At 50.1% G+C, this 221,514-nt stretch overlaps 1 protein-coding gene across 1 annotated transcript; it reads right to left on the bottom strand.

The window, feature by feature from the left end:
* Nucleotides 1–8,071: 8,071 nt before the first annotated feature.
* Nucleotides 8,072–204,378, bottom strand: GRB10 (growth factor receptor bound protein 10). The gene is given in 20 exon segments (XM_032642729.1): nucleotides 8,072–10,877; nucleotides 10,880–10,931; nucleotides 13,217–13,243; nucleotides 13,245–13,311; nucleotides 21,878–21,965; nucleotides 22,178–22,244; nucleotides 23,117–23,233; nucleotides 24,184–24,261; nucleotides 39,108–39,206; nucleotides 40,907–41,017; nucleotides 42,416–42,553; nucleotides 43,878–43,946; nucleotides 44,943–45,058; nucleotides 52,854–53,010; nucleotides 78,732–78,873; nucleotides 83,079–83,280; nucleotides 106,990–107,080; nucleotides 138,489–138,586; nucleotides 169,148–169,303; nucleotides 204,238–204,378. Coding segments are annotated over 18 exon segments (1,758 nt in total). The 5' UTR covers nucleotides 138,540–138,586; nucleotides 169,148–169,303; nucleotides 204,238–204,378; the 3' UTR covers nucleotides 8,072–10,791.
* Between the last annotated feature and the right edge of the window lie 17,136 nt (nucleotides 204,379–221,514).

Here is a 221,514-nt window from a genome sequence, read left to right as displayed (position 1 = left end):
TTTGAAAAATATTTCTGTTTCTTGAGCTTGTTGTGGTCCTGTGGAATTGTTCTTTCATTTCTGTGCCAGGGCTACGGCATTTAAACTTTATCTCTTTCCTTTTTTTAAAAAAAAATATTTTTGTTATTTTTTATTTTCTTATTGAAGTAAAATTGATTTACAATGTTGTGTTAGTTTCAGGTGTACAGCCATCTGTAAACTTTGATCACTTTCTAATGCATTGGGGTGCTTGGAAAGGGCAAGTGTTCCCTTATCAGTTTTCTTTTAATAAAAATCCTTGCTGCTTTCACATGTTTCTCTTTCAAGAGCAACTTTAAAATCATTGTTCCTACATTCAAAAATTCTGCTGAGGTCTGGGTTGCAAGCACACTGATGCAGAGTTAAGCTGTGGGGAGCTGGCCTCTTAGGAAGTGAGTTTTCCCGTCTACAACCCCACCGTTTAACTCTGGTCATGTCCTCGTCTTAGCTTGGGCTCCCCCAGAGCTTCCCCTGAGACAAAGACTCACGTGCCAGTTGCTTGTTTTGTTAGTTGTTAGGCAGTACCAGGCTTGTTTCCAAGCCAGTTACCCCCCTGGTGGCCTGGTGGGCAGGGACCCTGCGGCAGGACTTTGGGAGCTGGGATGGGGGGGGGGTCCACCTGAGAGGGCTGGTTATTCCCCCTCACACCCCTCACTCAGACACAGCAAGCTCTGGTGCCCGGGGACGGCTGTGGGCAGAGTCACCAGACCCCGCGGCTGGTGCACAGAAGCGATGGATCGTGGATGGCGCCGGCCGAGGCCACTTAACCAAGTCCTGCGTCTGCAGGTCTGCGTTGGAGTCTTGTTGACGCAAGAGTGGAAGTTCTCGGTACTTTTCACTACACCACGTGGACTCGAGCTTTTCAACAGAACACATTTTCAACTGAATGCAGCTTGGAGTTAAAGAACCCCTTCTAGCGATGTCACATGTGGACACCCAGGCGTCCCCGGGAGGAGGATCTGGGTCTGTCTGGTGGGCAGAGCCAGTGAAGCTGCCCCACCGCACGGGTCTTAGGAAGCCTCTTCCTCTCCCAGTGAGTTGTACGTCTCGGTTACACTGAGCAGCTCTCTACAGTGTCAAAGCCACATCATCTGGTCTGGAGGCAGGTGTAGGGACTTCAGTATTCCCACTTTGTGGAGACTGGAGCAAAGCGGGGCCCCGCAGACTTCGGTGAAGTCGGGGGTGAAAAGCCATGAGTCACACACCTGCTTAGGCCTGCCTTGTGACCGATCTGCAGAGGAGAAATGTCCTTGGAATCAAATTTTCTTGGAAAAGCCACTTTGCTTAGGAGCAGATGAGAATGTCAATTCCATACTATTTGCAGAGCAGTGTTTTGAAATTTTAATGAAGTCCAGCTTATTTTTTCTTCTGTGGATCGTGCCTTTGGTGTTGTAGCTAAGAAGTCATCACCAAACCCTCTATCCATCTAGATTGTCTCCTGTGTCATATTCTGGAGGTTTTATAGTTTTGCATTTACGTTCAGGTCTGTGATCCATTTTGAGTTAGTTTTCGTGCAGGTGTGAGGTCTGTGTCTAGATTTGTCTTTTGCAAGGGGATGTCAGTTGTTTCAGCACCGTCTGTTGGAAAGACTGTCTCTGCTCCGTTGTCTTGCGTTTGCTCCTTTGTCAGAGAGACTTGACTATTCCTGTGGGTCTGTTTCTGGCCTCTCCACTCTGTTCCGCGGATCCATTTCTCTCTGCTTTCATCAACTCCACTCGGCCTCGGTTACTGCAGCTTCAGAGGAAGTCTGAAATCGGGGGTGTCATACCTCCAACCCAGTTCTTCTCCAATTCATATGTTTTTCAAATCACTGGGATCCACCTGTCACTGGGTCATGAAACCAGTTTAGAGATCTCGTGACCAGCATCTTTAAAAAGGAAAGCAAACAGAACAGAACAGAATAGGAAAGAGGGACCATCACACCTAACAAGAGAAATCGTGTTTCCTGAAATTTCTGTTTTGATGATGTATGGGCGTATGTGCGCTGGGCCGCCAGATGACAGCGTTTCTTACCGTTGGTTACGATTAAAGACGGCAGACGCCACTAAGGATCATACGCTCTCTCTAGAGAAATAAAGGAGATGGAGATTTGTAAAATATGTGCAGGTGAGGATTCAACAGTGACCACACAAGCTGGAGGACGCAGCTATTCCTGTAATTGTTGTTCATTTCACTTAAAAATTGACGCTCTTATGTTCCTTAGCTATTTGCAGTCTTCTTCTGTGAATTCTGGGCTTCCACTTACTGTATTATTTGTAGCTCACGAGTGACCAGGACTGGGGCTGGGAGGGGGCCAGGGCTGGCGGGCCGGTGGGGCCCGAGGGCCATGGCGGAGCTCTCTGTGGGGGCCAGTCAGCTCGGCTGATTGGAGACAGAGCCACCAGTTCAGCTGCTCTAATTATAATTAAGCTAATGCGGTCCAGTGGGTTTCATCGCATTGTATGTTTTTTTTTTTTTTTTTTTTTTTTTGGCTGAGCTGTGCGGCTTGCAGGATCTTGCAGGATCAGGGATCGAGCTTGGGCCCAGCAGTGACAGCGCTGAGTCCTAACCACTAGACCGCCAGGGAATTCCCTATTGCATTGTCTTTTTTTTTTTTTTTTAATTTGTTATTTTTGGCTGTGTTGGGTCTTTGTTACTGTGTGCGGCCTTTCTCTAGTTGCGGCGAGCAGCGGCTACTCTTCGTTGCAGTGCACAGGCTTCTTGTTGCGGTGGCTTCTCTTGTTGCGGAGCACGGACTCTAGGCATGTGGGCTTCAGTAGTTGTGGCACGTGGGCTTCAGTAGTTGTGGCACGTGGGCTTCAGTAGTTGTGGCACGTGGGCTCTAGAGAGCAGGCTCAGTAGTTGTGGTGCACAGGCTTGGTTGCTCTGTGGCATGTGGGATCTTCCCGGACCAGGGCTCGAACCTGTGTCTCCCTGCATTGGCAGGTGGATTCTTAACCACCCGCATTGTCTTTTTGAGCTTCACCTAGGAGGGGGGCAGACGTGGTGTGAGTGGACTGGTTTGGCAAAGGAGGAGAGGGGTGGGTAGAGGCCACAAGAGGTCCCTGCTGGGTACACAGGTGGGCAGGTGGGAGAGAGCACAGTTCAGTCTTTTGAGAAGCCCTATCTTTGCCCAGTTACCTGACCACAGACCCAGTCGTGGATTCCGTGAAATGTAATGAAGGCCATTGTCAGGCTCTGGAGTGACTCAATACAAAGAGAGTGGCCGGAGGGCGCCGGAGGAACCCCAGTCAGAGAATCAAGAGATGAGAGGCCAGGCCTGGCCATGCCGGGACCAGCCGTGTACACCTGAACAAGCCCACCTGGGCGGCGTTTGGGCTGGCATGTGGGGTGCAGGGAAAGGGCACAGCGGAGGCTGCATCACCTCCACCACGTGAGGCCAAACAGAGCCTGTCAGTGGGCAGTGAGGGGCCGGAGGCACACGAGTCCTCCCAGGGCCAGAGTCCGCCACAACCTTCCCGGGTACGCTGGCCGTGTGCTCACTGGGTGCTCCACGGGACAGCTCAAGCCTTTTTGAATGTACTCCCCAGCCTTTCCCGCCACATTCTACCAAGACCACTACCTTAGAAGCTAAAAAGTCCCTGGTGGCTTGGGGGGGGATGAAAACGCGGCAGGTGCATGGACCCTAAATTCCCGGGGCTCATGGTAAGTGGGGGACTGTCCCGTCCACCTGTGCTGGTCTACGGGCAAATGTTTTTATTGCCAAGTCGGAGATTTTAATTCTGTAGGGTTACGAGGGGCCTGAAGATATGCAGGTTCAAAGCTCCACAGGGGACTCTGATGAATGGATGGGGTGAAATCCATGGCTCTGAGCCAGTAGTGTCCTTTCACAGGTGTGTTAAGTGATTCCCCAGGACACGTTGCTAAGAGCAGGCAGAAGGCACACCTGGTTCTCTGGGCAGCTTCTGGAATTCTCCTTCCTGGTGGGAGCTGCATCGAATCACGCTGGGCCTGGTACAGAGGCACGTTTCTGTCTCCGACCCAACCTTCCGAGTCAGGACCCCTGGGAGTAAGGCCAGGAGGACGCCTGCCCTGCATCATCTTGAAGGTGTCCATTCTGGAGAGGAAGTGTCAGAAACACAGGTTTGGTACAGCCCGTGTGGTCCACCCTTACAGCAGGGCTCAGCTGTCAACTCGGCACTGCAGCAGAAAACTGTCAGTGTTCCAAATGACCCTAGAAAATACCTCGATCATCCCAGAAAGTGCAGTGCAGTCACAGTTTATGTCCAATAGAAATACTGCAATAATAAAATATTAATATCATTTCACTTTTTGTACAACATAAAAAATAATGTAAGTCTCCTCCCTCCAATTAAAAACTATGCCAAGAACTGTGTATGTTTGGAGCCGGTTGGCTGGATGAACCCTGCACTGTGCCTCGGTGCACCCACAGAAACGCCAGCGCTCTTCGTCCAGGTTGGCTGTGAATTCATCTGGACCAAAGTATCTCCCAAGACGTCCCACACAGCTTGTTCCTGCTCTTGCAGAGACAGAGGTGGCTGTTTCTTCAACGCACAGCAATACAATCTTGCTTACACTTAGGGTCCGTGTGCGAACACACACGCTTTAGACACTAAAACTACATTTAGTCCGGGGAGATGCTCACAGTAATGGTGACTAATCTGGGAAAGAGAGGAGGTGCACTTCCTACCTCTGGCTCACTCCAGGAAATCTATTCATGGGATAGGTTGATATCAAATTGGGAAGTGTGTTTTTTCCCAGGGGAGCTGTGTGGGGGAGGGCTAAGCCGACATCCTCAAGTCTTGTATACAGTGTATGCGTATGATGTGAAACCGCTGCGGTTCAGTTATAATCGGAAAGCAAAGCGGACCCAAGCAAACTGGAGACAGTGGATGGTGTTGCCTTGTTGTAGCAAACGTGAAATTAGTGTGTCTTACCTGTGGGGTGGGGCAGAGGTGTCCCTTACGGGAAGGTACCCTTAGCCTTGGATCTGGAGGCGTGCTTTGCTAATTCAGAACATCACCCAGGCACAGGGAGGCTGACTCTCAAGGCAACCCTCCTCCTTCCAGCTGTACGGTTCCCACTTCTGTAACTTAGCCTCTCATTATGGGTCACCTAGCCCAACCCTGCCCAGTAAGACTTCCTGTGATGGTGGGGATGTCCTGTCACTGCACTGTCCAGTACGGTAGCCACTACCACACGTGGCTATCGAGGACTTCAAACGTGGATAGTGCAACCAAGGAGCTGAATTTTTCATTTTATTTTTTATTACAACTTAAATAATAGTCACGTGTGCCTAGTGGTATCGTATTGGACACCACACACCTGGATAAGGGCACACTCTCTGTCCACCTGTGCTCAGACCCGCTTTCGCCTTCATCCTTCACACACCTTCCAGACGAATCCCCCAGCTGGGCTCAGTGCTTCCCTGGGAATCTTATGCTACAGCCCTCGTAGACATCTATGCGTGTGTGCGTGTGTGTGCACGTGTGTGTGTGTGTGTGTGTGTGTGAGTGTAGAATTACAATGGAATTTTTTATGTTCTAAGAAACTCCGTCATAATTTTTATTTCAAATAACAAAACTCCATAGTTATAAAAATGACATTGCATAACTTGCCATAGAACAACTGAGGGGAAAAAGTTGTTCTACTGCAAATTAATACGCAATCGTTTGGGGAGATTTGTCTGGAAGGTGTGGGAGGCTGAATGGGAAGAGGAGCTGGTTGGAAGATCGGAAGATCAATCTTTTTTTGTTTTTGCGGTACGCGGACATCTCACCGTTGTGGCCTCTCCCGTTGCGGAGCACGGGCTCCGGACGCGCAGGCTCGGCGGCCATGGCTCATGGGCCCAGCCGCTCCACGGCACGTGGGATCTTCCCGGACCGGGGCACGAACCCGCGTCCCCCGCATCGGCAGGTGGACTCTCAACCACTGCGCCACCGGGGAAGCCCAATCTTGATGGCTTATGTTGTCAAGGTCTTGGAGTTCACATCCGTGACCCTTTGTGCTTATTTATAAATAAATAGCGTTTATTTATTTATGTCCTGCTAGCATCAGACACGACCCCTGTCTTCTTTCCCACACAAACTTCCTATAAATGACTCGGCCAAGAAGAACTCACCTTCCTCACGGAACCAGCACTGATCTTCTGTGAAGCTGCCCAAGACAAAAGGAGAAAAGGGTAGGAAAAAAAATGGTAAAGAGCATTTAGTAGAAATATATTGCCATGGAATAGATTAAAACGGCAACCAAACCTAGTATCATGAATTAAAAATCAACAATGAGTTCACCAAAGCTCAAAGCAGTGATACAGGAGATGAAGGAATATATGCAAGGAAAGCCAGCATGGCTCCGAAGAGAAATGGGAGAGAGAAAGAAACACCCTGGTAGTGGGTCCATGCTGGAAGCAGCTCAGGGAGGAACCCTCCTGCCTGGACACTGGGAGTGACCTGGACGACGGGACAGATGGTCACGCACACCAAATGGAAATGAGAATTAGAAGTTTTGAGAAAAGGGAAAGCTTATGAAAGGCAGATGACAGAGACCTAACACACATATAATTGCTGTCTTTAAAATAAAGACCTGCAGTGATGTAACACAAATATATTTAGATGTAGTTCAAGAAACCTTTCAGAGATCAAACAGGACTTGGATCTATTTATAGATTGAAAGTACACACAGTATCCCCGGGGTGGTGGAGGGGGGAATGTCACCAGTAACTCAACATGGACCCCATGCCTGTCTCGCTGTTTCCCAAAAGGGTCTGTAGTGCCCCTTCCAGCTGTGTCCTTCTTCCTAGAGTGCCCGCTGCGGGCCTGGCTGAGCTCTGCAGTCAGATTTTCCACCAGCATCTCCTGCCCTGGGTTGGTCTTAACCCACCTTGGTGAGCAGCCCCTCTTCCACGTTCCCAGTTCTGCCAAGGATGGATTTCCCACTTGTTTCCTGTCCTTCTTGTTAATGCTGTATAATTCCCAAGATGAGAGGAGTGGCTATGAGTTTACCGTTCTAAAACCCAAGGCCGTAGGATATTTTCCTGTTTACATTTCCCAAGTGAACGCTTTTATCATAAAAAATTCTTATAATTTTACAAATCACTCAAAATGGGTTCTAAAAAACCAATAAAAAATGTGATCAAGGCAGCGAGATCAAGTTTAAAGTCGTGCCTTTGCTACGTTTTGGACCCTGGCCCAGCGTTTCCTCCCCGGGGAGGACGGAAACGGCGGGTTCTTCCTTGTCACGCATCTCTGTACACTGCACATCCCGCCACCGTGCGCTCTCGCCACACAGACTCTCACAGGCCTCCGCACCTGCCCTGCCCACGTCCAACCTTCCTCATGCCCCTCCACCTGCGCCCCACACGGCACGCTGGCTTCTCCTCTCCCACGCCGCGGACACACACAGCCCTTGCCACACACCCTACACACATTCACACACCAGCACCCCCACCCACACCTTTCACGAGGAGGGAGTTACGAATTATTGTTCTCGCTCTAAGGGCAGCCTGCCTTAGAGGGATGAGCTCCCCGAAACCGAGGACCCACATTCTGAAAACAAGTGATGGGAGAGTTCAAAATGCCATAGGCTGGCTAACGACAAGAGACTCTCTGCCTCGGGTGGGGTGCCAGGAGGCGAGTCAGGCCCAAGGGTGGCTTATGTGACGATGCCCTCGGACCCCCAGGTGAGGCCCTGTGGGAGCAGAGATGCAGGGCATTCATTCCCTTACTCTCTCTGCCCATTTCTTCTGTGACTGCAAAATCCAGGTTCTCGCACCGTCACTGTCTCACTGCGGTGGGAAACGTGCCATTGGAGTGAACAAATATGAGTTTTCCGAGTTTCCTGAGGTGTTTGCTACACCTGAATGGGGAGCTGATTCCTCCTGGAGCGTCCAGCGGGCTGTTCTTGCAGAGGAGATGCGAGGAGGGGCCCACCCGGCAGGGCCACGCCAGCCTGCACATCCCATCCGTTCCTCTGTAACTAGTTTTCGGCCAGGTTAGAAGCACGCTGTTAACATATCCTAAATCACTTCCCAAGATTTTCGTTGGCTGACCAGCCCGAGGGCTTTTAAGTACAGAAACAGACATTACAAGCAATAGAAAATGAAGAACACTGTATTTATGTTTATTTCTAATGACAAGAAACAGAACATCAGTCCCTTATTTGTACAAAAATACCTGAACGTTTACAATTAGGTTCATGAGCCGAACAGCTATGTACAGAAAGGAGCAAAGCACATGGAATAAAGGTTTTGTCTCTTCAGTTAATCCCTTCTGCAATCCCTGAAAACGCCTACACATCAGGCCATCCTATGGTCACTGCAGGTGGCACTGAGACATCATAGCCCCCGGCGAGCCAGCCCCACTCCCTCAAAGGTGTGCTAATGGGTCAAACCCTCAGGTTTTAAGTGCAGAAAAGAGAAGACAAAACATCTAGACTGAGGCACATACTTCTTCAAGGTTTAGCAGACGGAAGAACGTTCTGGAACTCTAACGCATAAGGTCACAGAGCTCTCCTACTTAGCGCGAATCCCCAAAGCATTGTTTTCCTTCTCAATTCAGACCAGGTTGCTACACGGAGTTTCCATTTAGAACAAAAAATCACAGGCAGAGATTAAAAAGTCAACAGGCTCCAAAACGACCCTGAGCTGTCCCGTTTACATTCATGTCATTTAAATACAAAAATAATAGTCGAATGTCCTTCAGCCCCTGGCTGGCCTGGCTGGATGCCTGCTTCGTGCAGGGGCTGCCTGTTTGCAGGTGGATCCCCAGCTGCCCGGTACAAGGGAGGTGGCTGGGGCCCCGGGAGGGTCACTCTCTGTGACAGTTCACTGTGGCCAGGAAGTACACACAGAACTGTGCGTCAGAGTCAAGCTTCAGTTCTGCTTTTAAATAAAACGTATATTTATAAATATGCAATACTGCCGATACTAGCTGTCTATTGGAGGGGGGAGTGAGTCATCTCACTGGTGGAGACTGGTCTATGTAAACAGAAAAAAGAAATTGGAGAGGTGTTTTTTTTTGTTTTTTTTTTTTGTGTGTGTGTGCTTGACTTTTGTTTTTTTAAAGGTTTTACCTCCAATCGGTGAAGAGAAAAATGTCTAATGGTGTAACTGGAGCATCAGTCCCTCCAATGGAAGGAGGCTGCCAGGTATGACTTGGAGAATGACCTAATTGTCAACAGTTGGAAAGATTAACAGGCTACAGAAAAACCAAAAAAAGTGAAAAACCAAAAAAAAACAACGCAATTGAGCATTCATGGTTACAAACATGTTTTACTAAAAATGCTTCATTTGTCTAAGTAGACACTTCACGGAAAACAAGTAGAGTGTGGCCAGTCAACTAACATACAGTGTCTATACCACAGACTGAGGTACAGCGGGTATGTGTCACTGTGTCCTAAGCCATGTGTGTCCCTTGGGAAGTGCTGCACTGGGCGGGGTCCAGGGGATCCAGTGGCCAGCAGGCCAGAGGGGCCAGGGAAGCGTGGCAACCGTGATCTGGGGAAAAGAAACCGTCCTTCACCAAGTGGTCTGCCTGCCTGTCAGGGGAGCCTTTCCTGCTCTGCAGAGACAAGGCTACCCTCACGACCGGAAGACTCGGCTAAGGGGACAGGGCGGAGACGGGGACAACGCAAGCCACCGTCTGACTCAGCTCCTGGAGCGGGATGCAGAGTTGTCTTGTAACCTGTCCTCAGCCGATACTGCCGTGAGGGATTCCCTGACCTGGGCCAGCCGACGGGCCACCCACCGGCCTTGCACGGGCTCGGCTCGGGGACCATCGGCAGGACGGAGGCCACCAAGCAAGACCTTCCCCTACTGGGCTTGCGGGGGCTGCCCTCGTCCAATGTCTCCATCTCTGTCACCATGGAAACCCACTCGACACGGAAGCAGACCAATCAGGGTGCCACTTCCTCTTAGGTCCTCTGATCCACTGAGGAGGGGAGGGCAGCCCTGCCAGGGCCAGCACCACTGCAGAGCGGGTAAGGCAGTGAATGGTCCTAGAACAGGCTGGAAGGGCTGCATGCTGGGCCAGGCGGTCTGGTGTCCACCATGGTGGGTGGTGGGTACCCACTGTGTCTCAGGCAGGCGGGCCTGCGGCCAACTACGTGGTGTTTTTCCAAGGAACAAGCCACCTGCAGTGTGCAGGGGCACAGCACGTGGAGTCAGGTGACCGCATGAGAAGGGCCGCCTGCCTGGCCACAGAGCATGCCACGTGCCTACCACAGGAACACCTTTGTATCAAAAAGCTTCCAAGGAAACTGGGGAGGGCTAGGGTGCCGGCTGCCTGGGAGTGACCTGCAGAAGGTGGGGCACCACCCTCTGCAAACAGCCTCTGGGGCTACCCCTTCGCAACTGTCTTTGCATCTTGCGCAGACTGAAAGCCACGGCCCCTCTTGCCATAAGCTGAATACAATATTGAAAACAAGGAGTGCAAAAAAAAGGGATCAATACAAAAAAGTAAACATGTCAGTTTTAATTGTCAAGATTATTCCAGGGCGAGAGTTCATTTCCAATCACTTCTCTCCAGCTTGTGTGCCTCCATGGCCCAGCCAAGACCATCATTCCAGTTTACTCTCGAGTCTGCTGTCTTCCGACCTCCCCGATGAGGCCAGCGAGAGGGGCGCGGCCCTGCTGGATCTGCAGCAGCAAATCATCGTCAAGTCCTAACAAACCAGTCGATCGTGGTCGGTCAGCGCCGAACGCACCCAACTTGCTCCGAGCCCCAAGGTGCAGACAGACGTGTGTTCTGAACGATGCACAGACCTCTTCACTCCAGTGTCAGCGTCCTCCAGCCTGCAGCCAGGGTAGACCTGAGGTCATAAGGCTACGCGGATGCAGTGGTGCTTCAGTCTGCAAGGCAGGACCCCTTTGTTCAGCTGGTAAAAGTCAACAAGCTGGATCGGTCAGAGAATTTGGTGTTCCCGTCGTCAAGGCTGAAGAAGGTCTGCCCATCAGCCTCGCGACTAGAGAGACACAAGAAGACCTGCCAAGTCAGAGGCCACAGCTCTGGGACAAAACAGTCCCCAGAGTCAGGATTAGTGCTGTCCCACCCGTAGCGAGGCTCTAAGGGACACACATGGAGCTGGCGAGGTGAGCTAGAAAAACCTCAGGGCAGGAGTGAGGGGGCGAGGGGTTTGTGCTGGGTGCTGCCAGGTCCCTAATGCGGCCAGGGCAGAGAAGGTCCCTGCTCCTGAGCTGGTCATGGGCAAGAACCACAAGCTCCTCCTGGCTCACGTGCTCATGAGGGTGAGGTTGACCAGTTAGCCTGTGGAGTGTCCACGCACTCAGCACACCCCATGGAGGAGGGTGAGGTTGACCAGTTAACCTGTGGGTATCCACGCATACAGCATGCTCCGTGTAAGAGTACACAGCCCTGGGCTCTCACAGTAGGACCCCAGGCAACCTCCTTCACCCCTCTGACGTTCACTTTGCTCTATTCCAAAGCAAATGTTGGATTACTCTAAGGGATTGATGAGATCATGTAGGAGAAGACCTGGCCCAGGTCATGGAATATCTGGTAGCTAGTTTTCTTAAATGGAGGACATCTACAGTATCTCCCAGAAATTGAATTCACATCGATTTTAACTGAATGAATTTTGAGATCAATGACTGCAATACACTGCGGTCAGGAAAGTTGCCCTGCACTGTTCACATCGAGGAAGTGAGCCTTAAACCTGTGTCGACGCATAAACTAAGAACCACTTCTTAATCCACAAACTCGGCAGCCCCAAGCACATCCATACCCTGTCTTTAAGCCCTGAGGTTGCATTCTCGTTGCTACACTTCTCAAGTTCCTGTAAGTCTGATAATTCTAGGATTTGGGGTTATTTGGGACAATGGTATTACATATTCTGCTGACCAGTACTTTTTCATTTTATTTCATATTTGAGGCTAAGAGAGTAACATCTGGTCAATAATATAACGCAGCAGGAAAACAAAAAGGACTGTGGATGAGGCACTTTCCCGTGAAAAACAGTCACCAGGTTTGCTTATTACCAGGTTTTGTGGAATCTGTGAAGCCTGGGCTGTAACCCACAGTCTGTCCCTCCCGGTGGTCCAGGACAGGCCACTGAGAGCTGGGAGGGTCTCAATTTTCCTCGTTTATACAGTGAGAGGCATCGGGCACAGCAGGAAGCGACTTCGACAGACAGTGCCAGGCAGGCTTGCTTGCCCCCAGGTCACCAAAGCCAGTCCTGCCTGCCCCTTCCCACTCTCGTTCACACCTCCTGTGTCTGCACGACTCTCCAGACAGTCGGTATGAAGTCCTGGGCTCAAGCACCCTTGAAAAACGCCAGGTCCCACTATGTGAAACGGATGCATTTGGTTCAAGCCTTCTCAGGCCTTCACTTTGTAAACGACAGAGTTATATCTGGCCACCCTCTTTCAGCAGCGTATTTCCCAGGTTCCCGGGTTCCAGAGGAAACATTTCACGGGAGTTGTTATTACCTGCAGAATTGACCACTTCTATACCACCACATCTGTACGTACAAGCGTACGTAACACATTTGGTATTCATTTTGTGTATCTCAGCCCCAACGGGACTACGCATTCTCGGAGGTGCTGACAACTGTCTCCCACACAACACCCAAATCGTGAACTAGAATCTGAACTTGGGCACATGGAAGAGGTCAGTTACATTTGGCAAATCTAACCATCATTCTTAAAGAGGGTGGTGTTGAAAAATACATCATTTCAATGATGAGGCTTTTGAAACTGTTCAAAGGGAGAATCTGTTTTCTGATCCAAGGACCCAGTGGAAGGATTAACACTTCTCTTTGGGGGCCACGGGTCAGTTTTCTACAGGCTTCCTGAGTCCCCCTGGTCCATACCAGCACAAATCAGACAAATCCTGAGATTAAGTGGCCAACGGTGTGCGTCTGCACAGCCACACGTGATCGTTCCTGCACCAGGTCCTGGCTAACAGCTCTGCTCTGTGTCTGCCCATCACCCGACCTTGCTCTTCCCATCGGGTGCTGTCTCGGGGGGCACCTATGAGCTACACGGGCGTGTCGGGGCCACAGTACAATGCCACTACTTTCAGTGTTCTTCTAGGGAAACACCGTTCCCAAGTTCAAAGAACCAACCTCTCAAGAAACTCCTGAAAGGATCTCACCAGTGAGCTTGAAACTGTCTGACGTTTACTGTTTCACAGTCTGCTTAGTCGAGACCTGGAAAATTGCGCTAAGAACAAAACCGGCACACAGAAGAATACGAAGTAGTGTGAAAAACATCAATACTTACAGGTAAGATCTGGAAATTTTTAATTTTCCTGATGATGACACAACGTGAGGACAAATGCCTTTGGATTACTCTGGCTGTCACGGAGGAGAAAAAGCCTGGGAATGGAAAGAGTCAACTGACTGTTAATTCAGAAAGTCCAGACTGAATATATATATGAATATATATGTGTATATGATGCTTCAGGGAGGTTTCGGGAGCTGAGTGAGCTGTAGAGCAAGGCCACCCTCCTCATCCAGACCGTGCTTTCTGTCCCTCTCCACTGAAAGGAACCAGGGCTCCTTGGGGACATGGCACCTCTAGGGCTGAGGCAGGGAAGGTACAAGGTGACGCTGGTATACTTTGTGCCAGAAAATAAAGGAAGCTGGTCCAATAGGCAATGTGGCCCAATCTTGGGCACCAAGTACATTAACAGAAGGGACGGATTATAACCCATAGGACCAAAACAAGAATCCATGAGTCCACACTGGTGTGATAAATGAATCATAGGGGAGGAATAAAGCTCTTCCTAAGAGCAGAAAGCCAGCTAATAAACAGAGACGGATGATGAATTAGAAAAACCACTATTTGGCCATTTGATTAAGGAGATCTTTAATAGATGCTGAAACCAGCATCAAAGTTTGATGAGAAACAGAATATTTTCATAGTCTCAGCATCTACCGCCTAACATTCATGACAGAGGGACACACAGTAACCTTCCAATAGAGAAACCCGGTGGATACCACCATTCAGGTATTCGCGTTACCACCACCAGGAATGAGACAATCCACCCCAGCACCCCCTGATGGGATGCACTAAAGGTGACCCAGCGTCACCTCCAGGGAGTGAGCAGACGACCAAACCCGGCACGTTCTGTCCTCACTCGTCCCCCTCCAAGTGTCAAGACACAAAGGAAGACAGGACACGTGCGGGTCCAGGGCGGTGCTGAGGCCAAGAAGTTCTTCTCCTTGGTGATGAAGGATGCAGCAGGGGACCCCTGGTAAAATCTAAGTGGCATGTCAGGTGACCGAACCACATTCACGTTAATTTCCCATGTTTTATAATGATACTGTGGCTGCCTAAGAGAAGTCCTTGTTTTTAGAAATTTTATATTGAAATAATTACAACTGACTCCTAAACGGTTCTGATAAAAAAAATGAGAGAGAGAACATGACAAAGCAAAGGTGCTACAATGTTCACGGACTCAGGTGCCTGGGTAACACGTATACAGGAGAATCCATTATACGATTCTTGCAAATTTTCTACATTTTGAAATTACATCGGAAAGTCTACAAATAACAAGTGATGGCCAGGCTGTGGAGAGAAGGGAAGCCTCCTGCACTGTTGGTGGGAATGTAAATTGGTGCAGCCACTATGGAGACGGGAAGACCAAGTTATTCTTTAGAAAGGAAGAGGTCCTGATCCCAGAGACAAAGTAGAAATGGCCTGAGAGGAAACATACTTTAAAGGTATTAGACACCAAATGGCGGTAATCAGCTAAACCATCAGTTTCTAGATTGTAATGTCAGAGGGAAGGCAGTTACATAAGCCTGGGAAATCCCACGTTATAAAAGGTAAAAACGGTTTATTTTACTACAGGACGTCTTGGAGGCTTTAGAACGTAGATAGTCATCCCGACTCCCTTAGGGCCCCAGCATGAGTTTTCCTATCTTACCTGACTCTTTACAGCATCTTTTATTACATACCAGCCCCTCTTTGATAGCATTTTGCAGGACACACCTTGGAGGTGTGAACCGGGATGCAACTGCACTGTTGGGCCAGGCGGGCGGGAGACATGGGGCCTCGGAGCTGGAGCCGGGCCCCTGTGTGATCCGCTCGGCGTCGGCGGAGCCCGAGGGCAGGAAGACGAGAGGGCCAGCTCCTCTCCTGGGCAGGGCTGCGCGTCTGCGCCTCCCAGTCTGCGCCCTTTTCTCCGAGCGTTTCACTAGCAGAAACCTGGGGGTGGGCAGGGCTCAATCTTCCCGGAGGAGAAGCTGGGGCTGTGTTTCCTCACCTGAGCCCTCAATGAATCCCCTGATGCTTCCTTCTGAGCCCCAAGGAGGACGCTGCCCGCCTGCCTTCCAGTTTGGGGTGTGACCCGGGAGATCCTGAGGCTGCCCCGCCGGCTTGGGTTTACAGGTCCTGCCTAACGGTCATCCACACGGAGGAAAGGGGGTAGGGCCTGGGAGTCAGCGAGATTCCTGGAGCTGACACTCGGGAGCTTCAGATCACAGGCCACTGCCTTGCCAGCCTCTCCTGCAGGACCATCTACACGCTCAGGGCTGTTGTGTAGTCCGTGTGGACACTGGAGGCATTGGTGATCGCCACCAGCAAAGCACAGGCGCAGGGATTTCGGGGCAGGCCGGGGGGTGGCTACTGCAGAGCCCAGGCTGGGGGCTAACAGGCCACGGATGCCTCTGCTTAGGTCATCAGAATGGAGCACGGAAGGAAAGTGCTGAGGAATGTGAGGACTGGAGCCAAGGCTCACGTGTCGAGTCACGAAAGCACAAAGGGGCTGAGGGAGATCAGAGCGATAGCACAGCTCCGGTGTGTGGTGGTCCTGGCACTGCACACACTGCCTCGCTCAGGACTCACAGCAGCCGTCACTGTCCCCATTTTACAGTGAGGGCAGCGGGGCCCAGAGAAGTCAGGCAAATTCTCCAAGGTCACACAGCCAGCAGAAACCAGGGAGGAGCGCCGGCACAGCAGGAGCAAGTGCGCAGGTGGTTCCTCCGTGGCCGGTGAGCACCCTACGCTTTTCTGAGCTGGCTGCGTTAGCCCTGGGACGGCACCCCGCTCTGCCCCAGGGGAGGGAGAGCCGCAAAGAACTCAAGTCTTGACAAAGACGTTGCCTTCCACCCAGCGGAGGGGCCTGGGGCACGGACAGAGGGACCAACTCACGACAGACAGGCACAGGGGACAACAAGGGAGTGGCGGGGCTTGACCCTGAGTGTGAATGAGGCAGGGGCAGGACGGGGGGCACAGAGCCTTAAATGCCGCAGGTCCCGACAGGAGCCCCGGGGGAGGATCCGCAGGGCGGGCCACAGCGCGGGACTGGCCCCTTGAAAAGCTCCTTCCGTCCCAGGCTCTGGGATGGGCTGTCGGCGGAAAGAGGGGAAGGAAGGGGGCAGCCAGCGAGTGCCGGCCCCGCGGCAGGCCCTGCAGGCCTGGGGGTGTGAGCGCAACACGCATACACGTACACGTGTGCACAGACCCGTGCTTGCACGCACGCACAGGTCACCTGCGGGGGGCTGCCCGGACCCAGCGGACTTCAGAGCCGCCTCCCGGGTTGACTGCAGGCTCTGCTGTCTCTTTCCAGCCCCCCTCACCCCAGCTCCATCAGTGATTTGAGGCTAAAGGTCTAGGAAGCAGTGTTTTGTAACGGTTGTTATGGCCTGCCTTCCAGCACCGTTTTCTGCTTGCTGTCTGACTCTCTACATTGGCTTCCCTCCATTACCTCTGCAGGGCGGGGTAATGACTAGGAATTGATTATTTAATTTACCTTGTTTTCCCAGCACATTTCCGCCCTGAACAAGGGGATGAACGGACGATGTGGCACCACTGCAGTAACACCTCAGGCGATGTCCCATCACCCTGCCTTTTGATTTTGCTAGAGCGCCAACAGCCGGATGTTGGGATTGAAAATTATAACCTTAGACGCAACTCAGACCCCAGGGAGGACAGAGAGAAACAAAGTTGGCAGAGGGATGCCCCCACTTCTCACCAAGGCTGGGCAGAGACAACCTCGGCAACTGGCGCTAGACTGCAGGAAAAGTTGAAAGACAAACACGGTTTGTCCGCCCCAGGCTCCCCTGCCCGAGGACAGCTCCTTTTAACGCAAAGTAGGCCGGCTGGGCCTGAGCTCACAACCACTGGGGAAGCTTCTTCAAAACACACTGGTCCCCCGCATCCCCTTCCTGAGCCTGGATGTGTCAGCCCCTCAGGGATGTAGGTGCCACCGCCCTGGGCCCCAGGAGGGATGCTGTGGCCACGGCACCAAGTGACACGTCCTGTGGAACCTTCACTTCTCTGGCATTGTCAAAAGCAGCTCTTTTGCCCCTTTCCTGTTGGCCCATTTCTGTCCCCCTCTAATGTGAAAAGAGCCTAATTACAGGAATGAATCACTAGGCAATTGAAACTAACTCCTGACCTATGCTCTCCTGAACGCACACCGTGCCTTGTCTAACCTGATGATTCGTTTCCTGGATGAAAAGAGGTAAGAATGAAGAATGAAGCAGTTAAAAAATGACTGGCTCCCCACCCTCAACAGTCCCCTCGGCAATACTGCAGGCAGATCACTTGGCAAGACAACATCTGAAGGATCAGTCAGTCTGCATGCAATGGAGAAGGGGGCAGGACCCAACCTCCTGCCTCGATGACTCACTGGGATTCTTCCTCTCCACCTGTCACCGTTTTTCCCTCTAAAAACTGTCATGGCTGAGCAGAATCTTCAGAGTTGGTCTTAGGACATGAGTTCACCTTCTCCCCAGATTGCTGGCTTTTCTTCTGATTAAAGCACCTTTCCTTTCTACTCACACTCGCCTCTTGAATTATCGGTTTATGACTTACGTCACCTGGTAAGCAAACCCACTTGGCTTCCTTGGAACGAATCTCACAGACGTTACGGTAAATGGGACACCACGAGAACATCTGAGGGCTCACTTTGGATAGGATTTAGGGCTGTAATGGGTAAGCATCTTGTCCTTGAAGCCCTGGAGACACACACAAACCTACAGGCAAAGAACATCACCAAGAGAGGAATTTTGGAGGGTAGGCTTTTCTCTCTTAGGCAGAAAGTTCAGAGACGCAGCGTCTCGTTTGTAGTCAGGAGGGGTCATCTCTAAGGCTCTAAAAGGGACTGTTCTATGATCAAGTGACATTTCAAATAAGTCGTTTGGAACAACTGTACAGCCACATGGGAAAAAAATCAGATCCATCTTTAAACAGTGCACCAGGATAAATAAATTCTGAAATGTACCTGGGATCTAAACACACAAACAAAAATGAACAAGCAGAAAAGGAGGAAATAATCATGAAAAAAAAAGGAAGGAAGGAAGGGAGGAGAGAAACAATACAAGCTCTAGGGGATAACATGAGCAAACCCCTTTGTGGTTGAGAAGCAGGAAAAACTTATATGACTATGACTCAAAAATCCAGAAAGACACAGGCTAAAGGACAGAAAAGATAAACTTGACCATATTTAGAAAAATTGTATAACCAAAACCCAAACCCCCATCAGCTAAGTCAAAAAGACAAACGACAACCTGGGAAAAAAATGTTTGTAAAAAATGGATGTAGGGGCTTCCCTGGTGGAGCAGTGGTTAAGAATCCGCCTGCCAATGCAGGGGACACGGGTTCGATCCCTGGTCCGGGAAGATCTCACATGCCGCGGAGCAACTAAGCCTGTGTGCCACGACTACTGAGCCTGCGCCCTAGAGCCCGCGAGCCACAACTACACCGCAATGAAGAGTAGCCCCCGCTCGCTGCAGCTAGAGAAAGCCTGCGTGCAGCAACAAAGACCCAAAGCAGCCAAAATTTAAAATAAATAAAATTAATTTTAAAAAACAGTATATACCAAAAAAATGGATGTAGAAAACTGGGCAAGTATGTACCGACAGTTCAGCAACACAAAAAGGACTGGAAATGAAACTGGCCCTTAATCACATGCTAGAGACCCAGCCTCCGTTCAACACTCCCACTTCTTCGAACACACCGGCAAAGAGACACTTGCAAAAACATGAAGATGGGGCACAGTGTGTCATAACAGAAGCCTGGAAACAGTGAAGCTCTATCGTGTGAAAGAGAACCCAGCAGGGGACAAGGAAGGGGGCAACCCCTCCTGGCCATCCCACCCCAGCGTCCTCAGGCCGCAGCTAAGCTCAGGGTCGGACCTCCGTGGCCAGTACACGCCCTTGTTAAGATGAGGCAGACTACGGAAACAAACACTTTTATACTTTTAAAAGGAAACAACAGAAGGAGAAACAAACGAACACTGATGAAAATGTTTACCCATCGTGGAGTTGGGGGCAAAGTACCTGGTTTTATAACTTTTGACTTTGGAACCAAGGCAATGTTTTGCATAGTTTTAAAAGCAGCATTAAACTGAAGAGGAAATAAATCAGATCCACTTAACAAAAATCAGAAACAAACAGAGGAATGAACCCGAAGACGTGGCAGTTTGGTGGTGGAACCATGGAGAAGAATTATCTTAAGGTTGGTACTTTAACATGACCTGCCTGGACTATTCCTTAAGGATTAAAAGGGCTGCAAAGAAGTGTGAATTCAGTAGTACTGAAGTAATATTATCAATATTTTCATGATGTGATGTGGGGTACAGCAGACAAGTACAGAGTGAGGTAAAACAAATAAGTAAGCGACTGTCATTAGTAAGATTTTTCAGAGGAAGAGAAGAGAGAGACCATAAAATCAAAGGCGTACACACCCTGTAATTTTCCATTTGAACTGGCAATATCAATGTGAACCTGTAATCTATTTTTCAGTTTAAAAAGCCTATGTCCTAGTTCTGTCCACGGAAAAGACCTACCGATTTGGTTTCCAGACGCCATTTTCCACGACAAAGAATTAGGGCCCTTAAGAGAATGTGTCACACCAGAAAGCAAACGCTATTAGTGTTGGGTCAAAAGAACTCAGGAACCAACTTGAAAGAGGCCTGCCCCATGGGACAAAAAGAGGGCCTAGGAAACATGAAGAATTTTAAGCTTGGATTGAAACAAATCAAACACATAGTATCTAAGTTCACCATGAGAGTTAAAAACCAAAACGGAACACCTCATTTGTAAGCACCGGAAGACGGCAGAACACCAAACCGTGATCCTGAAAACTGACAAAGAGAAAAACCAAGCACTTAGCTTACCTTTCCCAGAAAAACAAATACGTGACAAGGAAAAGGGTTTTAGCGAAGGAATAATAGAATTAGAAGACAATGACTCTGTGACCTCTAATGAAACAATAAACCTGGGCGGGTTCGGTGGCTCAGACCCTTCGGTGTAGGGGGCTGGGAGCTGGACTGGGGGCCCGGCTGACAACGCCAGACCCCCGCCCAGCCCGGGATGAGGAAGTGGGCAGTACAGACATGCAGCCCCGAAGCTCTGCAGAAGCCTTCTCGGAAGAAGGCTCAGAGTCTAACCAAGCCTCTGCCCACACTTTACAGGAAACGAGGGAGACAGGGGAACACAGTCAAAGAAACCACAGGTACACAATTAGCAAATGACCTACTTCTTCAACAAAGGAAAGATATATTAAAAAAAAAAAGGAAAGAAAATGGAGTGGTGGGGAGACAACTATTACATTAAGGGAGACAGAGACACTTCAACCAGACGCCACGGGTCGATCCTGCTTTAGACCAACTACGTTTAAAGGACTTTCGTGTGTGTGAGCATGATGGGACTTCTGAGGACACTAAGAAATTCTTGTTTATTTTAGATGCAACGACGATAGTGCGGTAGTCTCAGAAGAAAAGGGTCCTTATTTTTCAGACACTCACTGAGATACAGTTACCGGTAAAAATTCCGAACGTCGGGGGTTTCCTTTAAAACAGCTCAGAAAAAGAAGGAAAAAGTAGAGGAAGAAAAGTGGGAAAAGTTAGAAGGAAGGAGAGGAAGGCAAAGAGGAGAAGAGGAGAAAAAAATAATAAAAATGTAGGAAGGGGAAGAGACCAGCTCAGGTGAGCAAATTCTGAAGCCGGCAAGAGGTAGACAGGGTTCCTCACCCTCTCCTCCCTCGTGAAGTTTTAGAGTTCCATGATAAAACTTTTTAAAGATGAAGGATTTGAAGAACAAAAGGACTGCTGTGAGTTGAGCAGCTCCTGAGAGCCTGTCTTTTGAGTAGACCCAGTGAGAGGCAGCCATGACAAGGATGGACCAGGGCATCCAACTAACTCGTCTGGGTCTCTTTATGTGGGGGTGGGGGGTGGGGGTGGAGGCATGACTCGGGCTGAGCTCGGGAGGGACCATGCTGCGGTCACGGTCACTCACATGTCTGCAGCCACACCCGGGGCAGCTTCCTCTCATTCATACTGATGCTGAGCCTGGCTGCCGGGTTTGCCTTGACCACGGGGGTGTCACCTTGAGAAGTGCTTGTGCACTGGGGTTGACCTCTTACCCTTGGGATCCCTGTGATGGCCATGATGGACCCAGGCTAACCTGCCAGAGACCTGTGCCCAGGCACCTCGGCACCCAGCCACGGCCAGCACTGGCCACCAGGCACGTGAGTTCTGCTGGCCCCGGTGGGAAGAGCCACCCAAGCAGCCCTAACTGTGAGAAATGATACGGCTTTGCTGCTCTGCGTCACTTAAGATCTGGGGTGGCTGGGGCAAAGGCCAATGATATAAGGCATAAAGCAAAAGGTGTAGGCAAGAAGATACGGTTTTCCACTGGCCCACTGCCTTACTGATCAAAAGGAAGCAACACGCGTTCCTCATCTGTTCGAATTTCATTAAGGAGGTAGAGAATAATTTTAGCGTCTGGACAGAAATGGACTGCAATCCCTCTCTCCACGTCGTGGCCGCGCAAACCCTGCAGCATCCTCGTTTCCCTGAGCACACTGCTCCTCTTCAGGACGAGGCTGCAACCGTTGCCCAGCCCCGCACCCCATGGCGGGATGCTCTGAGGAGCCGAGCCCAGCAGACCCTCAGCAGACGCCCACGCTGCCCGTCGTGTCCCTTACCCATCCACGAGCCCCTGCTGCTTAATGATCCGGTGTGACTCCTCCCTGGAGATCCTGCCGTGAAACCAGTGCTGTGTCCTGTGAATCACTGCGGGAAACAGAGAAAGGTGGGTAGCCTGGGGCCCACGCACAGCGGCTGCCCTGCGAGCTCACTCAGGTCCACACGGGGCCCGGATTTCCGCGGCCGCAGCTTTCGTGCTGCGCTCTGGGCCTGAACAACGTTGTGAAGCTCGGGGAGGGTTGGGAGCTCTTTTATTTTATTTATGTACAAAAATATCAGGCCAAGATGCCAGCGTTTACCTGTACTTAGGGTGGAAGGGTGGAGGGGGCTCTGGCTCCCAAGGATATTCATCCGCGTGCTTCGCTTCTGCAAAAGAGATCCCCGCGTTAGCGCTAGGACAGCAGAGTGACACAAGCAGCACGCCACCTGGGACACAGCTGGGGCGGGGAGCTGGCCGGGTGACAGGGCCCTCGACCATGGAATGACAGACACCTCAGTCCCACGTGACCACGAGGACAGACAGCTTACAGGCGGCAGTTGTTCAAAACAAAACCAGAAGCATCCCCATCCTAGTATATTTCTAAGGATTCCAGCATGGAAGCAGAGACGTGTTTGTCACACACAAGACATGGAGTGAAATTCCCAATACCTCTTAGGAGAAAAGCACGAGATTTTACAAGAACTCAGGCAGGTCTGAACACTGGTCGTGGCTTTGGGTGCATTCTCCTTTTCTGCGCACTCTGAGGCCGAAGGAGGGGGAGGCTTTCAGAGCCAGAGCTGTGGGCTTGTGTTTTGTACACTGTCTTTAAAGCTCAGGAAAGCTTGGAAGTTGGGAGATATTCATCCATCTGGAGATGAGGAACTTGGGCCTCAGAGTAAAAAGACTGTCCAAGGCTGTGACGCTAGTTAGAGGTCGAGCCACACTCGGAATGCCTGGCCTCACGCTCTGCCCGCCCGGAAGACTCCAGCAGGAACGGGGCTGCGAGCCGGGGGAACCCAGGGCTCTGCTCCTTGCCCCTCCCCCCACGGGAGCCCAGGGACGAGGGTGGTGGGGTGGCAGGGTGCATGGAGGAGCCCAGGAGGGCCAAGGCTTCCTGCAGCTGAGAACTCACAGCCACCCACCCTCCCAGCCTCTCATCCCCTGACGCCAGCACACAGCCCCTCTTCTGGGGGCAGACCAGGCGTGGAGTGGCCACCGCAAGGGAGCCCGTCCCGGCGGGACAGGGCCATGGCCTTACCCTCCAGGCGTGGCCTTCTTCCAGGGCTGCACTCTGGGCCTCAGCTGGGTTCTCGATCACTCTTCCCGTTTGCCCAGAAAAATCCATGGCCACAAGGGAGTTCTCAGAGACACTGCGCTGGAAACGAGAGGCCGTGAGTCCTTAAGATGCAGGGAAACCGCCAGGGAGCAGGTGGGAACCTTGGCACAGAGCAGCTGTGCCTGGGGAGGGGCAGGAGAGGACGGGCAAGTCCCTCCACCGTCCCAGCTCTCTGAGGATCAGATGGAACGTTCAGTGCCGCAAGCGCCCCTGGACTAAAAATGGCTTGGGTTTTTCTCAAGAAGAACAAAGAAACGTTCCAGTCCTCTCGAGGTATTCGAAGGCCACTGGTGAGGCTGCCGGTACCCACAGGATTGGGACTGTGTGGTGTTTCACGGGGTCCCGAACGTGCACTACAACTCATCAAAGACATGGCAACGTCAAGTGCAAGCCAGCCCTCACCATCAGCCAAGTCGGGTAAGTTAGTTCAGGGAAACACAGGGACTCGTTCTGTGGGATAGTTTGACATCTAGGAATAGACATCGAGGGACTGTTAAGATCATAGTTTGAGAGGATGAAGCATTTCTGCACCTCCGGGAACTAAAGTCCATCCTGAGAACGCAAGATGACTCACTACAGTCTCAATTCTCACAGAGAAAGACCTAAGCGTCATGGTCAACAGCACCGCGGGTCCCACAGCTGAAATGGACAAAAGCGAAGGTGGGAAGGCGGCTCCTCAGTGGAGCTGAGAGCTGCTGTCGACATTTCTGAGCACATGAACAGAGAGCCCTTAAATGGAGCCACCTACTGAGGCAACCCTGCGGGGAGATGTGGGGACAGGGAATCTGCTCCCGGCAGGCACGCTGCTGGGACGACCAGGTCCACCTTCCGGGAAACGCAAGGCGGTGAGATAGGCTGGCTTCTCTGAAACGCACAAGCTCGTTCTGCAGCTTCTCTGGTCAGCCCCGTCGGGAACGAGGTGTCCACAGCACACGCGGACGCAGCAGCTGAGGAGGAACTTGGTTTGGGGGGCCGGCAGCTTTACTTACCACTGGAGTTGAGAAGGGGGACAGCATGGCCTTCCTCTGCTGAGGGATTCTGTAGTTCTGGTAAAGGAGCATTCCATACTGAAGGGGAAAGGAAGGCCAGAGTCAGCCACTGGGGGTGGGGGGGGGGCTCGGGAGCCCCCAAAGCCCCAGATGTGGCAAACCCACGGCCGTGGGGGGCAACAGTCATACAGAACGATGAGCAATCCCTGCCAACAGCCTGGTGAACTCAAGAACAAACACCCGACAGAGCACTGTCTCTGGGGCCTGCCACCACCAACACTCCATAGACAGTTACCGCCGACTGTCTTGGGATCCTGGGTGGGCAGGGAGTAAGCAGGGCAGTAACAATGTAATAACGATGAGAGAAGAACAACAGCCTTACTGAATGTTGCTACAGGCAAAGCTCTCTTCTAAGTGCTTTATGCTGCTCTTTTATTTAATCTTCTCCATTTTACGAAATATGTACTTTATCCCCATTTTACAAATAACAGAACACAAAGAAGTAAAGCAAGTTGCTCAAGGTCATGGTAAAGTAGCGATTCAGGATCTGAATGTACAAGCCTGTTCCCAAACCAGCGCTCTTCCTGACCACCAGGCTCCCTGCCCAAGCAGCTCAGTGGCTCATGCTTTATTTCCCCAGGAAATAAGCACTACGGGCCCTGCAAAGTCTCGTACACTCCCAACATCCCAACCTACGCTCCCCAATTACCCACTCAAACCACACAGAAGAGAAACAAGGTCAGGAAGAGGAAACTCAGGTATCAAGTGGGCTGCATCTTCCTCTTCACTGTCCTTTATGGATGTAAGCTCATTTCCAGCTTGAGGCCCTGCAGTAGTCGTTTCTAAAGTTAACATATTTGGAACACGATGAAAAGGTCTAACACAGGTACAACTGCACTCCCATGAGAGGGGAAGAGAGAGAACGGCTTAGAAGAAATGTTTGAGATAAGGGCCAAGAATTTTCCAAAACTAAAAAAAACCCCACCAAGCTACAGAATCTAGGAGTGGGATAAAAACGAAACAAAAACGAACAAACAAATAAACAAAACCACCCAGGAACATCATGGAAAACAGAGACAAAGAGAAAACGTTGAAAGCAACCGTAGGAAGACACACTTTACTTTCACAGAAGCTATGAGAGGAGGAACAGCTGACTTTTTAACTTGAATGATGGGAGTTAGAAGACAATGGGATGGGTGAAATGCAGGAGAAAATAACCTCTAACCAAGGATTCGACCATCAGTGAAAAGTTCCTTCAATAATGAAAATAAGATAAAAATATACCAAACAAAAATGGAGAGATTTTTGTTGCCAACAGGCCCATACTCAAACAGCTGCTGAGTGGAATTCTGGTCCCAGAGAGAAGAATATAGACTCAGGGAACAACAAACTGCAGGGGAGACCTTCAAGATGGTGGAGGAGTGAGATGGGGAGATCGCCTTCCTCCCCACAAATACATCAGAAATACATCTACACGTGGAACAACTCCTACAGAACACATACTGAACACTGGCAGAAGACCTCAGACTTCCCAAAAGGCAAGAAAGTCCCCATGTACCTGGGGAGGGCAAAAGAAAAAAGAAACAGAGACAAAAGAATAGGGACGGGACCTGCACCTCTGAGAGGGAGCTGTGAAGGAGGAAGAGTTTCCACACACTAGGAAGCCCCTTCACTGGCGGAGACGGGGGGTGGCGGGGGGGAAGCTTTGGAGCCACGGAGGAGAGCGCAGCAACAGGGGTGCTGAGGGCAAAGCGGAGAGATTCCAGCACAGAGGATCGGTGCCGACCGGCACTCACCAGCCCGAGAGGCTTGTCTGCTCACTCGCTGGGGCGGGCGGGGCTGGGAGCTGAGGCTCGGGCTTGGGCGGAGTGCTGGGAGAGGTCTGGTGTTGGTAGCTTGAATACAGCCTGCAGGGGGTTAGTGCACCACGGCTAGCCGGGAGGGAGTCTGGGAAAAAGTCTGGAACTGCCGAAGAGTCAAGAGACCACTTTTTCAGGGTGCGCGAGGAGAGGGGATTCAGAGCACCGCCTAAACGAGCTCCAGAGACGGGCGCGAGCCACAGCTATCAGCATGACAACGGAGATGGGCATTAAACGCTAAGGCTGCTGCTGCAGCCACGAAGAAGCCTGTGTGTGAGCACAGGTCACTCTCCACACCTCCCCTCCCGGGAGCCTGTGCAGCCCGCCACTGCCAGGGTCCCGGGATCCAGGGACAACTTCCCCAGGAGAACACACAGCGTGCCTCAGGCTGTGGCAAGTCACGCCAGCCTCTGCCACCGCAGGCTCGCCCTGTATTCCATACACTCTCTCCCACACCCCCCGCCTGAGTGAGCCAGAGCTCTCTAATCAGCTGCTACTTTAAACCGGTCCTGTTTGAGCAAAGAACAGATGCCCTCAGGCGACCTACAGGCAGAGGCGGGACCAAATCCAAAGCTGAACCCCAGGAGCTGTGTGAACAAAGGAGAGAAAGGGAAATCTCTCCCTGCAGCCTCAGGAGCAGCAGATTAGATCTGCACAATCAACTTGATGTATCCCGCATCTGTGGAATACTCGAATAGACAATGAATTACCCCAAAATTGAGATGGTGGACTTTGGGAGCAACGATATATATATATATTTTTTCCTTTTTCTCTTTTTATGAGTGTGTATGTGTATGCTTCTTTGTGTGATTTTGTCTATACAGCTTTGCCTTTACCATTTATCCTAGGGTTCTCTCGTTTTTTTATTTTTCATAGTATAGTTTTTACTGCTTGTTATCATTGGTGGATTTGTTTTTTGGTTTGGTTGCTCTCTTCTTTCTTCCTTTCTTTTTTTAATTACTTAAAATTTTTTTTTTGTTTTTAATAATTATTTTTTATTTTAATAACTATCTTATTTATTTATTTATTTATTTTCTTCTCCCTTTTCTTCTGAGCTGTGTGGCTGACAGGGTCTTGGTGCTCTGGTCGGGTATCAGGCCTCAGCCTCTGAGGTGGGAGAGCTGAGCTCAGGATATTGGTCCACCAGAGACCTCCTGGCTCCACGTAATATCAAACAGTGAAAGCTCTCCCAGAGATCTCCATCTCAGGGCTACGATCCAGATCCACTCAACAACCAGCAAGCTACAGTGCCGGACAACCTATGCCAAACAACTAGCAAGACAGGAACACAACCCCACCCATTAGCAGAGAGGCTGCCTAAAATCATAATAAGTCCACAGACACCCCAAAACACACCACCAGATGTGGACCTGCCCACCAGAAAGACAAGACCCAGCTTCATCCACCAGAACATAGGCACTGGTCCCTTCCACCAGGAAGCCTACACAACCCACTGAATCAATCTCACCCACTGGGGGCACACACTAAAAACAACAAGAACTATGAACCTGCAGCCTGCGAAAAGGAGACCCCAAACACAGTAAGTTAAGCAAAATGAGAAGACAGAGAAACGCACAGCAGATGAAGGAGCAAGGTAAAAACCCACCAGACCAAACAAATGAAGAGGAAATAGGCAGTCTACCTGAAAAAGAATTCAGAGTAATGACAGAAAAGATGATCCAAAATCTTGGAAATAGAATGGAGAAAACACAAGAAACGTTCAACAAGCACCTAGAAGAGCTAAAGAGCAAACAAACAATGATGAACAACACAGTGAATGTAATTAAGAATTCTCTAGAAAGAATCAATAGCAGAATTACTGAGGCAGAAGGACGGATAAGTGACCTGGAAGATAAAATAGTGGAAATAACTACTGCAGAGCAGAATAAAGAAAAAAAGAATGAAAAGAACTGAGGACAGTCTCAGAGAGTTCTGGGACAACATTAAACGCACCAACATTTGAATTATAGGCGTCCCAGAAGTAGAAGAGAAAAAAAAAGGGGACTGAGAAAATATTTGAAGAGATTATAGTTGAAAACTTCCCTAATATGGGAAAGGGGGCTTCCCTGGTGGCGCGGGGGCTTCCCTGGTGGAGCAATGGCTGAGAGTCCGCCTGCCAATGCAGGGGACACGGGTTCCTGGCCCGATCCGGGAAGATCCCACATGCCGCGGAGCGGCTGGGCCCGTGAACCATGGCCGCTGAGCCTGCGCGTCCGGAGCCTGTGCTCCACAACGGGAGAGGCCACAACAGTGAGAGCCCCAAGTACCGCAAAAAAAAAAAAAAGAGGTAATATGGGAAAGGACAGTTAATCAAGTCCAGGAAGTACAGAGAGTCCCACACAAGATAAATCCAAGGATAAACACGCCAAGAACATATTAATCAACCTATCAAAAATTAAATACAGAGAAAAAATATTAAAAGCAGCAAAGGAAAAACAACAAATAACATACAAGGGAATCCCCATAAGGTTAACAGCTGACCTTTCAGCAGAAACTCTGCAAGCCAGAAGGGAGTGGCAGGACATATTTAAAGTGATGAAGGAGAAAAACCTACAACCAAGATTACTCTACCCAGAAAGGATCTCACTCAGATTTGACAGAGAAATCAAAAGCTTTACAGACAAGCAAAAGCTAAGAGAATTCAGCACCACCAAACCAGCTTTACAGTAAATGCTAAAGGCAGGAAACACAAGAGAAGGAAAACAACTATACTAACTAACCCAAAACAATTAAGAAAATGGGAATAGGAACATATGTATCGATAATTACCTTAAATGTAAATGGATTAAATGCTCCAACCAAAAGACAGAGACTGGCTGAATGGATACAAAAACAAGACCCCTATATATGCTATCTACAAGAGACCCACTTCAGACCTAGGGACACATACAGACCGAAAGTGAGGGGATGGAAAAAGATATGCCATGCAAATGGAAATCAGAAGAAAGCTGGAGTAGCAATTCCCATATCAGACAAAATAGACTTTAAAATAAAGACTATTACAAGAGACAAAGAAGGACACTACATAATGATCAAGGGATGGATCCAAGAAGAAGATATAACAAATGTAAATATTTATGCACCCAACGTAGGTGCACCTCAATACATAAGGCAAATACTAACAGCCGTAAGAGGGGAAATCGACAGTAACACAATCATAGTAGGGGACTTTAACACCCCACTTTCACCCATGGACAGATGATCCAAAATGAAAATAAATAAGGAAACACAAGCTTTAAATGATACATTAAACAAGATGGAATTAACTGATAATTATAGGACACTGCATCCAAAAACAGCAGAATACACTTTCTTCTCAAGTGCTCATGGAACATTCTCTGGGAGAGATTGTATCTTGGGTCACAAATCAAGCTTTGGTAAATTTAAGAAAATTGAAATTGTATCAAGTATCTTTTCTGACCACAACGTTGTGACACTAGATATCAATTACAGGAAAAAAATCTATAAAAAATACAAATACATGGAGGCTACACAATACACTACTTGATAACAAAGAGATCACTGAAGAAATCAAAAAAATACCTAGAAACACATGACAAGGAAAACATGATGACCCAAAACCTATGGCATGCAGCAAAGGCAGTTCTAAGAGGGAAGTTTATAGCAATACAATCCTACCCCAAGAAACAAGAAAAATCTCAAATAAACAACCTAACCTTACACCTAAAGCAATTAGAGAAAGAAGAACCCCAAAACCCCAAAGTTAGCAGAAGGAAAGAAATCATAAAAATCAGATCAGAAATAAATGAAAAAGAAATGAAGGAAACAATAGCAAAGATCAATAAAAGTAAAAGCTGGTTCTTTGAGAAGATAAACAAAACCGATAAACAATTAGCCAGACTCATCAAGAAAAAAAGGGAGAAGACTCAAATCAATAGAAGTATAAATGAAAAAGGAGAAGTAATAACTGACACGGCAGAAATACAAAGGATCAAGATAGATTACTACAAGCAATTATATGCCAATAAAATGGACAACCTGGAAGAAATGGACAAATTCTTAGAAATGCACAACCTTCCGAGACTGAACCAGGAAGAAATAGAAAAGTATAAACAGACCAATCATAAGCACTGAAATTGAGACTGTGATTAAAAATCTTCCAACAAAAAGCCCAGGACCAGATGGCTTCACAGGCGAATTCTACCAAACATTTAGAGAAGAGCTAACACCTATCTTTCTCAAACTCTTCCAAAATATAGCAGGAACACTCCCAAACTCATTCTACGAGACCACCATCACCCTGATATCAAATCCAGACAAAGATGTCACAAAGAAAGAAAACTACAGGCAAATATCAGTCACGAACATAGATGCAAAAATCCTGAACAAAATACTAGCAAACAGAATCCAACAGCACATTAAAAGGATCATACACCATGATTAAGTGGGGTTTATCCCAGGCACGCAAAGATTCAATATATGCAAATCAATCAGTGTGATACACCATATTAACACATTGAAGGGCAAAAACCATATGATCATCCCAATAGATGCAGAAAAAGCTTTCGACAAAATTCAACACCCATTTATGATAAAAACCCTCCAGAAAGTAGGCATAGAGGGAACTTACCTCAAATAATAAAGGCCATATATGACAAACCTACAGCCAACATTGTTCTCAATGGTGAAAAACTGAAAACATTTCCACTAAGATCAGGAACAAGACAAGGTTGCCCACTCTCACCACTATTATTCAACATAGTTTTGGAAGTTTCAGCCACAGCCATCAGAGAAGAAAAAGAAATAAAAGGAATCCAAATCGGAAAAGAAGTAAAGCTGTCACTGTTTGCAGATGACATGATACTATATATATAGAATCCTAAAGACGCTACCAGAAAACTACTAGAGCTAATCAATGAATTTGGTAAAGTAGCAGGATACAAAATTAATGCACAGAAATCTTTTGCATTCCTATACACTAATGATGAAAAATCTGAAAGAGAAATTAAGGAAACACTCCCATTTACCACTGCAACAGAAAGAATAAAATACCTAGGAATAAACCTACCTAAGGAGACGAAAGACCTGTATGCAGAAAACTATAAGATACTGATGAAAGAAATTAAAGATGATACAAACAGATGGAGAGATATACCATGTTCTTGGATTGGAAGAATCAACATTGTGAAAATGACTCTACTATCCAAAGCAATCTACAGATTCAATGCAATCCCTATCAAACTACCAATGGCATTTTTCATAGAACTAGAACAAAAAATTTCACAATTTGCATGGAAACACAAAAGACACCGAGGAGCCAAAGCAATCTTGAGAAAGAAAAAAGGAGCTGGAGGAATCAGGCCCCCTGACTTCAGGCTATGCTACAAAGCTACAGTAATCAAAACAGTATGGTACTGGCACAAAAACAGAAAGATAGATCAATGGAACAGGATAGAAAGCCTAGAGATAAACCCACGCACATATGGTCACCTTACGTTTGATGAAGGATGCAAGAATATACAATGGAGAAAAGACAGCCTCTTCAATAAGTGGTGTTGGGAAAATTGGATGCTACATGTTAAAGAATGAAATTAGAACACTCCCTAACACCATACACAAAAATAAACTCAAAATGGATTAAAGACCTAAATGTAAGGTCAGACACTATAAAACTCTTAGAGGAAAACATAGGTAGAACACTCTATGACATAAATCACAGCAAGATCCTTTTTGACCCACCTCCTAGGGAAATGGCAATAAAAGCAAAAATAAACCAATGGGACCTAATGAAACTTAAAAGCTTTTGCCCAGTAAAGGAAACCATAAACAAGATGAAAAGACAATCCTCTGAATGGGAGGAAGTATTTGCAAATGAAGCAACTGACAAAGGATTAATCTCCAAAATTTACAAGCAGCTCATGAAACTCAATATCAAAAAAACCACTCAATCCAAAAATAGGCAGAAGACAACTCAATCCAAAAATAGGCAGAAGACCTAAACAGACATTTCTCCAAAGAAGATATACAGATTGCCAACAAACACATGAAAGGATGCTCAACATCACTAATCATTAGAGAAATGCAAATCAAAACTACAATGAGGTATCACCTCACATCAGTCAGAATGGCCATCATCAAAAAGTGTACAAACAATAAAGGCTGGAGAGGGTGTGCATAAGAGGGAACCCTCTTGCACTGCTGGTGGGAATGTAAATTGATACAGCCACTATGGAGAACAGTATGGAGGTTCCTTAAAAAGCTAAAAATAGAACTATCATACGACCCAGCAATCTCACTACTGGGCATATACCCTGAGGATACCCTAATTCAAAGAGTCATGTACCACAATGTTCACTGCAGCTCTACTGACAGTAGCCAGGACATGGAAGCAGCGTAAGTGTCCATCGACAGATGAATGGATAAAAAAGATGTGGCACATATATACAATGGAATATTACTCAGCCATAAAAAGAAAAAAAATCGAGTTGTTGTAGTGAGGTGGATGGACCTAGAGTCTGTCATACAGAGTGAAGTCAGTCAGAAAGAGAAAAAACAAATACCATATGCTAACACATACATATGGAATCTAAAAAAAAAAAAAAAGGTTATGAAGAACCTAGGGGCAGGACGGAATAAAGACGCAGACATAGAGAATGGACTTGAGGACGTGGGGAGGGGGAAGTGTAAGCTGAGACGAAGCGAGAGAGTGGCATGGACATATATACACTACCAAACGTAAAATAGATAGCTAGTGGGAAGCAGCCACATAGCACAGGGAGGTCAGCTCGGTGCTTTGTGACCACCTACAGGGGTGGGATAGGGAGGGTGGGAGGGAGACGTGAGAGGGAGGGGATATGGGAACATATGTATATGTATAGCTGATTCACTTTGTTATACAGCAGAAACTAACTCACCATTGTAAAGCAATTATACTCCAATAAAGATGTTAAAAAAAAAAGAACAAATTGCAGTGTCTACTTAAGATGCCACATCCGACCAGGATTCGAAAGGACAGCACAGCCCTGATGTGACCAAAACCTCAGCATACGGTGTAAGTCCTGGTTCTGTGACAGTTTACACAGTACTGAGCCTGAATATTCCTCAAAGCTTAGAGAAACTCATTTTTTAAAAAAATGTAGCTCAATTTCTCCTTCTGCGTTTTTGTCAATTTTAAGGTTTTTCTGTTTTTGCAAAGAATGTCCATTTCATCTTGTTTTAAAATACAATAGTAGGTGGATATGCATGTCTTCACTTTTCCCATTTTAAAAATGACTGGGTTTTACGTGCTTTCTTTCATTTCTACTCTCCACGTACTTCAATTCCCCCTTGTTTCTGTCTGTGTAGAAAAGACAGGTGTCTGTGTTTGCAGTTCACACAGGGTGGCCGGGGGTTGCTCACACACCACGCGGCACAGCGGGTGGGTGGGAGACAGAAAGGGATGGGGCAGGCAGGTCTCCAAATGGCTTCAGGGTGAGGTGCGCTTCAGGGATGCTGAGAGCGGCCGCTGTTTCTGAACAAACATCGAAACTGCACCCGTGTGCTAGTAACTGGCCTGCCTGCCAGGAGTTTCTGACTCTGCTTTTGAGTCAAACGGTGGACTTACTCTCCCTGGGCCCTGCGGCTGGGGCAGACCAGGTGAGCAGTCTGGACCTGGGCCTGTGAGTGGGAGTGACATGTGTCACTTCTGTGGATGGGAGACCCCCTGGCTCTGCCTTCCCTTCCCCGGCTGAGGTCATGATGGCGCCACGCCACCTGCCATGTCTGAGCTGGATCCGTCTTTGCTGTTAGAGCTGCTGAGATTGGATTTTTTTTTGGCATTTACCAATAACCTGAGATGCCATGTAATTCAGTCTTTTTGTCTATTTCACATATTGAGGAATTATCCAAAATTTTGCCTGAAGGGGGAAAGGGTTCTGCTACATAAAAATAAAATCTGGGAACCACTAGACTTGAGAGATCATCTTGCAGGGAAGAGGATGAGAGGGAAGGTCTATATCAGGGACTTTCATTCTTTTAGATTTCACAAAGCAATCAAATTTGGGGGAAAAAAATCCGTGACTGTCTTAAGGCTTGGCAACTAACTTGCCAAATAAGACAGCACACACACACACCAAAAATTAACCACTCATCTACCACCATAACACATTTTTTTATCAACAATAGTTTATAACATATTGTTGATAGAATGGTAGATCAGACCATCAGACTTCTGTACAGTTTATTTTAAGGTTAGCTAAGTAAAAAGGACACAGTCTCAGATTAAAGAATAAACCTGTTACCATGAGCACAATTAGCTTCATGGGAAGCTGACCGCACTGTCCGTATTTGTTTCGTTTTGCTACGCACTAGAGAAGATGTCTCCCCAACTTCTCAGTAGTCAGAGGACTGGTTTTTAGGGACCACGGGTCTGGACTCTGGGATCCAGAGAGGCCATGAGTTTGGCTGCGAGCGTGAAGGCAGGTGGCACCGTCAGACGGGAGGGCGGAACACACCTGAGCCATTTCCAAAGTTCTACCTGGGCTTCCTAAGAAGCGCCCCCGGGGAGGGCATGGAGTCTCGGCTGGCCCAACTCCAGGTGCTCTCTCCTCACCTGTACTGCGAAGGCCCCGCCTTCCCCTAGGTTCTCATGATGATTAAACGGGGTGACGTGAAGCTCCCTCCGGGCAGGTGCGAGCAGGCAGCAAACATCACGGTGTTATCACCAGAGCCGGGATGCTTTGCCTCTGCTCTGAACAGCTGGTCAGCACGCCCCCGCACCCACCGGCAAACCGTTCCCTGTTTGCGCTGCTTCTGGGCGCTGGACGCCCCCTCTTGGCCCCAGACTCCACAACGCCTGTGTGCCAGGGCTGAGGCTCCCTGGCTGCTGTCATGCCCAACATCCACTGTAACTGTCTTCTCCATGTCAAGTAATTCATTTCAGAATCCTGTGTGCTTTTTTTCTTTTAGCCTCTTTAAGCGGTTTAGACTTTTTTAAAAATTTTATTTATTTTTTTGGGCTGTGCTTGGGTGGCTTGCAGGATCTTAGTTCCTCAACCAGGAATTGAACCAGGGCCCCGGCAGTGAAAGCGCTGAGTTCTAACCACTGGACCGCCAGGGAGTTCCCGACAGAAACCTGTACTGATGAAGCAAGACCTCGCTCTTGGGGAAGAATCTCTAGGGCAACTTAAGAAACATCTAGAAGGCGGAGGGGGTGGGAAGGAGCTGGTAGGTAACTAACACCATTTTCGTACTCCTTGTGCTGTCCCTGTAGTCTTTATGAAATCATTTAGGAAACAATGGAATAGCAGGTAGAGGAACAAAAGCGGGTATTAGCCAGTTTTCTCCTCTGGAGGCTCGAGCTATCATTTTTTTAAAGGAAGTATACCAGTGTTGGTACTTCAAGGCACAGGAAGGTCTAGGTTAATTCAAAAGAAGGCCTTCCGCTCAAAAAAGCCCTGGGATTTCAATACCGTCCAAATTGCCCAATATCAGCCACCACAGACCTGCTTCCTGGACAGAGTTGGAGACAGTGGGAGGGCAGAGCTTTACACTTCAGATTCAGGCCCCGAGGTCTCCGATGTGCGTCCTCCATACAGGGACATGGCACATCCGACCCACTATTAGGGGGCAAGGGTGTCGGAGGGTTAAAGCTTGGGGAGGGACCTCTCATCACTCACTACAGACCACGAAAAGAGGCAACCCAACGTTTCCTTGGTCTGTAGCAGCAAGACCCCCCTTGGAGGCCGAAGAACCGGCCTCTGGAGATGGTGCAGGTCCCTAGTCCAAAGCCCCCCTCTGTGCCGTCTCGGGCTGACTCCGGCGCTGCCCATGACATCCGACAGGCAAGGGGGAAAAACGGTTTCAAAAGAGCGGGGAGGGGTTTCCCTGGTGGTGCAGTGGTTGAGAGTCCGCCTGCCGATGCAGGGGACGTGGGTTCGTGCCCCGGTCCGGGAAGATCCCACATGCCACAGAGCGGCTGGGCCCGTGAGCCACGGCCGCTGAGCCTGCACGTCTGGAGCCTGCGCTCCGCGGCGGGAGAGGCCACAACAGTGAGAGGCCTGCGTACCGCCAAAAAAAAAGAGTGGGGAGGCCAACGCAGATACGGGAGTTTGGGTCGGTCGCCACTTTCATTCAACTCAACTTTTCTGAGCGTCTCTTCTGTTCCGAGCGCTAGGTCGTCCCGGCTCTGGGGATCTGAGGTTGACGCCCAGGCACGAGAACACGTAGAGGGCAAGAACTGGGAGGTGCGGAGAGGCGGCCAGGTCCCTGCAGCCTGCAGACCGGTCTCCCCGTGGAGGAGAAGAGACAGGCTGCGGACTGAGCCAGCGCTCACAATCCAAGAAGCTCGCGACGCAGCAGAGCCAGGGAAACAGGAGGCTTTTGAGAAGGTTCCCTACTGCTTCAAAGGGCGTTAAGTCCCCGGGGCAAAGCACATGCCGTTCTGGAGGCAACGTGTGGGTGCAAGGCAGGGGCCATCACACAGAAGCTGGTCTAACTACGCTTCCCCCCAGAGCAAGGTGGCTGGAGCCAGGGGCGGCTGCGGGGGCAGGGCGGGAGGAGACCTAGATGTTTGTAAGGGTTCCCCATTTCACATGCTGGTGCTGGCCACTTGGTAGAGGCAGGAGGCCCCAGGGCGTGGCCAGCCAGGCCCCGCCCTCATATAGGATGGCGCTGTGGGGATGTGCAGTCAGCTGCTCACTTAGGGACAAGGGGGCCATGGCTGCAACTGGATGGATCTTCAGCTTTCCCGGAGGCTCTCGTGGGGGCAGCAAGCATGCTGGTTAGCGATGGAGCTCTGGGGCCAAAACATCGGGGTTCTAGGGCTGACTCTGCCACACGCCAGTGGCCACGTGGAGCACAGCGCCATGGGCTTCAGGACTGTCACCTGTACCGGTCGTACGTGTATGTACAGAGCTGCTGTGAGTAGCAAATGAGGTCAGAGATGTGAGGCGCTGCCTGGCCCACAGCAGATACTCCAAAACGTCCATCACATTGTGTCAACATATACGGGGCACGCATCGTTAGCACTAATAATAGCCAGGTGTCGCTGCCACTGTGAGCTCGGCCCGCTTCCTTCCAGCGCCCGGTCACCTCATCACATTACAATGGCGCCAAAGAGGCCCCCGCCCTCCGCCCTTGTGAGACGGCATCAGAGGTGCTGCCACATCGCCACGTGTCACCCACGGAACACGACGCATTAGTACCAGTTCCTTTTTCATCTCCTTTTTGTTTTTATCCAAAATAGATAATATTTTTGCAGAGCAACAGAAAAAACGAAAAGAAAGCACTCAAATATATAAAACCTTGAAGGTCTCCCTCCACGTCTGCCCCATCTACACCACAGCCTCCAGGCTCCCGTGAGCGGCCTCTGTGTTCCCCTGCAGTATCGTGTTTGCATATGTGCCAGTGAAGCTAAACACGCATTTCCATTCTCGCCCCACCAATGCAGTGACCTCTTTACACAACATTCTGCACTTTGCTTGTTACTTGCTAACAATACATCCTGGAAAATTTCCCACAACGGGACCCAGAGAGGAGCTGTTCCTTTCCAGCCGCAGGGGGCTTCTATGTGTGCACGTCCCTCAAGCCGGGGAACCAGCCCCCTGTGGAGGGGCACTTGGATTTAACACCAGCTTGTCAGGGCGCAGCCGACGACATACGGTATCTTACAGCAACAGGGCATTTCTTCTTCTATTACAGAGCAGTAACATTTAAATGTACACCATTTTAAAATAATTATTAATGAATTAGGCTGTGTTGGGTCTTTGCTGATTCGTGCGGGCTTTACTCTAGTTGCGGCGAGTGTCGTTGCGGTGCGTGGGCTTCTCACTGGGGTGGCTTCTCTTGTTGCGGAGCACAGGCTCTAGGCACGCGGGCTTCAGTAGTTGTGGCTCGTGGGCTCAGCAGCTGTGGTTCACGGGCTCTAGAGCACAGGCTCAGTAGTTGTGGCGCATGGGCTTAGCTGCTCCACGGCACGTGGGATCTTCCGGGACCAGGGCTCAAACCCATGTCCCCTGCGTGGGCAGGCGGATTCTTAACCACTGCGCCACCAGGAAAGTCCCGTGTACACCTTTTTTTGTTTTACCAGTGACAAGACAAAAAATACAAAGGAAGATTCTGGGAGAGAGGAACACGGGTTGCCTCTCCAGGGAGCCCGTGGCATCTCCAAGGAGTATTCCGAGCTCAGCCTCCCACTGTCTCTTGATCTAAGTGACTCTGCCGAGAATCTTGGACCAGCTGGACCCTCGTTGAGGGTTGGGGACTTTTGCAAAGAGACACCCAGACCACTGCACGTGGTGGCCACAACGAAGCAAACACACTTCCCCCACAGGCCCCTTGACTTTGGCCAAGTTCGTCTTGTCAACTAACCTGTAACTCACGAGGACTTTATGTACCTAAGGAATTCCAGACACGTGGTGTGTGTGCGTGCAAAGGAACATTTTGTGGGACATCCAAGTGAGATGCACCTGCTGTGCACTGAGCTTGTACTAAAGGGCGTGTGAAGTCATCTTGGCAATTTCTGTGAGATCACTGTCGGGTGCGATCCCACGTGAGGGTCCGGGCAAGACCTTTCTTTTAGAATCATTGTCAGGAGACACCAATTCCCTTGAGACTCTCTGGTGAGACACATGATTCGATATGTTTCCCTCATGGCCTTGGCTTTTTGAGAATTCGGGAGTCTGACGCTCCGTCAGGAAAACCATTCACCTCCTAATAACCTACATGCACACTCCCCGACTCGACGCCCCGGTCTCGACCTTTTTCTTCCTATTGGTTCTCAACCCCCACCCCACACCCAGGATACACTTGGTAACATCTGGAGACATTTGGGGTTGTCTCAGCTGCTTGGGGTGCTACTGGCATCTCGGGGAGAGACCAGGGGACTGCTAAATGTCCTGCAAAGCACAGGACGGCCCATTGCCTGGCCCCAAATGCCAACAGCGCTGGGGCTGGGAACTGGCTCTGGTTCCTCTAACGTTAAGGCTCTGTGGGGAGCTTCTGAGACTCTGAAAAAATGTGTGAGGGCCCCTGATCCCTGGAGCTGGTGACGGAACGTGGGAGGGTGACAGGCACTGTCCATGGAGAGGGGTGCGCTGATGCACACGGTGACCGCAGGGGACCCACCTTAAGGAGCCTAAAGGCCGTCATCCAGCACGTCCGGCTCTGCTCGTCCTCGGCACACAGCAACCGCAGCTCCTTGGCCTCGTTCCTGACTCTGTTTGGCTAAAGGAGACGAAGGAAGACCCCGTGAGCATCACAGGGAATCGGACACACACCTTCCGTCAGGCAGGGCTGAGCCCACACACGGCAGGACATGCCGAGCATCACTCATGCCCTGCCGGTCACGGACCGGCCCCGGGCGGCTGCGGCCACTTAGTACTTAACTGAGTGGTCAGCCGTCCTCCCACGGGAGGTCCTGGGGGAGACAAACAGGAAAGAAACCACAAGGCGGGGGCGGCTGACGGGGCATCTAGCTCCCTGCAGAGAATGCTGATTCCTGGGAGGGGGACCTGTTCTGGGGTCTCAGAAGGAGGCGTCTTCACTTGCCTCCCAAGAAGACCGAGGACACAGCCGTGGGGAGGGCCTGCTGGGTGAGCCGCCGTGGGGAGAAGCCCCCGGGACTCAGGGCTTCTGGGGCATCTGAGTGGCCCCAAGGACGGACCCGTGGAAAGGCCCAGGGGGTGCGACCAATGTTGCCCCAGAGCAGGGAACCAGAGCAGGGCAAGCAGCGGAGGCAGGTGGTCCCACCCAGAGGCAGGGCCGGGCTGCGACGGAGGAAAGCCTGCAGGCATAAGCTTGGCGGGTGTCCACAGGAACCCTCTGACCGCAGGCCCGAGGGGCAGTGCTGGGGAGGACACCGGCCCAGCGCTCCGCCTGAGGAATCTGGAGGGGGAGCAGGGCCGGAACGACAGCCCGAGTCCGCTGACGCTGCGGGCGAAGCAGAGGCCGCAATACCCGGCACGTGGGCCGGGGGAAGGAAGCACCGGCCGCCTGGGCCCCGACGGCTCCAGCCCCTCCCGAGGCCACTTCCCACCAGCCTCCCGTGCACCTGTGCCTTTAGCTGGTTTGAAGTCAGTTCATATTACTTGTAACCAAAGAAGCTTCACCAAGTAAAGCAGAAGACGGCATTTTCGGATGGAACGGGCTCCTTGTGCCCTGTCTCCTCCGCAGGCTCAGAAGGCAGCCTGGCTGGGGGACTCAGGCTCGCTCACTGGCTACCCGATGTGGGCAATGGGGCCGGGTCAGTTCCCACCCTGTGAGCACCTGCCAAGACCCAGGAAGACGACGGAGGTAGAAGCCTCAGTAGAGGGTCTCGTGCACAGTGGGTATTCAGTAAATATCTACTAGTGCAATGCCCAGCACCACCACAGCTTCGCCGACGGGGTAGGAGCGGGCCCCCCCAAAGTGTGTGTGTGTGTGCGTGCACGCACACGCACACACAGGCATGCACACGTATGTCTACATGTTTTTGTTCACATAGGTGTGTGCAGGTGTGTACATGGGAGCGTATGTGTGAGTTTGTGTCCTCATGCACGTGCACAGAGAGAGGGCAGAGCTGTGGTCGCCCCTAGTCTAATGTCCTGGGGACGAGAAGCCCACACGGAAGATGTCAGCTCACTCGGTAAGCTGGAGGCCACCCAGTGACAGGCTGGCGGTCCCTAAGCCACTGGGCCCGTCGACGGGCATTGTTCATCACGGACTCTGCTTTTCTCTGAGCATCTGAGCTACTCAAGGACGGACACGTCATAAGCACACAAGAAATATTTTTATATGAATGAATAAATCTAGTGTGAAACTATGTTTCTGTTAAAAACAAACAAACAAACAAAAAACAGCACCCAAGAAAGGAGGTCCCTGGTTTAATTCCAAAGTGCCCAGCGGGATGCTGTCTGGGCATCTCTGAAGGGCTGCGGATGGGGTACCTTTATGCAGAAGCCGTAGTCCGTGGGGGCACCGTACTGCTTCCTGCCAGCCATCAGGGAGAAGATGCGGCTGTCCTCCAGGTCGGCCAGCAGCTGCAAGTGTCTGGGCTCCTGCAGGAAGGTGGTCAGACTTAACGGGGGAGAACTTCCCAGCACAGCCAAGAGCCAGTGTTTCACGCCCCCGTCAACAGAGGGCAGTCTGTGCGTGCTCTCAACACCTCTCCCCTCTGACAGTCTACAGATTATACCCATCGTGTAGAATAAGTGCTAAATTAAAACCACATCCCGCAGCCCCCCCCCCCAAAAAAAACCCACCCTCCCAGTTCCCAGACAGAAAACGGTTACAATGTTATTTGACACTCTGCCAAATCAAAGCCCCATAAAGTGAAAACCAGAAGATCTGGAAGCTAAGGTCAAGGTTCGGAGCACACACTCAAATGCAGGACCCACAGCACCTTTGCTACGCTGCGTGGGCAGAGTCCAGCTGCGTCCGCAACCGTCCCACCCCCTCCGGAACTCCCCATCCCGCATCTGTTGACTGCTCTAGGCTACACGCGTCCCTGGGCTCAGCACCGATGACGATGATGCGTAAGCCACACGTCAGAGCTGGGAAATCAGGAAGTTACCCTCCCCACTGCATCTGATGAAGACCCCATCTGCAGAAGGAAGGGCGGCCGGCCACGCCCCTTCTCTCCTGCGGCCCCTCCCCTCCCTGGTGACCACGCCCATTCTCCCAGAGGCCACGCCCCCTCTCCGAAGGCTGCCGGCTGCTCTCCTGACTTCCCAGAGCAGTACGACTGTGGTCTGATGCTGGGTCAGCACTTTCCCCTGGGGTCCCCAGCTCCTCCCCGCCTCTCTCCTTCGAGAACAGAAGAGACCGCAGCTCTCGGGTGTAAAAGCAAGGCCAAGGTCAGCTGGATACGTTCCCACGGCAGGCGTCCTCAGACGTTACAGGAAAGAGTAGGTCAGAGGTGCAAAGACACCAAAGGAGACCCTGGCAAGGCCAGCCCACAACACCCCAACTGTCCTCGGAGGCGGGCAGCCGTCTTCCACCCCTCGCCTCCTCTTCCCCCTGGGGATGCGCACAAAACCACAATTTATTCCACGCAATACCTACAATAACATGTATTAGATTGCCATTAGGGTGGCAATAATCAATCATATATCCTGCGGCTAGCTTGGATGCCAACTTCCAAATTATAGAAACTAAGTTAGCATCTTTCAGGGGACTCAGGCAGGCAGGAGGCTCTGCTCCCAGCCCACAGAAGGGGCCCGGGCTGGCCAGCTTGGGGGTGGGGCAGTGACACAGCCCCGGGATCCCTAGGTCTGTGTCATCACCTGGTTTCCCAGGCGGGGCTGTGCACCAGGAAATCTGAGTTTAGCTGCTACACAACCAGCTTAATAAGTCACGAGCTGGGCGGAGCCCAGGGTGCAATTTAAAATGAAGCCCACGTTTACTCGGAACCCTCCCAGCCTGGTGCGACCGGCGGTCACGGCTTTAAGACTCACCTTTGAAGCTCCCTTTGTGGAGCAATAGAGGCCGGATCGCCGCAAACACACGTACAGCTTCTTCCACGACTTCCTTCCCAGCTCCTTCACGTGCAAAAAGCCTTGAATCTCAGGACAACTACTGGAGTTTAAAAAATTCTGTTGAAGAGCAAATTTTAAAAGTTAGATAATGCTGACATGAAAATATGGAAGCAGACATATTATCGGCATCGCTGACACTGGAACATTTTACGAATTAGTAAAATACTGTTTTGGGGTTAAACTGAGTGTTTTCAAGTGATATTTTTCCTTTCAAAAGTCTTAAAATCCCCATCTAAATTGGGGTTCTAAAACATAATTAAGTGTTTAAACACACATAAGCAAATGGACTTCTCTAACTCTGACAGAAAACACTAAGTCATAAATCTCCTAATGCACAGTGTGTTTAAGCATCCTGCCTTTTATTCTGGTTTCCCATAAAAATCCCAGTCTGGCCCTCAGAGCTGGGGCAACAGAAGTGCCAGGAGCACCGATTACGAGCAGGTGGGCTGGGAGCAAGCATCCGGCCGTCACTTTGACCGCGTGCCCTCCAGCGAAAGCTGTGTGTCCAGTGTCTGTCCAGCTCCTGGAACGAACACCCTGGTGACAGCCTGCTCCCCCGCTAAGTCCTCCCACCAGCCACATCTCTTTCTTCAGGGAAGGTAGGTGAGGAACCAGATCTGGGGTGACCCTCGTGGGTCCCCTACACTGACTGAGAGGGACACAGCTCCTCCTGCAGACGGTATGGGCCAACTGGGCAGGTCCCAGTGCCCCCGGGCAGTGCTTCTGGCACCTCAAGACATCACCGTGCACGTTCACCAAGCATCAAGCCATCTCGGATCAGGCAACTAAAAAGCAGGAAACCACTTTACCCTCCTTGTGCACAGGCCACGATAACTTAGTATGACAACTCTCACCCAGGGCAGGCAGATGCTCTGCGTGGAGGGCCCAGGACACAGCACAGCGGCTTTCAGCTTCCAGAGGCAGAAACAAAGCAGGAAAAGGAGGGCTCAGGGCAGACTTCTGCAGGAACTACATTCGAGTACTTTCTCTTACATTCAGTGCCACCTGGAGAGTGGTGGCTGCCTTAGGGAATGGTTTATTCCCTTACTACTTAACGTGCCGTTAAGAGACACGTCTTTAGGGGTGCAGAGGAATATCCCGACTTCCCAGGACAGCATGAGGCAGCAGTAAGCGTGGAGAGGCACCCGATGGCCTCTAGGTCAGTGTATCCTGTTTCTAAGTGCTTGTTTTGCTTTGAAGGAGCCTGGCTACGTGCAGCTTTCCCAGGGAAACACTCATTTCTGGTGACTCTAAATTCCACGAGGGGCCAAGGCTCGTACATGAGTAACAATGCAACCACTCCAAGTTCCTACCAGGCCCCCAAGACAGCCTGAGAGCTTCTACGCAGAGACTCCAGCAGAAGCCTCTTCTTGCCCAGTACCTGCAAAAGCTGGGTCTGACTGCCGTTTGACTGCTGGCACCAGGTAACCATCTGTTCTGGGAAGAAATTCTAGGCCATGGAAAAACAAAGATGTCAGAGGTTAGCTTAAGAGTGGGGAAAAGCATACTTACAGGTATGCCAGTACTGAAAACTTTCCTCCAGGTAAAATTATGTACAATTTGTATTTAAAATGACAGTGCTTTTGGTTCCTTTATCACACAATGGAAACACTGACTCCAACAAGCTGCATTTTCCCTTCAACGCTGCACCAAGTTTGGAGTGTCTGTGATGCCCACTATGACCCACGTCTGGCAGTGCACCAAGGCAGAGGGCTGCCGCGTGTCCTAACTCAGGGACACAGACGCGTGGCATGAGATAAAGAACCCCTGAAACTAAGAGATGCGCACAGAGATGTGAAGAGGCCTTTTCTGGTGCATCACCCAAAAGTAGTTACCAAATTTCTTCCTTTCAATGAAAAAGCAGCTAAACTATCAGAACCAGAAGTTGATGCTGGGACCGCCCCCCCCCCCCCCCCCCCCCCCCCCCCCGCCCAGTTACTGCTGCTGTAACTCAGAATTAGGACTGGTGCTCACACCACGGCAGGTACGAGCTCCATCTTCACATCCCACAAGGCAAGGGCCCCGCCCCGCAAAAAATAGAAAAGAAAAGAAAAATCAAGGAGTAGCTCAACCCACCTGGATTTTGATTTCTCTACTGATTCTTCCCCCAATAATCCCAAAGTAATACTTGCTATTTGCAGAGAATAATGAGTTTTTATTTTGCTGAGTATTTGACTAAGTTACTCCTAGAGACTAAGCCCCTCTCTCACTCCAGCTATTGGGAGAAGGTGATGGTTAGCTCCGGCCAGAACAGAGACATTTAGTTAAGCATCAGAGAGACAGTTTCAAGCCAGGATTGCTTAGTTAACTAGCCACTCAGATTCTCAAACCCAACTGCCACCCGCTGCCATCTCAGTTATTTTGTGACCTGCTACTACGAAACTCAAGTATAAACTGCAAGATTTCAAGAGTTCCAAACCCCAGACTTAAAAGAGAAAAGACTCACCGTGGGATTTTTGAAAAACTCGTATTTTGCGTAATTCTTCCTGAATAAAAATTGACTTTCACTTGCCATGGTGCTCTCTACCTGGGCCACCAGCTCATGGTCTTCCAAGCACCTTTCTGCAGAGGAAAAGTACTGTGTGAGATAAACAGGCAGAACCTTCAAGGCAGCCTCACAACCAATTAAAAAATCTGCTTGACTTTTCTTTTCCTCTTCAAACTTCGTGAGCAAAGACGAGGTCAAGAACCAAAAGTAAATCGAAAGCTCTCTTTAATGTGTTACCTCAAACGCACAGGAGGTCTTAGGACACAGAGTACGAGGAACTCAGGTCAGTCCTAACTTTCATATACTTCTTCTCAATTTGGCATCAACAAAAGACCCTGCGCAGATGACTCTGCCTTTAAATTAAGAAGTGTCAACTCTTGGAAAGAACAGGGACTCTGATGACTGGGAAAATGTCCCAAGACACAGGACAGTGGGAAGGCTCTGAGCAAGGAGGACGCACGGGCGGGTGGGTGGGCGGTGGGGGGCAGAAGCAGGACGGCTTTGATTTCGTGAAACTCAGCTGCCTAGGAGGGTGTCAGGGCGTAACACGGGAGGGAGCGGGCTACCAGCAGGCAGCCCGTCCCCATGCCCGACTGTCCGCTGGAGCCCACGCTAATCACGCACACCCCGGAGCTGTTCTCACAGCGGGACTGTGCCGCTGGGAAGGACACACACGTGGCACAGCACTCGGGGAAGCATGCACGGACACACACACACGCTTCGGTGCCTGACTCAGCAGCGGCATCACCCTGGGGCGGTGTTTCCCTCACAGTCTGAGCACTCTGGCTCCACGCGGAACATGAGAGGCACATGGCCTGATGCCCTCACGTGTCCCTGCACAGCCTGCTGACCGGGCAGCAGGGAACCAACCACGTTCAATAACGGGATACGCGACAGGAGCAAATGAGCCCAGGGCGGCTTCGATGTGTGAACTGAGGCCCAAATGGCGGAGCAGGAGATGCCACGAAATTGACACGAACGCTCCGTCAGCCCTTCCCAGCTCCCGCTTCCTTTCACACAGCCAGCGCGGAATCCCCAGAGAGTCCTGTCTTCCAGGAAGGATGAGGTGTCGGGTGAAAGCGTTCCTGAGTCAAAGCCATCTCAGAACGTGGGAGAACTCCTGTCCACGAAGGACACGGTCACCAGGCCGGTGGTCTGAGCCGGGCCCCGCTGGCACACAGGGCACACGAAGACAGGCTGTCCTCGGTAGAGACATAGTTAAAGCCTGAAGTTCCTCCCCATGATGGACAGAAAGCTCAGGCACCTCAGGAAGGGTCAGACCTGGCACCACCAGTGAGCCACAGACGGGCCCACTGGTCCCCAGATGATGTGGGAACTGGCCAGCAATTCAGGAACCACACACCCTGCCTGATGACGCCCCCGGGACAGAGGGGAAGAACCAGGGGCAGCCTGAGCACGGTTACAACAGCTATGTCTGCTGCCAAGATAGGGGTTAGCACAATGTCATTCATTTAAGACAAACCCATGACTTTCCTTGAGATCTGTGTTCAGAGAAAACATTTCTGTGGTTATAGGGAAAAAAACAACTATGACCCAATAACCTGCTGATGGTTCGTTTACAGAATTAAAATTTTTTTACCAGGTAAAATAAGGAGAAAGAAAAGAGCGGGGTGGACCTAAGGGAGGACAAGGCAGATGTCGAGTTTCAGGGGCACAGGGCCCTCCCAGCGGGAGCCACCGGCTCGATGGGGCCCCAGGATGCTGCATCCCAGGCAGGCTCCTCTCTTCCCAGGCCTAGCTACCCTGGTAGAGCCACATACAGCAGCGTGAATAGACTGTCAGCGGTCCCGACAGGAGGTGCTTCTCTGCCCCAGGCCACTCCGCTGACCCCACGAGGCCTGGGAGACCTACAGGTGGAAACCAAGGCTGCTACACCCTCTGCGGCCAGTGGTGGGACCAGGACTGAGCTCCTCAGAGATGCCAGAGCTGTTGGCCTGGCCTCCCACTGAAGGCCCGGGACCCGTGCTCACAGCTTTTAAAAGGCCACTGGGACAACCTCAGTTCAAAGCTCTTTTTGTCCAGGTCTGATTTTCTCTATGATTCTAAAGACACATATTTTCAGATGACCTCAGGCAATAGTATTAAATGCTCACATCACCAGCTACCAATGTCATATGATCACAATGGCCTTAAGTAAAACTGCCATGTGACTTTTCATCCAAAAGGACTTTTTGTACAAATGGAAGAGGAAGACGTTCCTCAAAGGGTATTTGTAGTTTTCTGATTTCCGGAACTAAGGCGAGCGTCTATGCCGCCGCCGTGCTCCACATGAAAGACATTTAAAACTCAGACAGCTCAAAAAAAAAAAGCATATTTTGTAGACTTTTCAATGATGGCCATCCCACTCCTGGGCATATACCTGTACAAAACTCTAATTCAAAAAGATACACGCACCCCTATGTTCATAGTCACACTATTCACAATAGCCAAGACATGGAAACAACCGAAATGTCCATCAACAGGGGAATGGATAAAGAAGACGTGGTACAAATATACAATGGAATATTACTCAGCCGTAAAAAATAAAATAATGAACATGGATGCAACCAGAGATTATCATACTGAATGAAACAGCATATAATATCGCTTATATGTGGAATCTAAAATATGGCACAAATGAACCTATCTATGAAACAGAAACAGACCCACAGACACAGAGATCAGACTTGTGGTGCCAAAGGGGGAGTGAGGGAGAGAGAGGGGAGGATTGGGAGTTTGGGGTTAGTTAGTAGATGCAAACTAGTAATATATAGGATGGATAAACAACAGGGTCCTACTGTAGAGCACAGGGAACTATATTCAACATCCTGTGATAAACCACAATGGAAAAGAAGATGAAAAATGATGTATATACGTGTGTAACTGAGTCGCTCTGCTGTACAGCAGAAATGAACACGACACGGTACATCAACGACACTTCAACTAAAAACAGCAGCGTATCTTACTTCTGGGGCCGTGCAGCAGACACAAGAGTCCTCAGCAGAAACCCGGGCGGTCCAGAGGGGTGAGGTGGGGCTGGCAGACCCAGCACCCAGCCGAGGGCGCTGGGAGGCGTCAGCATCCCACCTCACCGCCCCCTGAAGCCCCTCACCGCCCGGCACAGCCCACGTCACAGAGATGGGAGCGCTGAACGGCTGCCCTGGGCTTCCCGGGCTGTGCGGGGCTGCGTGCAGAACACGCCCACAGCAAACACCCTGCCGTCTGGATCTGCCCCGTAAGCAGCCTTCCCGCTAGGTGTGTATTTTAGTGGGGAAAGGGTGTCATTTGGTGCCTTTCAGAGGTAACAGACACAGAGACAGAGACAGAAAAGGATCAGCCTGCAGAGGCCGCTCTGAGCCCCGAGGCTGAAGGCAAGGCGGCCGCTTCTCCCCGGCCCGTCTGTGCAGATGTCAGCATCTGGATGCGCCGGTCACGCCACAGGGCGGCCGTCACGCCCTTCTCATCTGACCAGGAACAAACCCAGAGCAGTGAACAGCCCGAGGAGGGGCTCCTGCTTCTTCCTGAGGTGTTTCGTCCTGATTCACATGACAACAGAAGCCCCCAAATCCTTGAGATGCACAGGACCAGGCTGTGACCCTCCTCGGTGACGGTGCCCCAGCCTTAAAATTAAGTCCCAGCCTCTCCCGCTGACCCACTCTGACGCCCGTGGTCACTCAGGGCCCGCCTGTGGGAGCCGCAGCACTCCCAGGGGGATGGAGTTTACAGGTGGGCCCATTTTCAAGTTCACGGGGGGCACCAAGATGCTATTTTTTATGCCAAAGTTCCTCTTTTTTGAGATTCCTTTAAAATATAGTTTGTGTACTTGATACAGCTGCAGGCTGGCTGTGTAACATCCCTAGGTCCTCTACCTATTAAGGTGTCCTGGCTGAAGTGAGCCTGGCTGCTCACCTGCAGACAGGAGGGCAACGCTTCCCAAGGCAACGGCCCCATCCCAGTCCCTGTTGGCTGGACTCAGGGGCTGTCCGGTGGCACTGGCTGGGGACAGTGGTTCCACGTCTGAGCTCTACCCAAAATACTGGAGCCGAAACATCCCATCCAGGTTGGACTTTTGGGGCCAGTAATGGTCGGAGAGATCAGGAAAGGTATGAGTTCCCGGGAAATCAGGAAACACAGGACACGGTCACCTAAGACCACTATGCACTCAGGGCTCTGCCCCAACTCTTCAAACCAGCAAGTGGTGCAGGAGCCCACACTGGGGACCAGGAAGGGCCCTTGGACCCGGCTCTGGCAACAAGCCCAGTTCAGAGAGATGGCAGAGAAGGTCCTTCCAGCAAGAGATGCTGCCCGCGCCGGCAGCTGCCGCGGCTTCTGCCCGTCCGTGAGCCTGATGCTCTGGCCCCGCGGGTACCCTCGGGGGCTGCGGACCTCACACACGCACGTGATCTCCTGCTAGTGGAAAGGAAGCCGTTTCGAATGGCCGTCCTGGAAACTGCCCCATGTCTCCTAAATCATCGCTCGTTTCTGAGCGCGAAAAGGTTTAATACCGTTAGGGATATGATATCTAGCTGCAGAGATCGGCATCGTAACTGTGCTTGGAAATCCTCAATTTCTAAGGCTATACATCAACTCAGTGCTGTAAGAGTGGCCTGCTCACCCCTCCATTACTGGGGACTGGTGGAACCACCGGCCTTAGGGATCTGCAAGCATCATCTCCCTTCGGCCTGAGCCGCCAGCCTCGTGTATGTGCAGGTCCCAGGAGCATCCCCGACGTACACCCCATGAGAAAGTGACCTTCTAAAGGGAGAATCAGTGACTGGGGAGGTAGGGCTGGTGGCTCTGCCCTGAGAATGGGGGTGGCGGACTCGTGTGCCAGGGGACCCAGGAACATGCCCAGGACACTGTCAATCACAGAGAATGCTGCACACCCCACCCAAGGGGGTTTATGCTGAAACACCACAGGGAGCTGTGAAAGGCACTCCCACAGCCCTGCCCCATGGGAGGCGTGAAACAGGGAACTGGACCTTCCTCTTCCCACCACTGGGCATCTGACCATTACATGCTGGTGGATAACGGAAGGAAGAGGATTTTCACCTAAATAACAACTTAACGGATCAAAACCAATATTAAATCATAGGCTTGGATCACAAACAAAAGAACAGGCAGGGAAGACACAGGGCCGGGGATGCAATGAGCTCTGTGTGGAAAGTGGGAGGTTTCCCTGGGCCCTGCCCTTGCAGGAGGGCGTGACCGACTTGGTGGAACTAACACCTGCAAAACCGTCTGCAGAACCCAGGCATCAGGACAATGTGTCCCCTCGCTGCTCATGAGAAAGGAGCTCATGGGAGAAAGGGAGGAAGACTCCTCCAAGGGGGCTTCATGCACCTGCAGTTCGGCTCACTGATTTCTTTTTGTCAAACAGGATCTAAAATTTGATCCAGATGTTCTTTTTTCTCTGTTTCATCATTTTACTTGCCCCTCTCCTTTTTTTCTTTTCTTCCCTTTTTACTTGGTTTTATCATAAACTATTGTCCCCTAAAGGGGAGTACGTCAATCCGTCTGTGAATAAGAGAAAGAACACAGAATAAAACACATGGATGTCCCATCCCTGAGAGTAGTGTCTGCATGTGCATTTCGTATTCTACTCCCTCAGAATAAATTTTCTTCACGTGATTGAGGAATCGCCAAGTTTATCGGCTACCGTACGATGCTGCAGAAATCAAGTGCTACCACAAGAAACAACGGAATCAGAATTTCTCAAGCAGTCCCTATGTGACAATGTTCCGTGTCTCTGCATCCATTCCGTATGTTCTCTAGGTGTGTACGGTGATATTCATGTATTACAATGTCTACAGAAGTTTTTTCATAGTTCTTTTCAAAGTAAAAGCACAGTCAGACTTTTGAATGGTCTTTCAACAATATTCATTAATTATATTTGGCTCCAACTATGCACACGCCTTTTTAAAATTACGGTAAGTCCCCTACATACGAACGAGTTCCGTTCCGAGAGTGCGTGCCTAAGTCCCGTTTGTTCAGAAGTCCAAAAAATTAGCCTAGGTACCCAGCTAACAGAGTCGGCTGTATAGTACTGTACTGTGATAGGTCTACAATACTTTTCACACAAATAATACATAAAAACAAACGAACACAAAAAGTAAAGAAAACATTTTTAATCTTATAGCACAGTACCTTGAAAAGTACAGTGGAACAGTACAACGGCTGGCACACGGGGGCTGGCATCGAGTAAACAGGCAGGAGAGCTACTGACTGGAGGAGGGACAGGAGGCGGGAGATGGCAGAGCTGAAGGATCGACAGCAATAGGAGAAGGAGGGCCAGCTGCAACTTCACTCACGCCTGATGTTGATGGAACGCACGTTTGCATCTTTGAAAGTTCGCAACTTGAAGGTTTGTATGTAGGGGACTTACCGTAATTCCCTATGTGTGTGTGTGTGCATGTATATGGGTATATATACACGTGCATGCATGCATGTGTATGTATCTGTATATACATGTGTGTGCATGTGTGTACATAAAAACTGCAGGGTTCCGACTACTGTTTAATTTCCAGATTACTTGTGTGTCAACTGATGCTTTTGGTGACCCTATCAGACCACTCGGGACCATTCACAGATGTCCCAAACTGGAGCTTGCCAGCCGGTCGCTGTGCTGTGGCACCACTGAATGTACCTGTCAGGAGAAAGCTGCTGGGGACAAAGGACAAAGCATCTGATGACACACAAGTGCACTGCAGATCCGTAGTGACGGGAAAGAAACAAGGTGGAGTTCTCAGCGTTCACTTTACAACGCACACTGTCTGATAGCACAGGGGAGCCAGAACACGTGACTTCCAGCAACGCCAACTCAATGTACCTCGTGTCATGTAACCTTAGACTATACGATATGAGCTGCCCAAATGCCATTTAGTGAAAGAATATTCCAGACCTAGAGGCTTAATTTCAATTTCTTTGTCATTCTTAAAGGTCAAGAGGAAAATGTTAAACTATGGGAAGAAGTTTGCAAGCTGTGTAGTTTTTCTCTCCTTCAAGACACAGAAGAAAATAGAGCTGTTGATTTAGAAAAAATTCTAGTTTTAAATATGTGCCTATGATTTGGAAGCACCGTACGTTATCCAAAAAGAATTTAAACGAAAGTCTGAAAAGCTTCTTTACCTGAAAATAAGCCGCTTAAGCCAAACAAACAAACCAAAGACATCAATAAGTTCTGTAAATAGTACTTATTTCGAAATAATCTCTTGCTCTCTCGAATCACTCAGAGACACTGTGTGAGACTCAAGCTGAGGTGACATTGCTTTATGGCACCCCTCGACTCCCGGGGGCCTCCCCGTGCCCTCCTACAGGCTGTCACCATGGCTCCCCGACCCCGTCAGGTAGAGAGCTGCTCTCTGCAGTGATGCCATAATCTCCCCAGGGCGCCTCCGGCTGCACACCCAGACCACAGGCGTGCAGCGAGCCCCTGAGCCCCTCACAGCGACTCCTGCGGACAAGTCACAGGGACCCTTCCCTCCTCCTGTGGCTGAGCTCTTGGGAGTTACTGCTTCAAACTGTGCAAGAGCGAGATTCTGAAAGCACCAGGGGAGAGAGGCCTGGGAGGGAGGAAGGTGAGATTTTAGGAAAAAGAGGCAGGAGCATGGAGGACAACACACAGACCACCTGCTACGCTGGCTGGCAGGCGACACTGCAGTGACAGTCTGGCATCTGGCGGCAGAAGTCTTCACCTGAAGGCCCACCGAGCACCCCACTGCTCCCCCCACCCGGAGCTGGTGCCCCCCACCGGAGCTGCTCCCCCCCCACCTGGAGCTGCTCCCCCCCACCCGGAGCTGCTCCCCCCCACCCGGAGCTACTCCCCCCCCTACCCGGAGCTGCTCCCCCCCACCCAGAGCTGCTCCCTACCTAATCCCAGGTGCGGGTGGTGCTCCACCAGCGTCCAGCTGTTGTCGTCCACACAGTGACTTCTGTAAACCAGCAACTGGCACAGGTCCCTGGCTGTCGTGTCTGCCAGTATCTCCACCACTTTGCTCGTCCCGTCTTCGCTAAAGACTTTAACATCCTGCAACACAAGGCGGTGACACTTACAGATGAACAACCTTGGGTTGTCAGAAATAAACACTGAAACAAAATAAACAGGAAATGTATAGACAGCAGCGCTCCAACACACGTATAATTGTTCTTCCAGGCGGCAGGTGACCAGAGGCTGTGGGTCTGCAGGCCACGCCCATCGACACTCCCCTTCCCTTCTCCACCCCCCCCCCCGCCCCCGTGGATGCGCAGGGCACACTGGGATCACAACACAGGCTCTTACAACGCCCAAGACACCGTGGGGACACATGGCCAAACCAGAGTGTGTGAGCTACTTCTCTACCACCTGTCTTGGGAAGCGACAGAATTCCTTTAAAATACTGCTGGCGGTCTTGGAACTGGACATTTTACACTTGAACCAATTGTGAGAACAAACAAAGCAACAGAAGGCCCGCAGAAATCCTAACTTTCCGCGACTCCAGCTGTTCTCCGTTTCTAGGGTCCTCAGTGCAGCAGACAGCACCCAATGCCTCCTCCTGTCACCGCCACTCACCTCGTGCTCATTGAGGTGTAGGGAGAAGATGAGAAGAAGAAATGTGAATATGCTCAAATTGAAAATACTAAAAAGATGGGCATAGTAAAGCAGTCACAAAACCCTCTGGCCCCACCCCCTACAAAATTACAAGCCACCTTAGTTTTCCCAGTGTTGTTCAAAGCCATGACCTACCAACAGCTCCCAGGCAAGGGGCTGGCCAAGCAGAAATCCAGAGGACCAAAAACCTACCCTGCGCCAGCTGCAGAGCTGACGGGGTGCCGCCTTTAGGGGAAACGTGAGATGCTTCAAGAAATCTTACCTCAACGGCATGGAAAAAGCAGTCCGAGGAACGAGACGGCATTTTAAATCGAGACTGTCCCTGAAGGGGAGCGTGTCCCGGCCTTCTCCCACTGTCCCTGGCAGGCAGGGACCCCTCGCCGGGCACCGACGGTGGGGACGGAGCCCCGGCGGGCAGGGAAGCGGCTATGAGGCTGCCTCGGGCTCGGTCCTCTAGCTCGTGAATCAAGCCACGAGGAGCAGACCAATCAGGTCCCTGGCCGGGCCTGATGCAATCGCCCCCCACTCCCACTCCGGCGCCCCCGCCCGAGGCGGAGGTGATGACAACCCAACGACAACACAAGGCTCAGACCAACACTCCAGAAAAACCTCTGCTCATTCTTTCCCATGGCAGTGAACTAACAGGCAGGACACTCAGCCTGAGCACGTGTGTTCTCTGAACTCAGGCCTGTCTGCCAAATCGCTCAGCAACCTTGATCCCCGCAACCCATGCTGTCACTTGCGAGTTTGGAGCCGGAGCTTTCTGTGTCCTGAGTGTCAGCTGGTCTTAAAGAACTGGCCGCAGCTCTCTGTCTGTCTGTCTCTCTCTCCGTCCTTTTTCCCGTGTTTTTGATCAAGTGCAGACTTTGAACGTTTATTTCCACAGCGCGGAGTCTGGCAGGGCAGTGAGTTGCTGGGATGACGTCCCACGGGGATGGCACGTTCCCACAAGGACCGTCCCAGCCGACGTAGGGCTCACTCAGCCGGAGGGGAGGCAGGACCAGCCCGGGGGACAGAGCCCTTCAGCAGGGCAGGGTCCCTGCCCCCGCTGTTCCTGCCACCTCCCTGCCAGCCCCCCAACCCGGGCTGGGTCAGGACTGAGGGGCCAGCTTACAGCTCACATTTATCTTTAAAGAAATCCACCCCGTCTTTTCTGGAATTGATGTTTCACTCAATGACAGCTCTACATCTCCAAAACCGATTCAATATGCAAACACAGCTGTCATGACTAAGTATATAAAAATAAAATTTAATTTCAACAGAGAAGATGTCTCTGGTCTATAGGTAAACACTTTGTAAGAACAAATGCATTAACATAAAAGAAAAACAAATTTTAAAAAAGCAATGAATTCATACAATTCCTTATATATATGCTAATTATATATAATTACATACATATATAATGTATGCTACAGCAGTGCGTGCATACAACCACCCAAATCAACTACCCTAATTTTCCTTCTTTCCTAAGTTTCTAAGTGAGCTTATCTGTGACTACAATGAACATTATTTTCCCTAGGAAACTTAAATTAGGTTGAAGTGTGTTTCCCATCTCTCTCTCCAAGTCTTTTCCTGCCCAAATCATCCATAGCACCAGCTTTTAAATCTTCTTTTCAGCCCTACTGCACTTTTCTTTAAACTCTCTCCCTCACTTCTCTGTTGCTCCAAGGCCATGCCCCCGAAGGTCTATATATAGTCTGAGTATTAAAATCTAAGATGTGCTTTGTCATATGGCCACGTCCCCGGCTTTCAGATCCCCAGAGCCGGCTGGGGGAGGGCCAGGAGGGGAAGCTGGGTCCGGGCTACAGGCCTGTGACAGGGACAGACACAGAGGGACACAGGCTCCAGGACAGGACCTCAAATCCTGCACTGTCCATGCTGCTCCTGGTAGCACTGTCCAGCTACCTCCCCCAACTCACCAGGGCCTGCTGACCACAGGCGAAACAGGCCCCAAGACAGACAGACAGACAAGCAAGCCACCATACACCCCTGCAATCTCACACGGGGAGCACGTCTGGAGCTCCAGGTGACAGTATCTGTAACGAATACACACGCACAAAGGAAGCTGTCCCCACTGTGCCTCTAGAGCCGGCAGCTCCGGAAGCAGCATTTTGCATTGTGCCCACTGGCTCTGCAGCCAGCTCCTGGGCGGTGCTGGGGCTCATTCTGAAAGCAAACGAGGGTTTCCATCTCAACCTTCAGCGCGACAGGCCTGGGCCGAAGGACGCCAGGGAGCAGGCTGAGGCCCGCAGGTCGGATGCTCGCCTGTCCTGTGAGGGCGGGATGCAGAAGCGCCTCCCCTGCGAGCTGGCCGAGGCCTCCGCCCCACCGACTCCCAGTTCGGCCAGGAGATCAATGCCAAGGGCACATATGTATCTGGGGTAAAACTTCCAGGGAACACACGGGTGGATCTGGGTCCTGCCAGGATGGGGGAGAACTCAGAGCGCAGATCCGCAGCGCCAGCCCGGCCCAGACCCTCCCTGGCTCTGTGACCCCAGTGATGGAAGGTGAAGCATCACTCATGGCCCCCTTGGCCCAGGTGGGGCTTCAGGGGAGATGTTCTAGAATCAGACCCGCTGCAGTCCGGCCTTGTCACCAGCTAGCCGTGGGAACTTGGCTCAGTGGCCCAGCCTCTCTGTGCCTCACCCTTCTCGTCTGTAAAATGGGGAATCTGTCAGCCTTACAGGGTCAGCCTGCCTTGGGCTAATGGGAGCCTCTCCCGAAAAGCTCCCAGCCATCTGTGCCTGCCTCCGGGGTGCCCTCGGATGGACCAAGGACCTGGGGACAAGGCAGGTTCCCACTGAAGGCCTGAGACCCAGCAGCGGCGGGTGGGGATGGCGGGATCCTGACAGCCACGACCGACTCAGGTTTGCGGTTCTGAGAAAGCAAACCTCATGACGGGTAAGATGCACCGGGAACAATTCAATTGGAAAAAACCAACCACTGAAACTTCAACTTCTGTTTCTGCACCACAAAGGAAATTAAGTAGCTAACTGCTTTTAAATATAAAACAATAATTTATTAAGAATAACCTATATGGGAAAAGAATCTGAAAAAGAATAGATGCGGTGAGTCCCCTACATACGAGAGTTCCGTTCCAAGAGCACGTTCGTAAGTCCAATTTGTTCGTAAGTCCAACAGATTAGCCTAGGTACCCAACTAACACAGTCGGCTGTATAGTACTGTACTGTGATGGGTTTACAATACTTTTCACACAAATAATACATAAAAAAACACACAAAAAATAAAGAAAACATTTTTAATCTTACAGCTCAGTACCTTGAAAAGTACAGTGGTACCGTACAAGAGCTGGCACACAGGGGCTGGCATCGACTGAACAGGCAAGAAGAGTTACCGACTGTAATCACTAGAGAAATGCAAATCAAAACTACAATGAGGTATCATCTCACACCAGTCAGAATGGCCATCATCAAAAATTCTAGAAACAATAGATGCTGGAGAGGGTGTGGAGAAAAGGGAACACTCTTGCACTGCTGGTGGGAATGTGAATTGGTTCAGCCACTATGGAGTACAGTATGGAGGTTCCTTAAAAAACTACAAATAGAATTACCATATGACCCAGCAATCCCACTACTGGGCATATACCCTGAGAAAACCATAATCCAAAAAGAGTCATGTACCAAAATGTTCGTAGCAGCTCTATTTACAACAGCCTGGAGATGGAAACAACCTAAGTGTCCATCATCGGATGAATGGATAAAGAAGATGTGGCACATATATACAATGGAATATTACTCAGCCATAAAAGGAAACAAAATTGAGCTATTTGTAATGAGGTGGATGGACGTAGAGTCTGTCATACAGAGTGAAGTAAGTCAGAAAGAGAAAGACAAATACCGTGTGCTAACACATATATATGGAATTTAAGAAAAAAAAATGTCATGAAGAACCTAGGGGTAAGACGGGAATAAAGACACAGACCTAGAGAATGGACTTGAGGATATGGGGAGGGGGAAGGGTGAGCTGTGACAAAGCGAGAGAGGCATGGACATATATACACTACCAAACGTAAGGTAGATAGCTAGTGGGAAGCAGCCGCATAGCACAGGGAGATCGGCTCGGTGCTCTGTGACCGCCTGGAGGGGTGGGATAGGGAGGGTAGGAGGGAGGGAGACGCAAGAGGGAAGAGATATGGGGACATATGTATATGTATAACTGATTCACTTTGTTATAAAGCAGAAACTAACACACCATTGTAAAGCAATTATACCCCAATAAAGATGTTTAAAAAAAAAAAAAAGAGTTACTGACTGGAGGAGGGAAAAGAGGTGGGAGATGGTAGAGCTGAAGGGTCGTCAGCAACAGGGGACGGAGGGCGAGCTGCAACTTCACTCACGCCTGAGGTTCTGGTTCCTTGCTGGATTCAATTCTATCTACCCTCTCCAAAGAACGATCCAGTGGTATCTGGGTAGTAGCTCTGTTTTTCTCGTCATAGATGACACGGTAGCACTGGATTATGTGCTGAACGACTGCAACCTTTGCGTACCGTTCCACGTTTGGGTCCTGTGCCTCAAAAACTAACAGTGCCTCCTCAGATAAAGAAAATCCCCTGCCACTCCCTGCGTCGTGAATCTCTTCGGTTCTTCAGTTACTTCTTCTTCCTCTTGTCCCTCTTGGTCCTTTCTCTGGGCCTCCAATTCCCTCAGGTCTTCATTAGTAACCTCCTCGTGTTGCACGGCAAGGAGTTCAATGAAGTCGTCCTCTTGCAGATCTAGCTTGAAATAAAGACACTGTACCATTGTCCTCTACACAGTCCTGTACAGTAAAGTACACGGAAGCACCACCCCCTGTAGTGGATGCACGCACGTGACGATGTACACCAGACACGTGAACTAACTTACGTGACTGGACATGCAAATGCACGTTCACGTCTTTGAAAGCTCACAACCTGAAGGTTTGTATGTAGGGGACTTATGGTACATGTATGTGTATAACTGAATCACTTTGCTGTACACCTGAAACTAACACAACATTGTAAATCAACTCTACTCTAATATAAAATAAAACTTAAAAAAGGAAACAGAGAAAAGAGCAAATCCATTTCAAGGCAACAACCACTTCAATACTTATAAAATATGAGAACGTAGGCCATCTGCATGGCATAATTCTGATTCTGAAATTTGTAATAAATTCCTTGACCGTACTGCTTTTGTTGTATAAATGATAAAAAGAAAGGAACTTTGAATTAAAAAAAGAAGTAATATTAAAGAGGGCATAATTATGCCACCAGCCTGAGATCCTTTCGTTTCAGGGTTAGCAGGGGGAGGCAGGCTACCTAGCCCTCTGACTGGCTTGGCACCAGGGCCCGTCTTAGAAGCCCCAAAGTGGTAATAGAAGGTTCTGTCCTTCCTGGAGCTCTGTTGACGCCTTTTATGCATTCATCGTATGGAGAGGGAAATAAGAGCCTAAATCTTGGCAAACGTGCAGGAAGGAGTTTAAGAACAGTTAGGATTGAAGGTACGTCGTATCCACGGTCGTGGTCCCCAGCAGGCAGAGAGACGTTGGGGCCTCCTCCCTGCTGTCACCCGCACTCCTGCTTCGGGCCCCGGACACTCCCTGCTGGGCACGTGTAGGCTCGGGATCTTGTCTGAATTCCACAGACTCTTGACTTTGGCTGAGATCAACCCGTGAAAACAGCAAATGGAGGATTCTCAGCCCTTTGCCCCAGACCTGTCCCAGGTGCAGGACGTCCCGGGGGGGACAAAAGCCTCCAGGTGCCTGGGCTGAGCAGAGCAGAGGGCCCCCAACCCTGCAGAGAAACCCAGAGAGTCTGCAGGGTCTGAGCTGGGGCGTTCGAGCGGCTTTGTCTCAGTTCTTCGTCTTCCAACTTACTTCTTAGTTCAAAAGCTCCCTGGGTCCTGTTTAAATGCATTTTTCTAAGTGAGGATGTAAGCTGGGCTTTTCAGTAACTCCCGAAGCCTCCTGTAAATGCTAGGGGTAAACACTTAGGAAGAAGCCAGGCTGTATCCAAGGGCCACGAGGGGGCGTCCACGGTGGGAGGGTCAATATTGAAAGGGAGGCACATGAAAAGATGTTCCACATGGCTAATTATTAGAGAAACACAAATCAAAACCACAATGAGGTACCACCTTATACCAGTCAGAATGGCCATCATCAAAAAGTCTACAAATCATAAATGCTAGAAAGGATGTGGAGAAAAGGAAACCCTCCTACACTGTTGGTGGGAATGTAAATTGGCACAGCCATTATGGAGAACAGTACAAAGGTTCCTTAAGAAACTAAAAACAGAACTACCATATGAACCTGCAATCCCATTCCCGGGCATATATCTGGAGAAAAACATGGTCCGAAAGGATACATGCACCCCAATGTTCATAGCAGCACTATTTACAATAGTCAAGTCATGGAAGCAACCTAGATGTCCAACGACAGATGAATGGATAAAGAAGATGTGGTACATATATACCATGGAATATTACTCAGCCATAAAAAAGAATGAAATAATGCCATTTGCAGCAACATGAATGGGCCTAGAGATTATCATACTAAGTGAAGTAAGCCAGACAGAGAAAGACAAACACCATGTGATACCACTTATATATATGTGGAATCTAAAATATGACACAAGTGAACTTATCTACGAATCAGAAACAGACTCACAGACACAGAGGACTTATGGCTATCAAAGGGGAAAGGGAAGGGTGGATTAATTAGGAGTTTGGGATTAGCAAATACAAAGTACTATATATAAAGTAAACAACAAGGTCCTATTATACAGCACAGGGAACTATATTCAATGTTATAATAAACCATAATGGAAAAGGAGGTGAAAAAGGACACACACACACAAACACACATATGTAGAAGTGAATCAGTTCGGTGTATACCTGACACAACACAACACTGTGAATTAACTAGACTTCAGTAAAGAAAAAATATCAAAAGGGACTCGAGGACACAGGGGGAAAGGGGAAGCTGGGACGAAGTGAGAGAGTGGCATGGACATATATGCACTACCAAATGTAAAATCGACAGCTAGTGGGAAGCAGCTGCATAGCACAGGGAGATCAGCCCGGTGCTTTGTGACCACCTAGAGGGGTGGGATAGGGAGGGTGGGAGGGAGACGCGAGAGGGAGGAGACATGGGGATATATGTATACGTATACCTGATTCACTTTGTTATAAAGCAGAAACTAACACACCATTGTAAAGCAATTATACTCCAATAAAGATGTAAATATATATACATATCGAGAGGGAGGCAAGGCTGTGGAAGACAGGAGGTGGGAAGGGCTGAGGGGCTCCTGGTCCTGCTGGGGTCATGCAGAGGGAAAGCAGGAAAGCCAGCTGAGCCCAGGCACGTGGCGGGTACACCTCTGAGAGCCCAGTGGCCACACCAGGGCCCCAAGTTCACGCCCTCCAAGGCTGATGGAACCGTCTCCTGACCAGGCGCGGGGTGGAAGCCTCGGGACAGCAGAACAGCTCCCCCAGATGGAGGCGATGGGCCCACGGGGGCCCAGGTGTGAACCAGGGCATCTGCTGTTCACCTTTCTGTCAGCAAGACGCTTCCCAGGAGCTACACGAGGCTGTTGGTTCTGGGGGGCCCTGAAGCCCCCAGATGGGGCAGGCCGAGCGAGTATGGGTGAAATTAGATGCACTTCAGGCGAGGGCAGAACCAGGGCCGGGATAGGTTCATGGTAGTGAAAAGAAGGTAATTCTACCAATTTTTTTTCAGTTCTGGTCTACATCAATGATGTTCTTTTGAGCCACAGGGAATGATAATTGAAGCTGCTACACGTAAGTACGTGGTTCTATTCACCTTGGCTAAGAATATCACTATCTTCCTGTTCCATTACAGCGACCCGAACTGACTTAAGAGAAATAAGCATCTGAGTTATAATCGATTGATTTCATGTTTCAGAAAGAATTACTGATAAAAATATTTTAAGTCCTCGCAATCCTTTCCAAAGGAGTTAAGGTACTAGAAAGGACTCACAAAGTAGTTCTTGAAAGTCAACCGCAAGATCCGGAGCCCCTCTGTGGACACCCTCACCGCCTGGCACTCACGGGCAGGATCCAGGGCACCCGGCCCGAATCAAACCCGAGCTGCTCAAGGGTACACAGATATATTCGTCTTTTCTTACAGTGATTGTCCAAGCACTGGACAATCACTGACGACTCCCAGGTTTGCTGTTACAGTCCTGGAGTGTGCCCTTCCAGTATTTTCTCGCACAGGTGTTTATAAATAGACGCACTGACACGACTGGGCTCAGACGGCAGACGCGGTTTTGCCATCGGGCCGTGCAGCTTCACGTCACAGCATAAACATCCACCGGGTCTTTATGTCTCTTTGGTGCTTCAGTGCCTGCGAGGGATTTCTTCACACGTTGTATCAACGTGAACATCACGCCGCCTGTCTGGCGGCTTCTAGACTTTCATTCTCCTCAAGTGCTCCCTGGCACACCTTCGTACGTGAGCCTCGGTGGCTCATGCGTGGGTTGAATTATTTTCTCAGGATAAATGGCCGGATGTCAACTCTCTTAAAGTGCCACCTCTAATAAGGGAAACGTTTCCAAGAATGGGGATGCCGGGTGTTTGGCAGAATGCGTGCTATTCCTTAAAACAGGATTTAAGGGGCACGGTGGACCTGCGGGCATCCTCTGAGTATCCCCAAACCTCCAGCCTCCCACTTAGCAAGAACTCACCAAGCACACTCTCTGTGCTGGCCCCAATCTCCCGGAGGTCCACGGGTCCCCCCGACCACTGTCCGAGTGCATCAGTTACGGAGCCTGTGAACCTGCCAGCCCTGGGGTCAAGCTCCTGCTCGCCACTCGCTGCACGGGTTACCCGCTCTGACCCTGGACAACCCTCAATCCCTAGCCTATGTGACAGTGAGGAACTGTCACATAGGCTGACGGTGAGTGTCACTCAGAGAAACGCATGCAAGTCCCGTCCCACGGCAAACACTCCACAGATGATCATTCCAGACACACTCCACTTGTCTCCTCCTTCTGCGGGCATCACGTGCCTAAAATAACCCCCTCCCCACGCACTGCAGGACCACGACCCCTGCGGCGTCACCCAGGAAGAGGGGGCATTTGGCAGGAAGCTTCTGCTCCAAGACTTCTACGGGGCTTTTAGCTGTTTCTGGTCTTAGCATGGAGTTGAAAAGCCAGGTATTAGGAGTCTGCTTTGTATTTCAAGCAGCTGAAGCCCCCAACGAGAGGCAGTGCCGGTCCTCAGGAAAAAGAGGCCCCATCACGGCCTGTCCATCCTGGTGGGGTGGGGGCCGTGGAGAGCTGTCCGCCCACAGCAGGGGTTGACCAGATGATCCCGAAGAGGCCTGATAACTTGGGTCCACCTACGGCTCTGCCGGTGGCAGGTGGCAGCTTCTGGTGGGCAGGTACCCCTGCAACGTGAATTCAGGCTGAAGCCTGCAGGGCAGACCGGGCTGGGTCTTTCCATCCAGATAGAGCCCTCAGTGGGAGCAAACTCCCAAAGCCAAGCCCTTCCTGGGTTAGGCTTTGTCTTTTGGGCAATGTCTTCCAGGGGAACTCATGGCGCTAGGGCTCAAACATGTAGTGTAAATGCAATTCCTGTTTGAATATGGAATTTCTCTAATGAGATTAAGGAATTGGGTGTCTCAATGGTATTAATGGTCCTGTTAAAAAAAAAAAAGTCAATCTTTTACAGAAACATGCTAAAAAATTTATAGGTAAATGACACGATGGCTGGAATCTGCGTCAACAGTGTATATGGGGGGCGTGGCTTCACAGTTGTGGGGTCTGGCTGGGGGGCACGCGGTGTCCACCCCCCTATTCTACTTTAGTGCAGGCTCTAAATTCTTCATCAACAAAACCTAAACATGCCTTCGGACCCTTTAGCCTTGTACTGCCAGAGGAAATAAAGCATATCTGAAACCTTTTCCTACCTAATCGGTTTGAAGAATTGAGCCCAGTACCCCTGGGTAGAGAAAGCATCGCTCGGTGGTTCCTGATGGGGGGTTAGGGTAGGGGTGGATTTTGTCCCCCGAGGGACGTTTGGCAACGCACGAGACATTCCTGCTTGTCACAACTGGGGTGTGTGGTGTGTGTGTGTGTGTGTGTCAGGGCACAAGACGGCTTCACATCAAAGGACTCCCCAGGCCCACACGTCAAACATGCTGAGTGCACAGCAAGGGGAATCTCGTGCTAGGAAGCGAGGTAGTACTTTGACGAGGATGTGTCACAAGGAGATAGGAACCAGACCCACTGGGACAATGTGAGCGTCAAAGCGATGGCTGTAATCAGATAATAATGTGTCCTTACTGACAAAGAAACACACAGGTAAATAGCTGGGAGAGAAGGGCTGCTCTTCCTCAGTGCCCAAGGCCAACTCACAAATGCAGAACGAGAGTCGGAATCACCATGCAGGATCATCCATAGGTGACAGAAGCAGCCAGTGGAGTCGGAGGGAGGAAGCGTATCAACCTGGTCTCAAGTCATCTTCCTTTACAGTACTTTTTAATTACCAAGGGGATAATGGCAACTTCACAATGGAGAAACTTAGCAGACGTGGGTAATAAACATCAACATCGGTGATAATGGAGAAACCAACATCACAGCATCCTGAACTCCTGCCCCGAGAAGGACGCAGCTGTCTGCGGCCTCTCTGCCACGTACAACCTGATGGGGCCCCAAGGCAACTCCCCACAAACAAAGAGGGGGCTCCGGTAACCGCTTATATGACAAAGGACGCAGAGCAGCCAGGAAGTGCCCCCGTGTGAAAGGGAATTAGAGACGTTAAAACCAGTGCAGAGGGTGGTCCCGTGTTGGTTCACGAACCAGGAAAAAAGAAGCCATAAAACATTAGCAGGACAACTAATGAACTGGGAATAAGGTCTGGATCCCTGCAGGCCCTGATTTCGGAAACTGCTGTGTGCTACGCTCCCTGTAATACACTAGTTATACACATGTGCATACAGATGTGTGTCTACATACATGCATATGGGACCAGGGAAAACGATTTAAAATGGGACAGCATGTTAGCCACTAGGGAATCCAAAAAAAGGATCTATGACAGGTCTTTGTATTATTACTGCAACTGCTCTTATAGGTCTGAAGTTATTTCAATGTAAAAGTTTAAAGGACACGTTGTGCAAAAACACTGGCACGTGGGTCCCCTCTGTCACTCGGCATCTCACCGGTGTCCTATCACCCACAGAGGCGAGGTCACAAAGATGACATGAGGGGGCTCTTGCTTGGTTGATCTCATCAGGAGGCCCCTCCTCCTTCTCCATTAAGCCTCTGTCTTCGCTGTGCAGGACTCTTAAGATCCCAAATCCGCAGGCACCAGGCAGTTCCATCACGGCTGGGGTCAGTAAAATGTCCGAAACGCAAAGACGGCGTTTGGGGAGGTCAGGCCCACACAGGTGTGCAGCTGCCCCTGCCCGGGGAGGGCCCACGTGCGCGCCTGCACTCCGAGAGGGGGCTGCATGACGGGAACACCAGACAGGGCTGTGACACGGCACCCCCCCTGCCACTGCCTGCCCCTCTGTCGTGTAACGGCAGGACAGGCCACCCGTCAAAGCCCTTCCCCCAGACCGTCTGAACCCCATCGAGTGTCATGGGTCTGCCCTCAGGCCAATGTACTATCTTTATCTCAAACTGTGTGATGTATTTACTGGCATCCAGTTTCAGCGAATGTCTGGCTTGAGAGACAGGGGCAGGGAAGGTCTTACGGTTCTTTGGAGGCAGAGGGGCCTCCAGCCAGTGCCCACCCAGCCAACACAGGTGTCCCACCTGCTAAAGCCCCACCATTGTGCTGATGCTGTCGGGAGGGGCTGGGGGGTGGGGCACAGTGCTGGATGCAAAGAACTCAGGAAACCTGGGAAGACCGGCAGATTTACTGGAAGTTTAGAAGAAAGTGAAATTCGAGGAGCTGAGAGAGTCCTGAGTGGCTAGATTACAAAAGGACAAGAACCTCCAGAGCTTCCTTTGGGTCCGGACAACGCAGACAGTGAGCGCCATCGTACAAATCTCAGACGGGGCTGCCACATCGGGTTACCTTTTATTCAATTATAAGAGTCAAGAACAGGTATCTGTAGATAGATAGTCTTTCACTCTCAAAATCCCGATTTTCCAAGATACATCTGCTAGGAATGCAGTTTATACTAATAACCTTTGTACTACCCATAACACCTTCTTTTTGGGAAAGTAAGCTTACCTACCATTATGGTGAGACATTCAATATAATTACAAAAATACTGATCACGATCAAGAGTTAGTGACAGGAATTATTGAGAATTCTCTTAAAAAGCAGAACATGTTCACTGGTATCAGTGAGCATCTCCGTTTGATACATTTTAAGAACTAAACTCTAGCAACGGAAGCAAAACCCCTTGCTGAGGGCGACAGCTGGACCCCGAGCCTGCAGCGCCGTCTGTCTGTCTGTCGGATAAGCAGGGCTTCTCAGCTCTGCTCACATTAGACCACGGATCCGGAGGGGAGAAATGTAGGCCAAACACCACAGTCAGGCACAACTCCTCAAAAACTAGGAAAGCACAAGGTTCTACTAAATGCGAGCTCAGAAAGTCCAACACCAAAAAGAGTAAGTACCTGAATGTGACAGCGCGCACCTTACCCCGCCTTCCGGCCGCTGGAGTCTCCAACTCAGAGGTTTCCAGGGCGGCTCGTGAGCAAATGCCCTCTGCAAACCTCCCTGCGCGTCTGACCCTCTGCTCCCAGATGGGCTCGGTAAATACCTTACAGAGTTTCTAGAAGCTGCAGATACAGCCAATGAAAATGAATCTGCTTCATCACTGGGGGAGTGACTTTGCTGGCACGCGGGGGCCAGGGGAATGAGACACAAGACACCCATCCCAGGTTGCTCTGTTCGTCAAACGGGGGGTCAGCCAGGCTCCAGTGCCTCTACACTGTACTATATGGGGTACACAGCCCTTTGACGACAGTTGTAAAAAGGAACTTCATACATACACATACACAGCCATAAACACACAAATCCTTTAACCAGCAATTACAATGCTGAGAATCTATCTATCTATCTATGTAGTCTGTCTCTATCTACCTATCACCTATCATCTATTATCTATTTATCTAGTCTATCTACCTACCACCTATCTATCATCTATTATCAATCTATCTATCTAGTCTGTCTATCTAGCTATCACCTATCTATCTATCACCTATTATCTATCTATCTAGTCTGTCTCTATCTGCCTATCACCTATCTACCTATCTATCATCTATGTATCTCTGCACCCAGCTCTCCACCATTAAGTGACCAGAGACCTATGTACAGGAATGTCCATTTCAGCTTTGTTTACAATAAGAAAGAACTGCACACAATAACAGTGCGTGTCAAAAGACGGTTTGGTTAAACCAACTATGGTCCCCCTGCGATGCAGCACCATGAAGCTTTTGGGGAAAATGCGATAACGCAGGTAAATTCTGGACAAGATAAGACGTGTGGTTGAGGGAGGGAAGGGCTGGGAGTTTGGGATGAGCAGATGCAAACTATTACATACAGGATGGATAAACAACAAGGTCCTACTGTACAGCACAGGGAACTCTATTCAATATCCTGTGATAAACCCTAATGGAAAAGAATATGAAAAAGAATATATATACGTATTTAGCTGAATCACTTTGCTGTACACCAGTAATGAACACAAAATTCTAAATCAACTGTACTTCAATAATAAAAAAGCAAAGGTGCCTTGCCTTCCTGTAGCGACGCGTGGCACAGTTAGCTCTGCAGAAAGATGGGTCCTCGCCAGACCTCCAGGCCCTGACCCTGGGGTCCCCACTCCACCCCGTGTCCTTCCCGACCGGCTTCCCTCCCTCTTTCTGGAACACTCTCTGCTTCCAACCCAACTAACGGCTCGTCATCCTCCAGTCCCGGCTGGTTGGCTGGCTGGTGCCTTTCCCGCAGCCGGAATGTCCCACGTCTGACCTGCTGGCGACTCCATGCCCCGGAGGACTGGCCGGCACTTGTCTCTCCCACCAGTTCCTGGGCCCCCGAGGGCAGTGTCCACACGGGGAAGCCGCTCAAATCGCACCAGGCAGCGGGCCCGTGAGATGGACACAGACGGTGGAGGCTTGATTTCCTTGCTGGCCCCGTGCCGGGTACAGGGCGGGCGGTAGCCAGCCTCCAGGTGCGGGATTTGGAGATGGGTTCTCAGGGCCCTGCTGGTCATTGTCACTCAGATGCTCCCTCCTGGGGCCATCCTCCCAGACTGGAGACCACGTGGGGGAGGTAAGGGGGGCTGTACTGCAGGGCTGAGGAGACGGGGTACACCCGAGCCCAGGGGCCTGAGTCAGGACGAGATCACCTGACCCCACTCTCCACACCTAGGTCCACACAGTGATCCACCCCCACAGCACTGCACAGGGACCAGCACAGGGAGCCTTCCTCACAGCACATGGACCAGAAGCGCCTCCTCCCCGCTTCTGTGGGCGCTGCAAGGCCACGCACTGCGATCTATACTCCTGGGAAGCGCTGCGGAACAGCCAGAGACGGGCTAAGGCTGCCGTAGGGTCTGAAGGCCCGAGACGCGGCATGTTCAACCACTGGGACAGGACAGGACGGACGGGACGGGACAGGACAGGACGGATAGGACAGGATAGGACGGACAGGACAGGATAGGATTGACGGGACGGGACAAGACAGGACGGATAGGACAGGACAGGATAGGACAGGACGGACGGGACAGGACAGGACTGATAGGACAGGACAGGACAGAACGGATAGGACAGGACAGGATAGGATGGACGGGACAGGACGGGACAGGATGGATAGGACAGGACAGGATAAGACAGGACGGACGGGACGGGACAGGACAGGATGGACAGGACAGGCGGTTCCTTCTTGTCCCTACCACAACCTCAGCCCCTGCGGTCCCTGCAGCCAGCAGCTGCCCACCTACGTAGGGAGGGCCACCCCAGCTGGGGGACAGCAGGTTTCCAAAGCCAGCGTGCGCTGCCACGGGGACCCCCAGGCCACTCTCACAGAGAGAATGTGGGAGGCCGCCGGTGAGGGATCAGCGCTCTGAAGTTGTGAAACTCACGCGCCCGTGAACCTGGTGATGAGAATAAAGTGGCCTTCGTGCACACACAGCGACACGCACGGGCTTTGGCTGGAAACCTGGCTTCCAGGAAAGCACTGAAAACGCAACAAGACCTACCTACCTCACAGTGGCTCCGGGAAGCGACACCCACAGCACAGCCAACTGGAACCCACGCAGAGAGCCGGCCACGGCCAAGGATCCCAGTGTGGCCCAAATACACACTCGTTAATAGCGTTTTCAGCAATTACGAGCGCTCTTTGCGAAGACCATGGAGAAGAGACACAGCAAACACTTGCAGGATACTCAACACATAAAAACATTTATATGGTTATGTCTGCTTTGACGTTAGCTTTTATGTACAGAATGGATAAACAAGAAGGTCCCACTGTAGAGCACAGGGAACTATATTCAATATCCTGTGATAAACCATAATGGAAAATAATATGAAAAAAAAAAGAGGCAGGGACTGGAATGGAGATGGCACCGTCTCTGTCCCTGTCACTGACCGTGGTCTGCATGAAGCCAGGGGCCCTAACATCCAAGGTCCCATCACAATAGCACTGCCACCGCCTCGAAGTGGGGACATGCCCACTGCGGGGCGGCTGCCACCCCCTGCCCTTCCCATGGAGCTGCTACACGTGACACTTCCATCTGTGTCTGTGCAGGGTTTCCTGATACAAATGAACCCCAAGAACCCAGGATTCCAGAAGGAGGGCAGCGAGAAATACTGCTGCTTTGTGATTCACGGGCATCTCCGCTGTGGGATTACGACGAGGAAGCTATTCTGGGGTGAGGAAAAAATAAACTGCCCTCGTCATTAGCACTGGGTTCTAAAATAAATTTACCAGCAGAGGTTGTTCACTCAGAACCTTTCTAAACGGGGTCACGTCTGTGTTCTCTTTTCCTAGAAATGCCGAGACTTGGCCGCACAGCAGTGAAAGGAGGGGGTGTGGGTGGATGTTAACTCAATTCTCTCTCTGAAGACACTCAAAACGCCCTCACTTGGTTTCCTCCAGTGTTTCTCCCAATTTTTCTTTAAACATTTTTTATTACTCAAACTGCTTTTCCATCATGCTTCCTAAGACAGCGAGGTGAGAGCCCAAGAAAAGAAAGGTAGAAAAGCTATGGAGAGAAAGAGAAGGCCAGACTCCATGCAGGCACCGGGCCACACAGGGGCTGCCCCATTGGGCCAGGGCACGGGCAGGCCAGCCGGGAGCAGTGCAGAGACACAGAAAGGCCACAGCCAGCAGCGGGGACACACGTGTGGAAGGTTCTAGTTAGCGTCCAGTGATGCTGGACAGGCACGGACTCAGCTTGGACCCAGCGGGTGGCAGGGATTTCACCAAAGCATGGAACCCCTTCAACCAAGACCCAAAGGTCCGACAGATGCTTTTCAACCTTGTGATTTCATGAAACACTTTATCTTAAACTGACAAAAAGTGACATATCTAGAGACCACAGAATGGAAGCAAAGGCCCTCTGTGGCCGTCCACAGGCTTTTACGAAAGCAAAGGTGTCCACGCTCCACGCACACGACACCTTCTGCACGGGATGAACTGTGGTCCGTCGGAAATGAAGGTGTTTAATCACGTGCATTTATGTCGGAACCGTCAGGGAGGGTAATCGGGCCAAAAGTTCATTTTCCGGTTCTTCACCTTTTCCTAAAGACATTTCAAGTCAAAGCAACAGCAGATCAGTTGGCCAAGGCAACTCATTTTTCTTGATCCAGCGAACTGGGCAGCCCTTTCTGAGACTGCGCACAGACCTCGACGGCCGTTTGCTCTGCCCCGGCCCCTGATTCTGCAGCAGGACCTGATCACAGACGCCCACGCTGGTCAAGACACACACTTAGGTTTTTGGTAAAAGTATGGGGATTCTTCCCATCAAAGATATAGATAATGTAAGTGCCCACTTTTCCAGTACTCCTGACAGCTACAGATACCAAGAGACACTCAATGCTGTCATAGAGGATCCCAAGTTTAAAGAATTTACATTTAAAAAGATACGGGGCTTCCCTGGTGGCGTAGTGGTTGAGAGTCCGCCTGCCAATTCAGGGGACACGGGTTCGTTCCCCCATCCGGGAGGATCCCACATGCCGCGGAGTTGCTGGGCCCGTGAGCCATGGCCGCTGAGCCTGCACGTCCGGAGCCTGTGCTCCGCAACGGGAGAGGCCACAGCAGTGAGAGGCCCGCATACCACACACACAAAAAAAGATATGAACAGTCCAGAGAAACACTAGTGGCTGGGATTTCACAGCAGGTTCCTGAGAGAATCTCCTGTTTCATTTTTAGCTAATCATGCAGCCTGCAGGTCACAGCTACCTACCTGGACTGCATCCCTTGTTCGGATGAAACAGATGCAGGAAGACAGTTACCTTGGAGCTTTGCAATTCGCAGAGGGCTCTTAAACACCTCAGTTTCAGCAGTATTCCCAGAGAAATCTGAGGGGATGGTCTTCACCATTTAAAAATGATCTAGGACGATTCAGCATCCTTCCCCAAAGTGGGTTCCGTGGGAAGCCTGCCATATTCAAAGTGGCTCTGTGATCATAAACATCTGATAAGCTCTAGGCTGACTCGAGTTGGCCTATGACATAGCTTTTCTTCCCTGTAGCGTTCCTCGAACCCTCCAAAACCCAATACGAAATGTGAAATTCCAAGAAGGTGACAAGGGATGCAAAAGTCCCCTAACTTCCTGCATGTTTCTTCTCACGACAAGTCAGGTGACCGGGATTCTAGAAAGTGCAAGGTGAGACGCGCAGGCGCAGAGCTGTCAGCTGGGCAACGAGGCGGGAAGCAGGGAAGGCCGGCCACCGCTCAGAGGCAGAAGAACCAGGAGAGAGCCTAGCTGACCGGAAGGGACCTGGCACAGCGGCCATGCCGTTCAGACCTATGCTGGTGCTCAAGGACACGGCCACGGTGGCCACGGAGCTGGGCCACACTCGGGCTCCTCAGAGGGTCTCTGGTTCCATCTCCAAGGCTGAGCGAACCCACCATGTTCGCCTGGCGGACTCCCAACCACTGCGCCACCAGGGAAGCCCAATGCTCTTTCTTTTTTTAACCAGCCCTCCCCTCCCTCTCTCTCCACATCTCTGCACCTTTGCTTTCTCTGCTTCCTCCAGGTGTGCATCTGTCGGGGGGCGGGCGGGGGGGGGGGGGGCTGGCTCAGGAACCAGCCTATGGGATGGCTGCCTGTGGGTGAGCGCACAAGTTGGGCCTAGCCAGCTGTGGCTGTGGAAAGAGAATCAGGTCCCAGGACACTGAGGGAGGCTGCCCTCCCCGGGGTCTCTGTCCCTAGACTGTCCTTAGGTAAAATTCATTTCCTGGGCTTCCCTGGTGGCGCAGTGGTTGAGAGCCCGCCTGCCGATGCAGGGGACGCAGGTTCGTGCCCCGGTCCGGGAAGATCCCACATGCCGCGGAGCGGCTGGGCCCGTGAGCCATGGCCGCTGGGCCTGCGCCTGCGCTCCACAACGGGAGAGGCCGCAACGGTGAGAGGCCCACGTACCGCCAAAAAAAAAAAAAAAAAAAAAAAATTCATTTCCTTACAATTAAAGTCAACTGGGCCTTTTATTTCTTGCAGCCAAACGCATCCTGAAAGAGCCAGTGAAGCAGAAGTCCCTGATTTGTCCTGGGGTACCCCATGAACCCTGCCCCCCCATCTGCCCTGGGGTACCCCACGAATCCTGGCCCCCCATCTGCCCTGGGGTACCCCACGAACCCTGGCCCCCCATCTGCCCTGGGGTACCCCACGAATCCTGGCCCCCCATCTGCCCTGGGGTACCCCACGAATCCTGACCCCCATTTGCCCTGGGGTACCCCACGAAATCTGGCGGCTGGTGGTGCTGTTTCCGAGGTGTCAGAGCTGCGGGGTGTGGCCGCCCTGTTCCTTCCCCATCACTGGCTGGCGTTTCCAGAGGCCACAGAGCCAGCCCTCCTCAGCCCACCCAGTCCCGGGCAGTCCCAGGCACAGTGCTGCCTCCAGGCCGGCACACCGAGGAGGGGCAGCAGCTTCCCACGGGACACCAGGGCCGCTCTGAGAGGCTGTCACCTCCCACGGCTGTCACCAACAAGGGGCTCCTGCTTGGTGGATTAAGAGCTTCCACACCATCCGCCCTCCACAGGATAAAGGGCTACTCAGAACCACGTGTCGAGCTCCCGCCACTTCGCATACAAAAGCCTCCTTCCCCACAGCAAACGCCAGTCTGCAGTGCGCCAGTCTGCACTGTGGAGAGCAGCTTCAGCCCTCGCAGGAGGCCCAGTAGTCTGGGGTCTCCTCCAAGCCCAGTGGGTGCAGCGCTGGGGCCCTGCAAGGGACAGGGAGGACTCGGGGGCTGTGGACTCATCCAGGCCAAGTTCATGTCCTGCCTCCGCATCTGCCAAAGTATTGCAGCTGCTGGGCCATGGTTTCCCCCATGGAATCAGCCTCCTCCTTGCCGTGTGTAGAAATGCTGTGACACTGACCACCATGAGACAGATGCTAAAAATCCCAGGACCTTCCCAATAGGCTCAGGACCTGCATGTGACCCCTATCAACATCAGCCGGTTCACAGGCAGCCTCTGCTTGTCCGCACTGGAAAGGAGGGAAGGGATTCCTCATGCTTTCTGGTGAACCCCTTCCAGACACACGAGTTGCCCCACAGAGGATCTGATCCAGCCTCTGCCACGTCACAGGTTCCCTCCACAGTCCACATTCATCCTGATTCATCACTTTGCACGTGTGTGTTTACACAAAGTGTTTCTCTGAAAGGTCACCTGCTGTCCCCACTCCGAGGGTGAGGGTGAAAGACAAGAGCTGGGGTCTGTCTCCAAGGCCGACGGGAGAGGCTGCACCCATACAGCCCGGAGGGGCGGGGCTGCCGGGGGACGCTCAGGTCCAAGGCTGCTGGGACTCCTACAGGGCCACCTGGGGCAGCCCACTCCCCACAGGGGCCTAGACGAGGCCGCGCACGTGGCTGACGGAGAGCCCTGTGATCCCCGTCCCTTGCCCATCCTCGTCCATCTTCCTCCACATCTGGTCCCTCCACTTGGGGTGGGGCGGCTCCTATGTTGCGGGTCCTCCTCGTCAGAGGACAGCGGCCTCTGAGACACAGCATAACAAAGCCGCTAACTCAGGAAACCTTCTGTTGCAACAGAGGTCAGACCTGCTTTTCTGCAAAGACCACCTTGAACTTTTGACTCAAAACCCATTTTATTTTATTTTGTTTTGTTTTTTTGCGGTACGCAGGCCTCTCACTGTCGCGGCCTCTCCCGTTGCGGAGCACAGGCTCCGGACGCGCAGGCTCAGCGGCCATGGCTCACGGGCCCAGCCACTCTGCGGCACGTGGGATCTTCCCGGACCGGGGCACGAACCCGTGTCCCCTGCATCGGCAGGCGGACTCTCAACCGCTGTGCCACCAGGGAAGCTCTCAAAACCCATTTTTAATCAAAGCAGCCCTTCTCTGTCCACGAGCAGCCCCGGCACCGTCTTCCCAGCTGCATATGCACAGCATCTTTTAAACCCTATTTAACATAATCCTTTCCAGACCTGGACTGACATTCCAGCTTGTGGAGCCCTTTCTGCACATCAGCTCCTGTAAGCCATCCCTGAGTGCCCGCCACGTGCCAGGCCTGGGGAACCACAGCCTGTGGGTCCACCTGAGTCCGGGCAACGTGCCAGGTGGGCATTAAAGATCCCAGCGGACCCGACGCACGCTTAGCAACACACGAAGAAAGACTAAGGTCCTCTGGGTCCACCAAGGCACCGAGAGCCACGGGACCCTCATCACAGAAGCCACCAGCACCACGGGGACTGTGCGATGAGGTTCGGGGAAGACGCTCCGTCCCACGGCTCAGAAATCTTTGCTGGAACCATCATCGCCGTCCACCTGACAGCCGGTCTTTTCCAAATGAGTCACAGAGGGCTTAACAATGCCTCGGTGATTTCTCCCACCAACACTCTCTTTCCTGATGCTAATTTAATTTCACTCTCCTCTAGAGGTAAGAAAGTTATCACTCAGAAAGAAGTAGTTAGGTGTCTGCGTTTCTGGTAGATCAGTGATGCAATGTTATTAAACTAAATCACTAGATAAATGATACGTCATCACATAAATGATGGAATGATGCTTGTCAAAGACCTGGACCTGCAGATAAGACGCACTCGTCTGTTTGTGATAACCCAGGAAGACGGGTAGGCGCCTGCAGACACTATGCAAAATTGTCCAGCCACTGTTCCCAGACTCTCATGGGCAAAGTGGGCGGTTTCTTCTGACACACACCACACATATCATTCCCGCCATGAATGAACAGGTCTGTGCTCTCGCACTTTACTGGCAAAGCCCCAGTGCAACCCAAGCTAAATGCGATCGACAGACTCTGGTTTAAAAATATTATCAAACGAACCAAATGTGGTTGCTTTAAAATGCATATAATACAATAAAAGAAACAGGAAACCCGGGGCCCACACGGTGGCAGAGGCAGGACCCCAGCTCCAGGGGTGGGGGGGATGCAGAGTGCAGGAGGCCTGAGAAGGTCAAGGGCAAGGTGGGCAAAGGTCACCACAGTGTCCCCCACGCTGGGTTTAAGCTGGAGAACCAGGATGCTTGTATGAAACTCAGCTATTCCCACCCCCATGGCCCGGGCTCCCATAATATAAGAACTCAGGCTCGTGGCTCACACAGACGCTTACTTCTCATGGTTCTGGAGGCTGGGAGTCCAGGGTCAAAGTCCCACAGGGTCAGGTTCTGGAGAGGACCCTTGCTGGCTTGTGTGCAGCCATGTTCTTGCTGTGTCCTCATGGGTGTGGAGCAGCTTCGGTCTCTTCTGAGGGCACTAATCCCACCATGGGGGCCCCACCCCATCACCTCATTTAAACCCACCCACCTCCCTAGGCCCGAACCTAAGGCCATCAAAGTGGGGTCAGGGCTTGAACAGAGGAATTCTCCGGGGACACAGGCGTGCAGCCCACAGGTCACCCAGACCACACAGACTTGGTAGGCTCAGACGAGCCCAGGATGCCTCTCCCATAGCATTTGGCAAGGACATGGCCACAGGGTGGACACAAAGCCAGGGCAGACTTGGCATGGCCTGCCCAGAGGCATCTGCAGCCTCTGGATGCCTCATGTGGAGGACACGGGAAGCCGGATGGCTCCGTCACATCACATCACAGCAGCTGCAGACTCACACCTGCCCACACCTGCTCACACCTGCTCACACCTGCCGACTCCTGCCCACCCCTGCCCATGCCTGACCACATCTGCCCACTGAGCAGCTATCAAGTGGTCACAGAGAAAGCAAGCCAGAGCACAGTGGAGGAGGCCCTGACCTATCTGAGGGGTATCTAGACCACTTTGGGCAACAAGGGTTCTTCCTTTCGAGTGGCTGCTTGAATCTTTCACTCCTTCCACCGCCCTGACTAGTGGATACAGAGGCTTGCGATGCCCCCCTGTGCCCAGCTCCTTCCAGACGGCTTATGCTTTCCTCTTTCCCACTTGACCTGGTCCTTCCAGGGCACGAGGTGGCATTAGGTGGGCCCACATGTCCAGCACACTGTGTCCATGTTTATTCCCTGTCAGAGCTCCTGACTGATCCCACTGCTTCCTCTGACTTTGCAGGAAGAGAAGGAAGAGCAGGTTTTCCTGCCCTCAGGTAAGTGGCAAAGGAGGGGCCCCCGCCCCCATCACGGGCACTGAGCCTGGGCGGGCAGCTTGAGGCTGCCAGGCATCGCCACTGGCAGCACCAACAAAACACGCATTCAGGAGCTCAGAACCCAGTGTGGTCAAGAGACATCCCTTTGAGCCAGTTAGCAAACAACGAAAACCACCAAGTTTCTACGCGTAGGGCTAAGTGTGGAACATCTTTCCTGGTCGCTGGCCCCAGAAGGTGGAGGAATCTTGGTGACAGAAATTCAGGCACCAAATGCAACATTCTTGTGGGGGAACTAACTCTGATCCCAAGAAAAACAGCAGGCAAAATCCCTGGGTTTCCTGATTCTGCTTATAGAGTTGTACAGTCCACGGGGTGGAGGCCGGTTTTCTTGCCAGCCGCTGCGAGAGCCAGATAATATTTTCATGGTCTTATTTTAGGACGGGTAATGTTGTAAACAACCTCAGTGCCCAACCCACAGACAGCTTGTCTAGACCCTTATTTGAAGCAGAAGGTCACCAGGCAGGCAGACATCCCAGATGGACTTCAGGCATGTGATGAGGGCTGCAGCCCGGCAGGCACTGGCTGCGGAAAGGGACCCTGACCTCACCTCTGAGTGCTGACATGGGGACGGCGCAGCCCACTTGCGAGGCATGAGGTCAGGAGGCAGCAGCTCTCGGGAGCGGGCGAGCCTCGGGAGAAACGACTCCCTCATAAGAGTGCAGACACCACACACTGCAGGGGACGGGTATGCAGAGAAAGAGGATGTGCTTGAGGACAAGGGTAGAAAAGTGCAGAGGAGAAGGCTCCACCAGAAAAGGCAAAGAGGCTTCTGAAACACACTCACTAAAAAGAAAGAACATCAAGGGCCCAGGAAGACCTAGTTTAGTGGCTAAGATCAGCGGTGCTAGATCCTGGGGTTAGGTGCTGCCCAGCTCCACCGCCCACACCGGGGCCCCACCAGCTCCACCGCCCACACGGGGCCCCACCAGCTCCACCGCCCACACCAGGGCCCCACCAGCTCCACCGCCCACACCGGGACCCCCACCAGCTCCACCGCCCACACCAGCTCCACAGCCCACACTGGGGGCCCCACCAGCTCCACCGCCCACACCGGGGCCCCACCAGCTCCACCGCCCACACCGGGACCCCCACCAGCTCCACCGCCCACACCGGGGCCCCACCAGCTCCACCGCCCACACCGGGACCCCCACCAGCTCCACCGCCCACACTGGGGCCCCACCAGGTCCACCGCCCACACTGGGACCCCAACCAGCTCCACCGCCCACACCGGGGCCCCACCAGCTCCACCGCCCACACCAGCTCCACAGCCCACACTGGGGGCCCCACCAGCTCCACCGCCCACACTGGGGCCCCACCAGCTCCACCGCCCACACCAGCTCCACAGCCCACACTGGGGGCCCCACCAGCTCCACCGCCCACACCGGGGCCCCACCAGCTCCACCCCCACACCAGGAGCCCCACCAGCTCCACTGCCCACACCGGGACCCCCACCAGCTCCACCACCCACACCGGGACCCCCACCAGCTCCACCGCTCATACTGGGGCCCCACCAGGTCCACGGCCCACACCGTGACCCCCACCAGCTCCACCGCTCACAGCTGGGCCTCAGTTTCCCACAGACTCGATGTACCATTTGCACCTAACTCTCAGGTTTGTTTTGAGAGTAAATGTTATCTATATACGTAAACATATAAACCACACAGAATGCTGTTTTCTTCATCTTTGTGGTTATTATCATTGTCGTTAGTGTTAGCGCTATACCGCACTGTGGAACATCACCGGGTCCCCCTCCCAAGCCTGCAGCCCACGCTGGGCCAGGCCCTGCCAGCCAGGAGGGACGGAACTGCCAGCCCACCCTTCCGACAAGGTGACGACTGGCGATGTGACCACGGATGGCTTACTGAAGCTCTGCCTGTCTCCTCCGCTGGGGACAACGTGTGTATCACAGGCACCTCACAGTCTTACTTTAAGGCAGAAACTGCTGGTTTAAAAGTTGGCTGTCACCTTCTGGGTCAAGTCAAAATCCTTCTGCCCTGAGCACATCCTATTCAAAGTCAGGAATATTACAAACTGTTCAATTACCCTCTAGCCCAGGTGCCCGGGAACGTCCAGGTTTAATGCCTCATTGATCCAGACGAAGGTGATGGTGGTGACATTTTTTTCAGAGAACCTAAAATTCATCTTTCAGCATCAAATGATCAGTACTATTATTCTTTTACCATTTTTATAAGACTCTTTCTATAACATATAAACATCTCAAACATCCTAAATGTTGTTCCTAAATCATTCCTAAGTGGCACTTTGGCCAGTAAAGTAAAAAGCCTCGCCAGGCAACAAGCCTGGTAGCAACAGGAGAAGAGCAAAGAGAAAAGATCCCAGTTTCCCTCCCTTCTTCCCAGAGCCACGAGCCAGCTCGTCGGTCCTAACTCCGCACGCGAGCAGCCTGGCGTTCCAACCAGGGGTGGCTCACCTGCTTCGCAGCAGCTGGGCCGGGAGGTACGGAGCCCGGCGTGAGCGCAGGGGGGCTCCCGGGGCCGCAGAGCTCGGGGAAGGGGTTGGGGATGGCCGGCAGAGACGACGTCCTCAACTGCTGGTCCCCCTGGTGCAGGCGCCTGCAGGAGAGACAACGCCTGTCAGAAGCTGCCGTCCGCTCAGGACCCAGGGGTCCCACGACTGGGAATCTGCCTGGAACCCCGAGGGAGGGACTTGGACGAATGTTTGAACACCTGTGTCCACACCGCACTGCTCACAACCGTCAAAAGGTGGGAGCAACCAATGGCCCACTGTCCCAGGAACGATGACACCATATGGTGTAAACGTGCAGCGGGCCATCACTCAGCCTGCACAGGGAAGGGGACTCTGACACGAGCTACAACACGGATGAACCGTGAGGACGGCACTGCAGCGAGGCACCTGGAGCAGTCCCACCCAGAGACAGAAACAGAGTGGAGGGCCAGGGGTCGGGGCCAAGGGGGTCACTGTCCAGTGGGGACAGGGTTTCAGATGTGCAAGATGTACAAGTCCTACAGGTATAAGACACAGAGGAAAGAGAGGAGGGCACTTCCTGTAACCGCCTGGCCACGTGCCCAGGAGCTTACTTGGACTGTTAACAGACCCCACTCCGCCGTTAACAGCCTCCTGGTGACAGAAAACCTGGGGGACGCATGAGTCCTTTGTCACACAGAGCGAGAGGGGAGGAGGTGCAGCCATGCTCACCTTCAGGACCTCCCGGCCCCAAAGTACTGCTAAGCAGTGACTCACCGGAGGATGTTTTACTTTCTTTTGAATTACCGCGCAAGAGGCTGACTTTCTGATATCCTAGCTTCACAGAAGTTCACAAAGCTTCTCTCTTTAGGAGGCAGTCTTGAGCATTTTAACAGTCCTGTTTTTTAGGGCAATGAAATGACTCCATACAATACTATGAGGCTGGATCCACGTCATCACGCGTTTGTCCAAACCACAGAAGACATACCATCACGAGCCAGCCCCACTGTGAAGCAGGGGCTCTGGGTGTTAAGGATGGTTCTAAGGGTCATCGGTTACAACAAGGGTGCCGCCCTGCTGGGGGTGTTGAGGGAGGGGGCTGAGTGTATGCTGAGGGGAATGGGAAACACGTGGGAAACCTCTGCAGCTGCCTCTCGATTTTACTATGTACCCAAAACAGCTCTTAAAAATAAAATCTTAAAAAAAAAAAGGTGCTAATTGAAAGAGGCCAGACACAGAAGGTCACATATTATATGATTCCATCTGTCAGAGATATCCAGACCAGATCAATCCACAGCACAGAACACAGATGGATGGCTGCCAAGGGCTGTGGGGAGGGGAAAGCAGGGGGGCCCTGCTCAGTGGGTGGGAGGTTCCTCTGGCCGGAGATGGGGATGCTCGGGAACTACACAGGGTGAGGGGGGCGCTGCACGGCCCTGGGAGTGTCCTAACCATCACCCAGCACACACTATGAAGTGATTCAGTCTACGCTTGTGCAAATTTCATTTCAATACATTATTTTAAACACTGACAAACAAAGTGGTTTTAGCGGTTCACAAGTATCACCCAAAGCCAAACCAAGGTGTATCAGACAAAGCTGAAGAGTCCCATGGGAGAGGCCCGTGGCCAAAGGGTACTTCCCTTCACAAGAGACACGGGAGGCGGGGTCAGGGACCGGGAGGGTGGGACCACACTCCTCCACCTGTCCAGGTGCGAGCATGCCCCCTTCACCTGTCACCCCTCTACTGCTCCAGTTTCTGCTCTGTACCTGCTCTCTTCAGACGTGTGACAATCTCTGGGAAGTCCTCGACAGGGCAGACCTGCTCCTTGGGCCCCTCACCTGGGTCTGCATCTGGGGTCCCCACTCAGCAGGTATGGGCCAAGTCACCTCCCCCGGTGCCTGTTTCCTTACCTGGGAACTGAGGGTCACCACGCCAGCACCTAGTAAGGCTGCAGTGACCGTTCCATCAGCTACTATATGAGGACCCAACAGACTTATACACAGGAGGTGCTCAGCAAACACAGGAAATCCTCAGCAGACCCATTTACAAAATGAGTCTTTGGGGATCCTATATTGGTTGTCCCATTTTTTTAAATGCACCTGAAGATAAGAAACGATATGACAACGTGAGAGAACATCGCTGAGAAGAGGCTGGGCCCCGGGACCGGTGTCCGCTCTCAGGAGGGAGTGAGCCTCCTGTCCTCTGCCCATCAAACCCTGGGATTCAGTACCTGCAGCCCCTGGGCAGAGGGACAAGTACGGCCGGGACTCCAGACTCAAGGGCCCTGGACAACTAACTGGCAGGGAACCAGGCCTTCCTGCACCCCTGTTCTCTTCCTGGTCCAGCCTCATGCACCGTCACTGCGGCTGCCACTCCATCCTCCCGGGGCCTCCCCGAGGCCACCACGGATGGGTGGCCAACACACTCCAGACCCAGAGAAGCTTGCAGGAGAAGAGAATGTCTCCCCCCAGACTGAACTCACCAGGAGCTCAGAACACAGGGGTGACGGTCTAGGGAGCAAAGTGGTACATACACTGGAGGATGGATGTGACAAAGGGCAGGATGCCGAGAAGCAGTGACCCCAGGCCACCCCGGCCGCTGCACCCCACCTGCAGACACTCGGTTCCCACCCCCCGAGACAGAGCTGGCAAGAGGGTCATCTGGCTGCAGAAAACAGGATGTCAGGCTGGAAAGAAGGCTCACAGAAGTTTCCAGAAGCACAGCGAACACTCCATCCCCACAAGGAAAGGAGATTCCCAAGAAGACGCTCTAGCCTGACAGACGTCCCAACCACAGCACACCGCACACCCTCCCCCGAGAAAGCCCAGGGAGGCAGCAGGTGTCAGTCACCCCCTCAACCTCCCTCGCCTGAAAACCTGCCAGAGCTGACGCGGGGCCGGGGTGGGGACCTCAGAGAGCTCGTCTGCTGGATTTCACAAAGGCCTCCACCTAGAAGGTCTCCCACTGCCCCCATTCACAACCACTGCCCCGACTTCCCCCACTCCCAGGCAGAGACAGAGCCCAGGTGCCCCCAACACTCTGTCCCCCACCCCCCAAATCCACGAGCTGACAAATCTCATCCACCCCCCCATCCCCGGTCAGCACAGTGCCACTCTAGGCTGGTCCCTGAAACACCTTCCAAATCCCCCCCACCCCTGACCCCAGGCTGCCAGAACTACCCACCGAAACCCAAATCCAAGCCTCACTGACCTGCTCAAACCCTTCCCCCGTCTCTCCCCTTGGAGGGGCTCCCAAAGGCCTCTGGATCTGGCCCTACCTGTTGGGATCTCTTTTCTAACCCTCTCTGTGGAGGTCTGATAGACACACAAAGCTGTGCGCATTCCATGTCCACAACTGGACGAGCTTAGAGAGAAGAACACGCCGTGACCCGTCACCACAGTCTGGCCGTAAACATCCTCCAATATTCACGCCCACCCTCCTCACTTGTTTATTATTGTTATTATTTCGTGTGCGTGTGTGTGATGAGAACACGTCACACGGGATCTGGCCCTGTGGCAAGCTCCTCAACACGCAGCGCAGCGCTGCTAACTCAGGCCACGCTGCACGGCACGCCGGCAGGCCTCGTCCGCCAGGTTAACCTGACCCTCTGGACCCTCCGACCGGCACCTCCCATCCGGCCCCCGGCCCCCGGCCACCCTCTCCACTCCCCGCCTCCACGCTCCCGACGCTTTCAGGTTCCTTGTGGAAGTGGAATCACGTAGTAACTGTCCTTCTCCGTGGGTCCTATTTACCCAGCACACTGTCCATGCTGTCCGGCAATGGGTGAACGGACGGAGAAAATGTGATACATACACGTGGCACGTGCATACATATGCTCAGCCGTAAAAAAGGAAGGGGATCCGGCCACTTCCGACACCAGGGCTCATCTCTCCTGCTCAGGAAATCTCTTCCCCCATCCTTCAGCTCTTCTCACCCTTCAACACCCAGTTCAGAGGCCTGCTTCCTCCAGGGAGCCCTCCTCCACCTGGCCCCCGGGGGAACGGGACCAGGTGTCTGAGGCTGCACGTTCCTGGTCAGCCCCTGGTCCCCGGCCCCACTCTGGGCAGTGAGGCCTGGGAACCCTCCGTGGGCTGCCTGGCCGTTCACTCGTTTATTCCGGGGCGGTCTCCTCTGACGGGAATTCTGCACATCCCACCGACCTGGCACAGAGCAGGTGCTCATAACATACGGGTGCCCTGAACTGAACCAGGTACCAGCAGGTACTCCGGCGGCCCTGCTAGACAGAGGGAAGGAAGGGGCCCACCAAGTTGAGCCAGGCGCCGTGACCCCGAGACCCACCCCTCGCTCCCGGTGGGGAGGCCAGGGCCCACCTGACGGCGAGGATGTGCATGGGCTGGGACCGTTGCAGCCTCTGCCGCGGGGCCACCTGCCCCTGCAGGGGCCTTGCTCCGGGGGGCCGGCCATGGGGATGCTGGCCGTTGTGCAGGAGGGGCGCCGTCTCCGCGGCCGCGCACAGGCTCTCCAGGGACGCATCCATGTCGTTCACCAGCGTCTCCAGGTCCACGTCGTCCTCTGTGCGTCGAAAGGGAGAGAAAGACAAACGTCAGCGGCAGCGAGGGGCCACGGCCAGGTTCCAAGACTCACACCGTCTTAAAATACGACGTGAGGGTGGAGGACGGTGACTGAAACAAGCACACATTTCTATGAGGAACCATCTGTGTCCTATGCACTGATATCTGTCGATACTCCAGAAGCAATCCAGTAATCACAGCCCATCTGCCTTTCCCATCTGTACAGGAGACCCTCTGGGGGCATCTGCTGGAGTGCAGGGGGCCACGCACAGCCTGAGCCCCGACCTCAGCTGGCTAATCGCAGGGGCACAAGGAGCCCGAAGGAGGCCAGTCAGGGCTTCTGCCTTCCCCGAAATTCCAGAAGAGAAGCAGAGAGACAGGAACGGGGCAGCACCCGACCCTGATCTCAGCCTCGTCTGCGAAGGCCACCAGAAGGGCCGCAGCCGCGGCAGACGGGCCCCGAGGGCTGCTGCCGGTGAGACCCGCACCTGCAGGCCTCTGGGCGCCCGATAGCCAGAGGGAGGCTGCCTTCACACAAACAGGCCCGAGGCTGACGCAGAGAGAGGATGACAGGAAACGCCAGAAAGAGAGATGGGTAGTTTTATGTGTTGGTGTGGCCGAAGCCAGTCAACCATCATTCTAGATGTTTCCGTGAAGCTATTCTTAGACGAGAGTCTAAGAGAGACGAGAACAACGAGGGCCCCGGGAAGAGGGGCGGCGGCTCTTCCCGGGTCTGCAGCCTGCGGCCCCGCAGACGTGAACGTGGACTCACGACTGTGCGAGTCGACTCCTCACAGTAACCAACCCCAAACACATGCACACGCACATCCCGTGGGCTCAGTTCTGGATCTCCGCCCCTTTCTGACAACACGGCCGAGGCGACTGAGGCTGCCTCTCACGGATAGGTCACATGTCACCCAATTCACAGTCTATCTGCTCCCCTGGAGCCCAGGGGACACCCAGGGAACAAACCAGAGCTTAGGGCCCAAGACAGCCAGGCCTCGCCCCACCCGAGCAGCCCCTGAGGGGCAGGACAGTACCTGCTGCCCCACCCCTGCCCCTGTCCTGCGCCTGCCGGTTCGGGCCCCAAGCCCCAGTCCCGGGTCTCCATCCCTCCGGGTCTGCACCTCTCACTGGAGCTCACAGTGGTGCCAGGCCAGCAGGTGGGCGTGAGGAATCAGTGAGTCCTCACCTGCTCTGTAACAGAGCCTGGCCCAGGGTAAACACTTGGTCAATGTTATTTATTTGCTCTGTTTCATTTATTCCTCACAAAACAATGCAGAGTGGTGCCTATTAACCTGGTTTAACAGCCAAGGAAGTCGGTCCAGGGTAGTCAAGTAACTTGCCCCAAGTCACACCAGCAGTCAGCAGGGAACCTGGAATCTGAAAACAAGTTTTGCAGCTGCCAACGTGAGCTCACCAGGTGCACACGCCATCAGTGAGCTCACGGAACTTTCTGGAACACTGCCCCTCCCGCTCCCCCCACAAATGTCTCCGATGTTCAGCCTCCCTGTCTCACGAGGCAGAAGGGCAGGAGGAGACAGAAGGAAACAAAACAGAAGACCAACAAAAGCCAGCCTAGAAGGCACGGAAGCCGCAGGGTGCAAGGGGGGGTCGGCGGGGGTGTTTAGGATCAGGGAGTCTCTGGTCTGATGCAGGGGGTGGAGTGCAGGTACGGAGAGATCCAGGAAGAGGCAGGAAGACCACAGAACACCCCTCCCCCAAGGCCCCTTTACCCTTCAGGCAGTGGTGCCCACAAGAGAGGTCTGGGGAGCATCCAGACCAGACAAGCAGGCAGGCCCTGAGGAGGACAGACAGACACATGGATGGCCCGGGGGGGGGCGGGGGGTGGAGAAGGATGGGCGGCTGCTGAAATCGCAGCGATGAGAGTGCAGTCCCGCTGGGACCAAGGGCAGAAGCCCAGGCAGGGTGGGTGGGGCAGAACTCGGGAAGAAGGGGGGTGTCTGGGGGGGGGGTTGTGCAGAGACCCCGGCACCCGGGGGAGGGCTGACGGGGGAGAGGGCAGAGCCTCGCACCTCCAGGCCCTGGGGGGAGGGGGAAGGAGTCGAAAGATGTTGCTACAGCCCAGGTTATGCGTTGTCTAGTATTAAGTAAACTCGATTAACTTGAGTAACACTAACATTTGCAAAGCGCAAAGGCCACTGTCTTCCTGGCTTTCACCCGGCTTTAGAAATCAAACAGGAATAGCGTTCTCGCTCTCTGACAGATTTCAGCCAAGAAAATAAAAGGTCCTATCCCCTCAGGTGGATTTTCCTCCCAGTCATTTCTTCCCTACGCATTTCTGAAAGCCCCTGGCTGTGCCCACGGGGGCAGGCCTCTGTGTCTCCTGTCCTTTTCTTTCTGTTCCTTCTCCCACCAGCCAGGTCCTTCCTGGGCCACCCGGCGCTGCACTCAGGTCACTGTGCTTTCAGGAACACAGAGTGATTCTGACATCATTCAAAGTAAATATAAAGGCAAGTTGGACGTAAGCTGGTAAATATAAAGGTAAAAGGTGTAGGTGCAATGCACGCCCTAAAGTGCTTTAACTCTCCTCTTTCTACGCCAATACATTTAATGGTGAACCTGTTAGAGCCAGGTTAGTCATTTAACATTCACTTGGTAGGTTAGACTTTTCAGAGATCAACTCCAACCACTATACTGGCATGTTTCAAACTTGCCTGTTTTCCACAGCCCTTAGAGCAAAGAATAGAGACTAAGATATCCTAATCCAGGACAAACGTTAAAAACTTCCTGTGGGGTCAGTTAGCATTTTGCCTCTTTGGATAGTAACATCACTCAGCGTTGTCTGATTTTACTTAAACTTTGTTAAATTCTAATAAAGACTGATAATTAAATCTTCCTAACAAGGGTTTTAAAGGGTTTGATTCTAAAGAGGACGCTTCTCCACATGCGACGGCACTTTAAAAAAATTACTACACTGAGATTTTGCTGGAATGACATTCAATTCTTTCGAATGTTCCACGAGCCAGTCCATCGTGGAGCAGGGCTGCCCCGTGTCTGTCCTACACGTGTGGCCGTCTGCACGAATCCACGTGCATCGGTGCTCACCCACGCGAGGGAGCCTTCCTGCAGCGTCATGCAAGTGGCAGAATCAAACACCAGGGCGTTAACAAAGCAGAGGCTTTTGGAAAGGACTGTTGAGATTAAGTGCCTATAGCTGCTACCTTGAGGCCAAAGTATCTGCCGTGAGCCGGTACCTCTGAAAGGAGTCCTGCAACGGGGAAGGGAAACAATCCGATACGTGACGTTCCACTCCATACGAATTTGGGAGGGTATATTTACTGGACAAATGTAGGTCAAACAACATGGCTGTAAATCAAGTTATTAATAGTTATTTTCCTTCCTTAAATAACCCAGTCCTAAGCTGGTCAGAGACTTTTGTCCCAAACGTCGGAGTCGTTCATCCGATCCCCAAATCACAGGTGTATCTGGTCTCACTGTCATCTTTAGCAAAGGAGGCTCGCTGAGGTCTAAAATGAGTACAAATTCAGTGAAACACATTCAAGTTTGGATTACTCCGGGAGACTGTCTTCCAGAAGCCAAGCCAGGAACAGGGCAGGCTGCAGGCGGGGAGGAAAGCGTGAGTCACAAGAGGACCTGACCGGTACCGCCTCCTGCCACCCCCGGGACCCCACTCGCTCCACTGCCCCCTGCTTGGTTCACGGCGCCCTCTAGTGGCTTCTTTAATTAGATAGTAAAGATGACACTGGATCCGCTTTATGCAACTATTTTGGCACCTTAAAGAAATGCTACTTGCACCACGTGTGCGCCAGATGCATCCTTCCTGTCCTTTCTTTACGGACCCACGGAAGCCTCTCCCCCATCTCCCCCCATTTTCACGTATGAGGCGCACGCTGAAGTAACGGAGAGCTGGCAGGGCAGGGCACCGACTTCCTTACAAGGCTCAAACCCTAGAGGGTGATAAAATCTTAAGTAAGAGGAGATTCGTCCCTGAGAAGAAAATAATAGATGGCATTTGTAAGGCTGTGGTAAGAGAAGAAGTATATATTTTCATCTTCCTCCATGGTTCCTGGCACACGGCTCCTAAAATCCTTGTAATTTCCTAACTGATACGAGTTAAGGGGAGCATCTTCGTTATATATAATATCTGGCCCTTTTCTGTTGTTGTTCCTGAAATAGCTCCCCAGCTACTAGTAAAGGTGAAGGAATTGTTTTGTTAATCATAACAAGCCCCTTTCGACTAGGTCTGAATTTATGGGAACGAGGTGATTTCTGGAAAGCCTCCAGACAAGCACTTGATAGAGACTGGCTCCCAGGGGAACCAGCTGTGTGATTAGAGGCTGGGACTTTTAGCCCCACCCCCGAGCTCCAGGGAGGCCAACTGCAAATGGCCAATGATTTCAACAATCATGCCTGTATGATGAAGCCTCTATAGAAACCCTAAAAGCCTGGGCCTTGAGAGCTTCCAGGTCGGTGAGCAGGTGCGGGTGCTGGGAGGGTGACCCCGAGGGCAGGAAGCTCCGCCCCGCCTCCCCGGGTACCTTGCCCTCTGCATCTCTTCACCTGGCTGTTCCTGAGTTGTACCCTTGACAACAAACTGGTCATCTAGTGAGTAAACCGTCTTGCCGAGTTCCGTGGGCTGCTCTAATAAATGATCAAACCAGGTACGTAGCATCAGAATTGAACTGAATTGTAGGACAGCCAGCTGGGGTGGGAGAATTACTTGGAGTAACTCTAAGAACAAAAGTATTCAGGGAGTTTTCTTGACAGCACAAGACCTGAAAATTCCCCAGCACATGTGCAAAGGCCGAAGTTCTCACACATTTCTACCTGCACAGGAAATAAAGGCCCAGCCTGCAAAAGCGCTTTCAACCTAAACAATGTTCCCTGGGCAAGCTTTTTTTGTTGACCTCTACCTTGTACAAACATAACTCAACACGCTCCTGAAATACCTTTTTGCAGCACACCAATTCATCTTCAATCCTCATGTATTCTAGTCACGTGTATTTAATTTTTAGTATGTAGAGGTGCTTGGACGTAAGTGAGCAGAATAAGAAAATGAAGTATTACACCATTAGAGTAGTCTTTTCTGTTCTGATTCATGATATTTAAAGATACTCAACCAATACAAAAGCAAATCATCTAACCCCAACTCCAGATAAAAATACAAATGCAACCCCCAAGTCCTGTCATTAAACAGACAAACAAAACCAATGCTTTATTTCGGTGGTTACCTGGGCAGGCAGGACATAAAACCCCTCAGAATCAGTCTGTCTGGCATATGCACAGAAATACATACACAGCATTGGAGAGATTCACAACTCCTGATGCCTTCCATGCTTACAAGAGAAACGTTTTCCCAACATGCGGGAACACTGGCGTCCTTTCCCGTCTACCACCACAGACAACAGTAATTGCCAAGTTCAATGTCTATTAAATTGAGAAATACAGGTCAACAAGAGGATGAATTAAACAACCTGTAAGAATTTGCGTGTTTTTTTTTTTTTTCATTAGGACCATATATACATTTGAAAAGTGCTGCCTACGCTTTTTGGGCAGCTGTGGCGCTCAGAGGACCCCCCCCCCCCCCCGGCCACCGCTCTCCCAGGACCCAGAGGCCATGTGGGTGGAACCACCGCCCAGAGCACAGTCAGGGTCAGCTGGTGACATGAAACTGGACAAATACACACACACACACCCTGGGACCAATCCAGTTAGACAAAGTGAACATTGAAACAACCCTCCCAATATGCTGATTCTGGGCCATCTGTGCCTTGCTTTGTGTCAATAGCTGGTAGCCTGATTATTTTTCTTGGAATGCCTTTCCTTCTGCTAATCCAGATGCAGGACTGTGCACTCAGAAAGGGGACGTGCACATTTAGTTAGTCGTGTGTCCAGTTCCTGGAGAGCCCTGGCACTTCCTTCTGTTCTTCAGGAACTGCATCCAGCACCCCTCCGTAGAGCATCCCACAGCAAGTGACAAAGCCAGCATCCTACCAGGCCCCTGTCGATAACACAGAGTACGCAGACCGCTGACGTTCTGCCTTCACGACATCTGCAACCTGTTTTCCTCAAAGCCACATTTAGGTCTACATGTTCTGTCTAAAGAAGCACCACCCCTTATGACTGCTTAAGGCTCTACAGCTGTGACTTAGCACAATCAAGACGGGATTTAGACACAAACCCTTGTCTACAACCACACGGATGAGAAAGGCTGTGGGCACTGCTTAGAGGTTTGTGCATTTTACGTTAGGTATGTTGTACCACAATTAAAAAAATAATAATAATAGTGAAAGCATCTTTTAAACTGGAATGCTTAATATCCTCAAATACATTCACTTAAGGTCTTCTCCTGGCTGATCTACTTGGGTGCCTTTAAGAAGCCCTCAACCCTAAACCTGCCTGCCTGGAACCAATGCCACGCGCTTGGACGTCATGGGCAGGGCGTCCTGGGCTGCCCCACCCTCCCCGGAGCCCACTCCAGGGGACGCCCTGCCCACCCGCTGGCCTCAAGCCCCATCCCTCTGGCGGACAGGTGCCCCCCCTCCCCGACTCTGCACACCTGTGGTCCTCACTCGTCCCCAGCATGAGCACCGCCCCCCGCCACGGCTCTCTGCCTGCACACGTGTGGCTTCCTCCACCAGCAGAAAGCAACAGTATGGACGCCACTCCTGTCAGTCATCACAGGGGCTGGACTCCTGGGGTCAGTGCAGGTGGCCCAGGGTGACAAGTGGGGACAGGACTTTAGTGTGGAAAAGAGTCAAGGGTCCTTCCCAAAAAAGAAATATTTCATTGAGGCGATGGATGCAAGAACCTAGGCAAGAGATAAACAAGATTCAGGAGGTGCCCAGGCCACGGAGGCTGAGGGCCACGGGGGGACCGCTGGGGCTGGCTTCTTGGGTGACCGGCCAAGGACACCCGGGCAGACTGCCTCGTGAAGGCCCAGGACCACCACACTCGTTTCCCGAGTTACACGAAACATGAATTCCTCTTCCCAATGAACATTAACTTTTAGTACACACGTGTATGCTTCTCCACCAACGCCATGGAATGCAACAGGTAGGTATTCAACCATACCTGTGTGCATCCTCCCATAAGGGGTTCGTGTTTCGATGGTTTGTGCAGGGCCTGGCCGTCAACGGAGGCTGAACAAACAGACCTGCAGAAACACAGCCAGTCGGCATCCTCTCACAGCCCCGCCAACTGCTCTTCACCCCTCTCCCGGAGCAGCTGGAAGGTCCCGGACGCTGACTACAGTGACCCTCGGGGAGGAAGCTGGGCTACGTCTCACCACCGGGTCTGTGATAGCCCAGGAGGCTGCAACACACTGGGGGGCAGGACGAGGCACTACCTCCGGGCCGATCAGAGTCAAATGCAGACATCCTAGCAGCCTGACAAGCCAGCTCCACCACCATAGCAGACAAGAAAAAAGTGATTAATGATGAATCACTCTGGACTCTGATTCCCGTGAGATGTACTTGTTCAATCTACGTCTTAAGAGAGAGCTGGAGAATGTTCTATCCAGAAAACAAATAAGAAAATGAGGAAAGCTACACATTCCACTCAGTGATCCCATTCACTGAAATTCAAGAACTGGCGTAAGAGAAAAGAGCCTAAGTTTCCCCCTTTCTTGGATTTTTATCCTGTCACACTGTTGCCAGGAAAGACCTGGATATCATACAAGTTTCTTTCAGGTCTTTAAGACTGTTTGTTTTCTGCACCTTGGAGCACAATTTTCCATGACCAAAAAGTTAAAAACTGCCAACCAACGACCAAGGACCCGAGCTACAAATGGCAGAAAAAACTACAGACTCTGTTGTGTAATCTCTATTTGCACCATTAGAGGGCAATTTGGAGGAGTGGGGAGAACAGAAACATACTCACAAAATATCGCTCAAAAGGGGCAAAAGATTAACTGCAGCTTTCTCAAGTCATCCTTTAGCAATTTAATCTTTTTCTCCTCAACCTTCTGATTTTGATTCCCAATTCTTCTATTACATCATAAATCAGGGCAGAAACCTGGGTGCAAGAAACTATGCAAATAACTTGTCATTCTGGAAGGTTCCCATTTTCCATGAATCTTAAAAATATTAATCCAAGAACACTGCAATTGAACAGGGAAAATCCAGGGCACAGGCCAAAAGCCTGTCACTCACTGGCACTGTGATTGCAAACAGGCAATTTTTTTCAAGGTAAATTATCTTCACTACCCCATTCAACATTGACTCTCTCTGATTCTGTGTATTTACCTCCATGAATGTAAAATTCCTTCATGTAACCCATGTTTTTCTTCATTCAACAGATATTGACCGAGCGCCAACTACATCTCTGACATTGGTCCAGCTACTGGAAATACAGACATTAACAAAAGAGAAAAGAATCCTACCACCTAAACGTAATGAAGTCCTAGGCATCACACTCTCGAAAAGGATTACGGTGCTAAATGCAAAGTTGCAAGGAAGGACGTGAAACTTCTTCCACCACCTCTGGAAAAGTAATTCCCTCTGTGAAGAAGCTAAAACCCACTCCGGTGTACGAGAGGAGGAGATGGAGATATTCCACACAGAGACTGGACTCCTTGCGGAAAGGGGGGACCTCAACCCCAACGGAGCGTCTCACAAGAGAGGTTAGGGGCATGCGGGCAGCAGAAGTGGCACAGCGGACACTCTGTGTCCTCAGATGGAAACAGCCTTGGTAGAGTTAATGAACTGCCCAAACCAGAAAAGTATCCTCAAGGACAGACACTCTCCCAGGACGGCTGTGCTCACTACCTGGCAGAAGACGAGGACTTTACAACAAGATCTCTGTTATGTAAGGCAAGACGATCAAGCAGAGGGCACTCAGCTCTACGAAGAGCCCAATTTCTCAGGCATCAGGATGGGGAAACTCCTTCCAGGAGAACGTACCAGGCAATTCCAAGAAATGGCACATCTCCCAGAACTGCAATGCCCAGGAGAGAGGAGCTGTCTTTGCAGGATGTGATGGAAATGGGGCTTAAGTGGAAAGATGCAACATTCAGGAGGGGGCCGGTGGGGCTGGGATGATGGAGATCCATTCCCTCGGGAATCTGTCTGATGAGCAGGACCCCCTGGGAGGCTCGCTTGTGAAAACAGGTTCCTGGGACTCACTTGGATTCATTCTGAATCCAAATCTCTGGAGTCGGGTCAAGGAATGAACAGAGTTCCTAAGCAAGGGCTTATGATTCTCATGAAAATGGTTTGTCAACCAAGAGAAATAGCAGCACACGTATAAGCGGCACCTTCTGAATAACACCCCAGCAGAAGGAAAACTCATGACGGTCTTTCTCCGAATTTGGGCCTTGATGGACACGAATTCTGAAGGAGCAAGCCCAGAGGGAGAGGCTGCACGTGCTGGAGCCACGAGAGAGGGTTTTGATTTCCACTCTCTCTCTACACATGTAACACTGCACTTATTAATGATGAAGACACACAGCAGCAACCATTTCTGGCACCAGGTCTTATGCCAGGCATATCTTGTAGGTCAAGCAGTTTCTAATGTTCCTAGCAAACCAGCCAAGTAGGCATTTTTAAGATTTCAGATAAAAAAGCCAAGACACAGGGTGACTCAGCTCGCCCAAGATGAAGATGGAGGTCAAAGCCAACTCCAAGCATGGACATCCTGCTTCCCTGGTACATTATAATTTTAACTTTCCTCAGTTTTTCTCATTAAACTTTAGTTTTAGTTTCATTTCCTAAGTACACATCATCCTTTGTCACTAACCTTGAGTTTCCAGAGGCTGGACCCGCACGTTCTTGTGCCTTTTCCTCCCTACCTAACTTCACAGCTGGCACACAGTAGGTGGTCAGTAGATGTCAGCTGAGTATGTGGAAAATGGAGCCACCAGCCTCCATAAATCAAGCTGTAGAATTTTCCAGAAGGTCAGACAGCCAGGCAGAGTTCCCAAACTCTCCTGGGGCTGCTGAGTCCCCTGTCTGTTAGTTCTCTGGAACAAGGCCCACCGGGCAAGTCACACCCAGGCCACCAAGTGAATAAATGCCAGAGGTTCTAATTCCAGCAGGGATGGAGGACTGTCTGAGGCCCAGGGGTCTCCTGCAGGAAGCATCACCTGGCAGGCCAGGCCTCCGCCTGTCCCTGTGAGCCCCCCTGACCACGTCAGGCCCACCTGGCCATCCCCAAGGTCGCAGGGACCACAGAAGGATTCTGTCTCCATTCAGGACGCGCAGGCACCGGCAACCACACGGTGCAGAGCCAGAGGGGACGATCAGTGAGAAAACACAGAAACTGGTGTCACTGAGAGTTAGTCCGTTGCTGCAAGGCAGGTAGAAACCATCCCCCTACGAGGCAGACCTCTAGCTGGCCTTGTGTCGGCGGCCCCTGGGGCTCACTACACTGAGCCCCCCAAACAGGAAGCATTCGTGATGCAAAGGTGCTTTTAGCCATCTGACACACAAGTAGATGGAGTCCACTGGGATTATTTTTCAAAATATATCTCAAATGTACCCTTGGAGGTGGAAGGATTAACAACCCGTCCCCCATCTCCTCTAGTCCCTGCCCTCTACTCCTGAAAAGGTCAGGACTGTTATTAAAGTCTCTCTCAGTCAGAACGAGGCTCAGGGTTGAGCAAGTGTTGGCTACCCGCCCCTGGCAGGGGCCCAGTTCTAAGGGAGCAGCAAAGGGCGGTGGGAACCACCAGGCAGGCTCCTGGCTCCGGGGCCGGCGCCTGGTTACTTAATTCTGCGGAAACACCTGCTCCTCCCAAGATCTCTGAAAGGGTCAACCAGTCATGTACCTGCAGGGCCTGACCCCAGGTAAGGAGCTGAGATCTTTGAGGGCCTTCCTGGAGACAGATTAACGCACAGTGGGGGTACAGAATATTAGCTAATATTAGACACGTGAACAAGGGATGCTGTAACCTTGCTGAAGTACTTCTGAGGGCAGCAGTACACTGTGTCCTGAAGATCGGAGGGTTACTTTTCCTTACGAAAAATCTCTAGCTTGAGATCTCCCTTTGGGGATAGACCTTAAAATTATAAAAGAAAAATAACTCGTTCCAAAAAAAATTTTTTTTTACCTGAAATGGCTGGTTAATTGCAGTTAAAAAAATAAAGTAATCTAGATAAAGTGTAATATAAAGGAAGACATATATTGTTAGATTTCAGGAGCTAGGATATTCTAGTTTCCTACCTAAGAGCAATCTAAAGATATTCATTCATCACGGATATATCTAAGTTGTGCCCCATCACTTCTAAAAGGGATTTATACTTCCTTGGGCGAAAAGGTCCATGTGTTATGTGACCAATAAACTAAAAAGGACCCACTGCTTCCTGTCGCATCCCTAGGGCCTGGGCCCCATGCCTGGTGTGGGCTGGACAAACAACAGGTATTTGTTGAATGAATGAAATGAATGAAAGAAACAGGACAACTACAGCGAAGAGCAGGAAAAGCAAAGGCCCCAGAACAGAAGGCACTGGGGGGATAAAGCTTCTAGTGGAGGGCGGCCATCCTGACAGCCAGAGAAAACAAGAAACGTGAGTGGAGTCCAATTATCCGCTCAAAGGAAACAGGCAAGAGTGATGTGAGCTGTCAGAGCATCAGGGAAGCGGAGGCCCAGAACAGCCGAGACTTGAGAAATTACACAGGACGACAGCGGGGGCTTCAATTCTGCTCCAAGTGAGAACCGGGAAGGGCGAGGTCTGCCGCTTGCCTGACCCTGGGACGACAGAGTGAGAGCCGGCACCTCGATGCCTTTCCGTTACCTCTTCCTTATGGAGACAAATGATTGTCCCAGTGGAAGGCTGGAAGAAGTGTAACAGAAAGGAGACCACCATCCAGGATGGGGGGTGGTGACCGTGGGATCCTACCCACTTGGCTGCTTTCAAGAACAAGGGAAATCCAGTCGCTACAGCCAAGAAAGTCTCAGTTTGAGGACCTGGAAAATGTGAGTAGTCAAAAAGAAAGGAAGACATGCGCGGACTCTGATAAGGATGGAGGAGGAGCCCTGAGGCAGAGCAGCAAGGTGGTGAGAAGTGCAGATGCCAGAGCACCACCCCCCCCCACCCACCCAGCTGGGCTCGGGCCCAGCTCCGCCACTCCTTTGGGGTGTGATCTGGGTGACTTTATGACTAATGCCTGTGCCTCAATTTCCTTCCCTGTAAATATGGGGTAATAACAGTGCCCACCTCAGGACAAGTAAGTGCATTTGGTGAGTTAAAACATGAAACACGAGTTCTTAACAGGTGAAGAACCTATTTTTATAACAGGGAAGTCAGGTAAACATGGAAGAAACAGAGGACACGACACCTTTTGGATGGGCTATAATATCATCACCTTGAAAGGACGCTGCAGAAGCATCCTTAAGGGCTTTTTTGCATCTTAACCCAGTCAAAGGTGTTTAGGCACGGGGAAGGGGTAAAAGAAATCAAAACTACATCAGCTCTGGAATCAACATCCATCCAGAGGCCGATATTCATTATGATTCAGGATTCTGTCGAGCTTTTCTTTCTGAACATTATCTTTGGAAGACAGGCTAGTTTCACTATAAGGCAATGATAGTAAGAAAATAAAAGTTACGTGTGTGTGTGTGTCTGTGTGTGTGTGTGGTGAGTAAAGCACTGGAGATGTTCTCCATCATACAGTAAAGGGTGAACTGGATGAAAGGGTATCCATGAACCAGGACGCAAGCTCGGTTCAAAAGCAACCTCATCTTACATGAACACAACATTATAAATCAACTATGCCTCAATTAAAGAATACAGGGCTTCCCTGGTGGCGCAGTGGTTGAGAGTCCGCCTGCCGATGCAGGGGACACGGGTTCGTGTCCCGGTCCGGGAAGATCCCACGTGCCGTGGAGCGGCTGGGCCCGTGAGCCATGGCCGCTGAGCCTGTGCGTCCGGAGCCTGTGCTCCGCAACAGGAGAGGCCACAGCAGTGAGAGGCCCGCGTACCGCAAAAAAAAAAAAAAATAATAATAATACATTTTATTTTACTCTGGCTATTAAAAAAATTTTTTTTAAATAATTTTAAAGAAAGCAACCTCATCTTCTCGGCTGACTTACACTCTCTCATGTATCACCCCCTCATCCAAATGTTCCTGACACCTCATCAATGGCACCATGAGAAGGGAAGGGCTCTGCTAACTGGTCTTGTCTTTGCTTGCCTGGAATCATCCGAACCCATGGAAGGTAGAGGCAGGATCTTAGGCCCTTTCTGGAACCCACAGGTATATATATGGCATGTGAGTTCAGAAATCCGTTAAACAAATATCTATAAAACCCAACTATGGACAAGGCACTATAGCAGAACCTTCGAGATGAGGAAGACATGGTTCCTGCCCTCAAGACATGCATCATCTCAGGAGAAAGGGGAAAAATACAATACATAAAGGAACACTTAGAAGGTAGCTTTTATGTATAGGTTCCTAGGGGCAAAAAAGAGCTCCACCAAATACAGCCGTGCACGTTAAAACTACACCCTAATAACCAAAACTTTTGGTCTAAAGAAAACCAAGTGAAGCAACCAAAGCAGAGAAGGTCTGTGACGGGGTGACAGGACGACGGGAGGCCAGAGCCCAGAAGGCATCCCTCGATTCAGGGAGCCGAGTTGCTGGATTTCCGAGTCTCCTTCTGAACTGGGGACTGACTCCGTTTCTGGGCTTCACAACCCCAGGGATCGTGGGCGATGCTTTGATCACATCTCAGGAGGCCTGGCTGTGTGCACACATGGCCCCGTCTCCAAAGGGAACAGAGTCCCAGCTCGTGTGCAGTGACTTTCCTGCGTGGATTTCAAACCTCTCCGCTACTCGGGGCATCTCTGCTCAGCTGTGGTCTGCTGAGTGGAGCAGGACAGGGCTGGACCACTCAGCTTCGGTGCTGGGCAAGAATAACAATCAGACCAAGTTGTTTAAAATGAGAAGAGGCCGAACTTCCAAAACCCACAATTCTCTGAAACCTCACATCTCAAAAAATATTGTCAAGAAAAAGCTAAACATAGAATTCCCATACTATTAAGCAATTCCACTCCTAAGTATATGCCCAGAGGAACTGAAAGCAGAGACTCAAACAGATATTTGCACACCCGTGTTCACTGCAGCATTAGTCACAACAGCCAAAAGGTGAAGGGAGACCTAGGGTAGACAGACAGATGAAGTGATAAACAAACGTAGTCTACAGACAACAAAATACAATTCAGCTATCGAGAGAATGAAACTCGCATGCATGCTACAACCAAGATGAACCTTCAAAACAGTATACTGAGTAAACCAAGCCAGGCACAAAGGGACAAATATTGTACGAGTCCACGCACAGGAGGTACCTGGAAAAGGCAAACTCACAGAGACAGAAGAGAGTAGAAGAAAGGTTACCAGGAGCTGGGGGAATTCTTGCTTAATGGGTACAGAGTTTCTGTTTGGGATGATAAAACATTTTTCAAATAGATAGTGGTGAGAATGGCACAACACTGTGAATGTACTGAATGCTACTGAAACACACTTAAAAATGGTTAAAATGGTAAATTTTAGGGTATCTATGTTTTGCCCTCATAAAAAAATATATTTTTAAAATACGATCAAGTCATTAATTCCAGCTATTGCAAAACCTCCCACTTTCCAAAGAAGACACATCCCTTTCACAGATTGCTGCTAGGAAATGTCTGAAGCATTTTTAACAGCCGTCACACAAAAATAAGCTGCTTAGGTTAGGAATGAGCTAACAGAAACCAGGGCATTAAATCCTCTTTGCCAGACAGAAGGAACAGGTCAAGAAAGTCATGGCAGATCTTTTATTCTGAACGTCAGGTCCCTCGCAAAGGACCAGATCAAACACCTCACAGACACCTAAGGCCTAGAGCTGGAGCCCCTGGATGCCTTGCAGATTAAGGAAGCAAGAAAGAACAGCGTTCTGTCCCTGTCAAGTGCTGTCCCGTATCCCAAGCTGTCTCGTTAGGAGGAACTTCCGGCGCGGAGGTGGTAAGGAGAGGAGGGACGGCTCAGGGCTGCAGGAGGGCCCCCTCCACCCCGGGCAGGACAGGCTGCAGGCTCCTGCAGGCTGTGCAGACCCCGGCTTGGGAGGGGGCAGAGCCACCGCACCAGGAGGGCACCGGCCTTTGCGCTGCACAGCTGGACGCTGCAAAGCCCAGCCCCCACACACAAACAGGCACAGGGACACGCGGGGCCGCAGGGGTGCCAAAGGAAGGCTAAGCGTGCGACACCTGGATGCACTTGAAAGAGAGAGAGAGACCTGCGCTTTTCTGCCCCACGCCACAGACCTGGGAGCACAGGCTCCCTCCAGCCCCAGACCAGCCACTTCCACGCTTCCACGTGAAATGACGTGCAGCATCACATACAAACACAGCGTGCTTGCCTCTTCTGCAAACTGCCTGCTCCTGCTTTTTGCCAGTTTTTCTATGCGATTGTTTCTCTCATGTATAGGATTTTTTACAGTAAACTGAGGCTACTAATACTTTGCACGTTATACGCACTGCAAATATTTTTCCCGGGCCAAAGCATGCCTTTCAGTGTTTTAGATGCTGTCAGGTTTGTACAGCAATTTGTGTGTTATGGACTCGAACATCTTTCCTTTATGGTTGTGCTAAGTCTTACTTAGGAAGTCTTTTCTCAGCCTGAGTGTATGAAGATGCTCACTACTCATTAATTCTTTCTTTGTTCAAATTTTTATTGGAGTATAGTTGATTTACAACGTTGTGTTAGTTTCTGGTGTACAGCACAGTGATTCAGTTATACACATACATATTTCCATTCTTTTTTAGATTCTTTTCCCATATAGGTTATTAGAGAATATTGAGTAGAGTTCCCTGTGCTATACAGTAGCTCCTTATTAGTTATCTATTTTACCTACAGTAGTGTGTATATGTCAACCCCAATCTCCTAATTTATCCCTTCCCCTCACGTTTCCCCTTTGGTAACCGTAAGTTTGATTTCAAGATCTGTGTAAATGTCCATCGACAGATGAATGGATAAAGAAGATGTGGTACATATATACAATGGAATATTACTCAGCCATGTAAAAGGATGAAATCATGCCATTTGCAGCAACATGGATGGACCTAGAGGTGATCATACTAAGTGAAACAAGTCAGACAAAGACAAATGTCATATGATATCACTTATATGTGGAATCTAATAAAAAATGATACAAGTGAGCTTATTCACAAAACAAAAACAGACTCACAGATCTTGAAATCACTAATTCTTATTATTAGACAAAATAAAAACACATTTTGTTTTCCACTTTCAGTCAGTCATTCACCTGAAACTGATGGTTGTGGATCACATATGGTAGGGATCCAGTTTGCCCCCTGAAATCAATGGCTGTGGATCATACATGGTAGGGATCCAGTTTGCCCCTGAAATGGATGGCTGTGGATCATACATGGTAGGGATCCAGTTTGCCCCCGAAATTGATGGCTGTGGATCATACATGGTAGGGATCCAGTTTGCCCCCAAAATCGATGGCTGTGGATCATACATGGTAGGGATCCAGTTTGCCCCCGAAATCGATGGCTGTGGATCATACATGGTAGGGATCCAGTTTGCCCGCTGGAATCGATGGCTGTGGGTCATACACGGTAGGGATCCAGTTCGCCCCGTGGAATCGATGGCTATGGATCATACACGGTAGGGATCCAGTTTGCCCCCGAAGTCAATGGCTATGGATCATACACGGTAGGGATCCAGTTTGCCCCCTGGAATCAATGGCTGTGGATCATACGCGGTAGGGATCCAGTTTGCCCCCGAAGTCGATGGCTGTGGATCATACATGGTAGGGATCCAGTCTGCCCCCTGGAATCGATGGCTGTGGATCATACAGGGTAGGGACCCAGTTTGCCCCCCAACCCCATGCCCACCACCCCTGGAGGAGTCACGGGCCCCCGTCCTCAGGGCTCTACCACAACTTCTCTGTGCTGTACTGAGTTTCCATAACTGTGTGGGTCTCTACGGGATGTCTATTTGTCCGTCCTTGAATCAATAACATGCTTTCCTAACCGTGATGCCTCACAAGCAGCCTTGCTCCCTGATGGTGCAAATCACCCGTTCCTGCCGACGTATGCTTTGCTCATCTTCAGATTTCCCTTTGCTGTTATGGAGTTTTCACATGTCCATATTAGAGGTAGGCGCCATCTATCAGGTCACACCAAACGTTTCGAAACTTGCTTGCAACTGCGTTCAATTTAAAGATAAACTTGGGAAGACGTAACATCTTCACTATTGAAGTCTTCTCATTTGTGATCACGGGATAACTCTCCACTTACACAGGTCTTTTTTATGTCCCTTAAAGACATCTTAGAACATCAAGCAATCTAGTTGAACTTATTTCTAGATACCTTATCATTTTTGTAATTATGTAAGTGGGATTTCTATTTGCATTACGCTTCCTGATTGTTTTCTACCGTTGCACAAGGTATTTTTACATTTTATCTGTTGATCTCACCTATCTACCATCTTGCAGGACTCATTTATTTTAAATGAATTTTTATTTGGATAATATTGGATTGGCCAGAAAGTTCGTTCGGGTTCTTCTGTACGATATCGTCATTTGCAAAGAGGCACCAATTCCATTTCTTCCTTTTGGTGTTTGCATTTCTGGCTCTGTGTTTGTTTTATGACACTGGTGAAGACCTCTTGTGACAGCAGGCCTTTCTGTGTCATTCCTGACTTTCACGGACGTGACTCTAATATTTCTCCACCATGGATGCTGGGTGCTGTATATCTTCAACAAACAGACTTTAAACAGGTTACAGAGGTTTCTTTTTACTACAGACAGTCCCTGACTTAATGGTACTTCCACTTAGGATTTTTTGACTTTAACATGGTGAGAACGTGATTCGCATTCAGTAGAAATCATACTTCGAATTTTGCATTTTAATCATTTCCTGCGACATGCTGTCCGATCCTCTCTCGTGACGCTGGGCAGGGAGCCTCAGGGCCCAAGCAGCCCAGCTCACGAGGGCAAACCACTGATACACTTGCAACCAGTCTGGACCCAGACAACCATTCTGCCTGCCACTTCAGTACAGCATTCAATAAATTACGTGAGATAGTCGACATTTTATTGTAAAATAGGTTTGTGTTAGATTTTGCCCAACTGTAGGCTAATGAAACTGTTCTGAAAACATTTAAGGTGGGCAAGGCCAAGCTATAGTGAGTTAGGTGTATTAAATGCACTTTTGACTTAACGATATTATCAAATTGCAATCAGCTTATAGGGATGTAAGTCAAGGAAGATCTGTATTAAATGCACTTTTGACTTAACGATATTATCAAATTGCAATCAGCTTATAGGGATGTAAGTCAAGGAAGATCTGTACTGGTTTAGTAAGAGTTTGGTTGTTACTGTTTGTTTTGTATTATATGAGTGGAGAACTGTCTTTAATAACTCTGTCTCTGGTACAATGACCATTTCCTTTCCTTTAATCTTTTCACATGTTAAATGTGTTCACAGTCTAATGATGGGAAAGCATCCTTGCATTATTATAATAAATCCAATTTGGTCATAACATTTGTTTGTTCTGTGTTTTATTCAAGATAAACTGTTAAACATGATTCCTCAATGCTTTCCACAGACTTTTTGGTTGTATGTTAAAATGTGAAATAGGCCCGTACTTGGATTTCTTGGACTGTCTCTTACAAAACTACAGAACGTTATAAAATGAGTGGGAAAGCTCTTCTCCTCTCTCTCTCCAGCCACTGGCATAAAAAGAGAAATTATTTGTTTTTTGAAGGCTCCATGACACTCATTTGCAGAATTCCCTGAGCATCTCTGAGGAGGTGGTATTATTTTCTGACTCCTCTCTGCCAGAGTTCTTTATTAAAATCTGATATTTCTCCAAGTGTCAACTCTGTTTTGTTTCTCCCTTTCAACTATTCTTCTTTATTCCTTCAGGATTCTCCACCTAAAACTTTTGAGTGCTGTCTGTACTCACAGAGCTATATTTTCCATCAGGTCACATAATGTTTAATTCACATGGCACAGAAGAAACATTCTTGGTTTTCTTAGGTAATCTCTAAGCTAGTTCTTCTTTCAGATGCAATCAGGTTTTTGTTTTTGTTTTTTTTTTTTAAGCCTTCTTTTTAGAGCAGTTTTAGGTATACAACAAAATTGAGAGGGGGATGCAGAGTTTCCCATTTATCCTGTACTCCCTACATATGCATAGCTGCCCCCAAAGCACCATCACTCACCAGAATGGTACATTTTTTTTTTAACCAAGGATGAACCAACACTGACACATCAAAATCACACGAATTCCACAGCGCACTTTAGGGTCCACCTTTGGTGAACCTTGGTACATTCCATGGGTTTGGACAAATGTATCCATGGTGATGTCGAGCATTCTAACATCACACATGGTATTTTCACTGCCCCAAAATCCTCTCTGTTCTGCCTCTTCATCCTTCCCCACTGTTGCCTCTGTCTCCATAGTTTTCCCTTTTCCAGAATGTCATATAGTTGGAATCATACAGTATGTAGCCTTTTCAAACTGGTTCTTTTACTTAGTAATATGCATTTAAGATTTTCTGTGTCTTGTCATGGCTTGATAGCTCATTTCTCTCTAACACTGAATAACATTGCACCACAGTTTATTCACCCATCACCTACCGAAGGACATCTTGGTCCCTTCCACCTTTTGGCAATTATGACTGAAGCTACTATAAATATCTGTGTGCAAGTTTTCAGGTGGACATAAATTTTCAACTCATTTGAGCAAATACCAAGGAACATGAATGACTGTCTCATATGGTAAGAGGATGGCTAGTTTTGCAAGAAACTATAAAACCGTCTTCCAAAGTGGCTGCACCGCTTTGTATCACCACCAGCAATGATTAGGCTTCCTGTTGCTCCACAGTCTCCCCAGCACTCGGTGTTGCAATTTTGTCTGTATGTTTTTGCAATACATTAATTATCCATTTCCCTCATACGTGCACGTTTATCGGCATAAAGCTGTTCATGGTTTTCTCGTTTGACGATACTTTTTATCTCTGACATGCCTTCATATGATTTTCTTGCACGTCCTTCTTCCTCCCGAGCGGCTGTGATTTTGGTAGATTTTAGGAAACACTGGCTTTAGTTCTGTTTCTGTCTATTGATATTTTCTTCATCATTTCAATGATTTCTGATCTTAACTTTTTTTTTTTTTTTGCGGTACGTGGGCCTCTCACTGTTGCGGCCCCTCCCGTTGCGGAGCACAGGCTCTGGACGCGCAGGCTCAGCGGCCATGGGTCACGGGCCCAGCAGCACATGGGATCCCCCCGGAGCGGGGCATGAACCCACGCCCCCTGCATCGGGAGGCGGACTCTCAACCTTGCCCCACCAGGGAAGCCCCTGATCTTAACTTTTATAATGACTTCCTTCTACATTCCTTAGAGTTATACTATTTTCATTCTTCTAATTTCAATTTTTCCTTCTTTTAAAGATTAGAAATTTGGTCTTGAATACCATTTTGCAGCATTTTATAATCTCCAAGCTGTAGTACATGCCTTTTTTTTTTTTTTTTTTTTTTTTTTTCAGTACGCGGGCCTCTTCCTGCTGTGGCCTCTCCCGTTGTGGAGCACAGGCTCCAGACGCGCAGGCTCAGCGGCCATGGCTCACGGGCCCAGCCGCTTCGCGGCACGTGCAATCTTCCCAGACCGGGGCACGAACCTGTGTCCCCTGCATCGGCAGGCGGACTCTCAACCACTGCGCCACCAGGGAAGCCCATACATGCCTGTTTCATTGAATTCTAAATGACTGGTATTTTCATTGTGAGCTCCTAACCATAAGTGAAGTAAGGAGGTATTGTAATGTTTCCACAATATGTTTACATGTTTTGTTTTGAACTTTTTCTGTTGACTTCTGATTTAATCACACTGGGTCAAAGACCGTGGCATGCATGAAACAATGCTTACAATTCAGTTCAACTTTCCATATATGGTCAACTTTTTTAAAAGTTATACAGATTTTAGAGAAGAATCAGGTGTCTTGTCTGTTGGGTGCAGGGTTCTACGTATTTCTACTAATTTGAACCTGTTAATACTATTAGAGATATCCTAACAGTATTATATATAAATAATACAATAACACTACTATAATTATATCTAAATAATACTATAATTATATACTATAATTATATATAAATAATAATCCTCGTATTTTATATTTTCTGTTTGACATCCTTTTTTGTTCACATCTGGTTTTTTGCCCTTTTCTGCTTGATGTTCAGTGTTTTTATAAACTGTAGATTCTCTTATATTTTTTTCTGCTAGGTTAGAAACTACAGATTATACACATATTCTTTGAGTAATTACAGTCAATATTTTAGTTGCACCTAATATTTTAAAATACGTTAACTATCTTTTTTTCTAATGTAGTCTCAAGTCATTTTACATTCCTTTTATCCTAACTAGGGTCTTACTATGACTCCATCACACACTTAACACTCATTCCCAACGGCTAATTAACCAAAGTTTTAGTTTAACCTGGTTTTAACAATTCACATAGAATTCAGCTTATGACACAGCATTTCTTTCTCGGCCCATTACTGTTTTCATGCTTCCAGGCCTTCCTCACAATCCACATTTCTTCTTCTGGAAGTACAACTTGTAATCATTCTTTTAGTGAGGACTGCCAGTAATAAACTGTCTCAACCTTCATCTGAAAGCTTTGTTTTGCTTTCACAAGATGTTGGGACAAAATTTTAGATGGACAGTTCTTTTTCCCTCAACACCTTAAAAATCTCCTGCATTGTCTTCTGGCTCCTCCTGGGCCCAAGTCGGCCATCCATCCAATGGCCATTCCTGGGTTGTGAAATGTGTTTCCCTTTGGATTTTCTCTTGTCTTCCATTTTCTGGAATAATGCTAAATGCTTTTAGATGCGGAAGAACCGTCATCTTTCCTCTTAGTTCTCTGAGTGCGGTGGGGGGGCTCTGTCTCCTCATTTCTGGCCCGTTCTTGACCAGCATCTCTTCAAATCCCACCCCCATTCCCTCCACTCCCGTCCTCATGCACGTCTACATGACCGCGTCCAATGGCCCGTCCACGTTTTCCCGTGACTCTCTGGGCTAGAGGGAGGTGACTCCGGCTCATCCATTCTCTTTAGACCAAATCCAGCATTTTGGAAATGCCAATGGCTATTCATCTCATTTCCAAAGCTTCTCAGGGACTCTCTCTCACACCCCCCGTTCTTGCTTCATTTCTTCCCATTGTGTTTCACAGTTTCTTGTCCTCTCTGGTGGATGTTATTCTTGCTTTCACCTCCAGGGCATTACAAACACATTTATCTGCACGTTTAAGAGACAATCTCTCGATCCTGGGAGCTGTGCTGCCTCGTAGCAGACTGCTTCCCGTGCTGGGAACACCGGCGTGCAGTGGTACCTGGGCTGGGCTGGGCTTCTGCGTCCCCTGCCCACCCTCCCGTGTGCTGGGGTATTGGGACGCTCAGGGACCTCCTCAGGGGAGGCTGCAGTGCTGCGGGGCCATGCCAGCTGCCTGGCCGTAGGTCCACATGCACTGTTTTCCAGGGTCTTTCAGGAGGGGGCGTGCCCCACCCCAGCTCCCAGCGAGCTGCAGGAGCTTGGCCCCTACTAGTCCCTGGGACCTGAACCGCTGCCGTCGGTGGTGGCTTTGGGACCTGCAGCCTGGTGGGCACGGGTGTCAGCACTGCTCACTGCTCTGGGGGCATCTCCGTCCTGTGTCTGAGCCAGGCTGAGTCCTTTTGATTTTCCTGTTTTATGTGCCGTGTGTGCAGAATTACTGAAGACTGGAGGGAAAGGTGGTCAATGTCATGATGGCTTAAAAGCCTGCACTGTCTGGGGAGCTGAGTTCAGCCTGGAGTCACGTCCACTCACTGCCCCAGGCCCAGCCGCAGCTGCTGAGACACGCAGACCCCAGGTCACTCAGTGTAAGCAGTGAGATGTAATAAGCTAAGATTTCCCTGAGTTTCAAAGCCGATGTGATCAAACTGGTACTCCTCTCGCATCACTTTGTGTGAGAGTTTTCGAGAAGGGCACCCTAAAATTACGCTTGACACAGGAAATCCCGACAGCTTTTACAAATCTTCTAATGCTCGAGAAAACATCCTTTTGACTTCATGGCTAGCTCCCAGACTTTATTTTTGCTAAATTTCATCCTCTTTCTCCTTAGGCAATTAAGAAAATCTGATTATTCTAATTCCTACCAGCTCTAAACCCTACAATTTCTGATACTTAAACTCTCTAATAATCTCAACCACCAGCCATGTGTGCTCTTCCTGTCCCATCTCATGATCAGACCTATTATCTTCCTAAGTCCTGCCCTACGTGAAAGCTTGGGTTTATTAGACCTAAGTTACCAGACCTCGTAACCATTTAACCAGAAGAAACAGAAGGAATCCTAGGAAAGTAGAGAACTGCCAAGAGTACATACACGCAAAACCAGCTTAAGTGTAAATAAAAATGCCAAAATCAAGAGGGTCCCACCATGGAGGGGCCTCTAAGGTTGCCTTGAAGTTGAATCCTGGGAAAATTCACATGAAATCTATTTGGAAGTTTTGCTCACTGAAGTTGGTTCATTGAAAGAAACTATAGGAAGATGTCATAAATCAAGTATTTCTCTCTTTTACAGAGTTTATTTTCCTTGAAGGGGAAAAGAAGAGCTAAGGTCAGCATCTTCTTATATCAGAGCCAGGAACAGTTTCTTAGAATACAAAGCCTAGCATCGCTGCAAAGCTGTAGTGAGAGTCAGGGCATCTGTGTCAGGGCGCTTTTGTGACTCCGTCCTTACCTTGGTGATTCGCCAGCCGGTCAGGCGGCGCTGGGAAGCCGGGTCCTGCCAGATTGCCAGGACGGCGAGGAGATGTCTGTTCCACCTGGTCCTGGAGAGACAGGTGCGGAAAGGCTCTGGTCAAAAGAAGCACTTCACAGGGGTCACATCCACCACCCCCCAGCATTTCTTTTCTTTCTTCCCCCATTTCTTACTTTTTCGATTTATATACTTTTTTAGTTTTGAACGACAGTTGTTTAAAATACGCAGTAAAAGGAAAGTTAATCATAAAAAGGGATAGCCTGCTGGCTAGGGAGTTGGAAGAAAAAGTTACTCCTTGTTTTTGGCTTAAATTGCTTTCCCTGAATAGCAATTCAAAAAGAATTACTGTCAACTGCAGGGTTTAAGCCATAAATGTAAAGAATTAGCATTCCATGGAGTACAGGCATCTTCTGTAACAATTACTGGTGATCAAGCCCTAGGTGGTCTGTTACCTGGTACGGAAATGCCCAGCGACTGTTTTATAATTAGACCCTCCACAGAGCATCCAGAGCTCAGTGGCACTGCAAAAAGAAATTTTCCTAATAGTATAGATTTATTCAGATTAAAATTTTTTCCTACATCAGTTTTAATAAATTATATTTTTATAGGCGCTTGTCTAATCTAAAATTCCAAATTTATTGGCATATTATTCATAACATCCTCTGATTTTATTTTACTATCTGAAGAGATGTCACTATAATTTTCCTGTTACTGGTTGTTGGTGGGATCTTTCTTGATTTGTTTCACTGATTAGTGGGAAATACATTTTATTGATATTTTCAAAGAATAATCTTTTAGCTTTTTTGACCCTATTGGATTTTGTTTCTATTTCAGTATTTTTTCCTCTTTTTTTTTTCTAATTTTATTGGAGTCTAGTTGATTTACAATATTGTGTTAGTTTCAGGTGTACAGCACAGTGATTCAGTATATATATATATATATATATATATATATATATATATATATACATACATTCATTATTTTTCAGATTCTTTCCCCTTATAGGTTATTACAGAATACTGAGTAGAGCTCCCTGTGCTATACAGTAGGTCTCTGTTGGTTATCTATTCTATACATGGTAGTGTGTATATTCAGTGGCATTTTTTAGACCTCAGGTGAAGAGAAAATTTTTCAGCAAAAGTTAAAACGGCAACATTAAAATCAAGCCCACAACTCCAGGGCTTCCCTGGTGGCACATTGGTTGAGAGTCCGCCTGCCGATGCAGGGGACACGGGTTCGTGCCCCGGTCCGGGAAGATCCCACATGCCGCGGAGCGGCTGGGCCCGTGAGCCATGGCCACCGAGCCTGCGCATCCGGAGCCTGTGCTCCACGATGGGAGAGGCCACAACAGTGAGAGGCCCGCGTACCGCAAAAAAAAAAAAGCCCACAACTCCAGAAAAACATCTTCATGGGATTATAATCAAGCCAATGAAAGATACATTAAAACATGGACAAAGAAAATGGGCCTGTACAATATTTACATGCTTAAAATAAAGTATTAGCAGTGATTAACTTGGGGTGGAGAGATGACAGACTTCTCCGGTAGATTTAAGAAGCTTTCGTAATTTTTATAAATGCACATATATTGCCTCTGTAATTGGAAAGGTTTTAGAACTGTGTCAGAAAGTATAAGACCTACATGGAAAATCTATTAATATTAATAAAAATTGACACAAGTACAAGTAGCTACCTTCAGCATCCTGGTACCACAAAGCTCCGCACATGGAAAGTCCCCCTCCCCCACCCCCTGGGTGCTGGCATGGCGTGGAGCTTATGCTACCAGCCGAACTCCCATTTCATAGATGAGGAAGCTGAGGCATGGAAGGAGCGTCCACCCGCTATCACCCCGTGGTTAGGGGCAGCCCTGAGACTGGACCCCAGGCAGCTGGGCCCCAGAACCCAAGTGCCTTCCAGCCCAAGCTGCTCACACAAGAAACTCCAAAAAAGCACATTATTCTGACAAGACACTTTATGGCCTGAATGCTCCCCCCACCCCCTGGCCAGTAGCTTCTGCATCCAGAGCCTTGGCCTGCCCGGCCAAGAGGATGGGTGATAACCCCACTGTGCGTCCACAGGTGTGGGTCTGGTCCACACTCCGCTGGGGCCACTCCCAAGAGAGGGAGGGCAGAGTGGGGAGCAGCACAGAGAGAGTCCAGAAGGGAGAGAAGATGCTTGCTACCCGGGGAGCACAGCCGCCTTCACACCTGCCTCCAGAAAACCTGGGAAAACTCAACAAAGACCTCTGGTAAGGGAGAGGTTTTCACGCGTTTCTCTCTCTCTGCTCTCCCCCTTCAAAAGGAATAGCTCTCTTTTGGCTTTTTTAATCACAGACATAATGCTTGCTAGTTAGGAAAATCTAGATGCTAAAGAAAAGTATAGGCACAAAAGTGAACATGAACCTCTCTTCCGTCACCCAAGGATGTTATCCTATCAGCAGTTTCTGGGCAGTTCTTTCAAAGAGAAAAAAAAAAAATGCACACACAGAGAGTGTGTACAGATGCAATGTTTGAATTTTTTATGGATAGCGTATATGTTATATTTGAATCACATGGGGGTTACAAATGATTCTGATAAAAAATGGAATCACAGTCATGACACCTACTGTCATATGTTAACGTAGCTTTCTGAAATTTTCCATGGCAACAAACATTCCCCATCAGCCCTTTCATAATTCTAGCATACCCCATTAAGTAGCTGTGTAACACGATTTCTTTCATTAATACCCAACTGGCGAACGTAGAGTTTGTTAAGAAAGTAAGGTTTTGATTGGGAGAGAGGAGAGGGATTAGTTTGGAGAACATGGTGTCTGGGAGGCAAGAGTGATGCCACTAAGACTGCCCCCCTCCCCCGCCCACAAGGTGCTGAAGGTGGAGCTGGGCTGTCAAGGTTAGAGTACAGGGTGGTCCCCCCAGCCTAAGAGATTCAGCAGTCTCCCCGTCCGGGGTCACCCCACCTATTTTCAGCACCTCCACAGCCCAGTGTCTCTCCATCCAATCGGCTCTTTACCATCTGAGAGAAATATTTTTTTCCTTCTTTTCCAAATCTTAAAACCACCCATATAAATTTTTGCAAATACAGACACAAAAATTAGCCTAAATCCCATGACAGTGGGGTAAGGTAGCATTCCCCTGGACTTTGCACCTTTACTATGCATAGCTGGACACTGCGGAAATCACATGGTATAAACAATTTTGTGTTTTTTCCCCAATTTACATCACAAGAGGTTATTTTAAAACCTTGGTAAGTATCATTTATTCAGATTCTAAACTAGTCTCAGAAACACTTCCGGCCATTTGCAAATTTCAGATAAACATAAGTATAATCAAGCAAATAGCTCTGTGCATAAAAGCTTGTCCACATTTCTGAGCATTCGCTTAGGATCCCCAGAGGTAGAAGGCCTAGGTCGAAAGTTAGGTGCTTTCTTCTTGAGTCTAGACACACACTGTCAAGCTCTCGTTCACTCAGCTTACCCCTCCACCTGAAACAGAGACCTGCCCACTTCCCAACATCCCAGGCAGCTGACACTGTGATGGTGACCGTTTCGGAATTTTTATCTTGCCAGTCAGTCCCAGAGGCAGGCAGTGTGGCCTAATCCCGTGGTTTTCACAAGCAGGTCTTAAATCCTGAAGTTGGACATTTTTTTCATATGCTTATCAGGCCTTTGTGTTTCTCCTTTTGGACTACCCTTTTTTTGACAGGCCAGCTGGACCAGTGCAAGGGCTCCCAATCGAGCCTCTGTGAAGGAACCTCAGCCCCCCATCACCCAGCTGAGGGTTTGGGACCAGCGTCTGGACTCGCCGAGTCAGCTGGCAAAATCTGTCGAATGGGCCGCACACCGCCTGCCGGACGGCTGGGAGGGCACCAGCCCTGAGGCCCTGGACTCCCCAGATATGTCGGTCTGTCTCTTAATCTCCCAGGATGAGCTCTTTATGTGCTAAGAAACAAAGTCTGGTCCTCTTTGTAGCAAATACTTTTCCCACCTTGTCTGAGACTTAATTACATTTTTTGATTCTCAGAGCTTAAGTCAATGCAGTGAAGTTTATTGAACTTTTCTTTGGGGCTCATTATTTTACACTTGAAGCATCCATTTACGTGTTGTCCTGGTTTCTTCCCCGACCGGGTGTGTTCTCTTTTATCCCTCTGCCATCTATTTTGGAGGGCAGGAAGAGGTGAGGCCAAAATCTGACCAGTCCACGCAGGCCCATTTATCACCCAATCTTCCCTCGTGCCTGGTCTGGAAGGTCACTTTCACATCCCACGTTACAATCCACGCACACAGGGGTCTGTGGTCCTCGTTGGTGCCACAGACCTGCTCCTTCCTGGGCTAGCTCCCAGGTTCCCATGCTCACTGCTGCTGGACACGTTTATCATCAGCGTATGTTTCCCCCTTTGCTGCTTTTACAGGAGTTCCTCAGCCACTTTCTTCTAAACAAGCAGTGTCAAAGTGTCATAGGGAAGAACGAATCTGACTCCATATTGGATCTGTTTCTTTTACTTTAACCTCTGTCCTCTATTGCTTTTGCTTCGAGTTAAATACACAGGAGAGCCCATTCTCAAGGCTCTGACCCTTAAGGATATAACACTTTTCCATTCATACAGAAATAAAAAGTTGCAGAACAGAGAGTAACATTCCTCTTGCTGAAGGCTTACAGGAACATTGTGAACTGACATACGTGGACAGCTGTAAGAACAAAGGATTGTGACACCAAGAAGCCTGCAGCAACCAACCATGCCCCCTCACCTGGCCTTTACAAATGCTTTGCTGAAACCCTTCGGGGTAGTTCGGGGTTTTCTGGGGCATAAGCCACCCACCTCCTTGCATGGCCCTGCAATAAACCTTTCTCTGCTCCAAACTCCAATACTTCAGTATAGTTTGGCCTCACTGTGTATCAGGCACATGGACTTGCGTTTGGTAACAGAAGTCTGCTTGGATTATTTAAACTTCCATCTGGAATATTTCCTTATATTTAAGTAACTACTACCCATTACTAACACGAATGTTGGGAGTGGACCATCTGACTGAAATCAGACCACACAAGCATCGAGAGTATAAACCAAGAAGCTGTGATACCCCACATATTTCAAAGGGTTTGGGGGTCCAGCTGACCCGAGGCCCTGCTCAAGGCGTTTCTGGGGCTGGGCGTGGCCTGACAGGTAGACAAACACCTCGGTGTTTCCCGTGCACCTGCCATTCTGAGAGCCAGTCACCCAGCAACACGCTGCCCTCCTGAGAACACCTCTTTTCAGTGATGTGCACGGCAGACCCCACCGAGACCTCTGTTCAGAAAACAAGTAACCTTCTAACCTAATTTAAGGCAAACTTGTCTAAATAGCGTGACCAGATTTAGCAACTAAAAATACAGAACGTTCAGTGAAACTTGAATTTCAGACAAACAACTAATAGTTTTTCTGGTGTATGTCCCAAATATTGCATGGGGCTTATCCTAAAAAAAAATGTTGTGGTTTATCTGAATTTAACTTGGCAGGCTCTAGTGTATCTGGCAACTCTACACCTAAAGTACCATTTGAAATCTGACAGGCTTGCCTGACAAATTACAGCAGTAAGAACAAAATCTCGACAATTGCCTCATTTGTTCATGTATAAAACTCCCAGATCGAAAGAGCAGAAGTCAGCATATAGAAGCTTCGGACAAGAATTCTATTATCTTGCAAAGCCAAGAGAAATGAAATAGTATGGAAACTGATGGTGTTTGTAAACTAAAGCCAGAGCACGAAGGCCCACCGTGGCACAGAACAGAAACTCCCCACAGTGCTGGAAGGTCAAGTGCAGAGAAGTGCACGATAATACAAACTGGGACCAGGGTAAAGTCTTCTCGCTGGGCTGGCCTGGTCTCCTCCAGGACTAGTTTGGTCTGTCTGGGGGGGTTCTCCCGTCCCAGGTTGGTGGGCCTCCCTCTTGGTGAGGGGGTCAGAGTGGCCAGGCCGGGGCCCAGGGCCAGCACGACACAGCCTCCTTGTCTGCACGAGGCCCATGGCCTGCAGAGGAAGGCGCGGGTTCTTCTCTGAAGGTGGCCACTAGCCGACGATGCTTCTCTGAAGCACAGTCCTTGGTCATAGTGCTGTTTACCCCTCGGAGAGGTGGGCGGCTGGGAGCCCCTTCATTAAAGCTGCATGGGTCACTTCACCATTTAGTGCTGGATCCCCAAACCCATGTGCTTTAGAAACATTTTCCAAAGTCGGAAGCAAGCAAGGCCTAGACACCTTCCTCCTGCAGGATGACCTCGTGCTAAGTGATCTCGTCCAAGCCTCGCTGAGCCCTGGGAGCTGGTAGGGGGTGAGCCACAGGGTGCGAAGGGGCAGGCAGGAGAGGCCAGACGTGGACTGATTCTCCAGCACGGCCGTGCGATTCCTCTAGAAAGTTCCTTAGTGAGCCCCACTTCTGGGGCCGCATGAACGCCCCCAGGCTTGCTCCTTCGGGCCTCTTGCTGGCTCCAGGCTGGGGCACCAACCTGGCCAGCTCCTCTGGACCCTCCAGTCCCATCCTGGACCTGTCCTCCTCGCCGCCCAGGAGCGCCCACTGCCCACTGCTGAGGCCTCTGCCCATGGAGGGGCTGCGGGGGGGCACCTGCAGGTTTAAAGATTAAACCTAAGAAGTGCCTCAAGCTGGGGTCAGGACTCCACAGGGCCTGGCGACAGGGCTTGGGCCCCTCCCTGTCATTCCCAGAGCATCACGCTAGTCTCACCTGGAGAAAGAAGTGAGAAATGCAGACTCCAGGGACCTGTTCAGTCCTGAGTCTGAGCTGGAGTCTGAGCTCCTTACCTTAGGTGATTCACTCACTGGAACATTCCAGGGGCCACAGTCGTGTGCCTCCCCCCCCCCCCGCTCTTTGTGGAGTCCTCACTGTCTGGAATATTCTCTGCCCTCCATACACACCATCTGCTCAACCTCCAGGTCCAGCCCAAAAGGCACCCCCTTCTGGAGCTTTCTGGGACAGCCCACAGGACCGTGGTCACTTACCCCTCACCCCGCTGCCCTGCTTCAATTAAAGTGAGAAGTAAGGAGGGTGCACCCCTCCTCCCCTAGAGCACCGACCACTCTGTCCCCTCCTCCCACCCCCAGCCCGACCCCAGCCTCACTGCCGACTGCTTCTCAGGGAGGCGGTGAAGGTAGAGGCCCCAGGATGGAAGCAAGGCCTCGGAACGCTGTCCTGGGACACACAACCCCCTGCTGGAGGCCAGCAGAACGACCTGTGTTTCAGCGAAGACCTTGACAATGCAGCCTGGGTGCAGAACAGGCAAGAGGCCAACTGTCAGCTGGCACTCACGTCTAATAAACCCTGGCCTAAGCTGCTGTGGAACAGTACAAGATGCTCAAGAAGAACACTGCTCCAGGGACCAGAAACGTTCACTGGGCAGGTGAGCAGTTCTGGGGTCACATATGCCTCGGAGAGCAGCTAGGAGAATTTGATGAGACCGGGGTGTAACAGTCAGCACAGCATCTGCCGGGTAACAAATGGGAATGAACAGGTAAGGCCAGACTCTGGGGTCAAATCCCAGTTTCCAACCTGCTGGTTGGTCCTGTGACATTGGGCAACTTCCTGCATCTCTGTGCTTCCTTGGGGAAGAATGGGGACCTCCCAGGTCGGTTGGGATGATTAAATTAAAATGATGTAAACAAAGGGTCTGTTGAGTGACTAAAGCTACCAGGTGTTCAGTGATGGTCAGTAAGCAACAGGGACAAGAAGTCCGTAAACAAGATCTCTCTCTAGTGGGCGTCCCAGGGATTTGTCCTCACACCTGCCTGTATACAATCTCTCAGGGACCTGAATAAAGACACAGTAGGTGCCCTTAGTTACCCTGCTAAGTTGAACAAAGATCAACACCACAGAAAACAGAACGAGAGGAACTGAAATGTACTCGACAAGAGAGAATGCTCAATCAGAATCTACAAGCAGAAATCTAACGTGAATAAACGTAAACACTAGAGGACCCAAAACCAACCAGCCAACCAGCCAACAGTGCACGAGAATGGTGTAGGGGAATGGGCAGTCCCAGGACAGCAGCCCGAGGCAGCGGCTAAGACAAAGCCAGAGTGGCTCCCAGCCACCCACAGCCCTACCGACAGCTGGCCCTCTGCTGAGCAGGGAAAAGACGTAATGACAAGGGATCCCCGCTCCAGCTCCCGGCAGCTCTTGGGCCTCCCCCAGGTCTTTCCCACCAGGTAGCCCTCCTGCCCCCTGACCTTGCTGCCTGGAGAAACTGCTGACCCCAGCTAAGGCACAACAGGCCACCGCTTCTGAAAATCAACGTGGGAAATGCGAGTGTCATGGCTTCTATCATTTCACACAAGGTGCAGTTAAAGCCGTGGAACAAATCAAAATGGAAATCCACTAAGCTATGAGACGGCTGTCCTAGTGAAGAATAGGCAACTAAACGGCCCAAAGCCCGCTTCTGTCCACGGCATGTATGTCTTACTGTAGAACTTTCAAACATATACAGGTGGGGAGGTGTGATCCAGATTTCATAGTTACCCTCCCCCGAGCCACAGACAATCACTAATTTTTATTAAAAATGGGTGTGAAGATTCCAGCTCAAGATGGTGACACAGGAAGATCCAGAACTCACCTGTTCCTATGGACACACCGACCTTACAGCCACCCAGGGAACAATCTGCTCCTAAAAAACCTACGGCTGGCTGAGTGATGCCCGCACGTCAGACAAACAAGAAGGAAACCATATCAAGGCAGGAGGGAGGGGCTGGGACACGACCTGGCCATAAACCCCACCCCTGGCTCAGTGACCCACAACTGGGAGAAAACTCGAAATATGGAGCTTCTCCCGAGGAGCAAAGCTTCAAACCCCACGTCAGTACCTCAATGTGTAGGGTCTGCACCTGAGAGGCAAGCCTGAAAAATCATCTCATTTTGAAAACCAAAGGGGCTCATGTCCCAAGATGCACAGGACTGCAGTGATCTGGAAGGGCCCACGTGCTTGGACTCACCCGCCCAAGAGCCCAGCTCAGAGGTCGGTGCCATCTTCACAACCTCTCTCTGCTGCACTCCAGAGCACCAGCATCTCCTGGAGGGGAGCTTTACATACTACACGTACCCTTGTTTCCAGGTCTAGTGCCCTGGTTTCAGCAGTTAGGGGATGCCACCTGGTCACCTGGCTCTGGAGGCCAGAGGGTCTGCATTCCTGGGATTCACAAGACTCTGGCGACCAGAGAGACGGTTCGTGCAAAGATGCACCCTACGGCACTGCACAGAGAGCAGATGGAGCCCCAATATTTGTGACGGCCACCCAGGGGACACCACCAGATAGTCTGTCCAACGGGGCTTACTTTTGGGGCCCCACACGACTGTATATATTTATACACTTTTGAAAGCTAATGCCTGAGGGTCTGGCTTCCAAGCAGCCTGTACTGAGGTGCTGAGATCCTCCCCTTAAACACACTGACAGGTTGTGGTACATAATCAATGACTGGGAGACATCAAAAATACAATGGGCTTCCGAGAGAAGCACAAAGGTTTGACTGATGACCAAGAGCTGGGGTAGGGTTGACAAGAAAACTTATGAAATAATAATAAATCTCACTGAAAGGTAATTATATAGTATAGATATAAATTAGGCACTTATAAATAATTAGTTAAGGGATAACAAGATAAAAAGATGCAAAATATGACATCAAAAACATAAAACGTGGTGGAGTGGGAGAGAAAAAATGCTGAGCTTTATTTAGAATGGGATCAAACTTAAGTTCTTATCAACTTAAAATAGACTGTTATAGATGTAACTTATTAAGCCTTACAGTAACCACAAAGCAAAAACCTATATAGAAAATATACAAAAGAAAAAGACAAAGGAATATAAGCATTATATAAGCACTAAAGAAAGTCATAAATCATAAAGGAAGAGAACAAAAGAACAGAGAGGAACTACAGAAACAGCCCGGAAAAAGAAAATGGCGGTAAACTCATACCTATCGATAATTAATTTAAATATAAATGGACTAAACCCTTCTATCAGAAGTCATGGGGTGACTGAATGGATAAAAATATAAGACCAGGGCTTCTCTGGTGGCGCAGTGGTTGGGGGTCTGCCTGCCGATGCAGGGGCGTGTTTGTGCCCCAGTCCAGGAGGATCCCACGTGCCGCAGAGCGCCTGGGCCCGTGAGCCAGGGCCGCTGGGGCTGCCCGTCCGAAGGCTGTGCTCTGCAACGGGAGAGGCCACAGTGGTGAGAAGCCCGTGTACCGCCAAAAAAAAAAAAAAAAAAAAAAAAAAAAAAAATATATATATATATATATATATATATATATATATATATATATACACACACATGACCAATCTATAGGCTGCCTACAAGAGACTTAATTCACATATAAGACCACACATTGACTGAAAGTGAAGGGATGGAAAAAGACATTTCCTACAAATGGAAACCAAAAGAAAGCTGGAGTAACTATACTTATATCAGACAAAAGACCTGGAAACAAAGACTGCAATAAGAGACAAAGAAGGGCATCACATAATGATAAAGAGGTCGACCCAACAAGAGGATGTAACATTTGTAAATATCTGTGCACTCAAACAGGAGTGCCTAACTATATAAAGCAACTATTACCAGAACTAAAAGGAGAAATAGATAGCAATACAGTAATAGTAGGGACTTTAATACCCCACTTACATCAATGGCTAGATCATCCAGACGGAAAATCAATAAGGAAACATTAGCCTTAAAAGATACACTAGAATACATGGCTTGTACAGATATATACAGAGCATTCCACCTGAAGGCAGCAGAATACACGATCTTCTCAAGTACCCATGGAACATTTCCCAAGCTAGATCTTATGTTAGTCCATAACACAAGTCTTAATACATTTACAACAGAAATCAGATCAAGCGCTATTTTCTGATCACGATAATATGAAACTAGAAATCAATTACATGAAGAAAACTGTAAAATTGGCAAGTAAGTGGAGATTAAACAATATGCTACTGAACAGCCAATGGTTCAAAGAAGAAATAAAAAAATAAAAAATACCTTGAGACAAATGAAAATGGAGTTATAGCAAACGCAAAATTTGTGCGATACAGCAAAAGCAGTTCTAAGAGGAAAGCTCACAGTGACACAGGCCTACTTCAAGAAACAAGAAAAGTCTCAAATAAACAACCTAACTTTACACCTCAAGGAACTAGATAAAGAAGAACAAACAAAGCCCAAAGATAGGAGAAGTGAGGAAATAAAATTTAAGACAGAAATAAATGAAATGGAGACTAAAAAGGCGATAGAGAAGATCAATGAAACTAAGATCCTGGTCTTTGAAAAAAATAAACAACATTGACAAACCATTAGCTAGACTCAGCAGGACAAAAAGAGGACACAAATAAATAAAATCAGAAATGAAAAAGGAGACTTAATAACTGATATCACAATTTACAAAGAAACATAAGAATCTACCACAAACAATTACACACCAACAAACTGGACATCCTAGAAGAAATGGATAAATATCTAGAAACATACAACCTACTAAGACTGAATGATGATGAAACAGAAAACCTGAACAAACTTATTACTAGTAAGGATATTTAATCAGTAATAAAAATCCTCCCAACAAATGAAAGTCCAGGATCAGATGGCTTCACTGGTGGATGCTACCAAATTTTCCAAGAAGAATCAATACCAATCCTTCTCAAATTCCTCCAGAAAACAGAAGAGGAGGGAACGCTTCCAAACTCATTTTATAAGGACAGCATTACCCTAATACCAAACAAAGATGCCACAAGAAAAGAAAATTATAAGCTAATATCCCTAATGGACATGGATGTAAAAATCCTCAACAAAATATTAGCAAACCAAATTCAACAATACATTAAAATGATCATATACCATGATCAAGTGGGATTTATTCCAGGGATGCAAGTATGATTCAACATGTACAGATCGGTCAATATGATACACCAAATTAACAAAATGAAGGCTAAAAAAATCATGATCTCAACAGATGCAGAAAAAGCATTTGACAAAATTCAGTATCATTTTTGATAAAAACTTTCAACAAAGTGGGTATAGAGGGAATATACCTCAACATAATAGAGGTCGTATATGATATGCCCACAGCTAACATCATACTCAGTGGTGAAAAGCTGAAAGCATTTCCTCTAATATCAGGAACAAGTCAAGGATGCCTACTCCTGCCACTCTTATTCGACATAGTATTGGAAGCAGTAGCCAGAGCAATTAGGCAAGAAAAAGAAGTAAAAGTTATCCAAATTGGAAAGCAAAAAGTGAAACTCACTGTTTGGAGATGCCATGAAATTGTATATAGAAAACCCTACAGGCTCCATCAAAAGACTGTTAGAGCTAATAACAAATGAACTCAGTAAAGTTTCAGGATACAAAATCAATTGCACCTATATATACTAACAATGAGAAATAAAGAAAATAATCTCATTTACAATTACATCAAAAAGAATAAAGTACCTAAGAATAAATCTAACCAAGGAGATGAAAGGCCTGTACACTGAAAACAATAAGACATGAATGGAAGAAATTGAAGAGGCACATGAATGGAAGATATTCCATGCTCATGGATTAGAGAAACCAATATTGTTAAACTGTCCATATTATCCAAAGCAATCTACAGATTCAATGCAATCCCTATCAAAATTTTTCATTTTTCAAAGAAATAGTACAAATAGTCTTAAAATTTGTATGGAACCACGAAAACCCCGAATAGCCAAAGCAGTCTTGGGAAAGAACAGCAAAGCTGGAGGCTTCAAGTTCCCTGATTTCAAACCACAGTTGGCTCTCCATATCCGTGGGTCCTACATGTGAGGATTCAACCAACTGCGGATTGAAAATATTTGAAAAAAAAATTCCAGGAAATTCCAAACAGCAAACTTGAATTGCTGCACACCAGCAATGCAATACATTTATGTTGTATTTCCAATGCTTTAGATAGTGTTTACATGGTACTGGGTATTATAAGTGATTGAGAGATCATTTAAAGTATATGGAAGGATGTGCACAGGTTATACACAAATACTACACCATTTTATATAAGGGACTTAAGCATCTGCAGATTTTGGTATCTGAGAGGGGTCCTGGAACCAATTCTCCGTGGATACCAAGGGACAACTGTATATTACAAAGCTATAGTAATTAAAACAATACGATAATGGCACAAAAACAGACACACAGATCAAAGGAACAGAACAGAGAGACCAGAAATAAACCCATACATATATGGGCAATTATTTATGACAAAGGAGCCAAGAATATACAATGGGGAAAGACACTCTCTTCAATAAATGATGTTGGGAAAACTGGAGCTACATGCAAAAGAATGAAACTCAACCACTATCTTCTACCATACCAAAAAATTAACTCAAAATGGATTAAAGACTTGAACATAAGACTTGAAATCATAAAACTCCTAGAAGAAAACATAGGTGGTAAGCCCCTTGACTTATGTTAAGGATGTCTTGGTGATGATTTTTTCAGTCTGACACCAAAGCAAAAGACACAAAAGCAAAAGTAAACAGTAGGACTATATCATATTAAAAAGCTTTTGCACAGCAAAGGAAACCATCAACAAAGTAAGAAGGCACCCTAGTGAATGGGAGAAAATATTTGCAAATTGTATATATGACAAGGGGCTAACAGCCAAAATGTATAAAGAACTTATATAACTCAACACTAAAAAAAAAACAAAAAGAAACCAAACAATCCTATTAAAAAATGGGCAGAAAACCTGAATAGACATTTTCCCAAAGAAGATACACAGACGGCCAACAGGCACATGAAAAGATGCTCAGAATCACTAATCATCAGGGAAATGCAAATCAAAACAATGAGATATCACTGTACACCTGTCAGGATGTATTATCAAAAAGACAAGAAATGAGAAGGGTTGGAGAGGATGTGGTGAAAGGAAACTATGCATTGACAGAAATGTAAAATGGTGTAGCTACTATGGAAAACAGGATGGAGGTTCCTCAGAATATGAAAAACAGAGCCACCATGTGATCCAGCAATTCTATTTCTGGATATCTAAAGAGAACGAAAACACTAATTCGAAATGATACATGTACCCCCATGTTCACTGCAGCATTATTTACAATAACCAAGATACGGAAGCAACCTACATGTCCACTGATGGATGAATGGATAAAGAAGATATGGCATATAAACAGAATATTATCCAGACATAAAAAGGAATAAAATCTTGCCATTTGTGACAACAAGGGTAGACCTTGAGGGCATTATGCTAAGTGAAATAGGTCAGACAGAGAAAGATAAATACTATATGATCTCTTGGTCTCTGTGTAAGTGGAATCTAAAAAATTAAAACAAGAAAGATTGGGAGTTTGAGATTAGCAGATGTAAACTATTATATATAGGATGGATAAACATACTATAGCACAGGGAACTACGTTCAACATCCTGTGATAAACCGTAATGGAAGAGAATATAAAAAAAGAGTATGTATATGTATGACTGAATCACTGTGCTGTACAGCAGAAATGAACACAACACTCTAAATCAACTCCACTTCAATAACATAAAAAGAATTTTAAAATAAAGCTCACAGATACAAAGAACAGATTGCTGGTTGCCAGAGACGGGGGTGAGGGCTGGGAGAAATGGGTGAAGGGGGCCAACAAAGGGTAAAAAAAATGCAGAAACAGAAGGTTTCTATTACAATCCTGGGGACCAGGCGTGGTGCTAGACAATTACATGAATTCTCATTTCCATCCTTTCTTTCACAGGTACTGTTTTACCCCCATTCTTACAGACGAGGAGGAAGGAGACTGGCCCCCAGCACCATGGCTAGATACTGTGTGACCCATAGGAGAATGCATTCTCACCAGTACTGAGCTACGGGTGCTACACAAGCTGTTACACTACTAACCAACCACGCAAAGTCCTGAAACGTCAGAGAACTTGACAAAATCTGCAGTATCAGCACTCCGCATTTTGCCAGGTGCAAGGTCTGCAAAATTAGCCCCTGCCCCCAATGGAAATAGCACTCATAATACATGACCTAGAGCCATTTTTTGCCCCAGGTGACATTCAGCCTGTTTATTCTATGTAAGAGCACAGACAACGAGAGGTATTCATCAAACTAACCCTAAAACCAAATCACACACTTGGCTTCACCTGGGTCCAAGAACCTGTGATGAGAGTATCCACACAAAAAATTAATCAACAGTCGATCTAAGAAAGAAATGGAAAATTTTATCTGAGCCCACCTGAGGATTATAACCCGGGAGACGGTCCTTCAGTAAAGCCCTGAGGACTGTTCCGCCTGTTAGAGGTCAAAGCAAGGTTACATAAGTTTTTGGACAAAGGGTTACCCGTCAAATGGTGTGTTACTGACAGCGTACACAACCCAGACCTACACACACAAAGTGAGTAGTGGGTCATGGGTCTTCGTGGCCCCTCACAAGATGAAGAAAGAAGGTCATCTCCTAAGGAGTAGTGACCCTTGATGAGATGAAGGAGTGTTATCTCCTAAGGAGGTCTGGTTACTGCAGATGCCCAACCCACACTAAACCTGGGCGACGAGGACCAAACGGGCAAAGGAAGTTTTATGTTTAAATTTTTCTTCTCTTGCCGTAAGATATGAATTTTACCTCATCAAGAGAAAGGAAAACTTACCACGCCAGCCTTCCCAAATCAAGGAGTGAGGGTAAGAATACATTCTACTTATGCTGTATGAATACAGGCTACTGACTCTGACTTGCAAATACATGGACCATCTCTAAGTTCAAAAAACTTTTCTCCGAAAGAGGAAGATGCCCCCCATGAATCCCTTCCTCACATCAGTCACAGTGGGTCTCTGCCCACCTGACTACACCCTGATCCAGGACCCTGCCCATCTCCTCTCCAGCCCTCAAAGGAAAAAGCAACTCTTACAGTATTTGAGGGCTTCTAACTATACCTTAGTCCTTAAGTATGGATATAAGTTAACCTGTAAATGAACACAAGGGGAGGTACACTGTGTAAAACTCAGAACGAGGGCTGGGTGACTAATAGCAAAGACCAGGTTTTGCTTCACAGAAGGGGCAGCTGTCACTCGGAGATGGGACAGGGAGGTCGGTGGCTGGCAAACACCAACAGCCTCACGACCGTACACTTTTACAAGGGGTCTGTGTCTTAGGAGCTAGGGAAAGGCGGGGAATTCCTGCCAAAACAATTATTGTGGCTCAGAGAAGCAGCCAAACATCTCAAGCCAGTGAAATAGTAACTAACCAGAAACATGACGTCACAAACAGCCCACTTAGTAATGACAGCACAGGCGTCCCTGTGCCACTCACTCTACTTCCATTCTTGCTTTCCTGCGAGGCTGAAGGTTTTCCCAAGTTACTAACTTACTGATTTTAAGCAAAACTGGTGGGTCCTGTCATAAACCCTGCCATGGGTGTCCTGGCTGCCCACGGGGGCCCACAGAACTCTCTCGATGCAGACTAGAAGCCAGAGGCCATGTGAGATACCTCATGGCCTTCTCTCCCTCGGCCGGGTCACTGGTTCTCAGCAACACCCGGCCATCTGCACCCTGTCCTCCTCTATCACCCCCTCGGGAGGGACCAATGAGTCAGAGCGAGGCAGCACGTTCCTGATGACCTGGTCGCTCAGCCCACGTGACAGGAGAGCAGGGCTTCACTCCGGACGGAGCACGGCTGTGGACGTGACCCGACCCATCAAGTACCGAAGGCCCCGCCCCCCGGCTGGGCATGTACTGCAGCCGATCCCGCCGGGGTAGGCATGGCATTGCATCGCGGCCCCTCTACAAGACGGCCGGGGAGGGGGTGCTGGTAGCGTAACAAACGCGTGAGCAGCAAACGTAGGACAGGACAGGAGGGCCCGCTCGTCCTACCACCCGCTCGGTTTGTTCCCTGGGACCCTCCTCCCTCGAGAAAAGGAAAATGAATACAGACCAAACATCCACTAATATGACTAATGGACTAATACAATGTCCACTTGTCAGCTGGGCCAGCACACAGCGCCTGGGTCAGCTTTAGGCTCTAGAGGGACTTGTCTGGGAAGCGAGAGGACGTCCGCCCTCTAAAGCACCCTGGACAAAATGCAGCACAGGGCGTCAGAGCAATCTGAGAAACAAACAGCACACTTCCAAATGGAATCGAATGTGTTCTGACTCTGTCCCCGGGGCACTCTGGCCAACCAGGACTCCACCTGCTGGAAGCGAATCTTGGTCCCCCCTCCCTGGACCCTCCCCCATCACAAAAGATGACTGCCCGCACTGAGTCTCAGGGAGCCTCAAGGACCAGGCCCAACGCCAGCCACGGGCTGAATCCCTCCAGGAGGCGAAGGGAGTCCGGTCACCCAGCTACACAAGGACCTCAAATGAAAAGGGCCGAGTAATGAAGCTGGCTGACAAGGCAGAGGCACAAGCTGGTGAGAGCCCAGCGTGGAAGTCGGGGAGATGGGTTCAACATCCAGGCGTACTGGCCGGGCGACAAGCCCTTACACCCCGAGCCTCAGCTTCCTCGTCTAAAGTGGGGAGCCAGTCCTGAGATACCGCCCCCGGTGGGGCACACAGGGCACCGCGGTTAGGAGAGCCGGCGTCTGTCAGCACAAAGCTCCCCGCGGCACCCCCGCCCTACCCCCGCATCTACCAGCCCAGCAGGCACGCACCGGGCACCGGGTGCTTCAGGGATCATCGGCAGCGGGGCTACCCTCCCAGCAGAGCGCCGGCCCCGTACTCCCTGCCCCCGGTCAGCAGGGTGAGGACAGGCGTCGCTTCCCTGGACTTTCTCAACCATCTCAGAACTTGGAAAGGGTTCTCACTGCCCTGGTGGACTAGGAAAAGACCCCAGGGTTTAAATATGATGTAACCCTGGGGTGGCTCTTTCTTGTTTCCACGTCCCTCTGGCGAGCAGAGGGCACGAGGCCAGGGGTGACCGGCAGCCCCCGGCCGAGAATCTGGAGTCAGAACGAGGGAAGCTGGGTCCCCAGCGCATCCCACCTGGGTTCCCACACAGCACCTGGCTCCTCAGAGGGCAGGTATGAGGCGAGGCGGGGCGGGGCAGGGCAGAGCTTCCAGAAGCATGGTGAAGGGCCCCCCCACCCCCCCACCCCCGCTGACAGGTCAGGTGATGTTCCCTTGAGGCTATCTTCCTCGGAGCTTTGTACAAAGCAAGTGGCCAAGACAAAGCAACAAGGACCTACTGTTTGGCACGGGGAACTATACTCAGTATCTTGTAATAATCTATAATGGAAAAGAATCTGAAAAAGAGTATATATATATATATATATATATATATATATACACACACACACACACACATATATATATGAAAGCATGTGTAACTAAACCACTTTGCTGTACAACTGAAACGAACACAATATTGCAAATCAACTACACTGTAGTTTTTAAAAAAAGGGGCGTGGGAAGAGCAGCAGCTCAGATCCCAGGGCACAGCACACTCGGTTCTCCGTCGAAGGTCTGCTTGCCCCTGTGGGACTTCGGGGTCCCAACCTCGGCACGGGCTCCAAGAAGCTGCGCATCGTGTCCTTCGTGTATGAAAAACCTTATTGTGACACGAGCCAAACACGTAAATCGCCACTGTGACAAACTCTCTGATCCTGAGCAAATAACTGCACTCACTGTGCCTGTTTCCTCATCTATGATGTGAGGTCTTTGCACCACATGACCTCTGTACTTCTTTTCAGCTCCAAAGCTGATTCTATATATTACATACAAATGTTCTGCAGCTAATTCATTCCTAGAATCATGGTTGAAATAATATTATGGGGACTTCTGTGCTTCCAGCCAAGATAGAATACCAGAGATTGCACGTACCCTCTCTTCTTAAATAACCAAAAATTGAAGTGGTTTTCATACACTGGACACCAGGTAGCACAGGACAGCACTCGAGAGAGAGGGGAAACAGATGTGGGGAGATCTCCCAGGGCAACCCCCCCCCTCGAGGGCTCCAGAGAGTTTCCAATCTGCAGTGCAAGGAAGGGGTCTCAGGCAGTGTCTGGGCGTCCTTCTAAGGAGGTGGAATTCAAAGTTCAGGGAGGCCGGGGCAGAGAGGAGGTTGTGGCATGGAGGAGGGCCTTAGAGACATGCAGGGGGTGCCCTAGTGCAGGCACTCGAGGAAGCTACCAAGGCCAGGAAAGAACCACCAGAAAGAAGCAGGCAGAACAAGCCCCAGAGCTCGCACAGGGCAGGACGAAGTCTGCATTCATAGCAGCCACACGGGAAACCTCCTTACACACGAGACGCTGAATCGAGTCCTCAGAAGGGTCTTGCCTTAATAGTGAGAGCGAATTAGGCCTAGACCTAAAGTTATTCTAGGCCCAGCTCACAAAGTTTAAACGCAGGCTTCAGAAGGAGCAAACTGTTTCCAAGAAGCCCAACTGTTCCTGTGACAAATCTCCCAAATATTTAAAGGAACACCTACAAAAAGAAAAAGAAAACAAAAAAAAGCCAGCCTTCAAGCACGTAAAATTCACGTCTGGTATCCAATCAAAAACTGCCAGGCATGAAACGAAAATCAGACCCATATGGATAAGAGAAATCAACCAAGAGAAACAGACCTAGAAATGTCGAAGACAATAAAACGAGAAGATAGGTGTGTTAAAACAACTGGGATAAATATATTCCATGTGGGCTTCCCTGGTGGCGCAGTGGTTAAGAATCTACCTGTCAATGCAGGTGACACGGGTTCGAGCCCTAGCCCTGGAAGATCCCACATGCCGCAGAGCAACTAAGCCCGCGCCCACGCGCCACAACTACTGAGCCCGCGCGCCACAACTACTGAAGCCAGTGCACCTAGAGCCCGTGCTCCGCAACAAGAGAAGCCACCGCAACGAGAAGCCCGCACTGCAACGAAGAGTAGCCCCCGCTCGCTGCAACTAGAGACAGCCTGTGCACAGCGACAAAGACCCAATGCAGCCAAAAAATAAATAAATTTATTAAAAAAAAATATATATATATATATATATATTTTTTCCACGTGTTCAGGAAGGGAAAGGAAAGCATGACCTGATAAGTAAAAAAAAAAATGAAATATATACAATGACCAAACCCAACCTCTGGAGAGGAAAAATACAGCAGTGGAATCAACAGCAGATCAGATGCTGCACCCCTTCCCCGCCCTCCCTCCATCCCGATGTCTGATCTCCAAGGACACACTGGGAAACTTCCTCCCACCGAGGGTTGGGGTGGTCTGGGGTAGCAGAGCCCCCATGAAGATATAGCAATGGAAACCCAGAAATACTTCAGTGAAGGCCACTCAGCCACCCTTCAGCTCGGTGCCTACGCCAGACACAAGAAGAAGCCTCAAACCCTTCCTAATCTACACTCTAACCAGCCCCCAGCCCGGAGACCAGGCTCCTAGCCCCGCGTCCACCCACACTCTCCGTGTGGCCACAGCAGCATATGAACCCAGGCCGTGCCACAGCTCACCCTGAACCGCTGGCTCGGGGAGAAGCCAAGACGTGAGTCCTGCACATATCACACCCCAGGATGGGAGACAGAGGACAAGCCCAGGGACCCCGAGACTGCGCCCTCAATCCTCGCACTGTGGCCCTAGTTCAGTCCGAGAAAGCAGGTTTCGTAGGGCTTCCCTGGTGCAGTGGTTGAGAGTCCGCCTGCCGATGCAGGGGACACGGGTTCGTGCCCCGGTCCGGGAGGATCCCACATGCTGCGGAGCAACTGGGCCCGTGAGCCATGGCCGCTGGGCCTGCGCGTCCGGAGCCTGTGCTCCGCAACGGGAGAGGCCACGACAGTGAGAGGCCCTCGTACCACAAAAAAAAAAAAAAAAAAGAAGCAGGTTTCGTAAATGCATCAACCCCCACTTCACTGAGACCCCCGAAACATAACACACCGACCCTGACGATCAGCCCTGGAAACCCTGAAAACAGAAACTGCCTTTCACGGCTCTCGGTACAAGAAAGCTTCGCCAAACCAAAGGAAAGAAGCCTACAATTAGTGGTCAATGGCTTTAAGCTCATGGGGGACGAGAGAATCCTCCCCAGGGTGACACAGTGACCAGGCCGGCAATCACAGCGCTTCAGAGGTGAGGGTGCCCCACCAGTGGGTCACCTACGGATCAGAGAAATATAGCTGATCTTCAAAGAGATAAACGCACCAAGCTTCTAGTAATAAGGCGAGCACATGAGTGCTTACGGCAAAGATCCTGTCCTTTTGTCCGGAGAAAACAGATAGTAAGCACTAAACATACTATTCAATTTACTTATTTATAATTTAAGAGGGCGGGGCCATGGAATAATAACAAAGTAGCCTGCAGCAGGGTAAGCAGGAGAGGAAACTGCGATTTAGATTTAAATAAAACTCGAGGGAGGACCTCACTTTCTGGAAAGGGGCCTCGAGCAAAGACTGGAGGGCGGAAGGCCCAGGTGTCAAGGGCGATATGGACCAAGGACCTCTGCCCAGGTACCGGTGGCAGCCTGGGCAAAGTGCATTCAATATCTTCATCTTGATAGTGACCATCCTTAACAACCACAGTAGATGCCGCATTCCCTGTGAAATAAATGTCACATGCAGCCTCTTACGTTTCCGTCATACTTTGGAAGTTTCTACCAATAATGATGACGTGTTTTTCCTACGAGCTTATGCTCCTTTTACGGTTTTTTAAAATTTATTATTTAAGCCCAGTCCCTTTCTCCTGAGCGGGCTCCGCGGCACCTGGAAGCAGCTGTTGGAGACAGCCTTCCCCTCCCCATCTCCAGCAGCCAGGGCAGGACTGAAAACCTTCACAGAACTTCCTACATCTCAGCAAGCCCAGGAGAACTCCCCAGAGGCTGAAGGCCAGAAAAAGAAATGTCAGATTTCCACCACCTCTCCAGAAAAACTAAAGCACAGTGACAGAAAATTCAGTAAGATCTTTCCTTAAAGATTAATTAGAGGACAATCTCATAGATGTTGATAATAATGGTAGCCTTCAATTATAGGAACTTCAAACACTTTTCTTTTGACTTCTGCCTAGTTAATAAAAAAAAATGATAATCATTTTTAAAGGACCAGTGGCTACATTCTCATGGTCTCCCTCGAACATGCATAAATATTTAGCGTGTTCTGGGGAAAGTGCCAAAGTGAGCGTTTACTGTATCTGAAGATCGTTGCTGGGTTAATAGCTGCAGGGGAGGCCCGGGGAGCAGAGGACACTTTGCCCAAAGAGGAGAAAGTAGCCAGGAACAATACAAGGACCCAGGCAGGCCACTGTGAGATGCAGTATCAGCTAAACACGGCACCGAATATCATGGAAACCTAGCTGCTACTATAAAGACCAAACGCTTACATAGGAAATTAGAGTCAAGAAGCTCGTGCTGAAATCACTCCACATGCTTTAATAAAAGGAGTAATTTTCAGGTTCCTCCTTCCAAAAATGTACCATTTTTGAAAAACCGTTGCAACTGCGAAGTTTCCGTCCATCGAAACGTTTTCTGCGTGATCACGACCTGCCCCTGTCCTCCAGCTGCCCGTCCAATGCACCTGCAGAAAGGATCCAGCTTATTCATCCCTTTGCAGCCGAGTGAAAAGGAAGTTCTCCAGCGCCCAAACCAGCCAAGAAAGTGCCACGTCACCCCATCACCTCCAAGACACATCCTGCTTCATCTCCAAATCTAACCAGTCGTTAAGAGGACCACCGCGTGCACGACGGGCCATAATCAGATATTGCAACACGGTGACAGGGCCCCGCCCGTGACCCCGTCTTCAGAGAGCACAGAAGTCACCCCAGAGGCTCTGCGGCTGCAGCCTTGGCCCCCCACACAAGCCGCCATCCACCAAACAGGCCCACAGACAGGAGACAAGCACGGCCTCTGATCTGCGGCCCCGGGAAGGACACCCCGGGGAGACAGGGGGAGCGGGCTCTCCCCGCAACAGCCAGAGCGCACTTTCAAACCCAGAGCCGAAGGCACGGGCAAGCCCTGGGCACCCCAGCTCCCAACAGGGCCATCCTGCTTCTGGGAAACGGGGCAGAGCCTCCACGCGGGCCGGGCACAGGTGAGACACAACTCAGGGCTGAGCATGGAGGTCGCGTGGGCAGAAGGCGGCAGTGTTGAGTGAGGACATCACAGCAGGTGGCGTTCAGGTCTGTAACGGGCACACCACGACCCCCGTCCACCTCCCTTAGAAGGTCCAGCCACCTTTCCTGCAAAGAGGGAGCATTAACCTGAGACCCGGGGGCCCGCCTGGACATGTGCAGAAAGTAGGGTGCACAGGGGCCCCGACCAAGCAGGACCGCCCAGGCCCCAAGGGATGACACAGATGACAGCCAGAAGTCAGCTGACACCAGAAAGGGCAAGTGCAGGTCCGCAGGCCCTGTCACATGACAGCAATAAACACGAGCAAGAAGCCACGCCGCCAGGACGCTAAGCAGCCCACCAGGAACCCAGGGCCCATTCCACAAGCGGATCCTGCCCTCTCCCTGCCCCCGCTCTCACTCCGCTGGCCCCAAGCCCCGCCCCTGCTGCAGCAATGAAACCTTACTAGACAGAGCATTAATTAAGTCCGGCCCCTCAATCGACTGACCGGCCTGCCGGCCGGCATCACACATCTGCCCAGCCAAGCACAGGGCGCCCAGGAAAAGCCAAGAGACAGGATGGGGAGACCCGGCCCACGGGCCCCAGCCCGAGGTACCGGGTACCAGCCGCGTGACCTGGGAGTTACCAGCACCTGCAAGCCTTGGTCCCCCTAAAAGAAACAGATGCCTAACCTACGCACGGTGCTTGCCATGGTATCAGATGCAGAACAGAACACATAGAAGGTACTCAATAAATACAGCTCTGTGATACTTCAGAAGAAATCCAAGACCTCAAGCCCACACTCTTCCAGAAGTATTTAGTCAATACAAACAAAAGCATTCAGGATAGAGCAAGTCTGTCCCTCTCTAATAAGAAATGTATACTCTTAAAATTTTCATTTTTTCACGGATTCTAAGACATTCCCCCATTTTAACAATTCTGAAATTTAAACACTTTCCAACCTATCCACAGTTAAGGATTATACGTGATAATCTTTATTTTGAATGAAAAGCTGTCATTAAAATTGACTCTTTATCCCATGGCACTTTAGGATCAAGGAAATTCAGTGAGTGTAGAATCGCAGGACACAAACACAACACTTCATTGCAAGGCTCTGAGGAGAGCGGGACCCGTGTGGTCCCGACAATGTGAACACTCACATCCTCCGCAGATACAAACGTTAAGAAAAACACACCTGTTACCCGGTAGGGGAAATGGCCTTGGTCTGCCTTGCTAGTCTCATCTGAAAAGGGGAGGACATGAGGGGTTGTGGGAAGATTCCTACTTAGGAAAATCCAAGTGAAGTCCTTGGCATGCCAACCAGCACATAGTCAGCGGCTTGGTTTTCTCACCTGTAAAATGGGTATCACAGAGGTATGAAGGTCCCACCTCTGAGGGTTGGTGGAGGGTAAAATCAGAGAACCCAAGTCGAGGATCCAGAAGTGCTGAATCTTCTCCCCACTAGCCCATCTCCACTGAGCGGTGAGCGACGGGTTCCATCAGGAAATGATGCAGGGTCCCCGCTGGTCCCCCCACCCCCCCTCCGCCACCAAGCTCATGGCTGAGGATGATGGTCTGTGTTTCCTCTGCTTGTCTGTCCCACCAGGGCTGGGAGTCTCCCAAGGCAGGGCTCCCTCCTCCTGCATCTTGATCCTAACACGCAGCCACGGTCGGCTCATCATTCCCAGAACACGAAGGGAATGAACAATCTGCCACGTGACTCCCAGTGTTGAAAGAAAAGGGCGTTCAACTGATTCCACAAGTGACAGAAAACGTAAACTCGTGTGCTGTTTCCTAACATGTCACTGACCACCCAGGATTCCAATAAATAAAACCAAATGACTACAGTTTGTCACATCAGGGAGAAAATGTTTACCCAAACCAAGTATCACCTATTATTTTGTAATTTTAATTATTTATTTTTGGCTGTGCTGGCTCTTCGTTGCTGCGCGTGGGCTTTCTCTCGTTGCGGTGAGCAGGGGCAACTCTTAGTTGCGGTGCACGGGCTTCTCACTGCGGTGGCTTCCCTTGTTGTGGAGCACGGGCCCTAGGCACGTGGGCTTCAGCAGTTGTGGCACACAGGCTCAGTAGTTGTGGCTCGCAGGCTCTAGAGTGCAGGCTCAGTAGTTGTGGCGCATGGGCTTCGTTGTTCCGCGGAACATGGGATCCTCCCAAGCCAGGGTTCAAACCCGTGCCCCCTGCACTGGCAGGCGGATTCTTAACCCCTGTGCCACCAGGGAAGCCCTCCTTTTGAAGTGAATTTTCTACAGTGACTTCAAAGACTTGAAAAGATTATAACCTTGAAGTGACAGAGGCATCATCAAAAAAAAATCACTTACAAATTCTACTGCTAAATAAGAATCTACACTCTGGGCTTCCCTGGTGGCGCAGTGGTTGAGAGTCTGCCTGCCGATGCAGGGGACGTGGGCTCGTGCCCCGGTCTGGGGAGATCCCACATGCCGCGGAGCAGCTGGGCCCGTGAGCCTGCGTGTCTGGAGCCTGTGCTCCGCGACGGGAGAGGCCACAACAGTGAGAGGCCCGCGTGCCACAAAAAAAAAAAAAAAAAAGAATCTACACTCTAACAAATCAGCAGCTTACGTCGTGTCTCAAAATAACAGTTCCCATTTAATGAGGTCTGTTTATGTGCCAAGACAAGGCCAGGGGCTCTTAAATAAGTGACTTTCATTCTCACAGTGACACGGTAAGCAAGGCACGTACAGAGAACCCAAAAGGCGTCCAGTCACGAAGAGCGTATTGTCGACGCATTCATCAGCTGCCGGCTTCGCTGTGCGAGACATCTCTGTTAAACAGTGGTTGGGACTAAATTCAGAAATAATCTGGAACGATCTGCGAAGCTGCTTCAGGTGAAGATCCTAGCCACTGGAAGAGTCTCATAAAAGCAAGGGATGCCTCATAGGGAACTGACTCGTGGCTGCCAAGGGGGAAGGGGGTGGGGGAGGGATGGACTGGGAGTTTGGGGTTAGCAGATGCAAACTATTACATATAGAATGGATAAACAACAAGGTCCTACTGTACGGCACAGGGAACTATATTCAATATCCTGTGATGAACCATAATGGGAAAGAATATGAAAAAGAAGAATGCATATATATGTATAACCGAGTCACTTTGCTGTACAGCAGAAATTAACTCAACACTGTAAGTCAACTACACTTCAATAAAAAGATAAAAATAAAAAAGTGATGTCTCAACTGCTCTTGGCACCCGTCTCCCCCTACCATGACAAGTGGGAGGAACTGTCCACAAATTTCTTGAAGAAAACGAAGTCCGATGAAAATGCCTCTTTGCCAAAGTATGGGTGAATAAGATGAGAAACAGAGAAGTCATAGGACGACTCTTTGGCTAAAAAATAAATGACAGCGACCAACGCTGGGAATGGAATTCAATTCCAGGGAATGATCCCAAGTCCAGACCATAAGGGATGAGAGCATCCAGCTCCTTCAGATGCTGCCAAAAGAGGGAGGAGCCAGATGTGAACCCAACCGAAGACCCAAAGCTGTGTGTGATTGGCAATCGAGGTCTCACGGGTGGGCTGGGTCTTGTCCCTGCTGTCCCCACGATGAGGGAGGAGAGAGGCGGACACAAGGAGGCCCACTTGGGCCTCTGTCCACCCAGAAGACTCACTGCACTAACAGATGTCCTAAAGCAGGAGGTGGTCTGCAGAGGGCCAGCCGCTGCTCGACTCTGCTGGTGAGGCCCCAAAGCAGCCACAGACGGGATGTTAACTGAAGGGACATGGCTGTGTTCCAATAAAACTTTATTTACAAAAGCAGGCAGAGGCCGGATTTGGCCCACAGGCTGTGGCTTGCCAACCCCTGCCCTGCAAGGGGAGGCTCCTGGCCTGAAGGCTCAGGAATGCACAACTGAAATGGGGCCAAAGGAAGCAACCTGCAGAGACGTGGGACTGAGACAGAATTTATGAAATTACCGATGGGGATGTAGGGGAGGAGGGGCTATCGCAGGAAGGCTGCTGTCTCACCCTGTACCGGCAAATGGAGTTGCAGGAGGGCAGGATCACGAGGACAGTCTCCACGACGTTTGACTTCTAATTCAAGCGGATGCGTTTTCAAATCAGAAAGCAGGAAAAAAAATTATAAAAGTAGAAATAAAAATTTGGATTAAATATCTGAAGATGCGCCAGTAATCTTCTTTTTTTTTCCCCTCTATCAAATGTGGCTTTTATTCAACTGACAAGCACTTTTCTATAGCTGCACTTGTGGAACTTCACACGGCAAAAACAGGAGTTTTTGTCTGTAGACTTTTTTTACCTTATTAAAAATGAGACTGGTCCTAAAAATATAGGTAGAAATAAATTTTAATTCACAAAAAACTGCATTCATGAGCCTGAAGATGAGGATGGGCCTGAGGCTGTTCTGAACCTTGATCTTTGACAGGAGATTCCAGGTGCCTAGACTGCATAGACCCAGGCTTAGTTTTCCGAGGTTGGCCTCGGGCCTGGGTAAGAGAAGTGGCAAAGGTGCTGGAGCCAGCTAACTCACCCTTCAGAGGGAAGGAGGCTGGGCTGGGTGTTGCCACTTTCAAGGAATCCGCTTCCTGCATTATCACATCCTCAGGAACTAAGCTCCCCTCGGTTCCTTCCACAAAGATACCAGTCAAATAGCGCGACACCCAGGATCGGCGTCTGCAGCGGTCCTAACCCAGGGAGACTGCCCGAAGCATCTGGGACGAGCAGCTCGCTTCGTGTGAGAGAAGAGTTGACGCTCACTGAGTTTTCCTTTCTGGCACTCCAGCTCTGGGATGCTAGAAGCCGTGATATCAAGCTCTCCATCACTTCGACCCCTGCGGCCACGGACGGCAGCTGCAGTCTCGTCCTCCTTTTCCTCCTCTTCCACGCCACTGGTCTCCTCCATGATCCGAGGAAGGCCACGCCTCCACCCCAAGCCTTCCTCTGGCCCCGGAGCTCTACCTCAGGTCGCCCGGTTCGCTTGGCCAGAGCAGTTTTTGGTCTCCGGAGCCGGCCTTCAACAATCCACGTGTTTTTCCTGTAGCGGGACATACTCGCCAGACTCTTGTCAATCTCACCGATGCCGAGGGTGGAGCCACTGCACTTATGCACAAGGAAGGCCAGGACAGCAGCCTTCTCTCGGGGTGGCTAGGCCTGAAAAGGCTGGGTGTGCAGGCTGTCACCGAGGGCTGTCTCCTCTCCATACGCCATGAGGGGCCGCGCGGGATCTCAGACCCACTGTCTCTTGTCAGTGGGATCTCGGACACCTTCTCCCCCAAGATCTTTAAGGACTGACAGGAACCTTAAAAACCTATCTCAAATTTCAAACCTACAGGTTTGAATCTCAAACGTAAGTTCAAGCATCTCGTTTCTACATCACAGTTCAACACTTCACTCAAATGTCTGTACCTGAACTCATTTTTATTTTCTGTGTGTGTGTATGTGTTTCTGAAGGATAGCGAATGTTATTTTATGTATAATAAAGAAACAAAATGTACCTCATAATAGGTACATAATCAGAACCCTGGAGGATATGGCTAGGAAATAAAAATTTTCTGGACTTGAGAAAGATGACCCAGGGTCCAGGGCGGCCCGGTCACCGAGCCCACCCCCCCGTGTACTTGAGGGACCCAGTTCCGACAGGTCGAGTCAGATTCTGCAAGATGTGAGCCATGAAGAAACTTCTTGGTTCACAGCTTTGGGGATTTTAGAACTGCAGACAGTGGGCTGTAGGCCTCTATTTATAAATCCCCAAAGACCTCTCCTTCCTAAGTGACTGAAATCCAGACCCCTCCCTGGCTCTTTAGGCCAGGTGTGCTGGCCTCTGGCCCCTGAAAAGGCTCTGCCCCAGCCCGGCCCGGGTGCTGCCCCCCAGCTCTGGGCACTCCCTCCAGGGGGGTCTCCCTGACTTCCTGGCCTCTCTCTCTCCCACTGTCAGATTTTCTTTGCTTGAGAATCATTATCATTACTCACAATTATCTCATTTGCCAGTTTCCCCGTGACCCTCTCCCCGACTAGGAGTCAGGAGCCCCAGGAAAGCAGCTTCTGGAGAAGAGCTGCCACCCAGCGCTCACACTGCAGGTGGCACCTGGCTGGTGTTCAGTCAACATCCAAGGAATTCAGGAGGAACTCCCTGGCGGTCCAGTGGTTAGGACTCTGCACTTTCACTGCTGAGGGCCTGGGTTCAATCCCTGGTCAGAGAACTAAGATCCCACAAGCTGCACCGCACAGCCAAAAAGAAAAAAAGCAAAACAAAACAAACAAACAACAAAAAAAAACCAGGAATTACAGGGAACGACCCTGGGTGGGCGATTGAGACCAGGCTGGCCGGGTAACTTCCACACCCTTCTCCCAATCCCCGCGGCACCCTGACAACACCATGCACCCCTGTTCACCAGCAGGGGCACTGAGGCATCCCATGGTTTCCCCCAAGGCCACAGAACCATGACAATATCACAGTTTAAAGGAACAGCCTAAGTCAAACAGTGAAGTAGTTCACCCCCCCTCCACCAGCCCCCCATCCCATGCCCCCCACCAACCTGCTGCCTCTGTCCCTGAAGCAGGAAGCAGGGTGATTAAATGCACAAAATCCTTCTGGTGCTTCTATGTCCAGAACAAACTCGACTGAGCAGCGACTCATTGACTGAACCCTAATCCAAGCCACAGCGATGAGTGAGCAGCTAGAATGAGAACATTATTTGTACGCTGACGATCTTACAAAGAAATTCTTCTCGCTAAAAACTTGGAGATGTATCTATTTGCTGTAACTGCAGATTACTCAAGACCGAACGCATGGTAAATCATCCCATGTTCTGAGAAATTCTGGAACTGTCGGCTGATTTTTCCAGGAACAGAGGGTAAGAGCTGCCAAGCCCGCCTGCTGGACTCTCGCAGGAGTGCAACAGTGCCTGCAAAAGCCGCGGCACGGCATGACGGAGCCCTTCCTCCCGGGGTGACAGGCTCCGCTGGCAGGGCCCACCGTGTGTCCGCGGCCTCCCGGCTCCTGGGAAGAGCCTTGGGCAACTGGGACGGCGACTACAAACACCTAACACGTCCGCGAAGCCAGGCTCTGGCTACAGCTGGCACTCCTGCCATCCCTGCCCGGACCAGGGGAAATCTGAGATGCCAGTGGGTTGAGCTAAGAGGGCTTTGGGGTGGAACCTTCCCTACGTCCTATCTGGCCCTTACGGTTCACTCTGTGACCAGCAAAGAGGACATTGCTCAGCTAACTTGCAGACACACTTCCCCGGGGAAGGTTTTCCCTGCAGCTCACTGATCCCATTTCCCTGGGAGCGCTGGTGCCAAGTGTGAGGCTGGCAGGCTGGGGTGACAACCAGCCAAAGCTAAACGGTCAAGTGAGAGCTGAACCCATGACCCATAGCGGCATCACGGAGTTTCGATCGACAGGGTGAGGCAACCACGGCCTCTTTAAGACCCAGGGAATGATCACACGGGAGGCAGAGGGCAGGACCTGGAGAACGCTCACCCACTGAACAGGCTGGGTGTCCCCAGCAAACTTCATGGCTCTGCGAAGGTTTCAGCCCCCTTGTCTCGCTTGAAACTGACTGTGGCTTTGTCTCAAATCCAGAAATCACAGTGAATGCTACTCCTAATCTCCAGTCTTTCTTCCAAGACCTCTTTCTCTCTGACACCAAAAAAATTAAAAAGATACCTCTCTGCAGCCCCTATGCTACGGGCAAATTATCATCACTGCAGCTAAGCACAGACTTCACAGATGGAGGGAGAGAAAAGCAAGCTCAGAGGAGTGCAAATATCACATCAAGGGACTTCAAAACGTAAGACTCCTGCTGGAAAAACAGAGGCCGAGAGAGAGGTGGCGCAAGTGCTTCTTCACATGCTGCAGGGCTGAGGAGGAGAAACCAAGATTCCCTTGCCAAATCCAAAGGCCTAAGGATCAAACGTATCTGTCTACACCATAAAGCAAAAGTTCACACGAAAACCTGCCACAGGAGATAAAGGACACTTACAGATGAAACTCGTCCAACGGCCCAGGCAGAAGGGCTGGAGGTGAACCTGCGGTCCCCCAAAGCCTGCCTGACGCTATCGGGGTGGGAAGGGCTCCACCTGTGACAGGCAGGTCACTGCTGGGCCGAGGACCTTCTCCTTCCTACTTCCTCGTCCCAGAAGCTCATGCCTCTGCTTGAAATCCCAACATTCGCCACCCTTCCCACTCACCATCTGGAGTTTCAGGGCCCTGCAGGAGACAACACAGGGCCCGCTTCATTGCAGGGAAGTGTGCACTACAATGCAAGTCTTGTAGAAAAGGATGCTGCGGTCACAGTGATGATGAGCTCTTCCAAGCAAAGCAAGGAAGGCCACGCGAAAGTGCCTGGTCTTTGCGCTGAAGGGCGCGTCCGCAGCCCCACTCAGCACTTCCTCCTTGACCTGCTAGTGGTGGATGGTCAGGTTATGAGCTACATTTGTGCCCCGGCCCTGGGCCAGACCACTGCCAGAATCCACTGCCACACTCACTCATACCTGGTAGTATGGATGGTGCAGAAAGGAATCTGGGCCGCCCGCTAAAGCCATCGGTTCCTTCCCGCCGTCTTCAAATCGCGTGGACTGGGCCGCGGCACCTGGAACGAAGACAGACCGTGAGAAGCCCGGCCAGAGGGAAAGCCCGCCGCTCACCGGCGGCTCACGGGCAACGCGCCTGCACAGGTGACGCCGGACGCCACTCAGACCTTGGGGGCGCCAGGGGGCTGGCACCAACTCCAGAACCTCGAGCAGCCACCTGTGGTCACAGGGCCCGTGGGGCAGAGGCACTCAGAGGGGTGAGGAGGCGGCCATCCACAGTTATTAACATCCTGAAGACTTTCTGAGACTTTGGGCAACACAGACCACCTGAGTCCAAAGAAGCACTGTGGGGTGGTGGGGTGTTGCCGGCGTCCTCTGAGCACCACCCGTGTAAATGCTGCCCCCACCAGCCACAGCCTAGAAGGAGCCACTGTCAGTGGACGTCGCACCACCACCTACAGGGTCCAGGCGCTCCCTGCAGGCGCCATGCTGGGAACAACGCTCATGGGCGGGGCCTCTGGAATGGACCTTAAGACCCGCCTCCGGCTCCCGGGAGGGCTGGAGCGACATCAGCTCCGTGAAGACGCACACTGGGCTCCTGCAAGGAGCCCCCGACAGGCAGGGAAGGGAGGTCCTGTCTTCCTCCTGAATCTCCTGGGGTAAAACCACACACCTGATCTGTACGAGACAGTCAGTGAGAGTTTCGGAGCCGACCCCAACAAACCCCACCTCCCGCAAAATGCAGAGGACTGGGGCAGGGGTGGGCGGCACAGCACCCTGGTCCGGACTGGGGACCCATCACCCCTTTGTTTCTGGACACAAAAAACGCCACGCCTGACACTCACAGACAAGAGACCACCTATGATGTGACCTTCTCCAAGAGAACAGCCCCCTTGTCTGCTACACACACACACACACACACACACACACACACACACACACACACACCCCATTCCTCTCTCTCAGAAATCACCGGAATTAAGAACAGTTTCAGGAACGGTGGCAACAGCCATTAACATTCTCTGTCATAATCCACCCCAGAGGCATCCTGGACCCTCGGCCCTGAACAATTCATGACTCCTGACCATGCAAGGCTTTCTCCAGCCTCTGCACCCATAGGCTTTGTTCTCAACTCCATCAGCAGCTAAATCCTGCTACCCTGTAGGAATGAGCTCAGGGATCACCTCCTCCAGGAAGCCCCCCTGAATTGCCCCTCACCAATCACCACCACCCACGATAGCTCAGTCAGTGTCCACTCTGGGCTCCATCTGCCACACTGAGCTGCAGATGCCCCTTCCTGGTCTCACTCCCCACAGATGAACCTTGTGCTCCCTGGTAACAGAACTCTCTCCGTGGCAGCCCCCAGCCTCACTCTCAGGAAGCACCGGCGGAAAGACACCGCCTGGCTCTTCAGGGCCTGTGTCCACGCAGGCAGGGTTCACAAAGGGGGCTCAGGGGGCCCTCAGCATCACCCTGTCAGAGGGGAGAAAACCAGACAGCAACAAGGGCCACCTGCCACGTCCAGGGCTACCTGGAGGGACACCCTCCGCCCCTACGGGGACAGGTGGGTGTCCAGTGTCCCCTCCAAGGGGACAGCTCACCCCTGAGGCTGCATTTCAGTGAACAGTAACCAGAGCCTCGATGATGCGTGAACCGGGAAACAGAGCTGAGAAGGTGTTTCCCAATCTTACCCTCCGGGGCCTGTAAAGGCTTATTTCCCTGAAGTAGCTTTACTATGAGAAAAATAAGAGAAATTGAGAAAATGGTTCACTTCTCTCAATGAAAGAATAGAAAACCCAGGAAAAATGGGACTGGAAGAAACACTACAGACAAGGACCTGCTCAGGACAAGACGAACCGATGCTGGTGCCAGCAGAACCAACACTGCAGGGAACTAAATCCACGGGAGAGAAATTCCAGAAGCACCGCAAACAGCCCACAGAGAGGATGAGCTAAAGCACAATGGCACAATGTGACATGCAGGACGCAGAGGACAGACCGGGAAAGACCAGAAATCGTCACGGGACAGGGCTCCTCACATTTCAGATTTCTCCCTCAACTCACATCACAGGCTCAGTTTTCTAGAACTCAGAAATAAAAGACTCACAGAAGCTTCTCAGAGGAAAACTGAAAGACTTAGGTAGGGCATAAAACTGGGGATACTAATTCCACCAAAGATGATTGCAAAAATAATCAAGGTCAGATCCGGTTATGGGCTGAACTGTGTCCCCTTCACCCCGCCCCAAACTCATATGTTGAAGCCCTAACCTCCAGGACCTCAGAATGCGGCCATATTTGAAGGTGGGGTCTTCAAAGCAGTAATCAAGGCAAAATGAGACATTACCATGGGTCCTGATCGAACATAAGAGATGAGGACACAGACACACACAGAGGGACGACCACGTGAGGACCCGGGGAGAAGACAGCCATCCACACGCCCAGGAGAGAGGCCTCAGGAGGGACCAGCCCTGCCCACACCTTGACCTCAGACTTCTGGCCTCCAGAGCTATGGGAAAATAAATTTCTGTTGTTTAAGCCACCCAGTCTATGATACTTTATTATGGGGGTCCTAGAAAACTAATACAGACCCCAAATTATTAAAACACTACCAAACTGTCCTCACAGCTAAAAGGAGCAGAAGCATTTACTGTCACCCAGTTATGTCTTCTGCGAGGTCTCTGGGACTCTTTAAGTCACCCGCACAGAAACACGAGGACGGCCCGCGAGAGGCTGCTGGGCTGGAGAGACCTGGCAATGGTAACAAGATGGCGGAGGTGCTTTGTCCCCACGGCAGGACGGGTGAGGCTGGTGGCCTCCCTGCAGCCTCCGCAGGACCGGCAGCCCCCAGGCCTTCAGGCTCCTCCAGCCCTGAGGCCACTCGCCCCCGTGGTAGTTTAGTCTCCTGTGTCTGTCTGTCCACACTCTACCACCCAGCCCTTTAACCAGACACCAGTGGGGGGTTGCTCCGAAGGCATTCTGTAGAAGTGGAAACATCTGCAGACACGGGACTTGAAGCGAGTCCCCTCCACGGTGGGGGTGGGCCTCGTGCCATCAGCTGGAGGCCTTAAGAGCAAAGATGGAGGTTTCCTGGAGAAGAAGGAATCCGGCCTCGAGGCTGTAGCAAACTCCTGCCCCACGGATCCCAGACTTGCCGGCCTCGCCCTCACTGGAGCCGATTCCTTAAAATAAATCTCCGAATACACACACACATTAACACCCCAACCACTAGCTGTAAGATCCCAGGATCACGCCACGATGCCCCGTAGGCCTCCCCACCACAAACACACGGCCGCGTGGGTCTGATGACTCTATGGGCCGCTGCCCGGCACCCGCCACGTCCTCGCCACCCCCCAGCCCTTTCAACAAACACGCCTCCTGCCTTCCACCCTCACTGCAGCCACGCTTTCCTGGGGGTGCTGTTTTTCTCCCCTTCACCTCACTCCCAATGGCCTGGGGGAGGGGTCAGTGTGCTCCAGGCCCCTCCTTTCTGTGGAGGACAGCCCCCCCGGCCCCTCAGGATCCTCTCTGTGCCCCTCCCATCAGGCTGTCCCATGTCCCTACCTCCCCTGCTGTCACTGCCCTGTCCCCCACTCACCCGTGCATCCTGCTTGCCCTATCCCGCACACCCTCAGGAACTCCTGGACGTAGGGGACGTATGGAGACGTACTGTTTATTTTCCCCTGGAAGCTGCAAATTTAATGGGGGTTAAGAGTGCCGAAAATATTTATATGTGCCAGTTTTACCACCTAAATATCACCTTTGAAAGTACTGGGTCGGCCAGTAAGTTCGTTCGGGTTTTTCTGCGGCGACGGAAAAACCCGAACGAACTTTTCGGCCGACCCAATATTTGCCACATGTGGTTGCTTCCCAGCCAGAAAAATACATATCCCATAAGCCCCGTTGAGTAGGTTCTCTGGGAAAAGAGAACTACAGTTAGACACAGCAAAAGGTTTGGATTAATTGGTCTCTAATAAGATATATCAAACCCAAAGCTGACATCACATTCAATGACGAGAGATGGAAAGCTTTTCCCTCCAAGATCACAAACAAGGAAGGTGAGGATGATCCTTGCACCACTTCTACTGAACAAAGTATAGGAAGTTCTGGCCAGAGGAATCAAGTAAGAAAAAGAAAGAAACTACATCCAAATGGGAAAAGAAGAACTAAAGTTATCTCTGTTCACAGATGACATGATCTTATCTGTAGAAAACCCTAAAATTTACAAACACACACACACACACACACACACACACACACACACACACACCCTAGAGCTTAATAAACAAATTCATCAAATCTATAGGATACAAAAGTCAACATGCAAAAATCAGGTGTGTTTCCAAATACTAACAATGAAAAATCTGAAAAGGAAATTAAGAAAACAACTCCATTCAAAACAGCATCAAAAATAATAATTAAGAATAAATTTAACCAAGGCAGCAAAAGACTTGTGCACCAATTACCAAATGTCGCTATAAGAACATAAATAAGCTATAAGGCAAACATCATGTATTCATGGGTTGAAATATTTAATATTGTTAAGATAATTAATACTATCCAAAGCAAGTTATAGATTCCATGTAATCCCTATCAAAGACCCACTGGCATTTTTTGCAGAAATCGCTATATTGTTTCTAAAATTCATAAGGATTCTCATGGGACCCCAAATAGCCAAAAACATCTTGAAAAAGAAAAGCAAAGTTGGAGGACTCACATCTCTTGATTTCAGAACTTACTACAAGACTATGGTAATCAAGACAGTGTGATATTGGCATAAGGACAGACATAGACTAATGGAACAGAACAGAGAGCCCAGAAATAAACCCTCACACATGGTGGACTGATTTTTAACAAAGGTCCCGAGACCATTCACTGGGCAACAGGACAGTCTTTTCGACAAGTGGTTCTGGGAAACTGGATATCCACATGCAAAAGAATAAAGCTGGACTCTTACTTTACCCTACAAACAAGAATTAATTAAAAATGGATTAAAGACCTAAATGGAGAGTTAAAACTATAAAACATATGGAAAATTTTTCATGATACTGGATTTGACAATGATTTCGAGGATACGACACCAAAAACACAGGCAACAAAAGAGAAAAACATATAAACTGAACTTCATCCAACTTAAAAGATGTGTGCATCAAAGGACACTCTCAAGAGAGTGAAAAGACCCACAGAAAGGGACAAAATAGTTACAAATCATATATCTGATAAGGGCTTAATAGCCAGAATAAATAAAGAACTCCTGCAACTCAACAACAAAAAAGCAAAACACCAAATTCAGAAATGGGCAAAGGACTTGACACTTCTCCAAAGAAGATACACAGATGATCCACAAGCATGAAAAGACTCTCAATATCACTAGTCATTAGGGAAATGCAGATCGAATCACAACGAGACACCAGGAAAATAATAAGTATGGTGAGGATGCAGAGAAATTGGAACCCTTCTGCATTGCTGGTGAGGATGTAAGGTGCAGCCTCTATAAAAACTGGCATGACAATTCCTCAAAGAATTAAACACAGAATTAACGCAAGTTCCAGCAATTCTATTTCTAGGTATACACCCAAAAGAATCGGAAGCAAGAACTCAAACAAGTACCTGTACACGCATGTTCATAGCAGCACTGTTTACAACAGCCAAAAGGTGGAACTAAACCCAGTGTCCGTTGCCAGATGAATGGATAAGCAACATGTACTATAAACAAACAATGGACTGTTATTCAGCCTTGAAAAGAAGTGGAATTTTGATACACGCCACCACATGGATGGACCTTAAAGACAAACAATGCTAAGTGAAATAAACCAATCACGAAAGGACAAATACTGTACGATCTTACTTGTATGAGGTACCTAGTTTAGAGACAAAAAGTAGAATAACGGTTACCAGGGTCTGGGAGGTGGGGGGTTTGTTTAATGGGCACAGAATTTCCGTTTGGGATGATGAAGCCGTTCTGGAAATAAATAGCAGTGATGTTTACACAGCTTTATGAACATAATTCCACTGAGCTGCTAAAATGGTTAAAATGGCAAATTTTATGTTTTGTATATTTTATCCCCATGTTTAAAAAAATTATAAGTTGGCTATTCAGTGAGCTTCCTTTAATAAAATTAACAACTTTCGCTAATTTTTATAACACAACCATGAGAGCAGGCAGAGTTTCGAAGCTAATGCTCAGAGACATATAAAGTGATTCCAAATATAGCTTTTGTTTATTCAAGCTTTTCCATTTTGATGTATCTTGACCCTTTCTCAGTTCTGTGACTCTGTGTAACCCACTTGTCTAGGAGGTGAAACTGAACCCATCCATCAAGTCCGGCAGAAAAATTATCTCATAATTTGTCACCCATACCTGACAAAGACTAAAAGCTCTATCATTATCCTGTTCTCGTGGAGACTAAAAAACCTGTACCCACTCTGGACAGAAAACCTCACTTCTTTTTTTTAGTTGAAATATAGCTGATTTACAATCTTGTGTTAATTTCTGCTGTACAGCAAAGTGACTCAGTTATATACATATATACATTCTTTTTCATATTCTTTTCCATTAGGGTTTATCACAGGATATTGAACATACTTCCCTGTGCTGTACAGCAGGACCTTGTTGTTTATCTGTGTAACAGTTGGCATCTGCTAACCCCAAACTCCCAACCCATTCCCTCTCCCAGCCCCCTCCCCTGTAGCAACCACCAGTCTGTTCTCTCTGTCTGTGAGTCTGAGGAAACCTTACTTCTAAATGTCCTACAACAGTACAGAGGTACTGATACACTGTGCTACTTTAAAGAGGTTAAATTCTAAATCATCCGTGGATTTAACAAAAATGGTGTGCTCCATACAGATACTGAGGAACAGTTTCCAAAGCAGGTCAATATTGCAACTTTCTATCTACGGTGATAAAAGGGATTCTCATTAACACGCGTAGAATGATGAAGAAATTGTACCAATCACTACTGTCTCTTTCATTCCTTTGATTCAAGGGACTCATCGCTAAGTTCCGCTTGCTGTCTTATTTCCATACGTCCCTTTACTTCTGAAAGTTCAGTCCTCCTGCGCGTGAATTCCAATCTAAATAATGTATGTCCCATTTCAACTGAGTTTTGAACTTGTGATAAAAATTTAAATAATCTTCTTCATAAAGTCTGCCCTGTTCTCCTTATTGGACTGTAGTTCAGAAACACAGTTCAGGCAAAGTCAAAAGTTTGCTGATTCTAGAGTCAACATTTTTCTTAACACTGTCAATATTTACACTTCTGGACCCAGCAGCTGAACTTGAACATGCCTTTGTTCTTTTCATGTTTATGTGGTTTTCTTTTTTTTTCACTTTAAGGGCAATGTGTACTAAATTAAAACGGTACAATTGTCATAAACTTGAAAAGTGCTGCACTCAACAACCCTTTTTCTGAAAAGTACGTGGGGCGTTCCTCCCTGGAACCCTGCAGACTCAGGCTGACGCAGATGACGTGCTTATTCATGCCTTTCACATCACGACCAGCTACAGATGACACTCACGGTGGATTTCTGCTGTTCAGCACCCCACCCGCCGTGAGGGTGACTCTGATGAGAAGGCTGACTGTGGTGGACGCAGCGGGTGCCCGGGTGGATCCTGCAGCCTCCCCGTGACCCCGGCGCAGCGAGTGCGAAGACTACACGCAGCCTGCCCCAATCCATCCCCTTCTGCTCTGTTCTCCTCGTTAGTGTTTTCGTGACCTACGGACTTGATTTCCAGGAACAACAATGGGGTGCAACCCACAGTGTGAAAACAGGGTCAGGCTGGGGCCTGCAGTCCGCGCCCACCTCCAGGTTTATGGGCTGTCCTCCTGCAGCCTGGAGGCTGCTGCCCACTGGCCTGTCCATCCCCACACTGCCCCCTGCTTTCCAGGCACCTGCTCCAGACTGGTCCCTGTGCCCACCTCCATCTCTGACCCACTCTAGGAAAACGCGACGCCTCTGCTTAAGGCAACCAGCCATGCCCAAGACCCCCTGAATCCCAGACGGTGTGAATGGGCCCTTTCTGTTTTCAGGTAACCACATATCCAGAATGTGCATTTAATACTGCTGAGAAACTCCGCTCCACTTCCTCAGGAAATGTTCTTTGTGCTCCTCAGAGCGTCTGTTTCATTCTTTCTCTTCTCTCCCCGCAAACGCTGCCCACCTTTTGATGCCTGCCACACCCAGACAGCACGTAGTAGGGCCTCAAGAAGCATCTGCCAACTAATAAGGCTAAACGGTATCACAGTATAATAAACAATGTGTAATAAATAATGTATAACATATAACGTATAACAGCATAAAATGAAACAGTACAATTGTTGGTGGACAGGTTAAAGAATAAAATTTAGTTTAAAAATTAAATACTGTGGTCATTTCATAATAAACTTAAATAATTACACTGTACAACTTAAACTTACAGTTTTGTATGTCAATTATATCTCAATAAAACTGGAAAAAATTAACAAAAAATTTTTAAAAGAAAAAACAAAAAAATTAAAAGAGAAGTTTCAAATCTTAAAATGAATCCCTGTAGGATTTGTTAAAAAGAAACCTGTGCCTTTCATAAAAGGCAGAGATCCTGCCCCTTTACTAGGGAAAACATAACTGCAATGTTCACGATATTTTAAGATAATCACTTGCAGAATTGAAAGCAGAATACTTGTCTTTTCAATCATAATAAGAGGATAAAAATAAACTAGTAATACTTGAAACATCAAAGGGAAAATAGAAAACAGGCAGATGAAGAAGCATTCAAAGCAGAAAAAACTGGTTCAGAAGATGGATGACATATGGAGCAATAAATGGCAACTGTCTAATTCCCTTCTTCTGAAAATAATATTCAAAAATATGCCGATGGGCTTCCCTGGTGGCGCAAGTGGTTGAGGGTCCGACTGCCGATGCAGGGCACACGGGTTCGTGCCCTGGTCTGGGAAGATCCCACGTGCCGCGGAGCGGCTGGGCCCGTGAGCCATGGCCACTGAGCCTGCACGTCCGGAGCCTGTGCTCCACAACGGGAGAGGCCACAACAGCGAGAGGCCCGCGTACCGCAGAAAAAAAAAAAAATGCCGATGTAAAACAAAATACCCAAAGCAAAGTGAAATAGAAAAGCTTTAAAAAGAGAGCTAGAAAAGGGAGAGACAGAGACAGAACAGGCAAAGATACAAGAACACACACTCAAACACAACAATAACAGTGTCGGCAATGATAGAAAAGTATCATTAAAACAAAGAAACACTAATCCACACAGATAAAAGTGTAATTAGTAATGAGCAAAAGCAGTGTTAGGTCTTCACCCTCCAAATAACAAATCAACACTATAAACAAATCTTCAATTATAAAAATGGATGCTATGCTTCAGTAAAAAGTTTACACTAAAAGCAAACAAACCAACCCAAAGCCTAAGACCTCCAAGGAGAAAGTGAGAAAAAGCGTTTGTCGTTGGACACTTGTGCTCATCACTGAGGGCAAAGGGAGGAATCACTCTGGGATCAAAAGAACGCACAACACCCTGCAATGACGAGACAGAATTAATGAATATGCATGAAAAGCGCACACGTGCAAATATTTACAAACACCTGCGAAATGATTTTAAAAAATACTAAGCCACAAAGAATATCAGTGCATCTTGCTAACACATAAAGATCTCTGAGCTAAGAAACACCTGTGTTGATCCCCCTCCCCACTGTGACATGAAGGCACAGACCCGATTCCACGGGTGCCAGGGTGGACACAGGGACAGCCGGCCACTGTGCCAACCCGCCCTGAGCGACAGCCAAACACAACACAGCTAGAAATTAAAAACATCTGTGTAAAAAGCAACAAGTCAGCCACTTGAAAATTAAAAACAAGCACTGGCCTAAATAGCTGGTCCAAGGAGAAAATTAATACAATAACCATCTCTGGACAGTGAGGTCAATGAGCACCGTCCCTTATGGCGAGAGGTAACACAAAGCAAGAGAAATGACAGGAGAACGAATAAGGCCACGACTCCTGCACCGTCTACAAAGGGGAAAAGAAATTATATAAACAATGTGAACCCAGCCTTGAACCAGAAGGAAGGAAATCTGGTCAAAAACAAACCAGAAAGCAAAACATAACAAAGTTTATGAAAATCCAAGAAAGAAAATAAAAGACAAAATTCTTAAAAATACACTTTAGGGCTTCCCTGGTGGCGCAGTGGTTGAGAGTCCGCCTGCCGATGCAGGGGACACGGGTTCGTGCCCGGTTCCGGGAAGATCCCACGTGCCGCGGAGCAGCTGGGCCCGTGAGCCATGGCTGCTGGGCCTGTGCATCCAGAGCCTGTGCTCCGCAGCAGGAGAGGCCACAGCAGTGAAAGGCCCGCGTACCGCAAAAAAAAAAAAAAAAAAAAAAAAAAAAATACACTTTAAAAACCCACCAATACACAAAATTTTAATTAAGAAAAGGAATATAATGAGTTTTTTTCATCATATGGTAATTTTATGGGCCTTAGTAAAGAAAGAAATCTGGTAATTTCAATGAAATTATAACTTTCATTAGAAATATATACCAAAATCAGAATAAACTAAAAAATAAATCTTACGATCAACTTGAGTAAAACCCACCCTCCTGGGCTTCCCTGGTGGTGCAGTGGTTGAGAGTCCGCCTGCCGATGCAGGGGACACAGGTTCGTGTCCCAGTCCGGGAAGATCCCACATGCCGCGGAGCGGCTGGGCCCGTGGGCCATGGCTGCTGAGCCTGCGCTCCGCAACGGGAGAGGCCACAACAGTGAGAGGCCCGCATACCGCAAAAAAAAAAAAAAAAAAAAAAACAACCCACCCTCCTTCCACCTATATATTTCCAATATAAAGAAAACCATGTACTTGTTTAGACCAGGCCCTGGGCTAACTGTGTCTATGGATTTGTGTGTGTATGATTCCCACTGTTTATAAGAGGAAATGAGGCAGGATGGTCAAGGTCCCAGGGCTAGTGATGGGAAGGACTGAGGAAGGTAGGAGAGCTCAGGCCAGAAGTCCACTCCCTTAACCAGAACCCAACAGTCCTGTGGTTTTCAGATTATGAACAGACAGCACAGGTATCACCTGGGAACTTGTTAAAATACAAATTTCAGCCCAGACCTGGGCCTACTAAATCAGAGACTTTGGGGATGAGGCCTGCAAAGCAACATGCCTTTCAGGACTGTCAGGCGATACACTCGGGCCGACCCGGCGCCCACCACTGGGCTGCACAGCAAATCCATTCCGGGAGTTTTTAAAACTCCAGTTACCTGGGCTGGACCCCAGACCAGTGAAAACAAGATCTCGAATTGGGAGAAGGGGCGTTGTTTTAAGCTCCTCGGGCGCTTCTGATGTTGAGAACCACCGCTCTCATCTTTTTCTTTTACAATTATTATTCCTTTTTTTTATGATGTTGGCAAGGGGAAAAAAATGGGAGAAAACTGCAACAAAGCTTTGAAGGATCACGCCTCTCTTTCTGGGGGCTGGGTTGGGGGGACCCTACAACTACAAAGCTGTTTGAAGTGAAAAATACACTCAGCTTTCAAAATGGCCGTAACTGAACGCTAAGGGCTAGATTCCCAACTGGAAGCTTGTGCCCCGTCTGTTTTTGCCTTTGAAAAATCTATTATTTTTTCCTACGCAAATATAAAGAATCCCTTTTAGAAGGTCGGTTTTCACCTTTCTCCATCAGGCATTGGTGGAAGGGCAGGGGGAGGGTGCAGCTTAAACAGCCATCAGAACGACCTGCAGCAAAGAATGACCCCATCATTGCAAACCGTGTGTCCTTAGGGACCAGGGTCTAACTCTGACCACGTGTGCGAGCAGGACCTAGGACTGCACATCTCAGCGCTTGGAGAGACTTGTTTGAAATATGCTATTTGAACTGTATGATCTCACTTACACCTAGACTCTAAAAAACACAACAAGCTAGTGACTATAACAAAACAGAAGGAGACTCACAGATTCAGGGAACAAACTAGTGGTTACCAGTGGGGTCAGGGGGCAAGGTAGGGGTAGGGGATTAAGAGACACAAGCTACTGAGTATAAAATAAATAAGCTACAAGGATGCATTGTACCACACGGGGAATAAAGCCAATACATACCCTCGACCAGGGCACTGGACTTTTGAGACACGTCCCCACCTCTGCGGCAGGGGCGTGCGGGCATGGAGGTTGTGTGTCGGGCACAAGACGGGATCGCTAAGCCGATGCTCAGACGAGGTGGCACCACTGGATGACGTCAGGAGACGAGGGAGGGAGGACAGCCACAGAGGATGGGCAGGCTGCACGGGGCAGAAGACCTGGGGACAGCACTGGACACAGAATCACAGGGACCTGCACGCACACCACACACTGTCCTGCTCACGCCCACGTCTGCAGAGACAAGGAGGACACCCGCCCACCTTGGGTAAATGTGTGCCCTGGACAAGGTGAAACCCACACGGGCGCAGTGAAACCTAGACCACTCTGACACCTGTGAGCGTGGCCATCCCAGTGTCGCAGATGAGGGCACAGGCTCTGAGATGCTGGGTGACCTGCCCAGGGCCACACAGCGACACAGGACCTCACGGACGGGGAACCACTGCGGGCCTGAGAGTCAGAGCAAAGGACGGATGGGGTGCCCCCCAACATTACGGGATCCTGCCCGTGCATGACCAGGGGACCTTGGAGGAGGGAGGATGGGGCAAGAAGAAAAGCCATTATAATTTAAAATGTGGATTACTCCCTAACTATCTCTGTCTGACTTACTTCACTCAGTATGGCAATCTCTAGGTCCATCCATGTTGCTGCAAATGGCATCATTTCATTCTTTTTAATGGCTGAGTAATACTCCACTGTATACAATATATATATATATATATATATATATATGTACCACATCTTCTTTATCCATTCCTCTGTCGATGGACATTTAGGTTGCTTCCACGTCCTGGCTATCGTAAATAGTGCTGCAATGAACACGGGGGTGCGTGTATCCTTTCGGACCACGTTTTTCTGCAGATAGTTTCGGAATGACATGTACACACTGCTATATTTAAAAGGAATAACCAACAAGGACCTACTGTATAGCACAGGGAGCTCTGCTCAGTATTATGTAACAACCTAAATGGGGAAATAATCTGAAAAAGAATAGATACATGTATGTGTATAACTGAATCACTTTGCTGTACACCTGAAACTACCACAACATTGTTAATCAACTATACTCCAATATAAAATAAAAAGTTTAAAAAACTTTTTTTAATTTTTAAAAATGTAGATAACTTACATACAGATCTAAAATTGGGGTCCTTTGAAAAGAACTTATCTTCTCTTATATATTTTTTTTTTTTAATTCATTAATGTTTTGTTTTCACTATTGACATCATCACTTATAATCCCTGATTCTTGAGGTTCACGAATCACTATAAATTACTGACTGACTCTGGGTAACTTCCAAGGGACAGATCTTTGCATATTAAAATTATAAAACAAGAAACAGAAATTAAGAAACTAAATCAATTAAGTCAAAAAGGGGAAGGACTTCCCCGGCAGTCCAGTGGTTAGGACTCAGCGCTTTTCACTGCCATGGCCCCAGGTTCAATCCCTGGTCGGGGAACTAAGACCCTGCAAGCCTCGCAGTGCAGCCAAAAAAAAAGGAGGGGGGACAAGCAAGATGCCACCCCCATTGCCAGCCACACCACCCACCGTCCCAGAAGCACAACCTTCACGTGGGAATAAGTGACGTTACCACCAGTGGGAAACAGAACACTCAGATGTGTCCCTGCTGCCTACAAACCTGACTGCGTAATTCTTGAGAAAGTGGTTCAAACTTCATCAGAAAAACCCAGGATGCTCTATAAAACAGCCCTTGGTTTTAAGTACTTTCCAAAATGTATATACACCAAAATCCTTCCAATCAACACCTAAGAGGAAAGCACTGTCAGTATAATAAAACACGGACCACTGACTACAGACTTCTTTTCTCCTAAAGAAAACTTGAAGAAAAGCCCCCAGAGGTTATATCTAAATCACACTTTCCAGATTCTGGACTGAGGTCTCTCGTTAAATTACAAAATACTGAAGATGGTGGCATCAGAGCTTCTTAATTTCATTCTTTCAGAAAGTGAATCTCATAAAAGGCCTGAGCTTCCCTCTCTTCCCGGCCAGCCCCGAGCCCAGTGCTGGAGCTGGGAGAGCGTCAGGTGCCTTGAGGACGGACGGGGGCACCTGCACCCACAGGCCCAATGGGAGCAAACGAGCGGCTGCACCGCAGAGCTGCCCGTGATGGCAAAATGCTGGAAACAACCTCGCAGCCTAAAAACACCAAGCTGCTTGGATTACAGATACTGATGTGGCAACAAAAAACAAGGTGCAGTAAAATGCTCTGCACTTAAAAGCTTCTGCACAGCAAAGGAAACTATAAACAAAACGAAAAGACAGCCTACGGACCGGGAGAAAACATCCGTCAAAGATGAGACTTACAAGGGATTAATCTCCAAAATATACAAACAAGTCATACAGCTCAATACCAAAAAACAACAACCCAATCAAAGAACGGGCAGAAGATCTAAAGAGACATTTTTCCAAAGAAGACATACAGATGGCCAAAGGCTCATGAAAAGATGTTCAACATCACTCATTATTAGAGAAATGCAAATCAAAGCTACAATGAGATATCACCGCATACAGGTCAGAATGGCCATTATCAAAAAATCTACAAACGATAAATTCTGGAGAGGGTGTGGAGAAAAGGGAACCCTCCTACACTGTTGGTAGGAATGTAAGTTGGTGCAGCCACTATGGAGAACAGAATGGAGGTTCCTCAAAAAACTAAAAATAGAGCTACCATATGATCCAGCAATACTACTTCTGGGCATTTATCTGGTGAAAACCATACTTCGGAAAGATACGTGCACCCCAATGTTCACTGCAGCGCTATTCACAATAGCCGAAACATGGAAGCAAACTAAATGTCCATCGACAGACGAATGGATAAAGAAGATGTGGTACATATAAATAATGGAATATTAGCCATTAAAAAGAATGAAATAATGCCCTTTGCAGCAACATGGATGGATCTAGAGATTGTCATACTGAGTAAAGTGAGTCAGGCAGAGAAAGACAAACATCATATGATATTGCTTATATGTGGAATATGAAAGAAGGTAAAAATGAACTTATTTACAAAACAGGAAGAGACTCACAGACATAGAAAACAAACTATGGTTACCAATGGGGAAGAGAGGCGGGGAGGGATAAATTAGGAGTTTGGGATTAACAGATACATACTACTATATATAAAAGATAAACAACAAGGACCTACTGTATAGCACAGGGAACTATATTCAATATCTTATAATTAACTATAATGAAAAAATCTGAAAAAGAATATATATATATATATATAAAAAACTGAATTACTCTGCTATACACCTGAAACTAACACAAGATTGTAAATCAACTATACTAAAATTAAAAATAAACAAACAAATAAACAAGATGGTTCCCTAGGCAGGTGCCCCAAGGTATCGGGGGCGACGCGGAGCAGAGAAGAGAAAACAGAGGGTCAGCACTCCTGCCACTGGGGTAGCAGAGACCTCTCAGGAGAGTACTGACAGCCAGCAGCAGGGCAGCCCTTGGGGGCAGGGGCTTACTTTCCCCCGCAAGACCCTTTGGACCCGTAAAATGTTGCACTAAGTCCCTGAATCACCTACCCCCCAAAAGTGAGCTCGACAGCTGTATTTTAATTCTTAGAAGAACTGATGCAGCCCGAGCTTCTGAAACTTTGCCATGATTGTTAGTGAATCCAGCAAAGTATATCATTTTTTTTTTTTTTTGACTGTCATAGCATCAGATTCATATAAACTATGGGTCAGAAGAGCAAGCCTTGCTTCTGCTTGGTCTACAGAGCAGAAAGGAGCAGAATTCAGGATCTGAAGTGCATTTCAGAGAGGGGCCTGGAATCCGGTCACAGCACACAAGGCCACCCCGAGTGACACTGGGGACAACAGCTGTAACGCTGCCAACTGGCAGCATGTCCTGTGTTGGGATGTTTCCGCCAGTTCTGACCAGCACAGACGCTGGAGTTACTCTTAGATTTCACGGCCCTTTCAGTACATCAATCTAACCCTAACCCCCAAGCCCTGCCTTGTCCACCACCTTGACAATTTGGGGGCAAACAAATAATCTTATTTTTAAGTCTTTTAATTCAGTGTTTCATCAATTCACACTTAGCAAAAAGCCCTGACATGTGAAGCCCTTCTAAGCTCTTGCCGGGGAGATGTCGTCTTGGCCTAGAAATGTCTCGGGGGAGCTCTCAGTTCCCATGGGAGATGACACGGGTTCATCTAACAGTGACCATCAGGCCACGGGGGCTGGAAAAGAGGAGATGCTCCAGGAGGCCACTGTGCATCCCTCCCCTGGGACCAGGGCTGGAGCTTCAGGTAATCTTCCGCCCACAGCGCCTGTGATGAACACACAGTCAGGGCTGCAAACCTGCTCACGTTACTCTTGGCCAGTAGCACAAGGTGAAAGGTGACCAGGCTACACGACCACACAACTGAACAGTGACCGCCATCGAGGTTAACCTAATGTCACGCTGCTAGGAGACCCTCTAATTCCAGGGCTCTGACTGCCTAAGGCTGGATTTAGTAACAGCAGCCTTGGAATTTTAAGCTTCTTGAAGATGTGCTCCTTTTTGTTGCCTTAAGGGCCCCGGGGCAGGGGATAAGATTGGGTTTATTATATCTAGGTTAGTTACAGGAAGTGTCCATAGCTTCAAAATAACCCAAACAAATTCACTTTAAATACATCAGTTTTAATTAAAAAATAAAGTCTTCAGGGGCTTTCCTGGTGGCACAGTGGTTAAGAATCCGCCTGCCAATGCAGGGGACACGGGCTCGAGCTCTGGTCCGGGAGGATCCCACGTGCCACGGAGCAACTAAGCCCGTGTGCCACAGCTACTGAGCCTGTGCTCTAGAGCCCGCGAGCCACAGCTACTGAGCCCACGAGCCATAACCACTGAAGCCCACACGCCTAGAGCCCATGATCCGCAACAAGAGAAGCCACCAAAATGAGAAGCCCGCGCACCGCAATGAAGAGTAGCCCCCGCTCGCCGCAACTAGAGAGCCCTTGTGCAGCAATGAAGACTCAACACAACCAAAAATAAACAAATAAATTTATTTATTTATTTTTTAAATCTCAAAAATAAGAAGAAACTCTTCCTGCCAATCACAGGTGCTTCTGTGGGCTCTCCAGCCCGACACCATCCTACACGAGTCGCGTTTTCCGAGTGATGTCACTGCACCCAGCCAACCACTCCCAGCTTCTAGCTCCGCAGGGACGTAGCTTAAGTGTCCTCTCCCTGCCCTGCCCTCTAGGGAGCACCTACCGCAGCTCCCACGGCCCAGAACCGTCCCCATACGGGTCCCAACTCGCCAACAGCTGAGTGACGCCCCAGTACACCTGCCCCTCCTGCAGGGTCCCACCCTGGTTGATGGGTCATTAAGTGCCCCCCTCCCCCTCCTCCACTCTACAGACCTCTACAGAGTCTAGCCCCTCCCTCCTCTGCCCCGCTGGCCATTCTCAGTACCCCGGGATCATCCCGCAGGACCCTGATTCTTAACTCTGGTCTCACACTAGAATCCCAGGAGACCTTTCCAAATCCCGCTCCAAGCCCCACACCCCAGTCCCTCGAACTTGCCTGCAGCCAGACCTGGGCACAGGTACTTTACCTAAAGAACTGTCCAGGTGACCCGTGAGGTGTGGTCAGAGTGAAAGGTGGTGGATCCGGCTGAAAACTCCCCACAGCCCGGAGCTCTCCGGGTACCTGCCCTCGAGCTGTGTTGGAGTGTTCTTAATCCAACGACCTTAACTGGGAACACAGGCGCTTTTTTATTCCAATACGGCTGGAAACAACCTAAATGCCTGGCTCTAGGGACATGTGCGCAGGTCAGTACGTGTGCGTGTAAGTACATGGACCCCACATACGTGCGCACACGCCTTCGGGGTACCCGAGGGAGTTGATGTACACAGGGTGGTGGCCACGAACAGGATGCTGCTTGGAAGTTTCTACTCTGTGGGGAAATCCCTAACCCCCAGGGCTATCCTTTCTATCCTGCAAGCCAGTTCTCCTCCTTGCTCTCCCCAAATCCACTTGCCAGGCCTCTGCTCCTGAACGGGCTCTGCCCGGGCTAGGGAAACAGGTCAGCCCCCGGTCCCACCCACATCACCGCACCCCCTGCCTCCTGGGACCCCAGGAGGCCACGTCCACTGCTGCCCTCCGCCCCCACCGGCCCCCCGCCCCCAGTCTCCGCAGCGGGTGACTTCCCAACTCCAAGTCCTCTAAATAGCGGGGGTCCCAGCACCCACGGCTCAGACCTCCTCCCTCCCTCCCTCCCTGGGCTCACCCATCTTCATCACTGTAAATCCATGGGAAGCCACGGGCGCTCTCGCCAGGCCTTCACTGCCAACTCGCCCTGAATTCTACAGCCACACACACAACTGCCCTGCCCCCCCCACCACTCAGCTGTGCCCCGGCCTCTCAAACCCAAGTGTCCAAAGTCAAAGTCCCAGCCCTCCTGCAGTCACCACTTCTGCATCCCAGCAGAAACAAGCTTCCGTGTGCTTGCTCGGCCAGACTGGGATGCCACCCTGGTTCCACCTTCTTCCACAAACCCCTGCAACGGATCCAGACTCCAACCGCTTCCCCCGACTGCGTCGGGTCCAAACACGCCATCCTGCTGCCGGGTTTCTCGGCACGCTTCCGGGGACCCGCATCCCTCTCTGAGTTAGAGTAATGTCCTCAAATTAGGCTCTGCATCCCCACCAGCCTCTGCTGGGATGACGTGGGAGGGAACGAGGGGAAGACACGGAGGAAGGGAAGAAGCTCTGACCCGAGGACCACAGAGGAGGTCAGGCCAGGTCTGAAAAGTATGCCATCCCACTTCTACTCAAGACAACAGCTCTGCTGGATCAAAGCCTCAGAGAAGTACAGAAGGAAAAGAAAACCACTTGGCTTCACATAAAACCCAGATTCCACTGTGAGGTCTTTTCACAGTAAAGGGACATGGGCAGCAGGCATGCTGCCCTGTGAAGAGCAAAGACAGCTGGGCAGAGTTAAGGCCAGTGCAGACTCGTGTCCAACGCCCGTGACCCGGAGGAGATTCCGGCCCCGCTCACCGTGGTGCCACCCCGAGTGACTGACTGCTGACACGGGGCGGGGTTGTCACCACCGCTGCCCTGCGCTTCAAATCCACGTGAAAGACCGGATCACTCACTGCTTCCTTAACCATTTCCAGCTATTTTAAAATGCAGCCTATATTTACCCCAGGTAAAGTCTTCCCAGTTTAGATACAAACTAGCCCCAAACGTTAAGAGGAAAATTTATCCGAAGGGTTTAATCTGCAAGAGATGAGCTAAATATATGTACCCAACTTACAGAAAACAGGACCCGGGAGAGGTCCTCTGGCCTCTGTGGGCAGATGTGAATAACCTGCTACCTGGGGGGCAGGGGGGAGGGGGGCAGGGCAGAAGCAGACCCCCATTAATAACAAACACATCGCCCTCACCATCCTTGGAGGTCCCGGGGAGCTGGGTAATTAATGAAGTCCCAGGTAGGCAGGTGGGTGGGTGGCAGGTGAGGCTGCCTAGAGTAGCACAGAGTCTGGGGGACGGGGGGGGTGCACAACCAGGAGGGGACACCCGAGGGGTCCAGGAAGCCTGCCCAGACCCCTGCCCCAGACTCACTCGGCAGGAACTGACACCCGGGCACAGGCGTGGTCTCACAGGGAGATGGGGACACACCTGACATCACACGCTTCCCGGCACCTGAGCCCTGCACGCCCCGGGCAGCGGTGCGACACTGGACAGTACACACCGACCTGTACATCATCCCACGAGGTCGCGATGGACACGAATAAGGACTGCGGTGTGCAGGGAAGGCTGCCTGGTGGGTGTGCGGGTTGAGCTTGGGAAAGCGGAAGCAACTGGGGAGATGTAGACACAGGCAGCGGATAGAGCACCGACGGCTGAGGCCGGTCCAGGGAAAACACAACGGCATCCATTCCAGCCACAGGCTCTGAGGTCAAACAGTTCTGCTTTCATGGACAAGGCAAAAGGGGAAAAGCTACTGTGGCATTTCTTTCAAAACATCCTGCAAAATCACAAACCTCTGCTTTAGGAAGTTGTGCTAAATTAAAATACATATTTGAAAAACCTCTTGTTTTCTCCCTCAAAATAGGTTGAATGGGTTCACACTCCACAAATCTAGATGAAGCTAAAAATTCTTCAAACTCCAAAGTTCTAGATATTTACAAACATATTAATCTATTTTGTATGAAATTTGGCTTTGGATTACAAAATCCTTTATTGTATAATTACGAAATGGAATTTTAAATTGTTTTGTTTCAAAACAGAAAAAGATTTGTATCTACTCTGGCCATGCCACACCCACATCATCAGAGTCACTAAAAATAGGCACAAGGAGTTTTTCTTCTGGAGTTTGCGTAATTCGCAGGATCTGTCATTTTCAAGGCAATATTTTCCTCCACTGGTTCTAAGAACTGCAATAGCTAAGAAAGTAATTCTCTCGTGGTGAAGTCACCCGAATCCATCGTATACCCTCTGGGCCTCACACACCAACTCGCGTGTCTAGGGAGTAATTCGTCCAAATAACCCTCAACGGTGCAAAGAAAACAGCACCTTTGGAATGTTCCCTCTTCCCCTGCTCCATCCCGTCTTCGGACCACAGTGCTGTTACTTCTGAAAGCATGAAATGCCTTTAAATGGAGCTCTTTTATCAGTTTGTACTTATCATAAACCTCATTGCATGTTATTACATTCCTCCATCTTCCTGTAATTGAGACTCTAACTTGAAATAAACCAATCCTCCTTTCAACTAAGAATGGACTCTAAAGGCCTGTGGGTCCCGGGACTTGTGACTAATATTGCCACCCAGCTGCCCCCACTCGCAGGAAGAAAAAAAGGAAAATCTGTTTCTGGAAAACAGCTGGACTGTCTGGCCTGCAGACTACCCGGGAGCCCGGTGGCAGCTCTCCATGAGGAAGCTCCCTAGAAGGGAGCCCCCTCTGCTACCCAGAGAGCCAAGCTCCCCCAGGAGGTACCACAGCAGAAAGCCCACTGCAAACTTCAAAGGTGACCATGAACAACATCTTGGGAAATGTGGCTCTGACCATTCATATGTCAAACTATTTGGAAAGCTGAATGCACTACCATCACTGGATAAGGACCAAAGATCAAAAACAGGAGGATTCCTTACTGCATCTCTCCTCGTTTCTACCTGAGCAGGTGCACACGTAAGGTTCCCACTGCCATTCTCCTTCAAGCCTCCACTGCCGGGCAGCCCTGTTCAGCAGAAGCTTCCAAGGTTACAAACAGCTTGAGACATCGAGCAGGGCTAGGGTACGCTAGCCTTAATTCCAAATAACCAACCGCAGGCAGAAATACACAGGTAGTTCTCAGGCTTAGGGTCTGTCCTACTCCTCAACATGTAGAGCCAAGTCAAGCCCACTGTCAAGGCCAGAAGGGCTAAGTTTTTTGTTGTTTTGTTTTTTTTTTTTTTTTTTTGTGGTACGCGGGCCTCTCACTGTTGTGGCCTCTCCCGTCGCAGAGCGCAGGCTCCGGACGCGCAGGCTCAGTGGCCATGGCTCACGGGCCCAGCCGCTCCGCGGCATGTGGGATCTTCCCGGACCGGGGCACGAACCCGTGTCCCCTGCATCGGCAGGCAGGCTCTCAACCACTGCGCCACCAAGGAAGCCCTGGGCTAAGTTTTTATACCACAGAGACCCACGAGTCCCCAGTCTAACGTTGCTGGTCGCTTTCCTAGGAGGACAAAGACAGCAGACACCCGAGATGACGGATCTCTCCAGGCCGCAGATTCTGCCTGCACGGACCTCTGCGTCCCGTCCCATGATAACTTGCTGCTGAGATGGGGACGGGGCCTCCCAGACCGCAGTCTGGGCTGTCTGAGAAGAAAGCTAAAATAAGTTCTCTATGCTCCCAGGAATCATCTCTAACCATCTGAAACATGAGTAAAGTCGACAAAATAAGGGTGGATTCAGGGCATCCACAGCACTTTGACCCCTAACACTACAGTCAGACTCGGCAAGAATTAGAGGTGGAGGTCCACACACGTCTAGAGCTGTAAGGTGGGGGACCTCTCTGTCTTGGTGCCTCGTCACTGCCTCAGCTGGCCTTGGACATTGTCTTCCTGACCAGTCCTACCCCTGCTCTCTCCCAGACCAGAACGCAGATGACCTAGCCGGCAGACCCACAGCCATGCCCCAAACCGGACACCCCAGACTTCGGCAGAAGGAGATGAGGTCCAGACAGGAGGATGGAAGGAGGGCAGGGCATTCCTACGAGCCTAGAAAGAAAGACCCGCGCAGTGAAGAATGCAGCTGCGTCGAAACTGCAGAAAACCTGGAAACAGTGCAGACGTCTACTGATAGGTGGATGGATAAAGCCACTGTGACGGAGTCACACAAAGGACTACCCAGCAGTAAAAAGGAACAAGTTCTTGCTACAACACAGACGCATCTCAAAATAACGATGCGGAGTCGGAGAGGCCAGACAAAATAGATCAGCCGCCTTTATGTAACACTCTAGAAAATGCCAACTCATCTATTGTATCAGTTTTGGGTTACAAATAAATTTTAGCAACATGAGATCAGTGAAGAGTGGGGGATGGGCTGTATCTAGTTTATTGGTGCCTCGGTGTCCTCCTCTATAAAATGGGTAGAGTTTATACCCACTTCAAAGGCTGTTGTGAAGATGCCACGAGTTAATCTACAGAACCACCAGCAAGAGCCCCTGACACACATGTGCACGGTGTACTTTATTACTGTCGCCGTCCTTCGTGTCACCGTCATCTGGTCTCTGCACCTCCTCTCTCCATAGAGCACATGCTCTGCATGGCTATCTACTGCCCGCAGCTCCCCCTATCTGTGGACAGTGCGAGGACCAGGCCAGGCATGACTCCACCACGTCCTGTGACATCAGGGGCGTCCTAGAGAGACTGGACCTGAGCTGAGAACACTGGGTTTAGATCCCTATTACCTATCTCAAATAACACACCGACTGCTTTGTGCCTGTAGTGCACTTTGTCCAAATTTAACTTCTACATTGATTGTCACTGCTTAAAGGCACGAAGCTTCAAGAAATAATGCCTGTTACCTTACACTTAAATAGTCCAAGAGCCAGCATTCATAGCAATTTATCAATACTTAATATCTTAGAGGACAAGTTGAGTTGTCTTGAGAAGCTCTCGCCTTGTAGATATACTGGTCGTCACCAAAATAAGGGCGCCAAGATTTCCTGAGTGGCCGTCAGATCTTCTCCCAACTCTAACGAACGGAAACAATGGCAAGAAACAGCTTCTGGTTTTGAGTCGGGGAGCGATGGCAGAGATGAACTTGCAACTCGAAAAACAAATGGGAGCCTGGTTAGTTTACCAGCCGTTACATGACGGTTGAGTCGTAATCCTTCCAGTCTGAGTCCTCAAGATTAAAAACCGCCCACTTTACAAACACTGGGCTTCCAACGGGTATTGGCAGAATTCTTGACATTCAGCTTCATCTTTCGGCTGAACCTCCCAAGGAGCCAAAGATTCATCTCTGACCCTCCTCCTGAACTCAACTACTGTGTGGGGATAAGAGATACTGATGAGGAAACCCTGAAAGCCAAAGTCGGGAGATCCAGTCCCAGAAAGGATGGACACAGCACTTCTACCAGCAGAGGAAGTCTGCAAGGGGCGGAGAGAACGGCAGCCTGGGGGGCCTCAGGACACGAGGAAGAGCCCAGCGGTAAGGGCCTGGGCTTCTTTATCACCCCCAGGACAGCACGTGGCAGGAGTCTCCAGCCAGGAACCACTCACAGGCTCAGACAACAACAGCGCCAAGACAAAACTCTAATTCAAAAAGATACATCCACCCCGATGTTCACAGCAGCACTATTTACAATAGCCAAGACATGGAAACAACCTAAATGTCCCTCAACAGGTGAATGGATAAAGAAGATGTGGCACATACATACAATGGAATATTACTCAGGCCATAAAACAGAATGAAAATAATGCCATTTGCAGCAACATGGATGGACCTAGAGATTGTCATACTAAGTGAAGTACGTCAGAAAAACACAAATATCATAAGATATCGCTTATATGTGGAATCGAAAATATGATACAAATGAACTTACCCATGAAACAGAAACAGACCCCACAGACATAGAGAACAGACTTGTGGTTGCCGAGAGGGAGAGGGGGTGGGGGAAGGAAGGATTGGAAGTTTGGGATTAGCAGATGCAAACTATTACATATAGGATGCATAAACAACAAGGTCCTACGGTATAGTACAGGGAACTCTATTCAATATCCTGGAACAAGCCATAATGGAGGGCTTCCCTGGTGGCACAGTGGTTAAGAATCCACCTGCCAATGCAGGAGACACGGGTTCGAGCCCTGGTCCGGGAAGAGCCCACAGGCCGCGGAGCAAGTAAGCCGTGCGCCACAACTACGGAGCCTGCGCTCTAGAGCCCCGTGAGTCACAACTACTGAGCCTGCGCGCCTAGAGCCGTGCTCCACAACAAGAGAAGCCACGGCAATGAGAAGCCCCCGCACCGCAACGAAGAGCAGCCCCCACTCGCCGCAACTAGAGAAAGCCTGTGCGCAGCAACGAAGACCCAACGCAGCCGAAAATAAACGAATAAATAAATAAATTTATTTTTAAAAAACCATAATGGAAAAGAATATGAAAAAAGACTATATTTATATGTATATTTTTAAAAAAGAAAAGCTCCAAGAAAGCCTGTTCCCACCACTAAAGAACCTAGAAAAGGATGCCCAACAGAACCAGAACCTTTTCTTTTCTTTTTTTTTTGCGGTACCACGGGCCCTCTCACTGCTGTGGCCTCTCCCGTTGCAGAGCACAGGCTCCGGACGCGCAGGCTAAGCGGGCCCAGCCGCTCCGCGGCATGTGGGATCTTCCCAGACCGGGCACGAACCCGCGTCCCCTGCATCGGCAGGGGGACTCTCAACCACTGCGCCACCAGGGAAGCCCCAGACCAGAACCTTTTCAATGACACCCACACTACTGCAACCACAGGCCAGAGGAGAACTGCTCCACCCACCCCCGTTTCAGCAGGAAGCAGGCAGGGAGCCAACTGCCCTCCCTCCCCGCCCCGGCTTGGAGGAAGCAGGCGGCCATACTCAGATCCTCTGCCTAATGCCAGCCGGCCGGGCAGGGGTTGATCTTCTACCTCCCACCTGGAGGAAGCAGACACCCACTCCCCTGCAGGGGCAGTGCCAGCTTTGCCTCCAGCCCTGCCCGCGTCAGGAGGGGAACGGGAGGTGAGAGGAGGGGCCAACTGGCATTTCTTCCCCCTCCCCCATCTTCCGGGTCATCAGGGTCCGGTGGGAACTGCGTTCCACCCCACAGTGAGAAGGCTGAGCACCTGCACCTGCTCTCGGGGGCCCAGGGGCGCAGTGCTCTGGGAAGGCGTCAGTGGGGCTAAGGAGCTGGACTCACACCCATGAGTGGTGAGGGGTGTGGTCACCAGGGGGCATCTAGGGCCCTGAGGCAGCAGACATCCACCCTGCAAGGCCCGTGTCTGCACATCAACAGGGAAGCTCCCCACCAAGAAGGTTACACAGGATCCAGTCACCCAGTGCAAACCCAGGATGCCCAGGACACAAGTGAAACCCACCTGTCGTACCAAGAACAAGGATAACTGCAACTCATGAGAAAAGACAGTCGAGAGACGCAGCCCTGGGAGGACCTCAGAGCAGCTGTCATAAACATGCTTCCACAAGAATCACAAACACTCTCGAAAAAAAAGCAAGCTGAAGAGCTACATCTCCCCGTGACTCCAAAGCAGGGAGAAACTGATTATTTCTCTTCCTTCAATCTTAGTGACTTTTAGATTCTTTCCATCAGAGAATAATGTGCTAAGATAAGATCCCAACATATCTGGACCCAACAGAGCAAATCAGACATTTATTGGGATCCTGCCACGTGTGAGGTCGCACTGGCTGAGCAGGGTCACGGCGACGCCTCATGAGCCTTGCTCTCTGGTTCAACCCAGCGATGCGGAGAGGCACAGGCAACATCACCAGCTCAGGGCAAGAGGGGTTAAACACCCAAAATGAGACAGAAATAAAACAGTATGTGTGCTCCAAAGAACGCGAGGGTGCCCTCAGTACGGTGTAGATAGCAGACACACAGTGAACAGGGGGAGATGAGGGAGGGGAAACAGAGAAGCAGAAATAGAAGTGTCAGGGGAGCGTGTTGATTCAGAAGCCAAAATACAAGAGGATGCCGAGAAAGGAAGGAAAGCAAGCACGACGCCAAAGTGCTCGAGAGTCTCTTAAAAGATCTGTTCATGGTGAGCTGACGCAAGGACCGACAGCGGTGCGGTACACTGTGATTTTCTGCCCTTGAAAAGAGGTCGGCAGAGGCCATTCCATATTTAGTTAGATTCTGAGAATGCTTTGGCTTAAACGATGCTGTAAATGGGAAGGAATGACTGATCAATGCGACTGGGCAGAGAACTGGTTTCTACCCTTGGCCAAACCCTGCCTTGCTAAATCAGTCAAAATAACTGCAACAGGGCTTCCCCGGTAGCGCCGTGGTTGAGAATCCGCCTGCCGATGCAGGGGACGCGGGTTCGTGCCCCGGTCCGGGAAGATCCCACGTGCTGCGGAGCGGCTGGGGCCCGTGAGCCATGGCCGCTGAGCCTGCGCGGTTGGGGCCTGTGCTCCACAACGGGAGAGGCTACAACAGTGAGAGGCCCGCGTACCGCAAAAAAAAAATAAAAACAAAAAAAAATAACTGCAACAACAACATAGCCCTCCTCTTGACTGCATCTCAAGGGCAATGGGGCCACTGAGAGTGGCGCCCTCCTGTTGTCCACACTGCTGGGGGCAGGACCACCTCTGCTGGCCATGACGGGAGGGCGCTCACCAGAGGCTGGGCCCTTGGCGGGGCCGCTGCAGGGATGCCAAGCTTGGAGATGCAATGCTCTGACCCAAGTCAAACCCTAGAAGTTCTCCAGTGAGAACAGAACAAGCAACCAAAACATGGGGCCAGAGGACGGCGAAGCCGGGGTCCCAGGGGGGCTGCAGCCCTGAGGGAAACACTCAGAAGCCTCTTTGGGACAAGGAGTGGGAAAACGGAAATCGGACCCCATGACCCCAAATCAAGCGCCTCTTGACGTGCTGTGAACCCTGCTGCCATCTGATCCCCCTTCCCATTTCACCGCCCCCGGATCCGTGATTCCCATGGTGGGCTCACCTACGTCCAGGCGCTGGGCGCCCTGGCCGGACACTGTGTAACAAGCCTGTGGTGACAGTAACCACTTCTCTAATTAGCCTCCAAATGGTCCCTCTTGGACCCTCCTATTTTGTGATGCAGCATCTTTCTGACACTCCAGGGGACCAGGTTCCACCCAACTCACAGATCCAACAGAACATGAGTTTTGTTTTGTTTTAACAAATTTATTTATTTTTATTTATTTTATTTTTGGCTGCGTTGGGTCTGCGTTGCTGCACGCGGCTTTCGCCAGTTGCGGCGAGCAGGGGCTACGCTTCATTGCGGTGTGCGGGCTTCTCACTGCGGTGGCTTCTCTTGTTGCGGAGCACGGGCTCTAGGCGCGCGGGCTTCAGTAGCTGTGGCTCGCAGGCTTCAGTAGTTGTGGCACGCAGGCTTAGTTGCTCCGTGGCATGTGGGATCTTCCCAGACCAGGGGAAGAAACTGTGTCCCCGGTATTGGCAGGCGGATTCTTAACCACTGCACCACCAGGGAAGCCCCCAGAACATGAGTTCTTAATGGAGCCTTGCTACTAAGGTGTGTTCTGTGTCTGCAGACCAAGGTGGCCCCAGCGCCTAGTCAGACCTGGTACCAACCACATGGGTGCTAACAAGGAACTTACAGAATGAGTAAAACAAAGTCAGGGAAGTGAGAACAAATCTACTAATGGTTTCAATCAAACACATTATTTAATGTGCTCAGGTAAGCAGAGTCTAACTTCGGTCCAATGTGTTCCCTTTACTGCAGGGGCTCATCAAGGGTGCAAAGGGGCTCCACCCTGCCCCCTAGAGGCTGGCACTGCCTTGGAGGAGATGCACATTTCAGATGGCCAATGGCAATGGCCTGAGTGTGGAGCCCACCCTGCCCCCCAACTCTGTCTGGCCAGGTCTAAGGGTGCAGTGTGCAGCCACAGAATAATACAAACTGGCTTTAAAAAGTTGAAGACTTTCTCATCCCTGGGGAAGCCCCATCACAAGAGGTGTCATGGTGACACAGGGAAGAAACAGGGGCACACTCATGCAGGGAGAGAGTCCAGATCAAGGAAGGGTTCTGGGGCTGAAAAAGTTTTGGAAATCCACTCCCCACCCCAGGGCAGTCTTTGGGGCCACCCTTTAGTCACTACACCTGTTGATCCCTCTGGGGACCGGGGCAGCCACAGACGCAGCTCCCACCCTCGGAGGTCAGCGAGAGAAGCCCCGCGCGAAGCCTTCCACACCAGCAGACCCCACTGCTTAAACTGCGTCGATAATTAGATTTCAAGCCCCAAACAGGATTAACTGTGAAACGAGGCTTCATTTCAATGTCGTGTCCATGCCGAGAGGTGCCTGGCCAGGCCGTCAGAACCCACAGGTTCACGTCTTTGCATCTGACTCATCTGACCAGAAGAAGGACAGGAGGTGTAGGCTGGTCAGGTGCTCCAAGAAGCGGGGTCTCAGGGTGCTCAGGGGTGTTTCTTGCCTTTTTCAGACGTGTCTCTCTGACACTGTGAAGGCTCGCCAGAAACACACACAGTCCCCACCCTCCAGGCATCTCAGGGCCACTCGGAAGGGCTCAGGGCCACAGATGAAGGGAAAGTAGCACAAAGGAGCAGAGAGCCAGCAGGATAGCATCACCCAGACCCCACGCCACAGGGGTCTTCCCTGCGCACCATGCAGTCCACGCAGAGACAAGACAAAGCCCCCGGTGGCCAGCACCTGCGCTCCGGGCCTCGGACACCAAAGAGGTGGCGCTGTAATCAGCCACGAAGCACGTGTGTTCACTATAATTCATTCTCCTGGGAGACTGAGTGCTTCTGTGACCTCTGTTCACCTCTGCTGGGAGAAGAGGGTAAAGCCCCCTGTTTCACAAAAAGCAGCCTGTCTGAAGGCACAAGCTGTTCACCATGAGGGCCATGAGAGTTCGAGAAAGTTCGAGAAGCCTCACTGCCTAAGAATGTCACACCCCAGGAAAAAAATCAACTGTCCTGACCGCCATCTGGAGAGAAACACGGAAAGTTCACACGTGCACTTTTTGAACTTGGAACAGGTTATGTACAATGTTATTCAGCCTCTAAGATAAGGCTGACTCCTCAGGAAGCATCTGCTGAACGAACCCAGTGAACACAAAGGATTAACAACCCTTCTTTTCTGCTCTGTGGACAGTAAAGGAAACCCCGAGGGGAGTAATAGGTCAGCACGTAGGCAACAGAAAGGAAGAGGTGGAGAAATGAGATGCGAAAGGGAGAGGGAGGCAAGATGGACGTGGACAGAGCCGCAGCCTTCACACCAGCACAGCGGGCCCCGATTCCCCAGCCCTGTCAGCCACGTGGTCTGTGGTTCCCCTCTGTTAGGGGGTAAATTTGAGCAGCACCGTGTTAAAGCCCTAACATCCGGGACCTCAGAATGCGACTGTGCTTGAAGACGGGATCTTTAAAGACGGAATTAAGGTAAAATGAGGTCTTCACAGGGGCCCTGATCCCATATATGACTGGCGTCCTTATAAGAAGAGGACACAGAAACACATCATGTGAGCACACAGGGGGAAGACGGCCATCCACACACCCAGGATAGAGAACTCAGAAGAAACCAGCCCTGCCCACACCTGGAGTTTGGACTTCCGGCCTCCAGGATTGTGAGCCAGAATGTGGTATTTGTTACGGCGGCCGAGCTGACTGATACACTCTCCAGTAGGAGCAAAGGCTCCCCCGCAGGCACCTTTGCTGGAAGACTATTCCAGCCTCAGTTCTCTAACTACCATCTCAGACCCACGAATAGCAACAGAAGAATCCAGCCCCCGGCCGGCTGGGATGAGGGAGAAGGTCCATTCCCAGAGCAGCCACCTCAGGAAGCAGTGAGGCAGGAGGGGCCAGCACCTGCCCTAGACCTTCATGATGTATGTGCTCCCAGTTGCAGTGCTAAAAGTAGGAAGACCCCCAAACACAGGGCTGGAAAACAGTCTGAGTATGGCCCTCTACCCTGGCTCTGTTCTGGCCCAGCTCTAAAACTACCAGCTGCCAACTCTTGAGGGCTCATCTCAGAATAACCTGGGAGCAGACCACCACCCACTTTACGGAAAGCAAGGGGGCTGGAGTGAGTGAGCAGCACGGCAGGCAGCAAAGAGGGGGGTCTGCAGGGCCCGGACCCACCCTCTCGAGATCTCCCACCCACACCCACCTCAGCTCAAAGATGGGAAAGGGGGGAAGCCACAGAGCAGGTGGAGGCTCCCTGCAGAAACCCTGAAAGGAAGCACCTAGTGAGATACCCCTGTCTGCATTTACTGATGCAATAAGATGCATGTACCGACCTCCCCTCGATCAACAGTGAACAGACCTGTCCCCTGCAAAGAAACCAAACAGACCTTACCTGTCGGGGGTTTTCTGGGGCTCTGGGTGTCTGGTGGCCGCCCGGCTGGACCGAGAGGACCCAAGTGAGAAGCGGCAGCCGGTCACCGTCACGGTCACGGGGTCGTCGCTCCCCGCAGCCCCCTCCTTGGGCTCAGCATGGTGCCCAACTCCGAAGCTGAAAGGCAAAGAGGCCGTCACTGAACGCGCTGAAGTTGCACAAATGTGAACTGTATGCCCTGCGCCCAGGAATACAAGTTCTTAAGAAGGCCTCCAGAAGCTGTTTTTTTCAAGAAGACCGTCTAAAAGACAGACTCTTTTTGAAAGAAGTCCACAAGAGGCAGGTTTCTTAGATGCCCCGTCAACTGACTGCAGGGACAAACGCCCACAGATGCCAGAAGAGCCACGCGAAGCCACTGGTCCCAGGTCACTGCCCTCGAGCTTCCCCTCCCACCCCCCCTTACCCAAGGCATGCGGGTAAGGAACGGGCAGGCCTCCACCCACTTGCAAGGCCAAGTTTACCTGTCAGGCATGCTTGGGGCCCAGATCACAGCCCACGTCCTTCCCAGGTCCTCCCAGGCTGCAGCCCTCACACCACCCCACAGGGACCATCCTCATCTCAGACCAGGTTCCGGCCCACGGTTCTGGAAGGCTCTGCACGTGGCCCCTGCATGTTCCAAGGGAGGGAGTTTGAATCCTGTCTATTTCCTTCGATCCAAGGATCCAACTGCTATTTCTGGGGGCCGAGGCAGTGTTCTAGGGGTGAAGGAGACAGTGGGGACCAAGATGAAAGCTCGCCCTGCTGCAGGGGAGTGTCTGCTCACCTAGGCACCGCCACAGGGCAGAGGGGAGACAGCCCACCACCCAGAGGATTTTAGCGCACGGCCCTGGAACACCGCTGAGCCTCCCCAAGTCCAAATGAAACACGCTCACTCGAGGACTTAGCAGGGAAATGGGCACAGAGCAAATGCTCCGTGGACGGGAGTCCTGAGCACCGCTGTGCCTGTTTATCTGAGATGGTCACTGCTTGTGACATGGTGTCCTTGGGTGGAGAACACATCACTCAGGGAAGTTAAACTAACTTACCCTGATCATTCAACAAGTGGAAGCAAAACCTGCCCTGCCTCCGACCTGACATGGAAGACGTCACGGGTCCAGAAAGTAGAAAACCACTGCAGAAGGTCCTGCTGGGCACACCGGCTAAGAATCAGGCGTGGGAGCCAGAGAGCCCGAGCCGCCTCCTGACCTCACCCTGTCTCAGCAGGTGACCTGTGGGTGGATCACCAACTCCCCAAGCCTCAGGGTCCCCCGCTACAAAATCCACACCAAGATAGTATCTCCCTCCAGGGCTTTTATGAGGATGAGGGCATGCATGTAAAGACTTAGGATCCAACACACGGTAAATGTGAGACAAATGCTAGTTACTGTGACTAGGACATGGCACACAAGGCTCCCACTGTCAGGTGCTGAACACGTCAGCTACCTGCAAGCTGTAAAGGCTGCTGATGTTTAGAGGTGATGCTGACCTTTCAGGGTCAAAAGGGGAGACACCTGACACAAGATTATTTGACTGCGTACAAGCAAAGGCATTGAAGGAAAGGTCCTCCAAGAATCTGTCAGTCTGGAAAGTGTTATAATGTTTATGTCGAGTGGAACATCTCTAAATTCGAGTAGCTAAGTTGACCACAAGTTTTACAAAAAAAAAAAAAAAAAAAAAAAAAAAAAAAAAAAGGCACATGGTCACAGAGGCGTGAGGGTCTTTGAACGACAACGAGTTGGTGTGTCCGGCAAGGTTACCAGGTCACATAACGACAGTGTATCATATACGCCTGTCATCACCTCTAACCGTCTCATTCTGAGAGGTCTCCCTCGTCTCCAGAGGACTAGCCTTTGTCTGTAGGCCCATCCAAATACCCCAGGACCACCTCCCAAATGCATCTTTCAGGGCCTATGCCTTCCAACTGACAACATACGTTTGGGAGATTTACTTTTTATAATGGGCAACGTAAGTTAATCCACGATTAAAGAAAAATGACATATAGTCGCCTGCCAAGCTGCTCACCACTTCAACCATTTTTGTCTATTTTTAAGAAAGTGGATGTTGCACTTTACAGCAGACAAAAACAAGACAACATGTTTCTTGAACCTGATGAACTGAAAAGAGTTACTAAGATATAGCACCTCATCAGGAACAAACCTGTAGGGGCTGTTTCCATGGCCCCATCCGGCACACACACCGCTGGGACCTCCACCTCCCACACCCCGCCAAGCACAGCCCCAAAGGCGTCCTGCGGGGACCTGACCGGCTGCACCCACGCCCACAGAAGTGATGGAACTCTCTGGGCGCTGATCGCTGATCTGGCAAAACAGCACTTCTCACGCAGTTTCACAGGCAGACATGACATAAACTTGAAATCTTAAAGAATATAGGAACTTGGGCAAAAAAATATCTTAACTTACTTTGAAAATATTTCAGGAACAAAGGACCTCTTGATGTCTGCTGAGTGGCTCTGATATCTTCCAGAAATTCCTGAGTTAATATAAAGTTTTCCTTCTGTCTAGCTTTCTCACACTAAATATTTAGAGTCATAACAGTGACTATTTAGACACTCAACAAATCCCAAGTTTCATGATGAGGCTATTCGGCCTGTTTGGAATGAAGTCTGGGGCCTCTCAAAAGGGGACAGAATACCTTTCATCAAAAAACTTAATTTCAGTATTTTACTGATCTCATAGGCCACTCTGTTTTCACAGAGTAAGAAGGCGCTTATGAAGACAAACTGAGAAATACATGAATGAAAGGGAATCGAAGAAAAGGCCAAGTTTTTAAAGTAATTATAAAGTTTCAGAATGTTGTTGCCAGACCCTGTGGTCAGCTTAAAGGAGGATCACAGTTAAAGCTGCGGATCTGCACTGTTGCTCAGTGCTGTCAGGTGCACCTAGACGGGACCTGTATCCCAGCGATGCCACACCTGCTTCCCGGGCAGAGATGACATAACGTTGAGGATGAAGGATGCTGGCAACACAAGGAAGTTAAAACAGAGGGACGTTCCCACCCAAATGCCGACATCATGCTTTCAAACCACAGACACACAGCAAAGGTCTGGCAACAACTCAGCAGTGACACCCTGGCCCCAGCCAGGAAGGCATCTCCCGCAGTAGCCTGTCCACCAGCAGACCCTCGGGGCCCCAGAGGATGGAGAGCGTGGCCCAGGACGGAGCACTCAGGTCTCAGAAAGAGCTTCCCAACTGGACGCCACCACGAAAACCGACAATACTTATCCAAAACATATGAATGGGCCCAGACCCCACCCGGTGCTCAAGTCCAGGGTCAAGCAGAAGCAAGGGGCCTACGAGTCCTCACCATGGGGCTTCCAGGGGACGCCAAGCAAGCCCAAAGATAGGCTATCCAGAGGAAGCCTGTCCAAGGCCACACAGGACGGAAATGCAGCTGGATGAAGGGACTGCCTCCCTGGAAAAGGCAGGACACTTCTCCCCAAAACTAGCCCAGAGTCGCAGGGCAGTGAGGGGCAGGACACACACAGACACACACACACACGGCAACTGACCAGATGACAGACGGAAAATACCCACTCTCCATAGCTGACATGTATACATGCATGCATTAGTTTGGTCATTCGAACAGCCCTACAACATCAACTAAAGAATATCACCACCCCTCCGTGAGAGAAAAGGCCTGGGTGAATGGAAACATACTAAGTTCCTAAATGGGAAGATAAAAAGCATCACAAAGATTTTGATTCTCTTCCAAGTAATTAATTTAAAAATTAAAATTAATTTTGTCAATGAAAGGCAGTATCCATCTGAAGTCATGAAAACTGACAAAATAAAATAAATGGTAAGACTGCCCATTACAGAGCATTAAGGGAGAATTACTCCCATCCCAGAGAAAGACACTCTAAAGCACAAGTAATTAAAACAGTGCAGTGCTGGCATAGAAATCCGTGCTAGCATCCATCACAAAGGGCTGGGCTTATGAATATGAGTGTTACAATTTCATTAAAGCAGCACATGCTATCCTAACCGGAGACTGAGTCCGAATCACCAAGCTTCCACTACTGGCACACACAGGACCCGTGGCACTGGAATCCCTGGGCTCCCCCTGTTCCCTGACTCCTCTGACGAAGTCACCCAAGATGAAGGTTAACACCGTGATGACCGCAGAGATGGCCATGACCCTTGACCTACCACCTCATACACATCAGATACCTCACCAAATGCTCTACGACCTCCCATGTCAGAGGTTCCCAAAGATTAGGAGTAAATACATGCAGGACACATAACGAGACACACATAAATGAGTGGCTCTTAACTAAGAGTCACTAAATATTGTCAATTCTTTGAGGTGGAATTATGACCCCATTTGACAGATGGAGAAACCAAGCCCAGGAGACAACGCAGTACCCACCTAGGTCACACGGAAGAGCCGAGATTTATATCCACAGATGTTTGAATCCACCCCACCTGCTTTATCTTGTGGATAAAATATCATTTGTGTGATAAGAAAAGAGAATAGACACCTTTTGCATTTATTTGTAAGGCTGCTCTTCATTTTTGTGTCTTTCAATTCCATTGTTTGCAGCACAGTTGGTTTTTTTTTTTCTTTTAGAGAAAAAAACAGCCAAAAGGAAGAGCGTGAAATTCAAAGCACAGAGGATAAACTGGAGGGGGTGGGCGGTAGGCTGTGGAGGGGATACCCTGCTTGCAGGTAACCGAGATTTCAGTGATGAGCATAAAATAAGAAGCCCTTTTAACCTGATAACAGGCACCTCCTGCGGGCAGGTGGCCAACACGAGGAAGAGGCACCAACACCCTCCCCAATAAATTAGGGCAGGAAGCCCACGGTTACAGTATTAGCCACAACTCTTTTGAGGTTCTAGACAATACAGTGAGATAAGGAACAGAAATGTGGTGTAAACGTTGACTGGAAAAGGATAATAAGCCTGGCATTATTTACAGACAAAATGTTGGACAATTGGCTGAAAAAATGTTAGCGCTCACATAAGCATCTAATAAGGTGGCGATCCCAGAGCCCACACATCCACGGCTCTTCTGGATGAGGCTCCAGGACGATGAGAACTTCTAATGGAGAATAGTGTTATCCACAGACGCAACAGAAGTCACCTACTTAGAAATATGTGTCGTCCGGAGAAAGTCACGGTCCCGAAAGGATACATGCACCCCAATGCTCACTGCAGTGCTGTTTACAATAGCTAAGACATGGAAGCAACCTAAATGCCCATCAACAGAGAAATGGATAAAGAAGATGTAGTATACATATATACACAGTGCAATATTAGTCATAAAAAATAATGAAATAATGCCATTTGCAGCCATGTGGATGGACCCAGAGATTAACCTACTAAGTGAAGTAAGTCAGACAGAGAAAGACAAATGTCATATGGTATCACTTACATGCAGAGTCTTAAAAAAATGATACAAATTGAACTTACAAAACAGAAACAGAGAACGAAACTCATGGTTATGGGGTCGGGGTGGGGGAAGGATGGGGGGGATATACTGGGAGTTTAGGACTGACGTGTGCACGCTGCTGTATTTAAAATGGATAACCAACAAAGCCCGGGGAACACAGGGAACTCTGCTCAATACTCTGTGTAACAACCTAAATGGGAGAACAACTTGAAAAAGAATAGGTACATGTATACGTATAACTGAGTCACTTTGCTGTACACCTGAAACTACCACAACATTGTTAATCAACTAGACTCCAATATAAAATAAAAATTTTAAAACAAAAAGAAAAGAAAAAATACACACCAGACCCTTGGAAGAAAGCCAAAAGGTTGATTGAGTGAGGAACCTGAGAGACACCTGCAGGAGGACACAAAGGTCAGAGATGCACCACTTTCTGGGGAGGGAAGCCCACTCCCCCGCCAGTGAAACAGCACACCAGGACCGCCCCCCCCCAACCTAATGAACACCCCAGTTGGCCGGAGGCCCCGCCCACTGACCCACAGGCAGCAGCAGACACAGGTCCAGAGCCCAGGAAGGAGTCTGGATGAGGCGAATGACGACATAAGATTGAGATCTAGCACCATTCATGCCCAACAAGCCCCAAACGAGTCCTCACCTGCCACCAATCCTGATGGATCAATGGCAAGCAGGATAAAACCGCCTAAGACGAAATCTGGAAGAATGCTACAAAATCTGGGTGAGGAAGAGCTTTTTTTTTTTTTTGGCGGTACGCGGGCCTCTCACTGTTGTGGCCTCTCCCGTTGCGGAGCACAGGCTCCGGATGCGCAGGCTCAGCGGCCATGGCTCACGGGCCCAGCCGCTCCGTGGCATGTGGGATCTTCCCGGACCGGGGCACAAACCCGCGTCCCCTGCATCGGCAGGTGGACTCTCAACCACTGCGCCACCAGGGAAGCCCGAGGAAGAGCTTTTAAGCCAGATTCTTCACCGGGAGGCCAGGAAGGAGAAATCAGCTCCTTTACAGCAGAAGACCCTCTGTGCAAAGTCCAAAGACGCGCACAAAGCCTCAGGAGAAACTACCATCAATGCAGGCAGCAACCGGCACTCAGTAAGTCTCTCGTTTATTAAAATAACACAGGATGAGCAGCCCAACGTAAGAGCAGGGAGAGGACAGAAACAAACAAGTCGCCAAATACACACGTGAAACACACTCAGCTTCACAAGTAACCATGGAAACGTAAATTATAATAGCCACAAATGTTGATGCATCTGATTGCTGAAAAATTTAAAAACTGGGATGATCCCCGAGAGCTGGGGATGGCCTGGGAGCAGGGAGGCTCTCCTGAGTCGTAGGTGGGGTTCCCTGAACAGGCTCTGGGGGGACAACTGGGCAACATCCCCTAAACTTCAGTCTTAGGAGTGGGAATCCCACTTCTCATAACTGATCCTCACCCGCGCGTGTGCGACGGGAGAGCTGGAAACAACCCAGACACACCTGCTCAATACCACACGCTGCAGCTCCCAGCATCGGCTCCCACCAGGCACGCACACAGAACCCGGGGTGCCTCTGGCCTTCCTGCCTCTCACACCTCCCACCCGTGCAGCCCACCAGGCCACTTAATTTTGTCAGAAGCATCTGAAATCCACCCACTGCCTTCCTACACCAGGCCACCACTCCCATCTCACCTGGACCCGGCTCCCAACACCCGCTGCATCTTCACCCACTCTCAAGCCAGCAGTGGGCTTCAGACACACCCCACCACCCACCAACAGCCACCAGCCCAGACCCGGGGGCCCTGCGTCCCCTTCAGGCTCCCAGGGAGTGCTGACCCAAGATCCACTCTGCCCACCGGCCTCCCCCAAGTCCTGCCGCTTCCCTCCTTGTGGCCCTTGCAGGTTCTGTGTCCTCTCTCAGGGATGACCCCACCTTTCTTCCTCCTCCCCTTGAAACTGAGTCCCAATAAAACCAAATTCCCCTGCCAAGTTTTTGATTAACCTCTCTATCCAAAACGTTATTCCTTTTCTTGTTGTGCACCTGTTCCCCTCAGGATTGAAGAGTTAACAAAGAAAAGGGGGAACTGAAACCGAGCAGGACCCTTCGGGGACCTCCCGGGTACAAAAGCCCCTCTATGTCCCCGTTCCTTGTTTGTAGAAAAAGGCTTTAGTCTCCTAGGGCTTCCCAGAGTTCCAAAGAGCAGACTCAAGCAGTTACTAATTAGGGAAGGGAGGAGATACAGAAACAAAGGAAAAGCAGTCCAGCAAGAAAAGTAATGACAATAGTTTATCAATAAAACAGAGTCCTAGCTCCTTCTCAAGAGATAAACGTAACAATCTGACGTATATCTTTGAGTTGCTCTGCAGAAACTAAGACCCTCCCTCACACCCCAGGTGGAGGATGGTGACTACATGCTGAGCAAATGCACAGACCCCAGACTGGCTGGAACCAGAAGGCTGGTGCTGAAGATTCCTGTCACCTCACCACCAACGAATCAGAAGCTGCAACCCTCACCCCAAATGTTGCCCTTGAAAACCCCTTCCCTGAAAGCCATCCGGGAGTTGGGGTCTTTTGAGTGCGAGCTGCCCATTCTCCTAACTTGGCGCCTGCAATATAAACGCTGTCCTTTCCTTCACCACAACCCACTGTCTGTTGATGGGTTTTGCTGCACTCAGGCGAGCGGGCCTGTGTTCAGTTTGGTAACACCCTCCCCACATCCTCTCCACCCTGTCCCGGCCCTGGGACCCCAGTGGTCCTGCAAACACATCCAGGGGTGCTGGGGCTGCTTTCCTGCTGCTGACACTGTGTCTGTGTCCCCACCAAGGAGCCACTCTGCAGTCGGGGACCACATCTGTCCTGGACACTGTAACATCCTCAGCTCTCAGCAAAGGCCAAGGGTTCAAAGCTTTGTTGAGCACATGAAAACACATCCCAGTGGGAGCCTGGTGACAGTCTTCCAGGGCAGGGATTCTCTGGGCTGGTAGGCGAACCCCACAAAGCGAGGGCCTGGCTCAGCCCCGGGGAGCAGCCTCCCTCCTCCAAGGCCTCAACTTCTCAACCCTGTGATGAGAATGAAACAGTCCCAAGCTCACTCGAGGACTGAACGATGCAACTCCCACAAGTGCTCCTCACAAGGCAGAGGTGGCACTTGACAAAGGGTGACTAGCGGATGGATGAGGGAAAGGGCTAAGAGCTAAGGCAATGCTCATGTCAAAAGGAGGAAAGTAACATGCATGGGCCTGTCCAGGAATTTGACAGAAAAAGACCCAGAACAACTCTGACCGGCGGGAGGCCACCAGGATGAACAGAGAGCGAGAGAAACTCTACTCTGCACACTTCTGGGTTGGAGTTTTCACAATGAGGAATGCGAATTCCTTATGCAGAATTAACATTTATCTTTCTCAGAAGAACTGTAGTCAAGGTTCAGACCAGTGGTCCTGCCTGCTTCTCCTCGCTCCCTGCCCCGCACCCCGGCTCTCCTAGGGGTCTCCCTCCCTCTGCTCTGGCAGCAGCCTCTCCCGCCCATTCTAGGAATTCCAGAGGATTCCTGCCCTCTCCCTCCAACAATGAGGCCATTAAGTGCTTCCGCGGGTCCTTTGTACATGCTGTTTCTAGAAATGCGAAGTATTTGCCTCTATTTTCTTTTCTTTTTCTTTCTTTTGCACTTTCTTTCTTCCCTCAAGAGGTTAAAGAAAAAACAGGATAACAGGAAAGTAAGTGAAAACGCTATAGCTTGCGGAGAAAGCACAGGATTTATTGTTCAGGTAAGCAATGGTTTTACACGAAGAAGGCTCAGCCAACAGCCGGTTAGGATTTCTCCCCTCCTCACTGAATAAGTTGACAGGAAACAGAGTCAAACAGAGTCAATCTGGTTCGGAAGCTTTATCGCCACTCTGCAGACAGCCCGTTATCAACATTCGCCAAGTCACAGGGTGCCCCAAAGTCCAGCCCCCAGCTTGAGACTTTCTATTTTCAAAGAGAAACAGCTTTTCTTCCTCTGGATCGTTCAGTACATGCAGTTAAGTCATGACTGTGGGTTCTAGGTTTCCAGGATAAGGTATTACAAGCTGGTCCCTCAGCTCAGAAGTCGAGATCTGAGGAAGGATCACAGACACCTAGGATTTACCCAAAGCATTAATGCTCGGAATACGATGACCAGCGGCTCTGAAATGCACTATTACGCGTGGTGGGCAGATCCGGTGGGGCTGAACACTGACCCAGTTGTAGGCATATTCGAAACTACCATGTTTAACAATTGCATCTACTGCTATTACTTTTATAAAATCTAACAGCATGGATCCTTAATGACTTCTCATTGTCTCTGTGTGATGAGTCCTCTTCCGTGTCTGCTCAGCCCTGTCAGCAGCTTCCCGCTGGCCAGTCAGCCCTCCCAGTGGCCAGAAAGCAGAGCAGCCCAGCCAGCTCCCAATGCTCCAGCCACAAGGACACCTGAATCCTGAAGGGATGGTACAGGCAGGAATGGGACCCCCGAAAGGCTGTTATTGGTTGCATCGCTGTGTGCCCCCAAGTCCACATGTTGAACCCCGAACCTCCAATGTGATGGTGTTAGGAGGTGGGGCCTTTGGGAGTTCACTGGGTGAGATGAGGTCATGAGGGTGGGGTCTCCATAATGGGATTAGGACCCTTGGAGGAAGAGCCCAGATGTAACGTACAACACGGTTAACATAATCAGCATTGCTCATGTTATGTACAAAGTTGACAGAGTAAACCCTAAGAGTTCTCATGATAAGGGAAAAGTACTTTTTCTTCCCTTTTACTTTGTCTCTGTATGAGACAATTGGATGTTCACTAAACATAGCGTGGTCATTTCACGATGGCCGTCGGCCATTACGCTCTACACCTTCCGCGTCTAGGGTGCTGCATGTCGATTACCTCTCAGTAAAACCGGAAGGAAGCAAAGAAGAGACCAGAGAGCCAGCGTGTACTGTACGTCCACCACGGGAGGAGACGGAAAAGACGGCGTCCGCAAACCAGAAAGAGGCCCTCGCCAGACACTGAGTCTGCCGGTGCCTTGACCTAGGCCGTCCATCCTCCAACGCTGTGGGAGGGGAGTGTGTGTTGTCTAAGCCCCAGTTGTGCGACAGCAGCCCCCCCAGACTAGGCAGGGGACACACCCTGCCCACGCCCCCCAGCACAGCTGCTCAGGAGGGACAGGAAGGCTCATCTGTTGCTCCCCAACCCCACACCCTGGCCCAGGCTACCCCAGGCACCGCCCACGGGCGACAGGCTCTCCTCTCCCATGGGGCCCCTCACTCGGGACACTCGGGCCGCTCCCCGGCAAGCAGAATGCTCTGGTCTGGCACGTGAGCCGGCCTCCGGTCTCCTGGGTCCACGTCCACCGGTCCCGTGGATGTCACGGCGTGGCAGCCACCACGAGCAGCCCCTCCCGCTGATCCCACAGCCCTCGGCCACGCCGCAGGCACGGCTCAGGCCCCCAGGAACAGCTCGTGCACGGTTCTATCAAAGTCATCTCCCAGATCCTACCTACCAGTGAGCTCACCCCGATGGGGCCTGATCACCCTGTTCCGGCCTGGTCATCAGCTCAAGTCATCAACCTGTTCACAGTGTAGCCTGCGGCGGGGCTGGAGCCTTGACCAACGGGGGTACCGGGCAGAGCAGACCCTCCTGGCCCTCACTGCACCTTTCCATCCTGGCCCATCCACCCACTGCGCCCTTGTCATGTACCAGTGACCCGGTTCCGTGTGCCTGGGACTGGAGAGACGGCCCCGTGGGCAGCAGAATCCCTGGGGCATTCTGAACCGCAGGCTCCCGCTCTGTGTGAGGAGGGCCTCAGACACGCACCTGCGGAGGGAGGGTTTACTTGGGCAAAAAAGTGCTGGGTTCTCCAAACTGCAGACACAGCGGCCACATCACACGCGCCCAGCCTGCATCCTCTCCTGGCCCAGCACTTGCTCCCAGCGACTTAGGAATGGCTGTGCCAGGACAACGCAGGCACGGGGTGAAGCTGGGGCCCTTCTCCTTCACGTAAGTGAAGCAGACAACCTGCAATAGTACGAGCGGTCTGTCGTATGAAAAGCCAATGTGGGGGGCTAGGCAGTCAATTCTGTTTCTACCCGGCTGCAGTCATTTGTGTAGAAAGGGTGAAAACTCACACTGCTACCTCGAGCCCCAAATAAATCTCAGCTTAGAATCGACTCCGCTGAAGGAAGAGCGTGTTCTTTCTACGCCAGTCCTGTCGCTGAAGACGGCGCACCACCCCGAGTCTATCAGCAACCCAGGAGTTCACAGCCGACCGCCGAATGCTTGGTGCCCCCTTCCTTGACCACCCTTTCACATGCTCACCTGGGCCCTGAAATTCGTGATTTTTCTCCTGAATTCTCCTGAATCCAACTCCCCCAACATGTACGGAGTGCGCACCATGTCCTCAACCTTAGCACTGAGAGTTACAGAACCATCAGAACATGGTCCCTAACCTTGTTTTTAGGGCGATCCATGCAAGATACAGGTGTGTGGCCAAATCACTGTCAAGACCCTGGAACGATAATGTGGGAAGAGAAACAGCTTGCGGCACGGCACGCGTGCCCGATCGTTGCTTTTATCGATTCTGCAAAAACGGCACTCACGGGCTGAAACACCTTTGAAATGAACTTGTTCTCAGGTATCCAGCAGGGGACCCTCAGCTGTTGATAATCCCCACAGGGACCAGCCCTAAACAAGCGTTAACTTCTTTAGGAATCCTAGCCGTTCACACATCACTGACCGAAGATCAGGTCCCCCCTCCCACCTGGGAAAGTTTGCCCCTCGGAACAGAGGCAAAGGAAAGGGAAAAGGGGGAGCTTATTCACCAGCGAGATGGCGACTGGGGGCCTGGCGTCCCAAGCACATCACTCTGAAGCCCACCTCTGCGTTCAGTGAGTGCACCTCAGAATATTTACTGTTCCTCACGTGGACAGAGTCTGAGGGCCGACGCCGCCTCTCCCACTGCAAAGCTAATTCCGACTTCAGTTCCAGCATCAAAATTCACACTTTGCATCTCATTCTCCTTGTCCCGGCGATGTGAACTGTGAAAATAGTCACAACAGACTAACTTCAAATGGTCTCCTATAAAGATTACTAAATCTTGTTAGAATTCTATTGTCTGCCATGGCTGTGATGCGAAATGCTCAGAAAAGGTCAGCCATCACTCCACACAGGGAGCTTCATGGGAGGAAAGACAGTATCAAGACTCAAGAAGGAATCTTTCATTGTGACCAAAACCACTTGCGTTAGCGACTGGAACAGGCTTCTGTGCAAATATCGATCCCATGTTCCTCCCGGCCCTGGCCCTCCACGCTTCCCAAGCTCACTGGCTGTCGACACCCCAAGGATGTGCTCTGAGGCTCTCACTCGTTACCTGGATGCTAAAGGAATAAATGAGTATCTGGTCTCATCCCAGTTCCTGGGGCACAGCCCCTAACTCCGGGGATCTCCACAGTGGTGTCTTTTGTACGCTGATAAGGTGACAGGCAGCTGGGGGCCCCTAAACAGCTTCAGGATCGGATCGGGGCTGGTCACCAAAAGGCGGAGGCATAGTTAGAGGGTTGGAACTTGCAGCCTCATCCTATGGCCTCCAGTGGGGGAGAGGGGCTGGAGACTGAATTCATCTTAGTCTCAATGAACCCAATTAATTCAACGGCCAATGAGTAAATCAATCGTACCTGCCGACTGGAACCTCCACAAAAACCCCTCAAGGACAGGGTTCAGGGAGATTCCCAGTTGGTGAACACTCTGGGGGGCTGCGAGGGGTGCACTCCACCCCCATGCCTCACCTCATGCATTGCTCCCGTCTGGCTTTTCCCGAGCTGTGTCCCTTACAATCCCTCGGGGTAGTTTCAGGCCCTTTAACCTATGAGATCCGATTCTCCCTCCAGGCAGACGGTGTCAGGGCTGAGCTGAGTTGTAGGACACCCAACTGGTGCCCAGACAGTCGGAGAACTGACGTCGGGAGGACAAAACCTGACATTTGGTGTCAGAAGTGTTGTGAGTAAAAACAGCTCAACCCAACAGAGGAAAAACAGGCCCCGTGGCCAAGACTGCCCGGCCCCCCACCCTGCAGGCACTCAGGCCCTGGTCTGCAGCTCCCACCCTCACCCCGCGGGTTCTGAGGTCTCCAAGCAGCACACTGGGGCCCTTCGTGCCCCCCAGGCTGCGGGCATCCCGGGCCTTCCGATGCCCCAGCAGGAAGAGGGCAGAAGGAAGAGAACGCTGGTCCCTATGCTTCATCACAGCTCGCGCTTTCCGCATCCGATAAAAAGCGCCACCTCCCTCTGCCTTCCTGGTCTCCGCTGGTGAAATTTCCTTGGTTCCAAGGTGCTCCTGGAGGCACCTGAGACTCTTTAGACTCCCCGCCTGTAACCGTGATCTAGGACAGGGCAGCCCACACCGGGTGACACACGGGCAGGATGCGCTCAGCAAATGCAGCTGGACCTGACATCGGAACCGCCCGCACTTCGCAGCCTGGACGGTCGTGCACAGCTTCCTGCCACCCTGTGGAGGCTGACACCCGCACCCACTCCCCAGACCCATCTGAGCAGCGCAGATCACCTCAGCTGACACGTGGCTCCTGGCACCATCATTTCCACTTGGCTTCCATACTTCCCAAAGAGCCTGAGAATGCCAGGAGACTGAAGACCCAGGCTCCCCTTTATGTGGCCTCAATAACTCTGGACCTGGAGGCTTCAGGCCTCTCTGAGCTATAGGTGACACAACAGAAACAAGCAACCAATCAAAGGGACTGCTGGTGCCCCTGCCGGGCACTCCTCCAGCTTCCCCAGGGGGCGGGGACCCCAGCATCTTGAGCCCCTGTTCCAAAACCTCCTGCAAGACACCACGATGTGACCCGTCCCTTCCCTCTTGGTCCCTCCCGACTGCATCCCAGAGCTTCCTGGAGGCCACATGACACGTGACTGATGCAGAGCTGAGCCCAGGACCCCCTGCCAGACGGGAAAGGGATTTACAAAATGTAAAATGCTGTCAAGTCTCATTAAACTTCTGTTGTTTTGAAAAATATAGTTATTTTTTCTTAAAAGATGTTGCTTAGGTTTACATATAGTGAGTTTATTATTCTTTTTACAGAACAGTATTTTTTAAATTTCTATCTTCATTTCTAAAATGATAAATAGCAATACACAGGGCCACGTGAACAGAAGCTCTTCGAGGTCTTCTGTCACCTGTAAGAGCGTCAAGCGTTCCTGAAAGCAGCCACCGCGCCCAGGCCAGGCCCTGCCCACAGGGGGACAGTCCCAGCCCCAATGCTGAGGCCCCCAGCTCTCCTGTCTCTCCTGGGACAAGACCCACAGAGACTTCTTCCTCCCTTCCCATTTTCTTCAAAATGAGACTGAACTTCAGAACTCCGCACCCCAGACGTGGCCCTGTAAAGAGTCGCTAGCCAGAGCCCACGTGGAGGGCACTCTCCTCCAGGTGCACAGGCGGACCCAGCTCGTCCCCTGACTGTGGCTGGTCCCTTGCTGATTCTGGCAAGATGCAAGGCTCTGAGTCACTCAGCACCTTCTTTCCTCCCCTCTCGCCGCCACCGCCCCCCAAATAAGCCACCAAATGGGCTGCAGCAGAGGGAAATGTCACACGTCCAGTATTTCCAGTTTTCAAGCAGAGTTCTAGAATAGCCGCAGGCCGGGCAGGCCACCCGGGTAGCCGAGTGCAGACCCAGAGTGCAGGGCAGCTCCGAAGGCAACAGCGACAATACACCCCTGCCCCCAACAGCGCTGATCCCGGGGGCGCCTCCTTCCCCCAACCAGGGAGCCCACGGCCCTGGGACCACGGTGTCTCCCCGCTCCGGGCTCCCGCGGGAGGATTACCAATCCCGGGGCTGCACCCCGCTTAAGAAGGGGAAAGAGGATCTATTGCTGACCTGAGAACATGAGATTGACTCTTCTAAATAGGGCAAGAGCCTCTGTAATACCTGTTATCTCCAGCCTCAGGAGTCCTACCCTGAACAGGCCCAAGAGGACCAGTGCCTGCGCGCACGTCCTCACCTCGGGAAGGCCCCACGTGACCCTGCCCGGCTTTAAGAAGTCCAGTGAGGACTTCCCTGGTGGCGCAGTGGTTGAGAGTCCACCTGCCGATGCAGGGGACACGGGTTTGTGCCCCGGTCTGGGAATATCCCACATGCCGCGGAGCGGCTGGGCCCGTGAGCCGTGGCCGCTGAGCCTGCGCGTCCGGCGCCTGTGCCGCAAAAAAAAAAAAAAAAAAAAAAAGTCCAGTGAACTCAAATGGCATCTGTGTGCCCTGAAAGCCGGCAGTAACGTACCGGAGCCTAAGTGAGATTGCCTCGGGGGATGGAGATCCATGCAGGAGGCCTCCTTCACCCTGGCAATCACCCCCAACGATCGCCAGTGTTGTGAGAAATAAAGAAAGGACAGAACTGTGAGCGTAGTGGGGCAAGAGGGGTTCCAGCCTCCATAAGGCCTCAAAACCCAAGGCCTCTGCTGCAACACGCAAAGCTACAAGGTGGCCACCTGGCCTGGAAACAAAGGTGAAATGATGTTACATCACAGTACAGGGCAAAACGCACCCCTGCCTCTAGATTTAATAGCTCCTAGACCGTCCTGAACCCAAGAGTCCCGGGACTGTCAAGAACACAGAATCTTTCCTGAAAAATTCCCCCAGGGAAAGGGAAATGGATGAAGACCTGCTGTGTGTCAGGCACCGTGCCATGAATTTACTTACCTTTTCCTTTAACGTTTACACATGCTGAGAGCAAAGAATACACATCTTGGACAAGGTCCTTCCTCTCACTGTTAATGCAAGTCTGTGTGCCCGACTCACAGTGAGGCCAAACAACTGAACCGTCTGGAGCAGAGCAAGGTTTACTGCAGGGCCATGCAAGGAGGTGTGGTGGGCTCACGCCCTGAAAAGCCTGGCCAAGCGAGAGGGCGGGTCGTAGGGTATGTGATCAGCCCGCGCATAATTCTCTGATTGGCTGATGGTGAGGCTACAGGACGGTGTTATGGGAGTTCACCTTATCAGCCCTTAGGCTCCAGGAGACCCGGGGCTATGGGCTCATGGTCATCAGGTAGTTCTTCCATTTGGTGGGGACAGTTTTCACATCTGCAAAACTCAGGAAATGTGCATCAAACACTATTATCTAGGTAATTCAGAGAGGAGCTAAAGCAGAGGATACGGGGAAGGCCTGTCCCGGGAAGGCCCCATGGGGTCCTGCTAGGTTACACTGCCACACACATCCTTATGCATTCGTTGGTGGAAACACACGACCTCCTCCTTCCGTGGTGGCATCCAGGGATACAGAGAATGATGGAGTTGGCGTCCACAGACCTGAGAGGGCAATTCTAACTCTCCCACTAATGCCCACTTGACCCTGAACAAGGCATCTGACTGTGAGGGCTCCCATTTCCCCATCTGCAGGAGGAAGGCTCTCTCTCTTGCAACGTTGTCCTGAGGAACACATGCAACCCTGTAAACTCAGAGCTACGCGGAAGGAATCCACCCCCACCCAGTCAAGTTCTTGTTCTGTTCCTTCCCAAACAGCAGCACGGGATCTCGTCCCAGCAGTTCTGGAGTTCTGCAGACAGCTCTCCATCACCCCAGCCCAGCGGCAGTGGGACCAGATAGCAAGGGCCCCATAAAAACCAACTTAAGTTTGGGTGTCTTGTAAAACGTTCTCCTAAATGTAATTTACTCTGTGACTGTTCACACCTTAGCAGTCTTTCTTAAAACGTAAGGGTCATTCTAAGAAGAAAGGACTCTAGAGAAATAAAGGACAGAAAGCTAGAAGAGATGCACAAACCAAAAAAACAGAAAAATGGCAGATGTTCTTCCTTATCAGTAATTACTTTAAATGTAAATAGATTAAACCCTCCAGTCAAAAGGCAGATGTTGATAGAATGGAGAAAGAAAAAAAAAAAAACCCACATAATCCAAGCATATGCTGAGACTCACTTTAGATCTAAAGACACAATCAGGTTGAAAGTAAAAAGATGGGAAAAGATACTGCATGTTAATATTAAAAAAGAGAGAGAGAGAGAGAGAAACCTGGGGTCACTATACCGACATCAGACAAAACGTACTGTAAGTCAAAACTATTACAGAAGACAAAGAAGGACATGATATATTGAGAAAAGAGCCTCAAAATATATGAAGTAAACACTGACACAACTGAAGGGAGAGACAGACTGATGGACGATACTACTAGGTGGAGACTGTGACACTCCACTCTCAGTAATGGAGGGAACAACCAGACAGAAGGTCAGTAAGAAACAGAGAACCTGAAAAACTGTAAACCAACTGAACATCACAGACGCACATGGAACACTCCCCCCGAACCACAGGAGAATACACATTTTTCCGAAGCGTACATGGAACCTCCTCAAGGATAGACCATATGTTCAGCCACAGAGGAAGCTTTTCATATATGAAAACCCACGGCCAACACCATAACTCAGTGGTGAAAGAGTGCAAGTTTTCTTCTAAGATCAGGAACAAGACAAGGATGTCCACATTCAACACTTCTATTTAACATAGTGTTAGAGGTTCTAGCTAGAGCAGGTAAGAAAAAGAAATAAAAGGTATCCAAAATGGAAAGGAAGAACTAAAATTATTTGTTTGCAGATGACATAATCTTATATGTCGAAAACCTTAAAAATCACACATACTCACAAGAAAGTATTAGAGTTAATAAATGTATCAGAGTTACAGAATAAAAAATCAACATGCAAAAATCAGTTGTGTTTCTATGTCCCAACAATGAGCAATCTGAAAAGGAAATTAAGAAAACAATTTCATTTACAACAGCATCAAGAATAATCGAATAATTAAGAGTAAATTTAAACCAAGAGGCAAAACACTTGTGCACTGAAAAACTATAAAACATTTCTATATGAATATAAAGAAGACATAAATAAGAAGAGACATCTCTAAATCACGGACTGGAAAACTTAATATCAAATATCAAATGTTAAAACAATCTACAGACTCAATGCAATCCCTATCAAAATCCCACTGGCATTTTTACAGAAATAGAAAAAGCCATCCTAAAATTTATACGGGTTCTCAAGGGACCCTGAATAGCCAAAACAATCTTGAAAAAGAAGAACAAAGTTGGAAAACTCACATTTCCTGATTTCAGAACTTACTACAAAGTAATCAAGACAGTGTAGTATTGGCATGAGAACAAACATAGACTAATGGAATAGAACAGAGAGCCCAGAAATAAACCCTCACACATATGGTGGGTAAATTTTCAACAAGATGCCAAAACCATTCAATGGGGAAAGGACAGTATTTTCAACAAATGATTCTGGGGAAACTGGATATCCACATGCAAGAAAATGAAGTGAACCCTTACATTACCCATAAACAAAAACTAACTCAAAATGGATCAAAGACCTAAAGATAAGAGCTAAAACTAGAACTCTTAGAACACAGAGGGGAATATCTTCGTGACACTGGATTTAGAAATGACTTCATGGATACGACACCAAAAGTAAAGGACACAACAGGAAGAACACTCTCTGACAGAAATCGCAGCAAGATCTTTTTTGATCCATCTCCTAGAGTAATGGAAATAAAAACAAAAATAAACAAATGAGACCTCATTAAATTTAAAAGCTTTTGCAAAGCAAAGGAAACCATAAACAAAATGAAAAGGCAACCCACAGAATGGGAGAAAATATTTGCCAACGAATCAACCAACAAGGGATTAACCTCCATAATATACAAGCAGCTCATGCAGCTCAATATCAAAGAAACAAACAGCCCAGTCAAAAAAATGGGCAGAAGATCTAGATAGACATTTCTCCAAAGACGACATACAGATGGCTGAAAAGCACATGAAGAGATGATTGTCACTAATTATTAGAGAAATGCAAATCAAAACTACAATGAGGGACTTCCCTGGTGGCACAGTGGTTAAGAATCCGCCTGCCAATGCAAGGGACACGGGTTCGTGCCCCGGTCTGGGAAGATCCCACATGCCGTGGAGCAGCTAAGCCCATGCTCCACAACTACTGAACCTGCTCTCTAGAGCCAGTGAGCCACAACTACTGAAGCCTGCATGCCACAACTACTGAAGCCCGTGTGCCTAGAACCCATGCTCCGCAACAAGAGAAGCCACCGCAATGAGAAGCATACGCACCGCAACGAACAGTAGCCCCCGCTCGCAGCAACTAGAGAAAGCCCACGCGCAGCAACGAAGACCCAACACAGCCAAAAATAATAAAAAAATAAATGAATTAAAAAATAAAAAAACTACAATGAGGTATCACCTCACACCGGTCAGAATGGCCATCATCAAAAAAATCTACAAACAAATGCCGGAGAGGGTGTGGAGAAAAGGGAACCCTCCTACACTGTTGGTGGGAATGTAAACTGGTACAGCCACTATGGAGAACTGTATGGAACTCCTTAAAAAACTAAAAACAGAGGTACCATATGATCCCACTCCTGGGCACATATCCAGAGAAAATCGTAATTCAAAAAGATACGTGTACTCCAACATTCACTGCAGCTCTATTTACAACAGCCAGGACATGGAAGCAACCTAAGTGTCCATCAGCAGATGAATGGATAAAGAAGATGTGGCACCTATATACAATGGAATATTACTCAGCCATTAAAAAGAATGAAATAATGCCATTTGCAGTGACATGGATGGACCTAAAGATTGTCATAATGAGTGAAGTCAGTCAGACAAAGATAAATATCTTATGTCATCGCTTATATGTGGAATCTAAAAAAATGGTACAAATGAACCTATCCACAAAACAGAAATAGAGTCACAGATGTAGAAAATAAATGTATAGTTACCAAGGGGGGAGGGAGGGAGGAATAAATTGGGAGGTTGGGATTGACATACACACACATATATAAAATAGATAACTAATAAGAAGTTACTGTAGAGCACAGGGAACTCTACTCAATACTCTGTAGTGACCTATCTGAGAACAGAGTCTAAAAAAGAGTGGATATATGCATATGTATAAATGATTCACTTTGCTGTACAGCAGAAACTAACACAACATTGTAAATCAACTCTACTCCAAAAATAATTAATAAAAAAAAATAGATAAATTGGACCTCATCAAAATTACAAACTTTTGTGTACTATAAGACAAGAGAGTGAAAAGATAACCCACAGAAAGGGACAAAATAGTTACAAGTCATATATCTGATAGGGGATTAATATCCAGGATAGATGGAGAGTGCCAACAACTGAAGAAGAAAATCTAGACCACAGTGAGATACCACTTCATACCTATTAGGACAGGTATTATAAGGAAGGAAGGAAGGAAAGAAGGATGGAAGGGAGGGAGGGAGGGAGAGAGGAAGGAAGGAAGAAAGGAAAAAGACAAAGAAAAATTGGACATTACCAAGTATTAGTGTGGATTTGGGAGAAACTGAAACACTTGTGCACAGCTGATGGGAATGCAGTATGGTGCAGGCCCTGCGGAAAAGAGTCTGCCTTGTGGCACGTGTTAACCTTCAAGAAACACTAAGTTGTTCAACATCACCACAATGCTTGATAAAAGACGACAAAGGAGCGAAGTCCAAAGCCCCGTGGGGTCCTTCAATGCACGTGTTAACCAACGAGGAGGCAAGAACACAAAAGTTCCCAAGGGCTTGCTATAGAAGGAAGGATGTTGGGGGCAAAATTCTTCAAAAGGTAGAAGAGGTGACACTGCAGAGTGGAGCCTGACCCAGAGAACACAGGCTCACAGATGCAAGTAAGACCAAAGCTGCTGTAAGGCCACCTCCCCTAATGGGAAAGACCACCCGGCCCCAGGATCCAGTAGAGGGCAAAGCTCAGGCTGACAGAAGACGGACAGGGAGTCTCCTAGGGACACAGAACTTGTCTCTCTCCACAACCTGAGGTCACCCCGGGTTTTCACCCGATGCTGAGACGTAAAGGTGCTAGGCAGGGCCTCAAGAGCAGTAAGGCCACAATGGGGCCACAAACCCTACATTCCTAAAATGAAAGCAGGCAGGGCTTCTAGACCATGCAAAAGGCTGCAAACCTTTCTCAAAGTTCTCTCTCATCATAAACAAAAGAGAAACCACTGAATAAAACCCACGGCAACCCAAGTGAATGTCAAAGCAGGACTCTGTGCCCATATTTATAAATGGAATAAAGTATGGGCACATTTACAAATGCCACGTATAAGTGGAATACTACTCAGCCATAAAAAAGGATACAGTGGCATTTGCAGCAACATGGATGGACTTGGAGGGTATTATGCTAAGTGAAATGAGTCAGACAGAGAAAGACAAATACTGTGTGATATCACTTATCTGTGGAATCTAACAAATACAACAAACTAGTGAATATAACAAGAGAAGAAGACTCACAGATACAGAGAACAAACTAGTGGCTACCTGTGGGGGAAAGAGGGGCAATACAGGGATGGGGAGAGGGGGAGGTACAACCTACTGGGTGTAAGATAGGCTTAAGGATGTATTGTACAACATGGGGAACATAGCCAATACTTTGTAATAATTGTAAATGGAGCGTAACCTTTATAAATTATATTAAATTTTTTTTAAATTAATCTTAAAAAGGGCACAAAATAAATAAAACAAAACAGAATGCCACATATAACAACGTAGGGCTAATCACTAAAAATTCTCAGCAAAATTCTCAGACTAAAGTAATAGCATCAGTGATAACAGCTCTTACAAGGAAGGTAAAGTGTCCTTTTCAGAGAATTTCTAGAGAAAAAGAACCTGAAGATAAAGGGAGAGGAAATGCATCGACTTTAGTACACAAAACAAGGCCCTGACCCGCAGCAGGTGTGCGGCCTGGGAGCTGGACAGAGACGTAGGTGGTCAGGCCCCACCCACCTCACTGAACTGGAACCTGCATTTAACAGCATCCTTGGGAGATTCATGGGTATACTGAAGTTTAAGAAGTGCTGTTTTCAGACACTGTTAATATTTAACCTGTGTCCATACTGAGATTTGCCAGTGCCCTCCAGGAAAATAAGTGAAAAACACACATCACTTTTTTTTTTTAATTGAGGTATACTTGATTTACCATATTTTATTAGTTTCAGGTGTACAACACAGTGATCAACATTTTTATAGATTATTCTCCACTTATACTTACTATAAAATATTGGCTATATTCCCTGCGCTGTACAATATATCCTTGAAGCTTATTTATGTCACTTCTTTATTGCTGGGTGAACGCACGCCATCCCTCTGCTGCGGTTCCCCTTCCTCCAGAGGAGGCCCCGCTTTCAGGCTAAGTGGGGCGGGCCCAGACGAAGGAGGCAGACAGGCTCCTCCAGCATCTGTCCAAGGACGGATGCAGCAGGTCCTCAGCCATCTGGAGCAGTCTTCAAAACCCTTCCCCAACTTGAGCATGGACCCTCCACTGGGTCTTCCATGGCCACAGGGGCCAAATGTGATTGACAAACAGACCAACAGCCAAGGTGCCACCAGCACCACACTGAGAAGCCAGCTCCCAGACGCAGCCAAGGAAATTCCATTCAGGAATTCCTTGAACCCCCAATGAAAACGAACAGATAGTGGGAGGCTGTTAATTCTATCGAGTGCATTTTTCAGCAGCGAGTACACATCCTGAGCAACCCTCCAGGGCAGTACCCGTGGTCCCTGCTTCACCCTGACGCCCACTGCACCCCACAAGGAGACCGTACCTCAGCGTACAGTACCCCAAATTTTAGGTAAGTGTTCTCCTATGGGTCTTCGCCACCCGATGCTCCGGAGTACCAGAGGAGAGCAAAATCCCCACGAGCCACCTGCATCCCCACCCAACACACGGAGCTCGTAGGTCCCGGCTGAAGAGGGGTCATGACCTGCTCCCTCTGCACACAGGGACAGCCCCGCAGATGACACTGAAGGCCCAAGAGCAGAGACATGCACCAGAGTCAAGGCAGTGGCCTGATCCCCGGGGGGCCACTTCTAACTGCACCTGAAGCTCAGCACCTTAGGGCATCATCAAAATCCCTGATCGGTCGCCGGTCGCCTTTCATCCTTACAGAGACCAAAGAGCGAAGGCGCCCACTTCCTGCTCACTCACTGGGAGGGAGACCTTTGGCAGTACAGACAGCAAGACAATAGCCACCTGTGCGCTGTGCGCGGTGCCTCCTGTGAGACCTCTATCAACACCCTGGCAGGGACTCCTGCCACCAACCGACAAATGGCAGCTGATCAAAGGGACAATCCACGTGTTAACAGGTGATCAGATTGTTTTCTGAAGTGGGCGGGCAAGGAAGTCCCACCTGTGTTTGGGGCAATTAGTTGGACCCCATCAAGAGGGTGAGATCTCCCCGACATCTGCCTCACTTGACCTTAATGGTCCAAGAGGTGTCCCCCAATGAGAGCGTAGGCTCACGAGCAAAGACGCAACATGACCAGATGTGTTTATCTGAGGCTTTGATGCCAGATTACACTTGCCATCGAAGTTAAAGGAACTCCAGCCAGGCATGGACATATATACACTACCAAACGTAAAATAGATAGCTAGTGGGAAGCAGCCACATAGCACAGGGAGATCAGCTGGGTGCTTTGTGACCACCTAGAGGGGTGGGATAGGGAGGGAGGGAGGGAGACGCAAGAGGGAGGGGATATGGGGATATATGTATATATATAGCTGATTCACTTTGTTATAAAGCAGAAACTAACACACGATTGTAAAGCAATTATACTTCAATAAAGATGTTAAAAAAAAAAAAAAAAAAGAAGTCCAGCCAGGTCTTGGCATTCCATTTTCAGCAGAGAAAAAAGTCCCGTTCTCCCAGAAGCCCCATCTGTTCGTTTCCCCAGCGGTTCCCACACCCACTGCCCTCCACTCGGCTAAGAGATAGTGGACGGGCTTATCTGGGTGCAGTTACTACTTGTTACACATTAAACAATGAAGATTACAAATGGTTACATAACACTGTCCCCTGGCTAACGTCCACAGAGGCCGTGGGATCCTGGATTCCGGCGGCGGCACGGCCTGAGACCGGTCCAGGAGTCGCGCTTCCGAGAACGCGCGCCCCTCGGAGACCCTCCGCCACCAAAAGGCACAGCGAAGACGGTGCGCCGCTGACCGCCAGGGCCTGTGCAGGTGACCCCGGGCTGGTCCCTCCCGGCCGGGGCGTGGACCAGAACAGAGCCCACCGTGGGCTGGACTCCGGCGCATCCTGGTGCCAGCCCGCTACAGGTTGTGCCGGAGCCGCCGCACGGGGTCGCTGCACTCCCGCAGCCAGGGCTCGGGTACTAAGGAGTAGGGCGCAGTGCGCAGGGCAGGAGCGCGACCAGGGTCCGCGCGGCTCCGCCCCAGTCAGGAGCCTTCAGAATAGAAAACCGGATCCTGGGGTCCCGAGCACCCCTAGACACAGCCTAATGTGCTCCAACGCGGAGAAGGGTGGAAGACAACCCCGCAAGAGTGGGTACCACCCTGCCTCCCAAACGTGCCCGATAGGACTCACCCCATCACGTGCACACAGGACCCTGCGGCGGAACCCCGGCCCCCCGTCCTAGGACCACACTCCTCCACTTCAAGGGGACGGCACTTTTAAGGAAGGGGCAGCGCACAGCCTGGTCGAGGCTCACTACAGGAATCCCAGGACCAAACTCCATGTGACAAGGTCATGCCCCAAGGCCCCGCATCCCCTGGATCCCTGGTTCTCAAGGCAATCCCAAAGAACCCCTTCCTCCCTCCGTTATCCCATCTACAACCCCCCGGGGCTACCTGCACCCTGATGGACAAGGACACACTGGCCACTGTCAGATGCCAAAATCCTCCTGACCCACCCGTGAAACCATGCAGAGCCCCGGGTGGGGGGGAATCTCAGACCCAACATCAGGCAGACATGTGACTGGGCACCTCCACTCGCTCCCCTCACCTGGGGGACGGGGGTCGTGTGCCCACCAAGGCCAGCCAGTTCTGGTTTTCCAGGGTCAGAATCCTCTCACAGCCCTCCCAGCAAGGAAGGGAAGGAAGGGAAAGGCTATTTCTTGAAGCCACAAGTGCAAAGCTACCGGATGTCATGCAGAAAGCGGGGCTCCCTCTAAAACAATACAAAGGAAATAACAGTACTGCGTGTGGAGCAGGCACTGTGCTAGTCACTTTAAATTCATCACACACATACAACTCTATATACACAAATGTGAACACAACCCTGAAGCAAACGAAGGAAAAAAGAAGGCTTGGAGTAAGTGACTTGCACAAGGCGACCGAGGTAGTAAGGATACCACAGTCCCTCCTGAAGCGCATGGCGGGAAGGGCTGGGATGGCACTTAGAACAGTGAACTTGGATGCTGAACCGTGTTCACAGGTACGGGGACTGGGGAGTGGAGGGCTGGCGGGGAGGGCAGTGGCATCGAGGGGCCGTGTTCAGACGCACAGAGAAGCCACCGATGTGCAGCTCCCAGGACAAAGTGGCCAGAGGAGGGGCTCCACGGTGAGCAGGGCCACGTTATTTTAATGTTTTAAAGTCAATCAAATGAAAGCCGTGGAGGCCAGTTCTGAGAGCAGCTGAGAGCAGGGCATCCAACCCCAAGGGCAAGGCCACAAGCCTGGCCTGGCCTCTCCGGGAGGTGGAGATGCTGCAGAGGGAACCAAGGCAGGGGATGCAACCCTGAGAATCCAGAGGAAATCACAGTGCTCAGAGCTCAGAGGTTAACTCTCCTACGGTCCCAGAGCCAGTCACTGGCAGCGGAGACCCAGCTCTCCTTCGGGATCCAGACCTGAGGCCTGTCTGCTGTCCCTCGAGGTGGTGGCTTAGGTGTGCCGGCCTCCCCCACCCCGCTGCTCTCAACCTGGACGTGCGCTCCTCGGCCTGGTCACACGCGCCCTGAAGCCTCTGGGCTGGGAACAGAGGGCCTCCAAAGGGAGTCTTTTAAAAGGCATAAAGGCTGGATGGCGTGTGCTGAACGCCAGGCCGGAAGAGGAGATGGGGCCCCACACAGCACAAGGCCCAAGGGTCAGGAGCAAGGAAGACAAGAGCATTCACAGAAAGTCCAAGGCTCAGCTGGACCCCTCGGTGCCCCGCTCGCACCACCAGCAGGTGGGTTTCTCTCCTGAAGCAGCGACAGGGCTGTGGCCTCCGGTACCACACTGAGCACAGGTGGCCAGTGCTGCTGACTCTGATGGGACGGCTGACGGCTCCAGGGCTCCCAGGCCCACATCGCGGGGATGGAAAGAGGCTTCTTCAGACAGTCTGGCCCCTTCCGAGGAGAAAAGACCCAAGACTGGAGCACCGGGGGCTCCCCACACAACGGGGCAACCAGAGAGCCGTACCCCGAGGCCCACCATCAGCCTCCCAGGGACGCCTTTGAATGTTGACGGCACAGCAGGGCCCCCGACATCTAAGCAAAGCCTAATGGGTCAGACACCACCCCATCAGCCTCACCTGTCTGGGTCTCTGTCTGGCCACTGCTGGGGCGACCACCAGGGCTCAGGCGCGACAAGCCCCAAGGCCTGGGACGGCCTGCCCACGTGGCCTGCACCCAGGACCTGCAGGCTCGCACCCAGGGCTCCATGGAGGGAATGGGCACCGACTGGAAGCTCTTCCCCTCCCCCCTGCCGCCCCCAGTGGGGAATCACAATATGGACCACGGGCTCCTCTCACTCGCCCAGGCAGCTGCCTGGGGACCAGCCCCAGGGCCCCCCCTTCCCTCACTGCTGCCTCCCCAGCCCTGCACGTCCAAATAAAACATAAAACACACCCGCAAGTTCTTGCCTGCCATAGGCTCTGCTTTCTGGGTACGCCAGACCCAAACCTGCAGGAAAATAAATGATGCAAAAATTGGAGAGAAGAAACTATGTAAGAAAAAAAAAAAAAAGGTAACTAATATATCCAGAAAGAGGTTTTAAAAAATAATGCATCTATGAAATCAGATTATTGCACCATTAAAAGAAGAAGAATTATTCAGGGTAATGACGCTGTGCTATAGGCTCACTGACTGTACCAGACGTCCCACTGTGGTGGAGGATGTTGACAGTGGAGAGGCTTGAGGGCAGGGGGTAAATCTCTCCATTTTCTGCTCAGTTTTGCAGTGGATCTAAAACTGCTCCAAAAAATAAAGTCTAGGGCTTCCCTGGTGGCGCAGTAGTTGAGAGTCCGCCTGCCGATGCAGGGGACGCGGGTTCGTGCCCCGGTCCGGGAGGATCCCACGTGCCGCGGAGCGGCTGGGCCCGTGAGCCATGGTCGCCGAGCCTGCGCGTCCTGAGCCTGTGCTCCGCAGCGGGAGGGGCCACAGCAGTGAGAGGCCCGCTTACCGCAAAAAAAATAAAAATAAGAAGAGGCCTGAAAGTTCACTCTGGCCCTCACATGGTAAGTGTTAGTTCTCCATTGTATCTCAGCTTCTACACCATTCTCTGCACTTTGTAAAATGTAACAAATAAATATTAACTTTGAACTGGGTACTCCTTAAGGATGTTGTCAGACACCTCATCCCCTCTTAAACGGGTGTAAGTGAGCAAAGAGGATGTGATTTGATCCCTTGCTGCTTCCTTGAAAGCTTCTCTCACTTGCCGGGGAGCTTTTGAACTATCTAGAGATACAGAGCTGGGAAAGAAAGGGAGCAGGGACTAGTATAAAAAAGTAAAATAGGGGCTTCCCTGGTGGCGCAGTGGTTGAGAATCCGCCTGCCGATGCAGGGGACGCAGGTTCGTGCCCCGGTCCGGGAAGATCCCACGTGCCGCGGAGCGGCTGGGCCCGTGAGCCATGGCCGCTGAGCCTGCGCGTCCGGAGCCTGTGCTCCGCAGCGGGAGAGGCCACAGCAGTGAGAGCCCCGCGTACCACAAAAAATAAATAAATAAATAAATAAATTCTACATACAAATACTAATCAAAAAAGAAATAAAGAGGTCCTTAGAAATTAAAAATGAAAACAGAAATTTAAAATCCAGTAAAAAGGTTAAAAAGTCTAGATGATATACTCCACAACCTAGAAGAACTCAACAGATTCAAATAGGAGACAAGAGGTAATCAGAGAACCAGTCCGGGCAGCTAATAAAAGCAACTGTAGGAAAAAAGAAGAGGAAGATGGGAAAAAAAGAAATGAAAGAATTAATTCAAAACCAGGTCCCAGGGCCAAGGATCTGAGTTTCCAGCTTGAAGGGGCTCTTGATGTACCCTGCACGATAGACGCAGACACCCAACCAGGCACATCTACGAGGGATTTCTGAATAAAGGCACAAACAGAAAATCCTACAAGCTTCCAGACATGAAAAAAAAAGGAAAAATAAAAAACACTGAAGAGTGAAGAGTACACGGTAAGGACATTTTCAGACACACAAAAGGACTCAAAAACTGTGCATGCACCTCTTTTTTGGAAGCTATTATGGAATGGTCTCCATCAAATCGTGGGAAGAAACCAGGAAAGAGGAATCATGAGAGGCAGGAAGAGAACAAAGGGCCTGCTCAGGGTGATGGAGAAGGAAGAGGCCGGGATAAAGCTGAGCAGGGAGCCTGGAGGGCAGCCAGGCACCTGGGGACGAAAGGCACACAAGAGGCTGCTTCCCAAAGACACAACTGGCTGGATACCTCCGGTGTCTGCGAGAATATTTGCACACCTGTGTCAGCCTGGAGTGGGGGTGGGGGTCAAGAGTGATAAGTACCTAAACTACTAAGCAAATGCAAATACAACTCCAGAAGAAAGCAAGGCATCCTGCAAGACAGAGAAAGTGATCACAGCACACTACCTGGCTCCACCAGCAGTGTTTAGGGCTGTTGCCATGGCGTCAGCACTGCGTGCTGGTCCAGCCAATCTCACCATAGAGACAATGGGAGACAGGAAGTACAGGTCAGGATGATGGGACAGAGGTCGGCCTCCTCACCTTCTAAGCAGGGAAGTCAAAGAATCCTACGGGAAGCCGGGGTCTGGGAGGGTGGAGAGGCAGCAAGGAAGGTAGCAAGGAACTACAATACATTATACAGACATCTGCTTAGAAACATGAAGGTGAATACAGAAAAGGTCGGCTGATAAGCCTGGTTACTTCTGGGGCGTTGACTCTTTAAACTATGTACATTTATCACTGATTAAAAAAACTAAATTTCCGAAGTCTGCCCTGGGTGTTGAGGGATTAGGAAGCCAGTGACCCTTCAAATGGACAGAACTTGCTTGGGAAGGCCAGAAAAGCAGAAGACGGGGCCCCACCTGGGGAGAGCAGGACACGACAGAGGCTGGCTGTGTCCACCGTGGCCCTGCAGGCCCTGCGGCGGCGAGAAGGGCCAGGACATGCCTGCAGTTAAGGAACGGCCCAACTAGGGAAGAAGAAGCTGTCCTGCCTTACCCTTCCTCCACTAGGGAGATGCCATGAAGGTCTCATGCACTCCTTTATCTAGACACCCTGGAGCGGTCTCCAGGAGATCTACACAGTTCTTTAGAGGAGCACAGCAGCATTCCAGAAAAAGCAACTTGGAGGCTCTTGGGTAGCATAGTCACAGACTGTGCCGGTCCATCCAGGACATCACCCAGCTCAACCTCCCAGCCCACAGGAAGACTCCTAAGCAGTGTCCTGCATCTAGTGCAGGCACCACCCTTAGGCCAGGGGAGACCTCCCACGTGCATGATGCTACCGTACAAACTCCTGAATTTAAACATCCCTCAGTTCATAGTAGCTTTTTGGTCACAATGAGTTTCTTGGAGCAGGGAACCCTAAGATTACTATTAGAAATGGGGCATAATAAAAGTCTTTAGATTAAAGGATGTTTGCAACTCATAAAAGGTTGGAAGAAGACACTCCCAGGTATGAAAGTTTCCAAAAAAAAAACAATAAGGAAACCAAAGGCCCAGCTGGCTGGAGAAGTGAGTCCTCAGAGTCTCTCTCCTCTGAGAAGCATGTCAAGTGTGACCCAGGCTAGCTGAAGGCCCCTCCCTGTTGGCACCCACCTGACAGGGCTCTTTAGGATTCTCTCTTGCAGAGTGAGACACCGGAGAGCTCACAGACAGGGCCAGACAGTAGGTCACCAGGCAGTTCCACGGGCAGCGCAAGGACAATGGAGGGTCCCAGCTGCCCACCTTGCTTTCAGTTGTGGTGACAGTAACACAGTGAAGAAGGACAAAACACAGCAACCTCTTTCCATGCCAAGTGCTTTTTGAGCCCACATTACTAGGCAAGATTGCAGCTGCTGGGGCCCGGGCCCATTGATCTGGCCCGAAAACCCAGCCGGACTTCAGGGAGAGGCAGGGCTGCCCAGCACACAGCCCTCGGACAGGGTGCAGGAGCTGCTCCCTGGGGCAAAGTCAGCCCGTCAGGACTGGCAGTCCACGTGCATTTCAGTCCCAGCTGGGCTAAGCGTCTCTGCAGACTCCAGACCCCGGGGTCCTGATGACAGACACCGTGTGTCCCCACATGCCTACACCTAGCGGTCTCCATGCAGACGCCCGGCGCCGCAGCTGGCCTGAGCCCGTGCCTGCACCTAGCGGTCTCCATGCAGACGCCGGCACCGCAGCCGGTCTGAGCCCGTGCCTGCACCTAGCTGTCTCCATGCAGACGCCCGGCGCCGCAGCCGGTCTGAGCCCGTGCCTGCACCTAGCGGTCTCCATGCAGACGCCCGGCACCGCAGCCGGTCTGAGCCCGTGCCTGCACCTAGCTGTCTCCATGCAGACGCCCGGCACCGCAGCCGGTCTGAGCCCGTGCATCTCAGCCACTGCCCACCTCTCGCTCCTGGTCACAAAGAACCAGTTTTTGACGCCTGCTCTTCCCCGTGGTCTGGTTCAAGTGGTCTGCGGCCAGGCGAGATCTCCATCCCACCTGTCCGCCTCTGCTCATAGCATCCTACCTGTGGGCAGTTCAAACTGTCGGCTACCCAGCGGCCAGGAGAGGCTTCTCGCTCCCAGTGACTGGCGCTCAAAGCCAGTTTCAGTCAGTGCCACAAGGTTTTGTACAGCTAACGGGTGCAGAGACAAAAATACAAAAAAAGCAGAGTCTCCCTTCCGATTAATAGAGAGACCTTGCACATTCATAGGAAAGCCAACGAGCTGCTCTGAGACAGGCTCAGTGTCACAGAAGCAGTGTCTCTGAGCCCTCCCACGTGCCACGTGCCAAGGTACACACGATCCCAAAGGCACCCCACCCTCCCTACAGGTCAGCACCCCTGTGACTCTCATTTTACCAATAAGCTTAGTTAACCCGCTCACCCAGCTAGTAAACGGAAGAACCAGGCATCCACCCGGGCAAAGCAAAAGGGAACAAGATGTCTTTTTTTTTTTTTTTTTAAATACAATCGGCTTCAAGAATGTTTTCAGGCACTGCAATTTGTGACCATCAAAACAGTCTTCTAACCTCCCCCCCAATCCACATGTAAATTCAATGGTGGAGAAACAGGACCAATGTCCTAGTTTTCCCTGTGGCATCCAGTCATTACCCACCAACTTCATCCCATGCATTCCGGGCAAGACTATGACTTAAGGGGCAGAGAAGCTCTTTCCACCTCAACACCCATCCCTTTCACAGATGGACAAAGGAGCACTTGGGCAAGCAAGGCTTCTCTCATTCTCAAGCCCACCTCTCCCACTGCACGAGCAAAAAGGGATAGCTTTTTGGCGTTGGTATATCCCCAAAGCGGAAAGTCACAAGCAGTCACTTCTACCTCTGGGAGGATTTCTGATAACTCTGGGACATGGCTTTTCTCGTTGGCAGCTCAAAAAACAGTCATACCATGCCTTCCATTATTAAAGAAAAGCCAGCAGCCTGGCGATTTTAAGCTTCACCTGCTTTCATCTCCTTACACTTAACAAGATCCATGGTCACCAGGAGCACGGACGCTGGACGGAGACGGTGGGGGGACAGACAGCCCCCCAGAAATGTGCCATTAAAACACTAACACAAAGTAAACACCTGCCAGTGCCTGAATGGGTGTGATCAGTTATAAACACTGAAGTTAGCACACAGGCCTTGTAGGAGGTTCCCAGATCCCCAAAGCACCAGTTTGCCAAGCCTTGCCAACCAAGTCGCTTGAATGCCCTAACGTCTTCCATAATCTCCCATACATCCACAGTTAAGCAAAAAGTAAAGACAGGTGAAATAAATTCTCAACTGGCAGGAAAAGTTTTAGTTAAATTCTGAACATATGACTGATTACTTAAAAGAAAAGCATAGCAAATGTTTTCTCCTTATGGGCCCGCACGATTCCACCTTGGTTTAACGGCCTGAGAAACAGACACAGGGATCACACCCCGAGCTGCAAACGGACACGCTTCTCCCCATGAAGCAGGACAGAATTCCCTGCGGTCAGTCTCACAGTTCTGAGAGGCAGGCCAGCCAACCACTGTGCACGGTTCTCTTCCCCTGTGGTTAAGAGTTGGACAGAACTCCAAGGAAATAAGTTTCTTAAATTATGCCGCCTTGAAAGCATTAGGTTTGATCAAATATACCAACCTAGAATTTCTAAAGCTGTCAGATGAAAGTGAAGACATGGTAGGTAATCTTTGTTCAAGCAGGAGTCTGGTTTCTACACGTTGTAACGTCTTAGACCAGCCTCATCATCTAAATCAAAAGTTCGTGGAATAGCTCGTAGAGTCTGGCTTTGCTCCTCTCTCCCGTTTGAGGGTCAGCGGCCACGGAGATGGTCACTGTAACTGGGCCAGGGCTGCCCCAGGTTCCGATCCTGGCAGCCACCACCCTACAAGCCCTGGACGAGTAGCTGGCATGAATATGCCCATGCCCAGCTCCGCGTTCCTGGACCACAATGAATGGCATTTTGCCCAGTCCAATGCTGCCCCCAAAGCAGTGCCGACCATGGGCAATACGCAATACATGACTTCAGCGGGACACAGCTTTTATTAAAACATGATTTTAATTACAATAAACGTAACTACTGTTTCAGACTCATTAGTTCATGGGTATCAGAGTTTCCTACCAAAATAAATGTGGACTTAAGCACAAAAAGTCAGTGGACAAAAGAAGGCATTGATAATAGCCTGGTGATAGGGCCAAAATCTGGAAGGCTGGGAGCCCCGGGAATGGTAACAGAGTCTCCTGGGTTCTCCGGGTGTGTGACCGGCACAGGGACGGGCCATTTCTCTTTTAGAGGCAGATGCACCTGTACAGAAGGATGAACCTAACAGAGTTTAAAAACAAAAACCCAAAGCTTAGGCTCTGGTGATAACTCTGGCACTTGCTGGCCCCGTGACCCTGGGCATTACAACTAATCTCATGAGCCTCAGTTTCCATGCCTGTAAAATGGGTAGCAGGAGGCTGTTAGAGGATTAAAAGCAGTTAGGGTTTGAACGCGTCTCGCAAAACGCGAAATGCTACAGAAGTATCCCTCGTTACAGTTCTCAATTATGCAAGCAGCCTGCTGCGTGTGTGACTCTCTCTGTCCTCAAATTCTCTTCCTGTAATCCTGGGATTGGCCTGTGTGGTCCTTCTCTTTCAAGGGTCCTCAGTAAAACTCAAATATTATATGCAGTAATCCTAGAGTTCTGATTTTTAACCGAAAAACGCAGTCATCTACCATCATTCCTGGAAACACTTTGGTTTCAGAGCTTTTTCCCTAATAAAATACTACCGTAAAACACACCACCATCGCCAGAAGTCAGAATTTCTTTTGCTACAGAAACCTAGATCCTATCCATTTTTCCTCCTGGAAAGAACGAAGGGAACTCTAGGTCAACTCTTGTGAAAACCGTCCAGCTTGGTGCTGTAAACCCCAGTCAACGCCTGTTGCCGTGCTAACAACATGTGTTCCTAGTAAAACTCAGCGAAACGTTAGAGAGAGCACCATTTCTGAAACTCGGGGGCTCCAAACGGCTGAATCAGCATTTTCAGAAACAAAGTGTCCTGGGCCTGGCCTCGTAAACAGCAGCAAAGAGAAAGTTGTGCAATAACGCGTGTTTACTCACGAGCGCTACTTGTTTGGGTCTTTTCTTCGCATCTCTTGAATGAAGCTGGGGACAACGTTTGCAAGAAAGCAGCCGAAAAGGTCCGGGCCCGAGCCAAGTCACCTGTGGCTCCCCTACGTGACCCACCGCCTCGTCAGTGCAAACGACAGAAAGTTGGCGTTTCTTCCAACCCCAAGACAAGACGAACACAACAAAAAGTGGAGAATACCCTCATTTCCATAACGCACATGCTCGAGGGCCGTCGCCAGGCAGGCGTGGGGAGAGGAGATCGCAGAGGCCGAGAGTTGCATCAGAAACTGCCTTCTGTGAACGGCACGGCTCTTATCACATTTCCCCGGCTGGCGGGCCGCTAACCCGCGCGCCCTCGACTTGGGGTTAGGCCCTGGCAGCGGGGTCACCGGCAGAACCAGAGGGAAAGATCCCAGGCCCGGGCGCGCTCCGGCTCGGGAGGGTCCGGCTCCACCGCCCAGGCGCGGGCGCACCGGAGGCTGCAGGGGCGCGCGGCGCCCACTCTCCGGGCGGCCCGGGAGCGCGGCCTTGACCGCCCGGCAACGCGGCCCCCAGCCCCGCCCCAACCCCGGTCCGGCCCGCGAGCCGCCGGCGTCGGACAGGAGGGCTCCAGCGGGCGTCGCCCGGGCTCCCCGGCTCCCAGGGGTCGCAGACGCCGCGCGCCGCGCCCGGTCCCCGCCCTCGCGCGCCGCAGACCCCGGCCCGAGGCGACGCCCTTCCGCCCGCCGCGCCCCCGCGGCGCCCGGCGTCCCCGGCCCGGGCGGCCCGCGCGCAGACAATGACGCCGGGACTGCCGCCCTCCCGCCGGCCGGCCACAAAGTAACTTGGCGCCGCGCTCGCCGCCCAACTCCGTACCTGCCGCGGCGCCGCTCCCGGCCACCTCCGCCTGGCCGCCCGCGCCCCTCGGCGCGGCCGGGGCGGCGCGGGTCCCGCGGGGCGAGGGCGGCGCGCAGGGCGGTCCCGGCCCCCGCGCGCCGCCGCCCGGGGACCGCGCGCAAACTTTGGGCTCCGCGCGGGGCTCCGCGGCCTCCGAGCGCCCAGCCCGCCGCAGCGCGCCGCTCGCGTCCCTCCCTGCCTCCTCCCGGCCTCCCCACCCCCTCGTTGGGCTTTAAACCCGCCCGGCCCCGCCCGCCGCCGCCGCCGCCGCCGCCGCCGCCGCCTCAGCCTCCGCCTCCGCCTCCGCCGCCTCCGCCTCCTCCCCCGGTCGCTTTTCCTGCTCCTCCTCCCGCCGCCGCCGCCGCCCGGACCGCTCGGGGGCGCCAGCGCGGGCGGGGCCGCGGCCTGGACGCAGGGCGGGGCGCGGGGGGCGCGTGGCCGGAGCTCCCGGAGGCCGCTGCTGCTGCCGAGGGCCGGCGCGGAGAGCTGGGGACCCGCAGCCGGGCGGGGGCTCCGGGACGCCTCGTCCCGCCCCCGGGACCCCCGGACGCGGGACCCCGACCACCCAGGCTGGGGCGTCCGCGAAACACACATCGGACCTGTCCTGGAAGGCAATTTGCAAGCGAATTCTTTGAAAGTCAAGAAGGAACTGTGCGGCCTCGATCCTACGTCCCGGGCGTAGCGAGAGGACAGGACGGAGGAGAGGTGGCTGCACGGGCTGTGCCGTGGGCTGCGGTCCTTCCCGGGACCGGGAAACCTGGGCTCGAGTGTCCGCTCGCCGCCAGCCGGGTCTGGAGCCTAGACTCTCTCGTAGCCACGGTTTCCCCATCTGAGTGCCAGCACCAGAGCGTGGGTGGAGTGGGAGGCCCTGCATATTTTCTTAATGCCACCGGGCCTCAAAGTCCTTATCTTTGAAATGGGCTAATAAGCCCGCCTCCGGAGTGATGTCCTGGGGGTTAAATGAGATGTTACTTGCAACATAAAACGACTGGTAAGAAGGAACCCTTGAATTAGTGGAAACCATTATCATTAATATGATTATTAATCTCTACTGAATCAAAATTATAATACAAATAGGATGATAATAATTATGTCTTTCTGGGATTTGATGTTATAAAAGCAGCTGCAGTAATAGCTTACCTTTACTGAGCATGCGTTTTGTGCCCAACTTTCATTAATCCTCTTATTTAACCCTCTGAACTTGTTACTAGGAGATGCCCACTGCACAGACTAGGAAACCAAATCTCCCAGAGGTTAGATAACTTGTCGAAGGTCAAGTAACTGGTAAGTGCAGAATAAGGATTCTGCCAAAACCCTTTAGGGCACTTTTTATAGCTCTTGTTTTTCCCACCTTTGGCCTGATTTATCCATGAAAGTTCATCCTTTCTTGTAACTGAAATAAGCCTCCAGAAAATATCTCCCCATTGGTCCAAGTTCAGAAAACCCCAAGGATGAAAATCTAGAGGGAATAATGGGACAGAGCTTAGTTCCTGGAAGAACCAAACTGAGCACAAAGACTCCTGTTGTAGACAAAGGATCCAGAGCAAATTAAAGAAGATTAAAAAAGAGTTGGGCCACTTCTCGAAAGTCGTATGAGCTTTGACTCTTACAGCTTTGCCAAAGGCTCCAATGAGCAAGGAGAGCCTGCACCAGCCGGAAAGGCTGATACTCAGCGGGCTTTAATAGATATTTGAAAAGCACTTTATGCATAGACATTTTTTCCTGAATCATTTGTAGGTAAGTTCCATACCCTATTATAACCCCTTACCCCTGTATATTTTGATATGTCTTTCCTACGAGTAGGGGTGTTATCTTACATAATCACGGTACAGTTACCAAATTCATAGCTTTATATTGATAAAATATGTGTATCTATTCTTGGTCCATATTCCAGTTTTGCCAGTTGGTCTGACCATGTCTTTTATGGTATTTCTTTCCCCTCCATCCCAAGATCCTCCACTGTAGGGTCAGGTATCGTATTTAGCTGTCTGAAAACGTATGGGTTTTCAAACATTACTCTTCACTGAGAAGGGATGAAAATAAATGTCCTCAAAATGTTTTCATGGTGACAGCAACCCCCAGAATTCCTAGGACAGGCCCTCATTCCCCACATTTCCCAGCTCCGCGTAGACCTTGCATGGTCCTTCTGGGCAGGGCCCACTCAGCACGACTACATGATCCAAGTTCATGAACTTGTCACTCTGGTTGTGGCTGTAGAAGCTGCAGCTGTGCCCGGTGTGGCGATCCGGGCCAGCCGATCGTGTGGGCAGACTGCAGCTTAGTGCCTTCTCCTGCTGCAAATTCTAAATGCCCCCCGGGACCGCGTGCTCCAGTTCGGTAGGATGGAAGCTGCCACCGTACAGTACAGCCACGTGGGATGCAAATTACCCTGGAGAACCAGCCACGCGGTGTGGCTTTGGGCTCAAGAGCTTCACTTGAGGGAAATGCACTGGTAGCAGTTAGGCGTCAGGACAGAAAACGGGATTTCGTGATCGTGAGTTCAATTATCCAAGGATGTGCTAGAGGCTCCTTCAGCTGGAAGTAGAGAATTTGATAGACATAATTAGGAAGGAATAGATTAATACCTTCTCCCCTGTTGACTGTGGGCATGGGACAAGGATAACCAGGTGCCATCCCAGCAGGGGGAGTGCCTGGCGCTCAGTGGGCGCTCTGGGGGAATGTCATCCGTCGCTGGGAAGCCATATCCTGCAAGTGAATGCATCAGCAGAGCAAATGAATGGAGGACGTGAATGCTGCGCCCTGGGGCCCGGGCTCCGGCTCAAACACTGCCAACGGCCTTGATGAAGGAAAAGAGAATGAGGTGAATGGCACCCTGACAGTGAAATGCTCTGGCCAGAGTGGCCCGGCCTCACTCCCGCTCCTGTGGGGGGAGGCCAGGCCTACGGCCCCACTGGACACAGCCGGGTGCACCAGGAAGGGAGTGCTGGAACCCGGTGGTCAGCGGTAAGGACTGGTGGGGGCAGGACCCACCTGCGGTCAGGATAAGAAATACAGGCTGCCCCTGGCATACAGAGGTGGGGAGCCTGGCAGCATTCCAGGAAGGTTTCCTAGAGGCAGCAGTGCCCCAGCAAGTCCCGGAGCATCCAAGATGGTCAGTTCCACAAAGAGGGACCCAAAGAAAAGACCTCTCAGATGGAGGGAGACTTCCGGGCCCTACCAGAGCCAAGAAAGAACTTACCAAGTAGTTGCATTTCATCATAAAATACCGGGCCAGAGCAAACGAGGGCGTCAGGAGGCTTGACGAGACACCAGGGTGCAAAGGTAAGGAGGGACTTCTCCATCATGCTCTGGCATTTCTACTTTAACCCAAAGGTGGTGGGAGGGTCCGATCTGTCTGTTTGGGGTCCACCAGCACATTTTCCCCCCATGTGGAACTGTCCATAGTCCCCCAATGCCCACACCCTTCTTTGGTCCCTACACAGCAATTGATGACACTTGGCCCAAGGTGTGTGTTTGCTGGTGGGTGGAAGGACGGGTCAGCCAGATGTCTGCACCTGGGATCCGCAGGGGGTCTGGCCCCAGAGACCAGGTGAGGAACAACTGACTGCTCCAGCCTCAGTCTGTGAAGGGAGAGGCTGAAAGTCAGCCCCAGACAGACACCCTCTTTCTCCTGTCTCCCTGAGCCTGGGCTCCTGTACCTCTTGTGTCAAATTTCCATGAAACCCATTTTCCTTATGATGTCTTAATATATAAAACTCTCCTTTTCCTGAGGAAGCTTGAATCAGATGACTTTACAACCAGGTAGTCGCCTGAAGGGTGTTTCTTAAGTCTGGTTTTTATTGAGATTTAATTTGCCTTCAGAAATTCGTATTTTGCAGAGTTTTGTAAAGGTATACGGTTGTGTTACCATGACATCGGTGAAGATGTAGAACAATTTCATCTCCCGCAAAGGTTCCCTCGTGCCCCTTCCCCACACCCAGAAGCCACTGAGCTGCTTTCTGTCCTAACGATTTGCCTTTTCAAGATGGTCACATGAATGGAATCACACAGTATGCGGCCTTTGGATTCATCCATGTCGATCCGTGAATCAACAGCTTGTTCCTTTTCAATGCTGATTACTATTCCCTGTATGGATGTTCCTCAATTTGTTCATCCATTCACTAACTGATGGACATTTGGGCTAGTCCCAGTTTGGGACAATTATGAATAAAAAGGCTACGTGGGTTTTTCTGGGAACGTAAGTAAGAGCGAGATCTCGGGGTCAAATGAAATGTGTTTAACTTTGTAAGAAATTGACAGGCTGTTTTCAAAGTGACTGGGCCATTTGCATCTGCACCAAAAAACATGTGTTTCAGTTGTTCTGTGTCTTGATCAGCACTTGGTGTTGTCAGCCTTTTTAATTTTAGCCATCCTGACTGGTAGGTAATGATGTCTCATTCTGATTTTAATTCACGTTTTCCTCACGGCAAATAACATGGAGCACTTTTTCATGTGCTTACTTGCTATACATATACATTCTTTTCTGAAGATAGATCTCTGGCCCGTTTTTTTTTTTTAGTTTGTTTTCTTATCATTGAGTTCTGAGCATTCTTTATATATTCTGCATACCTGGACTTTAGCAGATATGTGTTTTGCAAATATATTCTCCCAGACTTTTTCATTTTTTAACAGTATCTTTCAAAGAAGAGAAGTTTTTCATTTTGTGAGTTAAAATTTATCAATTTATCCTTTTGCGTTTTTTTTGTATCCCATCTAAGAAATTCTTCCCTAACCCAGGATTGCAACAAGTTTCTCCTATGTTTTCTCCTAGAAGTTTTACAGTTTTTAAGCTTTAAGTTTTATGAGTTAGTTTTTATAGATGACGGGAGGTGCGGGTCAAGGTTTTGTTTTGTTTTGCATACAGATGTCTACCTGCTCCACTGGGTGACTTGCAAGACTTGGAGGATCCCAGCTGTGTCCTGGCTCCACCTGGCTTCACTGTGGTGCCAGGAGACCAGCTGGGGGGCTTCTGCTGGTGGCCTGTGACGGAGAGGACAAGCGGTTCTCTTGGAGGCAGGCATTTGAAGGCCGTGGGTGGGGCTGGAGGTTCCTGGCAGAGCGGAAGAGGAGCTGGGGACGGAGAGGAAGTGCAGGAAACTCCCGCAGGCAGCCGAGCACGATTTGACTGTGGTCAATGGATTTTTGGTGGGCTTGGGAGAGGAGAGAAAGGGGGTGGTCTCTACTGTGCTTAAAATGTTTAGAATAGGGTTAAAAGCCTGAATCTTTTGCCTAAAGTCACAGCCTTAGCGTCCCTTAAAAACTCAGCACAGACAGCAAAAGCGGTCCCCGTTCCCAAGTAGCAGCCATTTCCGGGGCCACCCAGCCTGGCTGCGGGGCATGTAGGTTCCCCCCGGCTGCTTTGCTGCTTTGCCAAGGCCATGGCCCTGCCGCGGGGGAGAGTGGAAAGTCGCGGGTCCACCGAGCTGCCTGGGAATCCTGCTTGCGTCGGTGTCTTGTGGCTGTGGACTTTGAGAAAGCCGTAGATGCCCTCCCGTGAGCCACACATTCCTTCCAGGCTGAGTGTCTCAGGCAGCCCCTCTGGTGGCTCTACGCTTGGAGGCGGCGGTGGAGACCACGGGCAGCAGTGAGCACGGTGCCCGGCGCACAGGGAGGGCAGCTCTGCCGATCCTTCAGCGTGGCCTGTGGCTGGCGTGGACAGGGAGCCTTTGCACCCCGCCTCCCATGCTCATTCTGGGTCATCTCCATCTTAGCTGAAAGAATGCCGTGCCCCTCAGGATGCTCTGGGCTGCAGGGAACAGAGCAGGGCCTGCCACCGTCATCCATGGCCCAGGCCCTGGTCACCCTTGATGTAGAGGTCACAGTGCCTCTGGTGTAGAGGTCTAGCTCTGGACATTGCTGCTCCTTATAGCTGTGTTCACAAGCAGGACGGGGACACTTCTCCTCCCTTGCCTCCTTCCAGAAGGCTCCAGGAGATTTCTTCTCATGTGGCCAGAATATGGTCTCGGGCCCACGCCCTAGCAGCAAAAGATAAAAAGGTAAGTGAGCATCGGGCACTTTTAACCTAACAAGAAAGAAGGTTCAGAAGGGTGGCTGGTAAATGGACAGCAAGCCACCTCTAGACAAAAGGACGTGGCCCTTGTGGCAGTGGAAAGCCAAGACCCCACCTCCTGTAGAAGAAGCGTCCTGGGAATTAGGATCTGGGGGATGACATACAATTCTGAATCCCTAAGTATGCTAGCTCATGCCTCTAAATCAGGAGCTCCTTTTCAACTACTTAAAACAAAAGTCAAGTCAGCCCCTTCACTCAATTAGAAGTTAATTAACCACTAATAGTATACAAACTTTCCTTAATGAAATAGATTTTCAGCCCAGTACACTTTATGGTTTTAATAACCAACGTTCAAGAGCTAATAGGAGAATCTAAAATAAGAACAGAACTATTTAATTGGTGAAATTGATCTAGAGCGACGGGAACAGTTTGTATTCACAAGCGTAGCTGGTGTGGTGTGTGAGAAGGGTAGTGACTGTGATTTTAAGGCAGCATCTTTTTTTTTTAATAAATTTATTTATTTTATTTGTTTTATTTTTGGCTGCGTTGCGTCTTCGTTGCTGCGCGCGGGCTTTCTCTAGTTGCAGCGAGCCGGGGCTACTCTTCGTTGCGGTGCGCAGGCTTCTCACTGCGGTGGCTTCTCTTGCTGCGGAGCATGGGCTCTAGGTGCGCGGGCTCAATAGTTGTGGCTCATGGGCTCAGTAGTTGTGGCTCGCGGGCTTAGTTACTCCGTGACATGTGGGATCTTCCCAGACCAGGGCTCGAGCCCGTGTCCCCTCCATTGGCAGGCGGATTCTTAACCACTGCGCCCCCAGGGAAGCCCTAAAGCAGCATCTTAATGTTTAAATTGCTAAAACCGGAAACCCCTTCAGTTAGTCATTCTTTAAGAGGATTAATCTGCCAGCAAGTGGTGTGAGACTCACAGAAAATAGAACAACTAATCCTGGAGATGTAGCTGATAAGCATCCCGCAACCAGCCCTCGCTGTTGAAGAAGAAACCCCATCCAGGCGGACGGGGATGAGGGGAGTGTGGGCATCCACGCTGGGGCCAGTGCTTCTGCTGGGCACGTGTGAAGGTGTCAACTGCACAGAGGAGAACCGTGTTTTATGATAACGTGCAAAGTCTTTCTTCTTTGTGCAGAGGTAAGTGTCACCCAGGACCATTATTGTTTAGAACTCATAAGATTTAAAGGTTGAGGAACTCTGTGATAGATTTTTCCAGGAGAAACTCGGTATTTCCTCTTCTTCTTCCCCTTACCTTTTATTTCATCTTCTCCCTCTTTTTCATTGTCCTCAAAACAAGCCCCGTTTCTTAAGCAGCTGCCTCACCCCAGGCAGGCGAGAGCTATGAGGCATACCTCACACTATACACCATACTTTATATATATATATATATACCTATTTCAGTTAATCCTAGCAATACATTTTGAGGTAAATATTATCCTTCCAATCTTTCTTTTCACATTTAATAAGTGTTTATTTAGTGCTTTACGGTGCTATTTTTTTCTATTGAAGTGTAGTTGATTTACAACGTTTCAGGTATACAGCAAAGTGATTTAGTTAAACATATATATATATTCTTTTTCATATTCTTTTCCATTATGGTTTATTACAAGATATTGAATATAGTTCCCTGTGCTATACAGTAGGTTCTTGTTGTTTATCTATTTTATATAGTAGCTTGTATCTGTTAAATTTCTATGTCTGTGAGTCTGTTTCTGTTTTGTAAATAAGTTCACTTGTATTATGTTTTTAGATTCCACATATAAGTGATATCATATAGTATTTGTTTTTCTCTTTCTGACCTACTTCACTTAGTATAATAATCTCTTGTACATCCATGTTGCTGCAAATAGCATTATTTCATTCTTTTTTATGGCTGAGTAATATTCCATGGTATATATGTACCGCATCTTCTTTATCCATTCACCTGTTGATGGGCATTTAGGCTGCTTCCATGTCATGGCTATTGTAGATACTGCTGCTATGAACATTAGGGTGCATGTATCTTTTAGAATTAGAGTTTCTCTGGATATATGCCCAGGAATGGGATTGCTGGATCATAAGATACCTCTATTTCTAGCTTTTTAAGGAACCTCCATACTGTTTCCCATAGTGGCCGCACCAATATACATTCCCACCAACTATCGTCCCGATTTTATAGTCCAGAGAGCTGACTCAGGGAAGCTAGCTGACTTCTCAAGGTCACCTAGCCAGTAAATGACAGCCCTAGGGTTTAAAGCCACACTTGTCTCACCCAAGTCCCACCCCTGTCCACCTTCCCCAGCTGTGTCCACTGTCATTTCTCATCATTTTATTATTTTCCACATAATGGGTTATTTAAACGTGTGACCTAGTGAGATTTCTTGGGGTAAAATTCTGCAATGAGATTTCAATATAGTGAACTTCTCTCCCTTCAGGAAAGGGGCTGTCATCTGTGTTGGGGATCATAAAACGTGATCTCCTTTCTTTGTGGCCCTGAGTCCAGTGCGAGGAAGATAGGACATCTTTTTTTATTCAAGTTCGGGATTTTGACCTGCAAAGCTCCCCCCGCACCAGCTTTTAGGGAGTTTGAGGACTTCGCTTGGATGCTAGCTTGAGAATTCTGACCATCTGAGACCAGAGGCACCCACAGGTGGGCAGACCCAGAAATAGGCCATGGGAGGAGCCATCCCTAGAGAAGACAGAAGGCGGCTGGAGCAAATGCAGCCAGGTAGCAAACCCGAAAGTCCACAGGAGGTAGGACTCTTGCAAGCGGGTGGCCCTCCTGATGATGAGATGCCAGGTGGCATTTGAGCATCCATCGTAGGGCAGGGGGATGGAGGTGGCTGCCAGGTGCAGTCACTGGCAGAAGTCCGTGGCAGGTCCTCAGTGCCCAGCCAAGGACAAGACAGGGAGTGAGTCGGGAAGTCAAGAGCTGTGGGCTGTAAAATGCAAATGCCCCAAGGCCAGAAAACCTGGATACACATCTACGCGAGGTCTGTGTCCTGAGCTCCTCCATGGGGCCCCTTCAGGTGTCCCTTTGGACAAAACCACGTGGGGTCCTTTCTCTGTGGGCCACGGGTTGTGAACAGGAAAGCAGGGTGCCCCCATTGCTCTGGCAGCCCTCCTGGCTCCAGGGGGCCGGCTGAGGAGGAAGCCCGCCCATGGACCTCCCAGTGGAGCAGCGGAGGGAACGCAGCCCGTGAAGTCCTCTTGGACCACCCAGCCCTGGGCTTCTGGTCCCAAGAGCCAGCGCATGTCCTCACCGTGGAGATTTCCGACTGCTGTTTTTCTTCGCAGCTCAAAGCACCATGACGGATAGAGATGCCCACTCAGAGGGCGCAGAGAAGACACCCACTAAAGAGAAGCAGCATCACAGCGGCACCTTTCTGCCCAGAAGCCTCTGCTCTTCTGTCCTGGCAGCAAAGCTACTCCAGACCTTCGCGTATAAGGTAGGGCTCCAGGATCACATCATCTACGGAGCACACTCCCTGCCCAGGGATTGCGCGGGAAGCTGCACACGCCGGCTGGGCTGGAAAAGGGCCAGCCCTCTCCTGAGACTCAGGGCTGTCACCTTATCCCCCAGATCCCGTGGGAAAACTCTGGCTGCAACAGAGCCGGGGCACTTCCAGAAGATGCCCTTGGCATTCTGCTATGCTCTATTTGTATCGTCTTTGAAAAAGATATAGAGGGCGCCCAATAACACTTGGCTTTGGGGAACTTTCTAGGGAATAAGGTCACCCACATCTGTTGCTGGCATCCGAATCACATGTCCCAGAGCATGCCAAATGCCCTCACGAACTGCAAAAGACACCTACACAGGGCCCCCACCCAACCCAAGAGTTGGCACTGTCGCTGAACCCACGTTAGGGTCTTTCGAGGACGATGTGCCCATTCCAACAACACAGAGGACAGCTTCTTCTTCCAGAAAAGCCGCTGAGAGCTGTTATGGTGACCAGCACAGATTTCACTTAACTGGGGCCTTGGGCAGCTCACCCAATCGCACTGAGTCCCCGTGTCCTCAGACATAAGGCAGGATCAATTACAGGGGGATGAAATTGATTAGATAAAGCACCTAGAGTCCCCAACCAGGTCTCGACCCAGGGCGTGTGCTGAGTCAGTGCGTTTATTAGAACTGTTACCTGCGAGGCACCTCGGTGATGCTCAGATCAGCCACACCTGAAGCAGGTGCCGTCCTGCTCTGGTGCTTGCTGTGGCACTTCCTCGGCCCTCTTTCCCCACCTGGAACCCCAGGGGAAGTAATAGCACACAGGTGGGGAGCCTTCAGTAAACGCTGGGGATCCACACAGCCCCCAAGAACATTACTCTTTGTGCTTCTCCTGCCAGAAGGATGGACCGACCTGGTACAAGCCTTGCTGCCTTCCTTCTGGGGGAGGAAGAGACTTTGAACAACACTCATGAGTCAGATGACAGTGTCCACGGAAAGCACTTCTCTGCCTCCCGCCTGGGACAAGACGGCCTGTGGCATCCCTGCCCTCTTGTGTTCACAGGTCCTCCGAAGGGCCGGCAGGGCCGCCTGTGAGCTGAGCCCTCTGGCCCCTCCTCCCCTGAGGGGTGGTTACACAGCCCTGGAGACACCAGTCTAGGCAGACAGGGGAGGGAGTGGCTGGTAGAGATGCGCTGAGGAAAGGAAAAGAGAAAGGGATGCTGGTCAGCAGGGAGCTTCTCTTTTTGTAGCCTCCTGTGAAAGAAGAGTTTTCCTTTCATGTGAATTTCCCTGATATTCACAAGTTTACAGGAACAGTTGAAAATACTGAAAATGTCAACTATTTATATAACCTTTTGCCTTTTCCCAAGCATCATGGTGTGCGTGTCTCCACCTCCACGTGCTGGGAGGGAGTTTGCGGTTTTCTTCCAAGCTGCTTGCCGGCATCCTTTTCTATACGGTCGCCCCTCCCCAGGCTCCTCTTGGGGTCGGGGGATGGGGCATTTCAGCCCTTTCCGATTTTTTTGCTGCTGTGAACAGCACTGCAATAAACACCTTTGGGCAAGCTGCTTTTTTTTAAATTCCTTTACATATCTCTTAGAATATTGCAGTCTGCCTTCCCTTAGCTCATCAGGAAGTTCACTTATGTCACCCAGGAGAGGCTGCTCTGGGGATGGGCCGGGAGTAGGAGGAAGGGGCAGCTCTGGACGCCCTGGCCTCTCCCTGCCCTCCCGCCTGCTGGCCGGCACCTGCCCCGCAGTGTCTGCTTCTCCTGACTGGGCATCCTTCAGGTTGTCACGGGTCCATCAGTGCTGGCCGATAAATCACCCTACAGCCCCTCTTCCATTGCCAGCAGCCCCTTCTGAGATTCCGTGGTTCATACTCATAGGAGAGGAGTTGGACCATCTCTCTGGTCCACCTCGAAATTCACACGAGGTTGCAGGTGCTGGGAGGGGGTGTGACGGGGCAGACTGACCTTAGAGGGCACCACATTTAGTTTGCTTTTGTCTCCAAAGGAATTTCACAGGCCACTCATGCAACTTAGCATCCAGAAACCATCACCATCTTCTTGCCTCACAATTTTCTGGGCGCTGACTTGGACTGGGAGAGAGGTTTTCCTGTGGCCTCGCCTGGGGTCAGTCCTGCAGCTGTGGTCAGAGGGCAGGTTGGCTCCCAGCTGGAATATAAGATGTGATTATGGAATAAGGAGAGTTTTTTACTTTCCCCTCCACCTAAACAGAGCCCCTTGGTCCCATGTGTGCTGACCCTCAGAACACTCCTCTCGACCAGAGGCCTTTAGGACACGTTCTTAATTAAGGCCAGCCCCAGCCCTCTGCGGGGCACGACTCGGCTTCTTTATGGCCTGCATCTGCCACCTTCTCATCCCTTGTTCTTCTAGGTTCTAGCACTGCCCCCTCCCCCAGAAACCAAGGCTGAGGACCTCAAGGGAGGGTGCTGGGCTGGCCCGGGACTAAGACCCTCCAGGAAGGTCACCCACAGGCCAGTCTAGGTGTGAGCTCAGGGTGGGCCTTATAAAGAGAACTTGAGCAAGTACATGGATGCCTGACCCATCCACAGTCTAAGTGCTGTCAAAGCTCATGTGAACATGGTAAATGCAAACTAGGGAGGATAGACTGTCAAGGCATGTGTCTGGGAGGGATAGACAGAGAGGGAGGGAGAGAGAAAGGAGGGAAAGGGAAGGGGAGTACCCGGTACGGGGGAGAGGCGGAAGGAGGGAGGGGAGAACAGGAGGATGAGGTTGTCTGGCTCTCCGGGCGGCCGTCCTCCTTTTCTTTTCTTCTTTTCTTTAAATTAATTTTTATTGGAGTATAGTTGCTTTACAGTGTTGTGTTACTTTCTGCTCTACAGCAAAGTGAATCAGTTATACGTATACATAGATCTGCTCTTTTTTGGATTTCCTTCCCATCTAGGTCACCACAGAGCACTGAGTAGAGGTCCCTGTGCTCTACAGTAGGTTCTCATTAGTTATCTATGTTATACATAGTATCAATAGTATATATATATCAATCCCAATCTCCCAATTCATCCCACCCTCCTTCCCCCCTTGATTATCATAAGTTTGCTCTCTACATCTGTGTCTGTATTTCCGTTTTGCGAATAAGTTCATCTGTACCATTTTTCTAGATTCCACATATAAGTGATATTATATGATATTTGTCTTTGTCTGACTTACTTCACTCTGTATGACAATCTCTAGGTCCGTCCATGTCTCTGCAAGTGACACTATTTTGTTCCTTTTTATGGCTGAGTAATATTCCACTGTATATAGGTACCACATCTTCTTTATCCATTCATCTGTTGATGGACATTTAGGTTGCTTCCTTCTCTTGACTATTGTAAATAGTACTGCTATGAACACTGGGGTGCATGTATCTTTTTGAATTAGAGTTTTCTTTGGTTTATGCCCAGGAGTGGGACTGCAGGATCATATGGTAACTCCGTGTTTCGTTTTTTAAGGAACCTCCATACTGTTCACCATAGTGACTGCACTAACTTACATTCCCACCCACAGTGTAGAAGGTTCCCTTTTCTCCACACCTTCTCCAGCGTTTATTGTTTGTAGATTTTTTGATGATGGCCATTCTGACTAGAGTGAGGTGATACCTCATTGTAGTTTTGGTTTGCATTTCTCTAATGATTAATGATGTTGAGCATCTTCTCTTGTGTTTGTTGGCCGTCTCCATCCTCCTTTTCTCGGAGTCTCCCATCCACCTCCACGACTCCCCTTTTTCACCGACTGGCCGATGACTGCAGGGCAGCATGTCCTCAGCTGACTCACGTTCTCAACCCAGAGACCTGTCTCGGCAGGTCCAGTAACGGAACTTGCCATTACGAGTGGGGGGACCCAACCTGCTCCCCACTTTCTTCTCACGGGCTGGAGTGCCGTCCTTGCCTCCCCAGTTGCCTGGCAAGACACAGAGGGATCCGCCTCAGCTACGTCAAGCAGAGCTCTGAGTATAGTCCCCTGGCCAGCAGTGTCTACACCTCCCGCAGGCCTGTTAGAAATGCAGATTCTGGGCCTCACCCGGGCCGACTGGATCAGACCCTGGGGGTCGGCAAGCCTGGCATGCCGGCCTTAGGGAACCACTGGCTTAGAGGCAGGAAGACTCCATACAGACACTCCGGATCTTGACTCCAAAGCTTTGTGCCCCCTTGTTTTTACGCTTACCAGTGGGTCCTTGCTTTCTGTCCATCAGACCACAGGGGCCCCTTGGTTCCTCTCACTGTTTATACCTGTGCTTTCTGTGTCCAGCGTGGAGTGGGGCTCACGTGTGTTTTGTTGAAACGAGCTGCTGTCGTGGCATTGATTCCGTGAGCAGCCCAGTGTCAGAGATGTCCTGATGGATGAGAAGAATGGGACCAGTCTCCAGGCCCCCCTTTGATGGAGCTACTGCTGAAGGAAGGAGATGTCAGCTGGCTCCCTGCAGCCCCCCACCTCCTGGGTGCTCAGTGCATTTCCTGCTACAGATTCTGTTGGGTAAAATCGCCTCTGACATTTATTTAAACCACATTTACACCCATTTAAAAACGTTAGGTGTGCTGTGCAGGCTGTCTCGGCCCCAGAGGACATGACTCCAGGCGACAGCACTCAGCCTGGGATGGTGGCCCCTCAGCCCCCGCTACCTGGGCAGAGTCCCTGGGAGCCTCTCCCATGCCCAGCTCTGCGGAAACTGCCCAAGGTGCTGTGGCAAGCAGAAGATGGCTTAGCGGAAATCTGTGTGATCTAGCTGTAACTTGATACTCTTGGCATCTCTCGACATTTTTCTTAGGTCAACATCATGCTAACTCATTTAGTGGACAGACGTTGCTCACGCCGTGGGCTCTGATTCCTGAGACGAGGCCACGCCTCTCTCCCCTGCCCAGGGGTGGGGCCCCAGATGGTCACCTGACACCCAGTAGCCAATCAGAGGCTAGTGGTGCCTGATGAGGTAGCCTGGCACGACCGAGCGCCCACCTCCAGTTCCCGCCTGAGAGCATCTGTTTGGGAAATAAGGATACACTGACCCAGTTCACAGTGAGGTAGCAGCAAAACAAGGCCATGAGATCATACGCGAGTCAGCAGTAGAAACCAAGCGATGGACAGAGGAAAATGGAGATTTGCTGGGAGGCCAGGGTACCCCAGGGAAAGGAGTCCCTGCTGACAGACGGGGCGGGGGTGGGGGGGACGTGAAGCACAGAGGCTCTTTGCTCTGCAGCTTCCCAGTGTGGGGCAGCGCACTGACTGAGCCTCCGTTCTGTAAAACCAGAGGAAGTGGGCTAACCCAGGATCCGGTACCTAGGCTTCATATCACAAGTCTTTTTATTTATTTATTTATTTGGCGGTACGCGGGCCTCTCACTGCCGTGGCCTCTCCCGTTGCAGAGCACAGGCTCCGGATGCGCAGGCTCAGCGGCCATGGCTCACGGGCCCAGCCGCTCCGTGGCATGTATCACAAGTATTTTTGAACACCAAGTACTTTCTTGTCATGTGTAGGAAAGGCAGTGCCACTGCCTGGGTTCAAATCTGACTTCTCCTTTCGAGCTGGTCAACCTTGGACAGGTGACTTCACTTCTCTGAACCAATGGTGACCAGTGCCTGGAGCAAAGATATGCTCAGTTAAAATCTCTTCGAGGTCCTGGCCCTGTCAGCTGTGTCGCAATTCCCCAGTGTTACCCACAGGACTCCTGAAATCCAAGCAGCTTTGACTTAGCAATTCTTTAGTAGCTTGGGTTCAGTGAGGTAGAATGCATGAAAAGGCTTTGTAAACTGCGAAGAACTGCCTAGGTCGGTGCTTTCAAAGTGAGATTTCTCATCGGCAAGATCAGCGTTGCCTGGGGGCCTGGGCCCTGCCCGGACCTCCTGACTGGGAACGGGGCAGTGATCTCTCTCTAAGGAGCCCTCCAGGAGTCTCATGGCGGCTCTCCCCAGACTTCAAAAGGAGCTGTAGGTTTTGCTTTGTGGGAATCAAATGTTCTGCAAAATATTTCACCAGTTTCCTTGATAGTGAATATGACCTGGGGCAGTAGTGAAAAATAGGTTCTTTTTTTAATGAAGCATATATTATTTACAATATTATGTTAGGTTCAGGTGTACGGCATAGTGATTCAGTATTTTTGCAGATTATACTCCATTAAAGTTATTATAAGAGAATGGCTATAATTCCCTGTGTCATACAATAGATCCTTGTTGCTTATCTATTTTATACATAGTAGTGTATCTCTTTTGTTTGTTTGTTTGTTTTTTTGCGGTACGTGGGCCTCTCACTGCTGTGGCGTCTCCCGTTGCGGAGCACAGGCTCCGGACGCGCAGGCTCAGCGACCATGGCTCACGGGCCCAGCCGCTCCGCGGCATGTGGGATCTTCCCGGACCGGGGCACAAACCCGCGTCCCCTGCGTCGGCAGGCGGACTCGCAACCCATGCGCCACCAGGGAAGCCCAGTAGTTTGTATCTCTTAATCCCATACCCCTAACTTCCCCTCCTCCTTTCCTTCTCCCCACTGGTAACCACTGGCTTGTTTTCTATGTCTGTGAGTCTGTTTCTGTTTTGCTATACACGTCTGTTTGTATTATTTTTTAGATTCTACATCTAAGTGCTATCATACAGTATTTGCCTTTCTCTGCCGGACTTACTTCACTAAGTATAATATTCTCTAGGTCCATCCATGTTGTTGCAAATGGCATTATTTCATTCTTTTTTATGGCTGAGTAATATTCCATTGTATATATGTACCACTCCTTCTTTATCCATTCATCTGTGGATGGGCACTTGGGTTGCTTCTGTGTCTTGGCTATTGTGAATAGTGTTGCTATGAACATTGGGGTACATATATCTTTTCAAATTAGTATTTTCATTTTTTTCTGGACATATACCCAGGAATGGAATTCCTAGATCATATGGTAGTTCTGGTTTTATTTTTTTTGAGGAAACTCCATATTGTTTTCCATAGTGGCTACACCAATTTACATTCCCACCAACAGTGTAGAAGGGTTTCTTTTTTTCTTTAAATTAATTTATTTATTTACATTTTATTTTTGTCTGCATTGGGTCTTTGTTGCAGCGAGTGGGGGCTACTCTTCGTTGCGGTGCGCGGGCTTCTCATTGCGGTGGCTTCTCTTGTTGCAGAGCATGGGCTCTAGGTGCGTGGGCTTCAGCAGTTGTGGCGCGCGGGCTCAGTAGTTGTGGCTCGCGGGCTCTAGAGTGCAGGCTCAGTAGTTGTGGCGCACAGGCTTAGTTGCTCCATGGCATGTGGGATCTTCCCGGACCAGGGCTCGAACCTGTGTCCCCTGCACTGGCAGGTGGATTCTTAACCACTGCGCCACCAGGGAAGTCCTGTAGGAGGGTTTCAATTTCTCCACATCCTCGCCAACATTTGTTATTTATCAACTTTTTGATGATAGCCATTCTGACAGGTGTGAGGTGATATTTCCTTGTTGTTTTGTTTGCATTTCTCTGATAATTACAGATGCTGAGCATCTTTCCATGTGCCTGTTGGCCATCCATATATCATCTTGAAAAAGTGTCTAATCAGGTCTTCTGCCCATTTTTTGATTGGGTTGTTTGTTTTTTTGTTATTGAGCTGTATGAACTGTTTATATATTTTGGATATTAACTCTTTGTTTGTCATATCATTTGCAAATATTTTCCCTCATTCTGTAGGTTGTCTTTACATTTTGTCAATGGTTTCCTATGCTGTGCAAGAGCTTTTAAGTTTAATTAGGTCCCATTTGTTTATTTTTGCTTTTATTTCTTTTGCATTAGGGGACAGATCAAAAAAAATATTGCTACAATTTATGTCAAAGGATGTTCTACCTATGTT

Source organism: Phocoena sinus, chromosome 9, assembly GCF_008692025.1.
Source record: "Phocoena sinus isolate mPhoSin1 chromosome 9, mPhoSin1.pri, whole genome shotgun sequence".
NCBI classification, from domain to species: domain Eukaryota; kingdom Metazoa; phylum Chordata; class Mammalia; order Artiodactyla; family Phocoenidae; genus Phocoena; species Phocoena sinus.
This window is presented reverse-complemented; position numbering and strand designations above follow the sequence as displayed.